This window comes from Staurois parvus, unplaced genomic scaffold (genome assembly GCF_062004578.1).
Source record: "Staurois parvus isolate SC_StPar_1 unplaced genomic scaffold, SC_StPar_1.0 ptg000137l, whole genome shotgun sequence".
Classification (NCBI taxonomy): domain Eukaryota; kingdom Metazoa; phylum Chordata; class Amphibia; order Anura; family Ranidae; genus Staurois; species Staurois parvus.
Window position 1 is genome coordinate 4,765,208 of NW_028317933.1, and position 264,448 is coordinate 5,029,655.

The following is a 264,448-nucleotide window of genomic DNA, read 5'->3' on the forward strand; positions in this document are numbered from 1 at the left end:
GCGGATGAAAAATCTCATCCGACAGCACTGCACACACCTACTTATGTCTATTCTGAAAGCAAGACCCTGTTGCTGTCAGAATAAACAGGTCAGTGCTGCAGTTTGACGTTCCTGCAAAAAAATCAACAATGGTTAACAATAAAACAAACTCAATAAAACAACTTTATAAGGAAAAGTGTGTGGTGGTATGCCCACCATTAGAAACCTCCCTCAATCCACCCACTTCTAATGGTGGGCACACATGAAATGTGCCAACAAATATAAAATATATATGCCGAAGCATAGGGGCCATCCACCCACTGGCCACCCCAGGCCCCCATGCTTTGGCATATATTCTGTTTTTTATAACTGCGGATGAAAAATCTCATCCAACAGCGCTGCCCACGCTGACTTATGTCTATTCTGAGAGCAAGTTCCTGTTGCTGTCAGAATAAACAGGTCAGCGCTGCACCTGAAAGCATTCCTGCAAACAGAAATGGTTAACAATAAAACAACAATAAACCAGTGAAAGTCGAACAATCACAAAAATGACAACAATAAAAAAAACTATAACTATTTTTGGTTTTTACATTTTTTTTGGGGGGTATTTGTACTTTTATTTATTTTTTTAACATTTTTTTTAACTTTTTTTTTTTCCAAACTTCAAACATTTAAACAGCTGTAGGGTCTCTCCAAATGTGATAGCCAGTTTCCTGACTACCTAACATCTTTTGAGACCCTGTGTAAATGTGCCCTGATCTGTGCCGTGCTGTACCCTATACTAATAGTTCACTAGTGTATGGTAGAGGCAGAAGCAGGGCTTGATGCAGAGGCCAGGTTGGCCAGGACAGGAGGGACAATAGCGGCTGTCACGCCTAATTCCACGTTTGCTGCAGACACGACATCTTTTTTGGGGTCTTCTTTGGGTTGGGGTACCAGGAATGGTATCGGGAAAATGTCTCTCATGCAGACGGCTAACTGCATCTGGGAGAGGGATTTAGGGCGCAGCACCTTCTGGATACAAAAGGGCCCTGATGTTCTCTAACTGGAAATTTAGGTATGATCCACTATGTCCAGTTGCTTTATAGAGAACAAAAGCATTATATACAGCCAATTGAAATAAATAAACTGACACTTTTATGTACCAGCATTTGGATTTTCGGGAAACTAAATACGGCTGCATCATCTGGTCATTGAAGTCCACCCCTCCCATGTTAAGGTTATAATCGTGGACACAGAGGGGCTTCTCAACAACACCAGCTGACGTGGTAATTTGGACGGTCGTATCTGCGTGAATGGAAGACAGGAGGTAAACATCCCGTTTGTCCTTCCACTTCACTGCGAGCAATTCTTCATTTCTCAAGCAGGCTTTTTCCCCCTTTTTAAGACGGGTGTTTACAAGCCGTTGGGGGAAGCCTCGGCGATTAGATCGCACAGTGCCACATGTGCAAATTCCCAAATTGAACAAATGTCTAAATAGTGGCACGCTTGAATAAAAATTGTCCACGTATAAGTGGTACCCCATATGGAAATAGGATGACGCCAAGTCCCAAACTATCTTGCCACTGCTCCCCATGTAGTCTGGGCATCCGGGGGGCTCCAAGTAACTATCTTTTCCCTCGTAAATCCGAAACTTACATGTATAGCCTGTTGCCCTCTCACAGGTCTTATACATCTTGATCCCATATCTGGCACGCTTGCTGGGGAGATATTGTTTGATTACAAGGCGGCCAGAATATTGAATGAGGGACTCATCGATGCAGATGTTTTTCTGGGGAGTATACACATCTGCAAGTTTTTGGTTAAAGTGATTTACGAGGGGCCGAATTTTGTGGAGCCGGTCAAATTCAGGGTCACCCTGAGGACGACTGAGTGAGTTGTTGTAGAAGTGCATAAAACGCCTTATCGTCTCATATCTATGCCTGGCCATGGCAGCAGAGAACACGGACATGTGAACAAGAGGGTCGGTGGACCAATACAACTGCAATTGATTTTTATCATTAATGCCCATGTTGAGGGTTAGGCCCAAAAAAACTTTAAATTCGGAAACCGTAATGGGTTTCCATGCGAATGGTCTGGCAAGGTTTGAATTTGGGTTGGCGGCGATAAATTGGCGTGCATATAAATTGCTTTGATCCACAATCAATGCATAAAGATCTTCTGTGAAAAACAGCTCAAAAAAATTAAGGGGAGTATTTAAATTTGCTGTTTCCACCTGAATTCCGGGTTGGGCAGTGAATGGGGGAAGTACAGGTGCTGCAGAATTTGTGGGCTGCCAATCGGGATCTGCAAGCACATCCGGAAGGACACTAGGGGCTCTACGGGCCTGTCTGCGAATTCTTGGTGGCCGCGGGACACTACTTGTGCTCGCCACCGCACCAGCTTGTACTGCACTTATGGGACTCGCCACGTCACCAAGTGATACTGCAGTGCTGGTATGCCTAAGACCAGGACGTACTAGGCCGCTGGTGCTCGCCAGTTCACCAAAAGATACTGCGGCACTAGTACTGGCACTCTGCTGCATATGAGAGTCATCATGCATTTGTACCACCTCAACAACCTGTGAATGGGATCGGGTACGCCTGACCTTAGCAGGGACCACTTCCTCGTCGTCTGAGCTAGCTGTCAGGGTGCCGCTGCTGTCTATAGGTTCGTATTCTGAGCCTGGTTCTGCCAGTGAGTCTTCCCCTTCGCTCTCACTTGACATGCTCAGAATCCTATAGGCCTCTGCACTAGTGTACCTTTGCTTAGACATTTTGGCCACTAAATTTACAGGTACCTAGTGCGACTCACGGGAAAAAGAGCGCCTGGCTGTCAGGGACTGCTTGAACCGCTACAAAAAATTTACCGACAAGTGCTAACAGATATCAGGCCTGATTCTGTGAACACTGCGGTTTTGTGTGTAATATGTATCAAGTGACAGTTATCTACTGACACTGCACTTGCCGGGGGAGAAGGGGGGGGGGGCGTAGGGGCTAAACGCAGGTGCTGGCAGGTGTTGGGGCTGATCCCGCTAACACTGCGTTTTTGGGGATACTAAAGTAATGTGAATGCTGGTATAGCGCTGATCTGATCAAAGATATTGATCCAATCAGACACTATACTAGCAATGAAGGTTTAGCGTGCAAGTAAGCGTGTTCCTGGCAATCAAGGGGTCAAATGTGATTATTTGTGTACTAGCGGGCAAACTGGTGCTATCTGGGAGGGGCGCTAAAATTATCGGAAGTCACCAGTGACACTAATACAGTGATCAGTAAAAATCTGTTCACTGTAATCAATGACACTGGTGACAGGGCAGTGAAGGGGTTAACTGGGGGGGGGGGCGATCAAGGGGTTAAATGGGATTACTGATGTACTGGCGGGTAAACTGGCGCTATCTGGGAGGGGCGCTAACACTATTGGAAGTCGCCAGCGACACTGATACAGTGATCAGTAAAAATTGGTTCACTGATCAGTGACACTGGTGACAGGGCAGTGAAGGGGTCAACTCAGGGGGGAGGGGGGGCGATCAAGGGGTTAGACGGGATCACTGGTGTATTAGCGGGCAATCTGGCGCTATCTGGGAGGGGCACTAACACTAACGGAAGTCACCAGCAACACTGATACAGTGATCAGTAAAAATTGGTTCACTGATCAGTGACACTGGTGACAGGGCAGTGAAGGGGTCAACTCAGGGGGGGGGGGGGGGGCGATCAAGGGGTTAGACGGGATCACTGGTGTATTAGCGGGCAATCTGGTGCTATCTGGGAGGGGCACTAACACTAACGGAAGTCGCCTGCGACACTGATACAGTGATCAGTAAAAATTGGTTCACTGATCAGTGACACTGGTGACAGGGCAGTGAAGGGGTCAACTCGGGGAGGGGGGGGGGCGATCAAGGGGTTAGACGGGACTACTGGTGTATTAGTGGGCAATCTGGCGCTATCTGGGAGGGACGCTAACACTATCGGAAGTCGCCAGCAACACTGATACAGTGATCAGTAAAAATCGCTTCACTGATCGGTGACACTGGTGACAGGGCAGTTAAGGGGTTAACTGGGGGGGGGGGGAAATTAAGGGGTTAAATGGCTTTATTGGTGTACTGGGGGGCAAACTGGCGCTATCTGGGAGGGGCGCTAGCACTATTGGAAGTCGCCAGCGACACTGATACAGTGATCAATAAAAATCGCTTCACTGATCAGTGACACTGGTGACAGGGCAGTGAAGGGTTAACTGGGGGGGGCAATCAGGGGGTTAAATGTGTCCTAGACTGTGTTCTAACTGTCAGTGTGCTGTTTTACTCACGTTTAAATGTCTCTTCTTCTCTGTCTGGAACGGAATGTGTCCAGGCAGAGAAGAATGACATCATATCCTGCCCTGTGTAAATATCAACACAGGACAGGGACCGATCATCCGATTTCAGCCAGAAATCACTGGCTGAAATCTAATGATTGATCCCTCCTGGATCGAATCGGATCACCCGCGGGTCGGCGGGAGCGCGCGCGCGCGCGCCCCCTGCCGGCGAAAGTGTCGGGAGCGCGGAACCCGTTTTTAAACGTGGTTTTGCGCTCCACTGCCGCCCTGCACACGTATATACACAGTGGCAGGGCGGCAAGCGGTTAAGCATGTATTGCAATATGTGGATCTGGATACTTAATCTTATCCATTCAGTGATGGGAGTAAGCATCCAGAGGTTGCCCAAATCAGCCCTTTTTCAGACATTTCCTGACGTTGTCCCCAAAACGTTGGCAAAATTAATAGCATAAATGTTTTTGGCAGCCAAAATTACCATTGCTAAATTTTGGAAACAGTCCGTGATACCGCTTGATTATCTCAAAACCAAACTTAACTGGATTATGGTTAACCACAGACTCACCTGCCTTCTCCATCACAAGACCAAGAAATTTGACAAGATTTGGGATGCATGGATCAGTCACATCACTATCCCTTAGCCAATATCGGGTCGACCCTCTCCCTTTTTCTTTTCTTGAGGACTTTTCCTCTTTCCCTTTTTGCTTTTCCCTCTCTTTCGTTTTAGGTTTCCTTTTATTTTATAGGAAGTTGATTACTTGACCACTTGTCGCCTGCGCTATAGCTAAACGATGGCTACAGCGCGGTTGTCCAGTTCTGGCGTCATATGATGTCCTCCCAGAACACGCCCTCTCATGCACCCAAAGCAGCACACACCCAGCGATCTTCGTGAACGCCGTGTCCTACGGACACAGCTGATCACGTGATGAGATAAAAGGCCAATCACAGCGGCCTATTACCACGTGATCAGCTGTGTCCAATGACACAGCAGATCACCAAGTAAATAAGGTTGCCGGGTATCGGCTGTCACAGCATGAGGAAAGTACTGCTGATAACAGGAAATGGTCACAGAGCAGATTAGCACCTGATGATCATTGCCCAGCAATGCCCGTCAGTGCTAATCATTGCTGCATATCAGTGCAGCATCATCACTGTCTCTTCATCAATGCCCACCAGTGCTGCCTCATCAATGCCACCTATCAGTGCCCATCAGTCCTGCCTATCTGTGCCACCTAACAGTGCCCGTCAGTCCTGCCTATCTGTGCCACCTATCAGTCCTGCCTATCTGTGCCACCTCATGAGTGCAGCCTCATCAACGCACATCAGTGAAGGAGAACAAATACCTGTTTGCAAAATTTTATAATAGAAACAAAAGAAAAACTTTTTTCTTCAAATTTTTAGTGTTTTTTTTTGTTTAGTGCAAAAAATAAAAAACCCAGTTGTGATTAAATACCACCAAAAGAAAGCTCTATGTATGTGAAAAAAATTATAAAAATGTCATATGGGTACAGTGTTGCATGACCGCGCAATTGCCATTCAACCTGCAACAGCACTGAAAGCTGAAAATTGGCCTGGGCAGGATCGGGGTATAAGTGCCTGATAGGCAAGTGGTTAAGAGGTCTTAGGGACCACGTGTGGCTTGAATGTACCTATGATCCCACACAAGAGCAGCAGGGGGGGGGGGTTTCCTTCTCTTACCCTCTACTTTCCCCACCCCATTCCTCGCTGCCTAATCCACAGGGCTACTCTGTACACACTATGTGCTGCTGGAATCAATACAGGTCTTGGTCCTCTGCGGTCTGGCTGCGGACTGTTTAGCGTCTGACAATATTTACTCGTAATGTGGTTTGTGAATATATCCATCTGAAATCACTCTTTTGCGCTGGATGATCTCTTTCCTCATGGTTTACTTTACCCGCATTCATTTTTTATGTTATTTTGTTATGTGGTTATATTGTCCTCTTGAATTTATTTCTATATGTCAATGTTGCTATGGTTTTGACCTGATTATTTAAAAAAAAAATTAAACTATAAAGTTTGTAAAAAAAAAAAGTGGACGTCACATGCTTCCTGTCGAGTGGAGCTCCACTCTGCTTGTTTGTTACATTACAGTTTACTAGGAAAAAAGGGAGAGTGGAGGTCACATGCTTCCTGTCGAGTGGAGCTCCACTCTGCTTGTTTGTTACATTAAAGTTTACTAGGAAAAAAAGGGAGAGTGGTGGTCGCGTGCTTCCTGTTGAGTGGAGCTCCACTCTGCAGTTCTGCCTGTTTGTTACATTAAACTTTACTAGGAAAAAAAAGGGCGAGTGGAGGTCACGTTTCCTGTCGAAAATGGAGCTCCATTCTGCAGCCAGACTCTATCGTGTTCCGGACAGGACCCTTCACCGCCTACTTCCCGTCATGTGATCACAACTTTTAACCAATCCCTTGCGGGGGTGGAGTTTGAAAACGATTTTGCTTTGCCAACATTGGACAAAATCCGGGGGCGTGTCTAATCACATCCAGGATGGACGTCGATTGGGTGAGCGGAGTGGCGGAGCCGCCCCAATGCCATGTGCACGTGACTGAGGACACCAATGGCGGGCTGTGCGGAGAGCGGCGGTCAAACCACTATTCCGGCTCCGCAGACCCAGGAGGAGGAGGGTGAGGGGTGTGAAAGGAGGGACGGATGGGCAGTGTTTGTAGATCCCTCATAGGTCAGAAGCAGCCTGTGAGGTACTACAAGAGCCAGCATGACCTGGCAGCTGTGACAGAGCCCGGCTGTTCACTTCTGTGTCTGCCCTCCCCATCCTTCTATGGATATGGACAGGCCCTGTGGTATCATGGTGCTTGTATTGTCTCCTCCACCCTTCTGAGACCTCATTCACAGCTAGGTGTTCCAGGAATAGGAATGCATGAAAATCGCCTCAACACCTCATTTGTAACGGTACCCCAAATGCGTCCAACAGGCGTGCGACAGAACGCACAACAAACGTGCCAAGCTGTGCCCCTCAAAGGGTTCCGGAGCTTCTTTGTGGCGTTTGTTGTGTATGAGGCGCAAAAAAGCATGCCAAGGTGTGCGTCCTCCCTGCGCTTTGTGTGATTGGGGTCCCAGGCCTAGAAATACATCCCACCTGTGCTGCTTACTGTGTTTAGAAGGCTCCATTCACACTTGTGCCACTTTAATATTGTGCGATTTTCATGGCGACTTTGGATGAGTGCGACTTTGACCAATGGTGATTGTTCTGTACAAAGTCGCATGTATATCATTCAAGTGTGACTTTCATGCAGCTTTGGAGGGTTTACATTGAAGTCTATGGCCCTCCAGTCGCAGAAAAGTCGGCGTAAAGTAGTGCAGGAACTACGTTCAAGTTGCTACGACTAGAAGTCGCACAGATATGAATGGTAGTCTTGGGGTGCGACTTGTCATGCGACTTTGGACCCAGAGTCACATGACAAGTCACACAAGTGTGAATGGGCCCTAAACCTCAGACTTGAAATCTGCACAAAGCATATCCCCCTATAGTGTGTACTTATGTCAGCCCCGAGCACTAAGTGTTATTTCTGTCTGCTGCCTCCTTCCTCTGCTGTCAGCACTTCCGACAAGTTTTCATGATGCCAAGAGAAAAATGGTGACGGGAGGGATCTCCAGCTGATTGACAGCTTCTGCTCTGTTTACGGTGAGCTGTGTGGAGGGGGTGTTTCCCTTCCCTCCAATCAGCTCTCAGAGCTCTCCTCACTGAGCTCTGCAGAGTAACTTCATCTCCCCGCCCCCTGCTTTCTGAAAGCTAGGACAAGTGGTATAAATTCCGGACTTTTAATGGATGTAGACAAACAGGTACAACTTATGTAGGAGGATTTGTTTCTTCTCTGTATCACCTGAGGCCAGTCGCTTCTCTGGGTATATGGAAGGGTTAACAACCACTTAATATAACAAGAAAGAGAAAAAAAAAAATGTGCCAAGGTTCCCAACTTGATCCAAAAACAATTTGGCTGGATCTGGATTGTAAAGAACACTGCTTGCGGACCACCCCAGATACTTTTACTGCCACAGGGCGGCTGCTCTGCACTGGATCACATACATAATCCAGCATTTCTGGGTAAGGGGCACGTGTACCCCTCCCCTTGCTCTTCTGTGTTGTCATTCCACACAGCACACATAGGTAACCAGGTTCCGGACAATAATTTATGGCTGGGACCTGCTGATCGGCTTTGCGAATGACAGTTCAGAGCGCTGTGTTTACTAACAACACAGGGCTCTGTACACGAAGCAGCGATGTGGCTGTGTTTTTCTCTTTGCAGGGGAAAAAGCAACAACTACATCTCTTAGTAAAAGCAGCGCACATTACATGTGTTCAGCACACAATTGACCTCTTGATTGCCCCTAGATGTTAACCCGTTCCCAGCCAGTGTCAAAAGTACAGTATTATCACTACTATTGTCACCGGAATTCTTAGTGTCAGTGTACCTCCCACTCAGTGTCGTTAGTGTCAGATTGCCCACCACACTATCACAGTCCCACTAGAAGTTGCTGATCACCGCCATTATCAGAATAATAAAAAAAAAAATTCCAGTATGTATACCATCATTTGTAGGCGCTATCATTTTCACACAAACAAATCCATATACAATTATTGGGACTTTTTTTTTTTAACCAAAGACATGTAGCAGAAACCATTTTGTCCTCAATTTATGAGGAAATTTGATTTTTTTATTATTTTTTTAATGGATATGTTTTGTAACAAAGTAAAACATGTTTTTTTTTTTAAATTCAAAATATTCTTTTTTCATTTATATAAATTAAAAATAAAAACCCAAGTGGTGATCAAATACCACCAAAAGAAAGCTCTGTGAAAAAAAAAATGATATAAATTTTGGGTACAGCTTCCTAATACATGTAAATGAATTGGTTTACGTGAAAGTTATAGCCACTACAAATAGCAGTATATGTACTAGAATGTTTGTTTTTTTTTATATTAGTAATGGCAGCGATCAGCGACTTATAGAGGGACTGCAGCGGGCATTTTGACACTGGGTGGGAACTGATTAACTGCCACTGACAGTCCCAGTGACACTAATACAGTGATGAGTGCTAAGAAAAAGCAATGACACTGTACTAATGGCACTGGGCAGGAAGGGGTTAACATCTGGGGCGATCAAAGGGTTAACCGTGCTGTTTTACGGCGTGTACTGTGTTTTACTAGGGAAACATACTGCTTTGTATTGCACTGCTATGCAGAGCAATACAAAGCAGTACATCGGTGCTGACAGAGGACAGATCTGTGTTTACACACAGACCTCTCCCCTTTCAGTGTTGCTCGGCCAGCAGCAGCTGTAGCTGCCAATGGCGGCACGTGTAGGGTGGTGCATGTAAAAAGGCAAATCATATATATATATATATCGGGGCGGACTGACAACTCATGGGGCCCCGGTGTCCTCGCCCACACTCAAACCACACCCAAAAAAGCTTATGAAAGGTACCAGGGGCATTTCATGGGACCCCTTACTGACCTCGGGCAGTGCCCGAGTTCCCAAATGGTCAGTCTGCCCCTGATATATATATATATATATGTGCGTTATTTTGTGCAGCCCTGCTGTCCTGTAGCAGTAGTTCTGCTATAGGGTGGCAGGGAACCGGTTAATAATACCAGCCCATACCTGTACCTCACCTCCACCTTGCTGGCATCTTGTGTTGAAGTGGAAATCTGTTCCAGTTACTGATCCAGCCTCAGCCCATCCATCTGGTCCGCTAAGAGTCACTTTCGTCTGATTATTCCATAAAACCTTTGAAAATTCTGTCTTCGGATATTTCTTGGCCCAGTCTTGATGTTTCAACTTATGTGTCTTGTTCAGTGGTGGTCAGGTTTCAGCCTTTCTTACCTTGGCCATGTCTCTGAGCACTGCACTCCTTGTACTTCTGGGCAGGGGCAGACTGACAATGCCAGGGGCCCCCTTGCAATAGGGGATCATGGGGCCCCTGTGTCCTTGCCCAAACTCAAAAAAGCCTATGAAAAAGGTACCAGGGGCATCTCATGGGGCCCCCTACTGACCCCGGGCCCTCGGGCAGTGCCCGAGTTTCCAAATGGTCAGTCCGCCCCTGCTTCTGGGCACTCCAGGTAGGTTGCAGTTCTGGAATATGACAGCACTGGAGGATAATGGGTTCCTGGTAGAATCACGGTTCATTCTTCTCAAATCTTTTGGCAGTTAATTGGCGTCTTTTTTTTTTTTTTTTGTTCTCAAAAACTTTCTTGCGACCCTGTTCAACATTTGCAACAAAACATTTGATGATTCTGTGACCACACACCAATATCTTAGTAATTTTAAGAGTGCTGCATTCCTCTGAAAGACTTTAAAATTTTTGCCTTTTCAGAGTCAGTTATCTCTTTTTTGGCCCATTTTGGTTGAGGAAAAGACACTGCCTAATCATTATACACACCTTGATAAAGGCTGTTGGTCTCCTTAGGCCACACCCTCCCTCATTACACATCACCTGATATCTTTAACTCCAATAAGCATTCAAGTTTATACAGCTTGGAGTTGGACAATATGCATAAAAATGATGATTTGGTCAAAATACTCACTTGCCTAATCCTCATTCACAGTGGACATTTTTACAGCGGCTGTTTTTGGCTTTTGACGTGTTTTTTTCTACAGCCAGTAAACTCCCAGCATGTTATCCAATGTGTCCATGCACACATAGACTGGAGTCAATGTTTTTTGGCTGGAAAAAAACCCAGGACTAGTGGATTGTAGAGGAGCTGTAAAAACGCTCTAACTCTGAGAAACACGGTAAATAGCAGCAAACCGGCATTTTTGGACTTTTTTCCGAGCAGAAAAAACCCACGGAAAAATGCAGCTAAATGCTAATGCAAAAACGCTAAAAACCGCTGAAAAACTCTTGTCTTTGGCTGACTTTACACAGCTAACCTTACCAGCGTTATTAAAATGTCCAGTGTGCATGGAGCCCAATTGTGCACACAGTGTACAGACAAGTGCTGGAGTAGCTAAGAGTAAAGTGCCCAATTTTACAGGAAGTTTTTTTTTTTTTTAATTTATTTTTTTTTTTTTTCAACACTGCATTCATTGTTAAGTACCTTTCTAGTTCATCATGGACAGGATTTTATATAAAAAATGTTGCGGTGTAAGCATTTAGAGGTGCCTGTTTATACCTACAGCAGCTTCCATTACCTTCTACTGTTCCAGAATTCTGTGCCCCCATGCAGGGCAAAGGTCTGACTTTTGTAGGTTTGGTTAGAGATTTTCTTCTCCCTCTTTCCTTCCAAATTTTTATTGGACCATCAGTGTCATGTGCTGCTTTGATCAATAGAAATGTGTATTAGATGGTGGAGATTAGGAAAGATCCATCAGGGCGGACTGACCATTTGGAAACTCGAGGGCCCAGGGTCAGTAGGGGGCCCCATGAGATGCCCCTGGTACCTTTTTCATAGGCTTTTTTGAGTTTGGGCAAGGACACAGGGGCCCCATGATCCCCTTTTGCCCGGGGGCCCATGAGTTGTCAGTCCGCCCCTGATCACTACCAAGAAGTAAGTGTGGGTGCTTTGCCTCTTGTAATGGTGCCTGTGGCTGCCTCGGGTAACATTTGTCACATATCTCTGTGCTTACTTTCCATTTTTTCCTTTGACTGTCATTGAAACATCCTAACGGCATCTTATTTTGTTTGATCAGGTGTGTCCTGCTGAATGATTTCAAGATGGCCGATACCATTCAGATAAGGTACTGTTCGCTCTCGAGATTTCTTTCCAATTTCACATCTCATATTCACATTCATGGGTTCAAGATCACAAAAGATACTTTTGGGTACTCCTGCAGGGGCTGCTGGTGATAGCTGATTTTTCCTAATACAGTTGTGACCAAAATTATTCAACCCCCACTGAAATTGAGTGTTTTGGCCAGTTTGACATTGCTTTTGATCATTCAGTCATCTTGCTTACATTTACATTAAAGAGGCACTTGTAGGTCAGACAAATATAACATAACAGTTATAATGAAATAACCACAAATGTCTTTTCTGTGCTCACAGCATTATCAGTTTTATTCAACCCCCAAGTGACATTCAATCTTAGTACTTAGTACAGCATCCTTTTACAGTTATAACAGCTTTTAAACGTGAAGCATAGCTTGACACAAGTGTCTTGCAGCGATCTACGGGTATCTTCGCCCATTCTTCATGGGCAAAGGCCTCCAGTTCAGTCACATTCTTAGGCTTGCGCACTGCAACTGCTTTCTTTAAGTCCCACCAGAGGTTCTCAATCGGATTTAAGTCTGGTGACTGCGATGGCCACTCCAAAATGTTCCAGCCTTTCCTCTGCAACCATGCTCTAGTGGACTTGGAGGTATGCTTGGGATCATTGTCCTGTTGAAAGGTCCAACGTCTCCCAAGCCTCAGGTGTGTGACGGACTGCATCACGTTTCCATCCAATATCTCCTGGTACTGAAGAGAATTCATGGTACCTTGCACACGCTGAAGCTTCCCTGTACCTGCAGAAGCAAAACAGCCCCAAAGCATGATTGACCCTCCACCATGCTTCACAGTAGGCAAGGTGTTCTTTTCATCATAGGCCTTGTTCTTCCTCCTCCAAACATAGCGTTGATCCATGGGCCCAAACAGTTCTAATTTTGTTTCATCAGTCCACAGAACACTATCCCACAACTTTTGTGGTTTGTCCACATGGCTTTTGGCATACTGCAGTCGACTCTTCTTATTCTTTGGAGACAGCAAGGGGGTACGCCTGGGAGTTCTGGCACGGAGGCCTTCATTACGCAGTGTGCGTCTTATTGTCTGGGCTGAAACTTCTGTACCCACATCTGACAAATCTTTTCTCAGTTCCTCAGCAGTCACACGGGGACTTCTCTCCACTCTACGCTTCAGGTAGCGCACAGCAGTCGAAGTCAGCATCTTCTTTCTGCCACGACCAGGTAGCGTTTCAACAGTGCCCTTTGCCTTGAATTTGCGAATGATGCTTCCTAAGGTGTCTCTTGGTATGTTTAACATCTTTGCAATCTTCTTATAGCCATTGCCCTTCCTGTGAAGAGAAATCACCTCTTCTCTTGTCTTCCTGGACCATTCTCTTGCCTTCACCATGTTTGTAACCACACCAGTAAATGTCTAGAAGGAGCTGAGTATCACAGTCATTTTAAAGCTGCCTAATTGGTGCTTATTATGCTTGATTGCTGCTCGGTGACATCCACAGGTGTTTTCAATACCTGATGGAAAGCACCTGTATGAACCTCTGTTCTTCAGAGTGGTAGTCTTTAAGGGGTTGAATAATTGTGGCAATGAAGAAACCACATAAGAACCATTTACTACTGTATTACATAAACAATTGATGTCATTTTAGTTGCATTTGGGTAGTTACAACGTCCTTGTAGGATTTGATTCTGAATACAATTCCAAATGTACACTATAGTCCCTAAACCCCTTTACAGCATTGGGGGTTGAATAATTTTGGTCACAACTGTAGTACAGAGACTGCCCACCATCACAAGAACCAGCCTATGCACTCTGGCTCCAATAACTCAGTCTAGGGGAAGTTTTTTCAATTTATTGTTTGTAGAATTGTAAAGAGGAGAGGGGCTAAGGCAATGGGATAATCCAAAAACAATTAGCAGGTGCAATGAGAAGACAATCTGCTCTCTAGTCTCTCTCTCTCTGGAGGTAACTGGGGACAGCGGACCGTCTTGGCCCTGGTTCACACCAGTGCAATTTGTCATGCAATTTGACAGTTTCAAATCGTATGACAAGTTGCACCCTATAATTTGCAATGGAACCATTAAAATCGGTTCCTACACTACTTTTTGTGATTTCAGTTGCGACTTATTATTATTTCAGGTACTTATATATCTCTGTCAATTTACGCAGCGCTTTACACATATATATATTGTACATTCACATCAGTCCCTAACACTCAAGGGGCATACAGTCTAAGGTCCCTAACTCACATTCATACATACACATACTAGGGCCAATATAGACAGGATCCAATTAACCTACCAGCATGTCTTTGGAGTGTGGGAGGAAACCGGAGCACCCGGAGGAAACCCACGCAAGCACAGGGAGAACATGTAAACTCCATGCAGGAGGCGCCATGTTCGGGAATCGAACCCATGACCCATTTACTGCTAGGCAGACATGCTAACCACTAAGCCACTGTGCCGGCACATAGATATTTGCGCATGAAGTGGCACAGATGTATGCCAAGTCGCACTGACATGCAACTTTGAAATTGTGCGATTTCAAGTGAAGTTGCACAATTTCAAAGGTGTATCCGATGTGAACCAGGGCTAGGAGCTCACAGCTGTAGACCAGGGCTCATTTACACTTGCTTCGACAACACACATTCAAGCGCCTATCTCTTCAACATGCTTTTTTGATGTTTTTGTGATGCTTTTTTGAAGCTTTAATAAGGCTTGGCAGATGGCGTGTGTGTATGTTTATTGATTTTCTATTTTTAGGACCCCGGGTAAGTAGTACCCCTACTCAGCAGATCCCTAGCTTCTTAGTTCCACTGTTTAGCTTTTCTAACCTTGTTCAGCAGATCCCCAGCTTAGTAGTACCCTTGTTCAGCAGATCCCCTGCTCTGTAGTAACCCCCAGCTCTGCTGATCCCCCACTCATCCGTAACCCCCAGCTGTGCTGATATGCTGCTCAGTAGTACACTCAGGTCTGGTGCCCCCCTGCTCAGTTGTAACTCCCAGCTCTGCTGATCATCCGCTCAGTAGTAATCAATCACTGTTCCCTTAACTACAGAAGGAGCCAAAAACTAAATTTGTTTAGCATCCTACACTAGGAAGGTGCTACAATATATTCTGTAACTAAAAAACTAGGAAGTGTAAGATTAATATCACACCATTTGTTTTATCATCTGCAGACTTACAGTACAAGATATGCTGAAATTAATCTTAGTGCACAGAAACACAATATAGTGCCAGATTTTTTTGGTATAAAAAAAGGCCAGGTCGCACTACATGCGTTTCAGTGTGCTTTTTTTCTGCATCCAAAACGCACAGAAAGTAGGTTATATGGTTGTCAATGTCATAGTTCACATCAGTGCTTGCAGTATCAGTGCGTTCTGGTTTCAGGAAAAAAAAGTAGAACAGGCTGCATTTTTCCTGCACAGAACTGTAATGGAACGCGGTAAAACGCATCGCAATTCACCAAAAACGCACATGTTCCTATTTAAATTGAAGAAATAAGAAAAAATGCTTGTCCGGAATCTGGACTTCGTTTCTATGGTGTGAACCAGCCCTAAATGATAAAATTGCATCAAGTAATTAGATATGGAATATGTCAAGGCTCAAAACCGCATGCAGCTGTGAAAAGATGACGACAAACTACGGTACCCGACATTGTCTATAGATGATGATTTAAAAGAATTAACAGCTCATCAGCGAACAATGGCCCTGCAATGATTGTTCTCACAGTTTTTAACCCTTTCCAACTCTATCCAAAACAAAGAGTTTTGTCTATACATTCACTTTTAAAGAATGTCACTGTTTTTGTACTGTCTTTCTTTGTGGCTATTTGTGGATTGTGACCTCCTGTGTTTTCTTATTTCCAGCGAGGAGTCTGTCCAGACAATCACTATTCCTAAAGAAACCAGCCTAGGCCTCAGCCTGACTGGAGGGAACAGCAGAAGTGAGGGGCCATTAATCCACATTAAGGACATAATCCCTGGTGGAGACTGTCACAAGGTAAGAATCCTGTCCTTTTTACTTTCAAATAGTTGAGATACATATGTGTGCGCTTTAATTCTGTTTGGCCAGTCTTGCGATCCAAGCACTTTATTAGACAGTACGGCCATATATAAGATATATGTGTGTGTGTATATATATATGTGTGTGTATGTATGTGTATATATATATATATATATATATTCTCTCTTTTCAAAGTCATAAATGTAAATGTGTCTTTCTAGTAATCACAGCTATTAGAATGCCTTGAAATGATTTTTTTTCCTGAAGGCACCTTCAAGTCTTCATTGATCTAACTCCTAGAACACAGTAAGGTCCTTCTAGTACCATGGAGATAAATTAACTCCAGTGCAAGCCACGCTCATTATTGCAATAGAATCTAATTCTGTTTATTTTAACTCAAGGACGGAAATGATTGTATAAATTGCAACAAGTACAGGGGCTTTATGTACCTAACAAAAGCAAGTTTTTCTTCGCATAGCCTTTACAAACTGCATGATTATCAAAAACCCAGTTGAACTTTCAGCTTAAAGTGCTTTTAAAGGCATAACTTTTTAACAACAAACATGTTATACTTCAGGAGTGTTGAATTTATATCGCCCGACGCCCGGGACATGTAGTTCCGGGCGCCGGGCAGGTAGTTTTTCTTTTATCCTTCAGCTGGGCAAAAAAAAAGTTTGTCTTTTTTTATTGTAAAACATCAAAGTTGCACCCAAACACATAACATTCACCCACCCCCCCCCACAAAAAAAATTGAGGACCCCCCCCACATATACGCACGTACAAATGTAAACACACACGCTGGGGTGCCTACGCATGAAAATGTCATTTCGTTTGCGATACATATGTTACATATTACCGTGTACGCCAGAATGAGAGCAATAATTCTAGCATGAGACCTCCTCTGTAATGCTGAAAGGATGACCTGTAAGTGGCTTTCAAAGTTTCGCCTATAGAAAATATTGGGTACTGAAGTGTGCCGCCATTTCTCAGGTGCACGGAAATGTAAACCGCAAACCCAAATACTCCTGCGCTTGGGGATGGACTCAATAAAGTCTATGACCACATCTCGGATGTCCTGGAAAGTGCACTCCTTGCTGCCCTCAGAAGTCCAAATGTACTGGATAAAAAGGAAACAAACAGAGGGCACCCAATTCTAGTGCATTACCTTAAAAAACATTTATTAAAGCAATAAAAATAGGTATTGTACTCTCAAATGACAATATTGTCAAAGGCACATCATGAAAGAACAGTACTGTCCAATCCACACTACATGTCTGTCAGCTCCACACTACATGTCTGTCCGCAATGGGAACCCTGGACTTCCAACAGACTAACGCGTTTCGCAGACTTGATTCTTCCTCAGAGCCAACAAACCAAATGTCTGTACCCTCTCTTATATGCTCGCTAATGGCTTATCCAAAGGTTACATGTGGGCCGTCATTCACTTGCCCGGAGGCAGAGATAAGCATCACATGGACTGTAATTCCAAACATCATAAGTGTAAACAAAAACACACAATATACAATATCAAAATCCAAAGATGCAATAAAAAGTACATACCAGGTCATAAAAAGTTTGTCTCATAATACATCATTGTACATATTTGATTCCATTCTATTGTAATATATAATAGTTAAAATCCATGTCATATAATCTACCTGCACCTGCAGCTGATGTTATTTGAAATGGTAATGGTTGCTGACCAAGAATATATATATATAGATATATTTATTTATTATGTTTTAGGTTGAAATGTAGAGAGTATAACTTTCATATACACAAATGTAGTAAAGAAAAAGGACTGTCCTAGTACCTGTGGACTTACACATCTTGTTTGAGTGTAGCAGTGTGATCATTGTAATTCCATGTGTGTAAGGATGACGTGTCCAGGGATGCACTGTCTGCTAGATCAGTGGTGTGGGGGAGAGCTGCACCCTGCATCTCTCAACCTGCTGGAACGCACACCTGCATGTGCGGTCCATGGACTCACAGCTAACATGCCGACTTGTGTGGTCCATCCAGAGCTGGGACTGCCCCTCCATGTCCAGGAAGAGCGGGCTCACAATGCGATCCACTGGGAGCCGCTGGGAACGCACTGGCAGAACATGTACCCGTTCACCCACCCGGAAGGGGGGCACAATGTGCGCTCCACCGGAAGCCAATAGTAATGCGCTGAAGGAGCATGTGACCGCTCATCCTCCTGGAAGGGCAGGCACATTGTGCACTCCATTAGGGTCCAGGAAGTCAACAGACTATTGACCAGTGACGGCACCAGCAGCAGCATGTTGGCTATCTATTTACTTGGTGCAACCTCTTTTTTTATATTTTTTTTTAAAATAGGGTAATTTATTGCTTTTTTTTCTGCCCTACAATTAATTTGCTTGTATTTTTTACTGAAATTTTGCGGTAATATCATGTGACATAAAAAATTGGAACTACTGCCATTTTATTCTCTAGGGTCTCTGCTTTCAGGAAATATTTAATGTTTGGAGGTTTTGTGTAATCTTCAGGCTTAAAATTATTTTTGAAACGTGTGTAAAAAATGCAAAAACGGCTCTGGCAGCGAAAGGGATAAAGGATAAGCCGGACACTCCCCTTTTCTGACCAGCAGCCAATTGGTGCTCATTACACTGCAAGGTCTCTCCCCTCCCTGCTAGTCCCCGGGTGCGGTGCTGTAGGCAGGCAGGAGGAGGAGATAAACAGCGCAATGTTAAAATTATTACATGTTGCCATAAAGCCCCTTTTGATTTTAAAAAAGCCCCACATATTCCTAAAATCACCTCCGATTTAAATACGGTTTTGGTTAAAAAAAAAATGTTGTCACGAGGGACAAGTAGATTGGGGCACCGATTTAGTCCTTGGGCAAGTAGTTTTTTCAAAACTTTCCACACCCCTGTACTTACTTGCTCTGTGACTGATCAGTAGTTTTGCGCAGAGCAGCCCCCGCTCCTCTTCTTTTGGGGTCCTTCCGCTGGCGCTTCTGGCTCCTCTCCCCCGCTGAGTGCCCACCAAGTTGTTTGCTATGGGGGCACTCATGCATGCTTGCATCTGAGCCAGCTCTGTGCATCCATGAGACAATAAACGTGGTAAAAATGTATCTATGTTTATGCCATGATTTTACTGTGATTGCAGTGCATTTTTCACAGGACATGTGATTAAAAAACTCAACACAGTTGCGTTTTTTTTTTAATGCATTTTTCCTGCGTTTTCAGTGGGGTGGTGCATCTTATTTAACTGACCAAAAATGCGGCAAGCAGGATTTTTTTAAACCGCAATGGAAGTGCAACAGACCAGTGTGAAGACGTACATGGACATACATAGGGAAGCATTTTTCTTCAGCTTTTTTTGTGCTTTTTCAATGCAAAAGTCATAAAAACTCCTCAGTGTGAAAGCAGCTTTAGAGGGTGGCTCAGCCCCATCCTCTGATTCATCCTCACTGGCTATGATTGACAGCAGCAGGAGCTAATGGCGTATGAGCCAGTGAGGAGGGAAAATGCAAAGAGAGCCTCTGCCTTTGTGCACATCGCTGGATCGAGCTCGGGCTCAGGGTGAGTATAAGGTGGGGTAGAAGCTGCACAGAGAAGGTTTTTTACCTTAATGCAGAGTATGTATTAAGGTAAAAAAAAACCTTCAGCCTTCACAACCACTTTAAATTGGCTAAATACACTTTTGTTTATCAAAGTATCACGTTTTTCTTTCTAACATAGCCACAGTGTGAGTAAAGAAGCCTGTCTGCTGCCAGCAGCTGCAGAGTGGCACCCTTGCACTCCACATGGAAGCAGTGGTCTGACATGCTCCCTACTGAAGTAGGCCTATAGCTTTGGGAAGTCATATTCCCTTCTGATTGGAGAGAGTATGCTAGGAGTCACTGTATTGAACCTCTACAGAGTAATCATTGCTTATACACAAAGAAGAAGGGCTCTTCTCTGCAGATGGTGCAGGCTACAGACTTTTCAGGGCATGGCTGCTTTCGAAAAAAACAACTATAGACATGGAACACTTTTTTTGTTTTTAAAGTGGAAGTAAACACCCACTAGACACTTGTACCTACAGGCAAACTTATAATAACGCTTACCTGAAGGTACAAGTGATATCTCCTAAACATGCACTGTTTGGGAGATTTTCAGTGTCCCAGCAGCTGATGACATCACTGGTGCATGCGCGGGAATGACGTCATCGCGGCTTGGCCAATCAAGCGGCCAGAGCCTGCAAACCCGGAAGGAAGACCTGGTGAAGATGGAAGTTCTGTCAGGGGAATTTTTTGGGGCGGGCTTTAAAGTATAGTAGAGGCAAAACTTTTTTTTTTGTTTTAGAGTGGAAAGGGATTAGAACACCTATCTATTTCTGTTTACCATTATCATTGATAATGAAAGTAAAAAAAAATCCCAAATTTTGGGTTGTGCTCAGAAAAGTAATAGAGGAGAACTTTTCTAACTGGGACACTAGTTCTGGTCACCTGGGGGTCCCCAAGGAATTCCCTTAATTTGCAGGCATTTCCTCTCACTTCCTGTTTTGGCTATGGGACAGGAACTAAAGGGAAATATCCACAATGGGACACAGATGGCAAAAAAATTCTGAGAGGTTATAACCCTACCTTACTCTTTCCAAAATGGGGGAAAAAAAGTTTTGCCTATAGTTCTACTTTAAGACAGACTGTAACGATTGTGCGCAATAGGGACATGGAACTTGTACACGAGAGCCTTTTTTGTTTTTTCATGAGCAATAATCTTCCTCTCCTCCTAAAAACTGGAATTTTGTAGTAACAAACTTCAAAAGAGCCTCTTAATTAAAACACAATAAACGCCAGATCCTAGGCCTGGATGGCAGCTGTAAAGAGCTAATTAGTCTTGGCAGGATGTCTGTTTCAAGGAACCATGAAAAACACTTTCCTCTGCCCTATGGTAAAACCATAATAACTCAGTCAAGCCATCAAAAATGACCTGTTAGGCCATTACGGCTCAGGAATGCAGAGCGTGCGATAAAACGTCTATTCCACATGTAACAATTCCACATAAAATCAGGGTGGATTTGATTTAAATCAAGTTGATTTTAAATCACAATTTAAATCACTAGTAAAAAGGCTCGATTTAAATCATATCATAATTTTTAAAGAGCAACTTTCATCTCTGTCCCTCAGCAGCTCCTCCTCTGACTCGCTGTTGACTCACCGACAGTCCCATTCACTATAATGGGATGGCTGGTGATGTGGCAGTGACACAACAAGGTGAGGGATGTGGCGGCAGCAGGTGAGTGGATGCCCGCTAACAGGTGTTGCCATGATGGATCTAAAATGACAGGTGCTCTTTAAATGTAAGGAATCCGACTCATTCTTGCTGGTAGTTACAATCTTTATTATTTTCAAACTAAATGAAGGTTTCCTTTTTAGAATAATAAGCTGTCAGGTTAGTAAAACAGCGATATCAGAAACGATTTTAGGTTAATACTGTAGGTTAATCACACAGAGCTGGAGAACTACTCAAATTTTTATTTCATGTTTTTTCTCATGGTTACTGTGAAATTCTGTGAATGCATCAATGTAGTGCATGTTATCTCAGCTTGCAGAACTTGGACTCATTGAAGGAGTTTACCAAAAATGGAAATATTGCAGAATATACAGCCTCGTGCTACATAACTAAGCTCCATTTCATGCTGAATAAACTAAATTATTATATATATATTATTAAATAGAAAAGTATCTTTATATAGATTTTACTTCAAAAGCATTTTATCAAAATAAATTTGATAAAAGTAAAAAAAAATCAGATTTAAATAAAAAAATCCTTTTTCTTTTTTTTTTTTATTTAAAAAAAAAAAATTGATTTTTAGCCACCCTGCATACAATTTATAGAATTCAACAGGAACAGGATGCATTAATATTAGGTATATATTTGAATATGGAATATCATACTGAACAAATCAAGGTCATACATGACTATGTTAGCACAAAGGAAAGAGGAGAAAGCAGTCTCTTCCCTCCTGGGTGACAAAGGTACGCTGTGTTTGGTATCCCTGGGTTCGCATTATAATTCTGAATATTAATCTGCCAGTTGGTAGAATACCACCTGCACATACAGTGAAGGAAATAAGTATTTGATCCCCTGCTGATTTTGAATGTTTGCCCACTCACAAAGAAATGATCAGTCTAAAAATCGAATGGTAGGTGTATTGTAACACTGAGAGACGGAATAGCAACAAAAATTTCAAAAGAAACGCATGTCTAACAAATGATGCACTGATTTGCATGTTCATGAGGAAAATAAGTATTTGATCCCCTATCATTCAGCAGGATTTCTGGCTACCAGGTGTCTTTCATACAGGTAACAAGCTGAGATTAGAAGCAATCTCTTAAAGGGAGTTCTGCTAATCTCATTTTGTTACCTGTATAAAAGACACCTGTCCACAGGAGCAATCAAACCATCAGATTCCAAACTCTCCACCATGGCAAAAGACCAAAGAGCTGTCCAAGGATGTCAGGGACAAGATTGTAGACCTACACAAGGCTGGACTGGGCTACCAAACTATCGCCAAGCAGCTTGGTGAGAAGGTGACAACAGTTGGTGCAATCATTCACAAATGAAAGAAACACAAAACAACTGTCAGTCTCCCTAGACTGGAGATCTTGTCAATGATCTCCAGGCAGCTGGTCACCAAGAAAACAATTGGTAACACACTACGCCGACAAGGACTGAAATCCTGCAGTGCCTACAAGGTTCCTCTGTCAAGAAAGCACATGTCCAGGCCCATCTGAAGTTTGTTACTGAACATCTGAATGATGCAGAGGAGGACTGGTTGAAAGTGTTGTGGTCAGATGAGACCAAAATCGAGCTCTTTGGCATCAACTCAACTTGCCGTGTTTGGAGGAGGAGGAATGCTGCTTATGACCCCAAGAACATCATCCCAACTGTCAAACATGGTGATGGAAACATTCTGCTTTGGGGGTGTTTTTCTGCTAAGGGGACAGGACAACTGCACCGCATCAAAGGGACGATGGACGGGGCAATCTACTGTCAAATCTTGGGTGAGAACCTTCTTCCCTCAGCCAGGGCATTAAAAATGGGTCGTGGATGGGTGTTCCAGCATGACAATGACGCAAAACACACGGCCAAGGCAAGAAAGGAGTGGCTGAAGAAGAAGCACATTAAGGTCCTGGAGTGGCCTAGCCAGTCTCCAGACCTTAATCTGATTGAAAATCTGTGGAGGAAGTTGAACGTTCGAGTAGCCAAACGTCAGCCACCAAACCTTAATGACTAGGAAAAGATCTGCCAAGAGGAGTGGGCCAAAATCCATCCTGAGATATGTGCAAACCTGGTGGCCAACTACAGGAAACGTCTGACCTCTGTGACTGCCAACAAGGGATTTGCCACCAAGTACTAAGTCATGTTTTGTGAAGGAGATCAAATACTTATTTCCCTCATGAACATGCAGATCAGTGCATCATTTGTTAGACATGCATTTCTGCTGAATTTGTTGTTGCTATTCTGTCTCTCAGTGTTACAATACACCTACCATTTCGATTTTTAGACTGATCATTTCTTTGTGAGGGGCAAACATTCAACATCAGCAGGGGATCAAATACCTATTTCCTTCACTGTATTGGAGGTCATTAATATTAGTGTAAAACTGTATTTGGGAATTGGTGGTAAATTTGACCTCCTAGCACCTATCCATCAAACTGGATTATTGGTGAATTGGTCTCTGTCCACATCGCCTTGATATCGTAGAAAGGGACTGACAGGACTGGTGAAGACTGAGCTCTCGTTTACCATCAACCAAGGAACATCTTAACAGACTTGAGAGCGAAGGCAACATTTTTGCCCAGACAATTGGACTCTGCTAAAACCAGGACTTTGCCAGTATTCTGCCTTCTTAACTCCTTCCTTTTATTACTCTGTTGCTTTATTGTTTTCTTTATATCTTTGTAACATCCCTTTCTGTAAATATTTTAATCGCATCATTTTGACCTTTTCATTAATAAACCTTATTTTGAAACGTGTTAAAACTATCTCTAAGGCTTTTAATGCAAACTAAAGAATCCCTGTCTCTTGAAAAATGGGAGATGGCTACTCTTAAGAGCTGTAATTCCTAAACCCTTCCTTCAGTTTGGATGTACATACCCTCAAATTAAACCTGAGAGTGGGCACTTTCAGCCCATATCCATTGTATAACAGAGGTGTACTTTTATGAAACAGAGATCAGTGGCGATCCTAAGGGTCGTTGCTGATCTCATATCATTAGTGTTTTAGGATACAGAGATGATCAGCGGAGAACATGTTCATCTCAGCACACAGATGGCCAGTATATGAAGGAGCGATGTCAGCCCTTCAGTGGTGATCTGTGTTCTCCCTCCAGATTCTCCAGCCCAGAGCTGGAGGATCGGGGAAACCGCAAATTTACCGCTGCTTTGTAAATGGTGTTTGACTGATCTCTTGCTGTAATCTCGTGAGATTGCAGTAAAAGCAGCCATTTTCTAGCGTTCAAAGCGTTTGTAGATCGCTTCTCTTTTCATTCGGAGAAGCGATCTACACTGCTTCATAAAAAGGCATTCAGAGGAGAACTGTCTCCTCTGAGAATGGCGGAGAACTGAGCAGCGGTCATTTACCGCTGCATGATAAAAGGACGCCTATAGCTTGAGTATGTTTTGGTAAATACCTGAATAAACTAAAATTGTGCCTGTGTCCAAATATAAACGGACCAAACTGTACATACTGTACATGTCACCAGAAGCGGGAGCCCCTAGGCCAGCCTTTCTTGAATCCAGGATTCCTCTGGAGATTTCTAGGGGTTTCTCAAGCACTTTTGGAGAGATGGCTGTCAAATACTCAAAGTAAACCTCTCATTTCTTTTATTTTTTTTTTTTACAACTTGCTGAACACACTAATGTACTGTAGGTATATTAATTTATAGCAGGGGTTCCCTGAGACTTTAAAATGATTTCAAGGGCTCCTATAGGGTTAAAAATGTTGTTAAAAATCTGCTGTTGAGTAAAAATCTATCAATACTTCATCCCCTAAATTTGGTTGGTTTAGTTCAGGGTAGCTTCCTGATGGTAGGAAGTCTACAGAGCAGTTTTGTTTCTCACCATTAGAGGTCTCTATTAGCCCATTATTGTCCTGAATCCATGTAGAACTTTACAATGCGAGAATTCGTTTGCAGATTGATTGATTCCTAACTAGTACTTGCTTTTCAGTTCTGTTAAATGTGAATAGTACAGACTGACATCTTAAAATATTTTTCCTGTATCCTTACTTCCACGGGGTAGTAAGTAAACAAGGCTCTTATTTCGCAGTGTTGCTTGATGCATGGAGCCGTTCATACAATTCCCTCATGCCCCATGCCAAGCTGGGTCTGGAACTGTCAGTTTATAGTTTATTGGCTGGACTTTAAAGGAGGGATCAAGGGAGCATTGACCTCTACGTCTGAAGTGAGTGTAGAATGAAGTAGGTTATACTTCTCCTTCTTATGCGGGCCATAGATGTGATGAAAATCGGCCGATTTTCGGATCGTTAGTGCGGTAATCGGTCGGCCATTTTTAGTGATTTTTGCCCTTTTCGATTATCGGTCCTGCTGGAAAAAAATCGGCCAAATTTGTCGTTCTGCCGATTTTCGCGTCAATGATGGACAAATCTGCCAATCTTTTTACAATTTTCAAAAATGCGCATGAGCAGTGGCATGAAAGAAGGAAAAGAAGAAAAGCAAAAACAATAGAATATGAATGAGAAGAAGAAATAGAATATAAAGAAGAAGAAATAGAATATGAAGAAGAAAAAGAAGAAATAAAATATGAAGAAGAAGAAAAAAGAAATAGAATATGAATAAGAAGTAGGAAAAAAAAAAGAATTTCAGTCTGATATTATATTTGACATTTAAAAGTATAGCAACATTGTATCTATTTGTATCCGAATAGAAACATCTGTATTCGAAATGGATACAAATAGATACAATGTTGCAACTTTTTCTTATTATTATTCATATTCTTTTTCTTCTTCTGTATATTCTATTTCTTCTTCTTCTGCTGCATATTCTATATAATTGCCGGCCGTAGACGGGATGAAAATCAGCCGACTTTTTTTTACCAATGGTGGTAACGTCGGCTGATTGAACGACCGATTTTTTTTTTTTCGTTTTTCTAAAAAAAACAAACGGCCAGTTTTCTCCCCGTCTATGGCCTGCATTACTCTCATTTCAGAAATAGGCATCTTTACCCGTGCTAGCTCATTAGCTGCACTCTGGAAACAGAAGACAATGGAGTTGATTGACTGAAACTGGAGAGTGAAAAATCTGGTACAATTCGGGATAGAAACCAATCGGCTTCCATGTTTTTTGGTCAAAGCTTAAGTGAAAAAGCTGAAGTTAGAAGTTGATTGGCTACCATGCACAGCTGCATCAGATTTTGCACTCCTCTGTCTTCTTAAATCAACCCCAGTGTGTGTTTCACAGTAGGAGGTCCAGCTTCTGATAGAGAAGTAAATGCCAGACCCGAGAAGGCCTTTTGGTTCTGACCTAGAATTCCAGACTTGTCCTCCAGACAAGTAAAGCCAAAAAAGAGAAAAAATATAGATCTAGCAGTAGTGAGCCTCCACAATTATAACAATGCACTTTCATGGTTGGGCCCATACAAGAATCTGAATATTCAAGCAGAATCATGGCCTTAAAACAAGAATTGTGAGCAGGAAGGCATTTTGTTAATGAAGGCTTGTTCACACCAGGAGGTGCATCTGAGCACAAGCTTTTTTGCACGTTTCCACACGTCTTATTTGTTAATAGGCTGCTCTGTATGCATGAAATGCAAAAAAGGTGCCAGATAAATCCCCTCTCTAGACACAAATCTCCTCCAAAATCCTTTCTAGCACAATTGCCCCCTCTCCAAAATCCCTTCTAGCACAGTATGCCCCCCCCCCCCTGCCAAAATCTCTTCTAGCACGATTGCCCCCCCCCCCCCCGCCAAAATCCCTTCTAGCACAATTGGCCCCTCTCCAAAATCCCTTCTAGCACAGTTGCCCCCCCTGCCAAAATCCCTTCTAGCACAATTGCCCCCCCCCCCCCGCCAAAATCCCCTTCCTAGCTCAAATTTTCCCCCATTTGGTTATCGCCCTCTACCAACAATTTCTGCTGCTGGGACAGGAGCAGTATGGGGAGGAGATGGGGGAGGTAAACAAACCCTGTACAGTCAGAGTGTGTTCTGTCTTAAAATGTTTCTAAACCCAGGGCCCTGCATTCACTATATTAAGTCTTCCACAGAACACACAACATGGAAATGCAATTATTTTAGTAAATATAAACTGCTAAATACCTTTTCTCATCAGCAGTTAGCAGTCTTGTGATGTCTTTCAGTGTCCAGCAGAGCACTGGTTAAAGCTTGTAGGAGGAGTCTTCATTCTCCCCTGATTGCCCTGTGAGGCTGCATGACCCCTGACCCTCTGTCTGGACAGCGCTGGTTGGCCCTGTGCTGATCACATGCACCCTCCCAAGAAAAAAAATAACTAGCAATACACACAAAGCTGAGCATGTACAGCTTGCCCCCAAGGCTCCGTTCTATCTACAGATGGATTGGGGACTGTGGAAGAGGATCAGAGAAGACAGGGTCAAACAGCCTTTTTACACAATGCAGGGAATAACCCCTTAGGTTCCACAGTGAGTATAACAAGCATGCTTTACTGCATATACAGACTGATTGTACTGTTGTGGGTTTAGTAACACTTTAACTCCCGTATATACAGACAGGAGGAAGAGAGCACAGCCCGCACCTCCTCCTGGCTCTCTCCTCCTCTCAGTTCCTATCTGTACTCCTGTCGGCAAAGCTGCGTTTGGCTGCCTGAAATGTCCTTAGCAACCGATAACCTCATCCATTGGTGGGACGTGAGGTAGGTTGGTCAGCCGGCACAGCTTCCTAGGCCACTGACAGGAGCAGAGAGGTGGAGAGAGCCGGGAGGTGTGGCTGTGCTCTCTGCCTGCTGTCTGTATGAAGGAGTTAGGACAGAACGCATTCAGACACAGACTGTACAGGTAGATTTTTGTCTATTTGCCACAGCACCCCTGAGAACTCGTTGTGGCACTCCGTTTGACAAACGCTGTCTTACCCTCGGATCAGACTAGTGCGGGTGGAAGCCACTGCGGGGCCCGCACTTCGTCCCGCAGCTGCAACTACCCGCACACAAAATGCGGGACCCGCGGGTGGGTGCCATTAATCTTAATGGGCGCTGTAGTGCAGTTCCCAGTGCGGGCTGTGGTTTATGGAAAGATGCAGGGACCTTTACACTGCATTTTGGGAGACAAGGCATTCCATTAAAATGAATGGGCTGCTGTGCCACAGCCCGCAAAACTTAACTAGTGTGAACCAAGGGTTACACAGTTGTCACTGCAACCTCTATCACCAGTGGAAGACTTCCTCTTCGCCAGGCCCAGTAGACAGTGGTTTACCCTAGTGGGGACACCGACTGTAAGAGATTCCTGCTATTCAAGCGGTAATAAACCCCAAGCCAAAAATATATTATATTGCAGTTTAACAATCTATAGATGTCTTGGCTGAATTAATTTTTCTTTTTTTTTGTGGCCTTTTTTTTTTTTCTTCTTTTTTTTTTTTTTTTTTAATCTGTGATCTGGCCAGTAACACCTCCTGTATTAGAGAGGACTCTAGAAATTGAGTACAGAGGGCACCTTTGGACAGCAGCAGTGTCAGTCTGCGGGAAGGGGAGTTTTAGATGGACTAGCGGATTTAAATACACTGACAATCTAAAGCCAAACTTCAGCTCACAGGGCAGTTACATAAGCAATTACAGCAACAGATTTTTTTGGGGGGGTGGATAAAGATTTTACCTGAATAAAGAAAAACGGATAATTGTAAGACCCCCCTCAGTACAAACCGTTTGTCTCAACACTCTAACTGCTACATTTGTAGGAGAGCTTGTGTTGTTGAAAAGCAGACATACTGATCAGATCACCAGATGAAAATAAAGGAAAGAGAGCTTAAAAAAGAAACTGAATGCAGCCATCACATCTAAGAATTTATAAGCTGCAATACAATAAGTTTGCTTTTGGGTTTAATACTTCGTTCATAACTCTAAAACAAAAACAAAAAAAAAGTTTGGCTTTAGATAAACACAACACCCACTTCTCCAGCACTGTGCCTGCAGACTCATTGCTCCCCCATGCGGCTGGTGACATCCAGCATCATTCATCCTTTTCCTGTGAGCAGAAAACCTCATGGACCTGCCCCCTGGGGGATATAATGTCATGCTGACCTAGGCTCCCTGTGCTTGTTCTGTACAGGACCACCTACTGTCGGAGGGAAGAAGAAGAGAATCCCACAAATCATAAACCAGAAAAAAGACAACTGGAAAAAATAAATATGAATTCTACAAAAACAAAATGTGGATGTGTGGTACACAAGGGGGGAGGAGGACATGTGCTGTGTGCCCAACCGGGAGTTAGATTTTCATTTGTCTACGCCTGATGGCTTTCAAAACCCTGCAACCTCCTATAGTGCTGCTCAAGGTGCTCTGATGGTGAAGATTTAGATGTCTCACCGCAATGTAAAGGTGCAGGCTGTCTTATGCTTGATCCAGAAGCCTTGAGGAGGCCGTTCACATTCCTTCCCACCTGTTGAGCTAGTGGTGTGCGGGGCTCTCATCCCCTTAAGCCTGATGACTTGTTGTATTAAAGTGGTTGTAAACCCTTACCCTCACAGTGGAGTGGCATTCACAGAGATTAAACTAATTCTCCTACATTAGTTGTACCTGTTTATCTGCGGTCCTCTTTTATCCACTTCCGTTCAAAGTTCAGAATTTATACAGCTTGTCTGAGTTTTTAGAAAGCAGGGGCGGGAGCTGAATTTACACTCTGCAGAGCTGATTGAAGGGAAGGGAAACACCCCCCTTAACACAGGAGCAGAGGCCATCAATCTCAGGCTGTGTGCTGGAGGTTCCTCCCCTGTCACCTTTTTATCTTTTGGTTTTAGGAAAACTTGTCAGAAGTGACATATACTGATAACAAAGAAACAAGTCAGCAGACAGAAATGACAGTTGGTGCTCTGGATTGAGACAAGTACACATCATGCTTTGGGATGTGCTTTGTTCATATTTCATGTCTGAGGTTTACAACCACTTTAAAGGTCAGAGGCTTGACTTTTGCTGACCTACCTGTTTTTTGAGTGTGATTCCCTCCCAGAAATGGGGTAATAGTGTGTAAGATCAGGCAGCTGACAGGACTGCAACTGTTAAATTTCAGATGATTTCTTACCCATGCTGGAGTCTCAAACTTAGGAAAAGTGCTTAAACCTAAATGAGGGGGTTAGTCTCTATTCACTGGTGAACCTGCAAAGTCTAATCATTCAGGTTGTCATATAAACCAGGCCTGATGGGTTCTGTTTAAGAATATTTAATCTGAACTCCAGGAAAACTGCTAAATACACAGATGACATACAAATAAAGGAGCTGTCTTGCCTCCCAAAAGGATTTGTATTTCTGCCTATTCCATTTGGAGATTTACACAGCTCTGCCACACAGCACAGCCATCTGGAAGGGCAGGAGACCTGCTTTTGTAATTGTACAGTTAAAGTGACACTAAAGGTTCTGATTTTGTTTTTAAATAACAAACATGTCACTGCTCTGTGTAATGGTTTTGCACAGAGGAGCCCTGATCCTCCTCATCTCAGGTCCCCCGCTGGTGCTCCTGGCTCCTCCCCCTTGCTGCATGCTCTGGGTGCACTCATGCGGGCTCGCTCCTGAGCCGCCTGTGTGTGTGTCAGGGGCGGACTGACCATTTGGGAACTCGGGCACTGCCTGAGGGCCTGCGGTCAGTAGGTGGCCCCATGAGATGCCCCTGGTACCTTTCATAGGCTTTTTTAGGTGTGGTTTGAATGTGGGCGAGGACACAGGGGCCCTATGATCGCCTATTGCCCGGGGGCCCCATGAGTTGTCAGTCCACCCCTGGTTTGAGTGTGCAGCTTGGCCTCGTTCCCCCCTCACTGGCTGTGATTGACAGCAGCGAGAACCAAAACCTCCCACTGCTGTTTGAGCCAATGAGGAGAGAAAGACCCGGGAGACCCCGCTGCTCTCATGCACATTGCTGGATCTCAGTCGGGTAAGTATTAGGGGGGTTGATAGTGGAGCTGCACACAGAAGGTTTTTGCCTTCATGCATATAATGCATGAAGGTAAAAAACCTTCAGCCTTTACAACTACTTTAAGTAACACAGGTCTTGTCCCTCCCCTAGCCTGTGATTGGACAGTGAAAAGAGAAGCAGAAGACTGATGAGCTCATCTCTGTTACACTGCTCTCTCTTCCTATCAGCATACTTCTTAGCATATGAAAATTACAGCACAACTGATTGGTTCATTGGTGCGTAAGGTACATAAATGGCCACCGATCTTTGTGCGATCATATGCTGTGAAGCACAGAGGAGAGGTCTGGGGTCTAATAGACCCCAGATCTCTCAGTAAAGGGTATCTGTCACTGCCTGTTATCACAGGAGATATTTAGATTTAGATCTTAGTTTCCCCCCAGCTCAGACACCCCCCCCCATTGACTTCTCCATCATGTCCAACAACGCCACCATCAAACCCGCCCCGCAGGCCAGAGTACTTGGTGTCAGTCTGGACTCCAACCTATCCTTCCAGCCCCAAGTCCAATCTTTAACAAACTCGTGCAGACTCCACCTCCGCAACATCGCCAAAATCCGCACGTTCCTAACTCCAGAAACCACTAAACAGCTCATCCACTCCTTCATCATATCACGACTCGACTACTGCAACTCCCTCCTCACTGGCCTGCCTCGCCGCTGGGTATCCCCGCTTCAGTCGATCCTGAATACGGCAGCCAGACTCATCCACCTTACCAACCGCTCCATCTCCGCCACCCCCCTCTGCCAATCCCTCCACTGGCTTCCGATTGCGCATCAGATCAAATTCAAAATCCTAACACGGACGTACAAAGCCGTCCACCATACTGCCCCAAACTACATCACCGACCTAATATCCAAGTACCGCCCAGCACGCACACTCCGCTCCTCACAAGACCTCCTTCTCTCTAGTTCCCTGGTCTCCTCCTCCCATGCCCGCCTCCAGGACTTCTCCAGGGTGTCACCCATCCTCTGGAACTCCCTGCCCCAACCCATCAGATTATCACCTACTCTCCTCTCCTTTAGGCGCACCCTGAAAACCCATCTCTTCAGGGAAGCCTACCCCACCCCCTGCTAACTTGCCGACCCCCTCCACTCTTCCTACCACTCCATCCCCCACAGCTATCGCCTCCTGTGCCACCATCCCCTTCCTCCTAGATTGTAAGCTCGAAAGAGCAGGGCCCTCAATCCCCTCATGTTTTGCATTGTATTGTTATTGTTCTGTCACATGTTCTGTCCCCCTTTGTAATTTACAGCGCTGAACGAACTATTGGCGCTTTATAAATACTGTATAATAATAAATAATAATAACAGTAAAAGTGATGAAAAACAAATTTTAATACGCCAGTGTAGAAAAAAAAAACGAATTTAAAAGCACCCCCATCGTTGCTCTCACATGCAAAGGCGAACACAAGCACCTGCCCTGCACGTGTACAAACAATGATCATTCAAGACTTGAGGTATCCCTGCAAATGTCAGATCATGGGCAGTAAATCTATCACAACACCTCCTGTGTAAATGTAAAGTGGTAACCTGTAAAGGATTTTTAAAGATTCGCCTATGGATAATAAAATTAATGTTGTTTGTCACCATTGCACGGGCGTGTGCAGTTTTAAAACTTGGTATGCCCATAACATCATCTTTTTAATTTAACCAAACAGTTGGGTACTATATTGTGTTTTTTTTTTCCAACAAATATGCGTTTAAAAAAACCGTGTGACATAAAAAATTGCAACACCCACCATTTTATTTTCTAGGGCCTCTACTTTAGATAATCTATGTTTGGAGGTTCCAAGTAATTTTCTAGCAAAAAATATTTTACATGTAACCAAAAAGTGTCAGAAAAGGCTTGGTCTTCAAGTGTGAACAGGAGCCAGGCGCTGTGCAGTTTTGATGACAAAAGTAATACACCTTATATGGAAGTCGCCCTTATATATCCGACGTTCCAGCGAGACTTGCTAAAGCGCATGTGCGCAAAACATGTTGTCCCAGCAACTGGCCTTCTCCTTCTAAAGCTGCGGTTCCAGCGAGAGTTCCCCCCCTCTGTCTCTCCACATCGTGGTGACGTCACCCGGGCCGCTGGAACGTTGGATACACGTGGTGCCTGCACTGACAGGCATTCTACCCTCCACCGCTTCTCTCTGAGCGGACGGGCCGTCCATCTTGGAACCTGGCTTCTTAAAGCCACAGGCTGGTCACTTTTTTCTTTTACCATATGAATGAATTATTAAAGGCCTCCATATAAGGTGTATTACTTTTATCATCAAAACTGCACAGCGCCTGGCTCCTGTTCATACTTTCTACAAACTGATGAGTTTTTACCATAGCAGCAGTGAGTTTTTTCCCCACTAATCAAAGTTTACATTTACCATTCACTGATTTCCTTTGGGACACATCTGTGCTCTGTCATCCAGACCGTTCTTCTGGTCTTCAAGTGGTTATTATTATACAGTATTTATAAAGCACCAATAGTTTGCTCAGCACTGTACATTACAATGGGGGACAGAACATGTGACAGAACAATACCAATACAATGCGATACACGAGGGGATTGAGGGCCCTGCTCTTTCGAGCTTACAATCTAGGAGGGAGGGGATAGTGGCACAGGAGGAGATAGCTGTGGGGGATGGAGTGGTAGGAAGAGTGGAGGAGGTCGGCAAATTAGCAGGGGGTGGGGTAGGCTTCCCTGAAGAGATGGGTTTTCAGGGTACGCCTAAAGGAGAGGAGAGTAGGTGATAGTCTGATGGGTTGGGGCAGGGAGTTCCAGAGGATGGGTGACACCCTGGAGAAATCCTGGATGCGGGCATGGGAGGAGGAGACCAGGGTACTAGAGAGAAGGAGGTCTTGTGAGGAGCGGAGTGTTACTAAACCCACAACAGTAAAATTAGTCTGTATATGCGGTAAAGTGTTATACTACTCGCTGTGGAACCTAAGGGGTTAATCACCCACATTGCATTAACAGGCACAGAGCCAATCAGTGCTGTCCAGGCAGAGAGTCAGGGGTCATGCAGCCTCATAGGACATTCAGAGGAGAATGAAAACTCCTCTTACAAGCTTTAACCAGTGCTCTGCTGGACACTGATAAAAGTTACAAGACTGCTATATACTGCTGATGAGAAAAGGTATTTAGCAGTTTATATTTACTAAAATAATAGCATTTCCATGTTCTGTGTACTGTGGTAGACCAGATATAGTGAGCGCAGGGTCACTTTAACGTCGCTTTAGAACCACTTTACATCTAATCAAATGCAGATGATAAAATAGGCATTTGGAAGGTGTTCTCTTATTTAGAGATGCTGAAGTCTGCTGTCCAGAGTGACTTCTGATCTTACCAGAGGGACCTGACTTTCCTCCTGGTAGCAGGTTAGTTTATGTAATGTTGTCACCCTCCACCTTCCTGCAGATTAATTACCAGGTGAAACGTTACAAAGGCAAATGCAGAAATATATTTCCGGAGCACATATGCACGTCTTCTCACGTTTTCGCAGCTCTGGGCCGTGCTAACGAGCTCGAATTTTCTCCGGCTTAATCAGGTCAATGACACTGGGTGACATAACCGGTGGTTATCATGATGATCTGTATTCCAAGAGTATATGTGCTGCTTTAACCTAGATTCCCACTTCATACAGAATGCAGGTATATGGTTACCTAGTGCCGGGGATTAAAGGAATACAATGTAACGTTGGGTACTCGGTCCACAGTGAATGGGAGATTTTTCTCATAGTCACAGTGATACCCATTGGATTACTTGTTTCTTGATAAAAGGGTTGACCTACTGAGTAGTGTTGTTTAAATGTGAAACCTATAGTTCAGATTTAGGTGAATACTAATTGTTTCAGTTTCCTGCTTAACATTATGAAAGTTGAACTCCAGGCTGATATTTTCTGAATGCAAGTGCCTGAATTGGACTTGGAATCAGCCTCTTACAATCCCCTGTACAACAGAGCTTAGAATAGGAGAGGGAGAAGCCGCAGAAAGAACCAATCGGATGTGCTGCAGTGTATATGTGTGAACAGGCAATGTGCTGATAGGAAGAGAGAATGGAACAACAGATGAGCTTGTCAGTCTTCTGCTTCTCATGTACTGTCCAAGCACAGGCTGGGAAGGGACAACACCTGTAAGTGTTACTTGGTGATTCTAAAGGTTGTAATTTAAAAAAAACAAGTATGTTATATTTACCTACTTTGTGTGATGGTTTTGCACAGAGCAGCCCTAATCCTTTTTTTTTTTTTTTTTTTTTTTTTTTTTTTGGGTGCCTGCGGTCCTGGCTCCTCACCCCTGCAGAGTGCCCCCAATAGCAGGCCTATTGCTAAGGGGGCACTCGAGCAGCCTTGCTCCTGAATTGACATTGTCCAGTCACACACACACAGCGCAGCTCTGCCCTGTCACGCTGCCCCCCCCCCCCCCCGTTCTCTCCTCATTGGCTCACTAGCTGTGATTGACAGCAGCAGGAGCCAATGGCTCCAGCTGTTGTGTGAGCCAATGACGAGAGATTGGCATGGGGCTCAGGTAAATATAAGGGGGGCTGAGGGGGAAACTGCACCCAGAAGGTTTTTTACCTTAATGCAGAGAATGCATTAAGGTAAAAAGTCTTCTGCCAGCAGAACCATTTTAATTGCAGCGAGGAAAAGTCAGATCCCCTCCACTGTGCTGTGTGGCAGAGCTGTGCAAGTTTTTGGACTGCAATGAAGAAAGGTACGAAAACTTTCATATAAATGTTCTCAATGGATTGCCTGGAGTTCAACTTTAAAGCTGAACATTAGGCAAATGGCTAAAAATGAGGTTGAAATGCATACAGCATACAGTGAAGGAAATAAGTATTTGCTCCCCTGCTGATGTTGAATGTTTGCCCACTCTCAAAGAAATGATCAGTCTAAAAATCGAACTGTTCGGTGTATTGTAACACTGAGAGACAGAATAGCAACAAAAAATTCAAAAGAAATGCATGTCTAACAAATGATGCACTGATTTGCATGTTCATGAGGGAAATACAGTATGTGAATTGTTTCATTTTCTGCCAGAGGACCTAATCTGTTCAGCCAGTTTTGTGATCCATGCTGCTCTGCCAGACAGCACAGACAGAGCCTGGACTTCTATGGTAACTTCACAACAGTTGTGCTTTCATCCTCCAGCAGCTCCCAGTACCTGAAACATGTTAGAATTTCAGCACTGTTTGATGCCGTAAACCCTGTTCGGATCACAGTGCATAACCCCACTTGAAATGAATTTTGCATTAACATATTTTTGGTTACAATTTCCAATCACATTTGCAACTATCATTGTTGTATATAATTGAGAAATTGTCCGAACTGCACCCTTTTTTTTTCCTGATAGGCATAATTATAATACAAAAATGGCTGGATTGTTGAATGAACAGTTTGAGTGTATGACCACCTTTTGCCTGGTTTTTACTGGTTGGAAGTAGTGGACAGATAATATGAAGATAGATTTCAGGAAGTCATACTAGAACAGGGTCAGCAACCTTTTCCATATCAAGTGCCATTTTTTTAATACATTAGACAAACAGCAAGCTCAGGACACCCCAATTCTACACCTTCACACCTCAGATCACTCCAATTCCTGCACCATCACACCTCGGGTCACCCTAGTTCTGCACCTTCACACCTCGGGTCACCCTAGTTCTGCACCTTCACACCTCGGGTCACCCTAGTTCTGCACCTTCACACCACGGGTCACCCTAATTCTGCACCTTCACACCTCAGGTCACCCTAATTCTGCACCTTCACACCTCAGGTCACCCTAATTTTGAACCTTCACACCTCAGGTCACCCTAATTTTGCACCTTCACACCTCAGATCACTCCAGTTCTGCACCTTCACACCCCAGATCACTCCAGTTCTGCACCTTCACACCTCAGATCACTCCAGTTCTGCACCTTCACATCTCAGATCACTCCAGTTCTGCACCTTCACACCTCAGATCACTCCAGTTCTGCACCTTCACACCTCAGATCACTCCAGTTCTGCACCTTCACACCTCAGATCACTCCAGTTCTGCACCTTCACACCTCAGATCACTCCAGTTCTGCACCTTCACACCTTAGATCACTCCAGTTTTGCACCTTCACACCTCAGATCACTCCAATTTTGCACCTTCACACCTCAAATCACTCCAGTTTTGCACCTTCACACCTCAGATCACTTCAGTTCTGCACCTTCACACCTCAGCTCACTCCAGTTCTGCACCTTCACACCTCAGGACACCCCAATTCTGCACCTTCACACCTCAGGACACCCCAATTCTGCACCTTCACACCTCAGGACACCCCAATTCTGCACCTTCACACCTCAGATCACTCCAGTTCTGCACCTTCACACCTCAGATCACCCTAATTCTGCACCTTCACACCTCAGGTCACCCTAATTTTGAACCTTCACACCTCAGGTCACCCTAATTTTGCACCTTCACACCTCAGATCACTCCAGTTCTGCACCTTCACACCCCAGATCACTCCAGTTCTGCACCTTCACACCTCAGATCACTCCAGTTCTGCACCTTCACACCTCAGATCACTCCAGTTCTGCACCTTCACACCTCAGATCACTCCAGTTCTGCACCTTCACACCTCAGATCACTCCAGTTCTGCACCTTCACACCTCAGATCACTCCAGTTCTGCACCTTCACACCTCAGATCACTCCAGTTCTGCACCTTCACACCTCAGATCACTCCAGTTCTGCACCTTCACACCTCAGATCACTCCAGTTCTGCACCTTCACACCTCAGATCACTCCAGTTCTGCACCTTCACACCTCAGGACACTCCAGTTCTGCACCTTCACACCTCAGGACACTCCAGTTCTGCACCTTCACACCTCAGGACACTCCAGTTCTGCACCTTCACACCTCAGGACACTCCAGTTCTGCACCTTCACACCTCATTACACCCCAATTCTGCACCTTCACACCTCATTACACCCCAATTCTGCACCTTCACACCTCAGGACACCCCAATTCTGCACCTTCACACCTCAGATCACTGCAGTTCTGCACCTTCACACCTCAGATCACTGCAGTTCTGCACCTTCACACCTCAGGACACCCCAATTCTGCACCTTCACATCTCCGGTCACACCAATGCAGCCTTGAACTACCACTACACTGTCAACAGATATATTCTGCGGCCTGGAGTCGATACAATCATTCATGTATATACCAAGATGGCAGCCGCTCCGTCTGCGACAGTGCTGACGTCACGCCGCCGTGGCCGGAGCTAGAAGCAGCAGCCATCTTGGTATTATTTTTACACATACATGAATAATTGTATGCATGTAGATTGTTTGTTTTTAAAACTTTTAATAAATACTACACTATATACCATACCTTCGGCTCCGGTGGTGAGCTTCTTCCCCCTAGGAGGATCCTTTTATTGGTTTTCGTAAGTCTATTTTTTGTAGAAGTCCGGTCCCTGCATATGGCTTTCTGAGATCCCCCACAAGGATCAGCACAAACGCTACTATATCAGTGGCGTTCCGGTGAGGGCACATCCATAAGAGGTGGTGGATTCCCACTTTGGATCATGAGCACCTTTTGAATATCACTTGTTATCGCTGTACCTTGCAGTACCATGGATTCCTTCACCAGAAGATGAACACTTCTATTATATCACTTTGGTATTGCTGTGATTTGCAGTACCACGGACAATTCATGTCTAGATTGTAAGCTCGAAAGAGCAGGGCCCTCGAACCCCTCGTGTATCACATTGTATTGGTATTGTTCTGTCACATGTTCTGTCCCCCTTTGTAATGTACAGCGCTGAGCAAACTATTGGCGCTTTATAAATACTGTATAATAATAATGTCTATCACACAAGTATTGCTGAGACTTGTAGTGTCACGGACATTTTATTTACCATTTGTTTTATAAGATTTGGTGAGGAATATGTGCGTTTTATCAAGTTCATATCACATTGATGTTGTCTGCTCACTATATTCACTTAAGCACTTTATGATTGAATTGGAGATGTAATATTTAGTGCTGCACTTTTATTTGTATATAGATAAAATACACTGGACTACGGGGTGTTTTTATTTTTTACTTTCCTGGTGTGTACCACCACCTGATTTAGCCTTAGCCATAATCTATGTTCTTGTTCTCTTTACTACTCACCTCACTTAATTAAGGAATACTTTTCACAAACTTTTTTTTTTTTTGTCAATAATTTCCACTTTATGTATCCCTTTAATTAGGATGGACGACTGCGGCCTGGAGACCAGCTTGTTTCTGTGAATAAAGAGTCATTGATTGGCGTGTGTTGTGATGAAGCCAAAAGCATTTTAAACAGAGCGAAATTAAGGTTGGTTTTTATGTTAATTTTACATTATATTACTTTAACCACTTGAGCTCCGGAAGGTTTTGCCCCCTTCATGACCAGGGCATTTTTTTGCTATTCAGCACTGCGCTATTTTACCTGGCAATTGCGCGGTCATGCAACACTGTACCCAAATGAAATTTATATAATTTTTGTCACACAAATAGAGATTTCTTTTATTGGTATTTGATCAACACTGGGGTTTTTATTTTTAACTGTTAAACATACTGGAACATACTGTTATTACAGAGCAGATAGATGACCTCATCAACTTACTGCTACTCCTTCCATGTTCAGTAACAGGCTGGAGAGGTGACATAGCTGTATTTTACAACTACTGCAGAAAATAGGCTGGTCACAGGGCTGGTTGTGCCGTGTGGCAGAGCTGTGTAAATCTTAGTACTTCATGGGCAGAAATACAAATTCTTGGGCAGGTACAACCCTGATTCCAAAGTAAGTTGGGACGCTGTGTAATCTATTCCAATATTACCTTTTTTTTTTTTTTTTTTTTTTTTAAATGGTCCATTTTCTCAGTTTAAACATTTGATATGTTTTCTATTTCCAATTGTGAACAAAAGATGGGTTTATGAGATTTGCAAATCATTGCATTCTATTTTTATGTATATTTTTACATGACGTCCCAACTTTTTTAGAATCGGGGTTCTAGAACAGCTCTCACATATGGCGTCCATCATTACATTTAGCTGTTTGCCTGTAGTTCAGCTGCCAAGTTGCTGCTTGAAGAGGCAGCTAAGCTGCTAAGTCACTGCTAGGAGGATGGGGGAGGGGAAGCTGAGCTGCTGAGAGAACAGTAATAGCTGTGAACAGGGGTGTGGAACTTTTTGAAAAAACTACTTGTCTAGGGACTAAATTGGGGCCCCAATCTAATTGGCCCTCATGACAATCTACTTGTCTAGATAACATATATATATTTTTTTTTTTAACCAAATCTGTATTTAAATCGGAGGTGATTTTAGGAATGTGTGGGGCTTTTAAAAACAAAAGAGGCTTTATGGCGACTTAAACGTGTAATATTTTTAACTTTGCGCTGTTTATCTCCTCCTCCCCTCCCTGCTTGTCTCCAGCACCGCACCTGAGAACTAGCAGGGAGGGGGGAGGCCTTGCTGTGTGATGAACAACGATTGGCTGCTCATCAGGAAAGGGTGGGTCAGGGCTTATACTTTATCCCTTTCACTGCCAGAGCCGTTTTTTGCGTTTTCTGCACACGTTTAAACAATAATTTTAGGCCTGCAGATTGCATAAAACCCCCAAACATATATTTTTTCTGAAATCAGAGACCCTAGAGAATAAAGTAGTGGTAGTTCCAATTTTTTGCAAAGGTTAGTAAAAAGTTAATTTTAGGGCACAAAAAAAGTAATAAATTACCCTATTTTTTTGTAAAATATAAAAGATGAGGTTGCAGCGAGTAAATAGATATCCAACTTGTCTAACAGTAAATTTGTGTACGCTTGTGAAATGGTGACGAACTTCAGTACCCTATATTTTCTATAGGTTGACACCTTTAAAGCTCTTTATAGGTCACCAGTTTAGTGTTACGGAGGAGGTATGGTGCTATAATTATTGATCTCATTCTGGCGTGCGCAGTGAAAGGTGACGTGTATCGCAATCAACGGTTTCATGTGTAGGCGCCCCAGCGTGTGCTTTTACGTTTGTACATGTGTATATGTGGGGGTGAGTGCCTCAATATTTTTTTTGGGGGGATGGTATGTGCTTGAATGTAACTTGAATGTAACTTTCATTTTTTACAATAAAAAAAAAAAAAACTCCCTTATGTGATGATTTTTGGTGACAGGTTCTCTTTGAGACATCCAAGGTCTAAAATACCCTGTATGCCTCCCCTCTGCTCCCCTGAATGTAATGTGGTGCACATCGCCCCATATTACATTCTTTCTCGGGAATTGCATTACAATCGTTCAACGGAGAAACAGAAGTAATGTAACTTCCAGGTCAGCACAAGAAGGGGAGGGGACTTGTCCGCCCTTCTCCTTCCTCTCTAGCTGACGGCGAGCCGAGATGGGCAAGCGGAATCCGGGCGTGGAGTGGCTGGCACTGTGTGGAAGCAATCGGCGCAGCGCTGCCGCTGAATTCTTCCACCTGACAGGTGAGCCCGTTGCTTGCCCGCAGCAGGGCTAAAGGAAGAAAAAAATTACCTGCCCGGCATCCGGAAATACATATCCCAGGCGTCGGGCACTAGGAATCCAACATCCCTCTGTGAATTAGACAGTGATCAGGGCTTAAAGTGTTACTAAACCCACAACTGTAAAATCAGTCTGTATATGCAGTAAAGCATGTTTGTTACATTCACTGTGAAACCTAAGGGGTTAGTCCTCTGCATTGTGTTAACAGGCTGTTTTGATCCTGTGTTCTCTGATCCTCCCCTTCTTCTTTTTTTTTTGGGCGGGTGCATGTGATCGACACAGGGCCAATCGGGGCCTTTTCTTTATTGTCTATTGTCCATTCTTGTACAGTCATGTTATTTTGCCACCTGCAGGAGATTGGGACACTGGCAAACAGTACATGTATGTGGCCCCTATACAATCCCTATTCTACCCAGCATGCCTCCGTTTATGCTAGTGTCCTATTGGGTTGGACGCCTTTTCTATCAAGATTTTCTGCTTTTCAGTCAAGGCTCTTTGTTTTATGAGCTGGTCTCTACACCTGTCTGGATCGGCACCTTCAGAGACTTATATGTTGTTAAGCTAATGTTTTCTTGCTGTTTCACCTGTTTGACTGCATATCAAAATTCAACACTTTCATATACAATCATTCATATTTACCGTCTTAAATTTTTTTCTTTTTTTGTAAAATTGGTTTTCATTGTTTGACCATAAAGAAAATATATACAAAATCATTCTATGTTCCGTTTAATGCTTGCAGGAAGAGTACTTGCTGGGAAATCGCCTTCTTCAGACCAGGACACACGCCTGCAGGCTCAGCTTCACTGACACAGAATGCTCAGATGCCGAGGGACATCAAGCTGAGAATGTCTTCCACTTCAAATGCCTGCGGTGCCTGTGGACCTGTATGTACATTAATGTCCTACCTTTATATAAAAGTTTTAAAAGAAGAATTCCAGGTATTGATATTTTCTACATACCTGACCAATGCCCCTGGAAGCTGGAAACCACTACATCACTACGCCGGTCATTTCCACTAGCTTCCAGGTCCCGTGCCGAGAGGCTACCCTGCTGCATTCTGAACACTGAAGGTTGACTGCTTGGTTTGGGCACTGTTATTGAATGCCTTCTTGCATCTTTGGAATGAATGAGAGCGTTCTCCCTGATTGGATAAGGTGGAGAGTGCAGCATCATAACCCACCTCTCCACTTTGTCCAATCATTCGTAAAATGAAAAACATTCTCTGAATGGTGCCCATGCCGAGCATCCAACCTCCTATGTTCAGAATGCAGCAGGGCAGCTTCTTGGGAAGGGACCTGGAAACAAACAGATCACCGGAATAGTAGTGTCTATTTTAGTGATTTCCAGGGGGATCAGACAGGTGTGCTGTATGCATATTTACAGTATAACTATGTATAAAATATCCATACCTGAATTTTTTTCTTTCAAGTTCAGTGGAGTTTTTTCTTTGTGAGAAATGTGACTTTGTGCAAGTTGTAAATTAAACTAAAGCTGCAAGCTCAAAATGAAAAATCACTCAACATACAGTGTGTATACTAGATACATAATTTTTTTTTCATACTAACATATATTCTGCTTCTTCTGAGCTACTGAGCTTTAAAGAGGGCAAATTCTTGGTGCCGCTTAGCTGGTGCTAAGTTATGACGGCATATAAAGTTTCCAGGAAAACATTGATAAGCATAAGTGCGGCTGACATGGTCAACTGACCAAAATAGACAAAAGGACATTGCGCAGGATTGTGACTCGGAATTATTATTATTATTATACAGTATTTATAAAGCGCCAATAGTTCGCTCAGCGCTGTACATTACAGAGGGGGACAGAACATGGGACAGAACAATACCAATACAATGCAAAACATGAGGGGATCGAGGGCCCTGCTCTTTCGAGCTTACAGTCTAGGAGATAGGAAAACAACTGCTGCAAAAGTGACTGCAGAGCTCAATTTCAGTCCCTAACCACTACATAATTTGGTGTGAGGTATGAAAGTGATGACGTTTCACCTTGAAAGCGGAATAAGAAAACAACTGCTGCTGAAGTGACTGCAGCGCTCATTCTCAGTCTTCACGGGACTGAAATTGAGCTCTGCAGTCACTGTTGCAGCAGTTGTTTTCCTATTCCGAGTCACAATCCTGCGCAATGTCCTTTTGTCTATTTCGGTCAGTTGACCATGTCAACCGCACTTGTGCTTATCAGACAATGTTTTCCTGGGAACTGTATATGCCATCATAACCTAGCACCAGCTAAGCGGCACCAAGAATTTGCCTCTTTGAAGCTCAGTAAGCTCTGACATGACCCTATTACTAGCAGTGCATTCAGTTAATGACAAAAGTGAGGTTTCCTACCTTGTCAGCTAGGTGTCTCATCACATAGCGGAAACAAGAGTGTTACATCACTTCCACTTTCAACGCAAAACATGTCACTTTCACACCTGCAAATCATGTAGTGTTTCCATTTTTGAGAGAGAGAGAGAGAGTTTATTTTTGCCTGGAGATCTTTAGGCAGACAGATAAAGTGGAACTAAAATTCCACTGTCATAAACTGCGAGCAAGCACGTTTTTTATTATCTATAAATAAAGTGCAGCGCTAAAATAAAACATAAAAAACAAATGCCTAAAAATATGTCACAATAAGTAAATATTGTTTAAAAAAGTCCCAACAAAGGTGACTTGCAGTATAAATGCACACTAACCAGATGTACACATTAAATGTGCAGTGTAGTAATCATCAGGCTCGTGGAGTGCTCATCGAAATGGAAATGAGAGATGTTCCCCTGATCAAAAAAAGTTCCTCAGATTGTGCAGAGCTGAGCAGGATAAATTCCACTTGGTGATAGGAAGGAACGGGCGTTGCTCCACCAAAAGTGCACGACTCCTCCACTGGTCTAAACGATGTCTGGGAAAAAAATGCTCCCGTCCTATCAGATATAGTAGCTCCACGATGCTCCGACGGCGTGACGTCACGGCGTGCGTAGGCTCCTCCTTATGTGTTACGTGCCAAGCACATCCTCAGAGAAAAAATATATTATATAAAATACACCTACCTCCTTGCTCATAGCATTCTCCAGCATGTAAACTGAGCTTCGCATGTGCAGTTCAGCTTACATCGCAAACACGGTCCCTGTGTGCCAGGATGACTGACTTCTACGCATACGCAGTGCCTGCCAATGAAGACAGCCGAAGCCCGGTACCCAGAAGAGGATACGAGCAAAGGGACAGGGACCATTCAAGAAAAGGTAAGTTTAGCTCCACTTTAAAGACAGTTGTAATACATATGGGTGAACTGTCTTACCTGCCAAACAATTTGTAATTCTGTTTATCAAATCTTGACGTCCTGCTAGACCAGGGGTGGGCAAACTTTTTGACTTGAGGGCCGCAATGGGTTCATATATTGGACCCGGGGGCCGGACCAAGAGTAGATGAATGATGTGTATGTGTCATCCATAGTAAGTATAGTAATATTCCCCCATAGTAAGCATAGTAATTAATCCCACCATATAGTAATTAATCCCCCATATAGTAATTCATCCCCCATAGTTATTCATCCCCCATAGTTATTCATCCCCCATAGTAATTCATCCCCCATATAGTAATTCATCCCCCATATAGTAATTCATCCCCCATAGTAATTCATCCCCCATAGTAATTCATCCCCCATATAGTAATTCATCCCCCATATAGTAATTCATCCCCCATATAGTAATTCATCCCCCATATAGTAATTCATCCCCCATATAGTAATTCATCCCCCATATAGTAATTCATCCCCCATATAGTAATTCATCCCCCCTATAGTAATTCATCCCCCCTATAGTAATTCATCCCCCCTATAGTAATTCATCCCCCATATAGTAATTCATCCCCCATATAGTAATTCATCCCCCATAGTAATTCATCCCCCATATAGTAATTCATCCCCCATATAGTAATTCATCCCCCATATAGTAATTCATCCCCCATATAGTAATTCACCCCCCATATAGTAATTCATTCCCCATATTAATTCATCCCCCATATTACGTCCCCAAGTCCCCCCTGTGTCAATTCACTTACCTTTGCTCCGTGCGTTCCTCTCGCCGTGTTCCCGCGCCATTCCGGTGTAGCATGAAAATCTGTCTCCTATGAGGATCTGTCCCCCTCGACGTATCTGCGCATGTGCCAGTTTCAGGCATTAGCAGCCGATCGGCGATCTCCGGCACATGCGCAGATACGTTGAGGGGGACAGATCCTCATAGGAGACAGATTTTCATGCTACACCGGTCTTCAGAGCGGACTGTGAGAGGAGCCTGGCGGGAACCTAGCTCCGCGGGCCGGATTAAAAGGTCCGCCGGGCCGTAGTTTGCCCATTGCTGTGCTAGACACAACAACCAGGTCGCTGACCTTCATTGCTGTTAAGAGAAGAAAATTACCCACAGTTTCAGATATGGGTGGGCATATAATTCCTTCTCTTTTTCCCATCTGACAGCACTGGTATCTCGTGATTGGCCCAAAAAAAATTCCTTGTGAAAAGGAAAGGTAATCCTGTGCCTTGTATGGACAATGAGAATCATCAATGAAATCTGCCATGTAATTTGCAGCTTTTCTTGGAGAGTACTTAGAATTACCTGACCTGCATGTCCACAAAGCTTATAAATTAGTCTTCCCCCAACACCAGTGGTGGTATTAACCTCCCTGGAGGTATTCCCGAGTGTAGCTCGGGGTAAGGTTTCAGCACCACAAGTGGTAACCCCGAGCTACACTCCGGAATACGCTGCAGCATTGCTCCGGGATCTCTTCTTCACTTACCTTGTTCTGCACTCCTGCGATGTCCCCCCTGTAGTGTCCTCGGCAATGTCCTCCGGCCGATGCTGGCATCCGTCTTCTGGGTTCCGTTCCCTGCGTCGTCAGGACGTACGGGGGACGGAACTGGCGGGAAATTTAAAAATGTGAAAAAGTGACATTCACTAAATACACTAAAATCACATAGTATTACATTACTGTATCAAACCATTTCACATACATTTTGTCCCGAGTGCTTTGTCCTGTGCTCTGCCTGCATTTTGTCTGTTCTTTCTGCCTGGCAACCGAGAAATGTCCATGGCGTCCAAAAAGCAACCCTTTAGGTCAAAAGCGGTTTTAGACCAGCTAGAGAACAGCGATAGTAAATCAGAACCACTTGCAGAATTGAGTGATAATGATTCGTGGGGAAATTCGTCATCAGACACTAAAAACGATTTTGCGACTTTGCTCAGTGATGTGCGAACTTGGCGCTATATTTCAAATTTCAGTGTTTTTGGTTTGATTATATTATTGAATTAAACTTATTATTATAATATTTTTTATGATTGTTTATTAAATTATAATTTATGGTTTCGTGTTTCAAATTTTATCCTACCCGGGATATTTACTAGACTCTTGTTTTTCAGTGAGTTATTCCTAAAAATTACAGGCCTACAATAAAAAAATACATATTTCCATGCAAAAAAATGTACCGCTTTGAGCACAGAAATACTGACATAATCAGACCGCTAGGGAGGCTACGGAGAGACTACTAGTGAGGTGAAATGAGGGGTTCTAACAAGATCTGGGAGTTCCAGACACATCCCATTTGCATTCCAGTGGTGGTTTTCGGTTTAGACCAGAGTGTACTTGTTACTGTTGGCAATCATTTCAGAAGATTTTTATAAGTTGCCTACTCAAGGTTCTAACTCCCGCTTCAATTCTGTTTTATTTGCACAGGGTCAGAGTGGATATATTAAAGAGTCGTGCTTAATCTCTCCCTTGGGTCGAAACCTCTCAGACGCGTCTGCGACAGGTAACCTTCTCTGCACGATTTTCACACTTTTAATTTCACTCCCATCTTGTAGAAAGCCTGTCTCGTAATGCAGGCTTTATGGGCCGTACAAAAGACGCGGGCGCCTCTTTAGAAAAAGCGGATAAAAGGCAGCTGAATGAGATGTCGGAGAGTTCCGAAAATAAGGCCCTCCAGCAGACCTCTTACAGCCGAGAGGCTTGAAATAACTGGGATGAGATGGCCGAGCATTCTCCAAGTAGCTCAAGTAATCAATAGATCTCACAGAAGACACATAATGAACAGACGTCTGCATCATCAAGTGAGATTAGGTTACCATGGCGGCAGCGTGCTTTCAATTTAATGCCATGTTCAAGTAGATTGCTTTTTCTCTTTGCCTTTTTTAATGCAGCAGAGGGAAGGAGCATGCAAAGGTTAGGGCAGCAGCAGGCAAGTACTACATTGGCTACTGGGAAGTCTTTTTCTTTTGGAGAGAGCTAGTAATAGGCTTTAAAGCTGAACTCCAGACGGCTATAAAATTGCTAATGCACGCAGCTCTGTAATCTTGAATACTTTTAACTACTTGCCGACCCTCCACAGTACGTACTGCAGCTACAGACACCACGACTGTAAGGGACCACCCGGCAGTACCTCTAGCACTCCACTGGTCAGGTGCTTCCAGAGTGCGGAATCTAAGTTCCGGAGCACTTGCTCACCAGGGCCCCTGATGGTGGGGATGGACTTGGAGCGCACCGAGACCAGGTCGCGACTACTGGGCACACTTACCAATGGTAGAGGCGTCTGCCGAGGGCTTCCGCAGAGTAAGAGCGTGCTATGAGGAGGTCGGGGGATCCCGATGGGATGGATGGCTGAGCAGGTGCAGGGTCAAACGAGCCGAGTCGGGAGCCGTGGGGTCTGCGAGGTACAAAACAGCGGGCAGAGAATAGTCGGGTCACACGCCAGGTCAGCAACAGTAGATCAGAACCAACAGGGGGCATCCAGGAGAGAGGTCAGGCAAGCCAAGGGTCAGGGCAGGAGAGTACAGCAATGTCAGGAGCAATCCGGGTCAGCAACTTATCAGAACACAGGTACACACAGATCAGGGAACAGGAAAGACCAAACGGCAACCAGTGACAGCTCAGGGGGATTTAAATATCGCGCCCTGCGCTGTCATTGGTGCCAAGCGCGCACCCGTGGAATGTAGTGCGCATGCGCGAGTTCGTCGCCACGGCCGGCCTGGACCTAGTGCCCGTATCCCCGTGCAGGGCGGCGCACTGCGCCTGCGCCAGGACCAGCGCCGCGGCGATCCCTGACAGTGACATACTGGTACGTCACTGGCTATTTACAGGTTTGGGATGCGCATGCGTGCCCCAGTTTGCGTGCTGCCCTGTGATCTACCAAAGCGGGAGTTCATAGATCCTGGCCAATGATTCATGGCCGGGACCTCTTGATTGGCTGTGTCAAATCACAGCCTAGAGCTCTGTTGGTAAACAACACAGGTCTATACAGAGGAAACGATTGCTTTGTTTCTTTTCTGTGCTTAGCAGGGAAAAGAAACAAAGCAATATCTGTAGTACAAAGCAGAACACAGTAAATACATTTATACTTGCTAGGCACACAGGTAACCCCTTGATTGCCCCTTTCTAGCCAGTGTCATTAGTACAGTGAGAGTGTATATTTTTAACACTGATAACTATATTGGTGTCACTGGAGATGTCAGTGTCGCTTAGTCAGTTCCCACAAAGTGTCAGATTGCCCGCCTCACTGTCACAGTCCCGCTATAAGTCGCTGATCACCACCATTACTAGTATAAGAAAATGAATAACCATGGAAAAAAAACAGCTTATATACCGTAATTTGTAGACACTAGAACTTTCACACAAACCAATTACTATACACTTAGTGGCATTTTTTTTTTCTTACCAAAGACACGTAGCAGAATACATTTTGGCCTACATTTATGAAGAAATTTGATTTTATTTAGTGAATATTTTTTTTATAGCAGAAATACCTTTAAAAGAGAGCTCTATTTGTGGGAAATAATGATATAAATTTCATTTGGGTACAACGGTGCATGGCCACGTTAAATGTAGCACAGTGCCTTATAGCAAAAAATGGCCTGGTCATGAAGGGGGGTAAAATCTTCTGAAGGGTTTGCATGCAATTGTTTAATAATTTAAGCGGAACTTCACCCAAAAGAGGAAGTTCAGCTGTTTCTCCTCCACCGCTCCTCTGTCATATTTGGCAGGTACCCTCTTCCGCTTAGCTTGGATCGCCTAGATGCCCCCATAGAAAGCCGCTACTTATAGGGGCCCACCTAAGGGCTTGAACCTGTGCTACACTGCCTGCATCTATAGACATAGACAACGCAGCATGGCCCCGCTCTCTGCTCATAAAATTTGATTGACAGCAGCTGGCGCCAATGCTTCCTCTGTGAGGAACCCTCCTTGTCAATGTAATAGGACCAGATAAGCAGTCCTTAGATGCAGAGGTGGATGTAGTCTGCCCTGGCTGGCAATAGATGATGTATCCATAGTAACAGGGGAGCAACTAACTCTTCAATGCAGCATAGTTGTCATGTGACCGTGTAAAATAGATTCATATCATCCCCATCACTTTCAAATGTGTATTTCCATACTAGTCTTTTTCTTTGAATTTCTGATTCTAGTGCAAAATTACTTGGAATCCTGAGTGTAGGATGCTGCAGATCGCAATTCTTGGAAGCATACTGTACACTAATGCCCTTAAACAGTTTGTGCAGGAATTCCAGGCAAATGTCAAATAAAATACTAATTAATGCTGTTATGTATTCGTTTAGAATGATGTATGTTTCTGTTCACAGTGAGCAGAGGGATGACCTTGTGTGCTGCCGCATCTTCACTATCCTGTTATCAGGCTGGTGGTGTTTTGTTGACCACTCAGTGCTGCTGCAGTTGAGGTCAGGGCCTGTGTTGACTGGCCGAACACAATTGCATTTTCTATGCCTGGTAAAACAATATATGTACAGTAATTAGCTGCTTGCCCAGAGTTCAAATCTACAGCAACCTATAAAATATAGACAATCGAACAGATATGAAACGAAAAGGAGAAAATGGAAGATTATACATACGCCATCTTTATTGCAATGCACTTTGTTGGGGACGTAAGCCCTCTGGCCTGTTTGTCCCTAAATCTCCTTAAAGAGGTTCTAAAGCCAAAATGTTTTCCACTTAATGCATTCCCTGCATTAAGGTAAAAACCGTTTTATGGCTTTCTGTCCTCCCCTCCTTGTATGAAGAGGAAGAGAGGAGAGAACAGAGCCAGTGCTGTGCACGGCTACATCCCTGCTCCCTCTCTCCCTCTTCACACAGGGACTCAAGCCATTGGCTCCTGATGCTGTCAATCAAATGATATGAAGAAGGATCAGAGGTGGGGCCAAGACCCGCTGTGTGTGTCTATGAAGCGCAAGCCCATAGAAGCACACAGCTCGGGAGCGAGCATGCACTGTTTGCCCCATAGGCAACCCAGAGCGTGCACTGTGTGCCCCGATAGCAAGCTGCTTGCTATGAGGGCACAAGAAGAAGAGGAGCCAAGATCGCTTACTGGGGACCCCAGAAGTGGAAGATTGGAGCCACTCTGTGCAATGGTGAGTATAACATGTTTGTTATTTTAATTAAAAAAAAAAAAATATCCTTTAGTAACACTTAAAGTCTCAGAGCATTTTTTTTTTCATTCAGAAGAGATCTTTCCACATATTATACTTTTTTAGGCCTCATGCACTAAGAATTTAAAGAGATTGTAAAGGCTTAAGGTTTTTTTTTACCATATTGGTGGGGCTGGGGGGGGGGGGGGGGGGGGAGGTGTCTGCTGCATACAGAATGTTTTTTGGGGCTGCTTTGTGTAAAACCATTACACAGGGCGTGTAAGGATAACATGTTATTTAAAAAATAAATCTGTTTAAAAAATGCTGCTAAATGATACAGGTGAGTTTAAAGCTGTTGTAAAGGTTCCAGTTTCTTTTACCTTCATGCATTCTATTCATGAAGGTAAAAAACCTTCTGTGTGCAGCAGCCACCTCAATACTTGCCTGAGCCCCATTAAGATACAGCGATGTACATGACAGCCTCGGCTGTCCCAGGTCTCTGCCTCCTCATTGGCTGAGACAGCAAGCGGGAGCCATTGGCTCCCACTGCTGTCAATCACAGCCAGTGAGGGGAGAGGGGGCAGAGCCAAGCCGTGGTGCCGTGTGCGAATGGACACATGGAGCAGCGGGTGCCCCCCTAGCAAGCTGCTTGCTAGGGGGGCACCCGACAGAAAGGAGGAGCCAGGAGAGCCTGCGGGGGACCCGAGAAGAGAAGGAGAATCCAGGCTGCTGTGTGCAAAACCAGTGCACACAGCAGGTAAGTATAACATGTTTGTTATTTAAAAAAAAAAAAAAAAAAAAAGTATTTTTAGTATCGCTTTAATTACAAATTACAGCAGCATCACCAACTTGGAATGCAATTGTTTCTTACAATTTTGAGAAGGTGCCAATAATTTTGTCTATTCCAATATAAACAAGTCTAATACAAACAAAAGAAATAAACATGAAAATGCCTAAACATTTGTAATTTGCAACAATTTTCTGGGCGAAGTGGTGCATTATCTGCAAAAATGCAGGGGTGTTAATATTTTTGGCCATGACTGTATATGTGTTTTACTTTAGGAGAGCTGCTATTCCCCTGCAGGGAAAAAAAAAACTATTTTCGTAAATTGTTAGAGTAATGATTATCCTCTTTCAACCACATAACTGCTATATGCAGCAAGAAATTTAAGTTTCAACATCCATATATGTGTCCACAGCAGCACATCAACAGAGTTCTCAACGGCAACTCTTGGTCATGGCTTTTAAATGGGAGCCAGCGGGATAGGCTCTCGGTCATGTGACTGCTATGAGAGCCAGTCACAGTGGTCACATGCTACAGAAGCAACGCATTAAGAGGTTAATCAGCATTGTTAAACATTTGAATGATGTTGCGTTCACATTTATGAGCATTTGGCACTTGCATGGTAAATGCAGATGTCATCCAGATCATCCAACACCATTGTTGCAATCTTGGGGTTGGTATTGGGAGGGAATATTTTATGAACACTGTGCAGCAAAACCATGGTCAGCTCCTGGGCTTAATGCTGGATCCAGCCTGTCATTACTGGCCGTTCCAGCATTAGTACCAGCGGGGGCCTGCAGGAAATTATGTGTGGTTGTGAAACAGCACTGGAACAAACAGTCGCTGTCATTGTACCATTTTAAAATGGCACTCAGTACTCAAGTGGTACAATCAGAATTCCATTATTATTAAAAAAAAAAAATCTTTGTCCAACATTTCTTAAAAGAAAAGAAAAAAGCTTTTGCTACAATACTCAGCTTAAATCAGGTGCTACAACTGGGGTGCTGAACCAGTAGCCCGCGGAGCCCTCTACCTCAAACCAGGGAAGCGCACGTCTATTGTATCCTGCGGGTTTGGTGCCTTTTCTGAAAGCGCACCAAAACTCCTGAATGCAGGAAAGCCGCAGGTGCACTCCACTGCACCTGTTTAGCAGGTTAAACACAGTGCATCGGTGTGAAAGCAGCCTTTTCAGGACAGTTCAGGACAGTCAGGGTTTGTTTACATTTACAGACATGTTGAGTTGAGACATGTTTTACCATACCCTCGCAACCACTGGTGGCCCCGCCACATGCTCCAGGGGACCCGTGTAACCTCCCTGTTACATTTTATTTTACACTTGAGTAGGAGAGGCTGGAGAAGGGGGGGGGGGGTGGCCATATACAGGAACCGATCCTCTCCATTTTCCTCCTGCAACTGCTGAAAGCCAACTTCTCCTCTTCCTCCTGTCGGTCTTCAGCGGCTGCAGGAGGAAAGTTTCATTATGCTATTAACCCCTTCCCGCCTGTGCCTCCTGGCTCTTTAAGAGGTTTGAGACATCGGGAGGCGACGATGTGACCATTGTGATTGGCTGTCACAGGGGTCACATGCTCGGAATGCACCTGATCGCAAGTAGCAGTCAGGAGCTTTCCATTACCCGCTGGGAGCGCTCTCAGCACAGCATTGTTTACATTTTGGTATATATATATATATATATATATTTGCGGCCTCTCAGCATTAAAGCTCATCTGCTGACAAATTCTGAACTGTTTCATTGCATTGTGGCCGACTGGTTACCAAATTGCCTAAGTTGCCCTGGCTCTTCAAAGGTTGAGCACCCCTGTGCTGCAACCTGCATAAAGTCCTTTCCTCTAATGGTGCTCCTCTTCTAGATTTAATAACACCCAACATCATTTAATTCCATTTTTTAAAAGGATAAGTTCACCTTTCATAACATGCTACATGTTACATGTATTTTTATGTTATGAATAGACCGGCCCCTGCTCCCCCGTTTTGACAGCTTGCTGGGGATCTTCTCCCGCTAGCTGTCAAAATCTTAAAAAATTTGGCCTGTGCGGGCACGCAGATATACTGACAGGTCTGCAGGAGACCTGCATGGCAGCACTGATCTGCTGATCGCTGGTGCAATGCTTTACAGGTGCCTGCAACAAAAATAATAAATGCACATTTTTTTTTACCTGCAAAAAATGTTCATTTATTATTTTTTCAGCAAAATGTGGACTAACCCTATAGTCCCCAGCTGTAATGGTGTCATCCTGGTATTGGTTCATCATGCAGGCCTGTGCTCACAGTACTACTGCCCAGCAAGACATTTGGGTGTCTTTATGTGAGCAAAGGAGTGCCCAACACTGTAGAGAAAACATCTGTGCCATTACCGCAAGCATAACCAGACCTCTGGGGGGGAAAATGTATGCATAACTTTTATATTTAGAAAAACGTGTGTCAGACGGGGCAGGTGGTAGGGAGCCCCTACAAGCTGGTAATGGACGTTAGCTCTTACACAGTACAGTTATGAATGCTTATATAGGCACATAATCACCGTATCTGTGGCCGCTTCTATATATTCTATTCCTGTGATGACCTTTAGAAACCTCAGTCATAAAAAACGTTGATTGACTCTTCCAATCAGATGATTAGCTGTTGAGCAGAGCAGGAAAAGTCAAGCTGCATTGAATTACCATTAAACTCTGTAATTAACTCACACCCCGGTGTTTGTTGTTTACAGTTACTCATCAGGGACCCAGCCGGGAAAGGTTGATTCCTCTTACCCCTGATGTCCGACTGAAAGTGGAAACTCTGGAAATGGTAAGATGCTAATATGATGACATGGTGTAGAATGATATTTTTTTTTTAAATTACACTATATACACTCAGTGACTGTTATATTTCATTTACCTGTACCCACAGAAACATTTAAATTGCCATCCACAATACTCAGGTTTGCCTTGGCTTTTAAATTATACTTGGTTGGTATTGAAGAAACCCTGTAGTGACAGAAATACACCACTGCTGACCTAATGTACCTAGCTGCCCCTGGCATCACTGTGGAAAAGTTTCCAAACTCTAGATTTTGGTTTCACCATTTTACTGAGAGGAGGAAAGTAAAACCAATTTACTGAGTAGACTATGGGTAAACATTATGCTGTGATGCTGGAAAACAATAATAGGAATCCTTTAGGCCTTGTTCACACCATACATGCAGAAAAACGGAAGGAAACTGATGCGCAGACTTCACTTGCAGAGACATCCGTTTACATCAGTTTTCATGCATGCTTCAATGAGTTTTTTACACACTGCAGATTCCTGCGCAGAAAAAAATCTTTTAGTGTTTTGGCATTTTTTAGTGTTGTGGTGTGTACAAGGCACATAGCGAACAATTTATTTCGTTGTGCCCTTGCAGAACGCACGCAGATAAACTGATGTCTCTGCACCATGGTATGAACGAGCCCTCAAAGGTTATAAAGATAAATTAACCCCTTTGCGCCGGCCACACACGAATGTGCGGCCTCCAGGCGTCTGGGCCTAGACACCGAGCAGCCGCACATTTGCGTTCATGGAACTAAATACATATGTGCTGAGAGCGCACGCCCTGCGCGCTCCCAGCACACATGTGTGGTACTCACGGAAAGGTCCCGGTCCGCTCTTTCGATCGGGACCTCCCCCGATCATGTGACCGCCGTGACGCGTCATCACGGCGGTCACATGATTCCTAAACGACGCCCCAACCGCCCGCCTCCCGGCGTCTGAATCTCTTAAAGGGCCAGGAGGCGTCGGCGGGAAGGGGTTAATTTATCAGACAAATTTACCCTCTTACCTGTCAATCAAGGCCTGAGAGAAGGACAGAAACTATCATCTACTGTATCCCAACAATCACCCAACTGTAGTAGGTACAAGATGGAGCCCACAAGCAAACTTACCTAAAGCTTTTCTCCTGCAGTGCCTCCTAGTATCAAAAATGCATATTTCTCTTGTTTGAAAATTGCATTGAGAAGTACAGTGTTACTTGAATTGTATTCCAGGATTTGCTCGTCTTCAGCTGAGAGCACTTGCAATATTTTAAGACTTTACATAATGTTTCAAAAGTCTTTCATGAAGGTCTTTGTCATTTAGTTTGAATACCATGTCATAGATATAATATTTATAATTGTAAAATAACATATTCCACACTTTCTAATTTTTCAGAGAATCGCCCACCCCCCAAAAAAAATGTCTTTGAAAAAAAAAAATTTTTTTTCCGATTTTTCCGGTTTTTTTTTTCCAGGTCATCCCATTTCTAGTCCAAATTATTTGCAGTTTGCCTATAAACAGGCAGGTGTGCATAAAACTGAAGTCACTTGGTGTATATTATTAGCACACATTATAGTACTGCCTCATTTCTTCTGGACGCAAAGATAGTCCAGTTGGAACCTGTGGTCAGTATTTTCACGAATACCAGTTCTGATGACATGGAGCAAACCAATACTTTGCCCATTCACAGAAAAGCCACAGGCTTGCTTTAAAGTGGACCTCAACTCAAGAATATCGTAAACATTGACATTTGTTACTTGTGTCTAAGCAGTAACCTGAAAAATGTCCTTTTTTTAATCTGGAATTCCTGAAAAATAGCAGATAAGGCAGACATCGGGTACCCGCACAGCATTTTGTTTGCCCTATCGCACCCATCGCCTCACTCTGCCAGCACTTGGGTCATATTAGTGAGAAGATGAACAATGGAGAACTGGTCAATACCAGTGTGCAAAGGTGAATTTGCTTTGGAAAAATAAATCCCGTCCAATGTTAGGTGTGTGGATGTTGTTGCATTTTAGAAAGGGGTGCCTCAAGAATGTGTATAAGTTTAAAGGGTGCCTTGACTGAAAAAGGTTCAGAAACTGATCTAAGGCATGGCTGCCTCCTACTGCAAGTCTCAGGAGGTTTGAAGTAAGATTTGATGATGACGCTACAGAGCTGCTCACTGTTCTCCTTACTGGAGGCTCTCATATGAGGAAGTAAAGCCTTGCTCCTACCAGGATGGCCGCCTTCATACATAGACACAATTCAGAATAAGTCATGGTAAGTTAGTAATGAAGAAAGATTATCTAAACCCTGTGCAAGCTCGATGTAGCTCTAGCTGGAGCTTACACACAGCTGAAAACTCTTCTGGCCCCATGTGACAGTGCCAGGCAATTCATCAAGTACCAGCACAGTAAGTCACATGTGTCTCCATGCCTGAAAATAGCACATATTGTTTTCACTTCCTGTGGCTGTGAGCAGAACAAAGGGAGGTAAAGGAAAGGTACATGCCTGGATGTTAATCGCTTCCCCGCTGCCCTATAGCAGATATACTTCTACAGGGCGGCAGGGGTGCGCAAAATCACTTGTATATATATGTGATTTTGCATTTCCAGGTAGGGGGTGCGCGCGAGCCCTATCCGCATTCACCATTCACCACCGGTGCCCAGTGATTACCGAAGATCTCCGGCAGGGAGGAGGGTTGCTTTGTTTACTAACAGTCACCTTGAGCACACTGCTCTGGATGGCTGTGCACAGCCATCCAGAGCAGTTTGCTTACAGTGAAGCACCAACACACCGCCCCATAGTAAAACACTCCCAGCACACAGTTAACCCTTTTGGTTGGCCCTCATGTTAACCCCTTCCTGCCCAGTGCCATTAGTACACTGCTTTTTTTTTTTTAGCACCGATCACTGTATTGGTGTCACTGGGGATGTCAGTGACACCAAGTCAGTTCCCCTCGGTGTCAGAATGCCCGCCGCAGTCCCGCTATAAGTCGCTGATTGCCGGCATTATTAGTAGAAAAAAAAAATTCCAGTATCTATACCGCCATTTGTAAATGCTATAACTTTCACGTAAACCAATTAATTTATTTGTATTGAGATTTTTTTTTTTAGCAGAGACATGTAGCAGAATACATTTTTGGTCTAACTTTGATAAAATTTTTTACTGGACATATTTAATAGCAAAAAGTCAAAAATATAGTTTTTTTTCTCAAAATTGTCGGTCTTTTTTTATATAGTGCAAAAAATAAAAAAACACACAGGCAATCAATTACCACTGAAAGAAAGCTCAATTCGTGGGAAAAAAGGACATGTATTTAATTTGGGTGCAGCATTGCATGATTGCACAATTGTCAGTTAAAGTAAAGCAGGGCTGTAACACAAAAAATGGCCTGGTCAGGAAGGGGGGGAGATCCTCAGGTGGTGAAAGCAAACCTGTTGCTTCGATCTTCATGGGCATGACACACCGTTCTGAATTAACAAAAAAGAAACAACATTTTCTTGCATTTTCATGTTTTGCATTTTCATGTTTCTGCAGGCGCTACATTTTCTTGGCATAAGCCCAACAGAGGAACAGAAGCGTTTATTAAGGTCCCGTGTACAGATGGATGCCAATGGAACAGTGTCCTATGGAGGTGATTTACGTATAACAATTACAATATCGTTTGCTTTTTACTTTTTATGTTACATCAAACAGTTGTTTTAGGCCTCTTGCATGCAGACACCTAAAATGCCACTTTTTTTTTTTATTACTGATCTAAATGCAGCCTATTGTTTCTAATGAGTGTGTACACACAGGTTCTTAAACTTGTAATGTGTATAGATCCGTTTACAAAAAAAGAAAAAAACTGGGTTGCTGCACAGTATTTTACTCACAAATATGGGCATACAACACAATCCAAGGAAAGCTTGAAATTTTTTTTACACGTGTATGCATATGTGCAGTTATTATATAGCCCACTCTTGCATTTTTACGTATCCATTTTCTGCCAGGAATCGGACGCCCTTGTGTGTGTTGTATTTTTTTTTTTTGTAACTGGATGGACTAAAGTCTATTCAATCAGATTAACTATGTAAATATGTCCTTACATCAGTACTGTGTGCAAGTACCCTAAAAGTGTTGTTCTGTGTTGTTGCCTCGGAGGGAGAAGGAACAAATAGATATTTAATGAAAAGCAGCACATATTACACACATTAACGCTTCTTAGGAACACACTTACCCCCTGATTACCTTGAGATGTTAACCCTTTCCTAGCCAGTGTGTAGTATTATCACTGCTCACTGTATTCATGTCACTGGTGGCGTCAGTGTGCCTTCCAGCCAGCGTCAGTTAGTGTCAGATTGCCCTCCGCACTATCACAGTCCCACTATAAGTCTCTGATCACCGCCATTACTATTATAAAAAAAATTCCAATGTGTGTATATACACCACAGTTCATAGATGCTATAACTTTCACACAAACCAATCATGATATACTTACTGGGTTTTTTTCTTTTACCAAAGGCATGTAGCAGAATACGTTAGCCTAAATTTTATGAAGTAATTAAATTTTTAAATTTTTTTTATTGGATATGTTTTATAGCAGAAAGTAAAATAAATTGTGTATTTTATTAAAAATTTTCGGTCTTTTTTTCTTTTATATAATAAAAAATCCAGTGGTGATCAAATACCACTTAAAGAAAGCTCTATTTGTGTGAAGAAAATATATATAAATTTAATTTGGGTACAGTGTTGCATGACTGCGCAATTTCCAGTTAAAATGCAGTGATAAATGGCCTGATCATGAAGGGGTAAAACTTTCTGGTGGTCAAATGGTTAAAGCTGTCAACCTGAGTGTTTTGGGCCTGTTGACCTTTGTTTTCTGTGGGCCTGTTTGCTGCTGTATGCTATGTTGTTGCACACCCCTCAGGTTTATTGCTTGAGTACATCCCATGTTTTATAACAAGTCCTGTACTATATGATTAAAATAATGGGAATTTTGGCTCTCACTGTTCAACAGGTAAAACGTTTTGGGCATAAAATTAGCTAATCTTACATAATTTTGGGGTGCTGAAAACGAAAATGACCCTAAAAAATGTTGATTGGCTCTAGTTTCCATGATATATTCACCCATCTAATGACGTAAGCCATTCAAAATTATGATGCAACTTCAGCTGCATATTGCGCAATTGATACTGGTGACCAATAGAAAATTGCATGTATACTGAGATGATGCAATATTAGCCTTTAATTGCATCACTTCACTGCATAAAAGCTGCAGTATCTGTAGCTGATTGTAGTTCGACAGCGTCTTTACATTTCGTTTTATGCTTATATAGGCTACTCAGTAATGCCTCGAACTTGTGTGAATAAAGCAGATAATTTCTGCTATATCTGAGGTGAAATAACTTTTATCTCACAAAAAAGGAGGATAACAGGAATGATTAAGAAAGCCTACAACTTGTATTTTGGCTGCAAGATAGGAGACCAGGACAAGAGCTGGGCACCACATATATGCTGCAATTCTTGTGGGACGGCACTGGAGCAATGGTTGAATGGAAAAAAGGCATCTATGCCTTTCGCTGTGCCAATGATTTGGAGAGAGCCAACAGATCATGTTAGTAATTGTTACTTTTGTATGGTGCCTCCAATTGTAAAAGGGCTAAATAAGAAGAAAAAGTTATCTGTGCACTATCCAAATATTCCATTGGCAATACGTCCAGTTCCTCATGGAGAGGGGCTACCAATTCCTAAAGCACCAGAATCCTTCGTGGTTGAGTCAAGTGAGGAAGAACCTGAAGCGTGTAGTCACGTGCAGTTGTAAGAGATAGCCCTTTCCTCGAATACAAGAGAAAAGCCAAGAGAAGCAAAACCGACACAAACTGAAGACAAAACTAGTGAGAATCCTAAGTATTAAAATGATTCAACTTAGCTTATGGCTATAATTTTTCTTGGTAATCCTATGCAATATATTATGCCATTTAGGCTTTGTTATGTAGTCAATATCACTTGCTTTATATTTGTGGAAAGACATCTATCTATATAATTATTGTGCATTATGTAGTCATTATGCCTATAGTAGAAAACTTTCTGTTTACAGAAAAACTAGAGCCAATTGACAAATTTCATTGTTATATTTGAACTCAGAATGTGAAATTCGTTAAGAAATGGATCCTTTTGTTTCCAAAACTGGCAAAAAATAAAAATTTGTTGAACAGTGTCTACTGTAAATGCCATATCTTGGAGTACAGAACATGGGACCCTCCTCCCCTTTTTCCTCTGTCTGAGCCCCATGGAGAGGGTGAGCTGGTGATGTTCCCTGCAAATCTTTTGCTAGTGTCCAATCAAATGAAGGTAGTGGCATATAATCCATGGTCTATGACTACAAGTTATGTGTCCTGTGCTGTACTCCAAGATATAGAATTTAAAGGCAAGTAAAAAATGCCTTTTTGTTTTTTAAATTGAAGTCCAGCTTTTATATTCCTGGCTTGTGGAAGTTGGAACCTTAAAGTGGTTCTAATGGATGAAGGTTTTTTTTAACTTTTGTGCACTTTATGCCGGAAGGTAAAATAACCTTTAGTGTGCAGCTCCCCCTCAGCCCCCCTGATACTTACCTGAGCCTGATCTCGATCCAGTGTTGTGCACGAGAGCAGCAGCTCTCCCGGGTCTCTCCTTCTTCATTGGCTGAGACACCACACTGGGAGCCATTGGCTCCTGCTGCTGTCAATGACAGCCAGTGAAGTGGGAGTGGGGGGCCGGACCAAGACATGCTGTTTGTGTCTTATAGGCACACAGAGGCGGCTCAGGCGCAAGTATGCACAAGTGCCTCCAGAGCAAACAGCACTGGCGGGGGACCCGAGAAGAGGAGGATTGAGGCTGCTCTGTGCCAAACCACTTCACAGAGCAGGTAAGTATGACATGTTTATGCTTTTAAAAACAAAAAAAGTGAACCTTTAGCATCCCTTTAAAGTGGAACTTTAGTCGGAAAATTAAGTCTTGATAGATCACTTCAGGCTGGACCCTTTTGCAGGCTATGTAAACCATCAAAAACAAATGCCTATGCTTTTTAAAATCCAGTAATACACTGTCTCTCCCTGCTCTGCACATGATCAGTTGCTTTCTATTTTTCAGCACTGTGCTGAATTTTTGGAGGTCGATCTGCTGACAGCCTAAAGATATAAAGTTGTTCAGGGGCTCTGGGCTTCAGAAAAATGGCAAAATTATTATTATATTATTATACAGTATTTATAAAGCGCCAACAGCTCGCTCAGCGCTGTACATTACAAAGAGAGACAGAACATGCGACAGTACAATAACAATACAATGTGATACACGAGGGGTTCGAGGGCCCGGCTCCTTCGAGCTTGCAATCTAGGAGGGAGGGGATAGTGGTACAGGAGGAGATAGCTGTGGGGGATGGGGTGGTAGGAGGAGTGGAGGAGGTCGTCAATTAGCAGGGGGTGGGGTAGGCTTCCCTGAAGAGGTGGGTTTTCAGGGTGCACCTAAAGAAGAGGAGAGTAGGTGATAGTCTGATGGATTGGATTAGGGAGTTCCAGAGGATGGGGGACGCCCTGGATAAATCCTGGAGGCGTGCATGGGAGGAGGAGACCAGGGAACTAGAGAGAAGGAGGTCTTGTGAGGAGCGGAGTGTGCGTGTTGGGTGGTACTTGGATATTAGGTCGGTGATGTAATTTGGGGCAGTATGGTGGACAGCTTTGTACGTCAGTGTTAGCCACCAGCAAGGAGCAATGCTGGAGGCAATTTACGGCACACAGTAATTTTGGTAGCATAATTATTAAAGTGTTAGTAAAGTTGCCGTTTACTACCGCTTTAATGTGGAATGTATGTTTCTTGCTAAATAACATTGTTTTTTATAAGCCATACCCGCCATCATTTATTTTACTCTTTTAGACTTTGTCCGAGTAAGCAAAGAGATGTTTAACCTTCAGCTAGAGGACAAAGACTTGGAGCACCTATTGAAAATGAATGAAGGCACACATTTATTGGACCTAGTCACAAACCAGGTGAAGTTTCTCTATCGTACACTTATCTCAGCAAATTATCCTGAACCTCTAGTTTATTTAATAGTAAAATATATTTTATACATTTCATATAAAGCGTAAGTGTTTCCTGAAGCCAAGTCAGGTATTTGAGCCAAGATCTATTGGCTGCTGAGGAAATTCCTACTGCAGTCTGATCCTGCAATGTGTGTAAACCAGACTCACTTTCTGGGTAAAAGTTTTTGTTACATGTTTTTAAACTGAATTGTGCGTCCTGATTCTACCGGAACAGACTGCTGCCCAACATGCAATCCCAACAAGCATTCTGAATATCTAGGTTCACGCTGTTTGCAGGCATATTTATCCATCTGTTGGTGTACCCTATAGCCTAACAAACAAGCAAGCATTTGTGGGAACATGATACTAGAGTTCTGGAGAGACTAGAACTGAACTATCTTGTTTTTAAAATAATTTTCAACTTCTAAAAAATGTTTTCATGGGAGCAAGCATATTTTAGTAAGTAGATGGCTCATTCTAAGCCTACTCTATGTAGCCCTGTTTTTGAACTTGTACCTACAGGTAAGGCTTACCTATATGTACAGTGAATATCTCCTAAACTTGCATTCCTGTGGAATTGCTTTGTTAACCAAGGAAAATATATTGGGTAATGCTCATTTACATTGACAAAAATAAAACAGCGCTTATGTTTTTCAACTTTCCTTTCAACTTTTTAATTGTTCTTTCTTCCTTCTTACATTTCCATGTATTCCTTTCCCTCCTGTTTATGTGACCACAGAGGATGTTGTCTATGTCTCCCTATGATTGTAGGAGGTAGGCGTGGATGCAAATGCTGAGCAAACTCTGTTTCCTATTGTTCTGTGACCCTGCATGTATGGTTAAATGGAGCATGCTGAACAGTGCTAAGGTCAAATTGCATGTAAGCTGGTCACCTAAAACAACTTCAGTCTCAGAAAAACAGCAGCTGCCTTTGTGGAAAACAGCCACATGATTGAATATTTGTAAGTCCTATTAGATTGGATAGCTAGGAGTTTTATTAAAGGCAAATAAGTGCTTCCCCAGCGCTTAGTGCTGGTTCACACTGGTGCTATTTGAGTCATATAACAAGGGAAATCACATTATTTACAAATCATATTATATTGTGTCCATTTACATCAATGCAATTCAGCACAGTGCGATTTTGGAAAAGGTTCCTGCACTACTTTGGTGCGACTCCAGCACAACTTTGGCCCTATAGAACATGCAAACCACATCCAAAATGCAACCAAAGTTGCACAACATAATCGAGCTGAAAATTGCTTCCAAAGTCTTATCACAATAGTGTGAACCAAGCATTAGCAAATGGGGTGAAATGTTATTTTGCAAAAAAAGAAGAATTACGGGCATTTTGTAGGTGTTCTGGCAATGTGATGTTCAGGTGGATTTTCTATTCTTGCATGTGCTGTTGTGCAGGGCGCAATTCTATAGCGCAATTATGGCAGAGTTTTAACTAGCACAAAGTAGACACGGGGGGGGGGGTTCGTTTACTAAAGGCAAACAGAGTTTTCACATTGTAACGGAAGTTACACTTTGCATGGGAACATCTAGAAGTGTTATTTGTATCTAAGCAGTATTCTGAAAAATGTACTTTTTGGAATCTCCCTAAAACAAAAATAGTGCACTTCCTGGTATGAGTGTGCCTAGGCACTTAGAATATGTGCAGTGTGAGACCAAGGCAGTCAGGCAATCTGAAGTGAGATCTGCTGATATCACTGTTCTCATTGCTGGAGGCTCTGACATGAAGAAATAAAGTTCCTCATTAAAATCGCATTAAACCCTCATTTTTTTAGCTTAACACATTAAGAACAATAAAATAAACATCCCCATTGAACTCTTTTTCTTAAAATTCCTACCATGGCACTTGCAGTCTACAGCTTTCAATGCAGCTAGCTCCCGCTCTTTCAGCGCTGTTTCCCTGAACCTCTGGTCTTTACAGAAAAGCATTAATAGTGGACAGTGCAGTCTCCAGCCAGTCTCTTAGCTTTCAGAAGTGAGGGTAGATTCTTGCCATCCTAGGCTAGGGGCTCTGTTTCTATTGAGGCGCACAGTGTGGGGGTGACACAACTTTAGTCCCTGCACGCAAGTGCGGCTCTGTAGGATGCTGCAAGAGAAAGGAGCCACTCTGAAACAGGAAACCTGAGAAACAGGAAATCATAGTGCTAGTCTAAATTGAAACTGTCAAGTATTCAAATATAAAGATGCATACTCCGTGATTAATCAGTTGCTAAAAGTGCTTAAAAACTGAGGAATTAATATCACTTTAAGAGCCTCTGCTGGTTAAATCTTTGCTCTTGATTTCTTGGTTTGCACACCTGCTCTGCCCATTATGAGGGGTTTTAATTATTTTATGTAATGGAGAATATAACCGGAGTGGTGGGCCAGAACACCAAACATTCCCAAGGGGACTGGAACACAGTCAGGAAATATGGATGGGAGATCTCAGTGTTGGAATATCCAAGACATGAAAAGAGCTAGGCAAAAGGGAACTGTACATGTGTGGGACTTTCAATATACCTTTGATGTCATCCAATACAAAATTGATTACAATTTATTAAAAAAAACAATTTTATTCCAATATAGTAAAAATATTAAATCCAACAAAACATTAAGACACAACCACCACTATGTTTGCTGTATATGCTTAAGTAGTCTACGCGTTTCACGGCTTCCACCGCTTCCTCAGGACCAACAAGGCATATAAATGGTTTAAAGGATTGTGTAGATTATACAATCATTTCTTAAAGAAAAATAAAAAATATCAAATACAAATTATATATCCAATTCATACATACACACATCATCAAATGGAATATATATATATATATATATATATATATATATATATATATATATATATATATATATATATATATATATATATATATATATAGTGAACATATATCTCTGAAGGGCTGTACGTTTGGCATTCAGAATCTCCTTAGTCTGCATGAAGATTTGAGCGCTGGTTTCGTTTTGTTCTTATATATATATATTAATTATACTCCATCACCACTGTTATTGATAGCGTAGGAGCAGTCTTTTAACCTGCTATTGGTGAGTTTATATACTCTTACCTATGGGATATTATGAGATTTTATGTTTGTGAGGTACTAGGGAGTTTACTCTTGGAATTGTTTACCTCCTAGGAATCTCTCCCATGGGCCAACAGGCGCATTTACTGAGCGCAGCAGCAAAGATATATAATCTCCTTGGCTTCTCTTTCCTCTCAGGTTGCTCATTGGGAGTAAGAAACCATTGTTAATGAGACAGCTTATTAATAATTTAATTTATTTTTCACATATATATGGGGTATCTTTTTAGATGTTGTATGTATTAATTGGATGTATAATTTGCATTTGATATTTGTTTACTTTTTTCTTTGTTTCAGAACTTGATTTTATGGTTGTATAACCTTCACAATCCTTCAAACCACTTGTATGCCTTGTTGGTCCTGAGAAAGTGGTGGAAGCCGTGAAACACATAGTCTAATTAAGCATATAAAGCAAATATGGTGGTGGTTAATTTAATATTTTTAATATATTGGAATAACATTTATATTTTTTCTTATAAATTGTATTCATTTGTGTATTGGATGACTACCAAAGGTATATTGAAAGTCCCACATGTACAGTTCCCTTTTGCCTTTGAACTTTGGGATGATACCTTGGTAGTCTAAATGATATGCTTTCTTCGCTTTACTATACATTTTCAATAAAAAGAGCTGTGTGCTGTTTTACAGCAGCACCTACAGTGCATTCATAAAGTATTCAGACCCTCTTCAGTTTTTTTAATTTTGTTATGTTGCAGCCTGATACTACAATTGTTTTAAATTATTTTTTTTCTGTACCCCATAATGACAAAGTGAAAAAAGAATTTTAGGAATGTTTGCAAATTTATTAAAAAGAAAAATTGAAATATCACATTGGCATAAGTATTCAGACCCTTTGCAACAACACTTAATATTTAGCCCAGGTGCCTCCCATTTCTCTTTATTGTTGCTGAGGTCACTCTACATCTTGATTGAAGTCCACCTTTGGTAAATTAAATGATTGGCATGACATGATTTGGAAAAGCACACACTTCTCAATAAAAAGCCTCACAGCTGACAATGCATACTGTATCAGAGCAAAAGCCATGAGGTCAAAGGAACTGCCTGCAGAGCTCAGAGACCAGATTATTGCAAGGCACAGATATGGGGAAGGCTACAAAAAAATTCTGCTGCACTGTTAGTTACCAAGTGCACAAAGGCTTCCATAATTTTCAAATGGAAGAAGTTTGATACAACCAGGACTCTTCCAAGAGCTGGTCGCCCAGCCAAGATGAGCAATTGGGGGAGACAGGCCTTAGTAAGAGAGGTGACCAAGAACCCTGATCGTCACTCTGACTGAGCTCCAGAGATCCTGTGTGGAGATGGGATAAAGTTCCAGAAGGACAACCATCACTGCAGCTCTCCACCGATCTGGGCTTTGTAGTTGAGTAGCTAGACAGAAGCCTTTGCAAAACACACAGAAGTCCACTTTTTTCAAAAGCTTGATCAAGAGAAATGAGAGGCACCTGAACTAAATTAAGTGTTGATGCAAAGGGTCTGAATACATATGCAATTGTGTTATTTCAGTTTTTCCTTTTTCAAAAATTCAGACAATTCTGTTTTCACTGTGTCATCATGGGGTACTGAGTGTAGATTAATGAGAATAACAAAACTAATTTAAATAACAGTAGTACCAGGCTGAACCATAACATTGAAAAAAGTGAAGGGGTCTGAATACTTTATGAATGCACTGTACTTTTAAACCAAAAACCCTTTTAAGTCATGCTTGCCTTTTTTTAAGCAAAAAAAAACAGTAATTCATGTTTTAAACTCTTGGAAGTTCGTTTTAGCTTTTTCTTTTGAACAAATTTTAATAGTCATTTGATGACTTCATACTTTTGATATTCACTTGCTAAGTTTATGTTGCCATAAAGCATGACTCCGTGGATTACTGGGGAAATAGCCTGACTATATTGGAAGATATTTGTCACATATCTCCAAAAGGAAGTAGAGTGTCTGACTCTTGGCAAATTGATTTGATTTTTTTTAATAAACACCTTCACTTGTACAAAATAATAGAGAATAAGGAATGCTCCAGAACATTTGAAAAATGTCGGTAAGATATGAAGGGTGTTTAAAGTCAAACTGGGACTTTTAATTTTACAGTTTATAAAAAGGGATGCTAGTGTGGCGGTACTACATACAGTAGTAAGTGGCAAGTGTGTCCTATTACCTAAAGGCGGTGCACATGTCACAGGCCAGACCAGAGACTGTTAATCAAGATGGCAGACAACAGTGTTATTGCGTTCATGGAACAGCGTGTGGTGATGAAGTTTCTTCTGAACAAAGGTGTAAAACCCACGGATATCTACAGAAGACTTCAAGCACAGTACGATGATGAAACGCTCAGCTGCAGTAAGCATTTTAATGTTGCAAACGTTTCGTTGACGATCTCGGCCGTGGTGGTTCTCAGCCCACAGCAGTCATTTCTGTGAACATTCAGCGTTTGGAATGCCTGATCCTGGATAATAGACTCATAACCTGTCGCGAAAAAGCACAAAAAACGAATCTGTGGGAACACAATGATGATGAAGTGAAGCAGGCTGTCCTAGGATGGTTCAGGTGTACTGGCAAATCTTTCTATGCTGCAGCTTTCCAGGCACTAAACCAGTGATGGCGAACCTATGGCACGCATGCCAGAGCTGGCACGCAGAACCATCTCAGTGGGCACACCAGGAAGAAGAGGAAGATGAGCGCACACGGACCACGCACACTGACCGGCCATCCAGATCTCGTCCACACTGGACCCCCATCAAACTACATCTCCCACATGTCTCTGGGGCCAGGGTGGGTGTGGACGAGAGGAAACGGCTCCTATGCGGATCTGGCACCAGGGGTGGTGTAGCCGGGGATGGGCGTGGAAGAGAGGAAGAGGCTCCCACACTGCTCCGGGGCCAGGGGCAACGTGTTCAGCGTGGATGGGAATGAGCTGCTGGGTTGGAAGCCACACCGACACTGCCAGAGGTGAGATTAACTGCTTGCAGTGTCATCCATCAGTGTCCAGAAGTGTCACCCATCAGTGCCCAGCAGTGTCGCCTGTCAGTGCTGCCCAGCAGTGCCACCTGTCAGTGCCCAGCAGTGCCGCCCATCAGTGCTGCCCATCAGTGCCACCCATCAATGATGCCCAGCAGTGCCGCCGATCAGTGCCGTCTGTCAGTGCCTCCAGTTGGTGCTATCTGTCAGTGCCGCTTATCAGTGCCCATCATTGCTGCATACAGTGCCTCCTCATCAATGCCCACCAGTGCCGCCTCATCAGTGCTACCTATCTGTGCCGCCTCATCAATGCCCATCAGTGCTGCCTATTAGTGCAGCCTCACCAACACACATCAAAGAAGAAATATTACCTGTTTGCAAAATTTTATAATAGAAGCAAAGAAAACCTTTTATGTTTTTAATTTTGCTCTTTTTTAATTTATAGTGCAAAAAATAAAACACCCAGTGGTGATTAAATACCACCAAAAAATTTGTGTGAAAAAATGAGTGTTGCATGACCGCACAATTGTCATTGTCAAGTGCAACAGCACTGAAAGCTGAAAATTGGTCTGGGCAGGAAGAGGGTAGAAGTGCCCGGTAGGCAAGTGGTTAATTGCAGTGTTGGCACTTTGAAATAAAAAAGTTGGTTTTGTGTTGCAGTTTTGGGCACTCGGGCTCAAAAAGGTTCTCCATCACTGCACTAAACGCCGGTATAAGTGTTTGTATGTAGCAGGGGAGTATATTGAAATTTCCACTCCTTGAAATTTTGTTTTATTTAAATTCAAAAGCCCCGGTTTGACTTGAACACCCCTCATAGATAAACAATGCATGATAAACCTGCAAAACTGTACTGACTTTTTTCAAGGGTTACAACCTGGCAACTTTACCTAAAGCACACCCTGCAATTATTCTGTTTATAATTTTAACATTTCACCAAGTTTTAACTGCTTTTATTGTGATGTTTTTATTTATAAAATCAATAAAAAATGGAAAATGGCATGCATTCCTGCATGTAATGTAAGTACATTTTCTGTGAATGAAGTTTAAAGTGTTACTAAACCCCTGACCCAGCCTTCGCTATATCTGGTCTCCCACATTACACAGAACATAGAAATGCAATCATTTTAGTAAATATAAACTGATAAATACCTCATCAGCAGCTAGAGCAGTCTTGTAACTTCTATCAGTGTCCAGTAGAGCTCTGGTTAAAGCTTGTAGGAGGAGTTTTCATTCACCCCTGATTGTCCTATGAGGCTGCTGGACTCCTGACCCTCTGTTTGGGCAGTGCTGATGGGCCCTGTGCTGATCACATGAACTCTGTCAAGAAAACAAATAACTCTCTAGCAATGCACACCAAACTGAGCATGTGCAGCTTGTCCCCAAGGTCCTGTTCTATCAGCATATGGATTGGGGACAGTAGAAGAAGGGAAGGATCAGAGAAGACAGGATCAAACATCCTTTTTACACAGTGCAGAGGATTAACCCCTTAGGTTCCACAGTGAGTATAACAAGCATGCTTTACTGCATATACAGACTGATTTTACTGTTGTGGGTTTAGTAAAGCTTTAAGTTGATGTGAAGGGTCTGTAATACTGGAATGCATATCATTTCCTAATCAACAATTTGGCTACAGTACAGTATGTAGTATGAGTTCTGTAATGCAACGTATTTTATTTGTGCAGATGCAGTCATGTGATCTCTCAGAAAAGGATGACATTAACAAATTGAAGCGAGAGAGAGACAAGGCACATGCCCAGTTAAAAGCACTGAAGGTAAGCAAGGAATATGTAAAAAGTCAGGTTTCCTAGCTGTTTTTATCGGATTACATTTACGGAGCTCTTCTCCAGGGCAGAAGAGAATGAATTGCTCTTGACCATCACTATGGTCAGGGGGCCAGCCATAAGTTTGACCTCTCTTGAAGAGACCCTTTTGCCAGACAATTTATTTCAACAACAGTTTGCCTATAAGGTTATATGTGCACTTAGCATTTTATATATGTTATTTTTCTGTAAAAGCCGGCCTTTTGTACACATCCAAAAGCACTGAGAATGCTGCTGAGTGCTGCCATCCTGAATGAGATGTCATCAGCCCCAGCAGACCTAATGCTTTCACTCAAGTGACACTCTATTGCATTGCCCAGCTTTCAAAAAGAGTCATGTAAGAGGTGGAGGAGCTGTGCCAGCACAGACTATAGTTAGACACTTCTAGAAGAGAAAAGGGCTTTGACATGCAAGGGGAGAGGGGACTTTGGTAGGGAATTGAATTTCCTAAAGTAGAATTGATAACAAGCTCAGAGGCACATTGCTTGTGAAAAAAAAATCATAATTATTGAAAAAGAAAATACTGGAAGAAAGCATTAAATTATTTTCTATACTTTTACATGCATTTTTTTTAAGTTGGTTACAGGGTCTCTTAAAGAGACTGTCGTTTTTTAATCATACATCACAGAACACAAAGGAGTTCATATTCATAAATACTTGGGTTATGCTGCCACATTCAGGTGCACTGGCCAAAAAAAAGGCAAGAATCCTCGCCCAGGTTCAACTCATAACTGCTCAGCTAAGCATCACTTTTTAGCTAGTGTCTTTAGGTGATGGATGTGTCTCGATCTCTTTGAACATCTCTGTTGTGGGCTTTGTTCCCATGACTTTTTTTCTTGTTCTTTACACCCCTTCTGGGGCATAGGTGGTCTTTATCTGTTTTTTTTTTTTTTTTTTTGCTATGGCCAGCATACAGGAGTGGGAACGGCCTGTAATGTCTGCCGGTTGGTACCCCCTGGTAGGGAGTCAAGTCCCTAAAAGTCCTGCAGGGTACGCCCCCCTTGATAGGTGAAACAGTGTGGCAGTCTTCCAAGCAGTGTTTCCCTATGGGGTGACAAATTGCAGTGATGGAGCCAGACGTCCGGCGTGGTGGGCAAGCATGATGATGTGCATGTGTGGCTGCCATTTTTAGCTGGACCTGGGCACATGCAATCTGTGCTTCCTGAGCTACACAGCTTTGAGAATCCTGTTGCACCATGCCAGGATTTCAGGGAGCTCATTCTGCTCCACTGCAACTCTGTTCGCATACCAGAGCCCCCAAAATTGTTGCATAAGCTCTAAGCTGGGTCTTAGTTGGAGCTTACACAGGTCTAGCAATCTATCCCATCCAATACACATTTAGCCCTTTGGGCATCAAGCCTGCACAGGGAGAGACAGAAAAGAGAATCTGGACTTTTCCCCATACCAGGAATTGCTAGGTTTTTACAGTGTAGAGAGCGCTTGAAGTGTCAGGAAGGCATTCATGGGCACCACAGTGTGTCTAATATTCAGTAAACCAGTTACTCTGTCTAAATGGGAAAATTACAAATTTGCTTTAACCACTTGCTGCCCGTTAACAGTACATTTACTGCTATCGGTCGACACAGCCAGGCATCATGATGTACTTCCTGACCTGTGCTGTGATTAGACACATCACCAGATTGTCAGCAGGTTTCACCCAATGATTCTGGCAATTGAGATCTGGAGGGGACAGCATTTACATGGAGCCCCTGCATTCCCTGCTGCCAGTGCTATTGCAAACATGGCAGCCCTGTATGCCTCCAGACGTGTATTTTTCCTGGCTTGTCAATGTAGGCTGCCTCAACTGCTTTGTTTGCATGGCATCCTCGGCGTCCCTACAGCCGTTCATGGGCTTGGCTTGTTTGTGTTGGCTTCTCTCCAGATGAGCCTGGGCTGCATGCTAAACTCTGGGGTTGTGGGTTGAACACCCCTGGATTAGAGGATTAGTTAATTTAATTGATTTTCTGTGGTGAAAAAATACATCAAACTTACATTGTGTTACCAATACCCACATTCTGTCATTGTTCATCTTAAAGCGGAACTTCGCCCAAAAGGGGAAGTTCCACTCGTTTGCCTCCTCTCCCCTCCACTGCCACATTTTCCATTTTTTGGGGGCAGGGGGGAGCGGGTACTTAACAGACAAAAAAGAGCAAATAAGAGAGGTTCGCTGTTAAGCTTGCCATACACCGATTCAAATTTGTCTAGTCCAGCAGGGGACATGTTGGAAAATTTTCCATCACTCAGCGGCTGCAGCCAAGGTGCGGACACTGGTCAGTGACTTCTGACAGCGGCAGGTACCACTGTCAGAAAACAATATCCCAGCAAGTGGGGATTTCCTGCATCCATGTTTTTTTTGTGTGGATTGAGGAATCTGTTACCTTTTTTTTTCCTTTACGCCACAACACGGCTTCAGGCTGTGTTGCAGTGTGAATGGGACACACAGAAGACAATTGTTTGCTATGTGTCCTTGCGGTGACGGGTGCTTTTCAATGCAGCAGAATGTCTGTCACCACACAATGTGTGAATAGAGCCTTAGGGTTTACGTACATGTAAGTGAGCCAAACTGAATAAGAAGAAATATCAAGCTTTCTGTAGAATATGTGCATATTCCTGCAGGGATCAAGTTGTGGCTGCCTATCTTAAGATGACACGTGCTTTCTGTAATAGAGTAGGTTGCTTTCCTTTCCTTTTTTCCTTTCCTTTTTTTTTCTTTTTTTTTTTCTTTTTCCTTGCTGTGTAGGTGAAGGTGAGCAATGTTTCAATAGGAATAGACAGAATGTCTAGGGCTCTTTAGCTTGCCTTTTAGACTTGAAAAAGCATGAGAAACAAATTTACAGAGCGGCAGCAGAAATGAAATGCATTTGAGAATGAGAGATCATTAATGAAAAATGACATGCCATTCAAGGTAGAATTGTCATAAAAGAGGTTTATTTATAGTTGATGCGTTTCTTTTGAACCTAGCATAATGGAATAGAATTTCTGGCTCAATAGACACAGAATGCCAAGCAGATAACTTTCATGTGATTGTCCTGAACAGTACACATAAACGTAAGACAAAGATTTGATGCGCAGTTACAGTCTGCCTGCGACAAGCTCTTATGAAGGTTTGCGTTCCAAGTATGCACATTGGGATTATTGTGCATGTTTATACCTTTTTGGCTATAAAGAGATGGGAACATGGAAAGAGTTCCCCAGTGGCTAGTTTGGTTATCTTGGTCATTTTCTTGGCTGGCTACAATGGCGGTAACTAGCAGTGCACAAATATATCAGCTGAAAATAGTGGTTGTTTTGCTGATAGACAAAAAAAAATGTGGCTGTAATGATTTTCACCTTTCACAACATCACAACATATTACTTGTTGCACCCATATTCAGGGTGTAATATCTTATGAAACGATTGGCCCCGCTTCCCTGGTTTGACAGCTAGTGGGGGATCTTCTCCTTCCGCTAGCTGTCAAAATAAAAAAAAAAACAAACCCATGGCCATGTGGGGCTCTGCCCGCCCGGCTGCATCACTCATACACAGTATTTTGTAAATGAGACAACTACAAGTCCCAACAGCCTTAGCGGCTATCAGCTTGTAGTTCTGAATGAACTACCACGACGCTGTGAGCGCTGTGGTAGTTCTTTGAATTTTCTTGTCAGAGTGTATCGTCTTGCTCGTACAGGATGTACGGGCAAGCAGATATACTGACGGGTCTGTGGGATGTATGTGTGTCTGTGATATATATTTATACTTTCAGACATGGTTTGCAATAAAAATTATTTTACACCACTGAATATATATGAAAATTATATTTTTGTTAAAAAAAAAAATGTCCATTTTGGTTTTCGGCCAAGTGCATCCTGAATTTTCCGTTTCGGTCCAGAATTTTAATTTCCGTACCGGTACAGCAGAATTTGTAGGATACCTTCTCTTAAGAAAAGATGAGTGATTAGACCAACCATATTTCTTTTATTTACAGTTCACATTAAACGCTGTAAGTTATCGAGTGATCCAGCAAGAACTGCATGTTTGAAATCTCACCAGTGACTAAAGCCTCCCATACATGATGCAGTTTTCTTTCTTGCAACCACGGGTTGCAGGAAAGAAATTCAATTGGTTCCCCCATCAGCACAGTCAGTGGTCAGATGGGGGAATCCCTCCTGTGGATCTATTGTGTTCACCCGATGGGGGAGTTATCCCTGCCGGGAGAACACAGTGATTACTGTTAGCAGCTATATTAGCCGCTGGCAATAATCGCATGTAAAATCTGACAAGCTGGTTGTACCCAAGTTGTACAACAATCGACACAGTCAGCCTTCCCATATATGGTTCAAATCTCAGCCGGTCCCTGCTGAACTGTCCGGGATTCAAACCATCTATGGCTGGCCTAAATGATGTTGCTGTCAGGAGATTTTGATGGCCACTCCAAGACTTTCAGTTTTCTCTGCTGTAGCCATCAAGGGTTCTCTGGGCCGTATGTTTCAGATCACTATCCTGTTTGAAAGTCCAGACATGCCCATGTGCAGCTTCCAAGCTTCCAGTTATCTTACCTTGCTATCTGTGCTACTGTAGCTCACGGACTCTCAAAACAGCAGAGATCCAAATCCATGGTTCAAGTAGGGGTTGTTACGTTTATGATAGTGACCATAAAGTCAATCTGTGCCCAGATCATGCAGGGTGAATTTAACATTCTAAACAGTCTGAAAAAGCACTTACAAAACTTGTTCATCTCTGTATCTATAAGCATGTAAATGCTCTGTAAACGCATCTGAACACACGTAAAGTGATATTAAAGGCTTGTTGTTTTGGTTTTTTTTTTTAAATTAACAAACATGTCATACTTATCTGCTCTGAGTAATGATTTTGCACAGAGAAGCCCTGATCCTCCCTTTCTCGGGTCTCTTGTCTGCGTTCCTGGTTCCTCCCCCTTGACCAGTGCCCCAACTAGCAAGCCGCTTGCTATGAGGGCACTGGTGTGTGCTCACTCTCGAGCCCAGCTCTATGCCTCAATAAGGCACATAGAGCCGTGTGTCCGCCCCGCGACCCCACTCTATCCTCAGTAGCTCACTGGCTGTGATTGACAGCAGGGAGAGCCAATGGCTCCTGCTACTGTGTCTCAGCCAGTGAGGAGAGACCCAGTACAGCTGAGGCTTCTGTGCACATCCCTGGATTGAGAGCGGGCTCAGGCGAGTATTATCCCTAGTACACACTACTAGTTATTTTTCTTTCAACCCCGCGTGCTAAGCGAAAAAAACTGACCGCTCAAAAGGAGCTGCTGTACTAACTATCCAATGTTATTACAGCAATCTCCTCTGCTCTGCTATTCTCTTCTGACAGTGGGGACGGTCCCGCCAGAACACTCTATTTAGCACTCTCAGCCACTGGCGGAGAACCCTGATTGGGAGTCGATTTGCAGACCGTTTTCGGTCATGCCCCCTCAGCAGAAGCCGACCGAATGACCAGTTTCTGTCGGACTGGCTGCCATACACATGGTCCGAATTTCAGACGGTTTCTATTGAACCGGCCAATGCCGCCTGACATTAGGCCTGTGTGTACTAGGCTTTAGGGGGGCTGTAGGGGGACCAGAACACAAAAGGTTTTACAGCATTTTGAACCGCTTTAAATGCATATTAAACTAACTTAGTAAAAATCCAATTAAATAAAAAATATTCTATAAATGTCACTGCAAATCCAAGTGAAATGCACTGAAAACCCATTGCAAATGCAGGTAAATGCACATGCAGAAAAGCGCAGGGAATGTGGGGGTTGTGTTGAAAACAACCCCCTATGTATTTTGATCAATGTATTTAGCTGTTGGCCTGGAGTTTAACTGAAAGTCATGTAGCTTATCACTTGTTTGCTCAAGGTTGAACTGACCTTCATTGCAGATGCTTGATGTCAAAGTGGCTCTCTTCCTTCAGAACTGCATTTGTTGCTGTATTATCTGACTTCATCACTAATAGTTTAGTTCTTTTTTTATAGCTAAATGAATAAGTCTAGTTATATTTTTTTGTTGGCTTACAAACCAAGTAGGAAGCACTACAGTGTCAAGGTAATTATGTCCTAAAACTATGAAGGAACATGCTAGTCAGATTTGCAAATCTTGATATTGCATACAACTCACCTGCTTAACAATTGTGCTGAGAAGAAGTTTTTTTCTGGCCACAAATCAGACCTAAACCTGCTGTGGATATATGTATGCCATTGATGGGAGAGAAAGCATAGAGGGGTAGTTGCGCAGTACATGCTTCAGGAGGTACACTATTGGCTCTTGATGCTGAGCTATAACGCGAACTTGGCAACCTTTTGCGATTCTAAAGTATTTTTTTTTGTTTAAAGTGTTACTAAACCCAGGACCCTACATTCGCTGTATCTGGTCTCCTAGGACCCTGCATTCACTATATCTGGTCTCCCACAGTACACAGAACATGGAAATGCAATTATTTTAGTAAATATAAACTGATAAATACCTTTTCTCATCAGCAGTTAGAGCAGTCTTGTGACTTCTATCAGTGTCCAGCAGAGCACTGGTTAAAGCTTGTATGAGAAGTCTTCTTTCTGCTCCAGGGGGATGTACAGCCCCTGACCTCTGTCTGGGCAGTGCTGATTGGCTCTGTGCTGATCACATGCACTCTCCCAAGAAAAAGAGAATTCTAGCAATACACACTAAATTGAACCTGTGCAGTGTCTCCACATGAAATGTCTTATCATATCCTGCCCCCCCCCCCCCCCCCCCCGCATGTGAATGAGTATGGGGTACGTGGTCTTGATACTCATTCACAAAAGACGAAAAGTGTAGTGTGCAAAAAGACGACACAGTCTTTGACAAGTCTTTTATTAAAAGTACTGGGCATCACAGTGGCTAAATGGTTAGCACTTCCGCCTGGCAGTACTAGGGTCGTTGGTTCGAATCGCAACCACGGCACCACCTGCCTGGAGTTTGCATGTTTTCCCTGTGCCTGCGTGGGTTTCCTCCAGGTACTCCGGCCTCCTCCCACACTCCAAAGACATGCTGGTAGGTGAATTGGATCCTGTCTAAATTGGCCCTAGTATGTGTATGTATGTATGTGAGTTAGGGACCTTAGATTGTACACCCCTTGAGGGTTAGGGACTGATGTGAATGTACAATATATTTGTAAAGCGCTGTGTAAATTTACAGCGCTATATAAGTACCTGAAATAAATACATAAAAATAAAATAAAAGTGAAAATTAAAAGAATGTCCCCGCAGTAGATCCAACGTCAATCACGATGCCCGCTGACATATAAAAAAGAAAAAAAAAGGCTCCGCTTCCGACGATGGCTCCCTCTGTCTGCCTGCTCCGGTGGTTTAACAGTTCTTAAATAGGTAAGGGGCGGGGCCATCCGGGGACATCCCTCGAGTGACCCCGCCCCATGTGACATCATTAATGTCACATGGGGTGGGGTCACATGCGTGGTGACCCTGTCCCTTACCTATTTAAGAACTGTCAAACCACCGGAGCAGGCAGACGGCGGGAGCCATAGTCGGAAGCGGAGCCTTTTTTTTTATTCTTTTTTTCAGGGCAGCGGTGGGCATCGTGATTGACGTTGGATCTACTTCGGGGGACATACTTCTAGTTTTTTCTTTTAATAAAGGACTTGTCAAAGACTGTGTCCTGTCTTTTTCACACTACACTTCTTGTTTTTTGTGAATGAGTATCGGGACCATGTACCCCATACTCATTAACATGGGGGGGCTGTGATCTGGGGGCCCGCTTGTTAAAGAGGGCTTCCAGATTCCGATAAGCCCGCAGACCCCCAAATCCACCGGCCAGGGTTGTGGGGAAGAGGCCCTTGTCCCCATCAACATGGGGACAAGGTGCTTTGGGGGGAGCCCCGCCTGCTCCAAAGCCCCCCCCCTTGTTGAGGGCATGTGGCCTAGTATGGTTCAGGAGGGGGGGGGGTGCTTGCTTGTCCCCCCCCCTTTCCTGACCTGCCAGGCTGCATGCTCTGATAAGGGTCTAGTATGGATTTTGGGGGGACCCCACTCCGGTTTTTAATTTTTTTTTAATTTTGGGGTGGGAGTTCCCCTCAAAATCCATACCAGACCCAAAGGGCTTGTTATGGATGGGGGGGGGAACCCCCACGCCGTTTTCTTTTAAAATTATTATGGTGCCGGTATTTAAATGTAATTACCGCTTTTTGTTTCTTCACTATACTGTAGCTCAGAGATTCAGCTGTCACTTTCCCCCTAAAAGAAAGTTTCCTTTTAGTTTATTTCCCCAAGTGAAAAGAAACAATGTTTCCTTTTAGTTTCTTAAAACAAAGCTTCCTTCTTTAACTCCAGCTAATTCTGTGAGCTATAGTGAAGAAAAAAAAAAGTCGGCAATTGCATTTAAAAATCGGCACCGACATATACTTCATATTGCGAAAAACATTCGTAAACCGAGGCATTGCTTTCAATGGATTTCAATTCATAAACTAAAAATTACGTTAACCGAGGTACACCTGTATTAGGATTTTTTTTTTTTTAGCAGAGACCTAGCAGAATACATTTTGGCCTAAATTTATGACGAAGTTTGATTTTTTTTACTGGGCATGTTTAATAGCAAAAAGTCAAAGATATTGTTTTTTTTCTCAAAATTGCCAGTCTTTTTTTTTATAGTGCAAAAATTAGAAAACACAGGCAATCAAATACCAGAAAGTTCAATTCGTGGGGAAAAAAAAGGACGTAAATTTCATTTGGCTGCAGCGTTGCATAACCCCGCAATTGTCAGTTAAAGTAACAGAGCGCCGTAAAGCAAAAAATGGCCTGGTCAGGAAAAGGGGGAAAATCCTCTGGAGGGCAAGTGGTTAATAGGATGGATTTTACTGTGTCATGATGTCTTGTTTACATTTGTTTCCGGGACAACCCATTCTAAAATTTCAAAAACTAAACTAATTATTTAACAAAATGCAGTATCATCCACTCTCATCGGACACCCAACAATATAGGTAATTTATTCTTACAAAGCAAATACATCTTTGTACTGGCTACAAGGTAGTATTCCAGCATTTCTCTTCTTCAGTTTTTCTCACTTACTCAGCTAACATGACCCCAGTTCTGTGATGGAGAGGGGCAGGGGAGGGGCAAGAAAGGATGCTGTGCAGGTGCCCAATGTCCTCCTTATCAACCAATGACTCCATAAGTGGTTAGAGCGCTAGCAGCTGGCCCAAGGTGCTAATGATGCACAATGAAAACTTAAAGCTATGTGTAACAAAAAGGCATGCTTGATCACCCACTGACTTGTAAAAAATTTTTTGGAGATTTGGGGCACTTTTTTAGGCATTTTGCCAAAACACCCCTGAACAACTCAGAAGGCACCCGGGGTGCCATGGCATCCAAGTTGAAAAAGGTTGGGTTATACCAAATACTTTTGTTTCACAGCAAATGGGACAGACATGCAAGAGAGTTGCATTACATTAAACAGAAATGGCCACTCTGAAAGAATTTGGTTCCAGACCAGAAGAACCTTTTGTTGACCTGACAAAGATGTTTTAGTCTTCTCTTCAGATCAAACTCAGTTTGATGAAAGATTTTGTGAAAGCAATTAACAGAAGGTGAAGGTTTTCATTTTTTGAGACCGGTATTAACCAGATTAACTGATTTCAAGACTAGAGAAGGCATTTTTGTTTGTCCACTGATCAGAGACATCATCAGTGACAAGCAGTTTGAAGATCTGTTAATGGGGCTGGAGAAAATCACCTGGAAAGCATTCAAGGATGTCGTTGAGAGTTTTCTCCACAACTACGGAGCACTTCATTACGCTGGTTTAAAATTTCCGTACAGTTACAAGACTGTAACGGACCACCTGACAGCACCTCTATCAGTCCCCTGATAGAGCCTCCCCAGAGTGCGGAGTCTAAGTACCGGAACACTTGTTCACCAGGGCCCCTGATGGTGGGGATGGACTTGGAGCGTTCCGGGACCAGGTCGCAGCTACCGGGTATCTCTACCAGAGGTCTGCCAGAGGCTCCTGTGGGTTAAGAGTCTGATGTGAGGGAGCCTGGGGATCCCTGAGGGATGGATGGATGGATGAGCAAGATCAGAGTCAAACAGGCCGTGTCGGTAACTAGCGGGTCGGTGCGGTACAAGACGGTAGGCAAGGGATAGTCGGGTCACACGCAGGGTCAATACCAGAAGATCAGATCTATAAGGGAGAATCCAGGAGCAGAGTCAGGCAAGCCAAGGGGTCAGGACAGGAGAAGGCAACAAGGTCAGATAATCCAGATCAGAGTACTCGCAACACAGGCAACAGGATACGCAAAGACCATTCAGCAACAAGTGTCTGTGCAGGGCTGGTTTAAGTAGCCCGCCCTGCACCTGACAGGCGTAGCCTAGGTCCTAGTGCCTGCCCAGTAATGTCATAGACGACGGGTGCGCCTGGGTCCTAGTGCCCTACTACCTGCATGTCTTGACAGACACCTACGCATGTGTAGACCCATGCGTCTCGATGGTTCCTGACAAAGACTATGAAGTGCTTGTCACTAGAGAATCATTTTCTGCATTCACACTTGGACTTCTTTCCTGAAAATCTAGGTGCCGTCAGTGAGGAACATGATCAAAGGTTTCACCAGGATATTGCCACAATGGAAAAACTGTATCAGGACAATTGTATTCCATCAATGTTAGCTGACTATTATTGGACACTGTAGCAAGATGCACTAGACAAACGAAAATTAACAGCAAAGCACTTTTAGTCCTGATGAACTCATGCAGCGTGTTGAAACAATTATGCTGTGAACTACATTCAAAGTTAATTTTATATTTCTCAATACTCCTACATGACAGTCAATATGAAATGGTATTTGTGTTCAGTTTGAAGGAGTCTATCGTAAATGCCAAACATTTTCAGGAAGCAAAACTTTTGAAAACATTTGTTGTCAGGAGTAGCGTCCACCCTAGGCCCTCAAATTGTTTTTTATTTAACATTTACCATTTGGGGCTCTGTGTCCACTTTGCCAGGTTTCACTGCAATAACAAAAAAGAAAGAAAAGAGCTGATTACATCTACCAAGCTTTTAAAACCTTTATACAAGCAAAAATTAACAGTAAAGCACTTTTAGTCCTGATGAACTCATGCAGCGTGTTGAAACAATTATGCTGTGAAATGCATTCAAAGTTAGTTTTATATTTCTCAACACTCCTATATGACAGTCAATATGAAATGGTATTTGTGTTCAGTTTGAAGGAGTCTATCGTAAATGCCAAACATTTTTCAGGAAGTAAAACTTTTGAAAACATTTGTTGTCAGGAATAGCGTCCACCCTAGGCCCTCAAATGGTTTTTATTTAACATTTACCATTTGGGGCTCTGTGTCCACTTTGCCAGGTTTCACGGCATTAACAGAAAAGAAAGAAAAGAGCTGATTACATCTACCAAGCTTTTAAAACCTTTATACAAGAACACTCCGTTCTTGTACACTGTTCTTTTGTACCTGGTATTGTTTTTAATCTGAATTAGCAATTGCTGCTTGATAGAATAAATCTCAGGTCAAGGAGCACTGGGTGAGGCACTTAATAAGTTGAGCTGTGTTGAAAATTGGCAGTAATAATGGTGATGAGGGCATAAAAAACAACAGCGAGGCCACTGAAGGAGAGATGTAATAAAGAGGGAAACAAAAGAGCACTTTCAGCTTATGGTAAGTCACATATTCACCCCAGTATTCAACATTGTTATTGCTAGCACACTTTATATTTCTTGGCGCTTTAAAAAGAACCATTTACAATGATACAAGATCTTATTTAGATTTGGTTTGAGAATAACTTTAGGAAGGGATAGTCACTGCTGTTTTAAGTGCTTGAACTCATGTTGATGGGCCCATACAGGCTTCCGACTCCTAAGTAATCATAACCGCATCAAACACAAATCTGGTTACATTCCTGTTAAAAGATATCACTTTTCAGAGCTCCTCCATGAATCCATTTGTCACAAATTGTTTCTGACCATGTAGATCAGTGGTTCTCAACTCACTCACTACCTTACTACTTAAAGTGGTAGTACGAGAAAATTGGTGAACAGGCTGGATTTTTAATGAAAAAGAGACATGCTTTGTCACTTCTGGATTAAAATTACCTACTTGCCTGTCCAACCCTGTACAGCGAGCCGCGCAAGCGCAGCTCACCGTAAAGATCTGGCAATAGGCAGTGGTTAGCCCTTCCACCTAGCAGACTGGGGTCGTCAGTTGAAATCCCAACCATGTCGCTGCTTGCACGGAGTTTGCATGTTCTCCCTGTGCCTGCGTGGGTTTCCTCCAAGTACTCTTGTTTCCCACCACACTCCAAAGACATGTTAGTTGGTTAATTGGCTCCTGTCTAAATTGGCCCTAGTAGATGCATGAATGTGAGTTAGAGACCTTAGATTGTAAACTCCTTGAGGGCAGGGACTGGTGTGACTGTACAATATATCATTTTATTATAATGCTGTGTAAATTGATAGCACTATAGAGGTACCTAGAATAATGATCGTAATAATAATGCCAAATATGACAAAACTGTGCAGGAGTGACATCATCTCCACCTAGCTGGTGAAAGTGGCTGGCATTCAATACCGGAAGCCGGCCACTCGAAGATGTCATAGGCTAGTGGGGAATTCCAGGACATTGCATTGCTGGAGCTGAGGTGAGTATGGTTCCGCTTTAAGTATCCCCACCAGGTCATGTTTTTAGGATCCCCTTCACCTTCCAAAGGTGCTTTTAAAGCAATTTCAATAGCTTGGTACTTATGAGGACTGCTTTAAGGGAAACATGGTATGATGGGGGTACCTAAAGGCTTAGTTGACCTTTTGGGAAAAATAATATATGCACATAATTTTGCAGAAAAAAAAAATAATGGACATTTTTCCCGCAGGAGCCTGCAAAGCATTGCACCCCTGATCAGTGGATCATTGGTGCAGTGTCATGCTCCTGCAAACTAGCTCTGCAGCTTTCAGCTCATGCCTCTGTACAGACTGTCAGTTTGAAAGCTATAGGACTTGTGAATGAACTATAAATACATGCATCAGCACCTTCTCAGGTCATTCAGATGTACAAGCCATTTGCTGCAGTGGCAGACAAGGCTTGTAGTTCTTTCGTCCACAGATTCCTGTGAATCTCCAGGCTCTGGAAAGACCCAGAGCATATTGTCAGGATCCACCCAGCTGCCTGACTGACAGCTGGCTCTGGCTCTTGGCGAACGGCCGAGAGCTGAAACCAGCTGTGATTGCGCACTCCAGTGAGCGATCACATAACCACTAATCACTCAGTTCTCTGCTCCAAGAAGACTGAGAACTGAGTAATCCGCATGTGATCGCTTAGTTCTTGGTCTCAGAGCTGGCAGGAAACAGCTGCAGCATTGCAATGATGCTGCAGAGTAGAGGTGTGTATGTATGTATGTTTGTTGTTTTTTTAGTAACTTGTACATCTCTACAAATTCCGCTGAATAGGTTGGTAAACATGGTGGCATGCCAGGACTGCATGTCCAGCAACATTGTGGTTTTGGGAGGTCTGGAGGCTGTGATAATGGCTATGACCAGAGCAGTAGTGGTTCATTAGAGAACACACCTGTCATTGCATTGCTGCTGCTATATAGCAGGATTGAGCCATGCAATGTCTGTAGGCAATCAGGCAAGGTTTGATACAAACATTGATTATCTCGTTGCAATGGCATCTGGAAGTGGGTGGGATATATTAGGCAACAATTGAACAAGCTGTTGTGTTGAAAGCAGAAAAAATGGGCAAGAGTAAGTATTGGGTGACTTTGACAAAGGCCAAATTATAATGGCTAGACAACTGGGTGAGAGAAACTCCAAAACTGCAGCTCTTGTGGAATGTTCCTGGTCTGCCATGGTCAGGACCTCCCAAAAGTGGTGCAAGGAAAGAAAATTGGCAAACAGGTTATGGGCGGCCAATTCTCATTGATGTACATGGGTAGTGAAGGCTGGCTAATGTACTCCAATCCAATAGAACGGCTACAGTAGCTCAAATTGCTGAATAAGTTAATGCTGGTACCAGTAGATATCCGAACACATTGCATCGCAGTTTGTAGTGTATGGGACCAGCCAGGGTGTCCATGCTGACCTGTGTCCACAGCCAAAAGTGCCTACAATGGGCATGTGAGCTTTAGAACTGGACCACAGAAGCAATGATGAATTTAAGAATGGCTTGAGAAACACAAGAAGTTTGAGTTGTTGACTTGGCCTTCAAACTCTCCAGATCTCAATCTGATCAAGCATCGGTGGGATATACTTGAAAACATGTCTAATTCTTGGAGGCCTTACCTCACAATACAGGACTTAAATGATCTGCTACTGATGGCTTAGTGACAAATACCACTCATACCTTCAGAGGTCTAAGGGAGTCCATTCCTCAAAAGGTTATGAGGTTAGACGTGTAGCTAGCACAAGAATCTTGGAAAATAGGTTTAAGAATACAGAATATGGAGATAATTGGTAAGCAGGAGGGAAGTGTAGGAGGAAAGTGATCAGTAAATGTCTGAGAAATGGACGAAAGTGTGCACAATGGATGAGTGTATTACAGGTTGTCCTTTTCTATTAATAAAGTACACCAGAGGCAAGACATACCTACCAGAATTCTTAGCTGTACCCAATCGCCAGAACCATTACAAAGCCAACCTATAGTGTCTTGTTGCCTCATTCAGTTCAGTGTAATGTACAATCAGCAAAATGGGGAACTTCAGATTTTCATTATGGCTTTTTAAGAGGAGCACAGACACAAACTACTGTATATCTCACATTGGAAGTCTTATGAGATATAAACTTCCAACATACTATTCCCAAACCACACATTCCCGAATAGTAGCTGTATCAGTAAGTGGGTGCTGCAGCGACCAATGACTGGAACCATTGATAGAGTGAGAGAATGTCACTTCACAGGACCCCTTCATCAGGCTGGTACCTGTCTATCCGCTGTCTTCTTTTCTCTACTTCTGTTCAAATTGCTGAATATATAAAGCCTGTCTGAGAGTTCAGAAAAAAAAGGAGAGCTGAAGTTACACTCTGCAGAGCTCAGTGAGGAGAGCTCTGAGAGCTGATTGGAAGGAAGAGACACTCCACCCTCTTCCACACAGTGCATAGAAACAGAGCTGATACTATGTATCTGCTGGAGGTCCCTCCCCTGTCACCATTTTTCTCTTGGTGTCTGGAAAACTTTTCAGAAGTGATTTATGCTAATGGCAATAGTTAAAAACATTCTTAAAGTACACCCAATGTTCTTCTGTGTTTTTTGTTTCTAGAATATCTTCCCAGTTACATAGTTACTTTTTTTTTAGTTAAAACATTCTTATAGCACAAAGGAATAAAACCACAAACAGAAATGACACTTAGCGCTCTGGATTGAGATACATTATAGTGGGATATGCTTTGTTCATATACAGTCATGGCCGAAATTGTTGGCACCCTTGATATTTCTCCAGGAAATCATGTATTTCTCACGAAACGTATTGCATTAACACATGTTTTGCTATACACATGTTTATTCCCTTTGTGTGTATTGGGACAAAACAAAAAAAGGGAGGAAAGAAAGCAAATTCGACATAATGTCACACAAACCTCCAAAAATGGGCTGGACAAAAGTATTGGCACCCTTTCACAACTGCGGATAAATAAGAATGTTACAAGCATGTGATGCTCCTGTAAACTCACCTGGGGCAAGTAACAGGTGTGGGCAATATAGAAATCACACCTGAAAGCAGATAAAAAGGAGAGACGTTCACTTAACCTTTGCATTGTGTGTCTGTCTGTGCCACACTAAGCATGGACAACAGAAAGAGGAGACGAGAACTGTCTGAGGACCTGAGAACCAAAATTGTGGCAAAATATCAACAATCTCAAGGTTACAAGTCCATCTCCAGAGAACTAGATTTGCCTTTGTCCACAGTGCGCAACATTATCAAGAAGTTTGCAACCCATGGCACTGTAGCTAATCTCCCTGGTCGTGGACGGATGAGGAAAATTGATGAAAGATTGCAACGCAGAATAGTCCGGATGGTGGATAAGCAGCCCCAAACATGTTCCAAAGACATTCAAGCTGTCCTGCAGGCTCAGGGAGCATCAGTGTCAGCGCGAACTATCCGTCGACATTTAAATGAAATGAAACGCTATGGCAGGAGACCCAGGAGGACCCCACTGCTGACACAGAGACATAAAAAAGCAAGACTACAGTTTGCCAAAATGTACTTGAGTAAGCCAAAAGCCTTCTGGGAAAACGTCTTGTGGACAGATGAGACCAAGATAGAGCTTTTCGGTAAAGCACATCATTCTACTGTTTACCGAAAACGGAATGAGGCCTACAAAGAACAAAACACAGTACCTACGGTAAAATATGGTGGAGGTTCAATGATGTTTTGGGGTTGTTTTGCTGCCTCTGGCACTGGGTGCCTTGACTGTGTGCAAGGCATCATGAAATCTGAGGATTACCAAAGGATTTTGGGTCGCACTGTAGGGCCCAGTGTCAGAAAGCTGGGTTTGCGTCCAAGATCCTGGGTCTTCCAGCAGGACAATGACCCCAAACATACGTCAAAAAGCACTCAGAAATGGATGGCAAAGAAGCGCTGGAGAGTTCTGAAGTGGCCAGCAATGAGCCCAGATCTAAATCCCATTGAACACCTGTGGAGAGATCTTAAAATTGCTGTTGGGAAAAGGTGTCCTTCCAATAAGAGAGACCTGGAGCTGTTTGCAAAGGAAGAGTGGTCCAAAATTCCGGGTGAGAGGTGTCAGAAGCTTATTGATGGTTATAGGAAGCGACTGATTTCAGTTATGTTTTCCAAAGGGTGTGCAACCAAATATTAAGTTAAGGGTGCCAATACTTTTGTCCAGCCCATTTTTGGGGTTTTGTGTGACATTATGTCATATTTGCTTTTCTGCCTCTGTTTTATATTTGTTCCAATACATACAAAGGGAATAAACATGTGTATAGCAAAACATGTGTTAATGCAATACCTTTTTTGTGTGAAATACTTGATTTTCAGGAAAAATATCAAGGGTGCCAACAATTTCGGCCATGACTGTATCATTTCTGAGGTTTATAACCATGTTAAGGAAAGCCCCACCATATGTGATTGGAAATACGTGTGTGGGGTTTCCACTTGGTAACAAAAAAAAATTAAATACTTTTATGGGTTGTTTTTGTCCATTGTTTGAATGTAACATGTAATGCAGCCTTTTCTGTTTATCTCCAGGAACAACTCTTAGAATCTGACAAACAGAACAGTCAGCTTTCTGCCGAGCTTACGAGCGTAAAACAGGTTGGTAAGCAGTTGTGAATTTCTGTCTAATTATGACTAATGTCTTCAGGAGCACTATGAAGCTGGGGCAGCTTTACTATAGTGCTTGTGTAAGGTGTCCCTGAAACTATTCATTAAAATATAAGTATGGGCAAAGCTTTTTTGGCCATGCTCCTCTTCTGGGTCACAGGACTGCACCTATTTCTTCACTCCTGTGACCTAGATTAAGCCGACAACAGGCTTTAGCTGGTCCAGGCTCTGGAAGGATTCCATCTTTGAAGTCGGGATCCACCCAGATTCCTGACCAGCAGCTGGCCCAGCCTCTCAGTGCACCGCTAGGAGCCTGAGTAAGCCGCTCCCTCCCCCTCCGCAACCTGGCACTCCAGTGAGTATTGGAGGGGCAGAGCAGAGAGCTGGTGTTTGGTGTTTTTGGATATATTTTATGACAGAAATGAGAAAATATCGGTGACCGCACAGGTGATCAAATACCACCAAAATAAATTTCTATTTGTGTGAAAAAAAGGATGTAAATTTAATTTATGTACAGTATTGCATGACTGCGCAATTGTCTGTTAAACTAGTGCAGCGCTGTATAGCAAAATAAATGGCGTAAATTGCAGTATCTATACCATAGTTTGTAGACGCTATACCTTTCAGACAAAGCAATCCATATACGTTTTTTTTGGATTTTGATTTACCAAAGACATGTAGCAGAATACATTTTGACTTAAATTTATGACTGACTTTGAACTTACTATATATTTCTTTATAGCCGAAAGTAAAATATATAGGTTTTGTTTGTTTGTTTTTTTTACAAAATTTTCAGGTTTTTTTCGTTTATAAAGTGAAAAATAAGAAGCGCATAGGTGATCAAATACCACCAAAAGAAAGCTTTATTTGTGTGAAAAAAGGACATAAATTTCATTGGGTACAGCATTGCATGACCGCGCAATTACCAGTTGAAATAGTGCAGTGCTGTATAGCAAAAACAGGCCTGTTTAGGAAGGGGGGTAAATCCTGAGGAGGCCAAGTGGTTAAAAGATCGATAAACAATAACAAAGGGACGAAGTTTGCAGTAAAACAACCCGTGCTTTCTTCTGCCCTTTGTGAAGAAATTCTCTGTTCATGTTTTCTTCAGGATGGATATTGTTTCCATTTTCAGATTGTGAAGCCCCTGTTTTCATTCTACAAACAAAACCTGTGGTGGCATGGTGGCAATCAGTCTTTTTTCCATGTTCCTTCTTTTGTTTCATTTAATGTGCACTATGACCAAGGTTTGCTTTTGTTTTTTTCATGGCCACCCTCATTGAACAAAAAACTCAGGGAAGAAGCTATTAGAAAACCCAATGTGAAAATAAAAAGTTACTATATATAGACACCTTACCCCCTGCTTCTGTACTGCATTGAGTGATGTTGGCATTGATTTGATTTTTTGGCAAGATCACCCAGAATGCTGAGTATCCCAGATGTTGCTAGAAGATGCTTCTGAAGGGCATAGAGGGCACATTGGGGGGCTGGGCTATTCAGGGGTTGGCACTGAGTGGAGGGAGAGGATCTGTCACATACATGGTAGAGACAGGAGCGTAGCGAGGACACAAGCCAAAAGGTCTTCAACAACCAAGCAGCAAGGTGTAGGAACATCAGGCAGAGCACAGAGTCAGGATTCAAGCGGCGATCGGTATATAGCCAGACAGCGAGGTACAGGGGCGGAGTCAGAGTTCAAGCTGAGGTTATGGCAAGCATAAACCAAAGACAGGTCAGGGGCAAGCCAGGTCATTCACGGGTTGGCAGGTATAGCAGGTCAAGGGTCAGGATAAGCAGGAACTAGCTGAAGACCACTCAGCAATCCATTCATTCCATAATCCAACTTAAATAGGCCACTTGGCGCCAGTGCCGGTACCAGCCGTGCTCATGCACATGTTTTGAGCACATGCTAATACGTTTGCGTGTGTTTGCTAATGGCCATTTTGCACTCAGTCTTTGCTCAGAATTAGGAGCATGAACTTGAGCACGTGACACTCTTCTGGTTCCAAAACGTACTGAGCTTCTCCTACAGGGTCCATGTTGGCAGAGTGCCTGGTAGCGGCAGGGGGTCAGATTTTGAAAGAATTGGTACAATAAAAGGCTTGTTAGTCACTGATCATAGCTATTCATTTAATCAACAGAGTCAGGAAGACGATTCTGATGATTCTGCTGATTAAAGGAATAGTTATGATCATCGACCATGAGCTTATAGCAGAGAGGGAAATCTAGCCAATGAAAGTCATACTGGCCTGGCCAGCTTCTGTTTCGCTGTATGCCTTATAACAGCGGCAGCAGAGGGAGATTAAAGACTGGAAAGAAAAGAACCAAAACTTTGACTATAGGCTACATTTCTTTCAGATTTTTTCCTGGTTTTCAATAATAATTTAGAAAATATGGTGCTGGTTTATGGCAAAAAAAGGAAAAGAAAACATTTTGGCTCATATTGTGTATCTTGTTCAATCACTAATCCTCTCAACATATGAAGCCTTCCACATCTGCAGACAATCTACCAGAGGAGATCATTAGAGATGAGCGAATTTCTCAAAAATTCGATTCGGCTGATTCGGCGAATTCCAGTATGAAATTCGATTCGATGCGAATTAATTCGCTACGAATTTAACTTATTAAAAGGGTTTCTAGGCTTCAGAGAGCCTTTAAATTAGTGCAGAACACTGTACCTTTAATTTAAATGCCCTTGGAGATGAAAACAAATGGAAACAAATAGATACAATGTTTCAACCGCTGTATGGAGTGAGTGTCCCAGAACTGTCAGAAATAGTCTATTTCTGACAGTTATGGGACATTCACTCCATACAGCGGTTTCAACCGCTGTATGGAGGGAATGTCATAGAACTGTCAGAAATAGACTATTTATGACAGTTCTGGGACATTCCTTCCATACAGCGGTTGAAACATTGTATCTATTTGTTTCCATAAATGGATCCATTTATGGAAACAAATAGATACAATGTTTCAACCGCTGTATGGAGTGAGTGTCCCAGAACTGTCATAAATAGTCTATTTCTGACAGTTCTATGACATTCCCTCTATACAGCGGTTTCAACCGCTGTATGGAGTGAATGTCCCAGAACTGTCATAAATAGTCTATTTCTGACAGTTCTGGGACATTCACTCCATACAGCGGTTGAAACATTGTATCTATTTTTTTCCATAAATGACATTCTGCAGATACACTTAGAGGAGCGCTGCAGATACACTTTTTGCCGGCTTGGAATTATTCTTATTTTCATCCTACTTCTTCTTCTTCTTCTTCATCCTCATCCTCTTCTTCTTCTTATGAGGATGAGGATGAAGAAGAAGAAGAAGAAGTAGGATGAAAATAAGATTAATTCCAAGCTGGCAAAAAGTGTATCTGCAGCGCTCCTCTAAGTGTATCTGCAGAATGTCATTTATGGAAACAAATAGATACAATGTTTCAACCGCTGTATGGAGTGAGTGTCCCAGAACTGTCATAAATAGTCTATTTCTGACAGTTATGGGACATTCACTCCATACAGCGGTTTCAACCGCTGTATGGAGGGAATGTCCCAGAACTGTCAGAAATAGACTATTTATGACAGTTCTGGGACATTCCTTCCATACAGCGGTTGAAACATTGTATCTATTTGTTTCCATAAATGGATCCATTTATGGAAACAAATAGATACAATGTTTCAACCTCTGTATGGAAGGAATGTCCCAGAACTGTCAGAAATAGTCTATTTATGACAGTTCTGGGACATTCCCTCCATACAGCGGTTTCAACCGCTGTATGGAGGGAATGTCCCAGAACTGTCATAAATAGTCTATTTCTGACAGTTCTGGGACATTCCCTCCATACAGCGGTTTCCGGCAAAAAGTGTATGTGCAGAGTTCCTCTATTCTGCAGATACACTTAGAGGAGCTCTGCACATACACTTTTTGCCGGCTTGGAATTATTCTTATTTTCATCCTACTTCTTCTTCTTCATCCTCATCCTCTTCTTCTTCTGAGGATGAGGATGAGGATGAAGAAGAAGTAGGATGAAAATAAGATTAATTCCAAGCCGGCAAAAAGTGTATGTGCAGAGCTCCTCTAAGTGTATGTGCAGAGCTCCTCTAAGTGTATCTGCAGAATAGAGGAACTCTGCACATACACTTTTTGCCGGCTTGGAATTATTCTTATTTTCATCCTACTTCTTCTTCTTCTTCTTCTTCATCCTCATCCTCAGAAGAAGAGGATGAGGATGAGGATGAAGAAGAAGAAGAAGAAGTAGGATGAAAATAAGAATAATTCCAAGCCGGCAAAAAGTGTATGTGCAGAGTTCCTCTATTTCTGACAGTTCTCTGACAGCTTCTTCACATGTACAGCGGTTGAAACATCTGTATCCTAAATGGAAACTAATAGATACAATGTTTCAACCGCTAAACATGTGTTCCTTCTGTCAGAGAACTGTCAGAAATAGCGGAGCTCACTGCAGGGACACTTTTGCCGGCTGATCGGGAAATATTCGATTCACGCACCCGAAGTAGGCAAAATTTCGGATTCGACGCGAATCGAATATTTCCTGAAATTCGACTCGAATTCCGGTTCGCCTGGTTCGATTCGCTCATCTCTAGAGATCATCTTCCACCATGAGTGGACAACTGTCATTTGGTTGGTGTGGGAACGTTACAAGTCTGCGTACAGATAAACCCATGACATATCAAAATATGCAGCTCCTTTATAGTTTTTCAGCAGCCTTGCTGCCTGTGAATAAGAACCAAGATGGCCACAGCGTTCCAGCGATTTTCTGCCCTTTGGAACGCACGCTGGAACGCTGCTGCCATCTTGGTTCCTATTCACAGGCTGAATACACTGAGTGCCAGGTTATGGGCACTTAGCAGAGACCCCAAATCTGTATCCTAGTCCTCCAGTTGTCAGAGTGTGTGTTTCTGGGCCAAATGGACTTGAATCTGAATTACTCCAAAGGTCCCCCCCATACACACACCAAAGAATAAAGCCCCCTCAGATGCCAGGGCCCATAGTCAGCAGACAAAAGGTTAGCCTGCAGTCTCCTCCAAAAACCCCTGTCCCGGTTGGGTCTGTCACAGTGAACTTATCCTTTAATGCACAGAATGCATTAATGTAAAAAACCTTAAGGCTTTACAATCACTTTGAGACTGGGTTCACACTAATGTGGTGCGGGAAACGCTGCAAATCCTTTGCGTTTCCTGCACTGCATTGCAATCACATGGCGTTCATGTGATCTGGTGCAGGTGTCAATGTTAAATTAACGACACCCCGAAACAGATTGCGAAACGCGATTGCCAGAAATCGTATCGCGTGGGTGAGAACACCCATGCGATGCGATTCAAGTGCGGGTAAAAAAAAAAGTCCTGCACATTTTTGGTGCAGATGCTATGTGCTTTGAGCCATACAAAATTTATGGCTCAAACCAAACCACACAGGCATGTAATTCGCACAGGAATGGGGTGCGATTCCTGTGCGAGTTAAATGCGGTGTCCCAAACCACATTCGTGCGAACGCAGACTAAAATATCAAAACCCCATTAAAAAATAAATAAATCTATATATCCATTTGCTTACTGCTTACAATAGCCATAACTATGAGAGTGCCACATCATAACAGTCTTCAGTTTTTTAAATCACTTTTTCTGTCACTTTTTAAATAGCATTTATTTTCTTCCTTTCCTTTCCTTCCTTCAGTCTGCTTATTAAGGGAGGGGTTGCCCTTCTGGAAGCTCTCCTTAGAGATCTGGAGGAGCAAGTTGCAACACTGCGCAGAACCGACAACCCTGAAAGGGGTCTTCTGCTCTTTGAGAAGGTAGTTAATGGTATTGATGTGGAGGGCAGAGGGGCTAATCAGGATTATCAGGTAGGAAGATGGGTTACTGTAACGAGAGGGAGTGGTAGGGGCTCACAGAAAAGGAAGGCTGGCTGGGTTTGTACATCCAAACAGATTTGGCAAGTTGGGTAAGGATGTGGGGTGGCAAGCTCAGGGGTGGCAGCCCTGGATGTCACTGCTATCCCCAACAGCCAGGAGGGCAGACCATCTGGGAGAGGTGGTGAGGGTAGTGCAGGAAGGCCGAGACAGCTGGTGGTAGTAGGGGATTCTATAATCAGAAGGACTGATAGAATAATTTGCCGCCAGGATCGGCTCAACCGAATGGTTTGCGGTCTCCCTGGTGCCAGGGTTGGGCATGTAGTGGACCGGGTTGATAAATTACTGGGAGGGGCTGGGCATGACCCACCTGTCTTGGTCCATGTCGGAACCAATGACAGAATACATGGAAGGTGTGGGCTCCTTAAGAATCAATTTAAAGAACTAGGCTGCAAGTTGAAGGGAAGGACCTCCAAGGTGATATTCTGTGAAATACTACCTGTACCATGTGGAACTCTGGTTTCTAGAGCACTGGGCTGACTTTTCATTGGGGTGCAACCTATATGCTAGAGATGGTTTGCACCTAAATGGAAGAGGGTCTGCTGGGCTGGGGGAGAGGTTTATGGGAAGGCTGGAGGAGTATTTAAACTAAGATCGAGGGGGAAGGAGAATTGGATTAAAAAGGTAGACAGATCAGACAGGGGCAGTACTTATTGGTGGGTGGAATGGGGAAAGATGAGGGGAAGGCTATGGCAGATGATAAAAATCTTCCCATGTTACAAACAACCATTGGAACTGGTATAGTTTGTAAGAAAATAAAAAATATGCAAAATACGTGTGAACAAAGTGTCAATGAATTAAAGTGTTTGTTCACCAATGCCAGAAGTCTGCTAAGCAAAATAGAGTTAGAAGCTTTGGTGCATGAACAGAACTATGATTTAATTGGTATTCCCATGGGCAACAAGTTTAAAAGGCTAAAAATCAAACCTATGTGGCTTACGGACAAAGTTAAAAAAGCTATAGATAAGAAAAGAGCCTTTATTAAATATAAAAATGAAGGAACACTATCATCGTTTAAACATTACAAAGAATAATACAGAATATGCAAAAAGGAAATAAAGGCTGCAAAAATTGAAAACGAACAACAGATTGCAAAAGATAACAGGACTAACCCCCAAAAATTCTTCAAATATATTAATAGTAAAAAGGTCCGGTCTGAGCATGTAGACCCTTTACAAAATAATCTAGAGTGGGTGACTGGGGACAAAGAGAAGGCAAATTTATTAAATACCTTCTTCAACTCTGTGTATACAAAGGAGCATAGGGGAGCTCTTGTCCATAATGGGCATGGTATTGACACAGCTCCAGATGATCCACATTGGCTCACAATTGATATCCAAAAATATTGAGATAGAATAAAGGTGTATAAAGCACCTGGACCAGATGGCATACACCCACGGGTCCTTAAAGAATTTAGCTCTATCATTTCAAAGCCATTGTTTCTAATTTTTAGGGACACTTTAATGACTGGCATAGTACCACTGGATTGGCGTAAGGCCAATGTGGTGCCAATATTTAAAAGGGGTCAAAATCTTTACAAGTAATTATAGACCTGTTAGTTTACCTTCTATAGTTGGGAAGATACTGGAGAGTTTAATAAAAGACCACATAGATGAGTTCTTGCTGGAAAAAAATATTTGAAGCAACAGCCAGCATGGATTCATGAAAGACAGAAGTTGTCAGACAAATCTGATTTCTTTTTATGAGGAGATAAGCAAAACTTTGGACAGAGGGATGGCGGTGGATGCGGTATACTTGAATTTTGCAAAAGCATTTGACACACTTCCCCACACACGGCTAATGTGTAAGGTAAAGTCTACAGGCTTGGAAGAATCCGTATGTAAATGATTGAAAACTGGCTAAAAGATCGTGCTCATAGAGTAGTGGTTAATGATTCATACTTTAAATGGTCTAGGGTTGTCAGTGGTGTACCCCAAGGTTCAGTGTTGGGATCGTTACTTTTTAATATATTTATAAACGAGATGGGGTCTGGGATTAAAAATCCCATTTCAGCCTTTGCAGATGACACCAAGCTGTGCAGTGTAATAACGTCCTTACAGGATGTCTCCTACTTACAAGCCGACCTCAATGCACTGTTTAATTGGGCAACTATGTCGCAAATGAGATTTAATGTTGATAAATGTAAGGTTCTGCACTTGGGGGCTAAGAATATGCATGCATCATACATACTAGAGGGGGTACAACTGGGGGAGTCAATAGTGCAGAAGGATCTGGGAGTTCTGGTAGATCACAAGATTAATAATGACATGCAATGCCAAGCTGCGGTTTCTAAAGCGAGCAAAATCCTCTCTTGTATTAAGGTATTATTATGGTATTATAATACCTTAAGGTATTAACGAGGTATAGACTCGAGCTACAGAGATATCATTTCCCCCGGTACAAATCATTAGTAATACCTCATCTGGAATATGCAGTTCAATTTTGGGCACCATTTCACAAAAAGAACATTGGGGAACTGGAGAAAGTACAGAGAAGGGCAACCAAACTGATAAGAGGCACGGAGGAGCTCAGCTATGAGGAAAGATTAGAGGAACTGAGTTTATTCTCTCTTGAGAAAAGGAGATTAAGGGGGGATATGATCTCCATGTATAAATTCATCAGTGGTTCATATAGTGAACTCGGTGTAGTGTTTTTCACCCTGAGATCATCACAGAGGACAAGAGGGCACTCTTTACGTCTGGTGGAAAATAAATGTAATCTCCAAACACAGAAAGGGCTGTGAAAATGTAGAATAGACTCCCTCAAGTGTTGGTTCTGGCCAGCTCAGTGGATTGCTTTAAAAAAGTCCTGGATTGTTTCTTGGATACACAGAATATAACTGGATATAACATTTATAGGTAAAGTTGATCCAGGGAATATCCGATTGCCTCTCGGGGGATCAGGAAGAAATTTTTTTCCCCTGCAGGAACAAATTTGATCATGCTTTGCTGAGGGTTTTTTTTTTTTTTTGCCTTCCTCTGGATCAACTGTGGGTGTAGGATTATAACTTTTTTTTATGGTTGAACTGGAGTGATTTTTTGTCTTTTTTTCAGCCAGACAAACTATGTAACTATGCTAAGCCATTACTGGGAATGACTGTACCTTCTTATCTAACTGCATCAAAATTGCACAGCGCTCTCCAAAAATTCAGTTTGAATGAAGATATGGAAATAAATGATTTTTTTTCCCTTTCAGTGTTCCAATCATGCTTTTGTGCTGGAGATCAATTGTCAAAAGCAATCTACAGGATTAATATGGGGAACGTCACTCAATTTTCCTCTCATATATCCTCCAATAAACATGAATTCTTGAACATATGAAGTAGAATAGCAAATGACAGTGTCAGCTTTACAGCAATCCACGGAATGGCTGAAGTAAATATACCTCTCCAGAATGTTCATTTAAAGCAATATTAAACCCAAAAGCAAACATTTAATATATTGCAGCTTATCAATTCTTAGTTGTGATCCAGCCAGCAAGTCTTGTTTTTCAAAAGCTCAAGCATGTATCAGTTTACGTGGACGTGACAACCCAATTAACACTGGCAGGAGTGGTTAAAGGATAAGTTCACTTTTCGTAACCTGTTACAAAAGGACCTGCTCCCCCCTGACCCCCCCATTTTGACAGCTAATGGGGGATCTTCTCCCTCCTACTAGCTGTCAGAATGTAAAAAAGACGTGGCCGTGTGGGGCTCTGCCCGCTCGCCAGATCACTCATTCACAGTATTCTGTGAATGAGGAAACTACAAGTTCTTACAGCCTTTGCAGCTGTCGGCTTGTAGTTCTCAATGAACTACCACGGTGCTGTTACCACTACCGTGGTAGTTCATTGATTCTTCCTGTTGGAGTGTATCTTCCTGCCTGTATGAGGTACGAGCACACAGCTATACTGACAGGTCTGCAGGAGTCCTGCATGGCACTAGCAATCTGCTGATCGCTGGTGCAATGTTTTGCAGGCTCCCAAAACAAAAAAATGGTAAATGCGCATTTTTTTACCCGCGTACCTATGCGTTTACATCACGTGGTCTCGTGACTTCCTCTGGGTCCCCGAGGAAGTCACGAGACCACGTGATGTAACGTGTAGGTACGCTGATACACAGCTTCCGGTTTTGAAGTGACGCACTTCCGGTACGGGACGCTATCTTGAAAACTCCTAGGAAGTACCACATGAATGCAGTTTACCCACACAGAGGAGAGGAAAGAGGCTGTATTTAAATGTGAGTTACTTCTTAGTTAAAATAAAAGAACTGCAAGCTTGATTTACTACACTATGGAGGATCTCTTTTTTGCTCACTAGTATGTGAGTGAGATTTCACAGAATACCTGCTTAGAGGGCCCTAAAGGTCTCAGAGAAGAAAATTTGGAGGAGGCTTAATAGGAAACAGCTTGGGAAGGAGATTTACCAGCCGGGATTGTTGAGGATCCAGGGTGATCCTGAAGGCTTTCTGGCCCTTAGGGGTCGCAGAAAAGAGGTGAGGAGGCACTACAGCTGGAGTGGAGAAGTGTGTTGGCACTCACACGATTGAGCACTAATTGCACATTGCATGTGTATGTTGCATCACCTATATATTCAATTATTGGACTTATTTTGATTTATTTATGAGATTTGAAGTGGCACCATCACAATATATATTTTTTATTTTTATTTTAAGTAATATTGTTGAGATATTTGTTGACACTCATTTAGGGCACCAAGGTGACCCTGTCACTTTAGGATGTATCACATTTATTTATGTTTTCATTATCACTATTCACATTAAGGCTTGAAATACTATTAATGGTGATTTAGTATAGTAGCGCTACACTATTCTATATTATTCTTTAAAATTATCAGCTTTTATATTTTCCTGTAAAACCTTTATCCCAAAAAGAAAAAACAACTTGTTTGCTCTAGCTGATTATTAAGTGGGAGCTGCAGTTTGGCTTCAGTTAGTGTATCTAAATCTGCTAGTACATTTAATACTACTCTCCCCCCCCCCCCAGTGGACAGTGCTACTGTCTGTTGTGGCCCCTGTGCTCATTCATTCAGAGTTGTGATTCACTAATATAGGAGGTGTGTTACTGGCAAGATTACCAGGTAAAAAGAGAAGGAAAAAAAGCAAAAAAAAAAAGAAAACTGTTGCAGTCAGCACATCTAATGATTGGTAAGCTGCAATATACACTGCTGAAAAAAAATTAAAGGAACGTTTTTTACTCATAGTACAGCATCATGTCAATTAAACTCCTGGGATATTGATCTGGTCAGTTAAGTAGCAGGAGGGGGTTGGTAATCAGTTTCAGCTTCTTTGGTGTTAATGACATTAACAACAGGTGCACTAGATGGGCAACAATGAGACAACCCCCAAAAAGGAGTGGCTGACCACTGACATTTTTTTCCCCTACTCATCTTTTCTGACTGTTTTTCACTAGTTTTGCATTTGGTTAGGGTTATTGTCACTACTGGTAGCATGAGGCGGTACCTGGAACCTACAGAGGTTGCACAGGCAGTCCAACTCCTCCAGGATTGCACATCAATAAGTGCTTTTGTCAGAAGGTTTGCTGTGTCTCCCAGCACAGTCTCAAGAGCATGGAGGAGATTCCAGGAGACAGGCATATACTCTAGGAGAGCTGGACCGGGCCATAGAAGGTCCTTAACCCATCAGCAGGACCGATATCTGCTCCGTTGTGCAAGGAGGAACATGATGAGCACTGCTATCACTGCACTTTTTCTCCCCCTAATGCCAAACGTGGCGATATTTACTCCCACTGATACCAGGTAAATTTCCACTATTGCTGGCCACAGTCTGTCCCCCCCTAAAGTTTGAAATATAATAACCTTTCCCTTTGTTTAGAAAGTTTGGAGACCCCTGGGCTAGACAATGGCACGCTGACTGCCATTAGGTATCGAAATGAAATCTTTGGACCCTTGGCAGACCCTACGCTGGTGCAGTGGGTCCTGGGTTCCTCCTGGTGCATGATAATGCCTGGCCTCATGTGGTGAGAGTATGCATGCAGTTCCTGGAGGATGAAGGAATTGATAACATTGACTGACCCCCATGCTTGCCTGACCTAAATCCAATAGAACACCTCTGGGATATCATGTTTTGGTCCATCCAACACCACCAGGTTGCACCTCAAACTGTCCAGGAGCTCAGTGATCTGGGAGGAATACCCCAGGACACCATCTGTCATCTCATAAGGAGCATGCCCCGATTTTGTCAGGCATGCATACAAGCACATGGGGGCCATACAAACTAATGATGACCATTTTGAGTTGCTGCAATGAAATTCCAGCAAAATGGACTAGCCTGCTGCATCATTTTTTCACTTTGATTTTCGGGGTGTCTTTGAATTCAGTCCTCTGTAGGTTAGTAATTTTCATTTCCATGAAACCATGGGGAATCCCTTTGTTTCTAACACATTACCCAGTCCATATCAGTATAGATATCCAGCATATTTTTCCCGATTTTCTTCCATTATTACATATAAGTTCCCTTGTGATGTTTGGGCCCTTCCAAATTCTTTACCTCCCTATAGGTATTTGTTTAAAACATTCAGAATCTTACACCCTGACCATTACCTGTAACAAGGTGCAAAAATTCACAATGTTAAATCCAGGACTCCTCTTCAGCATTTATTGCTCAATATGGAAAAGGAACACAAGAGGGCCTCAACTAAGTGTAGTATTAACCACTTCATTACCGTGTCATAGCCGGAAGACTGCTTGCTACAGCGTCTCTCTTGTTCTGGGCGGGTATCTCCCGTGTGCCCCCTGTGGATGGGGGGGGGGGGGTACTGAGAAAATCTTTTTTTTTCAAAATTGTCTTTTTTTCATTTGTTTAGCACAAAATGAAAAACCCAGTGGCGATTAACTACTTGCCTGCTGTCTCACTTTAAATGACAACTGCACAGTCATGCAACACTGTACTCATGTGAACTGGGTACTAACATGTCCGTGAAGTAAAAACAAAAGATATTTTGCGAGATGGATAAACAAAGTCGGGAAGGATGCCAAATCTTCTACCAATTTAAGGAGAGAAACAACCTCCACCATACCCCACGGTGTATGCATATATACCTTACCAAATTCTGAGACCTATAAAAGGATGGTCACTTGCGAATTTTAATAAAGGTTAAAAACACTCACATTGAATGAGGATATCACAGGCAATGTGCATGGATCATGGATATATGTCACAGCATCCGATCCTCCTTTCGCGGTCACTTCCTCTGACCCTGTCTGACGTGTTTCGTCATAACAAACGTCATCAGTGGGAGTGGCCTGAGGACAGAATCACACACCATTACTTATATAGACAGCGGAAGAGGTCAGAAGGATAAAAGTGTCCTTGCGCAAATAGCATACCAGCACCTTCAATACAACAATCAGGGTGCTCAGCAACACTGCAAGGTCACATGATCTAACATGATCATGATTAATGGAAAAGGATAAACAACGCAATACCCTCTCCCATAAGGATAATTGGTACCGCACTTAATACTGCTGACTAATGGAGGAAAGATATTAATACTACGAAAAGGATTATGAAAATACAGATGTTGAAACATATACAAAATTAAAAAAAAAACCCATAAAGATCACAATTTGCCAGCTCAAAAGGAGGTAGATACAAAACTGGAGCAAAAATAAAATCAACTATTATTAATAAAACAACATCCCAGTCCACATTAAGACCATAGGGTATGTAGGTTCTCAGGTCATAAATCCAATGCGCTTCCAACTTTTGATATCTCCCTTCTGATAGAACTTCCTCTCCAATTGGATAAATCTTTGTCAATAGCTATAAATAAAGTTCCTGCCAGATTTTTTGGTGGCAATTAGCATAATGTCTAGAAAGATAAAAGCCCTGTTTTGATATTTGCAAAATGCTCATTGAGACTCACTTGTAATGTGCGCACTGTGCGCTCCACAGTGTTTACATTTGCCTTAACCGGAAGTGATGACAATTCTCATAGTTTCCAGTCTCATAGACCATAGAGATGATCCAGTCTCCGTTCTCTATCCGCAACTGCCGGATTTCAGGCTCCCCGGTGCGCAGGAAAACAAGGTATGGGCACTGGTGATCAGGGGAGGGGGAGGACAATGCCTCCTGCTGCTTGTTAAAGTGGGCAGTCCGCTGCTCAGATCACTATTCTGGGTTAGGGAGTTGCCTGATGAAAATTTGATACTGGGGTTATAACTGACAGCTGCAGCCATAACCCCGGTATAACCTCTTGAACACAATCAAGTACATGATTATGCGTTAAGTGGATAGATATTGTAAACGTTACTCATGTTGAAATCTTGTTTGCCAAAACTCCCGCAGCAATAAAAAGAAGAAAATCGATCAATCCAAAGAGTAATGTGCCGCTCTCTTAGCCTTTAGTCACAAAAGGGTTTTTGGATGGAAGTTCCACTTCAAAAATAATTGTGATGGTAATAATTGTTAGAATACTTCATGTTCAACTCTTAAAGTGGGCAAGTATATTTTTCTTTATATTTTCCATTAATTGTCAAGAGATTAATTGGCTTGGAGAGCTTGCTATTTTGTTTTGTATTTAGTATAAGAGCCAGATAGCATAGCCAAGTATTGTCTGCAAAGATGTTTTCAACATTTTTCATCTAATGAAAATAACCAGAACATGCTGTCTTTATTCCTCATCAATAACCTTCAGCCACTTCATATTCTAGCATACTTAATACCACCCAGTTGTCACTCTCCTTACCTGAAGTGAAAATTGTGTTAAAAAGGGTCAGATTAAATTTGACTTTTCTATCCAATATCTCACTTTTAAATGAGTGCTAGAGCAGATGAAAGGCGGTGCAAGGAAACTCAATAACCCACTGTAAAAGCGGCTGCTTGTTCGCTGGTCAATATATACCAGCCTTTTGCAAAGTATGGTACTCCTGTAGGTCACAAGTGTTTGGGAGTGCCATTTAATTTGGCTTTTTATTCTTACAAGAAGTTCTCTTGTACAAATAATCCTGTTTTAGTGAACCATATGAATCAAAAAGGTAGATTATTTTTTTTTTTAGAGGACCAGACAATGAGGTTGAATGCTGGTCTAATGAATAACTGAATGCTGTTTTAAAATGGAGATCTGTAGAAGCCCTTCTAACTACTTGGTAAGCAGAAATGAAATGGTTGTGCAGCAGGGTGGATAAAAATCAATAATTTTTTGGAAAAAATCAAAATAATTGGATTTTTTTGATTTAAATCGGATTTGTTTTATTTGAATTGGATTTTTTTTAATAAAATGCTTTTTGAGGAAAATATATTACCATCCACAGGTTATTCCATCATGAAATAAAGATTAGTTTTTTAATTATGTAGAATAAGGCTGTATATGTTTAATTTTTTTGGTAAATAAATTCCATGAATCCATTCACAATGTCATGCTCTTCCAGAGGTTTTTGTAAGATTATTGGGCAGTTTCTCTGCCTACAAGATATTATCACAGATGCTTGATTTACTTTTGCAGTTCTCAAAACTGAATTTGACTCAGCGGAGATCACATGCCTCTTCTTCACAGCAAAAATGTTATAACATGAACAGAGTTAAGAAAAAGACCTTCATCCTAACTTCTACAAACCTATGAATACAGAATCAACCCCTTCACTGCTAAGTTTCAAGAAGTTCAGTGAATAGAATAGAAACAATATTTTTCTGATTGTTTGGAGTGGCATAGATCTGCACAAGAAGAAAGTTAAACTAAGTGTGAGGAGGAAGGGGCTGACAGTCTTTCTTAAAATATATATATTTTGTTTAGCCAAATTAGTTAACAAACATGGATGTTTAAGCAAATCACATATGCTGGAATGTTATTGTTTCAGTTGAATAAATCTATTTAAATTGTTATTATTAAGGTAATGATTATTTTTCTCCTTCCTAAGTACAACAGAAAAGTTGTCCAAATATGAATGATTAACCTGTTAAACTGGGGATAAAAAAACTAATATGAAAAGTTGTTATTCTAAAAATCTTCATCTACTTGCATATTAAAGTTATACCAGCAAGAATTAGTCTTTATGTAGAAAACTAGGATATAAATCAAGCCTTACTGACTAGTGATTTAAATCGTGATTTAAATCAGTTTGATTTAAATCAAATCCACCCTGCTGTGCACTAATGCGTCATCCAATGACAAGCGTTGAAGTTGAAGCACCAAACCACTGCTAAGAGGTCCAGATACAACTTTATTCTATTAAAGGTCAAGGGTATAATTCAAGAATTATCCAACCTGTTTGGGGGGTCTAAGTGCCCCCTTCATCAGGGCTGGAAAGAGGAAGTGGAAAAATTGAGGAAATCCTCTTTTGTTAAGTGATTGAACAATACTGACTGGCATATCCAAGGCTTTGGATATCTTTTTATGTCCGTTTAGATCTTTATAAAGTTCCATTACCTTGTAACGCAGGTCTTTTGACAGTTTTTTTCTGCTCCCCATGGCTGCTCCCATGGTAGGTAGCCTGCTCCATGCATCCATGTGAGAGCTAACAAACTCATTGACTATTTATACACAGTCACTAATTGCAATTTAAAAAGCCACAGATGTGGGAAATTATCCTTTAATTGCCATTTTAACCAGTGTGTGTCACCTTGTGTGTCTGTATCAAGGCCAATAATTCCAGGCCATAGAAACTTTTGATCAAGGCCATTTGGGTGATTTATGTTATCGTTATGATTTAAAAAAGAGCCAGACAACATATAATAACTATCCTTAAAATAAATTTTTTGGCATGATCGTATTTTCAATATTGGTGCCAAACTTTCATGATTTCTGCCAGGGGATGCAAACTTTTGATCACAACTGTATACTTTCCTGCTCACCGGCCTGATCCTCCTCTTCTGTGCTGCCCTGCGTGCGCTCTCAGCTACTCCTCTTCAGTGTCTACCATCATAGCAAGTCTTCTATTAACCGCTTAGTGGCGTCATATGACGTCCTCAAGAACCGTGCCCCCTGGGGTGAGCTCTGTGATCACTGTGTCCTTTGAACACAGCTGATCACATGACATGGTAAAGGGCCAATCACAGCGCCTTTTTGCCACGTGATCAGCTGTGTTCAGTGACACAGCTGACCACAATGTAAATACAATTGCCAGTTATTGACTGCACTTTTCTCACACTGTCACACCGTGAGGAGAGCAAGTAATCGGCAACTGTATATTAACGTCAGGACATCAGTGCTTTCCCAGAAGTGTCTTTCAGTGCAGTCCCAACAGTGTACATGAGTGCTGCATATCGGTGCCCATCAGTGCAGCCTCATCAGCACACATCAGTGAAGGAGAAAAATTAACCTGTTTTGCAAAATTTTATACAAGAAAAAAAATATTTTTTCAAAATGTTTGGTCTTTTTTTTGTTTGTTTAGCAAAAAATAAAAAAAAACCCAGTGATGATTAAATACCACCAAAAGAAAGCTCTATATATTTCAAAAAAATTATACAAATTTCATTTGGGTACAGTGTTGCATGACCGCGCAATAGTCATTCAAAGCGCGACAGCACTGAAAGCTGAAAATTGGCCTTGGGCAGGAAGGGGGTGAAAGTGCCCAGTAGGAGAGTGGTTAATAGATTATTTAAGGTGCAAGCCCAACCTATTCATAACTAAACTTAAACCTGCTCCCACCCTGCTTCTAAATCCTATTCTATCTACCCTGTGAAAGGAAGATGAGCACTGCCAGAGCCCTACAAAATGATCTCCAACAGGCCACTGGTGTGAATATCTCGGACCAAACAATCAGAAACCAACTTCATGAGGGTGGCCTGAGGGCCTGACATCCTCTATTGGGCCTTGTGCTCACTGAGAGCACCATAGAGCTCGATTTGCACTTGCCATTGAATACCAGAATTGGCAGGTCCACCACTGGCACCCTGTGCTTTTCACAGATGAGAGGAGGTTCACCCTGAGCACATGTGACAGACGTGAAAGGGTCTGGAGAAGCTGTGGAGAACGTTACGCTACCTGTAACAACTTTCAACAAAACCGTTTTGGTGGTGGGTCAGTGATGGTCTGGGGAGGCATATCCATAGAGAGAACCTCTACAGGCTAGACAATGGCACCCTGACTGCCATTAGGTATCGGGATGAAATCCTTGGACCCATTGTCAGACTTTATGCAGATGCAGTGGGTCCTGGGTTCCTCCTGGTCCACGACAATGCTTGGCCTTGTGGCGAGAGTATGCAGGCAGTTCCTGCAGGATGAAGGTATTGATACCATTGAATGGCCCCCATGCTCGCCTGACCAAAATCCAATAGAACACCTCTGGGATATCATGTTTTGGTCCATCCGACGCCGCCAGGTTGCACCTCAGACTGTCCAGAAGCTCAGTCATGCCCTGGTCCAGAATTGGGAGGAAATACCCCAGGACACAATCCATTGTGTCATAAGAAGCATGCCCCGACGTTGTCAGACATATATACAAGTACGTGGGGCCATATAAACTAGTGAGTACCAATTTGAGTTGCTGCAATGAAATTTCAGCAAAATGAACTAGCCTGCTGCATCATTTTTTCACTTTGATTTTCAGGGTGTCTTTGAATTCAGTCCTCTGTAGGTTGATAATTTTCATTTCCATCAAACGATGGGGCATCTTTACATTCCTAACGCATCGCCCAGTCCATATCAGTATAGATATCCAGCATGATATTTTTCCCCATTGAGATCTGATGTGTTTTCAAAGTATTCCTTTTGAGCATTTTTTTGAGCAGTGTAATTACAGTGGATATAAAAAGTCTACACACCCCTGGTAAAATGTCAGGTTACTGTGATGTAAAAAAATTAGACAAAGATAAATCATTTCAGAACTTTTTCCACCTATAATGTGGCCTATAAACCATACAACTCAATTGAAAAACAAACTTAAATCTTTTTTTGGGGGGGGGGGGAGTAAACATAACAAAACTAAAATAATGTGGTTGCAGAAGTGTGCACACCTTCTTATTACTGGGGATGTAGCTCTGTTCAGAATTAAGCAGTCACGTTAAAAATCATGTTAAATAGGAGTCAGTACACACCTGTCATCATTTAAATTGCCTCTGATTAACCCCAAATAAAGTTCAGCTGTTCTAGTAGGTCTTTCCTGACATTTTCTTAGTCACATCCTACAGCAAAAGGCATGGTCCACAGAGAGCTTCCAAAGCATCAGAGGGATCTCATTGTTAAAAGGTATCAGGAGAAGGGTACAAAAGAATTTCCAAGGCATTAGATATACCATGGAACACAGTGAAGACAGTCATCATCAAGTGGAGAAAATATGGCGCAACAGTGACATTACCAAGAACTGGACATCCCTCCAAATTTGATGAAAAGACAAGAAGAAAACTGGTCTGGGAGGCCGCCAAGAGGCCTTCAGCAACATTAAAGGAGCTGCAGGAATATCTGGTAAGTACTGGCTGTGTGCTACATGTAACAACAATCTCCCATATTCTTCGTATGTCTGGGCTACGGGGTAGAGTGGCAAGATGGAAGTCATTTCTTACGAAAAAAACATCCAAGCCCAGATAAATTTTGTAAAAACACATCTGAAGTCTCCCAAAAGCATGTGGGAAAATGTGTTATGGTCTGATGAAACCAAGGTTGAACTTTTTGTCCATAATTCCAATAGATATCTTTGGCACAAAAACAACGCTGCACATCACCAAAAGAACGCCATACCCACAGTGAAGCATGGTGGCAGCATCATGCTTTGGGGCTGTTTTTTCTTCAGCTGGAACTGGGGCCTTAGTCAAGGTAGAGGGAATTATGAATAGTTTTAAATACCAGTCAGTATTGGCACAAAACCTTCAGACTTCTGCTAGAAAGCTAAACATGAAGAGGAAATTAATCTTTTTCAGCATGACAACGACCCAAAAATAAATCCAAATCAACAATGGAAGAAGAATAAAGTTTTGGAATGGCCCAGCCAGAGCCCAGACCTTAGTCCGATCAAAAATCTGGGGGGTGATCTGAAGAGGGCTGTACACAGGAGATCCCCTCCCAATCTGACAGGTTTGGAATGTTTTTGCAAGGAAGAGTGGGCAAATATTGCCAAGTCAAGATGTGCCATGCTGATAGACTCCTACCCAAAAAGACTGAGCGTTGGAATCAAATCAAAAGGCGCATCAACAAAGTATTAGTTTAAGGGTGTGCACACTTATGCAACCATATTATTTTAGTTTTTTACTTTTACTTCCCTCCACCTAAAATATTTCAGTTTGTTGTTCAACTGATTTGTACAGTTTATAGGTTACATTAAAGGTGGAAAAAGTTCTGAAATGATTTATCTTTGTCTCATTTTTTTTCGTCACCGAAACCTGAATTTTTATATCCACTTTACCTGTAATAAATAAATACGGAAGCTGCCGCTGCTAACCCTTCCATCACTAGTTAAATGCTTGACCTGCCAGCAAGCCAACATCTTCAGCCTCAATATTTCTGATTGTATTCGTTTTCTTTAAAGGAACCCTATCAGGTTCCTAAAGAAATGCAAATGGCAATCCCTTACAGTAGAAAAGATCGTATACTCACCTCTGTGGCTCCCCATGTCTCCTACTTCCCCCTCCTTTCCAGCGCTATAGCCCCCATAAGACTCTTTGATTTCTGACACCTCTAGGAGTGTGGGACACTTGTCTCCTCCACTTCCACTGTTCTGTTCCCACCCCCTATATCACCTCAGAGGATGGAACCACTCTGTCACGCAGGCTGCAGATGGGGATTTGAAGTGGCCAATTCAACACAAATTATGCAGGCATGGTCCACTGCTGTCATGTATTCATCACTGCAGTGCATGTCGATAGGAAATGCATGAAAAGGGCTTCAGGAGATCAGCAACACTGAGATGCAGCTAAGAATAAAAAAGATGAAAACAAGTTTATTTGAAAAAACGGGAACTATTTACAATATATGATGCTTCAGCAAACTAAATGTCATTTGTTTAGGGCAGTCATCTCTAAATAGCAGACTTCAGCCTGGACCGGGCAACAGGTCTGTCAGGAATGCTGCAGTCTCGCCATTCAGCTGTCTGTGTCTCATCTGTTTGCCACACCCTCCCTTTATACCCACCAGCACTCCCTCCTGCGTTGTAAAGTGGGGCTGTATTGTAAAGGGGGGACCTTAAAGTGTTACTAAACCAACAACAGAAAAATCAGTTTATATATACAGTAAAGCATACTTTGTCATATTCACTGTGGAACCTAAGGTGTTAATCCTCCACATTGTGTAAAAAGGCTGTTTGATCCTGTCTTCTCTGATCCTCCCCTTCTTCCACAGTCCCCAATCCATCTGCTGATAGAACAGAGCCTTGGGGGCAAGCTGCACTAGCTCAGTTTCGTGTGTATTGCTATAGAGTTTTTTTCTCTTGGAAGAGTGCATGTGATCAGCACAGGGCCAATCAGCACCTTCCAGACAGAGGGTCAAGGGTCATGCAGCCTCATAAGACAATCAGGGGAGAATGAAAACTCCTCCTACAAGATTTAACCAGTGCTCTGCTGGACACTGATAGAAGTCACAAGACTGCTTTATACTGTTGATGAGAAAAGGTATTTAGCAGTTTATATTTACTACGATAATTATACTTCCATGTTCTGCATGTGGGAGACCAGATATAATTAATGCAGGGTCCTGGGTTTAGTAAAACTTTAATGCAAAGAAGAGCACTGTCAAGGGAGGACTTTGACAGAATGACAGGCCACTATGAAGTAAAGGAGTGGGGGGGCTCTGTGATGTAAAGGGGGACTGTGATGTAAATGGAGGGTTGTTGATGTTAAGGGGAGGATCGATGTAAAGGGGACTGTGATGTGTAGGGGGAACAAGGACGTTGATATAGAAGGGGGTTTGTGATGAGATTTGGACCTCTGCTGGAAGAAGATTTTACTGATTGGACCTCTTTGAATTTTCATTCCTTGACCCTGATTTAGGGTTTACATGGACTTTAAATTCTGGAGAAGCTGATGCTTTAATTTTGGACATAAATCATGGGATATCTAAACTTCTACATCATATTTACACCATGGGAGTAAGCAGAGGTGGTTAAGCGTAACTCTTTCATTTCTTATTGTCGTCCCCAGGAAGCTAAAGCCGCCATTGAGGAAACGAGAGCCCTGCGTAGCAGAATCCACCTGGCTGAAGTGGCGCAGAGACAAGCGCGAGGCGTGGAGATGGACTATGAAGAAGTCATCCGCCTCCTGGAAGCTGAAATAACGGAGTTGAAAGCCCAGCTTGCTGAACACTCCGGCCAAAGTAAAGTAAGCCGAACTGCCACAGTCCGTTACCATGGCTTCCCCTGAGCAGTCATGTGGCCCCAGCTCTTTCCCTTTCAGTAAAGTAGGTCAGCATTTGTCTTGTATTATTCTGTGCTTGCAGTGATGTGCAGTGCTGAAGACAGTGTGGGCGTAGAGACCCTTTCTATTAGAAAAGCCGGTATTAGTTTGTTTGTGGCAGAGAGAAGCAGGAGTTTGCACAGATGACTGGATTATACACTCAAGTGCACCTGTCATCTTACAAGCAAACACTGTGCTGGACAGAGGATAAGAGGAAGTTGTTTTTTTTTTCCCAGTTACACTGGATGGAGTCATACAGTTGCAAGAAAAAGTATGTGAACCCCTTGGGAGTATGTGGAGTTTTGCATGAATTGGGCATAAAATGTGCTCTGAATGTCATCCAAGTCACAACAATAGAAGAACACAGTCTGCTGAACATAATACTACACAAACATTAGATGTTGCCATGGTTTAATTGCACATAACATGTAAACATTCACAGTGCAGTTTAAATTAAACCATGGCAACATCTAATGTTTGTGTAGTATTATGTTCAGCAGACTGTGTTCTTCTATTGTTGTGACTTAGATGACGTTCAGAGCACATTTAATGCCCAATTCATGCAAAACTCCACGTAATTCCAAAGGGTTCACATACTTTTTCTTGCAACTGTAGATACCCAGTCTACTCAACATTCAGTATTTACTGGGAACAAGGGGAGTGTAAGATGTGGATTGGCTCAGTATATTACAGATGGATACAATTTTAGAACCCGTGTAAGCAAACTTCATCTCATCATCCGCTCTGGATAGACTATACCTTTACAATTATTTTTGTTTTCTCTTTGCCATGTTAGCTGTGATGGAAGGAAAGTTTATTTTATTATTTTATTTTTTTTACCCATTACGACCAGTAGGAAAATTAGAGCTACACAAATAAAAATGAGAAGGCAGCTAACATTATATTTAACGCCAGTACTTTCTTGTTTTTTTTTTTGATGGCGTTGGAAATGGTTATTGCAGAACTAAAGACACCGCACTCTCTCTTCTCCAACGGTCTGAAGTTCGCTAGGGATTCCTCACTGCCATCTTCCTGGTGACTGTATTAGGCCATCTTGCTGGATTACAATAAAAAATCATCAAACAGCGCAAATCAAAACTCAAAAAAATATAATAAATAATAAAAATAATACAAAAAACTTATAATCAATATAATATCAATTGAATAGTCCCACTCCAACAAAATAATTATTGAGATGAACATGGTGAGTAGAGTGACATTGAAAAGTCAAAAAATCCTTGACCCATGTTCACACCCGTTAGTGCTCAGATCACATACCGCACTCACCAGACAATGGTGAAAAAAACGCCTTAATTATGGGTTTTGGAGTCCTAGACCCATTTAATTTAGCCTCCAATCACCAGGTTTAGGTGGAACTCCCCCAATGCAGGTATAGATATATGCCTCAGACCTCCAAACAGTCTCCAACCTCCAGGATCACCAGAGATCACTCGCCATAGAAAGATGATTGGTACAAAGAAAAAAAATGTATATAGTGTAATACTTCAAGACTCAAACAGGATGAATGCAAATACCAAACCACTCACATTTTAGAAGAATATAATCAGCATTTATTGTTTATATGGAGCCAGAACGCCACATCACCAGGGTAAAGATCTCCCAGTCAGCAATAGTAAGAATCCACCCTCAAGCAAAAGGGCCCCTGAGAGTGCCGCACGCTGGCGTGCGCTCCACTCACCAGAAGTGACGAGGTACGTTGGACGGTGAAGCTGGAAATGCGTCAACGCGTTTCACCCCTCCTCCAGGGCGTTTTCACAGACCATCTTGATGGATTGCCGTGGGTAACATAACTCCTGCACACGCATAGGAGTAAGTCATCTCAGCACCCAGGAACTACACCAGCGATGTAAACTGGCCTGCGCGTGCGCAGCCTAGTGTACGTGCCGCAGAGGACTGTGACTGGGCAGGTAGGTTTACGTTAATCTTGAAGAGACCTTGAATTTTTCTTTTGCATTAAATAGCAAGTTTATTAAAGTAGTTCTAAAGGCAGAATTTTTATTTTTTTTTATCCTAATGCATTCTATGCAGTAAGGTAAAAAATCATCTGCAAGCAGCTCCCTCCCCCCCCCCCCCCCTCATACTTACCTGGCCAGATCTTAATCCAGCAATGTGCACAAGTGCAGAGGCGCTCTCTCTCTCTCTCTCTCTCTCCTCATTGGCTCAGACACAACAGTGGGAGCCGTTGGCACCTGCTGCTGTCAATCACAGCTAGTGTTGGACACACAGAGCAGGGCTCAGGAGTGAGCATGCACTAGTGCCCCCATAGCAGGGGGGGTTGCTGTGGGGGCCCTTGGAGGGGGGAGGAGCAATGGCGAGGGACCTGAGAAGAGGAAGATCAGGGCTGCACTGTGCAAAATCACTGCACAGAGCAGGTAAGTATAACATATTTGTTTGTTTTTTGTTGTTGTTGTTTTTTTGTTTTTTTTTAAATAAATGCTGAGCCTTTAGGATCACTTTCATTTTAGTTCCCATTTGAGGAACCCTGCTGTCAGCTGTAAAATATTGGATCAATCAACAGTCACTAGAAAAAACAGAGGATCAATCTCCCCAGTGGGCACACAGATAGCAATAAAGACCTGACTGGGGTTCCGCCTCTTCTCTACTACATCCAATGCTATAAAGATATTTTGATGTTCTTAAACAGGTTTTAACGTATAACTCCAGGTTGCCCCCCCCTTGAATTTCCTGCTTTCCTTTCTTCTGGAATCTTTGGTCTGCTCACATAATATTACAAGTCCTCTTCCTCTAGCAGTGGGCTGATTATGCCTTCAATATATTCCTATGAGCACTGGGCAGATTGATGTCCTCTCCCCAGGTGGTGGGTTCTTGAAGACCCTTTTCCCAGCACCAGCGTCGGGACGTACGGGGGATGGAACGGCGGGAAATTTGAAAATGACAAAAAGTGACTCACTAAAATCACATAGTAAAACATTACTATATCAAACTATTTCACATACATTTTGTCCCGAGTGCTTTGTCCTGTGCCCTGCCTGCATTTTTACTGTTCTTTCTGCCTGGAAACTTAGAAAAGTCCATGGCGTCCAAAAAGCGTCCCTTTAGGTCAAAAGCGGTTTTAGACCAGCTAGAAAACAGCGATAGTAAATCAGAACCACTTGCAGAATTGAGTGATGATTCGTGAGGAAATTCATCATCAGACACTGAAAACGATTTTGCGACTTTGCTCAGTGATGTGCGAACTTGGCGCTATATTTAAAATTTCAGTGTTTTTGGTTTGATTATATTATTGAATTAAATTTATTATTATATTATTATTTTTTATGATTATTTATTAAATTATAATTTATGATTTCGTGTTTCAAGTTTTATCATATCCGGAATGTTTACTAGACTCTTGTTCGGACAGATTTCAGTGAGTTATTCCTAAAAATTACAGGCCTACAATAAAAAAAATACATATTTCCATGCAAAAAAAAGTACCGCTTTGAGCACAGAAATACTGACATAATCAGACCACTAGGGAAGTTAATAATAGGACTGTAGCTGGATCACAAAGTTGTGAGTCTACTGGGAATAGCACCAGAACTAGGGTATTAACCTCCCTGGCGGTATGATTATTTCAGATTTTTGGTGCTGAAAGCGGTACCATGGAAATATGTTGTTTTTTTATTGTAGGCCTGTAATTTTTAGGAATAAATGACTGAAATCTGTCCGAACAAGAATCTAGTAAACATTCCAGATATGATAAAAACTTGAAACACGAAATCATAAATTATAATTTAATAAATAATCATAAAAAATAATAATAAATTTAATTCAATAATGTAATCAAACCAAAAACACTGAAATTTGAAATATAGCGCCAGGTTTGCACATCGCTGAGCAAAGTCACAAAATCGTTTTCAGTGTCTGATGACGAATTTCCCCACAAATCATTATCACTCAATTCTGCAAGTGGTTCTGATTTACTATCGCTGTTCTCTAGCTGGTCTAAAACCGATTTTGACCTAAAGGGACGCTTTTTGGACGCCATGGACGTTTCTCAGTTTCCAGGTAGAAAGAACAGTCAAAATGCAGGCAGGGCGCCGGACAAAGCAGTAGGGACAAAATGTATGTGAAATGGTTTGAAACAGCAATGTTTTGCTATGTAATAATTGTTTTAAAAAAAAATGACATTTTTTTAAACTTTCAAATTTGCCGCCGTACGTCCCAACGTCACAGGGACTGGAACATGGAAGCTGGATGCCGGCATCGGCCGGAGGACATGGCCGGGGACGCTGCAGGGGACACATCGCGGGAGTGAAGGACAAGGTAAGAGCTGCAGGGAATCCCTGAGCAACGCCGCATGGTATTCCCGAGTGTAGCTCGGGGTTACCGCTTGTGGTACTGAAATTTTACCCCGAGCTACACTCAGGAATACCGCCAGGGGGGTTAAAGCCAATTTTCATCTTTATTTTTACATAACGCAGAGATATTGTATTCTGCCGGCAAGGAGCCTTCCAGGCCAGCAGAACTCAAGGATTACTATAGCTGCTGGCATCATTCACTTAAAAAAAAATCAGTCAAGCCGGTTGTACTGAAATCAGTCGATGGATAGACTTCAGCATAACCAGCCCGTCCCGTAGATGGATCAAATCTTGGCCAGTCCCTGCTGAACCAGCCAAAATTCAATCCATCTGTGGCCGACTTGCAGAATATGTAAACACAAAATTTCATATTCCTTGCATAATAAAGTATCCTGATTTCTTTGTATTTCTTCCTTTGTGTGAAATCCCTGGTGTTCCTGCCTCCCTATTAAAAACTGACCACACTATGCATGAGAGCACAGCGTGGTCCATTCTCTAGCTGTGCTGGGAACTCAGCCTACTCTCCTCCAATGATCAATTGGGCTTGTCATGACATGCAATCCCCCTCCCACAGGCATTCACTGGGAAGCTCAGTGTGCTGCTGTTTCTGTTCGCCCACCTCTTATGCAGCTAAGAACAAAGGGAATGTGATCACTTATGAAAACGGGGAAGAAAGTATTTGTAATTTTTTTTTATATCTATACACGTGTTGCTTTTCATTTCTATTTTAAACTGAATGGGTTGTTTTACAAGGTGAGGGTCTACAGTCACTTTAAGTAATTAGAAGCTGTGCAATCCCAATATGCTTTATTATTATTAACCATTAGCCGCCCGGCCTATAGCCGTTTGGCGGCCGCAAAAATGGTTTAGCTTTCCGGGGTGTACGCCATTTGGCGTCCTCCCGCACATGCGCGGTTGCAGAGCCACGCAGCGGCGCGATCTGTCACCGGCCGTGTACCTCGGACATGGCCGATGACAGATCTGAGTACCGGCCCCTGTTGCCGGTACCATGTGACCTGCTGTGACCAATCACAGCAGGTCACATGACAGTTGTCTACAATGGATGGCTTCATTCATGACATCCATTGTATACTAGTGCCTAGCTGTGAATGGTCACAGCAGGTCACATGCACATGTCATGTGATTAGCTGTGGCCAAATCACAGCTAAGCACAAAAAAAAAAAACCTGAATGAATCGATGTCATTCAGGTAAATGCTTGCTTATAGCAAAGTAATTCTTTGCTATAAGCAAATTGTTTAAAAAAAAAAAAACAAACAAATGCTGATCACTTCCCCAAAGTAGTACAATGTTACCATAGTAACATTGTACTACTTTGGTCATAGTAAAATATGAAAAAAAAATCTTAAAAAATTTAAAATAAAAAAAATGTATATTTTTTTTCATACTGTCACCAGTCAGTGTCCCTGTTCAGCGCCATGCCAGTTATATGATGATGCTGTACTGCACTGGTGACAGTATGTAAAAAAAAAAATAGTGAAAATAATTTTTTTAATTTTTCAATTTTCCGAAAAATTATGACAAAAAAAATACAACTTCAAAAAACTCGCCATTCCTCTTATGAAGTACGTCGGACTGTCTACTCTGCAAAAAGGAGTCATTTGGGGGATATCTGTACTATTCTGACATTCTTGGACCTCAAGAAATTAGATTGGCTGTCAGTACTTCAGGATTGATCAATATTCAGATCTATACTATAGTTTGTGAACTCTATAACTTTCCTACAAACTAAATAATACATCCTAATTTGGGTTATTTTCACCAAAGACATGTAGCAGAATACATCTCTGCCTAAATTTATGAAGAACAATTATTTATTTGTAAACTTTTATAACAGAAACAAAGAAAAATGTGTTTTTTTCAAAATTTTTGGTCTTTTTTTGTTAATTTAGCAAAAAATAAAAACCCCAGCGGTGATTAAATACCACGAAAAGAAAGCTCTAGTTGTGTGAAGAAAATGATAAAATTTTAGTTTGGGTACAGTGTTGTATGGCCGCGCAATTGTCATTCAAAGTGTGAGAGCGCTGAAACCTGAAAACTGGCCTGGGCAGGAAGGTGTAAAATTTCTCGGTATTGAAATGGTTAAAGAGTTGGAGATTCAGGTTATTGCAAACCTCCATTCTCATTTAATATGGGAAGTACAAAGTACCTGATCTTCACAGTAGAAAAATAAAATAAAAAAAGACAAAAGAAAAGCACAGGCATATTGTGGGTCCTTCGCTCTCTTCTTGGCAGCATATTGTTATCCAATACTACAAGTACATTTTAAAGAAAGGGATGGCGTACAAAGAGAGATCTCACATTGGTGCAACAGTCTAGTTCTCAACGATCAGAGATTTTGCAGCTTTCTATGTACCATAACTAGGACCTCAGATACTCGAAAGCTCTCATTATGCTAAAGTAACACCTTCATGGCAGATTATATAAATATCACTTGCTAATATCAGGCCCTGTTTAGTCTTCACAAAGCACCTCAAAACAGCAACATTGAAATGTTACCGTTCAGTAAAGCTTTTGGATGGGTCTTACATGTTGCTCTCCTTTCTTACATGACATATGTGCAGACTGTGAATACAATTTTCGTTTTTTTTTTTTCCTCTGTTAAGGACAATGTGCAAGATTTAAAGCGCAGGATCACTGTCCTTGACTGTCAGCTGCGCAAATCAGAGATGACACGCAAAACCTTCGAAGTATCCACAGAAAAACTGCTGCAGTTTGTAGAGGTGAGTTATTGTCATTGAGAAAATAAAAGGAAAGCCTGTAAACGCTGAATATTGCTTTACAGTTAGAATCTGCTAAATTCTTGGATATTGGCAGAAATGCAGGAAATGACATTGTTGACTTGTTTTTAAAGCAATCCATGCTTTTCCTTGCTCTTCCATCTAATAGTCAGTGGCCCACAGTCCCTAACCAAATTAGCAGTTCTAATTCTGATTCACTTGCTGCATGCTTGCTTTAGATTAGTGACTCACTACCAAGTAATGGACAGCTACAGGGCTGGAACTAGACCATCAAACAGACTCATGCCATTCCTTTTTGCTTTCCCATCTAGTAGTAGCTGTAACTAGACAAGCTTTGGCTGTACTTCTACTTTAAGGGCTAATTTACTAATCGAGCTGAGAAGGTTTATACTTAGTTTACTTCAAATATCCAATCGTGTGCAGATGACATAAGTAAACAGGAATTTCATCGGATAATTGAAGTCAATTCTTCTTGCATGAATATTCTCAACTACTTTAGTAAATAAGCCTCATTGCAGTGAGGAAGAAGCTCAAAATAAATTGTGATGATTCCATCTTGTCACCTTTCTGCAGTTTCTCTTTGAGATTTCTCTATTCCTTGTTTCTGTTTTTTGTGGTGGCTATATTGTCTTGTAGGGACCCTGGAGCCACTCTTATGAGCGTGCTCCCACCTGTCATTGCAGACCCAATGTGCCAACGCTACATACACCAGCATGCACGGGCAGGTTTTAACTCTTTATTTGTAAGCCACACTCCAGCTCAGCAATGGGCAAACTACGCCCCGGCGGACATTTTAATCCGGCCCGTTGAGCGTGATGCTGTCAGGATGTGTGTAGGTGGGGCAGCGTGACAAACGTGAGGGGAGCTAGGCTCCTCTCACAGTCCACCCTGAAGACCGGAACGGCGCGGGAACACGGCGAGAGGAACGCGCGGAGCAAAGGTAAGTGGATGAATTACTATGGGGGATGAATTACTATATGGGGGATTAATTACTATGGGGGATGAATTACTATATGGGGGATGAATTACTATATGGGGGATGAATTACTATGGGGGATGAATTACTATGGGGGATGAATTACTATGGGGGATGAATTACTATATGGGGGATGAATTACTATATGGGGGATGAATTACTATATGGGGGATGAATTACTATATGGGGGATTAATTACTATGCTTACTATGGGGGAATATTACTATACTTACTATGGATGACACATACACATCATTCATCTACTCTTGGTCCGGCCCCCGGGTCCAATATATGAACCCATTGCGGCCCTCAAGTCAAAAAGTTTGCCCACCCCTGCTCCAGCTCCACCTTTACGGATTGATTGGCAGCAGCACTGTAGACAGCTGTGGGTGGACAGACCAGATATTCTAGCCACATTTATGCTTTGTTTTCATGGCGCGAAGGATGATGGGGAATGTAATCCCATCGTTATCAGTCATGTGGCCTTTGTTTGACATCTACAGTGGAGGATTTAATACTGCTTTGAGGGTTTTTTTTTTTTTTTAAACAGATCAGATTGATGGAAATAACAAATCAATGAGTCACAAAGTGGAACTTTAGTGATTTTTTTAAACCTGTACTTTGCCAATGCAGGGAAAAGTATCTAGCTCATTTAATAGCTGACATTATTTTCCCTTTGCTCCCCTGCTGGGGTAAAAAAAAGGAAGTCTCATGTAAGCTCTAATTCACAACAAGAGACAGGGGACACCCTTCCCACCCTAATGTGAGAACACTAGGTGCCCAAGCGGACAGTTGCCAAGCACTAGTGTTGACCTTTTTTAAAATGGCTGTACACTTACCTGCTCTGTACAATGATTTTGCAAAGAACTGCCCCTATCCTCCTCTTCTCAGGCCCCCTTCTGGCCCTTTGGGCACCCCCCCCCTGACAAGTACCCCCATAGCAAGCCGCTTGCTATGAAAGCACTTGTGTGCTTTCTCCAGAGCCCCGCTCTTTGTTTCCTTTCATACTCCGAGCACAGCTCGGCCCCGCCTCTTCTCACTGGCTATGATTGACAGCAGCAGGATCCAATGACCCTCGACGCTGTCTCTGAGCCAATGAGGAGGGAAAGAGCCGCTGCTCTCATGCACATTGCTGGATCGAGATTTGGTTTTGGTAAGTATAAGGGAGTTCTGGGTGGAGTGTACACCACAGAAGTTTTTTTTTTACCTTAATGCATAGAATGCATTAAGGTAACAAACCTTCTTGCTTTACAACCACTTTAAATTTTCAACGGGATGTGACAAAACCTGTTTTTATTTGCTGCCTTTGTCTTCGCTGGGGGAATTTATATTCTCTATTAGTGCTAATGGCCATTGTCTCTAATATAAAGTCATGGGAAATACGGAATTTTAGAGCGGTCACTGGCACAGAAGGAAAGGGTAAATACTTCAGTGGGGACAGCTGTTCTGATAACAGTGCCCAAAAGCCAGGCAAAATCCCGTCTTATGGTGGCCATAAATTCTAAAATAAAAAATCAGTTCCTTTTCTGATCAACCTCCTCCGACAGGAATAATTGATCTATAGTTGAAATCCCATTTGATTGAATAGCTACAGTCATGGGGAAATGGATTTCAGTCAATAGCGAAGATATGATCATGAAGTGATCAATAGCTTCTCTATTATGTAACCTTATAATCTAATCCATCAAAATACATATTCGCTAACAAAGTATCTCAGTGCATCTGAGTGAACTCTGGTCAATTTTTTTCCCCATGCAGTGGGGCTGTGCCCACACTGCACTGGTTAACTGCTCATTTTTCTTAGGGGAGAGCGGAGATATACTTACCTAATCCACTGATCCTCCCAGAAGACTGGTCCAGCACCCCCGCTCTGCAGTGGTCTTGATTAGTGGACTATTCCTGATGTCATCATGCCCAGAACAGGCTGAATGGACCAGGAACAGCCCACTGCTGGACTTGGGGGAGTGCTGTATCCTGAAGGATCGGGTGAGTATAGGCTCTGTGTTCACCCCTACACAAAACGAGCATTTAACCGTGCCCACACTGCATAGGAAAAAAAATTTGTCTGGAGATGGACATTAAATCAAGTCCAAATTGATTGGAACAGGAGCTATGGCTATACAATTGTTTTAATCTAACTGCATATCGATCAAAAAAAAAAATTGAAGCGCATGGCCACCATTAGATAGATTTTCTCTTATTTGCTGTTATACTGTATCTCTGGGACAGGAAGTGATGGGAAATCGCCACAATGGTACACAGACAACAAAAAAGCATATCCAAGGTCTTGACCATTCCCTACTCTACCCAAAATCAAAAAGAAAAAAAAAAAGTTTGGGCTTTACATTCTCTAAGGGTAATTTTGAGGGTTCAATCTGATTTTAAATTTACTCTAGAATAGTATACTTTTCAAAAATTGTTTATACCTTCAATATCATTTTCCACCCTAGCCGCCCAATCGTGATTGTACTAGTATGAATGAAAAACAGCGGTTTAACTTCTTAGCAAATTAAAGCAAAATGGCAACATTGTTGTTGATTTTATTTTTTACATCTTGGGGAAAGCTAGAAGTATTGGTTATAGGTGTCGGATGGATAATTGTATATGCTTTTTCCATAGCTGAGGAGGGTATTGGCTTTCATAATGAGAAAATAGACTTTGTTGGCTCCCTGCAGCTGGCATGTCACAGTTTCAAAATGAATAGCAGAAACAGCGGGAGCCAATGGCAGGAAATTGTCTGAGCATCTTTTTCAAGAGGCGCCGTCATATACTTCCTGCAGGAGATGAATGGTAAAGGTCAGAATAAAACACCAACAGGTGAGGATTGTGACGACAAATCATAATGCACCTCTTCTTGTAAACTGAGATTTTATTAAAAGAAATAGATTTTTAACAGTTTTCTAAATATGTACAGTATGTGAATGCAAGCTCTACTTTGAGCTTGTCGGCTCACAGTAGAAATGAGGAGCACACCAGAAATTTCAGATCCACTCATACAGTGGGGAAAATAATTATTTGATCCCCTGCAGATTTTGTAAGTTTGGCCACTTACAAAGAAATGAAGGGTCTATCATTTTTATCATAGATGTATATTAAATGATAGAGACAGAATATCAAACAAAAACCCAGAAAAAACATGATACAAATGTTATAAATTGAGGTTCAGTTCAGTGAGTATAATACGTTTGGATCCCCAAGCAAAACATGACTTGGTGGAGAAACCGTTGTTGGCAAACACAGAAGTAAGTTGTTTCTTGTAGTTGATTACTAGGTTTGCACACATCCCAGGAGACATTTTGGTCCACTCTTCTTTATAGGTCTTAAGGTTTCTTGGCTGTCGCTTGGAAACTCGAAATTTCAGCTCCCTCCGTAAATTTTATATAAAAATAAGGTCTTGAGAGTGGCTAGGCCACTCCATGACCTTAATGTGCTTCTTCTTGAGCCACTCATTTGTTGCCTTGGTGGTATGTTTTGGGTCATTGTCATGCTGGAAGACCGTCCACTACCCATCTTCAGTGTTCTGGCTGAGGGAAGAAGGTTTTCATCCAATTTTTTACAATACATGGCCCCGGTCTATTGGACCCTCATTGCAGCAAAGTCGGCCTGTACCTTTAGCTTAACTGTAGGGATGGTGTTTTTAGGGTCATAGTCGGCATTTTTTTTCCTCCAAACACGGCGAGTTGAGTTAATGCCAAAGAGCTCAATTTTGGTCTCATCTGACTACAGCACTTTCTCCCAATCCTTCTCTGAATCAATTAGATGTTCATTGGAAAACTTCAGATGGGCCTGTACTTGTGCATTGAGGAGGGGGACCTTGCAAGTGTTGCAGGATTTCAATCCATGGCGGAGTATTGTGTTACCAATGGTTTGTTTGGTGACTGTAGTCCAAACTGCCTTGAGATCATTCACAAGTTACTCCCGTGTATTTTTGGGCTGATTCCTCACTTTTCTCATGATCATCCTTACCCCATGAGGCGAAATCTTGCATTGAACTCCAGACCAAGGGCGGATGATGGTTATTTTGTATTTCTTCCATTTGCGAATAATCACTCCAAAACTTGTCTTTTCTTACCAAGATTTTTGCTGATGGTCTTGTAGCCCTTTCCAGCCTTGTGCAGGTCGACAGTCTTGTCCCTGACATCCTTTGACAGCTTTATGGTCTTTCCTAGATTGGCGAGGTTTGACTGGGAGACAGAGATTCTGTGGACAGCTGTCTTTTATACACATAACGAGTTGTTGTTAGGCGCACCTTCTTAAATTGACAGGACTGTGTACCACATGAGCACATAGCCAGTCTGTGGGAGCCAGAATTATTGTTGGTTGGTAGGGGATTAAATACTTATTTTACTCACTGAACTGCAACTCAATTTAGAACATTTGCATCATGTTTTTTTCTGAATTTTTGGTTGATATTATTATTTATCATTTAAAATACACCTATGATAAAAAATGATAAACCCTTCATTTCTTTGTAAGTGGGCAAATTTACAAAATCTGCAGAGAATCAAATAATTATTTTCCCCACTGTATTTTACTGCACTCCTTGCACTCATTTTTTGGCTCCTGCTGTTGTCATTCAAATGGTTTGAGGGGGGAGCAGGGGCTGGGGCTGAGCTGCACTACAGGCAGCACGGCTTGTGTTAAGGACTGACTGGCAGTAGCCTCTAGTGACCCACAAGCCGGAATCCCTCAGGGCGTGGAATCTAAGCCTCAGTCTGCTGTTTCACCAGGGCCCCTGATGGTGGGGTTTGACTTGAAGCAGCCTGAGACCAGGTCGCGACCCCCGAGTTCAACCAGCTGTGGTAGAGGTGGATTTGTCAGTAGTAGGTAACAAGTGAGAGCCAGATGTGAAGAGGTAGTGTGTAACGTAGTCAGACAGGCCAGGTCGGTACAGATCGGCAGGCAAAAGGATAAACGGGTCACAGGCCAGGTTCAGCAACAGGAGGTCAGGTAAATAGGAGAAAGCAGAAGAATGGTCAGACCAGCCAGGGATCAGGGCAGGAGAGAGTCACGATAATCCGGGTCAGGCATGTTCGGCAACAAAGGCAATCTCATTTACTAGGAACAGGAACACAGGAATAAGACCATACGGCAATGTGAGCATTGCAAGAGCTGGTTTAAATAGCCCGCCCGGTACTGACAGGCGCGCCTGGGTCCTAGTGCCTGCCGGCCTGTATGTCTTGTCGGTATCCTACGCATGTGCAAATTCATGCGTCGTGGCGATATTCTCGTTCCCTGACAGCTTGGGAGTGAGCAGGTATGTGTGCCCCCATAGCAGGCAGCTTGCTATGGAGACACACAGAGAAGAGGAGGAGCCAGGAATGCTGACGGGGGACCAAAGAAGAGGAGTGGGGCTGCTGTGTGCAAAATCATTAGAGCAGTTAAGTATAACATGTTTGTTACTTTATTAAACAATAAACTCGACTTTACAATCACGTTAAGAACATTGGTTCAATTTTGAATTATCAATGTCAAATCGATGTTCAGTTTCGACCACAGTGGTGAGAGAATATGAAGGTGCAGAATGGAAAATTGTTCTTGAATTCATTTTTAAGCTTGCATGTGATGTTTGTTCGGGAAATTATATTAATTCCAAAATTGAAGCCAATAAAAATTTACCTTACCTTAGTTTCAACAGTCCAACGCAGATAAGGTCCAGCACCAACATCCTCTCAAAGTTCTTCCGGATGCCGGTCATTCGCCAGTTTTGATTGGCCAGTGCGGTAGTGAAGTAATTCCCGCACACTGGCAGAATGTGAACTGACCCACACATATGCAACTCAGTGTACATTCCACAGAGGGTTGCAAATAGGCAATTTTCCTTCTAGAAAAAGGTTTCAAACAAAAGGAATATAAGCTGACCATTGTAAGCACCCCCACTAGTGTTAAATGACACCTCCACCTGACACTTTTGCTGCACAACCTGGCCTGTTATAGAAAGTGGAAAAAGGACATCTCATTTGATACAGGATGATTCAGAAAAACAAATACTGCAGTGATAATGGTATTTAATCAACTTATTGTATATATACATTTCATTTTGGTTTTGCTCATAGTTTCAATTTAAAGTATATGTAAACCCTCACCTTGCAAACCAACCCATCCAGTTTAAAATAGAAATGAAAGGCAAAATATTTGTGTATAGATATAAAAAAAATTAAATACCTTTTTTTTTTTTTTTTTTTTTTTTTTTTTTTTTTATATAAATAATAACATACCCTCTGTTCTCAGCTGCATAAGAGCTGGGGGAGGAGAGACAGCAGCACACTGATCTTCCCACAGAATGGTTTTGCAGAGGGGGCATGTCAGCGCAAGTCTGATCATTGGAGGAGAGCAGGCTTAGTTCTTAGCACAGCCAAGAAACTGACCTGCCTATGTGGTTAGTTTTAAGTAGAAAAGCAGAGGGACCGACAGGAATACCAGTGAATTCACATAAAAGAAGCATTCCGAAAAGAACAGGATACTTTTTAATACAAGTACATGTTGCAACAGGCACATATCAGGAATATGAAATGTTAGCTTAACATGTTCTTTACTCCTCCTAAACTGGAATTGTTTCATGTTAAATGACAAATGCTAGATCTCCTTGTGAGATTCCAGATGAAGACCAGACACTCCATGGACTCTGATTCAGTGAAACACTTGCCTACCATTGTTAGCACAGAGAGTCCACACATTGTTATATAACTAGGTGATTATACATCTGCACTAACCTGCTTCCTACAGTGAACATTTACTGTCAATGCTGGTCATATTTATAATTCGACCAGTGCATTTAAACACTTACCACTGTATGTGACCGTTATTATAATGGCTATGTTAGGGGCCAGCACAGCTAGACGACTTTTCAGATTAAGCCTTTGATGTAGCTTCTCTCTCGCCATACCTCCATAATGTGCAAAGCACTGACGTCAGGCGTCATGGAAAGCCTACCCACCCATAGTATTCAAGAATGATGATTTTCTAAAGTACATAAAGATACAATAAACCTTTACTTGCAGAACAAATTAATTAGCTTTTAAAAAAAAACGTATTTAGGTAGAAAATTTCTTTTAAGCACATTAAAGTGCACTTGTCCACTTTTTTCTTTTTTCTTTCTGTCAATAAGAAATTGCCGCAAAAACTTACAGATGAATCAAAGCCATACTCTTCAGTTGTTGTTCTCTTACAACTAAATGTATAAAAGAAAATAATTATTTTCCTCTTTCCGTCGAAGTGAAATTACAGTGGCCATTTAGAAAATGTACATGTTTGCAATTTAAGTCGACTATTACCATCTGTGTTATTGCAGAGCAAGACTCTCAAAGGCTTTATGTTCTATCAATATTTTTTTTTTTTGCCCTTATATGGGGGATTTAATGGAAAGCAAGCCTATTATGGTCTGTTCTGATCCAACTGAGTTATTTTATGCATGGTTACACTTAGTTTTTAAATTAACAAAAACTTTGAATAAAAAACACAAAAATATGTTACAAGATTAGCCAAACTTACAGAAGGCTCTGGGGTACATTTACTAAAACTGGAGTCTCGGGTTCATTTACTAAAAATGGAGAGTGCATAATCTGCAGCTCTCTGCATAGAAACCAGTCAGCTTCCAGGTTATTTTTTTTTTTTTGTCAAAGTTTAATTGAACAACCTGACGTTAGAAGCTGATTGGCTACCATGCACAGTTGCACACAATTTTGCACTCTCCAGTTTTTAGTAAATCAACCCGTGTATAAAAAAGACAAGTTGCCTGTAGGCTTCCTTCAACTGATCTTTTTCCAAGACTAACTTACCAAGCCTCGTTCTGCAGGGATGTGACCATCTTTCTAGAGGAGCCCCAAAAAGGCCCTCTTGGGCTGGCTGTTCCTGCATTGAATGGGGCCATAGGATTGGGGCATGCTCCCAGCTGACAGAGCTGCAATTGGCTGTAGGCTACTCATTTTCTACAGCCTAGAAGCAGGGTCTTGTTCTAAGCTGCAACAGTACTGCAAAGAAGAGAAAATATATCCTTAAATCCTAACTCCTTCTGTAATGTCCCTTTCAGTAGTTTATTTGGGTCAAGCTGGCCCAAACAAACTATTTACGACACTAACAGGCTCTCTTTTATTAACTGTATGAAGCCTCGGCTCAGCTACATATAGTATACAGCACTGTGTTCCAGGAGTGGGGTAGAGACTTTCCATCCCATTTCAGGAGCAAAATAGAGTCGTTTGAGCTTTGCTCATCCGTTCACAGGAAGCTTTGTCTTCTATAAATGAACACAAAGCTTCCCCTGGTTGGCTGAGGCAGAGACGTGATGCCATTGATCTGCCTCAGCCAATCAGAGAAAGCTTTGCATTCATTTATAGAATACAAAGGTTCCCATGAATGGATGAGCAGAGCTCAGTCTGCCTTTTTTTTGTTTCGGGAGTGGGGCAGAAAATCCTTATGCCACTGCCCAAACACAGCACTGTATTTTGTATGTAGCTGAGGCCAACTTGGCCCGAACTAATTAAAGGAATAATAAATGTGGAGTTAGCTTTAATAAGGAACTTCACTCTTCCTTTACTTTGCTATTCTTTCTTATTTTTATTAAAGTGTTACTAAACCCACAACAGTAAAATCAGGCTGTATATGCAGTAAAGCATGCTTGTTATACTCTCTGTGGAACCAAATGGGTTAATCCTCTGCATTGTGTAAAAATGCTGGGATCCTAACTTCTCTGATTCTGCCCTTCTTCCAGTGTCCCCTCTTATTTCCTGATAATACATATCATGTAGAGTCACTGTGCACATGCTATTGTGTATTGCTAGAGAGGTTTTTTTTTTTCCTTTGGGAGAGTGCTTGTGATCAGCACAGGGCCAATCAGCACTGTCCAGACAGAGGTCAGGGGTTCTGCATCCTCCTAGAGCAAAATGAAAACTCCTCCTACAAACTTTAACATGTGCTCTGCTAGACACTGATGGAAGTCACAAGACTGCTCTAACTGCTGATGAGAAAAGGAATTTAGCTAAAATAATTGCATTTCCATGTTCTGTATAATGTGGGAGACCAGATATAGTGAACGCAGGGTCCTGGGTTTAGTTACACTTTAACTGTACTGCTAGATGTCCTCAAAAGCCATATTCAGATCCAACCAACAGACCCAGCATTTTCTGCTGTAACCTCCCATCTGATATCGCTGAGCAAACTGTTGGAGCTATATAAAATCCTGTATAATAATAATAATATGCGCACTCCAGGCCTTGTGTTGCAATTTTCTATACTGATGTCATCAGGGGTTGGGGGGTCTTCTGAGCTTTTTCACACAGCTCCCTGATGGCAATGTGCATGTGCAGTGTACATGAGATTGGCACATGTGCAGTGTACCCAACATTGCCCTGAAGCTTCCTGGGATAGATGATGTGTGTATTTCAGGAGTCTTTAGGAAGAGGGATACATCTTTCTTGCCTAGGTGAGAAAAGCCAGAAGATTGCACCTGGGTCCCCTTAGAGAGGTATTTAGAGGGGAGAACAGAATTTTTTATTTGAGATTTTGTAACAGGAGGAGGGGAGGAAGAAACTTTTTTACAGGCTTCATTTCGTTAATTTAAAACAAAAAAAAAATCAGCACAAGAGGTAATGCTTACATTCAATGCGAAGTGTCCCTTGTGCTGGCTGGTCTAAAGTTAGAATACAAAGTCCTCTGCTCCCTCCATACCTTTGCAGTCATAATCTTTTGGTGCTGATGGGATTATCCATTAGCTGGACCTGCCATAGGCACTCCGTAAGTACTCATTACATCGCAATGGCTACTGTGCGGGGCGGTCTGCATGATGGCCGTTGTGCTGATTCACCAATGTCGATGCATCACACCATACACCTTTTGGTTTTGTTTTTTTTTTATTTATTTCAGGTACTTATATAGCAGTGTCAATTTAAGCAGTGCTTTACATATATATTGTATATTCACATCAGTCCCTAACCCTCAAGGGGTGTACAATCTAAGGTCCCTAACTTACATTCATTCACATACTAGGGCCAATTAACCTACCAACATGTCTTTGGAGTTTTTTATGAACTTTATTGAAATATCACTTGCCAGATGCTGGTCTCCACACTGGAGACTAGGAATTTTGCCTGGTGAAGCGGTGGGGCTGCACTGGAATAGCCACCCGACACAGTCTCATTGCATCTGGTGTGAATGTATCCAAAGTGAAACTGCATTTTCAGGGAAACGAGAGTATGAAAACGAGGCAATGTCTAGTAGTACATGTTTAGGCATAAGCAAAAAAAAAACAATTCGGTAAGTATGGATTTTGCTCAAGCTGGTATGAACATATGGAAAAGTGATCCTTTGTAATATGTAAACTTTAAAAGTGATATTATTAAATGAGATATGCCTCAGGCAGAAACTGTGAATATTTGCCGCTGTTAAGTAATTGTGTCATCCACACAGGCAAGTTTAGGACCTCCCGCTGTCTTTTTCTGGTGCATTGTATATATTGGGGTGTTTTCAGAATTTCAGTTTATTTTCCAGCAGAGCTTCTGCTTCACCGCACCACACATGTATAGAAAAAGCCAAGGAGACATAAGTGACACTGTTGAGATTAGCACCTGTAAATACAAGTCATCAGTCGTCTCCCACTCACATTTATAGATGCAGATAAGTATTGACAATCTGTGTTCTGAACATTGCGGGGGTTATTTACTAAAACTGTGAAGTGCAAAATCTCGTACAGCTCTGCATAGAAACCAATCAGCTTCCAGGTTTTATTGCCAAAGCTTAATTGAACAAGCTGAAGTTAGAAGCTGATTGGCTCCTATCTACAACTGCACCAGATTCTAAGTGCTCCAGTTTTAGTAAATCTACGCATTTGTATTTCTGTGCGAGTTAACTGTATACAAAGACCCCTCTGGTGAAAGAGAAACTTCACCAACCCCCCTAACCTCCAGGTGTTAATTTTGCCTTTAATCCCCTCTTACCTTTTTTCTTTGGCTAATGCTCCAAAAACATAGTTGCATGCCCAGCAAATCCAGTGTGTAGCTGTGATCTGCTGCTGTACTCTGGGTTCCATGGCACCATCTTTTTTTTTTTTTTTTACATCATTAGAGGCCAGCTGTCTTTCATGTTGTTGCAACCAGCCTCCAATGATATGCTGCCAAGTCTGCCCTCCTCCAGTTGATGTCTCCTGTGATATCTGATGTGGATATCCAAGGAGGCTGCCCGAGTGGAGTACACATAATTCTTGCCTAGGTGAGAATGGAGACAGGAGGGAAAAAAAAGGTTGAGATTGTGGATGGGGCAGGTGGAGGTAGGTTGGTCAAAAGTATAGAAAGTACTTTTTGGGAGTGACGTTGGATTTTAGGGATTTTTCGGCAACAGGTGTTTGCTTCCTCCTGTCTCATAATATTGGAAATGGTGTATTAAAGTGTTACTAAACCCAGGACCCTGCATTCACTACATCTTGTCTCTCACAGTACCCACAGAATATGAAAATACAATTATTTTGTAAATATAACCTGCTAAATACCTTTTCGCATCAGCAGTATAGAGCAGTCTTGTGACCTATCTGCATCTGGCCGAGCACTGGTTAATCTTATAGGAAGAGTTTTTTTTTTCCTCCTCTGACTGTCCTATGAGGCAGCATGACCCCTGACCCTCTGTCTGGGCAGTGCTGATTGCACTCTCCCAAATAGAAAAAATGCTCTAGCAATACGCACCAAACTGAGCATGTGCAGAGTGTCTCAAAGGGCTCTGTATTATCAGCAAATTGACTGAGGACAGAAGAAGGGGAGGATCAGAGAAGACAGAATCAAACAGACTTTTTACATAATGCAGAGGAATAACCCCCTTGGGTTCCACAGTGAGTATACCAAGCATGCTTTACTGCATATACAGACTGATTTTATTGTTGTGGGTTTAGTAACACTTTAACCGCTTGCCGCCCTGCCACTGTGTTTATACGTGTGCAGGGCGGCAGTGGAGCGCAAAACCACGTTTAAAAACGGGTTCCGCGCTCCCGACACTTTCGCGGGCAGGGGGCGCGCGCGCGCGCGCCCGCCGACCCGCGGGTGATCCGATTCGATCCAGGAGGGATCAATCATTAGATTTCAGCCAGTGATTTCTGGCTGAAATCGGATGATCGGTCCCTGTCCTATCCTGTCCTGTGTTGATATTTACACAGGGCAGGATATGATGTCATTCTTCTCTGCCTGGACACATTCCGTTCCAGACAGAGAAGAAGAGACATTTAAACGTGAGTAAAACACTACACTAACAGTTAGAACACACTCTAGGACACATTTAACCCCCTGATTGCCCCCCCCCAGTTAACCCTTCACTGCCCTGTCACCAGTGTACCTGATCAGTGAAGCGATTTTTATTGATCACTGTATCAGTGTCGCTGGCGACTTCCAATAGTGCTAGCGCCCCTCCCAGATAGCGCCAGTTTGCCCCCCAGTACACCAATAAAGCCATTTAACCCCTTAATTTCCCCCCCCCCACCCCCCCAGTTAACCCCTTAACTGCCCTGTCACCAGTGTCACTGATCAGTGAAGCGATTTTTACTGATCACTGTATCAGTGTCGCTGGCGACTTCCGATAGTGTTAGCGCCCCTCCCAGATAGCGCCAGATTGCCCACTAATACACCAGTAGTCCCGTCTAACCCCTTGATCGCCCCCCCCCCCCCCCTGAGTTGACCCCTTCACTGCCCTCTCACCAGTGTCACTGATCAGTGAACCAATTTTTACTGATCACTGTATCAGTGTCGCTGGCGACTTCCGTTAGTGTTAGCGCCCCTCCCAGATAGCGCCAGATTGCCCGCTAATACACCAGTAGTCCCGTCTAACCCCTTGATCGCCCCCCCCCCCCCTCCCCGAGTTGACCCCTTCACTGCCCTGTCACCAGTGTCACTGATCAGTGAACCAATTTTTACTGATCACTGTATCAGTGTCGCTGGCGACTTCCGTTAGTGTTAGCGCCCCTCCCAGATAGCGCCAGATTGCCCGCTAATACACCAGTGATCCCGTCTAACCCCTTGATCGCCCCCCCCCCTCCCCCCTGAGTTGACCCCTTCACTGCCCTGTCACCAGTGTCACTGCTCAGTGAACCAATTTTTACTGATCACTGTATCAGTGTCGCTAGCGACTTCCAATAGTGTTAGCGCCCCTCCCAGATAGCACCAGTTTGCCCGCTAGTACACAGATAATCACATTTGACCCCTTGATTGCCAGGAACACGCTTACTTGCACGCTAAACCTTCATTGCTAGTATAGTGTCTGATTGGATCAATATCTTTGATCAGATCAGCGCTATACCAGCATTCACATTACTTTAGTATCCCCAAAAACGCAGTGTTAGCGGGATCAGCCCCAACACCTGCCAGCACCTGCGTTTAGCCCCTACGCCCCCCCCTTCTCCCCCGGCAAGTGCAGTGTCAGTAGATAACTGTCACTTGATACATATTACACACAAAACCGCAGTGTTCACAGAATCAGGCCTGATATCTGTTAGCACTTGTCGGTAAATTTTTTGTAGCGGTTCAAGCAGTCCCTGACAGCCAGGCGCTCTTTTTCCCGTGAGTCGCACTAGGTACCTGTAAATTTAGTGGCCAAAATGTCTAAGCAAAGGTACACTAGTGAAGAGGCCTATAGGATTCTGAGCATGTCAAGTGAGAGCGAAGGGGAAGACTCACTGGCAGAATCAGGCTCAGAATACGAACCTATAGACAGCAGCGGCACCCTGACAGCTAGCTCAGGCGACGAGGAAGTGGTCCCTGCTAAGGTCAGGCGTACCCGATCCCATTCACAGGTTGCTGAGGTGGTACAAATGCATGATGACTCTCATATGCAGCAGAGTGCCAGTACTAGTGCCGCAGTATCTTTTGGTGAACTGGCGAGCACCAGCGGCCTAGTACGTCCTGGTCGTAGGCATACCAGCACTGCAGTATCACTTGGTGACGTGGCGAGTCCCATAAGTGCAGTACAAGCTGGTGCGGTGGCGAGCACAAGTAGTGTCCCGCGGCCACCAAGAATTCGCAGACAGGCCCGTAGAGCCCCTAGTGTCCTTCCGGATGTGCTTGCAAATCCCGATTGGCAGCCCACAAATTCTGCAGCACCCGTACTTCCCCCATTCACTGCCCAACCCGGAATTCAGGTGGAAACAGCAAATTTAAATACTCCCCTTAATTTTTTTGAGCTGTTTTTCACAGAAGATCTTTATGCATTGATTGTGGATCAAAGCAATTTATATGCACGCCAATTTATCGCCGCCAACCCAAATTCAAACCTTGCCAGACCATTCGCATGGAAACCCATTACGGTTTCCGAATTTAAAGTTTTTTTGGGCCTAACCCTCAACATGGGCATTAATGATAAAAATCAATTGCGGTTGTATTGGTCCACCGACCCTCTTGTTCACATGCCCGTGTTCTCTGCTGCCATGGCCAGGCATAGATATGAGAGTATAATGCGTTTTATGCACTTCTACGACAACTCACTCAGTCGTCCTCGGGGTGACCCTGAATTTGACCGGCTCCACAAAATTCGGCCCCTCGTAAATCACTTTAACCAAAAATTTGCAGATGTGTATACTCCCCAGAAAAACATCTGCATCGATGAGTCCCTCATTCAATATTCTGGCCGCCTTGTAATCAAACAATATCTCCCCAGCAAGCGTGCCAGATATGGGATCAAGATGTATAAGACCTGTGAGAGGGCAACAGGCTATACATGTAAGTTTCGGATTTACGAGGGAAAAGATAGTTACTTGGAGCCCCCCGGATGCCCAGACTACATGGGGAGCAGTGGCAAGATAGTTTGGGACTTGGCGTCATCCTATTTCCACATGGGGTACCACTTATACGTGGACAATTTTTATTCAAGCGTGCCACTATTTAGACATTTGTTCAATTTGGGAATTTGCACATGTGGCACTGTGCGATCTAATCGCCGAGGCTTCCCCCAACGGCTTGTAAATACCCGTCTTAAAAAGGGGGAAAAAGCCTGCTTGAGAAATGAAGAATTGCTCGCAGTGAAGTGGAAGGACAAACGGGATGTTTACCTCCTGTCTTCCATTCATGCAGATACGACCGTCCAAATTACCACGGCAACTGGTGTTGTTGAGAAGCCCCTCTGTGTCCACGATTATAACCTTAACATGGGAGGGGTGGACTTCAATGACCAGATGATGCAGCCGTATTTAGTTTCCCGAAAATCCAAACGCTGGTACATAAAAGTGTCAGTTTATTTATTTCAATTGGCTCTATATAATGCTTTTGTTCTCTATAAAGCAACTGGACATAGTGGATCATACCTAAATTTCCAGTTAGAGAACATCAGGGCCCTTTTGTATCCAGAAGGTGCTGTGCCCCAAATCCCTCTCCCAGATGCAGTTAGCCGTCTGCATGAGAGACATTTTCTCGATACCATTCCTGGTACCCCAACCCAAAGAAGACCCCAAAAAAGATGTCGTGTCTGCAGCAAACGTGGAATTAGGCGTGACAGCCGCTATTGTTGTCCCTCCTGTCCTGGCCAACCTGGCCTCTGCATCAAGCCCTGCTTCCGCCTCTACCATACACTAGTGAACTATTAGTATAGGGTACAGCACGGCACAGATCAGGGCACATTTACACAGGGTCTCAAAAGATGTTCGGTAGTCAGGAAACTGGCTATCGCATTTGGAGAGACCCTACCAGCTGTTTAAATGTTTGAAGTTTGGAAAAAAAAGTAAAAAAAAATAAAAAAAATAAATAAAAGTACAAATACCCCCCAAAAAAATAAAAAAATGTAAAAACCAAAAATAGTTATAGTTTTTTTTGTTGTTGTCATTTTTGTGATTGTTCGACTTTCACTGGTTTATTGTTGTTTTATTGTTAACCATTTCTGTTTGCAGGAATGCTTTCAGCTGCAGCGCTGACCTGTTTATTCTGACAGCAACAGGAACTTGCTCTCAGAATAGACATAAGTCAGCGTGAGCAGCGCTGTTGGATGAGATTTTTCATCCGCAGTTATAAAAAACAGAATATATGCCAAAGCATGGGGGCCTGGGGTGGCCTGTGGGTGGATGGCCCCTATGCTTCGGCATATATATTTTATATTTGTTGGCACATTTCATGTGTGCCCACCATTAGAAGTGGGTGGATTGAGGGAGGTTTCTAATGGTGGGCATACCACCACACACTTTTCCTTATAAAGTTGTTTTATTGAGTTTATGTTTTATTGTTAACCATTGTTGATTTTTTTGCAGGAACGTCAAACTGCAGCACTGACCTGTTTATTCTGACAGCAACAGGGTCTTGCTTTCAGAATAGACATAAGTAGGTGTGTGCAGTGCTGTCGGATGAGATTTTTCATCCGCAGTTAAAAAAAAGAGAATATATGCCAAAGCATGGGGGCCTGGGGTGGCCACTGGGTGGATGGCCCCTATGCTTCGGCATATATATTTTATATTTGTTGGCACATTTCATATGTGCCCACCATTAGAAGTGGGTGGATTGAGGGAGGTTTCTAATGGTGGGCATACCACCACACACTTTTCATTATAAAGTTGTTGAGTTTATGTTTTATTGTTAACCCTTGTTGATTTCTTTGCAGGAACGTCAAACTGCAGCACTGACCTGTTTATTCTGACAGCAACAGGGTCTTGCTTTCAGAATAGACATAAGTAGGTGTGTGCAGTGCTGTCGGATGAGATTTTTCATCCGCAGTTAAAAAAAAGAAAATATATGCCAAAGCATGGGGGCCTGGGGTGGCCAGTGGGTGGATGGCCCCCATGCTTCGGCATATATATTTTATATTTGTTGGCACATTTCATATGTGCCCACCATTAGAAGTGGGTGGATTGAGGGAGGTTTCTAATGGTGGGCATACCACACACTTTTTCTGGCAGAGATTTCTTCTCTTTTTTTTCATTCAGCCCACAGGCTGCATAAAGAAAAAAAGAACATAGCATATACACCCAACAAGGACCAGTGACGTACTGGTACATCACTGGACTTTGAATGGTTATACCAGGGTGATGCCTGCAGCTGCAGGCATCATCCTGGTTTTATTTTTTTCAGCCGGAAATGGGCTTTCATGTAAAAGCATTCCTAGTGGTTAATTAGCTGCAGAATTGCCTTTACAAGCAGCGGGAGAAAATGGCCCCCCCTCCCCCTCCCTGAGATTTGCTTTCCAAAAAGGGGTCATTTGGGGGTGTTTGTTCTATCCTGGTATTTTAGCACCTCAAGAGATGTGATGGGCGGTCAGAAAGTAAAAGCTGTGTAAATTTCAAATTATCTATACCATAGTTTGTAGACGCTATAACTTTCACACAAAGCAATCAATATACACTTATTGGGATTTTTTTTACCAAAAACATGTAGCAGAATACATTTTGGCTTAAATTTATGACTAACTTTGAGTTTACGATATATTTTTTATAGCTGAAAGTAGAAAAAATTGTTTTTTTTTCAAGATTTTCGTGTTTTTTTGTTTATAGCGCCAAAAATAAAAAGCGCACAGGTGATCAAATACCACCAAAAGAAAGCTCTATTTGTGTGAAAAAAAGGACGTAAATTTCGATTGGGTACAGCATTGCATGACCGCGCAATTATCATTTGAATTAGTGCAGCGCTGTATAGCAAAAAAAGGCATAAATTACAGTATCTATACCATAGTTTGTAGACGCTATAACGTTCACACAAAGCAATCAATATACACTTATTGGGATTTTTTTTACCAAAAACATGTAGCAGAATACATTTTGGCTGAAATTTATGACTAACTTTGAGTTTACGATATATTTTTTATAGCTGAAAGTAGAAAAAATTGTTTTTTTTTCAAGATTTTCGTGTTTTTTTGTTTATAGCGCCAAAAATAAAAAGCGCACAGGTGATCAAATACCACCAAAAGAAAGCTCTATTTGTGTGAAAAAAAGGACGTAAATTTCGATTGGGTACAGCATTGCATGACCGCGCAATTATCATTTGAATTAGTGCAGCGCTGTATAGCAAAAAAAGGCATAAATTACAGTATCTATACCATAGTTTGTAGACGCTATAACGTTCACACAAAGCAATCAATATACACTTATTGGGATTTTTTTTACCAAAAACATGTAGCAGAATACATTTTGGCTGAAATTTATGACTAACTTTGAGTTTACGATATATTTTTTATAGCTGAAAGTAGAAAAAAATGGTTTTTTTTCAAGATTTTCGTGTTTTTTTGTTTATAGCGCCAAAAATAAAAAGCGCACAGGTGATCAAATACCACCAAAAGAAAGCTCCATTTGTGTGAAGAAAAGGACGTAAATTTTGTTTGGGTACAGCATTGCATGACCGCGCAATTATCATTTGAATTAGTGCAGCGCCAAACAGCAAAAAAAGGCCTGGTCATTAAGGGGGGTAAATCCTCTGGGGCTCAAGTGGTTAAGGGATGCTGAGCTGTATTCAATTGTGTTTTTGTACCTGCTCAATTTTGATTTCTGCTTTTCTTTTGAACCTGCCCTGACAAAAGTAGGAGATATAAAACAAATCTTCCCTTTTCTGTTTAAGGTGTTCTGGCAATTAGTATATCGTAGTTTAGGGGTAAGGCACAGACACAAAATTCTTGGTTATTTCCTGCAGGTGCTGCCTTCCCATTGCAAGGGCAGGAGATAAATGTTTCACCTGGTTATATTTAGGGATCTTAAATTAGAAGTTTAGACTATACAATATGCACCATTTAAATGCAGCCTTCTCACCTTTTCCCATTACACTGCATACAATTTACTGTAAATCACAATTTAAATACTTTCCCCCCCCCCCGGGTTTTCTTTGTGGTCATGTGACCAAAAATCTCTGTCTCCTTAGTGTATTGTGTGGTTGGTGGGAGGGGATTGCTCCCCTCCAACAACACCTAGAGCAGGGGATTCCAGTGGGTGACATCACATCTGTATGGAGTTCAGTCTCTACGTCGGCCCTGCACATTACAAATGGCAGCCAGAGGTTTTCAATCAGGCCACCACATTATGAAGGGAAAAAGGTTTTAAATTGCGATTTATGTTAAAGTGCATTCAGTGCAGTGGGGAGAAAGCATTTAAAAGGTGGGGTGATGTATAGCCTAAACTTTTTAAAGCAGAGCTCCAGTCAAAATCTAAAAAAATAAGTCAGCAGCTACAAAAACTGTAGCTACTGACTTAAAAAACAGACAAACAGAGCCTGTCCCTCGATCCAGTGATGTCCTCACTGCAGCTGGTTCAATGGCCATCCTCTCTCCCTGGTGTCGGTATCTTCAGTCTGCACATGTGTGAGTAGCAATCCACCTTGTGAATGGTTCCATAGTCTTCTGGGACCTGTCTCGTGTCCAAGAAGACTACGGGAATGGAGGACAACTTCTGCTTTCTATCGCCTAGGCAATTGCTGTGGAAGTGGGATCAGATACCTGTAAAGGATTGGCACCTTTGGGGAGTGGGTACCCAATTTTAATAGGGGATGGGGGACGAGGCCTTAAAGCAGAACTTCCCCCTTTGGATGGAGCTCCATGTTAATTAACATCGATTTTTAAAACCCTATTCCAATTCTAAATTAAACTAAGTCTAATTGGTCACTATGGTTCTTATTAAACACTTGTTAAAAATTAATCGATACTGTGGTTATACTTTCAGAACATTCACGAGGTTCTCTCCGATGATCAAGGTTCTACATTAAATCTATGGTGAGTATGTGACAAATGTTCTCACGTATTTCATTTGTTGTATTTTAAAGTGGTAGTAAAATTGGCAATTATATAAAAAAAAAAAAAAAACTGGGCTCCCTTTAGGGTTAGGCTATGATGTGCTAGTATGCAATGCTGCCAAGGTCTTTCTTTCAGGTTCTAGGGCTCCAATCCTTGCAATGGCCGGGCCACGATGACATTGTTCTCATGCGTGTGTCCAGAAGTTGCGGTTGCAGCACAGCACTCAGCATTCCATGGCACACTGTGTGGCCCTGGATGCAGAGCATCACTGCGCATGCGTGGGTGATGTCATCAACTACTGCCGATGTGAATATATCCTAAATGGTGCGTGTTTAGGAGATATTCATTGTAGCTATAGGTAAGCTTGATTGTAAGTACTGTAAGTACAAGTGCACGCAGAGAGTTAAATCTGAATTCTGAGCAGATTTTTTTTTTTATTTGACCTACTGCACAGGTTAACTGCTCATTTTATTCTTGGGTAGAGGACAGCAAAGATATATTTACTCCATCCTCCCTGCGCAAATCTAGCCCAGCACCCCTCCCCCCAACTCCAACGGTCTTGAAAATGGACTGTTCCTGACATCATCACACCCATAGCAGGCTCCAGATAGGAGCAGTCCACCGCTGGACAGTGGGGAAATGCAGTTTTCCAGAGGATTGAACGATCAGGTGAGTGTAAATGTGCTCACCCCTAGAAAAAACAATCAGTTGACCTGTGCAGTGCGGGCACAGCCCGACTGCATGGGGAAAAAATTGCCAGGAGTTAGGTTTTAACTACCACTTTAATGCAGTATGTAGTGGATTTAATAATATTCATAGTTCCAATGCATCAATTAAGTACATTTCAACATTACCAAATCATATTATTATTTTGATTTAAACCTTTCTTGTCATGGATAAACAATAAACCTGCGTTTAAATAATTTGAATGATACTTAACTTCAGTCATTCTATAGAGTAGGCCTTAACTGGGTAACCCCCTCCCTCCATCACCATTTTTACCATACTCCTTTTTATATCTATCTCTCTCTAAACTTCACTTGTACGTTTACAGTTTAGTTCTTTGAAAACAACCTATATTTAAAAGGCAACCCTTAAGTGCTCACCATTCCATTTCAAAGCATTCAGTAATGCGCAATTGGTGGTGAGTTGCATCATACCACAATGCATAGGTTGGAACCATCTCTACATTATGGGGCATGAGTTGAAAAAAAGGAACATGTCTGTTTTGTTTGTGAACTGTGGTACATTGACAACCCATTCAAAATGAATAGACTGCCTTATTGTGACATATGACAACACATGAAATATCATACATTAACATCTATTTAGTATCCCACTGCAGCACATTAGAGAGCTGCACAGGTAGACAGTGACTGAACCTCAGGAAGGGTCAATTATTATTATACAGGATTTATATCGCGCCAACAGTTTGCTCAGCGCTTTACAATATAACAGGAGACAATACAGCAACAATACAGTTCAATTAACTGAGAGTGCTCACCAACACCCTCGCAATTCATTGAGCACTTCAAGCTGTCTGCCACAACGGCAGACGGAACTTGTAGTTCATTCATTCACGGGAAACTGAAGTGAACATGTGGGAGGAGCACCACTTGGCAGAACTATTTTTGAATTGTGACAGCGGGTGAGTAAAAAGGATCCCCCACCTGCTGTCACAGTGGGGGATTGTGGGAGTGTGGGCAGGTTCTCTTTGGTAACGTGTTACACTCTAAATATGGTAACACCCAAAATTGTGTAACATATTACAAAAGATGAAAGGTGTTTTCAGCAAGGACACCAGAAGATTTTTATGACTCTCCTACACTCAAAGTACAGAGGGAAAAAAGTGGACAGTTCTGTATTAATAATTCGCATAATTTGGCATCTGTGTATTAATACATTCTGTTCTAATGTGCTGATTTGGCATTAGTATTGCAATTGCTGTGGAAATTGTTTCCTTGGTAAACAAAGTCAGGGGAATAAGAAGAAGATACCTGCTGTTCCTGAGCTCACCCACATAACCAAAATGACTGGTCCATGCTCATGCCTCCAGCCATCCATAGTAGTGCTTCTCCATCGACAGGAATACATGGGCTGAGTGGTGTGCATTTGCAGCAGGAGCTAGATGCCCCTTGCATAACTTTCTGTAAAGAACAAAGGGGATACTTACAGTTGTATTCAAACATTTGCATCCTCTTGGAGAATTGGTAATATCCAATATGTACCATTTTTAAAGAAAACATGAGTGAGCAGGCAAAACACATTTCTTTTATTTCTTATAGGATTCATATTATGTAACTGTAGGTCATAACAGAATGGCACAATCCTAAAACAAAACATGGCAACAAGTAAGCAAATTAAATGACCCCTGTTCAAAAGTCATCATCCCCTTAGTTCTTTATACTGTGTATTGCCCTCTTTAGCATCAATAACAGTGTGCATTCTTTTGTAATAGTTGTCTATGAGGCCCTGAATTCTTGCAGGTTGTATAGCTGCCCATTCATCTTGGCAAAATGCCTCCAGGTCATGCAAAGTCTTTTGTCATCTTGCATGTACAGCATGTTTGAGATCTCACCAGAGTGGCTCGATGATTTCAAGTTCTGGAGACCGTGATAACCAGTCCAGAACCTTCACCTTTTTCTGCTGTAACCACTGGCGGGTCAACTTGGCCTTGTTTTTAGGGTCATTGTCATGCTGGAAATGCACAGCTTTTGTGTAGAAGACTGAAAATTGTCTGTCAGTATTTTCTGATAACATGCTGCATTCTTCTTGCCATCAATTTTCACAAAATTCCACGTGCCTTTAGAGCTCATAATCACCCCCCCCAAAAAAACATCAGTAAGCCACCACCATACGTCACAGTGAGAATGCTATTCTTTTCACTATAGGCCTTGTTGTCTCCCCTCCAAACATAGTGCTTATAGTTTAGTGACCTTAAAGCTCTATTTTGGTCTCGTCTCTCCAGATTACAGTGTACCAGAAGCTGTGAAGCGTGTCAAGGTATTGTCAGGCATATTGTAACCGGCAACTCGACCATGCAGCTCATTTTTGTTAAGGCATTGCTGTATTGTACTCATTTATACAACCATACTGTCTTTTTCCAGAGCAGCCTGTATTTGTCCTGAGGTTACCTGTGGGTTTTTCTTTGTATCCTGAACAATTCTTCTGGCAGTTGCTGCAATCTTTCTTGGACTACCTGACATTGGCTTGGTATCCAAACTTTCCATTTCTTAATAAGTGATTGAACAGTACTGACTGGCATGTGCAAGGCTTTGGATATCTTTTTATATTGTTTTCCATGTTTATAAAGTTCCATTATCTTGTTACACAGGTCTTTTGTCAGTTCTTTTATGCTCACCATAACTCAGTAGCTAGCCTGCTCAGTTTATCCATGTGAGACCTAACAAAATCATTGACTATGCACAGACACTAATTGTAATTTAAAAAGCCACAGATATAGCAATTAACCTGTAATTGCCATTTTAACCTGTATGTGTCACCTTGTGTGTCTGTACCAAGGCCAAACATTCCAGGGGATGGAAACTTATGATCATGGCCGTTTAGGTGATTTCTGTTATATTTATAATTTCAAAAGGAGCCAAACAACTATATGATAATAAATGGCTTTATACAGTCAGGTCCATAAATATTGGGACATCGACACAATTCTAACATTTTTGGCTCTATATACCACCACAATGGATTTGAAATGAAACGAACAAGATATGCTTTAACTGCAGACTGTCAGCTTTAATTTGAGGGTATTTACAACCAAATCAGGTGAACGGTGTAGGAATTACAACAGTTTGCATATGTGCCTCCCACTTGTTCAGGGATTAAAAATAATGGGACAGAATAATAATCATAAATCAAACTTTCACTTTTTAATACTTGGTTGCAAATCCTTTGCAGTCAATTACAGCCTGAAGTCTGGAACGCATAGACATCACCAGACGCTGGGTTTCATCCCTGGTGATGCTCTGCCAGGCCTCTACTGCAACTGTCTTCAGTTCCTGCTTGTTCTTGGGGCATTTTCCCTTCAGTTTTGTCTTCAGCAAGTGAAATGCATGCTCAATCGGATTCAGGTCAGGTGATTGACTTGGCCATTGCATAACAGTCCACTTCTTTCCCTTAAAAAACTCTTTGGTTGCTTTTGCAGTATGCTTTGGGTCATTATGAGCAGATAATATTACCCGAAACACTTCAGAATTCATCCTGCTGCTTTTGTCAGTAGTCACATCATCAATAAATACAAGGGAACCAGTTCCATTGGCAGCCATACATGCCCACACCATGACACTACCACCACCATGCTTCACTGATGAGGTGGTATGCTTAGGATCATGAGCAGTTCCTTTCCTTCTCCATACTCTTCTCTTCCCATCACTCTGGTACAAGTTGATCTTGGTCTCATCTGTCCATAGGATGTTGTTCCAGAACTGTGAAGGCTTTTTTAGATGTCGTTTGGCAAACTCTAATCTGGCCTTCCTGTTTTTGAGGCTCACCAATGGTTTCCATCTTGTGGTGAACCCTCTGTATTCACTCTGGTGAAGTCTTCTCTTGATTGTTGACTTTGACACACATACACCTACCTTCTGGAGAGTGTTCTTGATCTGGCCAACTGTTGTGAAGGGTGTTATCTTCACCAGGGAAAGAATTCTTTGGTCATCCACCACAGTTGTTTTCCGTGGTCTTCCAGGTCTTTTGGTGTTGCTGAGCTCACCAGTGCATTCCTTCTTTTTAAGAATGTTCCAAACAGTTGTTTGGCCACGCCTAATGTTTTTGCTATCTCTCTGATGGGTTTGTTTTGTTTTTTCAGCCTAATGATGGCTTGCTTCACTGATAGTGACAGCTCTTTGGATCTCATCTTGAGAGTTGACAGCAACAGATTCCAAATGCAAATAGCACACTTGAAATGAACTCTGGACCTTTTATCTGCTCATTGTAATTGGGATAATGAGGGAATAACACACACCTGGCCATGGAACAGCTGAGAAGCCAATTGTCCCATTACTTTTGGTCCCTTAACAAGTGGGAGGCATATATGCAAACTGTTGTAATTCCTACACCGTTCACCTGATTTGGATGTAAATACCCTCAAATTAAAGCTGACAGTCTGCAGTTAAAGCACATCTTGTTTATTTCATTTTAAATCCATTGTGGTGGTGTATAGAGCCATAATTGTTAGAATTGTGTCGATGTCCCAATATTTATGGACCTGACTGTATGATCAATAAAATACTTTTTTTGGCATGATCAGTCATATTTTCAATATCAGTGATAAAAATTTCACGATTTCTGCCAGGGGATGCAAACGTTTAAGCACAACTGTATAGGACAGAGTCACTAAAAGTGTAGTTGTTTTTTTAATGCCTGACTTTCCTCTGTATGAGCTCCCAGACTTTAGCTTTATAGCCTTACATACTCAACTTGCTTTCTGCCTGCCCCTGTGATTTGTCCAGTATGATACAGAGGTAGCAATATTTTTTATTTATTGGGTGTGATAAACCATAGAGCCAGTACCACTGCAGGTAAAATCCAGGTAATAGCAAAGCCAAAAAATGGATCCAGGCAATTATCTATGATGCTGGTTTAGAGATGCTCAAGTTATGTTCATCCCTACCTATGCAGATACCATTATGTACTTGGTTGTATGTGTAACGTCCCACACATGGCAGCCTTGCTTCCGCTAGAAAGTAAAAGTGTTACAACAGTCTTAGTAAGTGAGCACGGTGGGTGGGGGGGAGAAGGGACCCTATAATGACATCATTTTCCTATGACTCTCTGCTGTGTCCCCAATTGATCTTGTTGGGGGCTCCCCCCCACCCAGGGGCGGACTGACAACTCATGGGGCCCCCGGGCAATAGGGGATCATGGGGCCCCTGTGTCCTTGCCCAAACTCAAAAAAGCCTATGAAAAAGGTACCATGGGCATCTCATGGGGCCCCCTACTGACCCTGGGCCCTCGGACAGTGCCCGAGTTTCCAAATGGTCAGTCCGCCCCTGCCCCCACCCCCTACCCAGAGAACACAATGGGTCCAACACATCGGTGTTGATGGAATCAAGTGAATTTCTTTTCTGCAACCCATGCTTGTTGGAAAGAAATTCGCTCCATCTATGGCAAGACTTCGTTGTCTGCTCAAAGACTGATTTTATTGATAAAAGGTAGAGCATTTTGGAAAATGATACGATTTATTCATATTACGACATGTCAGGGATATATTCAGACAGACTTTGTAAAGTTACCGATAAGTCCACTTGAAGATGGGATGGGTCACATCTAACCATAAAACTAGATAAATTAGTTTTAACTTTTATTTTAGTAAATTAAGCAAAAACCCATTAAATGTAATAGCAGATAAAGGCTGCAAGCAGCCCTCTCAGGCCTTAATAGCTTAACCTGATGTAAAGTTAAAAGGAAAGGTCATTGCCTTAATCTACCATGTAAATTACAGTAATCATCAAAAAGAAACGTATTCTCTTTTCTTTTGTAACATTTAATGTAACAGCAGCATGTGAGCAATGGCTTTCCATAGAGAGGCTGACCTGGGTTCAGTCCAGTCTGCTCCGTGTGCTGTGACATGATTGCCTTATAATAACCATATTAAGCTGCACATATCACCCGTAATCGCACTGAACTTACTTGATCCTTGACCTAGTTATTTCTTTCTTGCACATTATCCTCATAAAGATTTCTGCAGGGGCTAGCTTTTATTCACATGGGTAATGTGGAAAAACAAGAGGTTGGTCTATAGCTTGGACCTTTTAGAACAGCACAAGCTGTACTTTGATCTCCTATTTTCATGTATTTCATTATTTTTGACTGTAACTTTCCATAAAAAAAGTATGGGTTCTCCTACCCCCTCTTAGCTTTTATAATAGAAATCAGACCTCACATGCAGCCTGGTTCCAGTTTACCTGCAGGTAAGGTTATACTGTTTTACTGCTACTGGGTGATCATATATATATATATATATATATATATATATATATATATATACACGTGATTGTTCATTTCCAGGAACGGGGCGTGCGCGCTGTCCTACTCGTGCTGTCATTGGCTCCTGTAGGCGTCAATCACCTGAATATGTTTTATAGCAAGAAGTAAAAAATATTGTTAGTTTTTTTTTACTTTTCACTTTTTTTTGATTTATAGTGCAAAAAATAGAAAACCCAGTGATGATCAAAAACCACCAAGAGAAAGCTCTATTTGTGTGAAAAAATGGTATAAATTTAATTTGTGTTGCATGACCGTGCAATTTTCAGTTAAAAGTAGCGCAGCGTCGTATAGCAAAAATATGGCCCGGTCATGAAGGGGGGTATATCTTCCGGAGGGCAGGTGGTTAAAGTAAACTTGTTCATTGCCCATGCAGGAAAAAACAGGTCCACTTTAATGCCCCTCTTCCCAGCAGCATGTATTTACTTTCCGTTTGCTCCACCACTGCTGTGATCAGCTGTCAAGAGGGAAGAACATACCCTCTACCTCTGGGTATGAAGGTGCATGTGACTTACTCCCATTCCTTGTCAAATGGGGACAGAGAGCGATTCTTCATTTTTTTGTAAGCTTCAGCTAGAGCATCTTGCATGGGCTTGCATTTCCTGGTCCTAACAGCTGAACAGAACTGCATGAGAGCAAAGGACAGTTGGAAAATGTGCTGCCAGGAAATTGGGCATTAAAGCAAATCTGTTGGTTTGCCCTGCAAGGATGGAGATTTAGATGCTTGCAAATGCCCATTCCTGACTGGTTCTTTTTAAAGTGTAAATGTTTTGGAACACAGATGGTGCCTTCATTGTTTTTAGTTTAGTTGTTTAAATCCACATCACCCAAAAAATATTCCGTTTTTTAATGGATAGTACAAGAGTTCTGGTTTCCAGTGGGTTTTTAGAAAGAATGAAATGGCTTGAATTTTGACTTTTTAGAATTTAAAGCAGTTGTAAACCCTTCCCTATACCCAGTGAAGTGACTGGCCTCAGGTGATACACCGAGATTAAACAAATCTTCCTATATAAAGTGTACCTTGCTTTTTCAGTGTTCTCTTCTCTAAATCTAAGTCCAGAATTTATAAAGCTTGTCTGAACTTTCAGAAAGCAGGGGGCAGGGAGCTGATTGGAGGGAAGGGACACCCCCCCCCCCCTCCCTTTCACATAGCATACAGGGACAGAACTGAGGCTGCCACTCACAGGCTGTGTGTTGGAGCTCCCTCCCCTGTCACCTTTTCTCTCTTGGGGTCAGGAAAACATGTCAGAAGTGACCCATGCTGATATCAGAGGAAGGAGGCAACAGAGAGAAATGACATTTGGTGCTCTGGATAGAGACATGTACACAATATAAAGGGGCATGCTTTGTTCATATTTCATGTTTACAACCACTCTAAATTGTATGACCAGAGGATGAGTGATACAGCGTTTTACAATCATGCATCCTCTAGAGAATTCTCCATAGAATGGCTGGTGATAAATAAAGTGTGGCTGAAAAAGTGCTATCAGAACTACACTGGGGCAGGATGAAGCTACAAACTGATGTCGAACTTTAGGGTTCAGAACATCAGTGTCAGTCACATTTTATCACATACTATGCTAGTATCACATACTATGCTAGTATGTAAGATGGGGACATATACATAATAAATACAGTTGTTATGATGTTCTCTTTTGTTTCCCGTTCTGCATTGTTTTACATGTGTCTTTTACGCCCCATTCACACCTGAGCATTTTGTAGCTGCAAAATGTTCAGGGTGGAAAAAAAATCAATTATTCTTTATTGTGGTGGTTCACATCTACACTCCAAAACGTGTGATGCTCAAAACAGTTTTGTAGCTACTTTTGTAGCTCAATTCGGGCAGATTGTTTTTTTTTGTTTTTTGTAAGCAGCTGAACGTAGAAACACATAGCAGCAAATTGTGTAACAGATGATGGTTTTCTCTACTAGCCAGTATAAAAATGGTAAAGCTCCAAAACGCTTGGAAAAAGCTGTACAAAAAAGCCCCAAAATGCACAATAAAGCACCCGAAAAAATGTGCAAAATCCTGACGCTTAGGTGTGATTGCAGGCACAGCATTAACATTGTTGTAAACCTTACCTTGTAAAACAATCCATTTAGTTTAAAACAGAAGTGAAATGCAACACATTTGTGCATATATATATATATATATATAGTAAAAAAAATTATAAACACGTGTTTCACTTTTTTTTTTAAATAAATGATTACATTCCCTTTGTCCTCAGCTGCATAACTGCAGCACAATGATCTTCCCAGTAGATGGCTGTGCAGGGGGGCTGTCAAGGCAAGTCTGATCATTGAAGGAGAGCAGGCTGAATTCTCAACACAGCTAGAGAACTGACCAGGGTGTGTTCTCCTGCCTAGTGTGGTCAGTTTATAATAGGAAAGCAGAGGGACTGGCAGGAACACCAAGGATTTCCCACTAAGGAAGCAATACAAAGAGAGCAGAATACTTTTTAATACAAGTACATGGTGCAGCAGGCTCTTATCAGGAACATAAAATGTTGGGTTTAGATATTCTTTAAAGAGAACCTTTCTGTTTCCTAAAACATGCAGCCTAAACAGAATAAATAGTGGTTACTAATATGCAAAGTTCAAATTTGTGCAAAAAGTCAGAGACCAATTCTTCATCTCTATTTTCAAACCACTCCCCTCTGTCTGCTGATGTATGCAGGTAGTCGTGACATATGATTACCGCAGGTGGAGGGGCTAGGGGGTGTAACGGATAGTCTGGCTTCACTTTCTCTATGCTGTTGGTAAACCTATATGGTGGCACCCAAAAGGGAATTAGCAGGTTCTCTGCTAACTACAATGTGGCAAATTGTGATGCCAAAATGATGATTTGAGTTGGTGAATGATCATCAAGCCTGCTAGACACAGCTGTTGTACAGTCTAATCAACTAGGGTTGTCACACTCAGACCTTAAAAAAAATACTTTTTCAAAATACACTAAACCTTTTACCATTGGAAGACTTGCCCACCCTTACTCTACACAGCTTAATATTTACTACAAATGAGTTTGGCTAAAGCTAAAAGAGAAACCTTGTTACTTTGTGAAATGCTTTTTGGTTAAAACATTGCTTTCTGACTGTGCTCAAGATGTTTTTTTTCTTAAACAGTGAACGAATCCCCACAATCTCTCATCTACCAAGATTGGGAAAATCTAGACTTGGCATAACAGCAGCCATTGCAACAGAAGCTAAAGAACTCTCGCGATCTGTCCGTTCCATCGTAGAAGTGGACAGTAAGTTTAATATAGTCTTACATTTTTTCTGTATGTGTGTGTGTGTGGTAGGGATGGAGGGTCATGTGTTTGCTCACATTATAAAAGTACACCCCTCTGTCCATACTTTGTTTTTATGGGTTGCTTTAAGAGGACTTCCAGGCATGGAACGCAATTTCGGCACATCCAGCACTGAATGGGGGGGGAGGGGTATTGTTGCTAGGAAGGTCTGTTGTTGCTGGGGGGGGGGTATTGTTGCTGGGAAGGTCTATTGTTGCTGGTGGGGAAGCCCCCCACTTTCTCCTCATTGGCTCACTGGCTGTGATTGACAGCAGCGGGAGCCAATGGACTTCCGCTGCTGTCTCAGCCAATGAGGAGGAAGAGTCCCCAGACAGCTGAGGTTGTCAAGAATGTCACTGGATCAGAGGGGGATCAGGTATGGATTGGGGGGGCTTCTGCACACAGAATACATTTTTGCTAGGGGTGGGTCTTATGTTGCTGAGGGGTCAATCATTACTAGGAGGGATCTACTGTTGAAGGAGGGGTTTATTGATGTTGGCTGATGGGAGTCTATTGTTGCTGGGGTGGATTTATTGTCACTGTGTGTGGGGGGGGGGGGGTGGCTCTGTTGCTGGGGAGGTCTATTATTGCTGGCTGCTGGGGGATCTATTATTGCTGGAGAGAATCTATGTTGATCGGGGGAGGGGGGGGGTCTATTGTTGCTAGCTACATGGGATCTATTTTACTGCCTTTCTTGTTATCATTAAGAAATTCCATACAGATTACTGATCACCACAAAATTATAATTGGTTCTGTATTCTATACAAGGGGGTGGTATTGGGAGGTGGGTAGGGGGTGGCGCCAAGGAATGGTGCTTGGAGGTGGGTAGGGGTCAGAGACAAGGGGTGACTCAGAAGGGGGGAGTTCCTGCACCTATTTTCTGAGATAAAAAGCCCTGGTATATACCATACATGGCTGATGCCCTTAGAAGCAGAAAATCACAGAAGTTGACTCTGCTACTCCAGCAATCTCCACTTACTTTGTGGTGTTGTGTCGAGCGGCTGTCCTGCTGCATCGTGAGCACGGGAGGTCAGCCATATAGCACAAGCAACATTCAGAGAAAGGTTTAAATTTTCTATGTGAATGCAACGAGTTCTATGATTGGGCAAGTCGAAGAGGCAGTGGGTTGACATCACACTCTCCAGCATTTTGGATAGAAAACACTCCAAGGCTTTTTTCTAAAGGTATAGTAAGTTTTTTTTGAAAATGTTTTGGCCACAAGTTTTGGAAAATGCAGGAAAGAAAATTAAAATGTATTTTTGTACACAAAGTTGTCTATAAGATATTTCTAACACACATCATAGGCATACTTAGAAACAAACCTCAAAACACGTTCTGCTTCTCCTCCCGAGTGTAAGACTTTTTTACATCCTAGCCACACAATGGGGCACAAAATCCAAGGTGCATCTTTAGGCTTTCTATTGGCATACATTACCATTACACATCTAATTTCCATACTATCACATTTTTGGTGGCCATGTAGCACCAGGACAGTGGATAAAATTACCACATTTTTTAACGTGATGGCAAAGCAAGACTTTTGTTGATCCATGTGGGTGTCATATGAAGTCCTCTCGGAGATGAAGATGACAGCAACGAAGAAAAATGCGTTTTATTTTTTAACAGTTTTGGTCTTTTTTCGCTCATTTAACAAAAAATCCAGTGGTGAATAAATACCACCTAAAGAAAGCTCTAGGTGTGAAAAAAATGATAAAAATTTAGTTTGGGTACAGCGGTGCATAACCGCGCAATTGTCATTCAAAGTGTGACACTGCTGAAAGCAAGAGGAGTTAAAAGTGCCAGTTAAAAGATTTCATTTTTTTGCCCCACGTTTTTGTAAAATGTGGAAGGGAAAAAATACATATATTTTTTACATTTAAGAAAAATTATTCTTTCTACTGTCACCATAGTGTCAATGTACTACTTGGGGGGGGGGGGGGGGGGGTGATCAGGATATTTTCTTTTTTCACTGTGGTTGCTTTTACTGCCATGACTGCTGTAAGAGCAGTCATTTCTCACTCTCTCTCTGGTCTCTGGTTGCATTCCTGCAGCCATTGAGAAATACTGTGATACCTGTGACTGGCCACAGCTATCACATGGTACAGGGCTGCTGTGATTTGGCCCTGTACCGTGTGATCTCGCTGACTAATCACAGAGTAAACGATGATGCCAGGAAACTACATATTGTTTACCACTGTGATCGCTGGTTGGCTATAATGATCAGTATTCCTCTTTGTCCACCTGGACATAGCAGAAAGTTGATCGTGCACTGCACGCTTCCAGGTAGCGAGCACAAGCGATGGATGCAGGGGGACATACGAGTACATCCACTCGCATCGACGCTGCTCCCAGCCGGCTGTTTATGTACAGTGGCAAGGCAGGAAACGGTTAAACAGTAAGTTTGGTGTTCACTAAATTTCGGCAAGTGTTTTTCAGTACTTGCAGTGTTTTTAAAGGGATAATTCATGAAAAATGTGCATGTATTGGAAAGAGGTACTGAGCAAATTTTTTTCTATTTTGACCATTTTTATTATAATATCAATATAATTAATTCTTTTTAATATTTTGCCATTATTTGACATAACTATAAAATCTGTTTTTATCTCCAAAAGCACCACTCCTGCTTCAACTTGCTGGCAAAAGGGACAACATCACCAATATTACACATTCATATTATTTCAACAGTGGCTAGCCTCTTACTCCAAATTGCTTGCTTTAGAAAAACCGATATTTACTCTGTTTCTGTGTCCACCATAATGGGCTTCACATTACTGTCTAGCAGCAGGGTGGCCTTCCCATGCCATGAGCTGCCCCATTTTCTTTCTGTAATGAAATTATGCGCACAGAAGGGGTCATTGAGGACATAGTGAGTGACAAAAAAGTTGTGAAATGGAAATTATGTACTAATAAAAATAATAACTTTATTGTCGGCATTATGCAATCAGATACACATTCACACATAAGTGAATTCATGTTTAAGAACGTCATTCATGAAAGCTTTTTCAGTTCCAACTATTAAAGGAACTTATTGTGTTCTAATAGCAAAGATTAGTTATTTTATAGGGGGGGGTTCTCATTTTACATGAGTTATTTTTATGATGTTCTGAATTACATGCCTGGGCTCAAAAAATGTGAGTTACACAAAGAGCATTGGCCTGCAGAGCAATTTGGGTCTTCAGTGCTTGCAGTTCTAAATTACAGTATTGTACATCAAACAGGATCTAAACGTTAAACATTTTTTACCTTAATACATTCCCTGCTTTAAGGTAAAAAATGTTTAGCTAGTAATATTGCCCTCTCACTCCCCCTTATACTTACCTCACTCGATCCAGTGATGCGCCCGTCTGTAGCGGCTCTCCCCACTCTCACAGACTTTGCTGAGGCAGCGGGAGCCATGGGTTCCTGCTACTGTCAATCGAATGAAAGGAGCGGGCGCTGTCCGTGTCTATGGACGCATAGTGGTGACACACTAAGAAGGAGGAGCCAGGAGCTCTGGCAGGGGACCCTAGAAGAGGAGGATTTGGGCCGCTCTGTGCAGTTATATTGCACAGAGCAGGTGATTATAACATGCATGTTTACAATCACTTTAAAAATGAACAGCAGCCAAGTAGATAGAAATACTGAATAATGCAGCTACTGTATGTATTCATATTAAAAAAAATAAAACCTATTTCCAAACCATATTTTTTTTTAAAGTGCCTGGGCCTTTAAAAAAAAAAGTTGTTGCCTCAATACTTACCACCTCTCTAGTGCTACCTTCCCCCTGCAGACTTAAAGTGGTTGAAAACCTCAGACATGAAATATGAAAGTAAATCCCTCTATAGTGTGTACATGTCTCAGTCCAGAGCACTATGTCAGTCTGTCTGCTGCCTCCTTCCTCTGCTATCAGCATGAATCACTTCTAAGAAGTTTTCCTGACGCCAAGAGAAAAATGATGGCAGGGGAGGGACAGCCTCAGCTCTGTTCCAGTGTGTTGTGCGGAGGAAGGGGGGTGTCTTTTCTTCTAATCAGCTCTCAAAGATTTGCTCACTGGGCTCTGTAGGGCAAAACTTCAACTCTCCACCCACTTTTTTTCTGAATTCTCAAACATGCTTTATAAATTCAGCACTTTGGACGGCGGTAGAGAGGAGAGGGCTGCAAATTAACAGGTACAACTTGTGTAGGAGTTTTATTAGTTTCATCTCTGTGTATCACCTGAAGTCAGTCACTGCACTTGGTATACATTAGGGTTTACAACCACATTACCACTCCATGTTCAGTGCTCTTTCTCTGATGTGAAAATCGGAGGGACGAAAGGGCCGCCTGGCTATCAGTCCGGTATAGGCTGGGGGCGGGATCTGGTTAAGCTGACAATAAAAACAGGAAGCTGCTTTCTATGCAGCGCTGCACCAGATGTTGCACTCTTTAATTTTAGTAAATCTCCCCCACTGCATTGTTGCCGGAGGGGTAAGTGCAGTGGGCTTTTGTTCCATCTTATTGTTCAGCTTCTGATTTATGGTGTTGCTAGATGTCCTGTGTAATAGCTGGAAACCATATACAATCCTTCATGTGCTTCAACCAGTACTAGTATAGGAAATTCACATGCAAATCATGTGCAATAATCAGATTACTGTATAATGTCAAAACAGAGGTGCAAAAAAAAATGTGTACATTGGAATAGAAAATCAAGCTCCTGTGCAATTTTTCTGATGACACCTTTGCAAGGATCTTGTTACTAAATCGTCACACAATTTTTCTCTTATGAATAAACAGATGATTGTAAATCAAACACTTTTTAAAACCGCAATCTTGTATGTTCTGATGTCCCTAAGGCTGATTCTCGCTTTCACATGTTTAATGAACTTAAATGCACAAATGTAAAATATATGGTGAAATTGGTGGTGTTATTTATCTTACAGCTGAACTCCAGGCAAACAACTAAAAACACAGATGGAATACATATAAGGGATCTATTTTTTCCTGCCAAAGGATTTGTTTTTATGTCAGTTCTGTCCAGAGATTTACACCGCACAACACGGTCTAGTCTGGCAGGGAGGGAGAACTGATTTTTCTCTAATGCAGTTCAGTAGCACTAAGGCCTCTTTTACACGGGTGACTCAAGCAGGTCCGCCTGTTTTTCAGATGAACCTCATCGCATGGTCCATGTATCCCTGTGGGCCGGCGGGTTTAAACAAACTTGTGTCCACCTACAGTGGGGCAAAAAAGTATTTAGTCAGCCACCAATTGTGCAAGTTCTCCCACTTACAAAGATGAGAGAGGCCTGTAATTGGCATCATAGGTAGACCTCAACTATGAGAGAAGAAAAAAAAAAATATCCAGACAATCACATTGGCTGATTTGGAAAGAATTTATTTGCAAATTATGGTGGAAAATAAGCATTTGGTTAATATCAAAAGTTCATCTCAATACTTTGTTATATATCCTTTGTTGGCAATGACAGAGGTCAAACGTTTCCTGTAAGTCTTCACAAGGTTGGCACACACTGTTGCTGGTATGTTGGCCCATTCCTCCATGCAGATCTCCTCTAGAGCAGTGATGTTTTGGGGCTGTCGCTGGGCAACACGGACTTTCAACTCTCTCCAAAGGTTTTCTATGGGGTTGAGATCTGGAGACTGGCTAGGCCACCCCAGGACCTTGAAATGCTTCTTACGAAGCCACTCCTTTGTTGCCCGGGCGGCATGTTTGGGATCATTGTCATGTTGGAAGACCCAGCCACGTTTCATCTTCAATGCCCTTGCTGATGGAAGGAGGTTTGCACTCAAAATCTCACGATACATGGCCCCATTCATTCTGTCCTGTACATGGATCAGTCGTCCTGGTCCCTTTGAGAAGAAACAGCCTCAAAGCATGATGTTGCCACCCCCATGCTTCACAGTAGGTATGGTGTTCTTTGGATGCAACTCAGCATTCTCTCTCCTCCAAACACAACGAATTGTGTTTCTACCAAACAGTTCTATTTTGGTTTCATCTGACCATATGACATTCTCCCAATCCTCTTCTGGATCATCCAAATGCTCTCTAGCAAACTTCAGACGGGCCCGGCCATGTACTGGCTTAAGCAGGGGGACACGTCTGTCACTGCAGGATCTGAGTCCCTGGCGGCATAGTGTGTTACTGATGGTAGCCTTTGTTACGTTGGTCCCAGCTCTCTGCAGGTCATTCACTAGGTCCCCCCGTGTGGTCCTGGGATTTTTGCTCACCGTTCTTGTGATCATTTTGACCCCACGGGGTGAGATCTTGCGTGGAGCCCCAGATCGAGGCAGATTATCAGTGGTCTTGTATGTCTTCCATTTTCTAATTATTGCTCCCAAGCTGCTTGCCTATTGCAGATTCAGTGTTCCCAGCCTGGTGCAGGTCTACAATTTTGTTTCTGGTGTCCTTCGACAGCTCTTTGGTCTTCACCATAGTGGAGTTTGGAGTGTGACTGTTTGAGGTTGTGGACTGGTGTCTTTTATACTGATAACAAGTTCAAACAGGTGCCATTGATACAGGTAATGAGTGCAGGACAGAGGAGCCTCTTAAAGAAGAAGGTACAGGTCTGTGAGAGCCAGAAATCTTGCTTGTTTGTAGGTGACCAAATGCTTATTTTCCACCATAATTTGCAAATAAATTCTTTCCAAATCAGCCAATATGATTGTCTGGATTTTTTTTCTCATTTTGTCTCTCATAGTTGAGGTCTACCTATGATGCCAATTACAGGCCTCTCTCATCTTTTTAAGTGGGAGAACTTGCACAATTGGTGGCTGACTAAATACTTTTTTGCCCCACTGTACCTCCAATCCAATGCGCTCCGCTTAAAAAAAAAAAAATGGAAGAGGGTCTGTCCCTCTCTGTCTAGGTGTATCAGATCAGAGGGCAGTCAGGTGTAAACGGACAACTAGTATGTTTAAACCCTGCCACCCATAGATCAAAGTGGGCTGTTTCCGCTCTGCATAAACTGAGCAGACATGGGCCTGTCATCCACTAGCTCTGCTCCAATCAGCAAAGAAATCCCATGGTACTTGCACTGCTTGCATTTACAAAATACATTTAATTATGTGTTTATGATCAGAGAGCTGCATTACTTTGTTTATTTCTTATCTGCCCAGAGTTAGGCTTTAACAGTTATGCGGTCACAGCTGCTGTTGCAATCTTTTTTGCACACGTTTTGAAACATCATTTTAGGCCTGAAAAGTAGTAAAACCCCCCAAACATTATTAATTTTCTGGAAGCAGTTCCAATATCTGCTCATTGATATATCAAGTGCAAATTTTTGGGGGAAAAAATAGTTAATTTTAGAGAACACAAACACAATATATTACCCAATTTTTGGTGAAATATAAGAGATTAGGTTGCACCAATTAAATACCTACCATACCAAGCTTTAAAATTGCATGATTACATTCCATTCCAAATATGATCATTGTAACTCATAGAGCATGTCAACGTGCTCATAGGGTAGCACACAGGAGACCATTGGCAAGTAACATAAATCAATGTCGATAGCCAAAATATTGCAAATAATGTTGCCCCTTGCTATGTTGGAGTAATCAAAGCGGAGTTCCATCCAAAAGTTGAAGTTCTGCTGATCTGCCTCTACTTCCCCCCCCCCCCCCCCCCAACACCCGATAGCAGATTGAAAAAATCGGCTCGGGGTGAGGACACTGCGGGGGCCCAAATATTAGAAGTCAGCAGCTACAGTACTTTTAACTTTTGGGAGGAAGGGAGGGGGGACTTTGCTTTAATGCAAGACAGAATAACTGGGAGTGAACAAGAAGTACTCCCTAAATTTAAATTTAAAATTAGTAATGCACCGATATATCAGCCTCTGAAATTCATTGACCTAAAATAGACCTATCAGAGTTTAGCCATTAGAAAAAAAAAAAGGCACCGATAATAATAATTGACTTCAATGCAAAATCACGTCCCGTTGACTTCAATGCTAAATTGCATCCCATTGACTTCAATGCAAAATGGTGTCCCATTGACTTCAATGCAAAATCGCATTCCCATTGACTTTAATGCAAAATCACGTCCCCTTGACTTCAGTTTAAAAAAACCGCCCCCCCATTGACTTCAATTTAAAAAAAATGCCCCCCCTATTGACTTCAGTGTAAAAACACCTCTACTTAGTTTGTTTAAGTTTGATATATATTTCATTTTTTTTTTTCTGTCCAATTTTTGCTTTATTTTAATAAATGTTACTTTACGTTACTGGTTTGTATTTGTTAAATTCATATTAATTTATATTCATTATATTAATTAAAAAGTTGAATATAATATAATTCTATATATAAAAATATATATCGTTTTTTAAACTGTCTATTTCGGTTTTGGTTTTCAGCCAAGTGCATCCTGAATTTTCAGTTTCAATCTAGAATTTTTAATTCGGTGCACCATTATAGAATATCTAGGTAAGACAAGAGAAAGAAGAAAGGGACGTTGGAGGGTAGAGACAAGAAAGAAGCAAGTGCAAGAGAGGCAGAGGTGAGGGGGAAAAAAAGGGGGGGAGGAAAGAGACTGAGGAGGAAATAGGGAAAAAATGGCCTGGTCAGGAAAGAGGGTAAATCCTCTGGAGGGCAAGTGGTTAAATTGTTAGGATGTGCAAACTCTGTGTATATTTAATAGAGAATATACCACTTGCCCTCCTGAGGATTTACCCTCTTCCTGACCAGGTCATTTTTTGCGTTTCGGTGCTGCGTTACTTTAACGGACAACTGCACGGTCATGCAAAGCTGCACTCAAAGGAAATTTACATCCTTTTTTTTTCCCCATATATTGAGCTTTCTTTTTGGTGGTATTTGATCGCCTCTGCGTTTTTTTACTTTTTGTGCTATAAAATAAAAAAAGACCAACAATTTTGAGAGACAATATTTTTGACTTTTTGCTATTAAACATGTCCTGTAAAAAATGTTGTCTAAATTTAGGCCAAAATGTATTCTGCTACATGTCTTTGCTGAAAAAAAAATCCCAATACGTGTAAATTAATAGGTTTATGTGAATGTTATAGTGTCTACAAATGGTGGTATATATACTGGAATTTTTTTTTCTTTTTAATTTTTACTTGGCGGTGATCAGTGACTTATAGCGGGACTGTGGCAGACATTCTGACACCGAGGGAACTGACTTGGTGTCACCAATACAGTGGTCAGTGCTAAAAAAAAAAAAAAAAAAGCACTGACACTGTACTAATGGCACTGGCCAGAAAGGGGTTAACATGATGGGCGATAAAAGGGTTAACTGTGTGCTGGGAGTGTTTTACTGTGGGGCAGTGTCTGTGTGCTTCACTGTAATTACACTGTTCTGGATGGCTGTGCTGTGCACAGCCATTGAAAGCAGTGTGCCTGAGCTGACAGGGAGGAGAACTGTTAGTAAATAAAACAGTTCTCCTCCCCGTTGCAGATCCTCGGAAATCACAGGGTGCCGATGAGTAATCACCGGCTGGGTTCCTGTGATTGACAGCCGCTGCCACGAATGGCGGCATGGGTAGGGCGTGCGCATCGCGTGCGCCCCCTACCCGGAAATGCAAAATCATGTATATTTATGTGATTTTGTGCACCCGTGCCGCCTTGTAGCAGTATTTCATAAAATTCTAATTACTAACATTGACGTACAAAGCTGTTCATAACACTGCCCCAAACTACATCACCGACCTGATATCCATATACCACCCAAAACGTACTCTCCGCTCCTCACAAGATCTCCTACTCTCTAGTTCCCTGGTCTCCTCCTCCCATGCCCCTCTCCAGGACTTCTCCTGGGCTTCCCCCATCCTCTGAACTCCCTACCCCAATCCATCAGACTGTCACCTACCCTCCTCACCTTTAGGGGCACCCTGAAAACCCATCTCTTCAGGGAAGCCTACCCCACCCTCACCTAATTGCCGATCTCCTCCACTCATCCTACCACTCCATCCCCACAGCTATTTCCTCCTGTGCCACCATCCCCTCCCTCCTAGATTGTAAGCTCCAAGGAGCAGGGCCCTCGAACCCCTCGTGTATCTCATTGTATTGTTACTGTACTGGCTTATGTATTGTCTCCCATTGTAATGTACAGCGCTGAGCAAACTGTTGGCTCTATATAAATCCTGTATAATAATAATAATTTCTGCTATAGGGCGGTCAGGAAGCGGTTAATACATTTTCATCCAGTGCATTTCTGCGTTCTGATGTATGCATTTGTACACGGGATGCAAAAAGTACCATTTTTCCAAATTATCCTGTGGATCACAGGAGTGCAGTTTGTTCTGCACTCCTGTGACCTGTATTCAGGCAACTTCGGGCTGAAGCTCGCTGTTGGCTGACATCACTCAGCCAGTCCAATCTGGGGAAGATCCCAACTTCAAAGTCGGGATCCACCCCAGAGTCTGGAGCGGCACCTGGCTCAGCCTCTCAGCGAGTGGCTGAGAGCCTGAGCCAGCTGCTCTGGCTGTCAGCGAGTGGCTGCTCCGGCTGTCAGCGAGTGGCTGAGAGCCTGAGCCAGCTGCTTCCTCCCCCACCACAGCCCAGCAGACAGCGGTGACTGACAGTCCCACTCTCTGCTCAGAGCGGCTGTGAGAAGTCGGCGATCAGCAGTCATGTGATGTCTGAGTTCTCACACTTAGACCCGGCGGGGAACAGATGCAGCATCGGCCAGTGCTACATCCACCTAGGTGAGTATGATTTTTTTTTTTTTTTTTTTTTTAAATGACCATACTTCTCTTTCAAGGTTATGTTATGCAGACCGTTCTGATACAAAATATTTTTAGCAGACTTCAATTAATAGGCCTCTAATTGGGTAGAACAATATGGAGGGTTCATGCAGTGAGTCCACAAACTCCCCGATGAATGGCAGCAAGCAGTCAGGATCACAACAACAGTTGTTTCAGGCAGTCTTCCAGCAATTAACCGGGTTGCTGTGGAAATCCATTTTAATCAGGTATTTCATATTCTCTGTTTCTGTACATTCTGTTCTGCGATTAAGCAGGTTCTCATTACACTTCCTACTGAAGTAAGAGGTAAATGACCTCTTTCCTTGTTGAGTCCGTCCCAGGTGCCTATTCCACCTGTAAACTGACACAATACATCCAAGCCCCACCCTGAGTTTTTTCGTAATTCAGCAACACGGAAAAGAAAAAAACCCAAAACTTTGATAAATGAAATATCTTTTCGGAGCAGTGGTTGTACAGAGCAAGAACTAGGTCACCGATGGATGCAGGTTCAGAAACACTCCCCCAGGATATCTCATCGCATTATCTGTTGAATTACTGCACACAGTGTTGCTGGCTTGGCTGATTACAGTTCACAGATTGCAGACATGAACTGAAAATCCTCTACTGCAGCAGTTTTCTGTTCTCCGGAAGAAACAACTTAATTCAATGGCTTGGTGACTTAATTAGTCGGGAACATCTCAGGGAAGAACTTATTGCTGTTTTATATTTTTTTCCTCCTGTACGAATGTAAAGTATTTCATATTCCCCATCTCACTGCATCAGCAAAAAGAATGAACTTGTCCACAGCAGTAGGTTAGAAAAAAGCCAAATATCTAAACAAAATATAGAAAGGATCTCCTAAAAGGAAAATTTATGTTTTTTGATCACTTTATTATATAGTGTATCCAAAGCCAACATTTTTTTTTCAAAGCCAAAACTTTTTTTTTTGGTTTTGTTTTCTATACAGTAGTGGGGGTTATCACTCCTGTCAGGTTTTTATTGATTGTTTTGTATCCTTTAGCAGGAAATGCGTAAAGCTCAAACTTTCAGAAACTTTATATAGCGTTTTGCAAGCTCCCGGGGCTCTCTGGACTTAAAAATCTGCATTCTTTTGCTAGAAACTCTCTCTCTCTCTCTCTCTCTCTCCTTCCTTTATTAGGTACACCTGTTCAGTTGCTTGGTAACACAAATTTCTAATCAGTCAGTCACATGGCAGTAACTCAGTGCATTTAGGCAACTAGACATGATGAATGGGGAAGAAAGGGGATTTAAGTGACTTTGAATGTGGCATGGTTGTTGGTGCCACACTGCCTTTAAAAGTGATTGAGCGACTGTATAGCCAATTGGATCACTTTTACCATGTGCAGATGTAAATGTAAGAGACCAAAGTAACCTTAAGACTAGAAGAATCCTGAAGAAGTGGGAAAACCCATGAAATGTGTAGACTTTGGTCTTTAACCTCCCTAGCGGTATTCCCGAGTGTAGCTCAGGGTAAAATGTCAGTACCAAAAGCGGTAACCCCGAGCTACACTCGGGCTTACCATGCGGCACTGCATAGGGAGTCCCTACAGAGCTTACCTTTTCCTTCGCTCCCGCGATGTGTCCCCTGCAGCGTCCCCGGCCATCTCCTCTGGCCGATGCCAACATCTGGCTTCTGTGTTCCGGTCCCTGTGACGTCGGGATGTACGGGCGCCGCCGGCGGCGGGAAATTTGAAAATTTTAAAAAGTCATTTTTTTCAAAACAAATTTTTCATAGTAAAACATTGCTGTTTCAACCCATTTCACATACATTTTGTCCCGAGTGCTTTGTCCTGTGCCCTGCCTGCATTTTGTCTGTTCTCTCTGCCTGGAAACTGAGAAACGTCCATGGCGTCCAAAAAGTGTCCCTTTAGGTCAAAAGCGGGTTTAGACCAGCTAGAGAACAGCGATAGTAAATCAGAACCACTTGCAGAATTGAGTGATAATGATTCGTGGGGGAAATTCGTCATCAGACACTGAAAACGATTTTGCGACTTTGCTCAGCGATGTGCGAACTTGGCGCTATATTTCAAATTTCAGTGTTTTTGGTTTGATTATATTATTGAATTAAATGTATTATTATTATATTATTTTTTATGATTATTTATTAAATTATAATTTATGATTTCGTGTTTCAAATTTTATCATACCCGGGATGTTTAATAGACTCTTGTTCGGACAGATTTCAGTGAGTTATTCCTAAAAATTACAGCCTACAATAAAAAAACAACATATTTCCATGCAAAATAACGGTACTGCTTTCAGCACCAAAAATCTGAAATAATCATACCGCCAGGGAGGTTAATTTACACATTCAGGCCACTTGCATTTAAAACTATGACTTTGGTCTCTTATACTGTATGTACATTTGTTTAGCACGAATACATAATTTTAAGCCTTGTTTAGGCAAATTTTATGTGGATTTTGTAGTAAAAAATGTGAGTATTTTAAATGTGAGTTGCTATTAAAAGCATATTTAAAGTAATATTAAAGGTTTGGTTTTATTTTAAAAAAATAACAAACATGTAATACTTATCTGTAATGGTTTTGCACAGTAGTCCTGAACCTCCTTTTCTCGTGTCCCTCGCTGGCGCTTTTGGCTCCTCCCCCTTGACCAGCGCCCCCAATAGCAAGCTGCTTGCTATGGGGGCAATGATGCGTGCTCTGTCCCCAGCCCTGCTCTATGCATCCATGAGATGCATAGAGCCACGGCTCAGCCCCACATCCTACATTCTCCTCACTGGCTGTGATTGACAGCAGTGGGAGCCAATGGCTCCCACTGCTGTGTCTCAGCCAATGAGGAGAGTGAGAGAAACTCGGGACAGCCGAGGCCCCAATGCACATCGCTGGATCGAGAGGGGGCTCAGGTGGGTGTGTGTGGGGGGGAGGGGGGCTACTGGGTGCTGCTGCACGCAGAAGGTAAAAAACCATTGAACCATTACAACCACTTTAAAGTCTCATTTGGCGTTAGTAGTTTTTCAGCCTATTTTTTCAGTTACTAGTGAAAATATTGCCATCCCTTGTCTGTACTGTTGATTTTCAGAGTGAAAAATTAAAACAGATTCTGCAGGAAATACTTATACGAGCAAGGGCAGGCACTGCAGAATTGCTAGCTCTAAAAAGTGTTTCTATCCAAGTATAAGTGAATTCCTTTTAACATCAGTTAGCAGATAAAAACATTCCACAATATAATCAGTTAAAGTGGAGTTCCACTCAACGTATCAAAAAATAAAAGTAAGCAGCTACAAAAACTGTAGCTGTTGACTTTTAAAAAAACAGTCACTTACCTGTCCCTCGGTCCTATGGTGTGCCCCCCTCATCCCGTTTCACCAGCCTTCCTGTATTCCAGGAGGCTGGCATCTTCAATGTGGGCACCCGGCTGTGATAGCTTGCGGCTTTATAGCTGGGTACCCACTGCGCATGCGCGAGTAGCGCTGCACTTCGTAAATGGTCCTGTAGTCTTCTGGGACCTGTCACGTGCCCCAAAAGACTACAGGGAGGGAGGGTAGGAGGACACCTTCCGCTTCCGATCGCCTAGGCGATCAGACCGGAAGTGGGAGCGGGTACCTGTCAAATTGGGGTACCCGCCCCCCAAAGGTGCCAATCCCTAATGGGGAGCAGGGGAGCAGTCCTTAAGGTGGAACTTCCCCTTTTGGGCGGAGCTCCACTTTAAGTATGTCATCGTTGTTTTAAGGAAACATAAGCAAAAAAAAAGCACTGCAAGGTGGAAACATTTTTGCTATGGCCCAGGAGCTAGAAGGAAATGGCATGCTTGGTGTAGCAATGCAACATCAGCTCCCAGTGTGAGGGGTCTGCGCTGCTACAGTGGCTGCTGCAATCTTCCAGGTTCTGGACCCACCCGGGGGTGGTTTTCTTGTTCTGCAAGGTCTCCAATATTTTTTCAGTGAATACAGGGCATTCTCTGATTGGACAAAGTGGAGAGGTGGGACACACCTCCTGGCTTCTGAAGCCCTTAAAGGGCCGGGAGGCTCCGGCGCTAAGGGGTTAAGATCATACCTGGAATTCAGCTTTAACCACTTCCTGTCCGGACACTTTTACCCCCTTCCTGTCCAGGCCAATTTTCAGCTTTCGGCGCTCTCACATTGTGAATGACAATTACTCAGGCATACAACACTGTATCTAAATGAAATTATTATCATTTTTTTCAAACAAATAGAGCTTTAATTTGGTGGTATTTAATCATCACTGGGGTTTTTATTTTTTGCTAGAAAAATGAAAAAAGACTGAAAATTTTGAAAAAAAACATGTTTTTCTTAGTATTTGATACTAAATTTTGCAAATAAATATACTTTCTTCATAAATTTAGGCCAAAATCCATTGTGCTACATTTTGTTGGTAGACATAACCCAAATCAGTGTGTATTATTTAGTCTTTGTGAAAGTTATAGAGTCCACAGACCACGGTATATATATTTGATATATTTGAAAATGTATCAATCCTGATGCACGGACTACCTATATAATTTCTTGGGGCCCTAAAATGCCAGGACAGTACAAATACCCCCCAAACGACCCCTTTTTGGAAAGTATACAGTCTGAGGTATTTAATGAGAGGCATGGGGAGTTTTTTGAAGTTGTCATTTTTTGCCAATTTTTTAAGGAAATGATGAAAGTAAAAAAAATTCTTTTTTTTTTCCCCACAAAGTTGTCATTTAACAAGTTCTTTCTCTCACACGGCATAGGCATACTTGCAATTACACCCCAAAACACATTCTGCTACTCATCCTGAGTATGGCGATACCACATGTGTAAAACTTTTTCACAGCCTAACCACATAGAAGGGCCCCACATCCAATAAGCACCCTTAGGCGTTCTAGGGGCAAAAATTACACATCTAATTTCTTGACTGTCTATCACAGTTTTGGAGGTCCTGGAGCACCAGGACAATTGAATTACCCACAAAATGACCCCATTTTCAAAAGGAAACACCTCAAGGTATGTTTTAAGAGGCATGTGGAGTCCTCTGAAGACTTCATTTTTTGCCACGTGTTTTTGGAAAATGTGAAAAGAAAATGAAAATGTATTTTTTTTTACACAAAGTTGTCAATCTATGAGATATTTCTATTACATAGCATAGGCATACTTAAAATGATACCTCAAAACGCATTCTTTAACTCCTGCTGAATATGGCGATACCAAATGTGTGAGACTTTTTCACAGTCTGGCCACATAGAGGGGTTCCACATCCAATAAGCACCTGTTAGCGTTCTAAGGGCAAAAATTACACATCTAATTTCTTGACTACCTATTGCCGTTTTGGAGGTCCTGGAGCATCAGGGCAATGGAATTATCCACAAAATGACCCCATTTTGGAAAGCAAACACCCCAAGGTATGTTTTAAGAGGCATGCAGAGTCTTCTGAAGACTTCATTTTTTGCCACAAGTTTTTGGAAAATGCGAAAAGAAAATGAAAATGTATTTTTTTCTACACAAAGTTGTCAATCTATGAGATATTTCTAATACACTGCATAGGCATACTTAAAATTACACCCCAAAACACATTCTCTAACTCTTCCTGAATATGGTGATACCAAATGTGTGAGACTTTTTCACAGTCTGGCCACATAGAAGGGTTCCACATCCAATAAGCACCTGTTAGCGTTCTAAGGGCAAAAATCGCACATCTAATTTCTTAACTACCTATTGCTGTTTTGGAGGTCCTGGAGCATCAGGACAATGGAATTATCCACAAAAAGACCCCATTTTGGAAAACAAACACCCCAAGGTATGTTTTAAGAGGCATGGGGAGTCTTCTGAAGACTTCATTTTTTGCCATAAGTTTTTGGAAAATGTGAAAAGAAAATGAAAATATATTTTTTTTTATGCAAAGTTGTCAATCTATGAGAAATTTCTATTACACAGCATAGGCATACTTAAAATTACACCTCAAAATGCATTCTTTAACTCCTGCTGAATATGGCGATACCAAATGTGTGAGACTTTTTCACAGTCTGGCCACATAGAAGGGTTCCACATCCAATAAGCACCTGTTATATAGGTCCTGGAGCATCAGGGCAATGGAATTATCCACAAAATGACCCCATTTTGGAAAGCAAACACCCCAAGGTATGTTTTAAGAGGCATGGGGAGTCTTCTGAAGACTTCATTTTTTTTTGGAATATGTTAAAAGAAAATGAAAATGTATTTTTTTCTATGCAAAGTTGTCAATATAGAAGATATTTCTAAAACACTGCATAGGCATACTTAAAATTACACCCCAAAACACATTCTCTAACTCTTCCTGAGCATAACGATACCACACGTGCAAGACTTTTTCACAGCCTAACCAAATGGAGGGGCCCCACATGCAATAAGCACCGTTAGGCATACTAAGGGCAAACATTACACATCTAATTTATTGACTACGTATCACAATTTTGGAGGTCCTGGAGCTTAACCTACTAGTACGTGGCTGTCCACATAGCACTATGTTCATTCACCAAGAAGTTGAACAAAAGATAAACCAAAGAGTACCTGTTGTTTCAGTGCAGAAGATGGGTGGCACCAGTGTCTTGCAGGAAGGTAGCCAGTGGGATGTGCAGATGGGTCAGTACCGGTGTCATGCATAGACATGGTGAGCAAACAGGCAAAGTAGTGGTCCAGGAAGAAGACAGAAACATGGTCCATAAAAAGGCCACAGTCAATACAGACAGCAAGCAAAGACGTGGTAAAAGGATTGGTCCAGGCAGAAACATTAAGCTTAGGGCCTTGGTTAGGTAAGACTGGACAAAGGGGTAGAGGCTTCATCCCACCCAAATCTCTTCGAAGCCTCTGGTCTCCAGACCCTGATCTGGGAATTAAAAAACCCAAAGAAAACAAAAAAGTTTTCTCTGCTCGGAAACACTACTCTGGATCCCCTCACATACGTGAGACCCCTGTGTTGTCTTGAATCCCACTACTAAAGTGGGAGGGCAAAAGATCAGTCCAGGAGGCAGGCAGAGGCATGGTCGATTAACAGGCCGAGGTCAGTTCAGGCAGCAGGCAGAGGCATGGTCGATTAACAGGCTGAGGTCAGTTCAGGCAGCAGGCAGAGGCATGGTCGATTAACAGGCCGAGGTCAGTTCAGGCAGCAAGCAGAGGCATGGTCGAGTAACAGGCCGAGGTCAGTTCAGGTAGCAGGCAGAGGCATGGTCCATTAACACGCCGAGGTCAGTTCAGGCAGCAAGCAGAGGCATGGTCAATAAACAGGCCGAGGTCAGTTCAGATGGAAGGCAGGAAAATGAATTCAGGCAACAGGCAGAAACGTGGCAGGGAAATAGCAAACAGAGGACAAAGAAATATATCTTCAACGTACTTCACTAATAATGTAGTGCGGTATGGTAGATACGGAAGCACTCTTCTATACAGAGACCAGGCTTTGAGGGACACTGGGGACAGTAGTATCGGGTGTCAGATCGAATTCTATGTTTGGAGCATACCCGACATCTCTTTTGAGGATTGCGGTCTGTTTCGGTAGGGGGGACGATATTGGGGAAATGTCTTTCATGCAATCGGCTCACTGCATCAGACCGAATTTGTTCAGGTACGGGTCTTACTTGATAGATGAGGGATGTGATAATCTCTTCCTGATATTGTAAGAAGGTGACAGGTCTTTGTGTGGACTTCTGGAAAACGATGTAGGAATTGTACAGGGCCATATGGAAAAGGTAGAAGGATACTTTTTTATACCAGTAGATTGATCTTCTGTTGGGTATGTAGGGCTGTAACATTTGATCATTTAAATCCACTCCCCCCATGAACAGGTTGTATTCGTGTATGCATTGAGGTTTTCGGATGGGACCGCGACTTCCTTGAATTTCCAATGAGCTGCTGTTATGGATAGATGAAAGGACATACACATCCCGTTTGTCTCGCCACTTAAGGGCCAGGATCTCTTCATTTCTCAAGCTAGCTGACTCCCCCCTGTTTAGCTTGGTGGCAACCAATTGTTGTGGAAATCCCTTCCGATTGGGTCGAACTGTGCCACAGGCTACAGTGTCCTTGAGATAAAGGTGGCGGAAAAGGGGCAGGCTTGTGTAGAAATTGTCCACGTAAAGATGGTACCCCTGATTGAAGAGGGGGTATACCAGGTCCCAGACAATTTTTCCACTAATCCCCATATAGGCTGGGCATTCAGGGGGCTCTAGCTGACTGTCCTTTCCCTCGTAGATACGGAACTTGTGCACGTATCCTGTGGACCTTTCGCAGAGTTTGTTCATCTTCACCCCGTATCTGGCCCGTTTACTTGGAATGTACTGTTTTATGATCAGCCTCCCAGTGAAATGGATTAGGGATTCATCGACACAGATGTTTTTTTCAGGACAATATATTTCTGAAAATTTTTGGTTGAAATAATTGATTAGTGGACGAATTTTATAAAGTTTGTCGTACGCGGGGTGATCTCTGGGGGGGAACAGGGAATTATCGTTGAAATGTAGAAAGTGCAGAATTGTTTTATAGCGGGTCCTGGACATAGTGGCAGAAAAGAGCGGCATGTGTTGAATGGGATTTGTCGACCAATAAGCATGCAGTTCATTTTTTTTTGTTAGTCCCATATTAAATGTAAGGCCAAGAAACACTTTAAATTCTTCAACTGTGAGGCATTTCCACTCAAATGTTCGAGCATAACAGGAGTTGGGATTTTGAGTGATTAATTGCTGGGCGAAAATATTGCATTGGTGCACAACTGAATTCAAAAACTCTTCAGTGAAAAATAAATGGAAATAATCAATGGCTGTAAAATTTTGGGTTTCTGCCTGAATGCCTGACTGGGCTATGAATGGGGGAATTATAGGTGCTCCTGATCCTGAAGGTAGCCACACAGGGTTTAAAAGAGCATCTGGGACAGCAGTATGGGCCCTAATCCTTGGTGGCTGATGTGACACCTGAATACTAGAACTTGCACTTACAGTGCTGGTAGTAGCCATATCAGAAGAACGTATTGAGCTGCTGGTGGTTGCTTGCTGCTCCTTGGAGTTCCTCATTCTTTTTGTTGGAACACCTTCTTCTGATTCAGAGAGTGAACCGCTGCTGTGTTCTGGTTCATATACAGAATCAGAGTTTGACAGTGAGAGTTCTCCGTCACTCTCATCTGTCATACTCAGAATTTGAAATGCCTCCTCGCTTGTATATGATCTTTTGGCCATATTTTTGACACTGATCAGGACCCACTGGTATGGCAGTGATCAGGATGGTGTTGCAGTGAGGGACAGATATCTGGATGCAGTTGGTTCACACTAGTCACTGTTGGGCAAAAATCAGAGATACAGTGAGGTGGCTGGCAATGTTTTGTGAGTGTGTGTAAACTCTGTGCAAAGGCTGAAAATTACTCACAGTTAGCTGTACTGGATCTCTCTCCTCACAGACGATGGCAGTGAACAGGTCCACTGGTGTGGCAGAGATCAGGGACACTTTATGAACAGGCACACTTTAAGGTGATCAGGGACACTGATTGGGCCACTGTATGGTGATCAGGGACACTGCTGGGCCACTACGGTGATCAGGGACACTGCTGGGCCACTTGTGTGGCGATCAGGGACACTGTGGCAATCAGGGACACTGTGGCGATCAGGGACACTGCTGGACCACTTGTGCGGCGACCATGGACACTGCTGGGCCACTGCGATGATCAGGACACTGCTGGGCCACTTGTGTGGCGATCAGAAACACTGCTGGGCAACTGCGGTGATCAGGGACACTGCGGTGATCAGGGGCACTGCTGGACCACTTGTCCGGCGATCAGGGACACTGCTGGCCACTTGTGTGGTGATCAGGGACACTGCTGGGCCACTTGTGTGGTGATCTGGGCCACTGCGGCAATCAGGGACACTGCGGTGATCAGGGACACTGCTGGACCACTTGTGCAGCAATCGGGGACACTGCGGTGATCAGGGACACTGCTGGGACACTGCGGCGATCAGGGACACTGCTGGACCACTTCTGAGGCGATCAGGGACACTGCTGGGCCACTGCGATGATCAGGACACTGCTGGGCCACTTGTGTGGCAATCAGAAACACTGCTGGACTACCGCGGTGATCAGGGACACTTCGGTGATCAGGGGCACTGCTGGACCACTTGTCCGGTGATCAGGGACACTGCTGGGCCACTTGTGTGGTGATCAGGAACACTGCTGGGCCAATGTGGGGATCAGGGACACTGCTGGGCCAATTGTGTGGTGATCAGGAACACTGCTGGGCCAATGCGGTGATCAGGGACACTGCTGGGCCACTTGTGTGGTGATCAGGAACACTGCTGGGCCAATGCGGTGATCAGGGACACTGCTGGGCCACTTGTGTGGTGGTCAGGGACACTGCTGGGCCACTGCGGCAATCAGGGCCACTGCGGCGATCAGGGACACTGCTGGACCACTTGTGCGGCAATCAGGGACACTGCGGTGATCAGGGACACTGCTGGGCCACTGAGGTGATCAGGGACACTGCTGGACCACTTGTGCGGCAATCAGGGACAATGCTGGGTTACTTGTGCGGCAATCAGGGACACTGCTGGGCCACTTGTGTGGCGATCAGGGACACTGCTGGGCCACTGCGGCAATCAGGGACACTGCGGCAATCAGGGACACTGCTGGACCACTTGTGCGGCAATCAGGGACACTGTGGCGATCAGGAACACTGCTGGACCACTTGTGCGGCAATCAGGGACACTGCTGGGCCACTGCGGCGATCAGGGACACTGCTGGACCACTTGTGCGGCAATCAGGGACACTGTGGTGATCAGGGACACTGCTGGGCCACTGCGGCAATCAGGGACACTTCTGGGCTACTTGTGTGGCAATCAGGGACACTGCTTGGCCACTGCGGCGATACTGCTGGGCCAGTTGTGTGACGATCAGGGACACTGCTTGGCCACTGCGGTGATCAGGGACACTGCTTGGCCACTTGTGTGGCGATCAGGAACACTGTGACGATCAGGGACACTGTGGAGATCAGGAACACTGCTGGGCCACTATGTGGCAATCAGGGACACTGCTGGGCCAGTTGTTGGGCGATCAGGGCCACTTGTGGGCGATCAGGGCCACTTGGGGCGATCAGGGCCACTTGGGGCAATCAGGGCCACTTATGGGCAAAGCCACTTGTTGGGGCAATCAGGGCCACTTATTGGGGTGATCAGGGACACGTGGGGCGATCAGGGCCACTTTAGGGGCGATCAGGGACACTTTAGGGGCGATCAGGTGTCACTGAGGTGGAGGGCAGTTGACTACTACCTCTTCTTGGCTGTTTCTCCTCTCACAGACAACTCCGTGTGAGGAGAAGGAGGCGGAAGCCGCACCATGCGGCTTTTGTTTACACTTAAGCTGTGTCCTTATTGGACACAGCTGATCACATGGTATGGGACCGATTTCATTGGTCCCATACCATGTCACATAATCTACCGTGTCCGTCGGACTCGGCGATCATCGGGCTCGCGGGTGCGCGCTCTAGGAGCCGCGCACGAGCCTCGGACACAAGGTGCCGTTTAGAGACGGCAACCCGCTCCTGTAGGTGTCCCGTCCTGCCGTTTATAAACAGCGGCCGGACGGGAAGTGGTTAACATGTTTTCATTCACTTGGCAATGGGGAGAAGGTATTTAGGCATCTCACATGAAGAGTAGGGCACATGGGAGATCACATCAGTGGGATCATGCTTGTTCCTGATTCAATGAGTAGACAAGTCAAATGGGTACCTGCAGTGAGGGTAATAATAGTCTCATCCTGCTGGCTACGTAATGGATGCCACGTTCTGCTTAAAATGTTACTAAACCCAGCACCCTGCATTCACTATATCTGATCTCATTCAATACAGAGAACATGGAAATGCAATTATTTTAGTAAATATAAACTGCCAAATACCTTTTCTTATCAACAGTTAGAGCAGTCTTGTGACTTCTTATATCTATATTGTACCGCGCTCCAAAGTATATAAGTGCTCTAAATAAATTATGAATAAATATTATGTATCACCAATAATTCAATAATAATCTATAACCATAATGCTTAAATCCATATTTGCATAATACTTAAATCCATGATTAAAGTGAATCAAAAAATTCTAATAATATTTGTAAATCAGTGCATAAAAAACTGCGTGCATACAAGAGAAAAAAATGAAAAAATATATAAAATATAAAAAATATATAAAAGAATAAAAAATAAAAAATAAACTGAAAAAAAATTTATATAAGTGAATAATAGTTCAGTTCATACGAATTGAGATAGTAATGTAGTTCAATCTAATCTGCGTAGTAAGTCAATGTTCATGACATGAACCTCTCTCTCTCCTTCCTCCTCTCCTTTCTCCTCAACACAGCTTTTCTCAATAAGGACTTTCTCCTCTAGTTGCTTGGTTTATTCCTCCATAACCGATACATACAGAGAAGGGAAAAAAGAAGAAACATAGTGTCTTATCCTGGGTAACAAATGTTTAATGAGCTTCTGATCTCCCACTCACATGGTATCAACAAAAGTAGCGCTTTGTGTAAATATATCCAAATCCTCCTGCAAACAGCCCTGCAGGTGTGTGTATGTTCACTCAATATACTCGCCGTTCCTCTGTGGATGCGTGATGACGTCACCGCCCCTCCCCTACGCGTTACGCTACAGGGACTCGTAGCTTCCTCTGGGGGATGTAGTCAAAAACTACATCCCCCAGAGGAAGCTACGAGTCCCTGTAGCGTAACGCGTAGGGGAGGGGCGGTGACGTCATCACGCATCCACAGAGGAACGGCGAGTATATCGAGTGAACATACACACACCTGCAGGGCTGTTTGCAGGAGGATTTGGATATATTTACACAAAGCGCTACTTTTGTTGATACCATGTGAGTGGGAGATCAGAAGCTCATTAAACATTTGTTACCCAGGATAAGACACTATGTTTCTTCTTTTTTCCCTTCTCTGTATGTATCGGTTATGGAGGAATAAACCAAGCAACTAGAGGAGAAAGTCCTTATTGAGAAAAGCTGTGTTGAGAAGAAAGGAGAGGAGGAAGGAGAGAGAGAGGTTCATGTCATGAACATTGACTTACTACGCAGATTAGATTGAACTACATTACTATCTCAATTCGTATGAACTGAACTATTATTCACTTATATAAATTTTTTTTCAGTTTATTTTTTATTTTTTATTCTTTTATATATTTTTTATATTTTTTCATTTTTTCTCTTGTATGCACGCAGTTTTTTATGCACTGATTTACAAATATTATTAGAATTTTTTGATTCACTTTAATCATGGATTTAAGTATTATGCAAATATGGATTTAAGCATTATGGTTATAGATTATTATTGAATTATTGGTGATACATAATATTTATTCATAATTTATTTAGAGCACTTATATACTTTGGAGCGCGGTACAATATAGATATAGGTAATTAACATCCATACACCTAGAGAGGGTGTAAAAAGTACCTGGCGATCTAAATATCTAATTAAGCACGTTAATTGATTTATTAGTGGTTCACTTCATTCATTATCTAATATTATTTTTAAACACGGAATTAATTGCTTTATTAGTAAGAAAACTTCTAGTGGCTCACAAGTATTTAATTAATTTGCAGTCTTGTGACTTCTATCATTGTCTAGCAGAACACTGGTTAAAGCTTGTAGGAGGAGTTTGCATTCTCCCCTGATTGAGGCTGCAGGACTCCTGACCCTCTATCTGAACAGCGCTGATTGTCCCTGTGCTGATCACATGCATTCTCCCCCGCCCAAAAAAAAATATCTTGCAATACACACCAAACTGAGAATGTGCAGCTTGCCTCTAAGGCTCTGTTCTATCAGCACATGGATTGGGGACAGTATCCCTTTGATAATGTATCTTCACACGAAATGCGTCAAGAGGAGCCTTGCTGAGCTGACGTCATGCTGCCGAGACCATACATGGGCCCAGCGGCCATTTTGAAACTTCTAGCTGCATGCTTGTTTTTCCTGCCCCCAAGGAGCCTTGCTGAGCTGACGTCACGCTGTCGAGGCCACACATGGGTCCGGCGGCCATTTTGAAACTTCTAGCTGCATGCTTGTTTTTCTTGCCCCCTGGGATTGGAGTTTGATTGATTTTTTACCAAATAAACATACTACACTATCAGATTACCTCTGTTTGGTGGCTTCATTCTGAGCCATTTAAGGTGGAGTGGTACCTGTTGTGCAAAGCGGTGCAAAGTGACTGAAATCGCAAAAGTATCTATCCCTGTGTGCTGGATTGGTGTGTTGCGAGGTCTGGAGTGCTGTCCGGTGTGTGTACCATTGGAGCCCCCCTCCCCCAGGTTGAGACCAGATCCATGATGACCACCAGATTCCCGCGCTGGATATGATATTTATGATATGCACATTTAACTTGCGCTTCTGGTAAGTGCAAGCACTCTTCATTCTGTTTAGTCACCTGCACCGAATTTTGATGCCACATACAGTGCTGGAATTCAATTATTTGATTCCCAGTGGTTCTTATCCATTCACAAGTTCATTGGACTTTTAGTTGAAAGCACCATATGTTTCGTCATATATTTATTGAATTGTTTTATATCCTAAATGGATACAGGATATTCACATCTGTATTAATTTTTTTCACTATATTGATTGCTGCTTTTTTCATCCATTCACCATTGCACTTGTCACTTTGTTGACAAATTTTGTAGTTCACTTTAATTGCGCTAATGTGCGCGTTTTCTACGCAGTCACGTTGATGTTAGCGCTGCATATATGCTTTTTATCTTATACTTGAGAGTCCATTATGGCAGTTATAGTGGAGTTAGACTCTGGAGCACAAATACAATGTCAGGTAACATTCCCTATGTTTGCCAAAGTCCTGGTACAGTGAAGCTCCAACTCTTTCTGTTAAAGCTCCACCCCCTTCATTCTGCTCCACTGCAGAAACACACTGCTATTCTTCCCACCAATGGAAGGCAGGGATCCTAATTCTTACATGCGCCAAAAATGCATCTTCCTCTAATGCAGTGTTTCTCAATTCCAGTCCTCATGGACCCCCAACAGGTCATGTTTTCAGGATTTCCATTATTTTGCACAGGTGATTTGATCAGTTTCACTGCCTTAGTAATTACCACAGCTGTTTCATCTGAGGGAAATCCTGAAAACATGACCTGTTGGGGGTCCATGAGGATTAGAGTTGAGAAACACTGCTCTAATGGATTACTAATAGCGCACACTAAAGAAATAGCTGCCGTTGTCACTAGTTTGGTTTTTGTTGCATTATATTTATTGCTGCGAATCCTTTCATTTCAAAATAACTGCATCCAGTTGTTTAATTCCTTGTAAGTCTGAGCTCTTGCACTTTAATAATTTTTAAAAAGTCATTGGTAGTAATGAGTCATTAAGTTCTATAAATGCATGAAGGTTGATTACGAAGCATGGAAGCTGGATGACGCGCGGAGCCACTCTGCTGCTCACCTTCTCTCAATGTCAGGCTCAGCTGTTGCCATGGCGATCGATATCAACGTTCGTTGCAGTACAATGCCTGTGATAAGTTCTAAAGTTGTTTATGTCTCCACTGAAAAATTATACTTTTTTTTTTTTTTAAGAGGAGGTCAGATATTTAGATATAATTTAGCTGTAGAACATTGCTTTGCCGCTGAATTCATTTTCTCAAGCCATTCAAAGCAAATAAGTAAAATACAGCAGTCAGTAGGTGAAATGATTAAATTGTTGCTAAACCCACAACAGTACAATCAGTCTGTATATGCAGTAAAGCATGCTTGTTATACTCACTGTGGAACCTCAGGGGTTAATCCCCTGCATTGTGTAAAAACGTTGTTTGATCCTGACTTCTCTGATCCTCCCCTTTTTCTATTTCCCCCCTCATATCTCCTGATAAGACATATCATGGGGAGACCCTTCGCACATGCTCATTTTGGTGTGTATTGCCAGATAGGGGTTTTTTTTTTTTTTTTCCTTTTTTGGAGAGTGCATGTGATCAGCACAGGGCCAATCAGCACTGTCCAGACAGAGGTCAGGGGTCCTGCATTCTCCTAGAGCAAAATGAAAACTCCTCCTACAAGCTTTAACTTGTGCTCAGCTGGACACTGATAGACGTCACACAACTGCTCTAACTGCTGATGAGAAAAGATATTTAGCAGTTTATATTTACTAACATAATTCCATTTCCATCTTCTGTGTACTGTGGGAGACGAGATATAGTGAATGCAGGATCCTGGGTTTAGTAACACTTTAACTATTTAAATACAAAAGTTTTATAAAGATTTTAGCCCGTAATTGGGAAATAAAGCTAGTCCTTTCTTCCAGTCCTTCGAAGGGAATATATAGTAATTTTGTATATATTGTTCAGAGGCAAAATATACAGCTTTAAATCTCATGTCCACTATCGCAGTCAAACTTGAGAAAATCCTACTAGATGTGTGTTGTTTGTTCCCATTCACACAACATAACTAAGAAAATGTTTTAAAAAAAGGAGAATGTGACATGGCTGATTGTAAGAATTTATGGACATTTTTAAAGTGATACTAAAGCTTTGTTTTTTTGTTTTTTTTAATAAAAAACTTGTCTATACTTACCTGCTCTGCTCCTCAGACAGCAGAGGTTGTCAAGAACGTCGCTGGATCAGAGGGGGCTCAGGTAAGGATTGGGGGAGCTTCTGCACACAGAATACATGAAGGTAAAACACCCTCTGCCTTTAGACTCACTTTAACCACTTTCCCTCCAGACCAGAGGATTTACCCCCCCCCCCCCCCTTCCTGACCAGGTCATTTTCTGCAATACGGCGCTGCGTTACGGCTCGCGCACGCCCCCTACCCGGAAAATCACATATATTTGTGATTTTGCACACCCCTGCTGCCCTGTAGCAGTATACCTTCTATAGGGTGGTTGGAAAGTGGTTAAGAAGGCCATAGGAGGGGCCAGGCGAATTTTAATCCGTGTGTGTTTTTCCCATTTGATAGAAGTCAAACAACCTTTCATAGCCAACATGATAATGTCTTGTCTCCACACAGACAGATATCCCTCATTAACATACAATGCACGCGGATGGTTTCCAAAATTTTATAGAACTTAAAGCAGAACTTCACCCAAAAGAGGAAATTCCACTTGTTTGCCTCCTCCCGCCTTTACTGCCACATTTGGCACTTTTTGGGGGGGGGGAGTATGCACTTGGTTTTGGCAGGTACCCACTCCCACTTACGGTCAGATGTACCCCCAGTTAAACTATGTTAGTGAGAACATTTAACAAATATAAAGTAAGTGTTATCCCAATTTGGCTGTCAAGGTGGAAATTAACTTTAAGGCCTGCTTCCCACCTACTCGCATGCCTCTGTCCCCCAGCTCTGTAGTTAGGGTAGTTCTTTCTTCCCAACGTTTGTAAAATTCTCACAATGAACGCCAGCTTTTTGAGTTGCGGAGGAGTCCTTGCACTCTGCTGGCATAGCGGAATTGGTCATTGGAGGAGTTTCTGTTCTGATTAACATCCTGCATTGTTGGGAAGTTTATAGCATTGGGCATTCCTATTGGAAGGTTGTCCTACAGCAATCAACAAAAATGAACTAGAAGTCTCTCTATAGGAAAAGAGATCATATCTTGTCCTAGGCAGAACTTCATATTCCATTCCATTCCTTTTCAAATATGTACTAGGTTGGCAGGCTGCCCTCATCCACCAGTAGTGTCTGGAGCTGGAAGAGTGGTCTCTACATCAAAAGGTGGGACCAGTATCGTGGGTAGGAGACACCACATGTGGACCTCCTTTTATCCAGTTTTAACAACAAATTGAGCAGGTTTGTCTGCAGGTAGGTACAGGCATCCTGTAGCGGAAGCAGGGGACGCTCTGATGGCTTCATGGGATCAGTACACCCTGATCTGTGTCTTTCCTTCCATGAAACTGGAAAGACCCCTAGCAGACATATTCTACTGGATCGTCTGTACCAAGGACCATTCTGAGAGATAGGGATATCTCTCATTTTGTGATTCCTATAGTACTTGAAGCTAGGAAAAATACTTCTTGCAAGGTGTGTCATTAGACATGTAAGACATACTTTAATTGATGTGAATCCTCGGAGCTCCCACCCCAGGAGTTTCCTTGTTCTTCCTACATCTGGGTCTGGACCTGCATCTGGCCCTCAACACTATCAAGACTTGGGGGGAGCGCCTATGTAGCTCTTCCCTACCTTTCTCCCTGTGACCCTGTAGTATCTGAATCAGGTTCTCTCTGAGCTTCAGAAACTGCCATTTTAACTTATTAGACACATTCCTCTCTCTACTGTCGCCCACAAGTGGTGTTTCCTGTAGCAATTTTTGCAGTGAGTGTCTGTAGTGGCAACCCTATCCTACAGGGAACCTTTTGTGGTTCTACATAGGGACAGTGTTGAGGCCCAGGGCTCCCTACTCACGTAAGGTAGTTTCTGCCTGTCAGCTCAACCAGGACATTGTTCTTCCTTCACTCTGGCTCCAGTTCACCAAAAGGAGCTGTCCCTTTATTATCTGGATGTGGTTCAGGTTGTTAGTCTATCTCTCAGCCACTGCTTCTTTCAGGAAGACAGATTACCTTTTTGTTATCCCGGTTGAACTCCATAAGGAGGGTGCACTGGCTTCTGTTTCCATCATTTCTAGGTGATTCAGGAAGACCATCATCCAAGGTTATGATCTCTAGAATTGGGTTCCTCTCTTTCCTGTGAAGGCACACTCTACTAGATCTGTGAGTGCTTCTTGGGCTGTTCTACGTCAAGCTACTGTTTTCCAGATATTCAATGCCACCACCTGATCTTCTGTTTGGTTCTTTGGTTTTCTCCAGGTTCTAAAAAGTGAATAAAACAGCCTTATCTGATGGCATCTTTGGGGGAAAGATCCTTTTACAGACATTGCCTAGCATTCTGTTGCTTTCTTGGGCCTGTTGGTGTTTGCTGTGTTTCCCACCCCTGAGTTGGATTGCTTTTGGGCATCCTAAAGTTTAAAGACTACCCATGTCCATTAATGGACAAATCCTTTTCTTGGATTACATTGGAGGGACAAGGGCTCCACCCCTATGTTTTTAAGATCATGCTATCTGTGCTGCGTTGCTACTAAACTCTAGCATGCTGGTAGAGGTAAGGATTATCCTATTCTGGCATACAGTTTTTTTTGTTTTCGAGTGTCCGTTCCTCCTGTAAGCTTTGTGTCCCTCATTGGACTCCAAGAAAAGGATTTTTACTGCAAGTACCTGACTAGAAGGGAAATATTTTTAATTCTGTCTATTCCTAACCAAATAAAGAGAATGTAAAGAAAGGGATTACAAAACCATTGCACATTCTTTTTTTGTGGCCTTTCAGGGTTAAAATGTCCATGTCCTCCACATTACATCTGTTTACTTACTAAATAGATCACACCAAAGGTAGACAAGTCTCATCAATGTGCACACGCACAAAGGACCACAAATGGTTCTTTCCTTTTCTATTCTTTATCACTCCTAGCCTATGAATAGTGGAGAAATAAAGGCCAGACCCCAGTTGCTGCCATTTTACTTAAAGAATGGGAGTCTATCTCGCCTTTGTCATTGAAGAATTGTGTCACCAGGAACCTTCTGTCACCTAACCTATATATTTCTCCCTGTTGTTGCTCTTCAAACGCACACTAGAGCACTACTAATAATGCTTAGACTGAAAAATAGAACATCCTGTTATTATGTCATACATAAAAAAAATAACACACAACTGTGTGGAGTATTATCGACTAGTCAGTAGGCGTCTTCTAGGCGAGATCTTGTGAATGAACAGCACACTGCGATAAACTCTTACATAGAAAAGATGTTTTCTTAAAGTTCAACTATTAAACCTCATCAAGGAGTCAAACATTTTCCAAAATTGCTATGAGTAATTGTGTGTTTTTAGCAATGTTTCACTGTAAATGGAAATGTGGAAAATGAGGCTGGACAAGGTCCCCCAGTAACTTGGACGTCATGCTCATAAGCTTCCCTACTCAAATTGATTGTTGGTCAGACGGGTAACCAGATATACTGTGCACCCTTTAGAGTACAGTTGCAAGAAAAAGTATGTGAACCCCTTGGGATTATGTGGAGTTTTGCATGAATTGGGCATAAAATGTGCTCTGAACGTCATCTAAGTCACAACAATAGAAGAACACAGTCTGCTGAACATAATACTACACAAACAGATGTTGCCATGGTTTAACTGCACATAACATGTAAACATTCACAGTGCAGGGAGGAAAAAGTATGTGCACCTTTGGAATTAATAACTGGTTGACCCTCCTTTGGCAGCAATAACCTCAACCAAACGTTTCCTGTAGTTGCAGATCAGACCTGCACAACGATCTGGAGTAATTTTGGACCACTCCTCTTCACAAAACTGTTTCAGTGTATTATGTTCAGCAGACTGTGTTCTTCTATTGTGACTTAGATGACGTTCAGAGCACATTTTATGCCCAATTCATGCAAAACTCCACGTAATCCCAAGGGGTTCACATACTTTTTCTTGCAACTGTATAGGGGAAGTCAGTACCCACATTCAAGAAGTAGCACATTTGTTCCCATATAGGCCTGACTGCGAGTGCTTTCAATTATTGCCAGCATTAAGGGCAATGTATGGCATAGTTGTAAATAAACATTTTTGGGGAACAAATGTCTGGAGCCTTACACTTCAGCTGCAGTAGCCACCTGGAAGCAATTCTGCTTGTGTCCAGCATGGGCCTATTGTCAATACAGATGTACAAGGCACTGTGGTTAAAGTGCTGGGATATGAACACTTTGTCCAAGGAAGGCTTGCCCTTCTTATCTTTGAGGGATGACATATCTTTGAACCAACCCTTGATATTATCATTAAGGGTATCACTGATGCCATGCTTCAGCCTAAGAAGTCTGGAGAAAGGTTGGCTAAGTCTGTTCTCTCTCATTCTCCTACTAGTGGGGTAGGCACCCCTAGGCCTTCCAAGCCTGGTTCCCTGGCCGCCCACAATTTCTGGAGTAAAATGTCTACTAAATACAAATATAAAAAATTAGTGTCGTGCTCCATTGATATCCAATATGCCTATATAAAACTTCCAAAATGTATATATCTCTTCCAAAATTAAACATAATGTCCTTGTTACATCCGTGATTATATGCTTGGACAAATCAACTAATGCTTGGTTCACTTCTGATTTGTTGTAACAACCACTCGTGCACCTTCACCAGTTGTGCTCTCACCTGGTAAATATGACCAAACCGTTAAGTGAGGTCATATATAGCTTGTGTTCCTTATATGGACTGTGGATGGATGGGATTGTTATCCTAAAGGGTCTGGATACCCTCACTTCTTTAGTAGTCCTCCATCAGTTCATGTATCATGAGAAATAATCAAAACATGGTGCCTTATCGTTATTTAAAACATTTATTAGTACACTGTATTGCACTCACATGTAAATGATGTAAAAAGCACTCTTGCAATATATTCCAAACACTTGCAAGCGATTCAGTACTGTATACTTGCTAGTATCTCTCTCTTTCTGCATGAGCGTCGTGACATCAGCGTCCAACCCTACGCGTTACGCCACCGGGTCACGTGGCTTCATCAGGAGGAATTGGAATATTTGTATATTATCGACACATTTGTATGGGTATGTGTATGGTGCACGCAATCTACTATTTTTACTTAGTTTGGCACAATTAATTAAATAGGTGCCATAGCAGCTTGCAAGATTTCATTTATTTTAAAATGTCTACTAAACCCTCAGGGAAGCCTTCATTGGCTTAAGAGTTCTGGGCCACTGTTCTAAGTGGGGGGATGTTTTTGAATCCTTTCAAACTCTTTGATTGTTTTTGCTTCAGGCTCTTAGGTGCATAGAATGTCCCTTCATGATTACATGCAGTGCTCTCTTCAGCTCCCCAACTTCAACCTGTCTGTGTCACCGTACAAGTTAGCAGACCTACCTCTGCCTCCTTGGGGTCTCCTGGGCTTAAAGATCCTTGTTCTTGCTCCTGTGCTAGTTTGGTCTCAGAAGCTGAATCACAACCTGGCTACTGGCTCCCAGAGTAAATGTTTGCCTCTTTTGGAACATGTAAGTCCAACAGAATTGCATGCTATTTGTCAGATCTACCATCAGTCTGTCCCCAGAGGAACCCTTGGAGTACCTATTACTTAGGAAGCGTACTTACGTATCACTGTCCTGCCACAGCTCTGATTCTTCTTTCTCACACACTGAGTTTTCTCCAGGATGTTGACCCCAGAGTTCACCTTAGTGCCTTCTCATAGTACCCCCTAAATAGCTGCCGTAGGCCTGAGTGAACAATGTCTTTTTGATGGTCTAATTGTTTTAGAGATTTGGCTGAATGTTTATTTCTGGTAGACATTTGAACCAGAATGTTTCTTTGGTAGAAGATTCTACAGCAAATTCACTATCTTGTTGTTTTCTCCTGGTAAAGGAATTACCGGTTTCTCAGCAGAGGAGTTGAGGGGTTACTCCCTCTCTCTTGTTAGTCTCTCTCTTCACAGACTAATATGATACTTTCCACTGCTGTTGTGGATCATATTTGAGATGTCTGAATTGTCTGATCCTAAGGATCAAATAGTTCCTGACCTTGGTGGATTAGTCTTCCAGTTCTGGGGTTGAAGAAGACTCCTTCCCACCTTCTGGAAGGACTTGCCATTGGAGAACACTCATCTCCTGGTCTACATTCTGGAGTTCCAGAATGTAACGGAATCAGACCCCGACTGCACTAGGGTATTTCCGTTATAATACCGCTTCCCCTTCCGAACACAGATCCACGGACACCACCGCTGGCCATACGAGACTAGACAAGACCAGTCTTGAAATAAATTAGCAAATAGACTACTTTATTTTAACACAGACACAAGATATATACATTCAAGGGAACAACCCCCCCTCCCTGCATAAGGACACAGGGCGGAGCAAACCAAATATAGCAACAAGAAACACATCAGCAGACCATCCAATCAGGCGGAAGGGCTGCCGGAAATATCCCCCACCAAGCCAATACACAATCACATACATCCCATAATAGTTTGCTCCCAAGCAAGACACACAATAGAACAATGGGATACAACCACATGGCATTAAACAATGAACAACTCCCACCTATACATGTCTACACAATATCCGGACATTTCACCCTGCACCCCTAACAGGCACAGGGTGACTTACACATAATAGGGATATGGGGAGCTGAGACAGGGGTCTCCCCACCTCTCCAAAGTGAGCTGTGTTCCATGGGCCCCCCACCCAAAGTCACTGCCATCACACAGAACATGTGGTTCTACATTGCAGGATCATTCCATGGTCAGGTCTCCTGATATGGATACCAATGGACAGTCACGATGCTTGTGTGTCTCTACCATGCATGAGATCTTTCCATCAAGGGATCTTTCTGTGACTTGAGAGCGAGTTTGGAGCCAGATTTGCATGACACCTTGTGTACTAGCCTTGTTCACTGTGGATATGGGAGGCCAGTTAACTGATAGCTTAGGGTATGGGGAAGTGGTCCATGCACCGAGGTGCATTCCAGATCCCGTATTACATTTTGCTTTGATGCATTGTTGGATCTAAGAAGCTAGGAGCATCTCTAGTCCTGTGTATCTTTGAGGCTTCAAAATGGGCAGGGTATTTCAGATGTTCCCCTTTGTGCTTCCCCTCAGGGGTGCTTTTTTCCTTGCAGATGGATGGGAGTTGAGCTTAGTCCTCGGCTTTATCTGTTTTTCATTTTGGTGGGGAGATCTACCTTCTATCCTCTGACTAATTCTTGCTTGGTACCTCTCCTGTGTACCTTACCCCGTTTGGTCATGCTGACTCAATAAGATCGAAGCTTGGTTCTCTACATGGGTTCAGTCACTTTCAGGGTTCTCCCCTGATAAACATTGCTTTTTTTTAGTCTCAAGAAAGGTTTTATTGAACAAAAAGAAAAAATGTACAAAGATCCAGAGCACATTAAGAATACACAACATACTCTACTATATTGAAAAACAATAAGGGAATAGGAGAAAAGCACAAATATCCTACCATATCCGTACACAAAATTCTATAAGAAACAGTGTCAATAGATCATTCCCATTATCAAGCTATCACAATATGCAGTTCATAATCAGATCTATAGGGGCTAGACCAGGTGTGCCCAGTCATGGGGACCACAATTTGTCAAATTTACTAGTGCAGCCCATGTGTTGATAGATAGATATAAATATATATATATACTGTATATTATTTTATTTTTTTTTCAAGCCTAATGGTATCCCCCATGTGAGCCCCCCACTCTTTCAGCGAGGGAGGGTCAGTCGATAACCAGTATCTCAGAATCAACTTACGGGCCTGGAAGAGGGCTCTAGCTATGGTCTGTTCAGGGATATCTTCGACAAGAAGAACACCCAAGATACCCAAAAGACAGCCATTAGGGTCTTCTGGGATCTGAGCCTGGAAAACCTTATTAAGGCTACGTTCACACTAGCCTTGTGTGCAGGCGGCAGAGAGGCATTTGGGAAGTGTTTTTACCGCTTCCCAAACGCCTCTGCCAACTCTGCACATTACAGCACGGTGCTGTTCTAACAGGAGCGTTTGCGTCGCGTCGCGGCAAAACGGACGCCTCTGGTCGAGTCAGGAGGCTTTGAAGCCTCCTATTCTCGTCTATGGTGCCGCTCCGCAAACGCCCGGCCGGCGTTTGCGGTGCGGTTGCGACGCGGTTGCGGGGCGTTTGCGGAGCGGTAACACCACTCAAATGCATTATAGGCGTTTGTGGGGCGTTATTAACGCTCGGCAAACGCCTAGCAACCGCCGCTAAACCGCGCATGCGGCGTTTGCGGAGCGTTTGCCGAGCGTTAAAAACGCTCCGCAAACACCGGACCAACGCTTGCCAAACGCTATAGGGGCGTTTGCCAAGCGTTGGCAAAACAGCCTAGTGTGAACGAGCCCTAATAGTAGCAATAACCTCCCTCCAGTAAAGGTATAATTTTGTGCATCTCCACAACAAGCATATCAGGTCACCATGATCCCCACTACAGTGAGTACAGATGGGACCTGTTCTTATGCCCATACAGTAAAGCCTTACTGGTGTAAAATGGATTCTCAGAAGTAGATATAGTTGGGAGAGGCATTGAGACATTAAAGAACACTGTTGAACCGACAGGAGAGTTTCCTCCCACTGCTCCCCCTCAAGGCTCCCAACATCCCTCTCCCACTGGGAAATTATCCTAAAGGGGTAGTCGTGCAACAAAATATTCAGTAGCATAGCATAGTTGTGTGAAATAAACCCCTTATAGGAAGTCACTTCAGACATGCAGTGCTTTGAAAGCTCTTTGTGCACCATGGCTTTTGCTGTAGGATGTGACTAAGAAAATGTCAGGAAAGACCTACAAGAACAGCTGAACTTTATTTGGGTTTAATCAGAGGCACTTTAAATGATGGCAGGTGTATGCTGACTCCTATTTAACATGATTGTGAATGTGACTGCTTAATTCTGAACACAGTTACATCCCCAGTTATAAGAGGGTGTGCACACTTATGCAACCACATTGTTTTTTTTTTTTTATGTTTACTCCCCACCCCCTAAAAAATTTCAGTTTGTTTTTCAATTGAGTTGTACAGTATATAGGTCACATTAAAGGTGGAAAAAATTCTGAAATGATTTATCTCTGTCTCATTTTTTTCACATTAACGAAACCTGACATTTTAACAGGGGTGTGTAGACTTTTTATATCCTTTGTATGGTTACAAATGGGAGTAAGGGAACAGGCCCAAATATCAATTCCTGTTTGCGCCCTTACCGCATGTTGAAGTTGCAGATAAAATTGCATCTGGGAAGGGAGGTAAAATTGTACTTGAAGGTCCAAAAAAGATCGTAAGTTACCGTTATGAAAAATATGACGCAAGTGAATAATACCATAATGTTTCCACTTTGTGCCATATTGTAAAAGACTCAATTCCCTATAGTGTGTATTATCTCAAAAAAAGGCTAAACCTCGTAAAACCTCTAACTTGTTGCATCACTCTAACTTTTCTCCATACTTTTTGTAGCAAAACATAAGTGGGAAAAAGCTTATTAGATTTACTAAAAAGTAACGCTTCTAAGCAAGCTGCTACCTCTGTGCTGACCGTAAATTTTAGCAGACCTGAAGGTTCATCTCAAGGCCAACCTCTGAATGCATGGCCTGCTTTAGCTAGTAGGCTAAATAGTAGGGCCAGGGATTAGGCAAATCCAATCCCCCATTGTCTTTAGGCCCTTGCAATTGCTCTAATTTCAGTCTGGGAGTTTTTGATTGCCATAGAAGAGATCGATATATCGATTTAGTAATGCGGAACATTTTCAAAGGGATAATAACCGGGGAGTTGTGAAGAATATACAGTAGTTGTGGCATAAGGATCATTTTAATAGGATTGACTCTACCTACCAGCAACAATTTGAGCTTGGACCATACCCTAACCTGGCCTCTAAAGTGGGCAAGAAGGGGAGTCCGACTGAGATGATTGTAATCAAGAAGGTTTGGAGTAATATGTATGCCCAAATAGTTAAAGGAGGATGAGACAGGAATATTTTGAGGTGGTAGTGTCTGCAGAACCGGTTTGCTATCTAACAACATAAGGGATAATTTGGACCAATTTGTGACCAATCCAGAGTAAGAACCAAAGGTCATAATGACATTCATGGCTTCTTGTAAAGAGGGGGAGGTACAGTCTGGTCCAAATGTAATTGGACACAGGCACAATATTAGTTTTTTTAAGGTATTTACTAAAACATATTCAAGCTATAGTTATATAATGGATATGGGCTGAAAGTGTACACTCTCAGGTTTAATTTGAGGGTATGTACATCCAAATTGGAGGAAGGGTTTAGGAATTACAGCTCTTAATAGCCATCTCCCCTTTTTCAAGGGACAAAAGTAATTGGACAATTGAATCAAAAGCTGTTTTATGGCCAGGTGTGGGCTACTCCATTATTTCATCAATTAAGCAAGTGTGGTATTTGCATTTGGAATCTATTGCTGTAAACCTACATCATGTGTTCAAAGGATCTTTCCATGCAAGTGAAACAGGCCATTGTAAGGCTTCAAAAACTAAACAAATCCATCAGATAGCAGCAACATTAGGAGTGGCCAAATCAACAGTTTGGTACATTCCGAGGAAAGAAGAACGCACTGGTGAGCTCAGCAACATAATGAGGCATGGACATCCATGGAAGACAACAGTGGTGGACGATCGCAGGATCCTCTCTATGGCAAAGAAAAACCCATTCACAACATCCAGACAAGTGAAGGACACTCTCCAGGAAGTGAGCGTATCATTGTCAAAGTCTACAATCAAGAGAAGACTTCACGAGAGCAAATACAGAGGGTTCACCACAAGGTACCAACCATTCATAAGCCTGAAGAATATTAACGCCAGATTAGACTTTGCCAAAAAACATCTAAAAAGCCAGACCAGTTCTTGAAAAGCATTCTTTGGACGGATGAAACGTATTAATCTGTACCAGAATGACGGGAAGAACAGCTAATGATCCAAAGCATACAATGTCATCTGTAAAACATGGTGGAATCATCAGAAAGGAGGAAACCCAGTCTTTGATAATGTCCATGGGTTCATTGCCAGTAAAGAATTTTCAACAAAATAATAAAAATTAACATTTTATTTGTGATTACATTAATTTGTCCAATTACATTTGAGCCCTTGAATATGGAGGGACTGTATATAAAAATGGTTGCAGTTCCTAAAATTTGTACTTGATATTTATGTTCAACCCCTTGAATTGAAGCTGAAAGTCTGCACTTCAAATTCATTTGGATTGTTTAATTTTCATTTTATTCTTTTGGCATACAGAGCCTAAAGTATGAAAACTGTGCCTGTGTCCAAATATGTATGGACCTAACTGTATACTGGTAATATACAAGTGCAACGCTTGTAAAAAAAAACAAAACAAAACAAAAAGTATACTAATTAAAGATGAGCGAATCGAACCAGGCGAACCGGAATTCGAGTCGAATTTCAGGAAATATTCGATTCGCGTCGAATCCGAAATTTTGCCTACTTCGGGTGCGCGAATCGAACATTTCCCGATCAGCCGGCAAAAGTGTCCCTGCAGTGAGCTCCGCTATTTCTGACAGTTCTCTGACAGAAGGAACACATGTTTAGCGGTTGAAATATTGTATCTATTAGTTTCCATTTAGGATACAGATGTTTCAACCGCTGTACATGTGAAGAAGCTGTCAGAGAACTGTCAGAAATAGAGGAACTCTGCACATACACTTTTTGCCGGCTTGGAATTATTCTTCTTTTCATCCTACTTCTTCTTCTTCTTCTTCATCCTCATCCTCATCCTCTTCTTCTGAGGATGAGGATGAAGAAGAAGAAGAAGAAGAAGAGGAAGTAGGATGAAAAGAAGAATAATTCCAAGCCGGCAAAAAGTGTATGTGCAGAGTTCCTCTATTCTGCAGATACACTTAGAGGAGCTCTGCAGATACACTTAGAGGAGCTCTGCACATACACTTTTTGCCGGCTTGGAATTAATCTTATTTTCATCCTACTTCTTCTTCTTCTTCATCCTCATCCTCAGAAGAAGAAGAGGATGAGGATGAAGAAGAAGAAGAAGAAGTAGGATGAAAATAAGAATAATTCCAAGCCGGCAAAAAGTGTATGTGCAGAGTTCCTCTATTCTGCAGATACACTTAGAGGAGCTCTGCACATACACTTAGAGAAGCTCGGCACATACACTTTTTGCCGGCTTGGAATTAATCTTATTTTCATCCTACTTCTTCTTCTTCTTCTTCTTCTTCATCCTCATCCTCAGAAGAAGAAGAGGATGAGGATGAAGAAGAAGAAGAAGTAGGATGAAAATAAGAATAATTCCAAGCCGGCAAAAAGTGTATGTGCAGAGCTCCTCTAAGTGTATCTGCAGAGCTCCTCTAAGTGTATCTGCAGAATAGAGGAACTCTGCACATACACTTTTTGCCAGAAACCGCTGTATGGAGGGAATGTCCCATAACTGTCAGAAATAGACTATTTCTGACAGTTCTGGGACATTCACTCCATACAGCGGTTGAAACATTGTATCTATTTTTTTCCATAAATGACATTCTGCAAATACACTTAGAGGAGCGCTGCAGATACACTTTTTGCCGGCTTGGAATTAATCTTATTTTCATCCTACTTCTTCTTCATCCTCATCCTCATAAGAAGAAGAAGTAGGATGAAAATAAGAATAATTCCAAGCCGGCAAAAAGTGTATCTGCAGCGCTCCTCTAAGTGTATCTGCAGAATGTCATTTATGGAAAAGAATAGATACAATGTTTCAACCGCTGTATGGAAGGAATGTCACAGAACTGTTAGAAATAGTCCTCTATTTTTAAATAGTCCACATTTCCTCTAAGTGTATATGCAGAATGTCATTTATGGAAAAAAATAGATACAATGTTTCAACCGCTGTATGGAGTGAATGTCCCAGAACTGTCAGAAATAGACAGAAACTGTCACAGAACTGTCCTTCTCATCCTTCTCCTTCTTCTCATCCTTCTCCTTCTTCTCATCCTTCTCCTTCTTCTCATCCCTCTTCTCATCCTTCTCCTTCTTCTCATCCTTCTCCTTCTTCTCATCCTTCTCCTTCTTCTCATCCTTCTCCTTCTTCTCATCCTTCTCCTTCTCATCCTTCTCCTTCTTCTCATCCTTCTCCTTCTCCATCTTCTCATCCTTCTCCTTTTCCTTCTTCTCATCCTTCTCCTTCTGCTTCTCCTTCTCCTTCTTCTCATCCTTCTCCTTCTCATCCTTCTCCTTCTTCTCATCCTTCTCCTTCTTCTCATCCTTCTCCTTCTTCTCATCCTTCTCCTTCTTCTCATCCTTCTCCTTCTTCTCATCCTTCTCCTTCTTCTCATCCTTCTCCTTCTTCTCATCCTTCTCCTTCTTCTCATCCTTCTCCTTCTCCTTCTCCTTCTTCTCATCCTTCTCATCCTTCTCCTTCTCCTTCTTCTCATCCTTCTCCTTCTTCTCATCCTTCTCCTTCTTCTCATCCTTCTCCTTCTTCTCATCCTTCTCCTTCTTCTCATCCTTCTCCTTCTTCTCATCCTTCTCCTTCTTCTCATCCTTCTCCTTCTTCTCATCCTTCTCCTTCTCCTCATCCTTCTCCTTCTTCTCATCCTTCTCCTTCTTCTCATCCTTCTCCTTCTCCATCTTCTCATCCTTCTCCTTCTTCTCATCCTTCTTCTTCTCATCCTTCTCCTTCTCCTCATCCTTCTCCTTCTCATCCTTCTCCTTCTTCTCATCCTTCTCCTTCTCCTTCTTCTCATCCTTCTCCTTCTTCTCATCCTTCTCCTTCTCCTTCTTCTCATCCTTCTCCTTCTCCTTCCTGATCTCCAAGGGCATTTAAATTAAAGGTACAGTGTTCTGCACTAATTTCTGACAGTTCTGGGACATTCACTCCGTACAGCGGTTTCAACCGCTGTATGGAGGGAATGTCATAGAACTGTCAGAAATAGACTATTTATGACAGTTCTGGGACATTCACTCCATACAGCGGTTGAAACATTGTATCTATTTTTTTCCATAAATGACATTCTGCAAATACACTTAGAGGAGCGCTGCAGATACACTTTTTGCCGGCTTGGAATTAATCTTATTTTCATCCTACTTCTTCTTCATCCTCATCCTCATAAGAAGAAGAAGAAGAAGTAGGATGAAAATAAGAATAATTCCAAGCCGGCAAAAAGTGTATCTGCAGCGCTCCTCTAAGTGTATCTGCAGAATGTCATTTATGGAAAAGAATAGATACAATGTTTCAACCGCTGTATGGAAGGAATGTCACAGAACTGTTAGAAATAGTCCTCTATTTTTAAATAGTCCACATTTCCTCTAAGTGTATATGCAGAATGTCATTTATGGAAAAAAATAGATACACTGTTTCAACCGCTGTATGGAGTGAATGTCCCAGAACTGTCAGAAATAGACTATTAATGACAGTTCTGGGACATTCCTTTCATACAGCGGTTGAAACATTGTATCTATTTGTTTCCATAAATGGATCCATTTATGGAAACAAATAGATACAATGTTTCAACCGCTGTATGGAAGGAATGTCCCAGAACTGTTAGAAATAGTCTATTTCTGACAGTTCTATGACATTCCCTCCATACAGCGGTTGAAACCGCTGTATGGAGTGAATGTCCCAGAACTGTCAGAAATAGTCTATTTCTGACAGTTCTGGGACATTCCCTCCATACAGCGGTTGAAACCGCTGTATGGAGTGAATGTCCCAGAACTGTCAGAAATAGACAGAAACTGTCACAGAACTGTCCTTCTTCTCATCCTTCTCCTTCTTCTCATCCTTCTCCTTCTCATCCTTCTCCTTCTTCTCATCCTTCTCCTTCTTCTCATCCCTCTTCTCATCCTTCTCCTTCTTCTCATCCTTCTCCTTCTCATCCTTCTCCTTCTTCTCATCCTTCTCCTTCTCCTTCTTCTCATCCTTCTCCTTCTCCTTCTTCTCATCCTTCTCCTTTTCCTTCTTCTCATCCTTCTCCTTCTGCTTCTCCTTCTCCTTCTGCTTCTCCTTCTCCTTCTTCTCATCCTTCTCCTTCTCATCCTTCTCCTTCTCATCCTTCTCCTTCTTCTCATCCTTCTCCTTCTCATCCTTCTCATCCTTCTCCTTCTTCTCATCCTTCTCCTTCTTCTCATCCTTCTCCTTCTTCTCATCCTTCTCCTTCTTCTCATCCTTCTCCTTCTCCTTCTTCTCATCCTTCTCCTTCTTCTCATCCTTCTCCTTCTCCTTCTTCTCATCCTTCTCCTTCTTCTCATCCTTCTCCTTCTCCTTCTTCTCATCCTTCTCCTTCTCCTTCTTCTCATCCTTCTCCTTCTCCTTCTTCTCATCCTTCTTCTTCTCATCCTTCTTCTTCTCATCCTTCTCCTCCTTCTCCTTCTTCTCATCCTTCTCCTTCTTCTCATCCTTCTCCTTCTCCTCATCCTTCTCCTTCTTCTCATCCTTCTCCTTCTTCTCATCCTTCTCCTTCTCCATCTTCTCATCCTTCTCCTTCTTCTCATCCTTCTTCTTCTCATCCTTCTCCTTCTTCTCATCCTTCTCCTTCTTCTCATCCTTCTCCTTCTTCTCATCCTTCTCCTTCTCCTTCTTCTCATCCTTCTCCTTCTCCATCTTCTCATCCTTCTCCTTCTCCTTCTCCTCATCCTTCTCCTTCTTCTCATCCTTCTCCTTCTCCTTCTTCTCATCCTTCTCCTTCTCCTTCTTCTCATCCTTCTCCTTCTCCTTCTTCTCATCCTTCTCCTTCTCCTTCTTCTCATCCTTCTCCTTCTCCTTCCTGATCTCCAAGGGCATTTAAATTAAAGGTACAGTGTTCTGCACTAATTTCTGACAGTTCTGGGACATTCACTCCATACAGCGGTTTCAACCGCTGTATGGAGGGAATGTCATAGAACTGTCAGAAATAGACTATTTATGACAGTTCTGGGACATTCACTCCATACAGCGGTTGAAACATTGTATCTATTTTTTTCCATAAATGACATTCTGCAAATACACTTAGAGGAGCGCTGCAGATACACTTTTTGCCGGCTTGGAATTAATCTTATTTTCATCCTACTTCTTCTTCTTCTTCATCCTCATCCTTATAAGAAGAAGAAGAGGATGAGGATGAAGAAGAAGAAGTAGGCAAAAAGTGTATCTGCAGCGCTCCTCTAAGTGTATCTGCAGAATGTCATTTATGGAAAAGAATAGATACAATGTTTCAACCGCTGTATGGAGTGAATGTCCAAGAACTGTCAGAAATAGACTATTTATAACAGTTCTGGGACATTCACTCCATACAGCGGTTTCAACCGCTGTATGGAGGGAATGTCATAGAACTGTCAGAAATAGACTATTAATGACAGTTCTGGGACTGTCCTTCCATACAGCGGTTGAAACATTGTATCTATTTGTTTCCATAAATGACATTCTGCAGATACACTTAGAGGAGCGCTGCAGATACACTTTTTGCCTACTTCTTCTTCTTCATCCTCATCCTCTTCTTCTTCTTATAAGGATGAGGATGAAGAAGAAGAAGAAGTAGGATGAAAATAAGATTAATTCCAAGCCGGCAAAATGTGTATCTGCAGCGCTCCTCTAAGTGTATTTGCAGAATGTCATTTATGGAAAAAAATAGATACAATGTTTCAACCGCTGTATGGAAGGAATGTCATAGAACTGTCAGAAATAGACTATTTCTAACAGTTCTGGGACATTCCTTCCATACAGCGGTTGAAACATTGTATCTATTTGTTTCCATAAATGGATCCATTTATGGAAACAAATAGATACAATGTTTCAACCGCTGTATGGAAGGAATGTCCCAGAACTTTCATAAATAGTCTATTTCTGACAGTTCTATGACATTCCCTCCATACAGCGGTTTCAACCGCTGTATGGAGTGAATGTCCCAGAACTGTCAGAAATAGTGTATTTCTGACAGTTATGGGACATTCACTCCATACAGCGGTTGAAACATTGTATCTATTTTTTTCCATAAATGACATTCTGCAGATACACTTAGAGGAGCGCTGCAGATACACTTTTTGCCTACTTCTTCTTCTTCTTCTTCATCCTCATCCTCTTCTTCTTCTTATAAGGATGAGAATGAAGAAGAAGAAGAAGAAGTAGGATGAAAATAAGATTAATTCCAAGCCGGCAAAATGTGTATCTGCAGCGCTCCTCTAAGTGTATTTGCAGAATGTCATTTATGGAAAAAAATAGATACAATGTTTCAACCGCTGTATGGAGTGAATGTCCCATAACTGTCAGAAATAGACTATTTCTAACAGTTCTGTGACATTCCTTCCATACAGCGGTTGAAACATTGTATCTATTTGTTTCCATAAATGACATTCTGCAAATACACTTAGAGGAGCGCTGCAGATACACTTTTTGCCGGCTTGGAATTAATCTTATTTTCATCCTACTTCTTCTTCATCCTCATCCTCATAAGAAGAAGAAGAAGTAGGATGAAAATAAGAATAATTCCAAGCCGGCAAAAAGTGTATCTGCAGCGCTCCTCTAAGTGTATATGCAGAATGTCATTTATGGAAACAAATAGATACAATGTTTCAACCGCTGTATGGAAGGAATGTCCCAGAACTGTTAGAAATAGTCTATTTCTGACAGTTCTATGACATTCCCTCCATACAGCGGTTGAAACCGCTGTATGGAGTGAATGTCCCAGAACTGTCAGAAATAGTCTATTTCTGACAGTTCTGGGACATTCCCTCCATACAGCGGTTGAAACCGCTGTATGGAGTGAATGTCCCAGAACTGTCAGAAATAGACAGAAACTGTCACAGAACTGTCCTTCTTCTCATCCTTCTCCTTCTTCTCATCCTTCTCCTTCTTCTCATCCTTCTCCTTCTTCTCATCCCTCTTCTCATCCTTCTCCTTCTTCTCATCCTTCTCCTTCTTCTCATCCTTCTCCTTCTCCTTCTTCTCATCCTTCTCCTTCTCCTTCTTCTCATCCTTCTCCTTCTTCTCATCCTTCTCATCCTTCTCCTTCTCATCCTTCTCCTTCTTCTCATCCTTCTCCTTTTCCTTCTTCTCATCCTTCTCCTTCTCATCCTTCTCCTTCTTCTCATCCTTCTCCTTCTCATCCTTCTCCTTCTTCTCATCCTTCTCCTTCTTCTCATCCTTCTCCTTCTTCTCATCCTTCTCCTTCTCCTTCTTCTCATCCTTCTCCTTCTCCTTCTTCTCATCCTTCTCCTTCTCCTTCTTCTCATCCTTCTCCTTCTTCTCATCCTTCTCCTTCTTCTCATCCTTCTCCTTCTTCTCATCCTTCTCCTTCTTCTCATCCTTCTCCTTCTTCTCATCCTTCTCCTTCTTCTCATCCTTCTCCTTCTTCTCATCCTTCTCCTTCTTCTCATCCTTCTCCTTCTTCTCATCCTTCTCCTTCTTCTCATCCTTCTCCTTCTTCTCATCCTTCTCCTTCTTCTCATCCTTCTCCTTCTTCTCATCCTTCTCCTTCTTCTCATCCTTCTCCTTCTCCTCATCCTTCTCCTTCTCCTCATCCTTCTCCTTCTCCTCATCCTTCTCCTTCTCCTCATCCTTCTCCTTCTCCTCATCCTTCTTCTCCTTCTCCTCATCCTTCTTCTCCTTCTTCTCATCCTTCTCATCCTTCTTCTCATCCTTCTTCTCCTTCTTCTCATCCTTCTTCTCCTTCTTCTCATCCTTCTTCTCCTTCTTCTCATCCTTCTTCTCCTTCTTCTCATCCTTCTTCTCCTTCTTCTCATCCTTCTTCTCCTTCTTCTCATCCTTCTTCTCCTTCTTCTCATCCTTCTTCTCCTTCTTCTCATCCTTCTCCTCATCCTTCTCCTTCTCCATCTTCTCATCCTTCTCCTTCTCCATCTTCTCATCCTTCTCCTTCTCCATCTTCTCATCCTTCTCCATCTTCTCATCCTTCTCCTTCTCCTTCTTCTCATCCTTCTCCTTCTCCTTCTTCTCATCCTTCTCCTTCTCCTTCTTCTCATCCTTCTCCTTCTCCTTCTTCTCATCCTTCTCCTTCTCCTTCTTCTCATCCTTCTCCTTCTCCTTCTTCTCATCCTTCTCCTTCTCCTTCTTCTCATCCTTCTCCTTCTCCTTCTCCTTCTTCTCATCCTTCTCCTTCTCCTTCTTCTCCTTCTTCTCATCCTTCTCCTTCTCCTTCTTCTCATCCTTCTCCTTCTCCTTCTCCTTCTTCTCATCCTTCTCCTTCTCCTTCTCCTTCTCATCCTTCTCCTTCTCCTTCTCCTTCTTCTCCTTCTTCTCATCCTTCTCCTTCTCCTTCTTCTCATCCTTCTCCTTCTCCTTCTCCTCATCCTTCTCCTTCTTCTCATCCTTCTCCTTCTCCTTCTTCTCATCCTTCTCCTTCTCCTTCTTCTCATCCTTCTCCTTCTCCTTCTTCTCATCCTTCTCCTTCTCCTTCTTCTCATCCTTCTCCTTCTCCTTCTTCTCATCCTTCTCCTTCCTGATCTCCAAGGGCATTTAAATTAAAGGTACAGTGTTCTGCACTAATTTAAAGGCTCTCTGAAGCCTAGAAACCCTTTTTATAAGCCATCTTTGTAGCGAAGAAATTCGCATCGAATCGAATCGAATTTCATACTGGAATTCGCCGAATCGAATTTTTCAATACTTCGCTCATCTCTAATACTAATCTAAATCCAATCTCCATAGAAAGAAACAAATCAATAACAAAAAGTCCTAAAAGCCATTTGTGAAAGTATTCAGACTTCACAATTCCCATCAGTGAATTCTTGAGCGAACAGAGCAGATACAGCTTTTAAAATTATGTAAATGTGAACCCCTCTGCTGGTTAACAAACAAAGGAACATATCCTACTGACTGTAAGTTATGTCCCTCATTCTGTTTTTTGGGTTTTTTATTTAGGCTACACTTAGGCTTCAAAGTGGTTGTAAACCTCAGACCTGAAATATGAACAAAGCATACCCCTCTGTAGTGTGTACTTGTTTCAATCCAGAGCACTGTAATTTCTGGCCACTGCCTCATTCCTTTACTATATGCATGACTGACTTCAGCACTTCTGACAAGTTTTTCTGACACTAAGAGAAAAATGGTGATGGGGAGGACACAGCCTATGACTGAGAGCCTCATCTCTGTTCCTGTGTGCTGTATGAAGGGGAGGGGGGTTGCCCCTTTCCTCCAATCAGCTCTTAGAGCTCTCCTCACTGAGTGTAACTTCAGCTCCTTGCCCCCTGCTTTTCAGAGCTGAGAGATCCTGTGTACATTCTGCACTTTTAATGGATGTAGAGGACAGATGGCTATAGAAAGACAGGTACAACTTATGTAGGATTTATTTCATCTCTGTGTATCACCTGAGGCCAGTCACTTCACTGGGTATATGAAAGGGTTTACAACCACTTTATTGTTATTAAAAATTACCTTTCCTTTTAAATCTACAGCTGCTGTAATTTTCTGTAAAATTCAATGCAATATGGCAACTTTGAGAGGTTCTGTACACAGATTGTGTATAGATTTAATCCAAAATGTAATTTCCTATTTGTGTGATTGGATCACTCATTTTCCAAGACATCTGCTATAAGATACAAATTTTAGACACCCCCTACAATAAAAATGTAAGTTTTGGTGAGGTACTCCCCACGGGTTAAACACTTACAAATGGATGCAGAAACTGAAGATTGCGTCATTAGAACACAGAAAGTGCATCAGGTAAGTATAATGAACCCAGTCACTCTCGTGCAGAATAAGTATGCGATCAGTCTGGTGAAACAAAGAGCTATTTCTTCACAGCAACAAAAAGAAGGAATCTGCTGCAAAGTTTGTTAAAATCACTGCAATGTAGATTGAGCACCAAGAGGGGATTGTTTTTTTTCTCTTTTATTCTGCAACAAATAAGGGGTTATTCTTTTAGTCACTTTCTCTGCAGTTTGTCTGGTTTGTCTTTCATCATTCTGTAGGGTTGAAAAATAGATATTCAAAGAAAATAACCCACTACATTAAACGCAAGCACAGTGGTAGTTCATGTGCGGCAACTGGATACATTTAACACAATTCCAAGGACGCACCTCTTGTTTGTTAAATAGGTTTGACTCAGCAGGGGAAAAAGAAGTTTTCACGTAATTCATACCATAAAAACTAGTGGTTTGTTCTTAAAAAGGCTTGGTAATTCTGTTCCTGCTGGAAGAGAAATAACCTCTGGCGTTCAAATTGTGTACCATGACCCCTGATTTCAGTACATAAAAGGGATGGCATTTAAAAGTCTTAAAATATTGTTTGGCTAATGTTGCAGCATGACATGTACAAAGAGAGCAAAAAAATATTTTAGTGATGCATGAACTAGGTAAATCAGAGAGATAAATTGAGGCAACACATAAAAGTCAGTTAATAATGTGGAAAGTAAAGAAATATTTAAAAGAGAAGTTTGGAAATGTAAAAAAAAATTGCACTCACCTAGCTGTCCCCTGCTGCCTCTAAGACTGAGAACCAAGAGATCAAAGACCACTGATCTCTCAGTTCTTGGTTTTCAGTGTACAGAGACTTAGTGACTGTCAGTGACTGGCTCTCTGCTCTGCCCCTCCAGTGCTCAATGGCGTGCTGGGATGTGGAGGGGCTGAAGTGGCTGGTTCAGGCTCCCAGTGAGAGGCTGAGCCAGCTGCTAGTCAGGAATCTGGGTGGATCCTGACTTTAAAGACAGGATCTCTCCAGAGCCTGGACCAGCTCAGTGGCATCAGCTGACAGCCGACTTTAGGCCAACGGCTGAAAATGGGTCACAGGAGTGCAGACCTAAGTGCACTCCTATGACAGACAGAAGAAGCAGGGCCAAAAGAGCTTTGGTCCTATTCCTTTAAAACATATCACAATGAAGTCTGATGTAGGTCAAGGTGTCACATCCCCAATATATTAGATACAATTATAAAAAGGCCAAAAGGTGGAATTTTGTTTATGTAGCACAAATCTAAAAATGTTTTTTGAACATTCCATAAAACATTGATAAAATCACAAGGCTTATTAGAGAGTTGGACAATATCTATGAGCCCACCTATCACACGTCACAATGTATGTTTATACATTCTTTACAATTAATCAGACTTTGACCAATTGTTACATGTGGGCCCAACAGGTTTCAGTTTCAACAGAGTTTTCATCAAGGACTGGTAGGTCTGTAATAAGCACATATATCAAAAAACAATCTCAAATATACCGTGGTTAACATTGAATAGACATCCAACAATGACTTACATTGCCAACTAACAAGATGCAAATAGTCAGCCAAGATTAAAACAACCGATATGTTTGTAAGCACACGCAATGGACAGACATAGAGAGGACCAGGAATTCCTCCTTAACATACAAAAAAAAAAACAGTGTATGTGTGTGTGTATATATATATATATATATATATATATATATATATTCAGGTTAAATAAGTAGATGTTAGCATAATCCAATATAAAAGTACTAAGGGTCAAATAACAAAGTAAAGGGGGAAAAAAGGAAAGACAAGCCTGGAACTGTCCCCAGTGTATCAGTTTATATGTCAGCAAGATATTAAAGATTAGCTCTACAAGGAGCAGGCACTCACATCAAGATGGAAAATATAGATAACAATAAATTATAATAGATAAATGGTCAAAGCCAAGAACAGGCTGACCAAAAGATGCTCAAGAAATAATAAAAGAGTGTTACCTGATCAGTCAATAGTCCCTCATACTGTTGTTAACCAAAGTCACCAGGACAAACAGATGAAAGCAGCAGCCTAGCCTTAGTGCTAAAAGATATGCAGCATATACTATAGCTCTGCCCTGGGGGAGGAGAAAAGAGTAATGGGAGTGCCTCTACCAATGAGAGTCCTCAGTACTGGCGCCAGAAACAAAGAAACAGCTTCTTGCATCATGTGATACACTCCCCATCAAAGGATGCTGACATAGAGTTCCCGTCTGGCCACAAAATAAGTTGCCAGGACTGACAAGTAAAGGGGGTAGGGGGAAAAAATGGCCAACTCCACCTGCACTGTGGCTACCACCACAGCTCCCTAGATGAATCGCCCACGACAGGGCAAAAAAGCCCCTACTCTGCCCCCATAAAACATATGGAGAAAAACAAGGGTCTCCTCTGAGTGGTGGCATTGAAATTTTTACTCCTATTACTTTTGATTTGTTCTGTCTATTTGATCCTGTAGACAGGGCCTCCATTTCCTCATGGTTCATCGGTTAGAGATCACTCTGGACAGCAGCACTCCAGCCCGCCTGCTTGCAGGGCTGTCCGCCAGACTTGTCAGTGGTCAGCAATTCCTCCACTCTCTGTGGTCTAGCCCAGCTTGGACCTCTGGCAACCCACACGGTCTTGTTACACCTGCTCTCCAGCTCTCTCTGTCCACTTCCTGCCCTCAAGTTCCCAGGTTTCTGTATTTCCTCCACCCATCCACCACCTCCTCTGGGAAATATAGTTTAACACTGTCAGACAGTGAAGTCCTGCAATCCCACAAAGCTTTTCAACAGAGTCTGTATAACTGAGCTACAGGACACTGCCATCTTGTGTCCATTTAAAATCCTGCAAACAGTATTACGGCAGGGTGTTATACTACTGTTAGGTAAGATTGAATTCTATTTTGAACTAATACATTTGCAATATGCACATCCTCCACGTAGGAAGGTACCTTCCCATGTGGTAGGTGTGCATATTGCAAATTTACTTGTTCAGAATAGAATCCCATCTTACCACATGGTAGGAAACATAACCTGATCTGTCAATTTTGTTTTTCAGTCAACATGTTGGTTGAACGAAAAAAAAAGGTGTGTGTACCCAGCTTAAGGCCCATTGTGAAAGGAGACATCACCGAATACACTCGAGAATTCCAGTGGGGGTTTCCAGCAATTAGATGCGGGGCAACCCAGTGCCCAGGCCCGATTATAATCGCTCTATGACTGACTACATGCGTGTGGGCGCTATTAGCTTGTGGGACTGTCAGCCTTCCATTGATTTTAATGGGGCTGCATCCTGCATCTAATCGCTGGGAACCCCTGCTGGGTTTCTTCATGTAATCGGTGACATCCCTATTCGCAGCTGTGAATGGGGCCTAAAACCTTAAATTGTCTATAAACCCATCTCTTATTTGCTCCCATTTGGTCTGGTATATCGTTGAAAGGGGTTTATTATATCTGCTCTGCAGCTGGTCCATTCCAAAAACATGCAGGTGGGGAGTTAGTAAGGTTTATCCTCACCTCCTCTAATGACAGAACACCTTGAATTTCTGCCTGTTGATCCTGGAGAAAATCTTGTGAGTTCATAATTTCCTCTGCTCTCTGCTTGTGCTGTTATCAGTTTTATTGTTCACAGTTCTCTTTGTGGTTTAACGGATCACCTGTCCCTATGGTGGTATAGAGAAGAGTACAGGGGACGGTGTTTTGTTGTCCTGCCTGTCATGAACGAGGCGTCAGACCCCAGCCCTTCTCACCAAACTCGTGACCGAAGGACTAGCCAATCTAAAACCACGCTGTCATGTGTGTATCTATGCCACACTCAGCTGCACCCTGCACAACGATTTTCCAGCTAATTGGACCACAATCGATGCACCGGCAGCCTGAATGCGATTGTTACTGGGTCAGGTTAATTACGCAATTAACCCTTCACACTGCCACCACCTCCTTTTTGTACAGAGAAAGAGGAAACTCGGCGATATCAGCTATAACACTATAATGGTTGAGATAATCGTCTGTATAAAAACGGTCACCGCAGGCCGGTTATACAGAGGGTTAAACAAACACAGTAGCATCTCTTTTAGAGACAGGAATTCGTAAATTGCAATAAAGCACTATAGAAACAGTTCAACACTTTCAGAAGGAAAGATTTATTACTGAAAGGTCAAACGGGTGCAATAAAAATATTTACAGAAAAAGATGTAACTAAGATATATATATATAAATATGCAAAGACCAGCAGCACAGCAAAGAGATATCAGAGAGAGGTGAAAGGGTTAACGTACTTGCCAAAGTCCTGGGTTAGCAGATCCAAGTTTCAGAGCGAAAGGGCACGGATCTCCCCAGGTGGTACTGATGTTAAAATGGGAAACGTCTTCAACTTTTCTCTCTTAGGCCTGACAGCCCAATTTGTAGTTCCCCAGCAGGGGGTGTCTCTGAAGTCAAGGACCAATACCCCGTTTAGGGCGTGGAGGTCTGGGCGGATACCTCAACTAGAGCCAAAATCTCTCGTAACTAATATTTTGGCCCATAACTTTCCATCTGCACAAGTGACATTCCACCCGCGGGTAGATTATTATGCAGACACGTCTGAGGATTGATTAGATGTGAATTATGAAATTATACACTGAACGGTTCACGAGATCTACTTTTCTGCTTTCCTATGTATTCGAGACAAGGAGAGTGACCTATCAAACTGTTCGTCTTCTCTTAGCCAATCTGACGATATGTCCGTTTTTTATGTAAGTCTCTCATATTCCAAGATATGAGACATAGGGGAAAAATGGATTTTAACAAAGGTTATCTGGTCGTGTTTCCTGGGAAGGTTCTTTGAACTCCTGGGAAAGCTTGCCTTATACAAGGTGTTACATTGCACAGGTTCTTTGGACAGCTAGGCCCCAGCTCCCTTGGGGATTTTATAGCACGTAGCCCCCTGCTGGGCTCTGGTCTCCTGTGACACTTTTACCACACACACACACTGGCCAAATGTCACTGTGCCTCTCAGAGAGGGAAGGGGGAAAGTATGATGGGAGAAAATGGAGATTCTCTACAAAATGGAGGCCTGCGTCAGCCTCTGGGTACACACTGGTTACACTGCCCTTTGGTGAGAACGTTCCTTCACCACAGATGCAGTACAGTGTGAGTTTTATCACCCTAGGACAGGAAGGTAGGATCACCAGGTGACAATAGAGGATAAAAAAAAGCCTGAAAATAAAGTTAGCACATATAAGGATTGGTAGGCTGCAATATAATACAGTTTTGTTGACAGGTTAAAATATGCTCTAGGTCACATGTCAACCACAAGGCCCGAGGACCGTGTCCAGCCCACCAAGCCATTTCATGTGGCCTTCACACCCAGGGCTTTTTTTCCAGCCAGAATGGAGGTATAAATTTGTTACCAAATATAACCAATGAATGGCGCTATGGCTATTCCCATACAAACTAAAATAGTGTCAGAACTGGTGCAGCTGTCCAAGTGTATATCACTATTACTCAGAAAAAAATTTTAAACAGCACTCAACAGTGTACAAAAATTATCCAAAGTATCCAAAAAAATATATAAACAATATCTAGTGTCCAAATACATTTTTCAATTCACGGTGATGCAAACATGATTACTTAAAAGTGCTCTGTGCTCAAATAACATACATTCACAGTCCCCCGTGGAATGTATATGTGTGTGTGTGTGTATATATATATATATATATATATATATATATATATATATATATATATACACACATACACATCTTCTTAAAGTGCTCCGTGTGCTAAAAATGCCAATAGTGACTTGTGCTCTTCAATCCGTGACCCCCCCTTTTTGGCCACACTCACCAAATTAGATGGATCCTTTGCTCTCACAACTGGGTCAAACAACGCTTTCTCTGGTGGTAGATAATGGTATCTCCCTTCTTTCCTTCAGGTCATGCACTCAACATATCCTACTGTCTTAAGGAAATCGAAAGGAGAGAGGAGGCCCCTATAGCATAATACTGCTTTTATTATAAGATTAATTAAAAGTAATGCACTTACAATATATCATAAACAATGCACTTTAACTTGCCAGGCAATAAGGACACCCTTGAACCTCCGCTGCTTGCATATTTTTCCTAACAAATTCATTCAAGACCATGTTGCAAAAATGAATACACCCAAATGGAAGTCTTAGGAGCAAAGCTAAATTTTAGACAACAAAATCCTAATGAACGAGAATTCAACTATAGGTGAGTCTAATTATTCATTAAACTGGTGTCCAGCATACAATTGATTATAAAAGGGTGATACTAAACAAAGAAAATACCTTCACATTTCATGCTGTCAGCAATGGCACCACATGGAAGAGAAATCTCACAAGGCCTGAGAAAGAAAATAATTTCTTTACACAAGAAAGGTGAAGGCTACAAGAAGATCAGCAAAGCTTTACTTATCCACAGAAGTTAAAACCTGGACAGGAGTGTCTTCTGATGAGCAGGGTTGAAGAAAATCGGCATGCAAGTTCACTTCAGTTAGTTAACCTCTTGGCAACGGCTGCATGCAAATGTGCGGCCTCCCGGCGTCTGGCCTTGACACCAAACAGCCACACATTTGCGTGCAATTAAGAAAAACATATGTGCTGAGAGCGCACGTCCTGCGTGCTCCCAGCACACATGTCCGGTACTCACAAAAAGGTCCCGATCTCTTTCGATCTGGACCTTTCCCGATCATGTGACCGCCATGACAGCAAATCACGGTGTTCACATGACCCTAAAACATCGCCCACCTCCCAGCATCTGAAACCCTTAAAGGGCCGGGAGGCGCCGGGGCCAGGGGGTTAGAGAAGTAGAAAGCCAAACTGGGTTGATTGTTTCCCGTGACACAATATGTGGTACACTTCAGCAGAATGGCATGCATGGGTGTCGTCAACGAAGGAAGCCTCTCCTAAAGCCCATGCACAAAAAAGCCCTCCAAGAATTTGCCAGGGCCCATGCTGAAAAAGAAGGCGACTACTGGTACTCGACTCTAGAGTGAGGAGACCAAGATAAATATTTTTGGAACTGATGGCTTCAAAACTGTATGGCGTCCTAATGGTGAGGAGTACAAAGAAAAATGCATGGTGCCTACAGGGAAACATGGTGGTGGCAATGTCCTTCTGTGTGGCTGCATGAGTGCTGCTGTTGTCGGGGGGCTGCATTTCATTGATGGTATCATGAATTCACAGATGTGCTTCTCTATATTGAAAGAGAAGATGCTCCCATCACTCCATGCCCTTGGTCGTCACGCACTTTTCCAACATGATAATGATCAAAAACACACATGTAAGGCCACTATTGAATTTCTGTGTAATTCTGAAGAGACAAGTTGAGCATCAATGCAGGTATGGAGGTGGACATGCCATTTTTTGCAGGAGATACAGATGTCCAGGAACCTCTGTGACTTAGAGGCCTATTTATACTGGGGCTGACGGGTGTTGGGGCTGACTTTTAATACTGAAGCTCATGTTCATGGACTTTTGTAATAATTTAGGAAGGCATATTCAATTTTTGTGAAACTAAATCTATGATTGGTTCTCTTTAAGATACATACTTTAATGAAGATGCTTCTCTGGTGGTGCTAAACAAGATGACCGCATGTCATTTTCCTGGGAGCATTCCTGATCAATGCGTCTTTCTGTCTGTTCTCTCTACAGGCCTCCCTTACGGATGGGAAGAAGCTTACACAGCAGATGGTATCAAGTACTTTATCAAGTGAGTAGTTGTGTTAAGCAGCGTAAGCAGTTTGACTCACATCTGGTTGGGAATAGCGATAGCTAAAAAATGCAGAGAACACAGTACAGAAGTACAAAGAGGAGGACACTTGGAAATCCGAATACTGAATTGGTGTACAGGCAATACTAGCAAAAGTGTTTCCAAGTGGGAGGAATAAACACAGTACTGTGCTGCTATTTCAACGATGGACCGATGTAAAAATGGTATCACTGTATAGTAGCTGTATTTGGGGGGGGTGAGTGATAAAATATTATTTATTTTAATTGTTATGTTTTTTTATTAATCTGAATTTAAGCAGATATAAAAGACCCAAATTAATGACTTGCCCTCCAGAGGATTTACCCCCCTTCCTTACCTGGCTGTTTTTGCGATACAGCATTGCGTTATTTTAACTGACAATTTTGCGGTCATGCAACACTGTACATAAATTTATGTAATTTTTTTCCCCACAAATAGAGATTTCTATTGGTGGTATTTGATCACCTCTGCGGTTTTTGTTTTGCGCTATAAACAAAAAAAGACCGACAATTAAAAAAATTTTTTTTTTAACTTTTTGCTATAAAACATATCAAATAAAAAAATTGTAAAATCTATTTTCGTCATAAATTTAGACCAAAATGTATTCTGCTACATGTTTTTGCTAAAAAAAAAATTCCAATAAGTGTATAATAATTGGTTTACTTGAAAGTTTTAACGTATACTAATTTCTTTTTTATACTAGTAATCGCGGCGATCAGCGACTTATAGCGGGACTGCGGCGGGCATTCTGACACTGGGTGGGAACTAATGGCCACTGACATCCCCAGTGACACTTATACAGTGATTATTGCTAATAAAAAGTACTGACACTGTACTAATGACACTGGGCGGGTAGGGGTTAACATCTATGGTGATCAAAGGGTTAACTGTGTGCTGTGTGTGTTTCACATTGTGTGCTGTGTTTTTGCTGTGCACAGAGATACAAAGCAGCATGTCCATGCTAACAGGAGAGAGATCTGTGTTGTTTACACACACATCTTTCCCCTCTCAGCCCTGCGGACAATTACCGAGTCCCGGCCGTGACCCAGTGATTGACATCCCCAGCAGCCGATAGCGGCACAGGTAGGTCATGCAAACTCCCCTACCCAGAAATGCAAATCATGTATATATACGTGATTTTGCGCAGCCGTGCCGCCCTGTAGCAGTACTTCTGCTATAGGGCGGAGGGCAACTGGTTAAAGTATAGAAAAAAGGCAAAACTTGTTTTTCGTTCTGAGCAGAGTGGAGATTGATTAAAACACCTGTGAGACTTGACTTCTGTCTGTGCCCCTGTTATGGAGTTTCACTCTCTACATTTGTCCTGTTTACCATGATCATCAAAGGTAAATGTTAAAGAAACCCCAAATTTGGGCTATCCTCAGAAAAGTAATAGAGGGTAAATTTTCCAATGGGGACACTAGTTCTGGTGGCCTGGGGGTCCCCAAGAAATTTTCTTAATCTGCAAGGATTTCCTCTCACTTCCTGTTTTGGTTATGGGACAGGAAGTGAAGTTCAAACTCCCCACCCTTTCTTGCTTTATCCATTAACGAAAAAAAAAAAAAGTTTTGAGTATAGTTCTACTTTAATGTAACCCTGTAATCATTATTATATGATAAATTCAGTTGTTATATTACAGGCAATGTAAGTACCTGAGTGTGACCTAATATCAGCCTCTTGGAGTCCTTGTACAGCAGAGTAGAAGTGGTTGAATGATGATGGCCATCAGAATGAAGACATGTAGCATTAGGAGAGGAAAATTTTATATATATATGCAGTCAGGTCCATAAATATTGGGACATCGACACAATTCTAACATTTTTGGCTCTATACACCACCACAATGGATTTGAAATGAAACGAACAAGATGTGCTTTACCTGCAGACTGTCAGCTTTAATTTGAAGGTATTTACATCCAAATCAGGTGAACGGTGTAGGGATTACAACAGTTTGCAAATGTGCCTCCCACTTGTTAAGGGACCAAAAGTAATGGGACAGAATAATAAGCACAGCAACAGGAAATACAGTATTCCCCTACGTGAGTACGCCCGTCAGATTTTTGTAAATATTTTATTATTTCTTTTCATGTGACAACACTGAAGAAATGACACTTTGCTACAATGTGACGTAGTCAGTGTACAGCTTGTATAACACTTTAAATTTGCTGCCCCCTCAAAATAACTCAACACACAGCCATTAATGTTTAAACCGCTGGCAACAAAAATAAGCACACCCCTAAGTGAAAATATCCAAATTGGGCCCAAAGTGTCAATATTTTGTATGACTACTATTATTTTCCAGCACTGCCTTAACCCTCTTGGGCATGGAGTTTACCAGAGCTTCACAAGTTGCCACTGGAGTCCTCTTCCACTCCTCCATGACAACATCACGTAGCTGGTGGATGTTAGAGACCTTGCGCTCCTCCACCCTCCGTTTGAGGATGCCCCACAGATGCTCAATAGGGTTTTGGTCTGGAGACATGCTTGGCCAGTCCATCACCTTTACCCTCAGCTTCTTTAGCAAGGCAGTGGTCATCTTGGAGGTATGTTTGGGGTCATTATCTGTAAGATAATTCCTATGAGACGGCTAGCGAATAGATGTACGCATGGGCACAGAAATGCGCAATCAAGCACGTGCACACGCACGGCAAAGATTGGCGACAGACGGACTATTTAAAAGGTGCCTCTGCCTCTGCTGAGTGCTGACTGGTCTTCAGCTGTTCCCCATTTCCTGCTTGTTCCTGTCTGATTTTCTTGTTGCTGACCCGGCTTGTTCCTGACATGCCTCTGATTACTCTCCTGCTTGATACTGGTTCCTGACTTCGGCTCTGCTCCTGACTTTGGCTTGCTTCTGATTTGGTGCCTCGCTGTCCGCCCATTGATGACCCTGGCTATTCCTTCGACACTGCTCCTGTCTTCCATCCCAGTGCACACCTGGCGACCTACCATACCAGCTCTGCATATTACTACTGTGCCTGAATCGGAGGTTCATCAGTCTTCCAAGGTCACCAACCGCAAGAGGTGCAAACAACATCTGCTGGAGCTCTTGTCCCCCTGGTCCCTAGATATCCTCTGTTCCACCTCCAGTGGGGTCAGGGCTAGTGACACCAGCGAGGCCGACCTCGACCTCGTCATTTCAGTCTCCTATCAGATACGTGACATTATCATGTTGGAATACTGCCCTGAGGCCCAGTCTCTGAAGGGAGGGGATCATGCTCTGCTTTAGTATGTCACAGTACATGTTGGCATTCATGGTTCCCTCAATGAACTGTAGCTCCCCAGTGCCGGCAGCACTCATGCAGCCCCAAACCATGACACTCACACCACCATGCTTGACTGTAGGCAAGGCACACTTGTCTTTGTACTCCTCACCTGGTTGCTGCCACACACATGCTTGACACCTTCTGATCCAAATCAGTTTATCTTGGTGTCATCAGACCACATTTGCAGGCTTTCTTGTGCATCAGATTTAGAAGAGGCTTCCTTCTGGGCCGAAAGCCATGCAGACCAATTTGATGCATTGTATGGTCTGAGCACTGACGGGCTGACCCCCCCACCCCTTCAACCTCTGCAGCAATGCTGGCAGCAATCATATGTCTATTTCCCAAAAACAACCTCTGGATATGACGCTGAGCACGTGCACTCAACTTCTTTGGTTGACCATGGCGAATCCTGTTTTGAGTAGAAGCTGTCCTGTTAAACCGCTGTATGGTCTTGGCCACCATGCTATAGCTCAGTTTCAGGGTCTTGGCAATCTTCTTATAGCCTAGGCCATCTTTATGTAGAGTAACAATTCTTTTTTTCAAATCCTCAGAGAGGTCTTTGCCATGAGGTGCCATGTTGAACTTCCAGTGACCAATAAGAGAGAGTGAGAGCGATAGCACCAAATTTCTCACCTGCTCCCAATTCACACCTGAGACTTTGTAACACTAATGAGTCACATGACACTGTGGAGGGAATATGGCTAATTGGGCCCAATTTGGACATTTTCACTTAGGGGTGGACTCACTTTTGTTGCCAGCAGTTTAGACATTAATGGCTGTGCGTTGAGTTGTTTGAGTGGGCAGCAAATTTACACTGTTATACAAGTTGTACACTCACTACGTCACATTGTAGCAAAGTGTCATTTCTTCAGTGTTGTCACATGAAAAGATATAATAAAATATTTACAAAAATGTGAGGGGTGTACTCACTTCTGTGAGATACTGTAAGTAAAAATCTCTGCAATGGAGCCAGAAATGGAAAATAAAGTGAGACATTTTAATTATTCTCCACTTTGTGCAAAACTAGATTTAAATAAGTCTAAAATAAGTATTTAAAATCTGTATAGTAACTGCAGAAAATTGGAGTACTGTGATGTACGGAATGAGGCTTAGTTTAGGGGAAGGGATATGATATATTTGACCTTCCAAACTACAGTTTATTATAAAAATAAATAAACATAAGATTAGTGTCTACCTCTCCTGCCTGCTTTCTGTGCAGCAAGTAGCATAATACAATTGAACAGTTATTTTGTAAGGAAAATATTTTCACTACGTGTTCTAGTAGCTATGACAGTTCACACATTTTCTGTAGGTGTTTTCAATACAACCTCAATACCCAAAGAAGTTGGGACAATGTGTAAAAATCTACATAAAAACAGAATGCAATTATTTAGAAAATAGAAAACGTATAAATGTTTAAACTGAGCAAATGAACCATTTTAAGAAAAAAAAAGGCAGCAACATGTCTCAAAAAAGTTGGGACAGGGCAACAAAAATCTGGTAAAACAAATGGTACTTAAAAGGAAGAACTGGAAGAACATTCTGCAACTAATTAGGTTAATTGGCAACAGGTCAGTAACGTGATTGGGTATAAAAAGAGCATCTTAGAGAGTCAGATTGTCTCAGAAGTAAAGATGGGCAGAGGTTCACCAATCTGTGAAAAGCTGTGCCCAAAAATTGCCAAACAGTTTCAGAATAATGTTCCTCATCCTAAAATTGCAAAGACGTTAAATATATCATCATCTACAGTACATGGTATCATCAAAAGATTCTGAGAAGCTTGAGAAATCTCTGTGCAAGGGACAAGGCCAAAGTGTAATATTGGATATCCGTGGTCTTCGGGCCCTCAAACAACACTGCATAAAAAACAGGCGAGATTCTGCGATGACATCACTGCATGGGCTCAGGAATACTTCCAAAAATCACTGTCCGTGAACACAGTTTGCCTAGCCATTCAAAACATGCAAGGTAAAGTTCTATCATGCAAAGAAGAAGCAAGATGAACATGATCCAGAAATGCCGCCATCTTCTTTGGGCCACAGCTTATTTAAAATGGTCTGTTGCAAAGTGGAGAACTGTTCTTTGGTCAGACAAATTGACATTTGATATTCCAAGAGAAGGGAGGAGAGGATACAAAGAAAGATAAAGAAGAGGAAAATTAACTCCTCACTGAAGAAAAAAAGTTAACGGACTTTAAAGGCACCAACGGTAATAAGAAAATAGTGACTAAAAATATAATATTTATTTCAGACGTTTAAAAAGTTCACAAAATATATATTTGAGCATCCAAACTTGGGGATGATACTTAATCAATAATCAATATCTGGTGCGTTAATGCTTCTTCAGGAGATAGTAAATATAACACCAGCCAAAGCATAACTGGCTCAATAGTACGTATTGTTTGTAGGCCAATTAGTAGGTGACTTAGAAGAACAAAAACTTCTAAGATCAGCCTTGACATAAAGACAGCTCAAATGGTTGGTAACGGAACCCATAGGCTTGTTAAGATAGAAATATGTCAAAAAGGATTGGATGAACACTACTTATCACCGCCATACCAGTAACAAAACATCAAAGAAAAAAAGGTCCAGAAATACCCGTCCAATTGTGGAACACTCAAGTAATTTGGGAAAACCAAAGGAAGAGGTGGCAGCGATAGACCAGGGCTATATATGAAAGCCCAATCCTCAAAGGGAAAAATGCATGCATAACATGCTCCAGCACCACAACACAACCTCCCCATCACACAACCTTTGATATTGTTTTTGGCATCCATGGGCACCATGTCCTCTGTACTAAAGAGGAGAGGGACCTTCCGGCTTGTTATCAGCTCTCAGTTCAAAAGCGTGTATCTCTGATGTTATGGTGGTTCATTAGTGAGTATGGAATAGGCAGCTTTGCACATCTGGAAAGGTACCATAAATGCTGGAAGATATACAGTATCCAGGTGATAGAGCAGCATATGCCCCCATCCAGACAATGTATTTTTCATGGAAGGCCTTGCATATTTCAGCAGGACAATGCTAAACTGCATACTGCATCTATGACAACAGCAAGGCTTCATAGTAGAAGAGTCCAGGTGATTCATTGACCTGCCTGCAGACCGGACCTTTCACCAATTGAAAATGTTTGGTGCGTGTTATAAGGAAAAATACGACAAAGACCCAGGACTTAGACGCCTATATCAGGCAAGAATGAGACATTTCTATTGCAAAACTCCAGCAATTGGTCTTCCCAGTTCCAAGATGTTTACAGAGTATTTTTAAAAGAAGTGGAGATGCGACAGCGTGGTAAACATAGTCCTGTCCCAACTTTTCTGAGACATGTTGCTGCCATAAATTTCAAAATTATCTTATTTCTTTTACTTAAAAGGGTACATTTTCTCAGTTTAAACATTTGATGTTTTCTGTTTTTTACTATGAATAAAAGGTGGGTTTATGAGATTTGACATCATTGCATTCTGTTGAATTCAACACCGTGCCCCAACTTTTTGGGAATTGGTGTTGTAAATACATAAAATGCATTTATAAACTTTTTCATGGGCAGTGAAAAATGCAGGTTTTTTTGTGTTCTGTATTAGCAAAATAATGAAAAGCACCTGCTACTGAGTTTGTGTCCCACTGACTTCCCCTCATTATTTCCCTTATGAAGTGTCCTGATGTGTATTATGTCCTTGTACAGTTTTCAAATGTTTTCTTCTGTTTTTTTCCACCCCATGCGTAATTACAATCAAATAAACCACAGGCAGCCTTTAAAAGATGACACGCACCATGCAGAAAATTCCCTTCATCAAATAGTTTTGAAAAAGAAAAACAGAAATGCTGTTAATAGATTAACCCATTCTTGGACAGAATATCTCTCTTCATTTCCTAGCCATTGATGCACAGGAAATCAGCTTACACATTTGAACCATACTTTTTTGTGTGGAGTTAAATTTGAACTCCAAGCAGATATAAAAGAAAAAAAAATTATTTGTGCTTCCACTTAGAAATAAGACTGTACGAGGTGACAATTTAATTCCCAGAATGCCTATGGCGTAGCACTATGGTGACGAGTCACACAGCCATTCACACTTGAGCGTGTTCTGACATGTGCTAACATGCACTCGCCTGGGTGACAGGCCAGCAGACTCAGTTCTTACGGAGTAGTAGACGAAATAACAACGTGTGTGCATTGCCCTTTTGGTATAAAATGAGTGATAGGAATCTGGAGCAGTTGACATCAAAGTTTGCATGCAAAAGTATGAGTGAATCTTTAGCTCTGTTATGGCAGGCTTATGGTGAACATCCCATGAAAATCAAGTGTTTTTGATTGGCATAGGCAGTTTATAGAGGGGTGGGAGATCTACAATGATGCAAATGTGGGTTCAGGTTATGGGAATGTTATAGAACTAAAAGACCAGAACTCTCACCTCACAAGTGGATTCTTCAAGTGCATTCTCCACCACAACAATGCTCCTGCACATGAGTTAAGTGTTTGAGTTCCTGACCCAGAAATCTATTCCAAAACTTGACCAACCACCTTATTCCCCTGACTTAGCTCCCTGTGACTTACGGCTGATTCCAAAATGTAAAAAAATGCATCATATCGACACAGATTTGAAGGCATTCCGGATCCAGCGCACCGCGACAAAGATATTGTGCAATGTTCCGGAAAACTAATTCCAGGAATGTTTCCTGCAGTGGCACAGTCATCTAGAATAGAGTGCCGCTTCACAAGTGAACTACTTTGAAAGTGACAATAACCACTAGTGTAAAGATAAGCATTTTTATACAGTCCATTATGGGAACTAGTTTCAGTTTTCTAGACAACTGCTTAGAAGAACCCATGGTGCTGATTGTTGGGGCAAGGTCAGATGAGTCTGGGCATTTAAAACCTTTGAGATTGACATCACCTGGTCTTCCCAGACGATGATTGAGAACAATCCATGACACTGGCAGGTCTCAGCTTGGCAAAGGGGGCAGTGCATGCTATAAATTCTGCAGGGTGCCCAAACGTTTGCAGACGCCATTTTTTTGTTTTCTGTTATTTTGAAAGTGTAAATGATGGAAATAAAATCTAACTTTTGTTGACATATTATAAGAATGTCTAATCTGTAATTTGATGCCTTTTGGAGATTTTTCCATCTTTCATTGGCTTCTTTATGCACATTAATACAAATTTTTAGCTGGGGTGCCCAAACGTTTGATCCCCACTGTAAATGGTCACACCTTGTACATACAACCACCATAAGTACCTGAGTCTGTCTTGATATTAAATTCCTCTTACACCTTGCACAGCAGCATTTAGACCGGGAGAAGGAGGTGAAACACAACTAGACTTTACAGCTGTATGATAGGTTTCCTTTGAAGCAAAATCCAAAATGGATCCACCTGCAGTGCCTAACAGAAAAAAAAAGCAGCTCCAGTTGTCACAATCATCCAATCTCTGGCACTTTCCCCCACAGACTGGCTAATCCAACAATTCAGTACCACTGCATTTCCAGGTTGAATAATGCCTAGTGTCATTCAGTCCACGTCCTGTGAGCCCAGGATGTCAAGGGTCCACCTCCTCACCCTGTTCTAAGAGAAGAATGCTGCAGAGAGTGGTGCTGTTGTCATTAAGTGGCAGTTCTCTGCAGCATTTAGCATTTCTAAATGGGGACTCATGATATCATTGTACACCGTTCAGTGCACCTTAAAGTGGCCCTAAAGGCGGAACGATTTTTTTTCTTACCTTAATGCATTAGGATAAGAAAAAAATTCTGCATGCAGCTACCTATAACCCCCTCAACACACACACTTCCCCGTATACTTTGCAGAGCCCAATCTTGATCCAGCGATGTACATGAGAGCAGTAGCTCTCTCCCTCCTTATTGGCTCAGAGACAGCAGCCATTAGCTTCCGCTGCTGTCCATCACAGCCAGTAAAGCGGGAGCAGGAGGCTGGGCTGCGCTTTCTGTGTCAATGGACACACATAGCCGATTCGGGAGCGAGAATGCACAAGTGCCCCCATAGAAAGCTGCTTGCTTTGAAAGCACTCAGCAAGGGGATAGGAGCCAGTAGCACTGGGGTGGGGGTGGACCCGAGAAAAAAAGGGTCATGGCTGCTCTGTGCAAAACCATTACACAGAGCAGGTAAGTATAACATGTTTGTTATTAAAAAATAAATAAAAAAATGTTGTCATGGGTACAGGGTTCTCCATGGGGGTAATATTCAAACTTGGAGTTTATTCAACAGCATCCCAAAGTGCATTTTTAGCATGTAGATTGTATGTTGCTGATCCAAAAAGGTATCTAATTGCTTAGAGAGTTTGCAAATACTTTTTTGCAACCTAACTTTGTACCTATTCTTCTCCACTCCCAGGACACCCAAGTGCATTCACCTCAACACAACAAAAATATCAAGAGAGGGTAGACTGACCCTTTAAATAATCCTGCTTACGTTGCAAATTAGTACTCTTTTTGCAAATCTGTAAGCAGCAAACTTTTTTTTTTTCTTCATTTTGAAAGTTGCATATCATCAATATTGTACAAGCTAATTGCTATCATCTCAACATGTCATCTTCTAGAAGACTACTTCTTCATCAAACACACCGCCTCTCTCTCTTACCTATATTTAGTGAGCAAATACCCGCTGCACTCTTGAGCTTTTGAGCTGTGCAGAGTAAAAAAAAAATTATTTTCATCTTTAAAGCTAAAAAAAAATGATTTTTTTCAAGCAGGTTGTGGGAGTCCCATGATCCTTTACTCATAATTAGGTCTTTTGAGAGTTATCAAACAGAATAGGGTGACGAGGGAGCCAACAGGCCCTAGAACACTAAGGATTCTTGGGCAAATACTTTTCAGAATAGCTTTTTTTTCTACCTTTCATACTGGGAAGTTGGGTCCTCCAGAGTCTTAGTATTAAGAACGCAGTTGAGTTTGAAAACACCAGGATATTTTTGAAGCCACTTTTACAAAGTTGCTTTCATCTAGAACTTTTCAAGGCTCTTAAAAATATATTGGAAAAACAAAGGAGATACATTACTGCCAAGTAAGTAAGATGTAGATTAAAACAAATGTAAAAAAAAAGAAATTATGCATGTAAATTAGAATTAAAGTTTTATTTGCACCTGTTTTCCGAACTCCAAAGGAATAAAAGTAATAAAACAATGTTAAAAAGATCAGGGGTCAGGGATAAAAAAAAAAAAAAAACGTCAGCGGCAATAGCACGGAGAGCAGATAATCGTTTTGGGAGTACGCAAGTCAATAAAAAAAAAAAAAGTAGTTAAACTTAATTATAAAAGTGCAGAAGTGGCAGACACCTCAGCTTCAGCATTTACTTCTGTCATACATTTGGATGATGTTGTAAAATAATGAGATCCCAGCATGTTACCTATTCTGCGCGGAGAACAACTTTTAGTCAATGTATACTGCAATCTGGGTTTGTTCTGTAAAGGAGTAGCAGTACTTACATTTATACAGTTTGGTTTTTGCTGGAAATTGGGTCATTTCTGAGTTTTCATAAAAATATTATTTAGATTACAAATTAATAATAATAATAATATAAAAAGTACACAACCAAAGGCAGGAAGACACTCTTAGAGGTTGAACATCAATTGGGTAGATTAAAAAACAAATCTAGTCCTTGTTACTACTATCTTCCTCTGAGATAATATTCCCCCCTTAGGGGACTTTCACACTGATCTGCAACATAACCGTATATGCATTTTTGCGTTTGCAGTGCGTTTTTAAAGAACATGCGACTTTGTATGTGTTTTTGTCGCGTTTCCACTTATTTCAAAGGGGAGATGCGTTTTTTCTTTTCACCACACCAAATCTGGAACAAAAATGCAGCAAGTAGGACTTTGAAAAACTCCCCTGACCTGCCACTGATCAGTGTGAAGCGTTCCCTTGGAATACATGGTCACATGCAAAAGCAAAAGAAAAATGGATCAGAGTGAAAGCAGCCTTAAACAGCTTGTAAACCTCAGACATGAACTGCTAACAAAGCATATCCATCTATAGTGTGTACTTGTCTCAGTCCAGAGCACTGAGTGTCATTTCTGTCTGCTGCTTTGTTCCTCTGCTATCTGCATGAGTTACTTCTGACACGTTTTCATGACACCAAGAGAAAAATGGTGATGGGACAATCAGCTCTGTTCCTGTGTGAAGTGGGGGGGGGGGGTGTATCTTCTCTCCAATCGCTCCCAGAGCTCTCCTCACTGAGCTCTGAAGAGTGTAATTTCAACTCTCCTCCCCTTTTTTCTGGAAGCTCAGACAAGCTTTATAAAGTCTGCACTTTGAACAGATGTAGAGAAGAGAAGACTGCAGATAAACCGGTACAACATATGTAGGAGAATTCTTTTCATCCCTGTGTATCACATGAGGCCAGTCACTTCCCTGGGTATGTGTAAGGGTTTACAAACACTTTAAGCTTGCTAGGTTAGGAGAACCCCGGAGGCGGTAAGACTTGATTGGTGCTTGCCTCTGTGTTTGACTAGAAAAGAGGAGCAAAATGGCAAAAATGCCAGAACATGTTTCATTGATAAGAAACAATATGTTAATTGTTATAGTTAAAGCATGACTCTAGCCAAAATGTTTCTAGTTTTACAACTGGATGAAGGAGCAGGGGGGACTTTTGGGCAGGGCAGTAGCATTGTCAGTCTAAGGGGAGTGTTAGATGTACTAGTAGATTTAAATACACTAACAAACTGAAGCCAAAGTCTAGCTAATACTTTATAATGTTACAGCAAGCAGTTTTTTGGGATAAAGGTTTTACATAAATAAAAGCTGACTACTGTAAGCACTCCAGCTAGTGTTAAATGGTTTGACTCATCTGATACGTTCTGCAGGAAAGTTTGTTCTTTTGAAAAGCAACAGACTTACTGGTGAGATCACCAGGTGAAAATAAAGAAAGCCTAAAAAATATAACTAATGCAGCCATCACATCTAAGAAATGGTAAGCTGCAATATAGAAAATGTTTGCTTTTGGGTTTAATACCACTTCAAGATATGGTGACTGCATCAGTGTGCTTTTCATTTTTTTTTTCTTTAAAGAAGAACTCCGGAATAGGAAAAAAAATCACCCATTAGTACACCCCCCTATACAAAACACTAAACCTAGAAAAGTCTAATTTGAATTTTCATAATCTCATTTCTCTAATTCAAAAGATAACAGCTTCTGCTCTGCCAAGGAGGAGGTGTAATAGCAGGATTGACATCATATCCTCTCCTCTCTCTGCAGTAAAAGGAAACTACAGTTCCCATCAACCACAGGGAATTGTAGTGAATATGGGCAGCTACACTAGGCCTGTACATGTTGAATGTGTCTGAGAGTCTCGGTCCGCCCACCACTGCAAGTGGGGCTGAATTACATCACTGCTTCCTGGAGACAGAACTACAGAAGGGATGTGCCAAGACCAGTGGCTGAGGGAATAGGAGGCATAGCAGCCACAGGTCTTACAAATAGGGAGCCAAAGTGAATTTACAGTTTGATTTGAAAATGAATAGGCTATTTCAGAGCAACTACTGAGTGAACCAGAAGATGGATGACATTTTCAGTGAAGGTAGGAAATCAGCAACAAGGACATGTCAAACAAAAGTTTTTGCCTGGAGTTCTGCTTTAAATGTAACCTGGCAATCCGGTCAGTAACAAACTTCCCTCCCTAGGGTGACAACACTCACTGCACAAGATCTTTAGAGGAGAAGCATTGTCACCCGTAGCTGCTTTCCTGATTCAGACTATAAACTCGTCACCCTCTCCTCATCTTCTCTACATAGGTGGTGTGTGCTGTAGTTCATAGAAGATAGCTGAGAAAGCTGGTAATATTGTTTGAGAAATCAGTTAAATCTACAGAAAGTTACAAGAGCACTGTAGAGTTCTGGGAAGGTCAACAAACTTTCGGTACTTGCAAATAAATATTCTTAGTCTGAAAAAAGAAAACTAATGCAGCTTGACCACATCTAAGGACTGGTTAGCTTCATTATATTGCATGTTTCTTCTTGGGTTCGGATATCCTTTAAAAGTTGCTTTCAACGAAATTTACAATAATAAATTAAAATGCATTTCCCTTTAACACCTCCATCTGTCAGGATTAATTTTCCTGAATGATTAGTAGCAGTAAAGTTACACGTAGCTGTGGATTCAGCAGCCTTCCCGGTGCAGATAATCAGAGATTATTCAGTGTGCTGATTACTTTATGTCATAGCTCTTTAACCACACTTCATGCACAGAGCTAAAAATACACAGAGGCCATTGACTGATCAGGAAGTAATCTCTACTAGACCCACTGACCAGATGCTCATCCTCTCGCCTGCACCCCGAGCCAGTGCAATGTCATTCCTGTCATTATGTCATTGACACACAGATCGCCAGCACTGGATTTCTTTTTTAAAGGGATTATTTTTATTTTTCTACAGGATTTATATAGCGCCAACAGTTTGCACAATGCTTTACCATATAAAGGGAAGCAATAGCATTACAATACAATAAAAAACAAGAGGGTCCTGCTCATAGGAGCTCACAATCTAATAGGGTGGGGCAAAAGGTTATAACTTTGGGGGATGAGCTGATTGAAGTGATTTAAATTAATTGGAGGAATGATGGGCTTCCCTGAAGAGATGAGTTTTTAGGGATCATCTAAAGGCAGCCAGAGTAGGGGATAGCCAGACAGATTGAGGTAGAAAGTTCCAGAGGATGGGAGAGGCTCTGGTAAAGTCCTGGAGATGAGTATGAAAGGAGGAGACAGGTGAGCTTGAGAGCAGGAGGTCATGAGAGTGATATTTGGAGACAAGATTGGTGATGTAGCTTGGGGCAGAGTTGTGATTAGCATTGTATGTTGTTAGTATTTTGAATTTAATTTGCTGGGCAATCGGAAGCCAGTGGAGGGATTGGCAGAGAGGGCTGGCAGTCACTGGTAAGGTAGATGATTCTGGCAGCAGCATTCATGATAGACTTGGGAATAGTGGTGATAAATAGTAAGCGCTCATAAATAATGCAAGCAGCTGAACATATAGGAAAACACATAAAAAGTCCCAAAATACATAAACAGAAGAAATGCAGCGCTCTTAAAATTGATAATGGAATTAGTAGTAAACACAGTCCGGTAAAACAACAGTGTTCCTTGTTTCCCAGTGTAAATGGTAGAATTTTGCACTAACCAGAACGCGCATGGATAATGCGCATATGTGTATGGACATAAGACAAACAAACAGCTATTTCTTCCAAAAACCAAAAAGCTTTTCCATCCTTGTAGCCCTTGGGATTCCTGTGCCAGTTCTTTGTGGAGGCTCATCTGGATCGTCATAGCTTTGACCTGCTGGATCATTTCCCACCACATGAGGGCGTAGGATCTCTATTCTTCTAAGCCATATGCCTGACCAGCCTTAAGTGGAGAAAAGGATCTTCAGGATTTATACACATATGCGCATTATCCATGCGCGTTCTGGTTAGTGCAAAATTCTACCATTTACACTGGGAAACAAGGAACACTGTTGTTTTACCGGACTGTGTTTACTACTAATTCCATTATCAATTTTAAGAGCGCTGCATTTCTTCTGTTTATTCATGATAGACTGAAGAGGTGATAGCCTATGAGAAGGGAGTTGCAGTAGTCAAGGTGAGAGATAACAAGGGAGCGAATGAGTAGCTTGGTGGTTTAATTAGTTAAAAAGGGGCAAATTTTAGAAATGTTATGGAGGAGAAGGCTACAAGATTTTGACAGCAATTGGATTTTGTGCCGAAAGGATAGGTCTGAGTCTAGGATTACACCTAGTACCCTGACTTGAGGGGAGGGACTGATTGTTGCATTGTTGATCTTGATGGAAAAGTCATAGAGGAGGGCACAAGTGTGGAGGAAGGAGCTCAGTTTTAGAGGGATTTAGTTTAACCACTTGCCTACCGGGCACTTATACCCCCTTATTTACCAGGCCAATTTTCAGCTTTCAGCGCTGCCGCACTTTGATTGACAATTGCACAGTCATGCAACATTGTACCCATATGAAATTTTGATCATTTTTTTCTCACAAATAGAGCTTTCTTTTGGTGGTATTTAATCGCCACTGGGTGCTTTACTTTTTGCGCTATAAATAAAAAAGTGCAAAAAATTTGAAAAAAAGAAAGTTTCTTTGTTTCTATTATAAAATTTTTCAAACAGGCATTTTTTCTCCACTGATGTGCGTTGATGAGGCAGCACTGATGGGCACTGATAGGTAGCACTAAAGGGCACTGATAGGCAGTACTAATGAGGTGGCACGGATAGGCGGCACTAATATGCAGCACTGATAGGCGGCACTGATAGGTGACACTGATGATTGGTACTGATAGACGGCACTGACTGGCATCACTGCTGGGCACTGACTGGCGGCACTGACTGGCACAGCCCCTGGGTACTGACTGGTGGCACTGACTGGCAGCACTGCTGGGCTGCACTGGTGGGTGGCACTGGTGGGCAGCACTGGTGGGTGGGCACAGGTGGGTGGCAGAGGTGGGTGGCACTGGTGGGCACAGGTGGGTGGGCACAGGTGGGTGGCACTGCTGGGCACATGTAGGTGGCACTTCTGGGCACAGGTAGGTGGCACTGCAGAGTGGCACAGGTGGGTGCACTGCTGGGCACAGGTGGGTGCACTGCTGGGCACAGGTGGGCGGAGCTAGTGGGCGCACTGCTGGGCACAGGTGGGCAGAACTTGCGGGTGGCACTGCTGGGCACCGATCATCAGTGCCCTGATGATCGGTGCCAATCCCCGCTCTGACAACTGCCGGTTCTCGGCAGTACTTTCCTCACGATCTGACAGCGTGAGGAAAGTGCAGCCGAGAACCGGCACTTGCATTTCCCTCTGATCAGCGTGTCATTGGACACCGCTGATCAGGTGGTAAAAGGCCGCTGTGATTGGCCTTTTACCACATCACGTGATCAGCTGTGTCCATAGGACACAGCGATCACGGAGATCGCCGGGTGCGCGCAGGAGAGCGCGTTCTGGGAGGACGTCATATGACGTTCACTCAGAACTGGCCGGCCGCAGTGAAGCCGTCATTCGGCTATCTGCGGTCGGCAGGTAGTTAACCACTTGCCTACCAGGCACCTATACCCCCTTCCTGCACAGGCCAATTTTCAGCTTTCAACGCTGTCGCACCTTGAATGACAATTGTGCGGTCATGCAACACTACTCATATTACATTTTTATCATTTTTTTTTCACACAAATAGAGCTTTCTTTTGGTGGTATTTAATCATCACTGGGTGTTTTATTTTTTGCGCTATAAACAAAACAAAAGAGTAAAACATTTGAAAAAAAAGTTTTTCTTTGTTTCTATTCTAAAATTTTGCAAACAGGTAATTTTTCTCCTTCACTAATGTGCATTGATGAGGATGCACTGATAGACTGCATTGATGAGGTGGCACGGATAGGCAGAACTGATGGGCACTGATAGCTGGCACTGATGATGTTGCACTGATATGCAACAATGATGGGCACTGATAGGCGGCATTGATGTGCACTGATAGGCAGCGCTGATGGGCACTGACTGGTGACACTGCTGGGCAGCAGTGATGGGTGGCACTGATGGGCATTGGTGGGTGGTACTACTAGGCATTGATGGGCACAGGTGGGTGGCACTACTCCCCACTTGTGGGCAGCACAGGTGGGCGGCACTACTGGGCACTGATCATCAGTGCCCTGATGATCAGTGCCAATCCGTCCTCTGACAATTGCCGGTTATCGGCAGTACTTTCCTCACGCTGTGACAGCGTGAGGAAAGTGCAGCTGATAAATGGCAACTGCATTTACCGGTGATCTGCTGTGTCATTGGACACAGCTGATCACATGGTAAAAGGCCGCAGTGATTGGCCTTTTACCACACCACGTGATCAGCTGTGTCCGTAGGATAGCAATCACAAAGATTGGCGGGTGCGCGGGAGGGCGCATTCTGGGAGGACGTCATATGACGTCTTCCCACAACTGGACAACCGCGCTGTAGCTGACATTCGGCTATAGCGCGGTTGGCAAGTGGTTAAGGAAGTACAGCGACATCCATGCTGATATGTCAGTTAGTAAGTTAGTAATGCGAGAGGAGACTGAAGGAGTGAGGTGAGGAGTAGAGAGATATGATTTGGGTGTCATCAGTATAGAGGTGGTACTTGAAGCTGTGGCAGGTTTTCAGGCAACCAAGAGAGGAGGTTTAGATAGAGAAGGGGTCCAAGAACAGAGCCTTGGGGGACCCCTGCAGAAAGAGGAAGTGGAGAGGAGGAGACAGAGTTATAGGTAACACTGAAGGAGCGCTGTGATGGGTAGGAGGGGAACCAGGAGAGAGCTGAATCTCGGAGGCCAAGGTAGTTGTCAAGGTCCTACCTTTTCCCTGAGGTTATGTTACTCCATGTGCTGGCGTCCATCTTGGATTCTGCTGTGCATGATAGGAATCCTTTTATGCCTTCAGGTTTCTGTGGTCCATCCCCCAGAGGGGTGTGGCTGATGACATATAAGCCTGTGGCCCGCAAATGCTCTTTGCACTTGTGTCTTGTGTCTTTGTGTTGCTATTACTCTGTTCTGACTCTCGTGACTCTCCTGGTATCTGATTCGGCTTGTGACTTGACTATTCTTTGTATTCTCCTTTGATCTGACCTTCTGTTGCTGAACCCGGCTCGTGACCTGTGATTCTCGTCTGCTGTCCTGTACTGTTTTGTCCTGTTGTTGTTGACCCCGGCTTGTCTGATTACTCTTTTGTCTCTTCCACCAGCTACACGCCATTACCGCAGCTGAGGTGTCTCGGGGGCCGCGACCTGGTTCCTGGCTGCGTCAAGTCCACCCCCACCATCAGGGGCCCTGGTGAAGGGCAGCCTGGGACTTAGACTCCGCGCCCTGAGGGACTTCGGTCTGTGGGTGGTGGTTGTCGTCAGCCAGTGCGTTACATTGTTAGGCCTGCCTGTCCGTTCCTCAGCTCCTGCCCTGACAGTAGTGAAGTTTGAGGAGTGGGTGGTCAACTATCAAAGGCGAGGTCTAGTAGGTAGAGTATGGAGTAGGGGGCCATTGGTTTTAGCAGTTAGTACATCGTTAATGAGTTTTAGTAGAGCAGTTTCTGTGGAGTGATGCGAGCAAAAACCAGACTGTAAGGGGTCTGGAAGGTTGTTTTCAGTGAGGTAGGAGCTAAGATGGTTGTAGACTAAGCATTCTAAAGGTTTAGGGGTGAATGGGAGTAACGAGATGGGTCTTAAGTTCCTATCATGGCTTATATGGTCAAGTTCATTTTAATTTGTTTGAAATGTCAAACATTTTATAAACTGATGTTTTATACAGTATATACTTCGTTATTTGTATAATATTTTTATTTTACAACTAAATTTTATTGCACATTCATGCCACTTTGCAAAACAAAGCTTGCCTTTCTATTAAGAAAGCCTAGCACTACTTGATTATTTTTGGGCAGTCTGCCTACACATGGATGGACGTGACAAGTACACTGTAAGAACTAGTTCTTACAAAAGCACCATCTCTCTTACACGGTAGTATGAAGGAGATCCATCCATATCTTATCCCATTCATCACCTGTATAATACCATGTGTTCACTTTGGATATAATTAGCTTCAGCTAGCATTAGCGTGTTAAGGAATAAGTTCACCTTTTGTAACATGTTGCATGTTCCACCCATATTCACTGTGTAACATGTTACTGTTGGAGCAGCACCCGCATCAACTCCGATCCCTTGTTGTGACAGCGAGCCTGCTGTCACAATTTAAAAAAAAAAACAAAAGAAACCTGCCCACCTGGCTGCGATCAACAGATTACGGCTGTTAATGTAGCTGTCTGCCCGTATCTCGTACAAGCAGGCAGTTACTGAATTGCATAAAGAGTCTGTGAACTACTACTCATAGTCCATTGAGAACTACAAGCCCACTGCATTATTCATCTGCCATTGCCAGACCTCAGTGCCATCATTCTTTGATTCATTGTCATCATAAGCTTACATTTCATTCCTGTTGTGAGATGCTGATCCATTGATGACATGGATCGCGATATTATGACTTTGACTCTTTTGGGCAGTGCAGTTTCTAATGATAGATTCACTTTAAAGCAGATCTTTACCCTTAGAATATACAAAAAATAAGTTAAAGTTTTGTAAAAATGTACTTGTCACAGTTATTCTCCCTCATCTGTTCTTTCCCCGTTGATTTGGTCATGTGACCAGTGCCGAGCCATTGTCACATGGTCTCCTGAAGAACCTTGGGTAGACTGATGTTCAAGCATAGCTGACCGGTCTGCATCTTTGACTAAGTAAATGACGTTGGTTACATGACCAGTCTCTGGGGGAGCAAAAGCTTGGATGTTTTCAGTACCAAGCAAGCTCTTGCTGACCACTGTTCCTGATTTTCTTTTTTGGCCTCAAAGGTAAAGTTTAAAAATAAGGCAATAAGAAAAACCATTGTCAAGCAAGAAATGCTGCTCAACTTCACTGACTAGAACAGTTTCATTGTGGGTCTCATCTGCATTATGGTTGCCCTCAAAGGGTTGTTGTATCTGTAAGACTATATAAATGTATCTACTCTGTATGATATTAACAACTTGCCTACCGGGCACTTTTACCCGTTTCCTGCTTAGACCAATTTTCAGCTTTCAGTGCTCTCATACGTTGAATGACAATTGCGCTGTGATCAGCTGTGATTGGACACAGCTGGTCACATGGTAAAAGCAGCTGTGATTGGCCTGTTTCTTGGTCATGCCCCACAGTACGCACGGGGGGGGGTGCAGTTCTAAGAGGGCGTCCATGGACGCCCTCCCAGAACTAGCCAACCTCGCTGTAGCCATCTTTTGGCTATAGCGCGCTTGGGAACAGCCCCTCCCTTATACTCACCTGAGGCCCCTCTCGATCCCATGATGTGCACAGGAGCTTTGGCTGTCCCAGGTCTCTCTCTCCTCATTGGTTGAGACACAGCAGCAGTAGACATTGGCTCCCACTGCTGTCAGTCACAGCCAGTGAGCCAATGAGGAGAGAGCCAGGGGGCAGGACCAAGCTGCAGCTCTGCGTATCTTATGGATGCATAGAACAGGGCTCAGGAGCGAGTATGCACCAGTGCCTCCATTGCATGCGGCTTGCTATTAGGGGGCACTGGTCAAGGGGAAGGAACCGGGAGCACCAGCCTGGAACCTGAGAGGACGAGGTTTGGGGCTGCACTGTGTAAAACAATTGCACAGAGCAGGTAAGTATAACGTGTTGTTTTCAAAAAATGATCCTTTAATATCACTTTAAGACTTAGGCTGTGAAGGGCAGGTGCAGACAGGCACAATGTCCGCTCACACTTCAGTAGCAGATGATGCAAGTCTGTAAAAGAGGATCACACACTGCTGGTATCATCCACAAGAAAACTTGTTGGAGACTGCTCTGAAAGAGCATGATTCTGTTGTGTTCTGGCTGAGTAGTCTCCAATAAAGATTCTTGTGGATGATACCAGCAGTGGTGTGCGACCCTCCCTTTCAACTGGCATAGAATTGTATTATTCTCATAATAGTTATAAGCCGATGTCTAGAGCATTCCACCCCCTTTACATCAGATGTCAAGAGTGTTGGAGATACAACAGCATGTACTATATAGTATTGTGTGTTAATATCACTTGACCAGTAGATGGCACTGTACACTAAGGTTATCAGTTGTGCATATGTGTAAAACTTGTTAGTTCTCTCTCTTCCTCTCTATCTCTTCAAAACCAAGATGTCTGCTGTCACACATTACTGAAATGTGCTTTGTATGTTTGCAACTTAAGCCACACAAGTAAAACCGTGTTCTGCCTCATCACTACCAGTGTCTTCTCTAACACATAACCAACAAAGAGCCCCCGCCAACAGAAGTCGAGTCGCCCACCCTCCCTTACATCACAGTGCACCCCCTTACCTTGTGCCGTTGCCAGGAAGAAACTATGGGAGGAGCCGGGAAGCAGAAAGTGCAGGGTCTGGAGGAGGACCAGAACAGGGCTGGAGTCAGCTGCTGGAGTCTGCCGAATGCTGAGTCCATTAGAGGCGGACATGAGGGGGTGCTGCAGCTGCATAGAGAGGTACAGGATCTGTAGGAGGCATTCTGTTCTGCTCTCTGCTACTGACTGCTGAGCCATGGAGGGTGAAGGGGGGGGGGCAGAGACAAGCCTCTTCGTGACTGAACGGAGAAGCGCAGGATTTGGCGGAGAAATTCTGTTCTCCTCTCTGCTGCTGACTGCTGTGATAAGGTGGGGACGGAGATGAGGGGGTGCCGCAGCTGCAGGAGAGGTGTGAGGGCCACATGAAATGGCTTGGTGGGCTGTATTCGGCCCGTGGGCCTTGTGTTTGATACGTGGACTAGAATGTTACTTACAACTCTATAGCATTTTGTGCATTACCAACTAATGTAACATATTGCTAAAGTCGTTATATCGGTTTTTTGAACAATTCTATCTGTTACAACTGATTTTTTTTTTTTCTACAGGGCTTAGGTCTGCAGCCCCTGTTGCTTGATTCCTTGATTCTGTGATGTGCAGTCTCTTATGGTCCAGCATGTCTAGGCAGGCTCCAAGAGTGAGCATGGCTCAAACCTAACAAGCCCATGTTTCTGCAGTCCCGGGTTCAGGCTTATAAGTAAGCCAAGCTCAGCTTTATCTATAATGATTAGCTAGGCAGCCAGGTGCACAAATCCCAGAATGAGAAATACAGATGCTCAGCAGGGGCCACATCCCCCGAGTGAATGCAAATGTGAAATTCTCATGTTTAACTGAGTGTTTCATTAAATATTATGACAGTTTCTGCGGCTTACTTTTTGTTGGCTCAATATTTACTGCTCCAGAGCTGGCACTGTTTTTCCTTCTCAGTGAATAAATCTGCCTCTTTAAAACCGTGAACAGGGCCTACCTGTGCTATACATGAAATGGAAAGGAGATAAATTAATAAGAAGCTGTTGCACCTGGAGGGGGTCCCATTTTTTTCAGCAAGTGTTAGTCGTTTCAGCAATTCGTTAAGATGTTGATTCCTAATATGTCACAGTTCAGAAATGTTAGTCTATACTTACTGTACGTGTATGCCTATAGTTTATGTACAGATGAAATGTATTTGGCTGATAGTGATGAGATGGGATATAGAGCAGAGGTAAGAACTCTTCTGGCCATTTCACACCAGAATGTGGTCTGGCAAAGGCACATTCTGTGTGCGTTTCACAAAATGCGTTCCAAGCGCACTCCTTTTGCGATCTGCTGCAGGTGCTTATAAATTGTAGAACGGCCAGTCCTTTCCTAATACTCTTCCCAATTTACATGTGGAAATGGCCTTAAGGCTGTACCCAGGTAGTACCCCAGGCCTGAAAAAGGGCTAACCATCGCCCTCTTCCAAATTGTGCACAAATCATTGGAAGGGAAACCTTCTCACTCGCCCACTCCACTACCCACCCATGACCAGTGACTGATTGAGTAAGTCCAGTGGGGTCTCCAACCTCGACAAAATACATTGTTAATGGCCCCCCAAATGTAGATTGCATGGTACCATAGTACCACAAACTTTAGTGTGGTTTGTTTTTCAAAACTAGCGCATGCACTACTTTGTGTGGGTTTCAGTGTGAGTTGGAGCCCACTTAGATGAAACCGCAAGGCGTTGTTTAGACTTGTGATTGGGGGGGGGGGGTTGGCAAAGATGAGTGGTTGAGTCTTTTTTTTTTTTGCTGCCTGCCAGCCACCCCCCCCTTAAGCTGCAGTAGGCAGACGGGGAAGTTTACATGCCACGGCTGTGAAGTTTACGGCAAAGTTCACTCAATATGTAGAAATCAACGCTAAATGGGGAAGCTCCGCAAACGCCCCGCAACCACATGCAATGCATGCGGTGTGCCATGATTTTTAGCAAAAATGGGGTTAAAACAGGCAGTAGGGAGGCACCCCATTGCTTCCTCACCACCTGTCAGAAGTCTCTGGAGTGTGATCCGAACACGGATCAGGCTTTAGAAGCAAAGGAAATTTAGACGCATGTTGAAATCTACCCTAACTGTGGCCAGGGTAAGGATGTAGAGGTGAGGTAGGCAGCCCTGAAGGGTAACTGTGGCCATGCTATGGACATTGAAATTGAATGGGCAAAGCACATCCTCTACAGGGTTAATTTACTAAAGGAAAATAGACTGTGCACTTTGCAAAGTGCAGTTGCTTCAGAGCTTAGTAAATGAGGTAAAGTTTGACATTGCAATGAATTCCAAATCATGTGCAAGGAAAATAAAAAAACTGAATTTTTGCTTGCACATGATTGGATGATGGAAGTCAGCAGAACTTCTTATTTATTAAGCTCTGGAGCAACTGCACTTGTAGAGTGCACAGTCTTTTTGCTTTTAGTAAATCAACCCCAATGTATTCTGAAGTTTGTAGACACCCAACTATCACACTCTACACTATATCGCCACATTATTAAATTCAAGTGTTTTATGTGAAGGGGACTGTTAATGCTACAGCATACAAAATTATTTTAGAGAAATTGGTGCTTCCAACTTACCATTCTCTGTTTAAGCGTGACTGTGCCTCTGTTCACAAATCTAGATCTACAGGTGCATCAAGACATGGATTGATGGGTTTAGAGGGTAGGAACTTAAAGTGGTTGTAACCCTCAGACATGAAATATGAACAAAGCATATCCCTCTATAGTGTGTACTTGTCTCAGTTAAGAGCACTAAGCCCTGGTTCACACTGGTGTGATTTCATGTGCAACATGCCTTTTACAAATCGCACCTGAAGTCACATCTAATGTATTTCTATGGCACTGTCTTAACCTGTGCAATTTTAATGTTCTTTAGGAAGGAACATACATTCTACATTAATAATTATGCTACCAAAATGAGTGTGTGCTCTAAATTGCCTCCAGCATTGTTATAGTTTCCTCTTGCTGGAGGCTGCCATTTTGCTGAAGCCCAGAGCCCCTGAGCAGCAGTAAATGTTTAGGCTGTCAGTGGACTGGTCTCTACAAATTCAGCACAGTGCCTAAACATGTAGAGCAACTGAGCATGTGCAGAGCAGGGTGAGACAGTGTATTATCGTGATTACAAAAATAGTTCCTTCACTACTTTTTTTTGATTTCATTGTGGCTTGCATTTTGGCTAATTTGGCTGCTGTAATGTATACTCTGTAAAAACTTATAATGGATCAAGCAGTCTCTCGCAGAGATCATCCTAGTAAAGGGGGGCTCCTAATCCTCATTATCCAGATCAGGCACCACAGTTGTCCAAAATGTTCTACAAATTTGCAACCTGTAACAGTTTTTAAAGTGTTCTAGTTATAAAGTGCGACTTGCTTGGTATCTATTTACTCGGCGTAACAACATCTTTTGTATTTTTACCCGAGTACAGGGTAGATATTTCAAACTGTATAACGTCCTTTTTTAATGAAGTTTCTTTGTAGTAGTAAAAGTTTTCTCCTGACTTGTGTCCTTTCTAATTTATTCCCTCTTTCATGCAGCCATGTCACAGAAACCACTTCATGGACTCATCCAGTGTCCAGTGCCTTGAATCTGACTTATCCAGAGGACAGCGGTGAGGAGAGCCCCAGAGATCCAACAGAACTGAAGAGCTGCTGATATCTAACCTGACATTTAATCATCATACAGATACCCAGACTGCATGTTCTTCAAAGGCCAGGATTACAATCTGGATTTCTAACAGACCTCTTGTTTGGTCAGCTGTAAATGCTGACACACATGGGAGCTTTTAAAAGAATAAGTAGGCTTTAAAAAATTCCTTAAATATATCCAGGCAAATCAAGCAAGGTTGCAAAATAACCTGATACAGTTTTTTTGCTTGCTACTGCTGTCCTTAGAGGGCACTGTTTATTCTCCCTTACTGATAATCGCTTGGCAGGGGTTAGCATTGAAGGCTGTACTGTATAGCAATATGGATTGAAGGAAAGAGAACTGATAATGTATGGCCTGCTATACTGAACAGAATTGCTATTTGCACTGTGTTATCATAAGTAACACAGCAGTACTCATTAGAGGAAAAGCTCTGACCCCCTGTTCACATCTCTACAGCCGTGCGAGCCGCGTTTTGCACGGGCACGAGAGCCCAATTATTTTGAATGAACTCCCATGCCCCAGACATGCAGGAAAGAAGTCCCTGGAATTCTTTGGAAAACGCTGCCCGCACGGGAACCTTGGTTCTCAGTACGGTTGTGTTTTCCAGTGCAGGCAGAGTGCCATTAGAACTAATGGCACCCTCCTGCGGGTCCGCAATTCTCTGTGTGGGTGGTGCGGTTGCACGGATTTTCGTGCGGATCCACAGCAGCACCACCCGCACAGATGTGAACCTAGGGTGATAGAAGCTGCCCATCCCTGACTCACCATAGACGTGCCAAAGAAGTAACAGGGAATTGCTTAAATTTCCCTGTTCCAAACGGTGAGCAGGAGGACCGGCTACCCTCAGTGCGGTGGGGATTTTAGGGGGTTATGTAGAAGGGGTGATTTGGAGGAGGGGGGGGTTTGCACTAGAAGAGTGGGTTTCTGTTAGTAATGGGGATTTGGGGGGGCGGGAGGATTTATGCTAGTAGTGATGACTAGAGGAATTTGTGCTAGGAAGGGAAATTTAGGGGGGAAGGGGGGGATTAGTGCTAGGAGGGAGGATTTGGCTGCGAGAGGGAGATTTGATGGGGGAAGGAGAGGATTTATGCTTAGAGGGGAAATTCAAAGGGTAAAGGATTTGTGCTTGAAGGGTGGATTTGGGAAGGGAGAGGTTTTGAGCTGGCAGGGGGGATTTGTACTGGAAGAGGGGGAATTTTTTTTTGGGGGGGAGGGGGATTTCGGCTTGCTAAGAGAATTTATGGATAGGGGGTAAGTGTGCAGATTAGTGCTCAGTTTTTTTAATTTTTTTTTTTTGGGGGGGGGGGGGTATTTTTGCTGACATTTAATGCTCATAGATTTTTGAGGGAAGTGCCATTTGGCATCTTCACCCTGGGCGCTAGATAACCTCGTCCCGGCACTGCCAGTAATTTTCTCATTTTGTTACTTTCCATTTGAACGGAAACCTGTGCTAAAAGTAATATGCCATTGCTGACCTTTCCGTCTGAAAATGTTAGTGGCCTGGTTATTGTGCAGATTCAATGGCTTCAGTATTATCTGAATAATTGACGTGGAATGAGTACTGTATACAGGTGAGGCATTCAGAGTTCATCCGCTGATCATATGTTGTAGGTGAAAGATTCAGAATGTTTAAAAGTGATTGGATTTGCATAACAGCCTAGCATTTTTTTTAGTAGGGGGGTCAGCACTGGTGGCCCGTGTTTCTTTTAGTTTAGAATTAATTAAATGTTATAAAATAAATGAACTTATTTAATATTGTCTGTCTTCAAAGTGTAGTTTTGACCATGCAGGGTCACTCTTCTGCCCTCTTCCCTAGCAGCATATACTTTCCTTTTCATCCCTCCATCACTGCCCTGTTCAGCTACCTGAATTGCAGAGGAAAGTCCTGTACAAGATCCAGGTTGCAATTTGGAGTTTACACAGGGCCGAAGACTCTGCTACCCTCGAGCTATGACCCTGAGTGCCAGACCAGCCAAGCACCACCCTACCTCGGAGGAGGTGCATCATGAGCTTGAAAGTAAGGAATGAAGAGTTAGCAACTCGTCCTTCCGAAGAATTACTTTATTACATCGAGGCGACTGTACAGGTCAAACTTACTTACGCGTTTCAGCAATAAGCCTTAATCCTAGCCATAAAAACACAGTTCAGCACACAACATTTATATGCGACAGGTAACTGAGTACTGGGCACCATGGACATGAGATGGGGCTTTTTTTTACTCAATTACCTGTTGCATAGAAATATGTCCTGAACTGTGTTTTATGGCTATGATTAAGGCTTTTTTCTGAAACGCGTAAGTCAGTTTTACCTGTACACTCTACTCGATGTAATAAAGTCATTCTTCGGAAGGAAGAGTTGCCGGCTCTTCACTCCTTGCTTTCAAGTTTGCTCAGTGCTGGGAAGACACTTTGAGCAGGAGCACAGTCAGTCCGTCTCCATGGGGAATCCATCTGGCCGTAGTATCTTTCTCTTTATGCGCCATGAGCTCCTCATACTGAGAAGTAGTCCTGACAGCCAAACAGAGCTGCTGGAGTGTGAATGGAATGTGAGCATGTGCAGCTGGTTGGACTGCCGTTGAAGTGAACATATTGCTTTGCCATATATGGACAAAATATACATTCACATTAAGCTACTCTTTTATGTATTTTTCTTTTGTAACTTTATTTTTTTACAAGTATGTATGTGTGCATGTAACAGGTTTGTGAACTTTAAAAAAAAATCCATTTGTACTGTGAATACTTTTTATACTTTAGTAGTAGATCCCATTTATGTAGATCTGTTTTTGTCTGTTACATTTAGTTAGTGATATTTTAGCTTTTATATGTCAAGCTCTAGAATAGAATGTAGAAGTTAAAGTTCAAGGAAATAAAACTGATACTCTAAGTAAGTCTGATACTCTACGTGGAGATAAGGTTTTGCTTACAACCAAAATGAAATGACCAGAGTAAAACAAATAAAATATTTCACATTTATTTTTAAGCATTGTTTGTCTTTTAGTTTTTTTTTTCGCAGCCTTTTTGAAGAACCACATCTTTAAAATGATCAGATATAAACAATTCAATATTTAACGTTCTCAACTGCAAGCATTCAAAAACCATTTCATTTATGCAGGTATGTGTTCATTAACCACTTGCCCTCCAGAAGATTTACCCCCCTTCATGACCAGGCCATTTTTTTGCTGTTCAGCACTGTGCTATTTCAACTGGTAATTGCGTGGTCGTGTAATGCTGTACCCAAACGAAATGTATGTCTTTTTTTCACACAAATAGAGCTTTCTTTCGGTGGTATTTGATGATCTCTGTGGTTTTTACTTTTTGCACTATAAACAAAAAAAGACCAAAATTTAAAAAAAAAAGATATTTTTCACTTTTGGTTATAAAAATATCCAATAAACTCAAAGTTAGCCATAAATTTAGGTCAAAATGTATTCTACTACATGTCTTTGGTAAAAAAAAAAAAAAAAAATCTTAATACATGTTATTAATTGGTTTGAGAGTGTGAAAGTTATAGCGTCTACAAACTATGGTGTGTATATATATATATATTGGAATTTACGTAGCTTTTACTTACATTTCTTGAGGTGCTAAAATGCCAGGGCAGCACAACCCCCCCCCCAAATGACCCCTTTTTGGAGAGTCCATGGAACATTTTATTTTTTGCCACAAATGTTTTGAAAATGACAATATTTTTTTTTTTACAAAAGTTGTCACTTTAATGATATATTGCTCACACATGCCATGGATATATGTGGAATAACACCCCAAAACACATTCTTCTACTTTTCCCAAGTATGGGGATACCACATGTGAGAGACTTTTTGACAGCCTAGCTACATACAGGCCCCCAAAATCCAATGACCACCCCCAAGCTTTCAAAGAGCATATTCCCTTAGATCACTTCCCCACTACCTATCACAGTTTCGGAGGCTCTAAAATTCCAGGGTAGTACAAACACCCCCCAAATAACCCCTTTTTGGAAAGTAGACACCCCAAGGAATTTGATAAGAGGCATGGTGAGTATTTTACAGATATCATTTTTGTCAATGGGTTTTGAAAAAAAAAAATACATTTTTGTTTTCTTTCTTCGTTTTCCAAAAACGTGGCAGAAAATGAGATCTGCAAAATACTCACCATGCCTCTTAGCAAATACCTTGGTGTGTCCTCTTTCCAAATAGGGGTCATTTGGTGGGGGGGAGGGGGGGTTCTACTATCCTGGCATTTCAGGGTCAACATTAGAAGCTTATGCCACACATCACCCACTCTGGAAGAACAATTCTTTTCTGACACTTTTTGTTCACTTGAAAAAATATTTTTTTTTACTAGAAAATCACCTTGAACCCCCAAACAGAGGCCCTAGGGAATAAAACGGTGGGTGTTGAAATTTTTTACATCACGCAGTATTTGCGCAGTTTTTCAAACGCAAATCTTTTGGGTAAAATACACTTTTAGAATTTGAATGAGCAAAAACACAATAAATTGCCCAGTTGTTTGATAAAATATAAAAGTTGATGTTATGCCGAGTAAATAGATACCAAACTTGACATGCTTTAAAATTGCGCATGCCCGTGCAATGGCAACAAAGTACATACATTTTTGTTAACGATAATGCAAATGCTAAAGATCTATGCGCCACTATGTTCCAACTATAGTAATAATAGGGAAGAAGATTGCTGCACTCACACTAAAAATAAATAAATGAAAAAAAATGTGGTGCGCCAAGCTTCATTTTTGATGCACAGGCACATCGTGGTCTCTACTTCCTCATCCTATAGGCATAGTCTGCTGCTGGATGGCTGGATGTCCCACCTGGATCTAATTACCACACAATGAGCCTTTTTAACCGTTTATCTTGTAAGTTCAAATTTTCCTTTGTTTACTGAATAAATTGTCAATACTGCACTTAGAGGCACCTTCCTCTCTTTTTCTCATAATTAATATCGTGCTTGACTTGTGGCCCCACTCCCTCCTCACCTTTGAAGGAACACGTCACAGATCAGAAATTTTGGAGACACATTTTCCTTATAAAGCGTGTTTATGGCCTATTATAATTTATAAGTCAATGGTCAAGGTGAGCAGGGAGTGGGGCCACAAGTCAAGCATGGTGTTGCAAGGCTTCAAAAGCCTTTACATGTCACAAATTTATATTTACACAGGAGGTCTAGTACTAGAATTACTGCTCTCGATCTGACGTTTGCAGCAATACCTCACATGCACGGTTCAGCTGCTGTTTACATACCGACACAGGTTTAACGCTTGTGTGCATGCGGAGGGGGGAGGGTACTTTATTTATTTTTTTTTTGTCATGTAGATTTTTTATTATTATTTGTACACTGTCCCTTTTTTTAATCATTTTTATTGCTATCACAGGGAATGTAAATATCCCCTCTGACTGCAATAGGCATTGACAGGTATTATTTTTTGAGAAATCTGGGGTCTAGATATCTCCTCTGCCCTTACATCATCTGATCTCACCAAGATTGGTGTGATCAGATGCTTTCCCAATTTACAAATGGCGCTGTTTATATCTTGGAAAGTGAAGTGATTAAATGTTCGTAGCTTACGATTTCTTAGACTATAGAGATGATTGGAGCAATTCTGGTCTCTGATCAGCTTTATGGTCAGCCAGAAGATCTTCCAGCTGCTTTCTCGGATTCCCCTGTGGGACAGGAGAGCCTGAGAAAACTGTGGTAGGCAGCAGGAGGGGGGAATGTCCCTTCCCGCTGCTCTTAAAAACAATTCAACAGCTAATTGGCCACTATGATTGCTTTTATATGAAAGCCAACCACCAGCTGAAAAAACGATACCAGGATGATGACTGTAGCTGCTGGTATATAAGCGTGATTTTGCACTTCTGCTGTAAGGGGCACGCATGCACCGCTGGAGCTCTGCTTCCCCTGTCAGCACCTGATGATCATCGAAGGGAGTGAAAGAACACAGCTCTGCCTGTGTAACCAAGGCAGAGCAGCAACTCCCCCCCCCCCCCCCCAGCCTCCCCAATACTCACCTGAGCCCCCTTTCAATCCAGTGATATGCACTAATGTCTCGGCTATCCCTCTCCTCATTGGCTGAGACACCAGTGGGAACCATTGGCTCCCGCTGCTGTCAATCACACACCCATAACGAGAAATGAAGAGCATAACATGTAGTACATATTTGATTGGTTGCACGGTTGAATTTTTGGACATAGAGGATTCTTATGAAAATATATAGACACTTAGAATTTTCCATTATTGTATGGTGTGTGGATTGTTTTATATATATGATGATGAGTTAAACACATATATTTTATGCATGATTTTATGTTTTGATATATAAGCATATGATACACACATGTCCACTGAACATAATTTATTATAAGATCTAGTTTTATGTTTTTTTCTTTATGTTTTGCAGTTATGGGTGTGGATTGTTTCAGATATATGGTGATAAGTTAAATGCATATATTTTATGCATGATTCTATGTTTTGACATATATACATAGGATACATGCATGTTAGCTGAACATACCTTCTTTATAAGATTCAGTTTAGTTACTGTTCTATATATATTGTGTTGACATAAACACATACATTCTACACGTTCTACGTTTGGACATAAACTCATAGGATATATGCATGTCCACCTAATTCACTTTATTATGATTTTATGTGATATTCCACATGAGAATTTACCTCTAGGAAGATTTGGCACTGTGAGGCACTCAATCACTTATACTTATTTTTTGTTTTTTTGTGGGAACACAAAAAGTGTGAGCAGCGGTACTAACATTAGTTATATACAGCTTTTAGATATTTTTTCTTTCATTCGTTTGCACGGTTTTAGGGTGATTGCACTGAGATTTTTTTCACTATTGTAGTCCCGCTATAAATCGCTGATCGCCGCCATTACTAGTGTAATTCCAGTGTATATATACACTGTATTGCCAAAAGTATTGGGCTGCCTGATTTTACACGCACATGAACTTTAATGGCATCCCAGTCTTAGTCCGTAGGGTTCAATATTGAGTTGGCCCCGCCCTTTGCAGCTATAACAGCTTCAACTCTTCTGGGAAGGCCGTCCACAAGGTTTAGGAGGGTGTCAGGGATCCTCTCGATCCCCGCCGCGATGGTCCCGGCGCAGGCGCAGTGTGCCTCCCTGTGCAGGGACTCGAGCACTAGGTCCGGGCCGGCCGCGGCGTTCGAGTTCGCGCATGCGCAGTAGAAGCCGCGGCCGCCCGCTGAGCACCAATGGCAGCGCAGGGCGGGATATTTAAACGACCCTGAGCTGTCATTCAGTGCCTTCTGGTCTTACCTGTATCCTGTATCTGCGATCCTGTGTATTGTAAGTTGCTGACCCGGATTGTACCTGACCTTGCTGTATTTCTCCTGCCCTGACCCTTGCTTTGCCTGACCTCTCTCCTGAATGCCCCCTATTGGATTTGACCTGCTGTTGCTGACCTGGCGTGTGACCCGACCATTCTATGCCCGCTGCCTTGTACCTTGCCGTCCTCTCTGTTACCGACCCGGCCCGTCTGACCTTGCTCATCCATCCATCCATCCCGTGCAGTGGGGTCTGCTGACCTCCTCATATCAGACTCTTCCCCGTGGGAGCCCTTGGCGCATACCACTACCACTGACGGACGCACCCAGTAGCCACGACCTGGTCTCAGCGGGCTCCAAGTCCATCCCCACCATCAGGGGCCCTGGTGAACAAGCACCCTGGGACTTAGACTCCGTGCACTGGGGACGCCTATTCAGTGGAGTGCTAGTGGTACCGTACCAGAAGGCCTTACAGTACCAGAAGGCCATGACTGAGTCTAGAGGAGGGCCCTTGCCGCTTGAGGAGATCTGCAGGCACCTGTCTAACTTGACACAGGCCGTATCGGCCCTGCAGGACAGATGTCAGCAGATTGAGAATCACTTCCAGACCTGCACTATATCCGTTTCTGCCCCACAGGCCGCGGTCCCCGCACCCCCGGCCGTAGCAGCCCCTGTGCCGGTTTCTGGGGCATCCGCCCCACTCCCGGCGGCCGAACCCCGAGTACCCTTACCGGAACGTTTTCACGGGGACCGCACACGCTTCAGGTCATTCCGTGAGTCCTGTCTTCTCTATTTTGAGTTGCAACCACGAACCTTTGTGACTGAATCCGTGAAGGTGGGGTTCGTCATCTCCCTCCTGCAGGGTGAACCCCAAGACTGGGCCCACCGACTGCGGGGAAAAAATGACCCTCACCTCAGTTCGGTTGACAATTTTTTTGACGCAATGGCCGTCCTATACGATGACCCACAGCGGGCAGCTTCTGCTGAAGCTACTTTGTACACGCTCCGGCAAGGCCGCCGAGCGGCGGAGGAGTACGCGTCTGAATTTAGGCGCTGGATGGGGGACACACGCTGGAACGAGTTCGCTCTCCTGCATCAGTTCCGTATAGGCCTATCAGAAGGCCTGAAAGATGAGCTCGCCCGGGTGGAGGTGCCTGAGGACTTAATTGCACTGACTATTAAGATTGACCGTAGACTGCAGGAACGCAGGTTTGAGAGGTCCGGCCAGGGTCATGGAAATCCCTGGGGGTCATTTCAAGGTCCCAGTCAAGCTCCTAGGCCAAACATCCAGAACCGGCCACCTGGAGATATCCCTGAACCTATGCAACTCGGCCTGGCACGGCCTAAACTATCTCCAGAAGAACATCAGCGCAGACGATCCCAGAACCTGTGCCTCTACTGTGGTGAAGCTGGTCACATGGTACGATCCTGCCCGCAGAAACTGAGTAAGTGCACCTCTTCTTCCTTGTCCATTGGCAATGTTAGTCCATCCCAATACTTAGTGGTGCCCCTTTCCTTTCAGCTTCCGGAAAGGACCGTGGAAGTATCGGCCATAGTTGATTCGGGGGCATGCAGCTGCTTCTTGGACATTAATTTTGCTCACCAGCAGGGTATTCCTCTCCGATTGAAATAGAAGGGGTTCAATATTTATTTGGCCGACGGTTCCCGGATAAAATCAGGGGTAGTGAACCAGGAAACCCCCTCCATCGCCATTGTCATTGCCGGCCAGCACCAGGAACTGCTTCGCCTGGATGATATAGCTTCACCCCTCTTCCCAGTCATTTTGGGGCTCCCATGGTTACGGGCCCATAACCCCCAAATTGACTGGGAGACCGGAGTATTTTCATTCCCTTCTCCATACTGTCGGGTATACTGCCGCACTTCGGGTCCGGGGGTCCCCCAAATCCTCCTGTGCTCTGAGGGGGAAGCCGAATTAAAACAGGTAATCCCGGCAGCCTACCATGAGTTTCTAGATGTGTTCAGCAAGCGGGGAGCTGATACTCTACCCCCCCACCGCCCTTATGACTGTCCCGTTGACCTGTTACCCGGTTCAGAAATTCCTTTTGGGCGAATCTTCCCCCTTTCAGAGCTCGAATTGGGGGCCCTGAAGGAATATATCGAGGACAGCCTCCAGAAGGGGTTCATCCGCCCCTCCACTTCACCGGCGGGGGCGGGAATTTTCTTTGTTGAAAAAAAGGACAAAACCTTGAGGCCATGTATCGATTACAGGGAGTTGAACAGGGTCACGATAAAGAACCGTTACCCACTGCCGTTAGTACCAGAGTTATTCCAAAGTTTAAAAACAGCAGTGGTTTTTACAAAGCTGGATTTGAGGGGAGCATACAACTTGGTTCGCATAAGGGAGGGGGACGAGTGGAAGACGGCCTTCCGCACCCGCTTCGGCCATTTTGAATATTTGGTCATGCCGTTCGGGTTGTGTAATGCTCCGGCCACGTTTCAACACTTTGTGAATGATATTTTTAGGGACTTCCTGGATGTCTTTGTTATCGTCTATTTAGACGACATTTTGATTTTCTCCCCTTCCTTGGGGGAACACAGAATACATGTAGCAAGGGTATTGGGGCGATTGCGGCAGCATGGGTTGTACGCCAAGGCAGAGAAATGTTGTTTCAAACAATCCAGCATTACTTTCTTGGGCCTGATTATCTCCACCGCGGGGGTCGCGATGGATCCCCAGAAAGTCGCTGCAATACTGGATTGGCCTGAACCCACGGACAGGAAAGGCGTCCAACGATTTATTGGTTTTGCAAATTTTTACCGAAAGTTCATCAAGAACTTCTCGGGTCTGGTCTCCCCCATTACTCAGCTAACCAAGCTGGGAACCTGGTTCAGATGGACACCAGAAGCTCAGGAAGCTTTTGAAGCCTTGAAGAAGTTGTTCACCTCGGCACCCATTTTGGGTCACCCAGACGCCGCCCTGCCCTACATCCTGGAAGTGGATGCATCGGAGAATGTGGTAGGCTCCATCCTCTCCCAGCGGAAAGGCACCAAGGAATTGCTCCATCCTGTAGCATTCTTCTCACGGAAGCTTACCCCAGCAGAGAAGAATTATGATATCGGTGATCGAGAGCTACTGGCGATCAAAACGGCATTAGAGGAATGGAGGTACCTGCTGGAAGGTGCTGTGCACCCCATCTTAATATTTACTGATCACAAAAACCTAGAATATCTGAGAACCGCCAAGCGTCTACGCCCGCGACAGGCAAGATGGGCACTATTCTTTCCTAGATTCAACTTCCACATTACGTACCGACCTGGATCAAAGAACACTAAGCCAGATGCGTTATCACGTATGTACGAGGACGCCAAGGAGATCCCAGTACCCGACACCATCCTGTCCTCGGGTAACTTCTTGGCCCTTCAGTCGGACCTTCGTTCCAAGATAATGGAGGCATCCACAACCGTCTCTACCCCAGCCGGAGGGCTCCTCCAGAACAAGGGGGGACTCCTATGGAGGGAAGATCGGATTGTGGTGCCGGAGGAAGCCCGAACCCTGGTCTTGGGCCATTGCCATGACCATCCGATGGCGGGGCACTTTAGCCCAGAAAAGACCCTGGAACTTCTCCGACGCTCCTTCTGGTGGCCGGACATGGCTAAAGATTGTAAGGGCTATGTAAGGTCCTGTATCACCTGCCAAAAGAACAAGCCATCCAGAAACAAAGTTTGGGGTCTGCTGCGACCCTTACCGATTCCTGAACGGCCTTGGCAAAAGATCTCGTTAGACTTTATAGTCGAGCTTCCGCCATCACTAGACCACACGGCAATCCTGGTGGTCGTGGACCGCTTGTCCAAGATGGCCCACTTCATCCCGTTGAAGAAAACCCCCTCGGCAGCCGAGACTGCGCGAGTTTTCATTCGTGAGGTAGTAAGGCTGCATGGGGTCCCCAAAGACATTGTCTCGGACCGAGGGGTCCAGTTCACGTCAAGATTTTGGAGGGCACTGTGCAAAGCCCTGGACATCAAATTGTCCCTTTCCTCTGCATTCCACCCTCAAACTAACGGTCAAACCGAAAGGACCAATCAGACCCTGGAGCAATACTTGAGATGCTACACTTCGTTTACTCAAGATGACTGGATGCCACTTCTCCCCCTAGCGGAATTCGCGTACAACAACGCCCATCACTCAGCGACGGGACAGTCCCCGTTCTTTGCCAACTATGGTTTTCACCCCGTCTTCCTCCCGGATTTGGTCCCGGAATGCCCAGTACCAGCAACGCAAGATGTAGTAACGTTTTTCTCCACGAACAATAAGAAGCTTCAAGAGGCCATCAGTCGGGCCCAGGAAGACTACAGGAAGGCATTCAACAGGAAACGGAGGGGAGATCTGGTGTTGCGGCCTGGGGAGAAGGTTTGGCTAGCGACGTCCAATTTAAAGATGCTTTGTCCGTCGAAGAAATTGGGACCCAAGTTTATAGGCCCCTTCTGCATTAAACGGATGGTCAACGAAGCGGCCTACGAACTCGTCCTTCCTGACACACTCAAAATCCAACCAGTCTTCCATGTGTCCCTGCTGAAGCCAGTAATCCCAGATGCCTTCCCTGACCGAGAATCGAGACCCCCGGAAGCCATAACGGTCGAGGGAGAAGAAGAATTTGAGGTGGAATCAATCCTAAAGTGCCGAAGGAGGGGGGGCCAGGCCCAATTTCTAATCAAATGGAAGGGCTATGGCCCTGAGGACAATTCTTGGGAACCAGCCCAGAATGTCCATGCACCTAGACTTGTCCGGAGGTTCTTTCGCGATCACCCGTGGTGGAGAGATCGGGTGGGCATCCGGAGGTTGCCCGTAGGGGGGGGGGCAATGTCAGGGATCCTCTCGATCCCCGCCGCGATGGTCCCGGCGCAGGTGCAGTGTGCCGCCCTGTGCAGGGACTCGAGCACTAGGTCCGGGCCGGCCGCGGCGTTCGAGTTCGCGCATGCGCAGTAGAAGCCGCGGCCGCCCGCTGAGCACCAATGGCAGCGCAGGGCAGGATATTTAAACGACCCTGAGCTGTCATTCAGTGCCTTCTGGTCTTACCTGTATCCTGTATCTGCGAACCTGTGTATTGTAAGTTGCTGACCCGGATTGTACCTGACCTTGCTGTATTTCTCCTGCCCTGACCCTTGCTTTGCCTGACCTCTCTCCTGAATGCCCCCTATTGGATTTGACCTGCTGTTGCTGACCTGGCGTGTGACCCGACCATTCTATGCCCGCTGCCTTGTACCTTGCCGTCCTCTCTGTTACCGACCCGGCCCGTCTGACCTTACTCATCCATCCATCCCGTGCAGTGGGGTCTGCTGACCTCCTCATATCAGACTCTTCCCCGTGGGAGCCCTTGGCGCATACCACTACCACTGACGGACGCACCCAGTAGCCACGACCTGGTCTCAGGGGGCTCCAAGTCCATCCCCACCATCAGGGGCCCTGGTGAACAAGCACCCTGGGACTTAGACTCCGTGCGCTGGGGACTCCTATCCAGTGGAGTGCTAGTGGTACCGCCAGGCGGTCCCTTACAGAGGGTGTCTATGGGAAGGCACATTTGTGAGATCAGGCACTGATGTTGGACGAGAAGGCCTGGCTCACAGTCTCATAGTCTGTGACTATGTGGTGGTCTTCTTACACTTTCACTAATGGCACTTTCACATTGATCTGTAGCAAAAACGCAATTGCACTGCATTTTTCACAGGAAATGTGACTCAACATAAGTGCCTTTTTGCCGTGTTTTCAACGCATTTCAAAGAAGTTATGCTTTTTTGGTGTGTTCTTTTTTAACTGATCAAATATGCCCAAAAAATGCGGCAAGCAGGATTTCTTTACACAACAATGGAAGAGCAATTGGCCAGTGTGAAGGCATACACCGATATACATAGACATACACAGGAAAGCATTTTTCTTTAGCTTTTCTTGCTTTTTTTTTTCTTTTTTAACGCAAAAGCACTTCAAAAACTCAGTGCGATAGCAGTCTAAAGCCTGGTTCAAACCAGCGTTTTTTAATGCTTTTTGCAGAAACCCACTACAGTCCATTTAACATGCTTTCCTGTGGGACATGTTCACATCTACGCTTTTCTGAGCTGCTGCGTTTTTGGAACGGGTCAGAGACTTTTTTTTATATTTCAATCTTTTTATTGAAAAGATCAAACGTACAGCCCGACAGTACCAACAGACGAAAGCTATTGAACTTCTAGGAAAATATTCACGCATGAACATAGGTGACATTGGCATTGTACAGGGAGATTGAGGAATTGGGTCGGGGACTTTTTTTTTCATATTTCAATCTTTCTATTGAAAAGATGAAACATACAGACTGACAGTATCAACAGATGAGAGAGATCGAACTTCTAGGACAATATTCATGTATGAACATAGGTGACATTGGCATTGTACAGGGAGATTGACAAAATTGAATGGGGGACTTTTTTTTTTTATATATTTCAATCTTTTTATTGAAAATATCAAACGTACAGACTGACCGTACCAACAGATGAGGGATATTGAACTTCTAGCACAATGTTCACGTGTGAACTTAAGAGACATTGGCATTGTATGGGGAGATTGAGGAATTGGGTCAGGGACTTTTTTTTATATTTCAATCTTTTTATTGAAAAGATCAAACGTACAGCCCAACAGTACCAACAGATGGCAGATATTGAACTTCTAGGACAATATTCATGTATGAACATAGGTGACATTGGCATTGTACAGGGAGATTGAGGAATTGGGTCAGGGACTTTTTTTTTTTATATTTCAATTTTTTTATTGAAAAGATGAAACGTACAGACCGACAGTACCAACAGATGAGAGATCGAACTTCTAGGACAATATTCATGTATGCACATAGGTGACATTGGCATTGTATGGGGAGATTGAGGGAGTTGAATTGGGGACTTTTTTTTTTTTTTTTTATATTTCAATCTTTTTATTGAAATGATCAAACGTACAGACTGACAGTACCAACAGATGAGGGATATTGTACTTCTAGCACAATATTCACGTATGAACATAGGTGACATTGGCATTGTACGGAGAGATTAAGGGAATTGGTTCGAGGACTTTTTCTTAATATTTCAATCTTTTTATTGAAAAGATCAAACGTACAGCCTGACATTTCCAACAGATGAGAGATATTGAACTTCTAGGACAATATTCACGTATAAACATAGGTGAAATTGACATTGTACAGGGAGATTGAGGAATTGGGTCGAGGACTTTTTTTTCATATTTCAATCTTTTTATTGCAAAGATCAAACATACAGCCCGACAGTACCAACAGATGAGAGATATTGAACTTCTAGGACAATATTCACGTATAAACATAGGTGGCATTGTACAGGGAGATTGAGGAATTGGGTCGAGGACTTTTTTTTCATATTTCAATCAGATGAGAGACATTGAACTTCGATGACAATAGAATTGTTACATGCAAAAAGCAGCGTTTTGTCTACAATAGAGTTCAATGGACAAGCTGATGAAATGCAAGTAGCTCGTTTTTGCTGCGTTTTGCGTTTTTATTCTGCCCAGCAACAAAAAAAAGCTGAAAAATCGTGTCAAAAACGTCCATGTAAAAAGCACTGCAAAATGGACAATAAGCACAATGCATTGGTATGAACCAGGCTTACATTTACAAGTTGGATATTCAGGCCTCTACTGAAGAAGTGATAGATGGATGAGTATGTGCAGCTGGAGCGGCCCGGAGTATGCCCTACATGGGCAAAGCACAGGTTCCCTTTAAGACAACACCGACGGCTTCTTTTGCCTCTTTCTAGTTTGAATCTGCCAACTAATCGGCCATGTCAGCAGGATCTCCAGAGCTCGTGAACGTACACGCAGTCTTTAGCGAGAAATTGTGCAAATTGCGAGAAAATAAAATGTATTCCTTTTGTCATCTCAGGAAACTCACATTTGCAGTTTGCCAAACGTGTTTCTTTTCACACCACCTTGGCAGGTACATGGTGCTGTCTTCTTTGCTACCGACTTCGTTGACCAAGGAATACCGCCTGACACCCAAGTGAGGGAGTAAAACGAGACCTGCCTAACAAGCCATGTTGGAATTTAAGATAAAAGCTGCTGATTAGAACATCGCACACTGAGAAGCGTCAAGGGGTGATTAACACTTTCCTTTGCTGCTGGCACACACTTCTTAAGGTGGCTCTGTGTATTTATCAGACAAATTATTTCTGAACTTATCATTTCAGGACATGGCATGATCTGCTGGGACAGAAAACACTTAGGAGCTATGGCAGAATTCCAGCTTAAAAAGAAAAAAAAAGCGCAACACTTGGACGAAGAATTAAATAGAAACAGATGTTGCTGCAATATTCACTTTCAGCCTTGGTTCACACCTATGCATTTTTTTAAACCCTTTTTGCATTTTGCCAAAACGCACTACAGTCCAATTAACATAATTTCTTATGAATCTAGCTCTGTGCGTTTTGAGCCGCTGCGATTTTTGGAGAGGGTCAGGAACTTTTTTCCCGAAGCAGGTTGCGTTTTGCATATAATAGACTTCAATGGACCCGCACCAAAAACTCAAGTGTTGCGTGTTTGATGCATTGTGTGTCTTGCGTTATTTATTTGGCTAATAGATTGTAAGCTCGAAAGAGCAGGGCCCTCAATCCCCTCATGTTTTGCATTGTATTGGTATTGTTCTGTCACATGTTCTGTCCCCCTTTGTAATGTACAGCGCTGAGCGAACTATTGGCGCTTTATAAATACTGTATAATAATAATAGGAATGTATGACAGTTCTGTTCATGTAGTGTGACTTTGATGCGTCTTCACACTCTCTGGCATTCAAGTTGCATCAAAGCAGTGCAGGAACCTTTATGTGTCCAAAATCGCATTGTTTTTGGCTAATAGGAAAGTATGACAGTTCTGTTTATGTAGTGTGACTTTGATGCGAGTAGTGAGCGGAAAGAGCAGGGTCAGCGCTGGAGGTAGCGGAACGCCGCCACGCTCCGACTGAAAAAAAAGCCCTGCCTTTTCCTAAAGCCCCAAGCTGGCCATGTGATGTCACAGGGCCCTCTTCCTCTTTGCCAGGTTGAGCAATTCTCAGTTATGCAGAGAGCAGCATAATGATTCCACTTATGCTCTCTGTATCTTTGCTCTGAAAGTGCAGAATGCCATGGTAATGCCCCCATTGGGGTGGGTCCTTGGCATCTTGAGGACGTCCTCGGTCTTTTGAGTTTGGTGAAGCTAGGGGGTGTATTTATTAAAAAAAAAATTCATCCATTGAAAGTGCATGGGACAAAAAAAACAAATGTCAGTAGGTGTTTTCCTGTACTGTTTAAATATTTGTCACTGATTTAAAAAAAAAATACCACATTGGTCCACTAGATCAGTGTTTCTCAACTGGGGTTCCGCGAGAAGTCCTCAGGGGTTCCGCCGTGAAACAACATTATGGCGGACTTATACCGCCTAATGTTGTTTACATTGTTGTTCGCACTGCGCGCTGACAGTAGTGTCAGCAGCATTGATACCCGATGCCTTCTTTATAGTTCCGGCCCCTGTTAAGTCAGAGGGTGGGGCCAAGAGTAGTGCAGACTGCGGGAGCTGAAGAAGGAGGTGGCAGCTTTCTGTGACAGCGGAGATCTGCATGGGAGGCGAGATCTGCATCAGAAGAGAGATCTGCATGGGAGTTGAGATCTGCATGGGAGTTGAGATCTGCATGGGAGGTGAGATCTGTATGGGAGGTTAGAGTGCTGGAGGAGGGGCAATAAGGAAGCAGGAGGTGACATCCAGTGTATGACAGTAGTGATGCAGACTGCAGGGAGCGGGAGCACATAGTTGGATCACACTGAATGTAGCAGGATGTGAGATGATACTAGCTTTTTGTTATTATGCCATAAATGTACTGTACATATAGTTATGATCTCATCTCCTGCTACATTCAGTCTCATCCAGCCACAAGCTCCCCCTCTCTGCATTCAGCACTGCCATATACTGAATACCACCTCCTCATCCAGCCATGTGCTTCATCTACAGCTCGCTGATCAGATTCAATGTTCTGTGAGCTGTGGATCTGAAAATGTTTTTCAGGGGTTCCCCGAGATCTCATACTTTTTGTAAAAGATTCCTCGAAGGCAAAAAAGTTGAGAAACACTGCACTAGATGGTCATAAGTATAAATATCATAGAGAGTGAGCAGAGATTTACATGGCACTAGAGATGTACTTGAAGCCATCTAGTGGCCAAATGCAATATTGTCTGGTTTAAAACAGAAATACCACATTTGTCCACATTTGTCCACTAGATGGCGATAAGTGTAAATATCAGAGAGAGTGAGCAGAGAGCTACCTATTGCCGGAAACACGCTTGAAGCCATCTAGTGGCCAAATGCAGTATGTTCTGGTTTAAAACAGAAATACCACATTTGTCCACTAGATGGTGATAAGTATCAGAGAGAGTGAGCAGAGACCTATTGCCAGAAACACGCTTGACGCCATCTAGTGGCCAAATGCAGTATGTTCTGGTTTAAAACAGAAATACCACATTTATCCACTAGATGGTAATAAGCATCAGAGAGAGTGAGCAGAGACCTATTGCCAGAAACACGCTTGACACCATCTAGTGGCTAAATGCAGTATTTTCTGGTTTATTCAGTGAAAAACATTCAAACAGCACAGAAACTAGCCTAATAACATTAGTTTTCTGCCCCATACGAATCTACCTGCGTCAAATGCTGTGCGCATTTTTTATAAATGGACCCCTGTCATTTAATCCGGAGGACTGAGGACATCTTGTGGCGGACAAGAGGTACTGCTGCAGAAGGAGGTCAGTATTGCAGCCAGCAATCTTTTTTTTTTTTAACTGTTCGGGACAATTTTTTTTTCCTCTAATTTAACCTGTTTTTTTTTTTTTTGCTAATATAACCTGGATTAGGCTTTAAAATATATATTGTCAGATCAGTTCTGGTAGAGAAATTGGCTTTCGCTTCCTGTTCTGTTTAGCAGATGAGCCCTTTTCTAATTGGCAGATAAATCAGGGCCTTGATCGATTGCGTCTCTCACCCACCATACTAGGAAACACTGCAGTAATTGGTTATACAATGAGACTAATAAGGCCGATATTCATCATAAACATGCTTTAATTACCCACATTGACACGACACGAGAGTGCATTAAAATAATTACATCCTAAAGAGTGCTGGGTAGACAATAAAACTGTATGAGACAAAGAGAAGATGTATTTGCACCATACAATGTGTGAGATGAGCTAATCACAGCTTAATAACTGGGTATAATCAACTTTGTAAATGATTCTGATATGGCCTCACAGCGTCTATATTCGCTTACTGTACTCTGGGCAGAACGACCCATGTGAAACCTTTGTGTACAACCCAAAAAAAGTGGTCAATTTAAACCCTAAACCACACTTAAAATGGAACTTTACCCATAGCAACTTGATAAAAAAAATTTTTTTTTTTAGCACGGAACATACATTCCACATTAATAATTATTCTACTAAAATTAGTGTGTGCTGTAAATGGCCTTCAGCATTGTTCCTGTTTCTTCTTGCTGGAGGCAGCCATTTTGCTGAAGCCCAGAGCCCCTGAGCAGCAGTAAATCTTTAGGTGTCAGCAGATTAGCCTTTACAAATTCGGCACAGTGCTAAAAAAAATAGAGAGCAACTGAGCATGTGCAGAGCAAGGTGAGACAGTGTACTACTGGATTTAATACAGAATAGGGACTTATTTTTAATGTTTTACACAGTTATTCCTGCAAAAGGGGCCAGCCTGAAGTGATGTAGCAGGACTTAATATTCTGAATAATGTTCCACTTTATAGTTTTCTTAACTCAGAAAAGTCCCTTCTATTGCTGTGAGCCTCCTCCAGATCTCCAAAATCCTCTTTTTTTTAACCACTTCAAAACCGGGCACTTTTACCCCCTTCCTGCCCAGACCAATTTTCAGGTTTCAGCGCTCTCACACTTTGAATGACAATTGCGCGGTCATGCAACACTGTACCCAAACTAAAATTTTATCATTTTGTTCACACAACTAGAGCTTTCTTTTGGTGGTATTTAATCACCACTGGGGTTTTTGTTTGCTAAATTAACAAAAAGAGACAGAAAATTGTGAAAAAAAACACGTTTTTCTTTGTTTCTGTTGTAAAAGTTTGCAAATAAATAATTGTTCTTCATAAATGTAGGCCAAGATGTATTCTGCTACATTTGAAATTAACTCAAATCAGTATTTATTATTTAGTTTGTAGGAAAGTTATAGAGTTCACAAACTATGGTATAGATCTGAATATTGATCAATCCTGATGTACTGACAGCTAATCTAATTTCTTGAGGTCCAAGAATGTCAGAACAGTACAGATATCCCCCAAATGTCAGGACAGTACAGATATCCCCCAAATGTCAGGACAGTACAGATATCCCCCCCAAATGTCAGGACAGTACAGATATCCCCCAAATGTCAGGACAGTACAGATATCCCCCAAATGTCAGGACAGTACAGATATCCCCCAAATGTCAGGACAGTACAGATATCCCCCAAATGTCAGGACAGTGCAGATATCCCCCAAATGTCAGGACAGTACAGATATCCCCCCAAATGTCAGAACAGTACAAATATCCCCCAAATGTCAGAACAGTACAGATATCCCCCAAATGTCAGGACAGTACAGATATCCCCCAAATGACCCCTTTTTTCAAAGCAGACAGTCCGACATACTTCATAAGAGGCACAGTGAGTTTTTTAAAGTTGTAATTTTTTTGTCATAATTTTTCGGAAAATGAAGAAATTGAAAAAATTATTTTCACAATTTGTTTTTTACATACTGTCACCAGTGCAGTACAGCATCAACATACAACTAGCGTGGCAGTGATCAGGGACACTGACTGGTGACAGTACAAAAAAAAATTATATATATATTTTTTTTCAATTTTTCAATTTTGTTTTATATTTTTTTTTTTAATTTTTTATTACATTTTTTCTCTTTTTTTAAGATTTTTTTCTCATATTGCATATTCCATTGTAACATTGTACTACTTTGGGGAAGTGATCTGTATTTTGTTTTTTTTTACACAATTTGATTGCTTATAGCAAAGAATTCCTTTGCTATAAGCAAGCATTTAACTGAATGAAATTTATTCATTCGGGTTTGTTTTGTTGTGGTTAGCTGTGATTGGCCATGGCTAATCACATGACACAGATGGGCTGTGATTGGCCCAGCCTGTGCATGTGATCGCTGTGAATATTCACAGCTAGACACACTTGTATACAATGGATGGCATGAAAGGAAGCCATCCATTCTGTACAACTGTCATGTGACCTGCTGTGATTGGTACTGGCAACAGGGCCAGTGCACAGATCTGTCATAGGCTGTGTCCGAGGTACACAGCGAGTGACAGATCTCGCCACAGTGTGGCCCTGTGGCCACGCCCACAGTGCGATCCGGGAAGGACATCATATGATGCCCTCCTGGAGGGATGAGGTGTTTGCCCAGCCGTCATTTGACCATAGGCCAGGTGGCAAGTTAGAGGGTGGCTACGTTAATTTTCCACCATCCCTCTGTATGTAGGAACATAGCCACCCTCTCTTGCTAGCTCCTGAGACTATGGGATTTGTGGTGTGCATATGACAACTAATGTGCACTGCTCATTCCAAACAATCTGAAGCGAGGGAAACAATAATTCCATGAAACTGATTACAGGGCCAATATTTAGTGGATGTGTATGGATTATTTTTAGTTTCATTTTAACTATATACACACTGGAGCCATCTTTTTTTAGGGATTAACTACTTCACACCCACCTGGCTGCATTGTACTGCGGACAGGCGGCTCCTACAGGCACAGCAACGTACCTGTATGTCGTTTCCTGCTTCCAGACTCAGTGTGCCTCACCCCCTTCTTAGCACACTGACACCCCGATTCCCCCACCGACTGCTGCTATGTCTAATCAGCAGGTTCCAGCCAATGATTCATGGCTAATTGGCTGTATCCAATCACGGCCCAGAGCCCTGTTCTGACAAACAACACAGGGCTCTGTTTCTTCTCCCTGCGCAGCACAAATGAGAATAAATATATTTTAAGTAAAAAGCAGAACACATAACACACATTAACACTTGTTAGGCACACAGTTAACCCCTTGATTACCTCAAGATGTTAACCCCCTTCCCCTGTCATTAGTACAGTGACAGTATTATCACTGTATTAGTGTCACTGGTGGTGTCAGTTCCCATCCAGTGTCAGTTATTGTCAGATTGCCCTGGATATAGTGAATGCAGAGTCCTGGGAGACCAGATATAGTGAATACAGGATCCGGGGAGACCAGTTATAGTGAATGCAGGGTCCTGGGAGACTGGATATAGTGAATGCAGGGTCCTGGAAGACCGGATATAGTGAATACAGGATCCGGGGAGACTGGATATAGTGAATGCAGGGTCCTGGGAGACTGGATATAGTGAATGCAGGGTCCTGGAAGACTGGATATAGTGAATGCAGGGTCCTGGGAGACTGGATATAGTGAATGCAGTGTCCTGGGAGACTGGATATAGTGAATGCAGGGTCCTGGGAGACTGGATATAGTGAATGCAGGGTCCTGGAAGACTGGATATAGTGAATGCAGGGTCCTGGGAAACTGGATATAGTGAATGCAGGGTCCTGGAAGACTGGATATAGTGAATGCAGCGTCCTGGGAGACCGGATATAGTGAATGCAGGATCCGAGGAGACTGGATATAGTGAATGCAGGGTCCGAGGAGACCGGATATAGTGAATGCAGGGTCCGGGGAGACTGGATATAGTGCATGCAGGATCCGGGGAGACCAGATATAGTGAATGCAGGATCTGGGGAGACCAGATATAGTGAATGCAGGGTCCGAGGAGACCAGATATAGTGGATGCAGGGTCCGGGGAGACCAGATATAGTGAATGCAGGGTTCGGGGAGACCAGATATAGTGAATGCAGGGTCCTGGGAGACCGGATATAGTGAATGCAGGGTCCTGGGAGACCGGATATAGTGAATGCAGGATCCGAGGAGACTGGATATAGTGAATGCAGGGTCCGAGGAGACCGGATATAGTGAATGCAGGGTCCGGGGAGACTGGATATAGTGCATGCAGGATCCGGGGAGACCAGATATAGTGAATGCAGGATCTGGGGAGACCAGATATAGTGAATGCAGGGTCCGAGGAGACCAGATATAGTGAATGCAGGGTCCGGGGAGACCAGATATAGTGAATGCAGGGTTCGGGGAGACCAGATATAGTGAATGCAGGGTCCTGGGAGACCAGATATAGTGAATGCAGGGTCCTGGGAGACCAGATATAGTGAATGCAGGGTTCGGGGAGACCGGATATAGTGAATGCAGGATCCGGGGAGACCGGATATAGTGAATGCAGGATCTGGGGAGACCGGATATAGTGGATGCAGGGTTCGGGGAGACCGGATATAGTGAATGCAGGGTCCAGGGTTTAGTAACATTTTAAAGATAACTCTTTGACAAAGACGCAGAACATAAAGAGATTTTCTTCACCCAAGAAAAACAAATAGCCATCTTTCCCAGCCTGGCAGCGCTGCCCCGATATCCCGGAGACAAGACACTTTGAAATCTGCAGAGTTTCACTTTGAAAGGTTTATTTATTTTGCCCAGGTCTGTCGCTGCCTAATTGCCGCTCCCCGTGAAAAACAAGCATATAAAACATACTGAAGACGGCAAAACTTCAGCACCTGGCTTTCCAATCTGCTGAATCGTTTTGTTGAGATGAAATTTATTTATTTAAATGTGCCGCAAATTATTCTACAGGGAAGAGAAAATAATAAAGGTATTCAGCAGCAAATAATATCTCTTGGATCATCTTTAATTTTTAACTGATGTCGAGCTCTTTTTTTCTGCAGCTAAATACAAATGGGGACACATTAAGGAATTTCCAATAATGGAGAAAATGCATATATAAGTTAATTTCTGAACATGAAATGAAAAGATAAACAGGTAACGGGAAGATGCATGGACTTTCATTGTGTTGTAAGCAGTTTAGAGTTTAATTGCAGCCTTGCAAACGCAGGAGCGGGCGATTCAGCGATAATATTTTCAGCACCTTCACTGCAAAGTTTTAAGGTGAGGCCGAACAGGTGATTGTTGCTTGACTTCAAGAGTTGGTCCACCAAAAACGTGGTATTTTGGTTGTAGATGGGGCCCTGGCTCCTTATATGTCTTGGATCCTTCAAGAGTGAGACCACCCTGCCATAATGCTCAAAGTTGTTCATGTCCATCTCAGAGATTTGGGTGTTCCTGACCAACTTTGAGCGTTCTAGGTCTTTCTGTTACATTCTCTATAGCAGGCTTTCTCAACTAGGGTTCCTCCAGAGCAGTGGTCTCCAAATTGTAACCCCAGGGCCAGATGTGGCCCTTTTCTTACCGTTATCCAGGCCCATGGAGAACTACTCTTCCCTCTGATAAAATGCACTATTCCCCCACTGACACCAACAATGGGGCATGATTTCTTCTATTGATACCAACATCGGGCCATTATTCCTCCCAATGACACCAATGATTGGGCAGTATTCCTTATAATTGACAGCAACAACGAGGCACTATTCTTCCCACTGACAGCAAGGATGGGGCTCTATTCCTCCCCCTGACACCAATGATGAGGTACAATTCCTCCCACTGACAGTAACGATGGGACACTACTCCTCCCACTGACAGCAATGATGGGGTACTATTCCTCCCACTGATACTAATAATGGGGCACTATTTCTTCCACTGACACCAATAATGGAGCATTATTCCTTCTACTGACACCAATGATGGGGTACTAATCCTCCCACTGACACCAATGATGGGGCACTATTCCTCCCACTGACTCCAACAATGGGGCAGTATTCCTCCCAGTGACAACAACGGGGTGATAATCCTCCCACTGACACCAATGATGAGATGCTATTCCTCCCACTGACACCAACGATGGGACATTATTCCTCCCACTGACACCAACGATGGGGTAGTATTCCTCCCACTGACACCAATGATGGGACACTATTCCTCCCACTGACACCAATGACGGGGCACTATTCCTCCCACTGACACCAGCGATGGGGCACTCTTCCACCCACTGATACCAACACTGGGGCCTTATTCCTCCCTTTAATAACAAAGCTGGGGCATTGTTTACACCCACTGACCCCAAGACATTTTCTACTGCCACTGGCCACAGTCTGGCCCCCTAAAGTCTGAAGGACAGCAAACTGGCCCTTTGTTTAAAAGGTTTGCTCCAGAGGTTTCTAAGGGTTCCTTGAGCAATGAGCAATTTCTGCCTCTCAGATAATCATCATGATTGATGTTGGATCTACTTTGGGGGACATTTTTTTTACTTTTGTTTTTAATAAAGGACTTCTCAAAGACTGTCTACTGTCATTTTTACACAACGCTTTTTTTGGGGAATGGGTAGCGGTACCATGTACTCCATACTCATTCACATGGGAGGGGGGGGCGGGATCTGGGGCCCCCTTGTTAGAGGGCTTCCATATTCCAATAAGCCCCTTGCCCGCAGACCCCTACAACCATTGGCCCCGGTTTTGGAGGAGAGGCTAGCAGTATCCCCACAATATCAGAGGCTAAGTTGAAGATCTTGCTCCAATAGGAATGTAAAGATTTACAGTGCCAAAGTGCACTCACCGGCCACGTTATTAGGTACACCTGTTCAGTTGCTTGGTAACACAAATTGCTAATCAGCCAATCACATGGCAGCAGCTCAATGCATTTAGGCATCTAGACGTGGTGAAGACAGCTTACTGAAGTTTAAACCGAGCATCAGAATGCGGAAGAAAGGGGATTTTAGTGACTTTGAACATGACATGGTTTTTGGTGCCAGACGGGCTGGTCTGAGTATTTTTTCAACAACCATACCACGTTCAAAGTCACTTAAATCCCCTTTGTTCCCCATTCTGATGCTCAGTTTGAAATTCAGCAAGTCGTCTTCACCACGTCTAGATGCCTAAATGCATTGAGTTGCTGCCTTGTCATTGGCTGATTAGCAATTTGTGTTAAAAAAACAATTGAACAAGTGTACCTAATAAAGAGGCCAGTGAGTGTATATGGCATAAGGAGCCAGTGTCCCCAAGTTTCCTCCAACATATAAAGGAGTGGGATGGGTAACATTTTGAAAGGTGTAAGGTACCATTGGTGTACAATTTTCTGGCATAGCCCCCAATGGTTGGTACAATGGGATGTCTTGCAGGTAGTGGAAAATGCCAATTTCCAGGAAGAATCAGGATGTGATGTACCTAGTTCTGATTCCCACTTTTGCATGGACTTGGATTTAGAAAAATTTGCAGTTCATTGAGCAGATTATAAAAGAGCGAGAGAATGAGTAGATGTGAGGTGAGTAGATATGGGCATTTATTTCAATATGGAAAGGATGTTCACCAAGGAAGTGGCATATATGTATAGAGAAAGAGCAATAGTCAGAAGGTGATAAACTGTATCTATTACAGAGGGACTTAAAGGTGCATAGGGTGTGACTGTCATAAACAGAGTAGCAGGGCGATACCTTTGGATTCCCAAGTTTGGAGGTGAAAATTGGAGGAATTGTTGTAAAATATCCATATGTAATGTGAGCGTCTGGTGTTTAGAGGCTTGTGAATTTAGCAGGAATTCTGACCACATTTTGAGGAAAATAACAGTTGGGGATATACAGAGGTAGAACAAAAGGAAACGTGGATGGGATTTTGAACGGTGCTAAACCTTCACCCTCAGAATAAACTCAAAAATACATGTATATGCTTCATGTGATGCAAGCCATACTCAATTGCACTCCATGAACCCCTGAAGAAGCTAAGACTGTGAAACGTGTTGGGACATCAGCACCTCCTTCATGGTTATATGCCTGTTCACCTTTATTTCAATGCTGCATGTTGTAATTTACATTGATTGATGTTATGGGGAAGGGGGTGCCTTGTGGGTTGCTAAGCTGATTGTGGTTTGCTCTGGATATGATTAATGTTTTTTTAGGGGTTGCACAAAAAATCCAAATTATTTTAATATGATTTTGTAATAAAAATTCTGGTTTTAGCACCAAAATTTAATCCTTTTTTTTCTCATTATTATTTAGGGATGTGGTGTTGAGTCATTCAATTGAACCCATTATCTATTTCTATTCAGGTAGGGTTGGGTTGTCCAATTATAAGTGCTAGTAAAGTAGGGATCTTATCCCTATCCTGTCCTATCTTGGAAAGTCCATTTGTGACCACAGTTTGTGGAAAGAGGGATTCCACCAGGATTTAATTTGATCCAGAATACCTGCTTTATAATAGTGGAACACATTAGGAAGTCCCATTCTACCATTGGTTCTTTGTCAATGCAAAACCTGGAGTGGACATCTTGGTGGTTTGCCTTCCCAAAACATACCAGGAGAAAGTACGCTGTATTGAGGTAAGATATGACATGAACATTTTTAGGGATGCTATCCTACCTGCTTTCGAGAGTTCATGCATTTGGAGTAGTTGGAGGTACATATAGAGTGGCTTGAAAACGTATTCATACCCCTTGAAATTTTCCACATTTTGTCATGTTACAGATCAAATCAAAGATCAGAGCATATTCATGTGTTAGAATGGCCCCATCAAAGTGCAGACCTAAATTCAATTGAGAATCTGTGGCAAGACTTGAAAATTGCTGTTCACAGACGCTCTCCATCCAATCTGACAGAGCTTGAGCGATTTTGCAAAGAAGAATGGGGAAAAATGTCCCTCTCTAGATGTGCAAAGCTGGTAGAGACATCCCCAAAAAGACTTTCAGCTGTAATTGCAGTGAAAGGTGGTTCTACAAAGTATTAACTCCGGGGGGCTGAATACAAATGCACGCCACACTTTTCACAGATTTATTTGTAAAAACATTTTGAAAAACATTTCTCATTTTCCTTCCACTTCACAATTTTGTGCCACTTTGTGTTGGTCTATCACATAAAATCCCAATAAAATACATTTACATTTTTGGTTGTAACATGCCAAAATGTGAAAAATTTCTTTTTCAAGGCGCTGTATTTGTTGAGAAGGGTCTGTAATCTAAGTCATACAGTTTGGAGGTGGAAGCAGGAAGTTGACTACCTAAAAAGGGAATGGCTTTTGAGGACCAAAAGAGAGGATATTTTCCCAATCCCATTTTTCAAAATGAATGAATGGCACCCCCCGCACGTCTCCAAAAGAGCAGCACATTTTGCCCACAGGTCAGCGAATGCGTGCGATTATCATGTGTTCCCTGACCTGCATATGTGTGAACCTAGTCTTATGCTCCTCCCTCTCCTAGTCTAAATTCTGAGATTAAAGGGACTACAAGAGATTTATACCGGATCAAATTTACGTACTTACCAGAATTCGTGTATCTATCAGTAGTTGCCGCTTCTCTTCCTGTTCTGGTGACAACCCAAAAGTGGAGATTTTATTTCATTTACTGTCTAAAAACAAAAAAAAAGTTTTGCCTTTATTTATTTCAATGAGCTGGAATAATTTGTACCTTGGAGTTCAACTTTAGAATTACAGCACTTCAATATATATATATATATATATATATATATAGATTTACAGTATGTGTGTATAGTATGTGTACAAACACACAGCGGAGATTTACTACAATTGGAGAGTGCAAAATCTGGTGTAGCTGTGCTTAGTAGCCAATCAGCTTCTATCTTCAGTCTGTTCAATTAAATTTTGACAATAAAACTTGGAAGCTGATTTCTTTGCAGAGCTGCACCAGATTTTGCACTCTTCAGTTTTAGTAAACCAACCCCGCAGTGTCCTAATAGACCCCTTCTGTACAAAACAGCACAGTGTGTTCCCTAGAATTATCACTTGTGCCTCTCATCCCTCTCACTTGTGAGACCTCTCCGGCTGTGTTTTGTTCTCAATGAAGAACATTTCACACCATACTCTCAGGTCACAGTTAACATTAAAGATGACAATAGCAACTCTTGGGTACTTACGTGTCCAAGAAATCTGTACCAAGAAAAGCTTTAAACTCTCTTTCTGACATTAAAAAGTCTTAAGAGGCACGTTTATAACAAGCAGGCACATCCAGGCTCATTCGGGGGGGATTTACTAAAACTGGAGCACATAGAATCTGATGCAGCTGTGCATAGTAGCCAATCAGCTTCTACGTTTAGCTTGTGCAAATAAGCATTGGCAACAGGGGCGGACTGACAACTCATGGGGCCCCCGAGCAATAGGGGATCATGGGGCCCCTGTGTCCTTGTCCAAACTCAAAAAAGCCTATGAAAAAGTTACCAGGGGCATCTCATGGGGCCCCCTACTGACCCCAGGCCCTCTGGCAGTGCCCGAGTTTCCAAATGGTCAGTCCGCCCCTGGTTGGCAATAAACCTTGACAGCTGATTGGTTACTATGCACACCTGCACCAGATTTTGTGTGCTATGGTTTTAGTAAATCAGCCCCATTGGCTTCACTCGGTGATGAGCACCCAGAACTTCAGTACTCATAGTGACCTGTAAATTAACTCTCAGGCTGACCCTAACATTTAATGCCCACCCTCTCCAGAACCCTGAAATTTATTATAACATAAAATTACTGTCGGTATTCAGATACGTTTGTGCCATCAACTTTGTGGCAACAGTTTTGGGAAAGCCCTTTGCTGATTCAGCATGACTGTGTCCCATGCACAAAGTCAAGACATGGTGTGGAGGATCTCAAGTGGCTTGTCCAGAGCTTTGACCTGAACCCTGATGAACTGGAACACTGAGTGTGAGCCAAGTCTCCTTGTCCAGCTTTAGTACCTGACCTTCACAAATGCTCCGTTGGTTTAATAGAAACAAATTCCCACAGACACACTACAAAATCTTGTGGAAAGCCTTCCCTATGATGTATTTTTTGTAGAGATATGTACCTTAGACCAGGAGGAGGGACATTTGAGGGGTCATAGAGATTTGATTCCAATTCCAACTCGGGGAGCGTCGGGAGGTTTGCATTCCCAATGTGGCTGATTTCCTATTTCCCATTCAATTGAGAATTGGCGAGCTTGTCATCAAGGATCAGCCATGGGCTCTTTAAGCAAGCCTTGGGTCCAGTAGGATGTACTTTTTAATACACCAAACCGAGTGTCACTATCACTCTTAACTAAATGGTTTGCATGTCTGCCTGGCAGTACTAGGGTCATTGGTTCGAATCCCAACAACGGCACTACCTGGCTGGAGTTTGCATGTTCTCCCTGTGCCTGCGTGGGATTCCTCCGGGTACTCTGGTTTCCTCCCACACTCCAAAGACTGGTAGGTTAACTGGATCCTGTCTCAAATTGGCCCTAGTATGAATGTGAGTTAGGGATCTTAGATTGTACGCCCCTTGAGAGTTAGGGACTGATGTGAATGTACAATATATATGTAAAGCGCTGCGTAAATTGACGGCGCTATATAAGTACCTAAAATAAAAAAATTTAGCAAACCTCCAGTGGAGTAGATGTTGTAATATTCTCTCATCACTAGTAACTAAAGAAACAAATTGGAGAAAAGTAAGATTCTTTGTAATGGTCTGTAGCAGGGGGGCGGAGCCAGGACCTCAGAGTTGACACTGCCCCCAAGGATTATTAGAAGCCAGGGTATCATTTGAATTCCCATAAACTATCTATTTTTTTTATTTAAATGTGCAAGGAAAAAGAAAAGAGCAAACAATATATTTTCAGAGCGAAAGAGAAGCTGTAATTACCAATCCCTGATAAGCAGTCATCTGTTATGCTTCGCTGATCTTAACTTTTGGAAGATTTATTTGTTTTTGTTAGGAGAGTGCAGAAAGGCTCCTTCAGCACTTTGCTCCAGAACAACAGAATCCACTTACTTTAAAATTTCACCTGTTTGGCAAATTCTGTTCCCTTTCCCTGAGTAATTGTACTTGATAAATGTACACTCTTCTCCATGGAATAGATCTTTTACTTGTGTTGCAGAAGAAACTGTGCTATGATAGGATGATCTTTTTTTTTTTTTCTTTTTTTTGTGTATGTATTCTTTTTCTTGCAGATATCTATCAATTAGTGCGTCTGGGAGAGGAAGTGAAAGAAAATGTGCCTTACTGGTTAGCACGTCTGCCTTGCAGTAAATGGGTCATGGGTTCGATTCCTGACCATGGCGCCTCCTGCATGGAGTTTGCATGTTCTCCCTGTGCTTGAGTGGGTTTCCTCCGGTGCTCTGGTTTCCTCCCACACTCCAAAGACATGCTGGTAGGTTAATTGGATCCTGCCTAAATTGGCCCTAATATGTGTATGTATGAATGTAAGTTAGGGACCTTAGATTGTACACCCCTTGAGGGTTAGGGACTGATGTGAATGTACAATATAGATGTAAAGCGCTGCGTAAATTGACAGCGCTATATAAGTACCTGAAATAAATAAAATTTCACTGATGGGACAGAAGGCAAAGCCTGTCTAAGGGTGAGCCAAAGGTACCTAGGTTTGGTTTGAGCAGGGTTCAGGAATCATTACGGAAGGTTGGTAGCCAAATCCACACCCCATAGGAGCCAAATGTTAAAAATCAGTTCTGGCCATTTTCTAGGCTAACAAGCATGGGGGTTGTCAAACTAATGACATGAGAAGTTGGGCGCTGTCATGTATCAAAGCAAAATTTAACATTCTGTTTTGGTGGGGAGCAGCAATTTTTTTACTGCTTAAAGTGAAAATTTTAAGTGGACCGGAACTGCATCTGAGCACCTCATAGCAAAAAATGCTATATAATTCATTGTTAATATTCAAAGCAAACTCACCCATCCATCCATGTCTCCATGCTTTATTTTGCTGAGAATCAATTTTGAAAAACATACCCTGGTATTTCTGGCAGTGGCCATCTTGAGTAAGGGCAGAAGATTCATGTAGCATTTACTTCCTGGAACCCATATGCCCTTTAGCTCAGGTATTGGCTGAGCTAAGAACTCTCCCTTTCCCTCCTGAAGGCTCCTGGGATGTATGACATCATTTGCCTAGGCATGGAAACCAGGAAATAACTGAAGAATTGTAAAAATAAAGTTTAAAACAAATAAATCTGATATACTTTTCTATCTGTTTACTAATGCCTCAGCATAAGGATTAAAAATAGTCAATGTTGATTGAGAGCTAAATTCTTTAACCGCATGCCGCCCAGCCACTGTACATATACGGCGGCAGGGCGGCACTCACAGGCAAAACCACGTTTTAAGACGTGTGTTTTGTAAACAAATAGGGGGCGCGCGCAAGGCGTACTGCCGCCCTATTTGTCCTGCGGTTCTCTGCAGCAGATGTCAGTCGCCGGGTCACAGCCGCTCCTTAGCAGCTGTTTCCCAGCGATCGGCGGCAAACAGTGACAGACAGCACAGCTGCAGTAGCTGTGCTGTCTGTCACTTCCCTGACAGCTCGAGGATGAGCCGATCGAGAAAGAACAGTTTCTCTTTCTCGATCAGCCTTGTCCCGTCCAGCACACACCCCCGCCCCCTAGTAAAACCCCCCCCCCACTCCTATAACCCTTCCCTGCTAAATAAAGTTAACCCCTTCCTCCCCATTGCCATTGGTACAGTGTCAGTTTTTTTTTTTTGCACTGATCACTGTATTAGTGTTTTTGGGGATGTCAGTGACCCCAAGTCAGTACCCCCCAATGTCAAAATGTCCGCCGCAGTCCCGCCCTAGTCACTGATCACCGCCATAATTCGCTGATCGCTGCCATTATTAGTATAAAAATAAACCTAAATATCCCAGTATCTTTCCTGCCATTTGTAAACGCTATAACTGTCACGTAAACCAATTAATTTACACGTATTGGGTTTTTTTTTTTTTAGCAAAGACATGTCACAGAATGCATTTTGGCAGAAATTTATGACTAAATTTGATTTTTGCATTTTTTTTTTACTGCACGTTTTATAGCCTCCTAGATTGTAAGCTTGAAAGAGCAGGGCCCTCGATCCCCTCATGTTTTGCATTGTATTGGTATTGTTCTGTCACATGTTCTGTCCCCCTTTGTAATGTACAGCGCTGAGCGAACTATTGGCGCTTTATAAATACTGTATAATAATAATAATAATAATATAGCAAAAAGTCCAAAATATTGTTTTTTTTCCTCAAAATTGTCAGCCTTTTTTTTTGTAGCGCAAAAAATAAAAACCACACAGGCGATCAAATACCACCGAAAGAAAACTCAATTTGTGGGGGAAAAAAGAATGTAAATTTCATTTATGTACCATATTGCATGACCGCGCAATTGTCCGTTAAACTAGCGCAGCGCTGTATAGCAGAAAAATGGCATAAATTACAGTATTTATACCATAGTTTGTAGACGCTATAACTTCCACACAAAGCAATCAATATACACTTATTGGGATTTTTTTTACCAAAAACATGGAGCAGAATACATTTTGGCCTAAATTTATAACCAACTTTGAGTTTACTATATATTTTTTATAGCTGAAAATAAAAAATATTGTTTTTCTTCAAAATGTTTGGCCTTTTTTTGTTTATAGCGTGAAAAATAAAAAGCGCACAGGTGATCAAATTACACCAAAAGAAAGCTCTATTTGTGTGAAAAACGTAAATTTCGTTTGGGTGCAGCATTGCATGACCGCGCAATTATCAGTTGAATTAGTGCAGCGCCGAGTAGCAAAAAGAGGCCTGGTCATTAAGGGGGGTAAATCCTCAGGAGCTCAAGTGGTTAAGATGACATAACTGGGCGATGCCCTTAACCTACCTGTGAATTTGTGCATCTGTACGATGTGTACAAAGACGAGAAAACGGAAAAAAACACAAAAACTACAGTTTAAATTGTTGGCAATTGACAGCTCCAAGTACTTTATTTCTGTTTGAAACAAACAACCATGAATGGGGGACCCTACATTAAAAATTTTTAAATAATACAGCATTCCACTCAAATTCTATGGCAGACACTTTGGTTCTGGTATGGATTTTAAGGAGGAACCTCCACAAAAATCAAGAAAAAAAAATTTCATACCAGACCCTTATTTGAGCAGGCAGCCTGTCAGGTAAGGAAAAGCGAGTTAGGGCCCCCCTTCATAACCATACCAGACCACTTGCCCTCAGTTGGGGAGAAAGGGGGGGTACCTTGCCTTTTTTTTCTGTGGAGTCCTCCTTAAAATTCATTCATTTTTAAACTATCCCCAGCCACTTGTTTACATGGCCTGGGATTCCCAACCCGCAAATTAATAACACTGGATGGCCTCACTGGTTGCTAAGGACGTAGCCCTTGCCGGAACCCACCTGTCCTTAACAACCGTGGCAGCAAAAGCAGGAACCTTTCATTTATCGTAGCGCATACCTCCTGACTTTCTGAAATAATAAAGAAGGACACTTCTGAAGTGATAAAGAGGACAGAGGACATGTCCTGACTACGGCCCTGGTTATATTGACCACAAGGATCAAATATACAGCAATGACTGGGTTTTGTCAAAGAAGTGCTTTTTTTTACTTCTATTTTTCCCTAATATTGGCTATTCAAAATAACATATGCAGTAATATAGATGTGCAATAAAAAATGTATTGCAGCATAACACTTTTGGTAGTAAAATACAAAATTTTGTATTGCATCACACGCGTAAGACCAAAAGAGGGACAATTGAGGCTGTATGAGGGACACAGGGGATGTAGTTTGGAAAAGAGGGACAGTCTGTCCTAATAATGCAGCATTTCTCAACCAGGGTGCCCAGGCACCCTGGGGTGCCTTGAGGTTTCTTCAAGGGTGCCTTGGAAAAATGTCCAGAAATTGACCAAACCTTGTATACAAGCTAGTGGGTGGAACAAGCCTGCCTTTTAGTTACATAAAGCCACAGGTTTTCATTACAGGCAACATTACAACCTTCTAGCCACAGGCTTCCTGACAGCCAATAACAGGAGGTTCTCAGCTGCCTGCACAGCATCCTAGTTTGACCCTCCCCTGCTCCTCTCTATCAGTTGTGTGGTCATATTAGCTCAATGATGGAGAAAAACTGAGGGAGAAGAGAAACACTGGAATACTAGTCAGTATCAGAATGCAAAAGTGTATTTGCTTTGGAAGAATAAATCACCTCTAATGTTGGGTATCCTACATGTCTGGATGTTGCTGTATTATACAAAACTATTAGAATAGTTTTTCACATTTTTAGAATGGGGTGTATCAAGAATCTCCATAATTTTAAAGCGTGCCTCGGGACTGTCCATAATTTTAAAGGGTGCCTTAACTGCAAAAAGGTTGAGAAGCACTGTAATAATGGACATTTGGGAGATGTGGTAGCAGGAGAAAACCCTGCATACTATTTATGATGTTCAGCTCCTGCTGAATGGGCTAAAAGTTCAGCGTTTGGAACAAGCAAGTTGAATTGAATCTGTGTTCAAATGGACCCAGGAGCTCATCCCTACACTTGACAGGATCTTAACCATTTCCTACTGTATCCAAAACTTAAACCTGAAGTTTAATCTGCTTATATTTTGCTTTTCCAGGTTCTTCCTTTCCCTCCTCATCAACATGCCAATAAAAAATGTTTAAGTAAAACCTTCCATTTTCATTATATACCAACCCAATTCTAGAAAAGTTGGGACGTTGTGTGAGATCTACATAAAAGCAGAAAGCAATGATTTGCAAATCTCATAAACCCATATTTTTTCACAGTGGAAAATAGAAAACATAAAATGTTCAAACTGAGATAATGTACCATTTTAAGAAGAAAATTAGGTAATTTTGAAATTAATGGCAGCAACACGTCTCAAAAAAATTTGGGACAGGGCAACAAAAAGCTGGCAAAGTAAGTGGTACTAACAGGGAAGAGCTGGAAGAACATTTTGAAACTAATTAGGTTAATTGGCAACAGATCAGTAACATCATTGGATATAAAAAAAACATCTGTGATGGACATCACTGTATGGGCTCAAGAATACTTCCAAAAAAATCACTATCTGTGAACACAGTCCGCAGTGCCATCCAAAAATGCAAGGTCAAGCTCTATCATGTAAAGAAGAAGCCATATCTGAACATGATCCAGAAATGCCACTGTCTTCTCTGGGCCAAAGTTGGTTGAAAATGATCTGTTGCAAGGTGGAAAACTGTTCTGTGGTCAGACGAAACAAAATTTGACATTTGACAACCATGGGCGCCACGTCCTACAGAATAAAGAGGAGAGGGATCTTCCAGTTTATCGACGCTTAGTTCAAAAGTCTGCATCTCTGATGATATGGGGGGGGGGTGCATTAGAGCATATGGATTGGGCAGCTTGCACATCTGTAGAGGAACCATCAATGATGAAAAATACGTCCAAGTTTTAGGGCAGCATATACATGATTTGCTTTTCAGGGAAGGCCTTGGATATATCAGCAGGACAATGCTAAACCGCATACTTCATCTATGAAGTATGATTGGTGGGTCCACAGGGCACTGTACATGGCCTCCTGAAAATATCACAGAACCCTGCCTTAGTACTCCTCTCAAGAGCCCTCAGTGCTGATGCCAGTAGAGGGCTGGAACTTTGGAGGAATTCTGAAAATATCAAATTGTCTTGATGGCTGGAAGTCTGTCTGGAGGACTAGGTGTTCCTAGGCAGGCTCCAATAGCATGGAGACCTACCTGGGGTAAAAATCCTGTGTGATGCTGAACCTCCATGACTGAAAGAACTACAATCCAGTGAATGAAAGAGATGGGCCAGAGACAGTAAAGGTGGGGAGGAAAGAACTGGAGGATGCTGGACATCCTCCAGCCGGGAAATGAGGTGGGCTATGTCTGACTTTCTGCAGCTTCTAATGCACATTGTGAGAAGTTCTCAGTGTGCAGTGAAAGCAGAATATGTTCAGTACAGAGCAGTAGCCTGTAGAACTGTGAAAGACTGAAGGTAAGGAAAGAGTTCAAAAAGTTTTGGATTTAAATATAATTGAATTCCATGTTTCCTGTTTACAGTAGATATCAGTAACTTCACCCGGCTGCTTGAGGACACCTCCTCTCTGAACACAATGTCACTAGTATGTGTGACTGGGGACTGATAAAAAAAAGGAAGAGTAAACTCGATGGGCAGGTTTGTCTTCTAAATCTGGAATTTATAATACATTGATTGTATTATTGTTTTCCAGTCAGCTCTGGGATGTAATGAGTCAGCTAATAAACAGC

The 264,448-nt window shown here is 42.6% G+C and overlaps 1 protein-coding gene across 3 annotated transcripts; it reads left to right on the forward strand.

Moving 5' to 3' along the window:
* The first annotated feature begins 6,832 nt into the window (after positions 1–6,832).
* STXBP4 (syntaxin binding protein 4) lies at positions 6,833–229,011 on the forward strand. 3 transcript variants are annotated; one of them, XM_089673286.1, is made up of 17 exons: positions 6,833–6,912; positions 11,935–11,982; positions 15,827–15,959; positions 39,285–39,391; positions 42,305–42,449; positions 47,283–47,358; positions 54,463–54,542; positions 58,047–58,143; positions 62,400–62,512; positions 70,289–70,378; positions 87,585–87,650; positions 109,597–109,773; positions 116,799–116,915; positions 137,483–137,532; positions 147,675–147,799; positions 203,267–203,324; positions 228,010–229,011. In XM_089673286.1, the coding sequence occupies exons 2-17, from the start codon at positions 11,960–11,962 to the stop codon at positions 228,125–228,127; spliced, it is 1,575 nt and encodes a 524-aa protein (XP_089529412.1). In that variant the 5' UTR covers positions 6,833–6,912; positions 11,935–11,959; the 3' UTR covers positions 228,128–229,011. The 3 variants fall into 3 exon arrangements, with proteins under 3 accessions (XP_089529412.1, XP_089529413.1, XP_089529414.1); XM_089673287.1 differs by lacking the exons at positions 137,483–137,532; positions 147,675–147,799; positions 203,267–203,324; positions 228,010–229,011 and adding an exon at positions 128,392–130,176; XM_089673288.1 differs by lacking the exons at positions 137,483–137,532; positions 147,675–147,799; positions 203,267–203,324; positions 228,010–229,011 and adding an exon at positions 128,395–130,176.
* Positions 229,012–264,448: the final 35,437 nt, after the last annotated feature.

Excerpts from the sequence above, each read along its gene's own strand:
- STXBP4 (XM_089673286.1), top strand. The coding sequence starts at position 11,960 with ATGGCCGATACCATTCAGATAAG. Across the intron at positions 39,392-42,304 it reads TTAAACAGAGCGAAATTAAG|GAAGAGTACTTGCTGGGAAA; the intron begins GTTGGTTTTTAT and ends TAATGCTTGCAG. Across the intron at positions 137,533-147,674 it reads GGTTCTACATTAAATCTATG|TGAACGAATCCCCACAATCT; the intron begins GTGAGTATGTGA and ends TTTCTTAAACAG.